This window comes from Chrysemys picta, chromosome 18 (assembly GCF_011386835.1).
Source record: "Chrysemys picta bellii isolate R12L10 chromosome 18, ASM1138683v2, whole genome shotgun sequence".
Lineage (NCBI taxonomy): Eukaryota > Metazoa > Chordata > Testudines > Emydidae > Chrysemys > Chrysemys picta.
Window position 1 is genome coordinate 21,311,701 of NC_088808.1, and position 262,394 is coordinate 21,574,094.

Below are 262,394 nucleotides of genomic sequence, written 5' to 3' on the forward strand. Positions count from 1 at the left end.
ACCTAAGGCCAAAACTGCATTGATCTCACTGAGATGAGCCTTCTTACAGTTCTGTTGCTTTTAAAGTACGTTAAATAAACAAAATAATGGTTGGTTTAAGAAGTAAAGGTCCAGCAAAAGAGTGCACTGTTTCACCTGTCCCTGCTGCGGCATCCTGTGTGACGTTTCAATTTGTGTTTATCAGAATTCCTAGAAATAGGTGTAACTTCCATATGAATATGAATATACAGCCCTGGACCTCTATAAATGCTATTGTCGTCAATACCACAATGAAGTAATAAGGATTTGCTATTTAATGGAAATTGCTGCAAAAAGCAAATATTTTCAGAAGCCCCCAGTGTTATAACACTGAGCTGAGGATATGAACTTTTTGTTATTGTTACAACACTTGCTCCATGATCAGTTAACATGTAGGTATATTAAAAACTGGTTTTAACTACTGTGTGTAACGGATGTGAGATGCCTTCCAGTAGAAGGCTGATTCCTGACTTATGTCTTGATCCAAAGCCCACTGAGGTCAGTAAGTGACTTTATTGACTTCAGTCAATGGGCGTTAGATCATAACACAGTAAGTAGATTTTTCTCCAATATTATGTATTCCTTATCACTTTAGAGCAAACGTGTGCATTTAAAACAAATAGTTCCTCCAGCCATGATTAAAATGACACATGGGGAAAATGACATTTCCCCCCTGTATTTCTGTGATCTTAGAACTAATTTATAAAAAGTCAGTTTTTCTACAAAATATTGGACTGCAAACATTACTCAATGCAGGTGTTGCCCTTTTTTACAGGTAAGTATTGAATAGTGTGTATGCAGGAAAATAACAGAACAAGCTTTGTTTAAAGTTTCATAGAACTAAGTTACAAAGCTTTAAAAATATTTATGATTTCAGAAGTTATAATAAGAAGACTCGAACACAAAGTACAATAATATTACAGGCCATTAAATATCTTGGCGAAGAAAGATATCAAAGGAAGAGGGGAAAATTAAACCCAACCTTCTTAATGATTAATCACATTTTAAACATAAGGGATGTAAAAGCACTAAAGTCAACAGTACAAGGGATCAAAAAGAGTTATCCACAGAACTTAACCACTGCAATATAGAATTTTAAATCTAATTCAGAGACACTTTTAAGACCTTACAAACAGCCTCTTTATTGCTCTTTTGAGAGACAAGAAATTCCTTGCAGTCACTCTAATCAAAAGATAAATATTTTTATTGTCCTCGGACAGCCTAGATTTGTAGGATATAAAAGGGACACAGAATAACCTAATGCAATAAACTCTGTCCTAAGTGTTATTAATGTCCTTCTCTAGCCAAAGTGGCCTTGGAAAGATCAGGAAAAATATGGATCCCACAATCAATAGTGTATATAAAATAATCCCTTGCTTGTTGTATAATTCTTTCCCTGTCTAACGCTGAGGCAAATAGTAAAATTACAGTGGAAGGACCACTTGGTATAGGTGGTAATGACATCTTATTGGGTAGCATGAGTACCATAGTATCCAGAGAAGTGGGTAAACATATATATAGGTTTTTACAAATACAGATATTAATTCAGAAATGTCTTCCCCTCCAGATACTTCAGGTAAGTGCCACTGCCCTAGCTGTGATTGCTTTAAAGTAATTTTCAGAAATCCACATTCCTACCTACCTAAAGGAAGTCTCTGATCTCACTAGAACTGTACGCTTGTATTTTAAGTTGTTCAGATTCCAATTCTTAGTTTGAATTAAGTTTTCTCCCTGCTTCTTCTGTCCTGTTTTCTCTCGTGAAAAGTTGTCAGAAAGTGCCTCCAGCTTAGAATCAAACGCAGCTGATTCTCCCCTACAATGTCCCTTGCGCAAAGTGAGTGCAGAGCAGGTGTGCAGTCATAGAGCCTACTGCCAGAAGGACCCACCGGTGTATCTAGTTTGACCTCCTAGGGGTAACACAGGCCCCCAACCCCTACCAAGGGTAGGATACTACTGCTCTGATTCGTTAGTGCTTTGCACTCACTTTGCAGTGATGTAAACGACTGCTCAGACATAGCTAAACGGTAAATCCTCTGCCTGAGTACCCAGGCCTGGCAACTGGGCAACTGCATGGAGGAAGGACTGCAGAAGGAGGAAATTCTGCCCTCCCCTACTCCAGATTGCGAACCTGTTGAGGACCCACAGCATGGAGGCTAATTCTGGAGTAGCCTCCATGCTCCCTTATGCACCTATTTCATAAAGGTTGGACACTGGCCAATCTGCAAAGCCGCTCACCCAGGCCTGGCCCCCTCTTATCTCCTGTGTGCTGCCATGACAGGAGGTGTCCCCTGGGAGCTGAACTCGGCATGACACCGTGTGCCTGATCCCAGAATCATGCCCCACCTTTATGCCATGGTGACAGGGCCAGGATTAATCCCTAAATGCACAGCCTGTTCTCTAGGGTTGTCCCTCAAAATGTTCAACCCATGATTTTGCCAGTGAAACAATAGTAAAGTCGAGGGTAAATGTGGGTAAATGGGGAATTTACTTCTTATTTGGGGAATATGGTGTTTACCTACTTCTCATTGAGGAATAAAGCATTTACTCACACCAGCTCACCTGTGATAAGCAAATCATGGCTCCATTCCTTTTTTAACAATTCTACGTAATTTACTTATATTCTGTAGAAAGTGTCACCAAATCAAATATTCTGTTATTTGTTGGGAAGAAACAAAATGTCTCCTCGACAAGTTCAGATTTGATTTCCATACAATAGGAATAGTTCCCATACCTATTGTAGCGTGTCTTCATATATTGTTGTTATTATTATACATACAAACTAACTGATCTTGTAATGATGCGGCACACCCTTAGTGCCTACCATGCCACTGCCCAGCCTGGAACATCTAAACATTTAGTTTAGCCACTTCTTTTTTTTACCACTACACTACTACAGTGAAACATTTGAAGAATGAGAGAGGCTCATTTCCCCTGGATTGAATGCTCCTCCTTTGGGTTCACAGGGAACCTGAAACATTAGTAAAACGGTCAAATGATTGAAATTCACAGTGAGTCATGATATATTAGCAGTGAGTCACAGCTGTGTTAAAAATAACACTTGCACCATATTCCTCCTCATGAAGGAAACATAACTGTTACTTCTACCACTTTTGTGGTTCTTATTTTGATCAAATGCAGGAAAAACGTGGCCTATTGAAACCAATTTTGGATCAGAAATTTTACCCCAATGCTCATTTCTACATGAGCTTTGTCAAGCAATAAACAGTGTCGTTATAATACACTCCACCCTAGTTAATATACAAAGCCCTGTGTTTATGACAGCACAGTCTGTTGCCATGGATATAAATATAATGTCACATATTCAACACTATAGACCAAATTCACCACTGGTGTAAGTGGGTGTAACCAATGTAACGGCATCCAGTAACTCCAGCAGTGAATGACTGTAGAGTCCAGGAGATGAGGTGTCAGTTTGTACTTAGGAAGATTCTTTTATGAAACACATCTCTTTGTTAAGTAGGAAAAGGGGGCCTGGAAAATCAATGTAACCCACTAGGACGGTGAGTACACTGTATGATGCGTAGTGAAGTTTCCCTGGAAAGAAAGCCCCTCTGTCAAGGGAAAAGGACTTTGAGATACATTTTCTATTCGGTCCCTGAGCCCCAGCACAGATTCAGTTAAGCTATTATATTTGCTCCCTTTTTCTGCAGAGCTGTTTTGACCATGTCCCTGGTCAGACATTCTCATTTCACTTGAAATAATTTAGTGAAGAGCTCAGAGCAATTATTGAGCAAAACACATCAACAAAGTGCATTCTTCTCTAGCAATAAGCCTGGCTTTTCCTGCGACTCCTTCTATCGATCTGTAGCAGGGGTGCCAAACTGCTTGTTTCTTTGATGTCTGATGGAAAATAACAAGGGACGAAATGCCACCTCCTGTTACACCGAGTCCCGTCTGCGACTGAGGGCAGGCGTTCTTGCCATGGGTGAAATCCTCCTATCAGTTACGCAGGCGCAACCCTAATGAAGACACTTGGCCTGATTCTCCTCTCCCTTAAACCAGTTTCACGCCAGTGTAAGTCCATTGATTCGAATAGAGTAACTCATGATTTACACCCGTGTGAGAAGAAAACCAGTAGAGTTTTTATAATTTATTTATGTACAAAACCTTTTCCCCCTTTAAACCGAGAAGCGAATTTGGTCCACTGAGCCTGATTCTGATCTCACACTAGAGTTATGCCTGACTTACTCCAGGGAGAGGAGAATTTGGCCCAATGAGTTTTCTGTTTGAAATGGCCCTTGTTGAGCTGAAGTTGAACTGAAAGGGTTTGTTTCTCCTTTCTACTACGTCGGTGCAAATTAGGAGTAACTCCAATGAATTCAGTGGAATTGCGCTGGAGACTCAGGCCCAGATCATGGGCTAAATCCTCAACTGGTGTAAATCAGCAGAACTCCATTGGAATCAACAGAGCTAGGTCAGTTTACACCAGCGAATCACCTGGCCCCATACATGTTTCTGAAGCCAAATCAATATTCCATTTGAACGAGTCCATTTGAAGGGCTAGTGATGCTTCCATGCTGTGATACCTGGGTTAAAAAACATTGCCCAAGAATCTTACTGTGAAAGGCTGGGTCAAAAAGATGGTGGAAGAGGAGACTTCCAGGTGGAATGGCTGGATGTCCCATGGAGTTCCAGAATAAAAAGGCATATCCACATAGGGGCGTTGAAGATGTTAGGATTGTCAGACCAAAGCATTCTTGTTCTGCCACTGCCTAGCTTCAAGGTAACACTCCATGCTGACCTGTAGGTAGTGGAACAGCGGATGGTGGAAATGAACGAGAGGCAGAATGAAGCAGCAATTTAGAGGTAGACGGGGCATTTTTTGTAAATAAATAATTTTTAAAATAACTGGCTGGCAGCTCAGCTCAGTGACACCAAAGAGATTTGCAAACTTACAATGACAAATGGTTCCATGATCAAACAAGGGTGTTGAAAATCGCCCTTTTCTTCCCTTGCTGGTCAAATTAATACTTGACGGTGTCAGTTGTAAGCAGATTCAGAACCTGCATCCTGTGACTGTAAATTACTGACTCGTTAGTATTGAATTTCCATGTAAAATGGTGTTTGCAAATTGTTTTGAGCTAAGGGAGGGAGCATTGGAACGTTTAATAAAAATTAAACAACTTGCACTGGCAGACCACCAATCAGCAAAAGAATATGGGCTGGCAGTCTTTGTGTACCTAGAATTGCCAGTGATTTCAGTGGGAGGTGTTTTGCCTGAGTAGAGTCTGCAGCCCAAGAGGTGTTGGCTCAAAAGTGCCTCCAAATGTAAGTTTTATTTGGAGGATGCTTTTCAAAATCTTCTAGAAATCAGCAAATTTCTTTTTCCTGTTTGTTTTTCTTTCTGAGTAAATGGGAGTGGGAGGAGGGTTTATACACTGGCTTGTCGTCTTGGCAACCAAAGCATTAAGAATATTATACTAGTGAATGAAACCCAGCTACTAAATTGACTATAAACCAAAGCCTGATTCTGAGATATGATCTGTGTAAGTAACTTCCACAGACTTCCATGGTGCAAGATCAGTACATTGCGGAGTAAAACTGAGCCCTGTAGGGTTAGCAATATATCAAATCATTTGTTCCCATTGAAGGCCGGGTACAGAAAGACTGCAAGACCATATTCTTACCTTTTACATACACCTTTCATTAATTCACACCAATTTGAAAATGCCATTTTTCTCTGGCAATTCAAGATGAACAAATTAGTAACACACACTCATTGCATGTTAATAAAACTGGTTACAGCTAATGTCATTTGCTCACCGAGACTTACTGACAAATGAAACATGGAGCAAAGAAACCCAGTTCTGTAAAATGGAGCTCTATTCAGTTTTCCTAGGCAGTTTGGTTCAGATCAAATAGCTTATTTTGACAGTCATTTCCCCAACAAAACTGATTTGTTGGATTATTTAACACCTGGTCTTGTTTTGATTTTCTTTGTAAATATAATTGGTTTCCTTATCGAGAAACTTATGAGAACTAGATGAAAATCAGGAATCTGTTCCAGGAAAACACAAGTTGGAAACACAACCTCCTGTTTGGAATGCACCACTACTCAATGCATTCCATGTGGCCAGGGTAATGCAGCAGACATTGCTTCATGTACTACAGGATAGGGTGAACTGTTTCTTGTTTGAATCCTTTCAGAGCAGAGTAAGTGATATAGAGAAGGGCATATTACAGCAAAGGTATGGTTATAATTAGATCCAGTGTAGTTAAATCTGACATTCAGCTGTTTTTTGCCAGCTGTGCCTTTTTAAGGAAGACCATTTAGGCAACAGATTTCATGTATTTTTATTGTTTATTTAATATGAGTTTAATCCAGAGTCCTTTTTTTAAGACTAACTTTCTTTGTGTGCAGTTATGCAATTGCAAAAGACATGAAGAGCTTGTAAGTGCCCTTCCAGCTGTGCAAGGTTTATATTAATGCAGCCGTTACATAATTTTGACACAGATACATTATGTACACGTCTGCAGTTCCTGTGCAAAGCTCAGAAAGGCCATTTCAAAACGAAAAAAAAAACCAACCTCTTTCTGTTCCTGGAAAAGCCAGAGTAATTACTTGTGTTTAATAGGTCAAGTTTGGGAGGTTTCTTAGCCAATTATAAGCTTGCTGTAAGCTAATTAATTAATTAATTGTATTCAAGTAGCAGCGAGAGGCCCCAACCAAGATCATGGCCCCATCGTGCTAGGCACTGTGCAAAAGTACTTACAGTCTCTGCTCCAAAGAATTTAAAATCAGAACAGACAAGACAGATGAAGGATTATGATCCCCATATTACAGATGAGGAGAGAGAAAGTGATTCACCAAAGGTCACATGAGAAGTCTGTGACAGAGCCAAGAACTGAACACAGATATCCTGAGCCCTAGCCCACTGCCTGCAGCACAAGACCAGGCTGAATTCTGATCTCATGCCCATGTAAGTCTGGAGGAATGCCTCTGAAGCTAATGGAGTCACTCCAGATTCATTCTGACGTAAGTTAGGTCAGAATCTGTTTTAAGATGTCTTGCAGAGACACATGCTAGCACATGTGCGTCACTCAAGTGATCATGTAGTTTGCAGCCTTATGAAACACTCACCTTTCCACCCCGCAGGACTGGTAACGACTCAGATTTACAGATTCTCATTCTCTTTCTGTCCTGCAAGGCCATGGAGCAAAACCTCACTGCAGGCACAACTACTACATGCTCTACCTGTACCCTCATTGCCAGTGTGCTCCTAGCGCCCAGTCCAGCATGGCGCCGAGCATCCTCCACTCCCAGTACTGGCAGGCTCAGACTCTCTCTAGCCTCTCCTGCGAGCTCCGACATCTTCTCTAAGCAGAGCCCCATGCAGGGAAAGGGAGGTTATTTTTAGTCAAAGTGCAGCCCTGCTTTGCTTTCCCACCACAGCCTGCGAAAAGAGGCCAAGAGAAGGTTTTTCTCAGAGGCTCAGATCCTCAAAGGTATTTAGGCACTAAATAACTCTGAGGATCTGGGCCTTAAAGCCTGCGGCCCCGAGTAACACCCAAGACTCCTGGCCCCCTCAGCGACTCTCTCTCCCAGCCACTGCTCTCCTCGCCATGAAGAGCTCATAATCATACAAGCCAGCTTTGCCCACACAGGGCCCCATCCTGCAGTCCGTACTCACGTGAGCTGCCCCAGTGAAATCTCAAGAAGGTGTTACACGTGCAAAGTTATCAGAGACCGCACAAGGAATGGAGTAATTGGAGATGATAAAGATCAGGGGCCTGTTCCTGCTCCCACTGAATTCAATGAGAGTTTTATGCTTGGGTACCAAGGTGATGGAGCAGGAGTGGCCCCAGACCATCTACACCCATCTCTCTGCCTATAGCAGATCATGCCTTATCTTACCTTTTCCAGCACCTTGTTCAGGCTGGTTCGACCTCTCCCAAGCAGTGGTGCTTCCTCCCTGTTCCCTGGGGAGAAGATTCTGCCCCTCTCTCTGCCAGGCCATCCTGGCTAGAGATCGACTGTTTCCCCAGTTGTAGCAGAACAAATCTTCATGCTGGCTAACCAGGATTCTTCCCACTGAAATGGGGTCTGTCCACTAGGAGGGAGTCAAGGGGCTTTGGAAAGCTAAAGGAATGATGGCCAGAAAGGGAAGCTGATCTCTGGAGGAGACGTGGGAACACTGTAGGTAAGATAGAGAGGAACTTGGAAAGAACACTTAAGTCTTCAGTAGTACCCCCAACGCCGGAGCAGGGAGAAACCTCGAGCAGCAGCTTGTGCTCTCCTGCCATTTGGTTTTAATTCATTATGATTGGATTTTTAATCTAAATCAGGGGTCGGCAACCTTTCAGAAGTGGTGTGCCGAGTCTTAATTTATTCACTCCCGTTTAAGGTTTTGCGTGCCGGTCATACATTTAATACCTTCCTTCTTGGTCCAAGAGCTCTCCACGGGGCCAGCGAAGGAGCATGCTGGAAGGAGCCTGGCCAGAAGGCAAAGGGGGCAGATGAGTAGAAAGTGCTATTAGCATTGTCTGCCCCCACCCTCTAGAAGGGGATCCTTCCTGCCCTGTGGGAACCCCTTGAGAAGGAGATCCAGGGGTAGCAGCTAGAGGTGGAAGCCCTGGCAGTGACCTATGGGTTCTGGGCACCAACCTCCCTGGTTGTAACCTCATACCCCGCCCCATGGAGGAGAATCCCCCCCCCACCAGAGACCTCCACCCCGGCAGTCCCAGCCCTGGGAGGGAAAGATCTGGCCCATTAAAAGGAAGAAATAAGATGGGGAAGGGCAGAGCTAAACTGGAGAGAGTTCAGTGTCTGTGAGATGAGTTTCCCTGTATAACTGTAGCAGCTGGGAGAGGCTTGAACTCACTGCCCCAGGACCTGTCCATCAAGGCAGGGCATTCTCAATTCAGGGGTCCTCTCTTGGTCTGACAGAGCACTTCTGGGGCCTCGCAAGACCTAGCTACCCCGGTCTTCTCCTGAGTGGCTGGGCGGGGTGGTCGAGCCTCGTAGGCTGGGAAGAGCATTGACATCTTTGCCCGTCTGTTTTGCACCGCCGGGTTTGAAACACCGATTGCTCAGGCACCTGGTGCTTTGTGCTGGGCCCCTTGTACAGAGGAAGAAAATAAACTTAGCACTTCCTCTGGGTGCCTTCCCCCCCCCCCACCCCCCAGCAGGTAGCCCCTTTGCAGTGAAGCAGGTGCTGCTGGCTACTCGCACCACTGCACTCCCTGCCCCTCCAGCTGGCCTTTCCACTGCCAAGCCTCTGACAAGCAAACCTGGTGCTGAGCCTTCAGTGCCAGCCAGGGAAGAGGCCAAACGCTCCCTGCCACGTAGGAGTGGCCTTGCTACAGCGACCGAAGGACTGCGGCCCAGCACTCGTGGACACAGTTTCTCTGTATCTCGAAGTGCAGCCTCAAATTACCGTTGTCATGTACCTTCTCCTGTGTCGCCAGCTCGCTAAGCCTTCCACTCCTGCCCCCACTTCCCACCCATGATGGACTTCTCAGTCCAGCGCAAAGAGTCATATTCTGTGTATCTGAGCAACAGCAATATATGTCCTCGCTGGTTACTCAGCTTGGATCCAGACCTGGGAGTCTCTACTGCCTCCTAAAACAATCAAGCTGAGCTTTTACAATTATTCAATTGCCTGCCTTCCCCCCATGCAACTGGGGCTGGGAATGAGTCATCAGGAAACGTGTTACACGAACAGAAAGTGAAGCACCGAGGTCCAGTGAGCCAGATTCTGCGCTGATTTACACTGTGCAACTCCACAGCAGCCCAGGGCCGTGGGCAGGGGACATACGGGTGCAGGATTTTGCCCAGTCACATCTGCTAGCAAGGCTCTTATGGGATTTAGCTAGATCTGGAGAGCCAGCATCTTGTTTTATGAAACTCTCCTGACTTACGCAGCCACGTCTGCTAAAAAACATTCCCATGTCTCTGAAATCTTATATCACGCAGGGTAAAAAGGAAGCTAACCCCATCTAACTCACTATCAGTATATGATGTGGAGACTGCAGAAGTAGGCACAGTGGGAGCTGACTTCCTCCTGGATTGGGAAGAGTTTTAGCTCCTTTCCTATGGCACCAGAAAGGTATTTCCCCATAGATTGCTGAGAAGTTTCACATGTGCCCTAGAACTTCAATGTTGTGACAATTCCAGCATTCTGGATAAGACAGCAGAGCAGACAAGAATAATGTGTATTGGCAGAGAGGTTCAGGAGCCCTGGGTAGGACAGCAGAGATCAGAGGGTGCTGCAGGTCAGGCTAGAACTGCACTGGGGGAGGCAGGGGGAACTTCAGGTCACATTTGAGGGGCACTGGCAATGTTACTGGGGTCTACCCAGCCTAAAGAGTCATGGAAGCATTCAAGTCAGGCTTGACATACGCGGGCAGAGTTGTGCAGAGATCAGGGCTGAAACAGCAGAGGACGTTGTGGGTCAGACTGAGAAATGTAGGTGGAGTTGGGGGTAGGGCAGAGGGGGACTGGAGTAGAGGGGTGCTGTAGGTTATGGCTGCGTGGGGAAGCTTTCTCCCAGAAGTGGGTCTGGCTCTAGCCTTCACAAGCAGCAAATTGACACCAAGAAACGAATTGGTGGCCCATAGAAATTGGAGATGTTACAACCTGATTAGCTCATCCCATCCATCCAGTTGCCAATGCAGGATTTCTCCCTGCAATACATCTTCTAGTGCATTATCCAACCTAGATTTAAAGGTGCCAGCCAGGTGATGGGGCTCCCACCACTGGCATCAGCAGACTATTCTGCAGACTGATACAGCTCACTGCCAAGAGGTTTTGATGCATTTGAGCTAAAATTTTCACTTCCTTTATTTCATCCCATTACTCCTAATTCACCCCCCAGCCCTACATACCATTCGTAACAAGTCCTCTCCCCAGGGGTGCTTTACAGGATACAAGTATCTGTACATGGTTAGCCCTCACTTAGCCAAGTGATTCATACTTTGCTCTCTTAGCCTTTCCTTCTAAATCATTCCCATCTGCCCCCTAATTATTCATTCTTGCTTTTCTCCAATCTCCTTCTAATTCACCAATATTTTGCTAGGGCCGAGGTGCCCAGAACTGTGAGCCATATTTCAGGAGTGTTCTCCAGAATCCTAGAGAACAACCAACACCTCCTCTATGCCACATGATGGGAGGTTTCAACTCTTGCAGCCCCAACTCAAATTGACCCTTTCCACTGCTTACATTACATTGCAAGTTTGTATCCCAGGTGCTTCCTCTACTGGCCCTCATGGCTGCTTTCCAGTGGCTCCTTTCCACTGAATATTTGGTTCAGAGTATTTTTCCTTGACATATGAACCTTCCTTTGTTATTTCCTGCCTGTTTCTAGCCTGTCTAGCCCCATTTTGTAATTTGTCCTCACTGGTGTTTGCACCACTACCCTCACTCACGTTGGTAACATCTGTGAATTTCATTAAGGTGCTGTGTGCCCCCTCTTCCAGGTACAGAATGTCGATCTTTTCCAGGTCCAGACCTAACACCAACTCCTGTGACACTGCACTGGAGGCCTCCCTAAAACTCCAGACGTTGCTGCTTATCATCACCTTTTGTTTATGATCCACTAGCCCTGACACTGCTCACTTCCAAGCCAACTGGAAGAGATTATGCAAGACACTAGCAAACCCTTCGCTAAAAGCCAGACATGAGACACCTACCGTGCCTCCTTCCAGCCACACTCACTTTCCAATTTTGTCAGAAGTCAATTTTTTTTTTTAAGCCAGCAAGCAGATCTGGCAAGATTTGTTCTGAAAAAAAGGTATCACAGTCCATTAGAAAAGAAAAAATAAAAGAAATCATAAAATCATCAGGCTATTGCAACATAATCTCCCCCCCCACCTCTTTGAAACATAAAAAGCCATTCCCATGCCATATTCATTTGTTTCACTACGAAAAATAAAAAATGTTCCTTTGGCACTTTTTAGTGTAACTATGCCGAAGCTGTATGTTGTTGAGTTTGCTCCATACATCTTCCTTTCCCCAAATCAGTCTATTTCTGTAATATGTCCACCTAGCCTTTAAATGTCTATGCTATTCCTTCTGGCCTTACAAAGATCTCTATCCAAAAAGTGAAATACTAAAAGGTAACCACTTATACAAAGGAGTAAATTAGAAGCTGGTGAACTGCATGCATGTGGAGAACAGTAATTCTTAGCATTTTTATAATACTTACATAGTACTTGTAACCATCAAAGAGCTGTACAACTATGTTAATGCTGTGTGGTAGGTTTTATCCCCAGATGGGGAAACTGAGACACAAAGACTAACTGATTTGCTCAAGGCCAAAGGGCTGGAGAGCATCAGAACTAGGATTAGAACTCAGGAGTTCCCGTCCTGTGCTCACACCATTAGTAAAGTTTATGCTCCTGGAGTCTTAAAACAAACTATTAAACCAGCTCTTGAGAGTTCTAAAAAAATGTTGCTAAGATACATTGTGGTTCAGCTGCTATTTCATTCCTATTTTTTCCTTAGTGGAGTGGGTATTTTGTGCTTCTTTGATGTAACAGAGCGCTCACAGTCAGACTCCAAAGTTCCACATGACAAATGAGTGACAGGTCTTGACAACCATGATCTGCCTTGCCTCAAATCTATCAAAGCCAAAGAAAGAATGGACAGTTATTCCAATGATTCAGTCAAAAGTCCGACCATGTTTGCTCTATGTTGATTTCCTTATAATGTCAGGTTTCAGAGTAGCAGGCGTGTTAGTCTGTATCTGCAAAAAGAAGAACAGGAGTACTTGTGGCACCTTAGAGACTAACAAATTTATTAGAGCATAAGCTTTCATGGACTACATAAGCTTTCGTGGACTACAGCCCACTTCTCCGAAGAAGTGGGCTGTAGTCCACGAAAGCTTATGCTCTAATAAATTTGTTAGTCTCTAAGGTGCCACAAGTACTCCTGTTCTTCTTTTTGCTTATAATGTCAAGCCATCACTCAGCGATGTAACAGCACTGCAGTTTCAAGGCTTGACAGTGGCAAATCCCTTATCAGTTTCTACCTTCTCTCCACCTGATTTCACAAATATTTACCCCATATGGAGATTTCTCACCACTGGGGTCAGTTCTTCAGCTGGTGTCAATCAGAGTTGCTTCATTGAAGTCAACGGAGTTGTTACAATTTACACCCGAGGAGGGCCTGACCCACAATGTATTGAATGCCTGTTTACTATATTCTTGCAAAAGTTACCCTGAGGACCTGCGTAGTCCCACAAGCATGGGATAATATTGGTCTCGTTGCTTGCGATTTTTAAATTCGGGATGCACAGGAAGCATGCTGTAGAGGCCACGCTTCTACAGGCCAATATTTGCCAGCCATTAAAAGCCACAGCTTGATCAGTGCTGAGAAGTTAAACAATAAGTACATGCTGAATACGCAGCCTGATAGCTTTTCCTATGTGTTAAGTCCAAGAGCACACCCCCAATTGGAAAACTGTAACTAGAAGTCAAATTAGAACTAAAATGCTTCAACAACTAACTTTTTAAATTGTTTTTAACTGATAAAAACTGAAAAATACTTTGGACATTAATTTAAACCCCCAAAATATACCTCTGGAAAATTAGCCAAAATAAACATTGAGTTTATTGAGAGAAAAACAAACATCAAAACCTAGAAGCCTTGTATAACCTATTTGTGCGTTGCTTAGATGTGACAATTGATGACATATTAAAAGTTAATTAGCACTTTATGAATGAACCTGGCATGAACTTCATTTAGTTAGAAGAAACTGGAGTCTTTTAATGTTCTCTCAGGGTTTTCATGGGCTCGTCTAGGAACAGATATTACTGTGCATCTCACTCCCATCTCCCACGCTGCAGAGATGAATTATATTGTTTCAGCCATTACAATCAGAAGTGAAAGTATTTCATTTATTTGATTTCTTGGGCCAGGCTATCCTGCTCCTGTGGTGTGAAGCTGTGGAAATATTCATGTGGGTTTTTTGGGGAAAACGGGTCAACATGTATCAGAGCTGACCATCAGATGTCCAGAATGCCAGACGTTCTCCCCCAGCTGAAGTGAGGCAGGGTTAGGTTTGGGCATGAGTGGAAAGTTTCACGCCACATGAGACAGGCCCCCTTACATCTTGATCACCACCCTTCTCGGTGGCGAGTAGCGGCTGACGCTCCCTTGGGGACTCACCCCCTGACCTCTCCCTACAAAAGCATGCAGAGAGCCATGGCTGAGTGCCACACATATGGGCTCCCACGCCCCTGCCCACGTCCATTCTGTGGGACCTCCACACCCACAGAGGGGAGGGGTCAGGGTGGGAGGCAGCTGGATTTGTCTCTACAAGCAGGTTCCTTTGTCTACTCTCATTTATACACTGAAACCTATGGGGTTGCTCTGGTGTGAGGGGCAGAATCTGGCCCATAGGAGTCCCAGCCTGCCATTCCCCACGCTCCGGAGTATGTTTCCAGCTAGGTTTGGATGGCCCAGCTCTTGCAACTCGCTCGGTTTCTGTTTGATTTAATCTCCAATCGAAAGTAATTCTAGGCTCCTGCCATGAATGGAACGCTCACTAGTTATGTGGTTTGGAAAATCAATATCATTTTTAATAATAAAATCATAGGAGGCAAAGGCACAGAAATTCCAAGAAGTCATTCATTCTCTACCCTGTAGAGTCTATTCTGTCACATGCACACGCACAGGTCACTTGGCTGTTTCTTTTCATGCTGAGAGCTGGACAGGGGACATTTTTAAAAAGCAAAGTTAAAAAAATAAAAGGATAAAAAGGCAGCCAATCCTGCCTGAGAAATAACCGCCACCTCTACGGAAAAGCAGCAAGCGCAGCTAATTAAAAAGCCCTGGTGCAGAAGTAGATCCCTAATCAGTGAGGGCGAAGGAAGGCTTACACAGGTATGGAGCAACTTCAACTCCCATGGCAACCAAGCAGAGCTCTGCCATTATCTTTCTCTGCAGTAATTCTTGTAGGATCAACTGCTTTCCCCTCCCCCTCTGCTCCCACCACCCTTTCAGTCTGCAGCAGTAGTAAGGAGGTTCTTAAAATATCCTGGTAAAGCCAAAGCCTGCAGTATTCCTCCAGGCAGCACTCACGCTGGACCAGCGTCTCCTCTCAGTTCCACCAGAGCAGCTATATTGATGTAGGTGGGGTTACACTGATTCACAGGGGAATGCAGCACTTCTTGGGTGGGGAGGGGTGTTTGCCTGAGTAATGATTTGTGGGCCGCCTGCTCCCCTATGTGCCCGTGGCCTTCAATCTGAACAGGAGACGTACAGGAGGGGAGACAGCCGTCCATGCAGCATGCTTTCCCCTCCTCCTCAATGGACGCCCCTCTCCAGGGTGCTGGCTCCTTGGAGTTGGAGGGGGCATTGCAGGTAGCTAGGTTCCTCTGGGTTATTCCCCTCCCACCAAACTTGCTGGGGGAACATGTGGAAGTCCATACACAGTCAGCCCTGACTGAAGCTGGTTCCCCTCACACTGCTGAGTAAAAGGGAGACAGAAGCAACACATGACCTTTTGTATCTTGCCTAGAATTATATTAGCTTAGAAAGACACAAAAGATTTCTAATATTTAAACATATCCAATATTGCAGCAAATAAAAATGTTACATGATGGACAACACCTTCCTGCATACCAATATCCACCAGAGGGGAACAGGTGGCCTGTCATTAAGGTACTGGAATGGGACTCTGGAGATCTTCTGGGGTTCAGTTCTCAACTCTGCCACTAACTTCCTGTGTGACTTTGGACAAGTCACTTCATCTTTGTGCCTCAATTCCCCAACTGTAAAAGGAGGAGAACAACACTTCCTTTCTCCCACTGACTGTGTGTCTGGTTCATTTAGATTTTAAGCTCTTCAGGACACAGACTTTCTGTTCGTATGTGTCTGTGCAGTGCCGAGCGTAACAGGAGCCTTCCTTTGGTTGAGGCCAGTTGGGGCTACCACCATGGAAATAAATAATGACAACATGGATGCTGAGCTTTGTCTGTAAACAAACTGCTATAATAATAACTGTCATTCAGTTGCCCCCCATTTTTTAAATCAACCCACACATTTTTTAGATTAATTAGCTTTATTTAGGAAATAAATAAACAGCTTGAAAATATGGATGACTGATGTAAAAACTCCACTTTCTAAAATTACACAGGTAATTACAAAGAGTAATTTTTTCCCCACATACTACTTCACAGTGGTCATATGGAATGATATTACAGAAAAAATACTTTTCTGCCCCTAAAAAAACATTTTTAACAAGCTTGAAAATATTAAGCCTAGAAAAGAGAGAGAGAGAGACAGAGAGACAGAACACCCAACTCTTTCATAAGCAAGCTTATTCAGTTATTTGTCTGTAGTTTTTGGAAATTTGATATTTCATTACAACTAATTATTGAGAAGGGCACTGGCAAGAGAAAAACAAGGGATTTGAAAAATCCACCCCTGGGTCAGCAAAGACACTTGAGATTATGAAGAGTAAAAGGACTTTCCATCATTTCTGCTGCACGTCTAACTAGGGTTTGTATTTCAGCTTGCACAATAAAAGCAGACTAACAGTTTCAACTGCTTCTCACAAATCAGGCACAGCACTGGGGGATTTGGGAAAATAGTTAACCCTGTTCCTGGAAGCTGATCTAATTCAGGATTGGGGGCTATATTATGAACTCTGTGCCCTTCTGCTGCCCAAACTCACACGTTAGGGTGCTGACAGTATCTCTTTAAATATTTTGTTTTGCATCTGAATTATCTGATAACCATTTTCTGCAAGGAGTGAATTTTAAAATAAATTTCTATAAAAAGTAAATGGCTCAGATTTTCCTCACAATATTAACGCAAGTTGTTTTTAATTACAACTCAGAGCTATTTTTTCTGCCACCCTTCTGTCACGTTCCTAAGCACTACCAAAACTTCAGCACTTACAGGCAGTATTTTAAAGTCCATATTTTAAAATAATCATGTCAGCCAGACTCAGTCCTTATAAATCCCATGTAAAACAGTGCTGCTGGTTTACTGTGAATGAAACAGGCTATTCCACAGTGGCTCCAGAATGTCTTTCATTGTAAACTTCAAGTCTTGAAGCCCTTTAATCTACTGAATACAGATTTCTCCGTGGAACTGATTCACTAGATTAACTGATAAATGCATGACAACTTCCAAGCATCCCAAGTTCAGAGATGCTACTTACCATGTGTAACGTGGTACAGAGAAGTGGAGGTTGCAAAGAGATTCCATAGGAATACTCACTGGAGCTTTTTAAAGGTTATAGTCTGATGTGCTTTGGCAGTTTGCTTTCTATACTCAAAGACCATCCCTGACAGAAGTTTGTCTAACATGGTCTTAAATACCTCCAAGAACGGGAATTCTACATCCTCCCCAGTAACCTATTCCAGTGCTTAACTATCCTTCATCCTCCTTCACTTCACTAGTACTGTAAATAATGCACTGTCTATTAAGGCTTATTACACTGCTCTTTAGGTCGCTTTAGTGGAAACTTGACTTGCAGAGTTCAGAGGCACTGTAGAAATCAGCAATCGAAAAGATCCATTAGTTTAACTATAGTTCAGTCTCCTGCCTGTGCCAAATTGTTCACTAGAAGATATTGGTAAGTGCTAGTTTCCAATGTCCCAAGCAATGGGGCTTTGATAGGCTTCTCTTTCTGCTTTGCGGCACAATTTCCTCTCATTCTTTGAAGATTTCAGAATCAGTGGCAGATCTTTGGAATTACACTTCCGTATTCCAACATTTTCCTTCACAATCCCTGTCCATCGGATTTCCCATGAAAGAGGGTTAAATGACGTCGGAAAGATTTTCCCAACACTTCTGACCTATACTGTAAAAGTTAATTCCCACAGCCCCACGGATGTCACAGGAGTGCACTGCAGTACCAAGCATAGACTCCTTTGCTGTGGCACCAGGAGGATCGCTTGCAGTATTTGGGCTTTCAAACAATTTGACAGGGACCTGAGTTACCACTGCAATCCTGTGAGTTACAGCATCAATCCAAAAATAATTCACTGCTCTGCAACCTATTGGAGAATTGCGGTCTCTCTCCTTCTCTTCCTCATCTTATATGGAATTGTCTTCTCTGTTTTCCCTGGCTAATTGCTACCATGTAGTCATTCTTCTTTCATCATTGATGTTTTGCTCCCTCACTCCATTCTTCTCAGTGTCCATTTTTCAGTTTGCTCTCAGCAGGGAGTAACTGTAGCTCTGAGGGGTCTGTGAACCCGTGACAGGATTTAATCAGCGGTTAAAGTGTACTGGGTTCAAAATCCTCTCAGTGGTCCACTGGGGCTAAACTTAAACACATGAGTAACTTTACTCATATGAGAACTCCCATAGACTTCAAAGGGGTTATTCATGTGTAAAGTTACTCACATGCATAAGTATTGGCCTAAGTCCCCAAGTGCTTAGATACTATAGTGATCGGTGCTACAGAAAACCCTAAGAGAAACAGGCTGCAATGCTAGCATGGTTTTGGCTGAAAGTTCAGGAACTCATGCAACAAAAGCAAAAAGAATTGCACTGAATCCACCCAGAATGGCCCGTAAGAAGGGAAAGCAGGTGATGAGAAGGCTATGAGGTTAGGGGAGCAGGGACGGAGATAGAATGGGGTAGAGACAAAGGGAGTGTCTATAACTTTCTCTTTGGGATAAAGGGTTGTATTTCAACCCTACATACATATTATATAATAGCTGCCAGCCTTTACAATGTTTGTTTTTCATTCCTTAGCTTTATTTAAAAAAATAAACGTCACAAACTTTGCTAGTGAACATTTTCACTGCAACATTTTAAAAATTACTGTGACCCAGAGGAAGGTCCCACCATCAGAGCACATTAAAAAATAAAGAAAAAAGATAAAATAAATAAATATTGTATAATAAAGTCACTTGCCCTGGAGTTTCAGAAAGTGATTGAGCACTTAAAAAACCCCACAGATGCAATTTATCTGCTGCTTGAACCAGCGGATGTGGGGTTCTTGATGCAAGTAGGAATGTATTGAGGGTCACGATGGGAACTCCCTCTTCTCACTTACTAGAGTCAAGCTCCTCCCTTTAGTAAGAGCAAAGGCTACTCACAGGATGCAACGTAATGATTCATATGACACAATAAAATCTGGCTGAACCCAACAATCACATGGCTAATGTGCAAGAATATTTATACAGTGTGTAAAATAAACACCAAAATCATATCATACAGTGTAAGGAATTCAAGCTATGAACATTCAGCCACAACCTACTGCTTTCAAAGTTACACACCCATTTATGCTAGCTGATGCGTGTGTCTCTGTGTGTGACTGATTGGAAAATCTGAATCCCAGTGCAATGACAGACAGAATACAAATCTTTGGAGAGGGTACAGCATACTCATTTCTCTACAAAGGGTTCAGAGTTAAGGCTCAGCCTTCACCCCTTTCTTTCCAGAAGAAGTTGGGCAATCACAGGAGCACAAGAAAGGAGCAGGGACTATGCTCCACCAGGAATCTGGCCAGCCCCTTGGACAGGTGTGTATGTGTGTGGAGAGAAAGGGGTAGGCATGGGGGAAGAAGAGGCATGCTCCTTCTACCATCCCGACACGTGCACCTGTGCTGGGACTGACTAGAATCTGTCCCTCAGTTTGGAACTTAAGAGTATCAACTGGGTTTTTTTAAAACACTATTTTGATCATTTTCAACAACATACCACTTGCACTGGTGGCATGAGGCAATGTGCCTAAGACACTATGGAGAAAGTAAACACAATGGGTAGATCTGCAGCGGGTGTAGATGACTTCAGTGGAGCTGCAGGATCTGACTCACTGGATTTTGTGTGGGCATGAAAATACACACAAGGATTCAAACTGAAGGCTCTCCCTAGACAGACTTTGCATGGCTGTATTGGCAAGTACCCTCATTCCAGGGTTTATGAATTTGTTTCTATAATACACTTTAGGAAAAGTGTGTCTTCTCTGACATAGGCATATTTGGGTGACTGTAATTTGCACAAAGGGAGGAACATGGGACAGCCACTTGCAACATTCATGTCGCTCACTGGCCTTTGAAATGAAGCAGAAGTCAGATCTGGACGAAAAGCATCAATTACATGCTCTCTGTTGTTTTGGTCAAGCATCATAAACGTGACCTGAAAAATAATGGAGGGAAGACAGGAACAATAATCACTTCTTGCATTTCAAAACAATAATCAAAGTCACAAAAGCATTCGGACCCTGTGCATTTTGACAAGTGCAAATGTGCTGCAAAAAACATCTGGATGCTCTATCGAAAACTAAATGCAAACTAAAACGAATGTTTCCCAGCTGGCAAGGTCAGCTAATGAGAACAAGGGAGATTATAATGGTTCCCAGATCAAATGTTTAAAACTTTGCCACTTGTAAAATAAAACGAAGTCAAAAATTCTGTCTAGGTGGAGAATTACACGATGCAAAACCTTTCCCTCTCTCCTGACAATATGAACAATAACCCAGGAGTTTTGTTAAGACTGTTAAAGTAACTCTATTATTGTGGTTTGGATCTGAACTAGACACTCAACTTGCTGTCTAGGAGGGATGAACAAAGTAAACAGTCTAGAATTTCCCCTGCTCATTTTTACTTTTATTAACTTACTGTCATTTAGCTTGAAATATAAAAACACCTTTTAAAAGTGATCTGAATTCTGAATGTTGATTCATTATTCTCTTTGGCTGGTTGGTTGGCACTATGGCTATTTATATGACAGGCTTACAGAACTATTGCTACATCAGAGTCAATGTTAAAACAGGGATCAGAACCTCATTAAACTTTTTCTTTCTTTCCTTTATTATTGTTGCTGATCATCAAGCTACCTGTGCAACTTGGGAAAATAAGACACAGAGTAGGTAAGGGACGTGCCCAAGCTCACCCAAGGGAGCTTATGGCACAGATGGAAACAGAACGCAGATCTCCTGACTCCAACTCCTGTGCTTTAGCCACTTCCTGTACTATCTAGGTATATGGAGATATAGAAATGATAATGATAGGCTTTGGCTTAAGCACAGACAAAGCTTTAGATATAACAAACCCAGAGTTTCAAGATATATTTGAGCTTCTGGGTTCTTGCAAATGTTACAGAGCAGAAGCACGAAATCTCAATAGGAGCAAATCTCTTTGGGTACTATCCCAGCCTGTTTAAAGCTGAATTCTGCCCCTGGATTAGAGCATGGCTTGTAGTGATAGGAGAGGGGAATGAAGCAATGCTTCAGTTCCATTGAACTCAGTGGAAAGACTTTGCCTGACATCTGTGGGAGCTGGATTGAGCTTCTAATGTGGGATCAGGTGTGATCTACACAGGTGTGATCTACACAGCAGAAAAACCAGTAAAGGGGAATTAAGCATCTGAGCATTATGAACAAGAGAAGTATGTTCTTTTTACCTTGTGTTTGAAAGGCCATGGAAGCAGAGCATCATATTCCCCTTTCATGACAACAAAGAAGAGAGAAACATGTGTTCCTTTCCCTGTTCCATCGCCATTCAGATAAATCCTCAGACAGACTTTGTAGCCATATTTCGCAGTGTAGAAAGCTGAAAATTAGAACTTGTGGTTAGTCAGGCCAGAGCCTACCAACAGTCTCTGAAAAAATCTGTATTCCTAGGCTCTCACATATGCAAAAGGGTTAAAATGCAACAGGTGCTCTGAGACCAGGGTGATGAGCATGGCAGATTAAATAGAATACCCTGTGGATTTCCAGCTGCAAGCACTGAAGGTCCAGTGGGGGAAGCCCTTTTAATGACTCATAGGTTGGTGAAGCTGATCTGTAATTACTCACAAGAGCATGTTTTATCTAATCACTTCATTTCCCAGGGAGAATGATTGCAGCAGCCACTCAAGGCATTCTCAGAGTGACATCAAATGACTTTACTTGGGATGAAACAATGCAGATCCAGCAGATGTCACTGTAACTAGCAGCAGTTAGAGGGCAAATAAACTGAAATGAAAGCCATGTACAACAAACAGTGCAGCAACACAAAAACGTGTTGGCAATATCAGGCTTTACAGCGTATGTTTCACAACCACTTCTTAGATACGTTATTTGAGGACATCAGATCCAGCACTGTCCATATTATTTTTACCCTTTTATTTTCTGAACTAAATACTTCTAGGCCAAGTTTTTCAGCTGGGCTAGAGTGTGGCTTCCCTTTTTACAGGTCGAAATGGGGCTCACAAAATTCCATCGACATTTCTTTTGCCAGCCCAAATATCAGCATTTGTATCACTAAGTAACTGACTTGTGGCTGTAATTCAAACTGTTTCCAGCCCCACTGCTATTATTTGTGCCTGCGGTGTAAAAACAATTTTTTGCAGTGGGATTTAAAAAACAAATAAATCCCATTTCTACATATGCATTGCTATGGCTAACAGCATGCAGAAGCAGTTGTAGGTCAGCATACAGGCGTTTTAGAATTCAGCTCCGGTCAGACCAGTGACACTAGGCTGAAGTAGCCTCTAAAGAATGGCTGGACATCCGCACAGCCATCCATGCTGCACATATCCCAGCATCAAACATGGCTGCTTGGGTTAAGCACTTGGCACTGTATTTTGGCCTTTGGGCACCCTTCCCTTACAATCCTGAGACAGAGAGGGTCAAACTATAACTACAGAGCAGAAGTTGCCTTGTATTATAAACAGACAGAATCAGTGTGTCCTTTTATAAATAGTATCTTAGATCTGGGCACTATTTTAAAGAATCACTGGTCAAAAGAGCAGATAGGAGCATCACTCTTGAGACACTGCTGGGTTTTCAAGAGCTGGATTTTACTAGTGTGTGTATACTTGATGTTTTTTACCTGGGGAAAACAAACTGACTACTCTTCCAGTCACAGAGTCATGGTACTTTCTGTTGACATCTGTAATTTTCCATAAAAAGACTCCATCGTAGGACGCTTGTTCGAAAGACTGGAGACGCTTATGGAGTTTGCTCAGGCCTGCATCTTTCTGTGTCAGACATCGGTGCAGCTCTGTAATCTGAAAAAAACAATTCCTGTTCAAACCCACTCTGTTGTCTCTACAGGACCTTCTGCTACAGAGGCAGTTCAATAATGCAAGGACTCTCACCTGTGCCCTCACACTATGGAGAGTTGTGTGTGTGTGCGCGCGCTTTTAAAAACACCTTGATAAGTAATTTTTAAAATGCACAATGTTGGTTTAAGAGGATCATACTGTATCTGATTCAAGGTGCCTTGCTCTTTTATGACCTGAATCCAAGAAATGTTGAGCACCCATAATTTTCCATACCTTTTAGGTGCCTAAACATGGGTTTAGAGGTCTACTTTAGAAACCAAGGTTTGAAAACTTTACCAAAGCTATAGCTGGAGTTTTGGAGATGGGATTAGAACTAAAGAGTTCCTGGCTCCCACTCCTGTGTTTGGACCATGCCTACCCACCCTCCATGATTTCTGTGCATATGTACTAACTACACAAACTGTACACAGACACGTGGTCATAATAAATGTTTACCTTCAATTCCAGGCTTTGTATTACATCTTGATCAAGTCCACTCTTCGTCCGAAAGGCTGCGATCTCTAGGTTAGAGGTCTCCACCTCCTTGTTGAGCACCGCCACAATATTCTCAAACACGTGCAACTTGTCTTCCAGTTCAGAAATCACTTTCTCCCTTACAAGCCGTTGCAGAATTGACTCCTCCTCACAAACAGATGAGCTAGGAAAACAGTCCACTTCCAGATCTCCACTGACTTCCAGGGCTCCTTGGAGCTGGAGATCGGAGACTTTTCTTTCCAAACCCTTCACTTTAGACTCTGCTTTGGCTAAGTGTGGGATGATGCCATTTGCAGCTCCACCAGCAGGGCACAAACTGGCCTTGAGTTGCTTTATATGCTGCAGCAGCATCATTAAGTGGGTCCCCACCGCAGTCTTTTCATGCTCTTTTGTCTTCTCTTTGCTGCCCTATTGGGAGGAGAAGACGCTGTCATTGAACTAAAGTAACTGACTTAGGGCCAAATCCTCATTTAGCCTTTATTCAGGCAAAACTCCCATCAACTTCATGGGAGTTTGGGTGACCAGATGTTCCGATTTTATAGGGACAGTCCCGATTTTTGGGTCTTTTTCTTATATAGGCTCTTATTACCCCCCCACCCCCTGTCCCCATTTTTCACACTTGCTGTCTGGTCACCCTAATGGGAGATAAACCTAAGTAAGGCCTTCAGGATATGGGCCTGACTCCATAGCACCAGGCTGCCTAGCTCCTGGGCGGTTGTGTGTGTATGACATGTACATATGCTACATTAACAAGAAAACAGTTGTTCAAAATCCCTCCACTTAACAAGGTGCCATGCAAATAAACAGCTAGATTCTCAAGTCGATCAATATTTAACACACGCACTGCACACAAAATATATGAGACGTCTCTATTTACAAGAGACGTCTTGCTTTTAGTAAGAGCACACTAAAATCCAAAGCAGATTTTAGAAACCAGTTAATGCTGTGGGGGATACAGTTACCTTGCAGAGACTGTTTGATACATGACCGAGTATCAAACCTGATATGGCTGTAGAATTATAATTACAGAACCGGCCCATTTAATCTGAGCGGAAGATACGCTGCAGGGGAAAAAGTGTCCCCAGCTGAATTTCACTCCTATGAATTGTGACAGTCAAAAGCCAGTTCCACACCCTTCCCTTCTTTTTTGCCAGGAGAGGTTAAGTTTTATCCCTTTACCAAACAAAACAAAACAAAACAAAACAAAACAAAACAAAACAAAACAAAACAAAACAAAAACAAAAACAACCAAATGAAGCCATCCTTGGTTGAGTGCCTCGGCTGGTTCATGCCAGCAGCTGGAGTGTACAGACTGTACATTACTGGAGACCTTCCAGATTAGGAGCAGGCGGCATTTTACTCACCCTAAACGAACAGCCGATCTCAGAAAACCGACAACCGTTTTTGCTGTTCAATGGCGTTGAATGGTTCTATTAAAAACAGCCACAAAATAGTAAGTACCAATTTTAAGGGTTTAATTATTTACTACAATCCACTAGGCCAGATCCTCAGTTGGTGTAAATCAGGGTAGTTCCACTGAGCCTCACTGAGGGTCTGGCCCCACCCTGTATAGCAACACCAAAGGCAATTCATTTAGATACTGCCGGACAAATCACCAAGTCCTGAACTGATGACCAAGTGATTTTGTCATGCACTGCCATGTGTGAGGCCTGGGGTCCATCTCTAGTCACCAGTGTCCTGAAATTTGAGCAAGTGGGATTGTGACCACAGCCAAGGTCATATCTAGTCCAGGCTGACAGTAATTCTACTCTGTTGTGGATGCCTGTAACAATGGCCTGCCCTGCAAGCTTCTTAAGCAATGATGATTTTATATATCACTATGAAGGGCCACTTTCTACAGCACTCAAACCTGGGAAATCCACTAACACATGGGGCAAGAGGGATGATGGTGGATTGCCCCCAAGACAGACTTGCGTGCAACCAAGTGCCTATTCAAGCCCTACGTGCTGTACACACACTAAAAACAAAACAAGGATAAATGTCCTTAATACAAATACAAAGACTCCCACCCAAAAGTCTCAGTATAACACAGACCCTAAAATAATACAATATAATAAAACCACGATCATCAGCAGATGACAACTCCTGTATAACACACACACACACACACACACACACACACACACACACACACACACACACACACACCATATTAAATAAACCCAGGAATAAGACCTCACGCCCAGTAACTCAAAATCCTTCACTTTGCTGTTCCCAGAGAAGTACGGAGGAGGAGTGTGCCTTGCAACACACTCTAAAGGGTGACCCATTCTCTATCACACCAAGGGGACTGAGATTAGAATCCAGCCCTCTCTCTCTGCACGCAAAGGTACATGTCTTTTTAAGAAGTTATTTAGTGTCGTCTGTGTTGGAACAGCCCTTGTACTGCTCACCAGGTTTCCCCTGAGTGTTTGAAAAGGAAGTAAACAAACAAACAAAACTTCCAAGATTTTAGGAGAAATCCTAAATAAGGGGGTGGCGGGGAGGAATCAGTACAACTGATCTTAGGATGTGGAAAGCTCCCGGCTACTGTTGCCACATGGAGATGCCATGAAGTTGCCTGAGTCAGCCAGATGAAGAGCTGGCACTTCAAGGAACAGAACAAAAACAATACATTGCCCTTTCACATTTTACCTACCTTTTCCTTTGATGGTCCTTCTGTGTGCATCCGTTTTTGTTCCTTCAATGAGTTACCTTCACACGTATGCTTCTGTCATTAAAGTAAGAGGACAAAGTGTTGGGTACAATGCTAAAATCATGATGCTTCCTTACACAGGTCTCTATGAAATACAATCTCTTTCTGTACTATGTAATATTATCCCCATTTTACAGAAAAGTGAGCTCTGGTGAAGTTACTTGCTGAGACGCCTCCGGTCAACTGAATCAGGTCTGAGCTAGCAAAAAAGAGTTGCACATTCAAACCCTGTTTCTGGAACAGATTTACTAGGAGGCCTTAGGCAAGTCACTTAACCCTGCACAGCCAAATTCAGCAGCGGTTCGTCAGCAGTAACTTAGATCCCCTTGCACTCATGTAGTCTTTCCTAGACCCCCCAATGCCCACACATCTGAAGCATAAGGGAGTCTCAGGAAGTGTGATTTACAAGCCAAAGAGCTGGGGGGAAAAACATAAATTAAAATAGTATTGACCCCTATTCACTTTCACATGGTTTGAGTGGGTTAAGTAGGTCTTAAGGAAACTAAACCTTTCTCCAAAGATCAGGGAAGTCCATTGACCTTAAGAATAGGCTTTCACTGCAGAATTAACCTGGGCTCTTATTTGGGTGTTGCGTCTAAGCCACCCTCCCATCCACACACAAAAAACTCTGGCTCGAGTTTAGTGGTACATTCAGCTCGAGCTAGCTGGCCCACCCTAGGGTAGGCTGAAGGCCGGGTGAGGCTCTCATTTAGACTGGTCACCTGCCCACCCACTTTGCAGAGAGGATGCAGGCTGAACCACTTAAGTGCTGATAGTCCCCCAGTGCTTGCCCACAGTTCTCCTGGGGTGCCCAGATGGACAGAAAAGTTCTTCCACCATTCACTGGAAAATAATTAAAGAGCACCTCATCTTACTGCAACACAAAGAACCATGGGATATGTCCCCCACCCCAATATAGTTGTAATGTATTTCTCTTTTTCCTTGTTATAGTTTAATGCCCTCCACCCATCAATAAAGCTCACTGGTTGTTTGCTAAGGGGGGGGTCTTTTCTGAACAAAACTTCTTTCTAACAGACAACCAGAAGGGAGGAGAATAGCATTAATTCCATATTATGGGAGAAAGATTTGCAAAACCTTTCTGTGTCTCTCTGTAGAGTTCTCAAGCTTTTCTTTACAGGGAATAATGTTCAGAAACTTGGGACTAAAGAACTAATATTAGTTGCTGCTGTCCACTGTATGATAAACTGCAGACCTAGAGATTTCCCAAGCTAAACTGCTAAGCCAATTACGCTTCTTCCTAGCATAGTAGGTAGTTTCAGTCAGGGAGCTCCAGATGTGATACCTGTTAAGTGAAAGGACAGAGTGTGATGGTTCACATATGGGGCCCAGCACTTTCAGAAATGACTTACAGATGCTTCACACAGGCTTCCTGGAAAACTCAGTGTACGCAATGTATGAGTCTCACCCAGTTCAAACTCTAATCATTGCATTTATGTACAGTGACATGCAGGTGAACTATGGACCAGAAAGCAAATATACATATAAACTCTCCATGCATTGGCTGCATATAGCTTGGGGTTACGCGCAGGGCTGTCGCAGATCTCATTCATTAACACACTGAAGGCAGGAGGCCAAATTTCCTGACATGATGTGCTAATGCAGAATGGGGGAAATAATCCCCTGCTGCTGGTTCATACCATGACTGTAGTTTGTGTATTTTAACATAGCGACTCTCAAGCTTTCAATTCAAACTATTCAGAGGTTTCATCTTTAATCTTTATAAATGCCTTTGCTTGCCAGTACGTTTCCTTTAGCTGTCTGGAAAGTTCGTATAGTATTGCAGTTCCAGGAACCCACAAAGTATCTTCTCTGCAAAGTGTCCTAAGATCTCCATTTCAGCTCCACAAAAACACATCCAGAGGTCTTTCCTCTCCCCTCGGCACTTTCTGAACACTCTATATCTCAGACATTATTTATAATGTGCCTTTGTTTATTCTTTACCCTAGGCTGTTTGTTCATGCAACTTTGTCCTTTTCCTCTTTCTTTTTTGATAGGGTGGAACCCAAAATCAAATGAATATAAGATTGACATATAAAAGCTGCTATTAACACAAGTCTGAAAAATGCTTAATCAGGATGCTAAGAATTATACGGAGGAGAAAGTCGTGTATCTGATAGACTGCCCAGACTGTTCTATTTGCTCCTAGAGTATTCTGGGTAAATGCAGTTTGAGCAAATAAACAGAGCTAGCATACCACATAGCCTCAAATTTAGCTAATGAGATCATATAATCCATGAAATTTCAGTTTTATAAGTACTAAACAACAGGCTTTCAAAAAGCAAATGGGCCTGGTTCACGACATGGTCCAGCAAACATGATTTCCCATAGGACTAGTCTGTAGCCAGATCACAAATACTGTCTCCATCATTCCAGTAACAGACAGAGGTGATGGAAATAGGAAGGGATTCCCTACTGTAGATCAGATCATGGATCTATTCTATCCAGTCTTCTCACCTCATATTCAGGACAATGCCTGATGTTTCAAGGGCAGATCAAAAACACCATAATGCATTAGGACAATTACACACTGTTGTGAGCAGGGTTGGCAGAACACAACTCTCCCCTCCACACAAGCAGGGGCTCTGGAGCAGCGGAGAAGCAGAGCATCCCTTTCTCCCCCCCCCCCTCCTTTTAATCTTTTAAAGCAGGATTCATGGAGTGTTGAGATGGTGACTGCTCTGGAGACTGGGGCACGCTAGTCACAGAACAAGCAACGCACAGGTGGTGGCTGAACAAGTGTCCACACCCTGACCTGCCTATGTACCAGCTCCCTGGCCCTGGTGGGACCACCTCTCTCAAGCTGAGACAGCGTTCCAGTCTCCATGGCTCATTCATTTCTTGAGTTCTTTGCTGAAACTGACACAGAGGTTGTCATTTGGGAAGGCATTTTTTGTGCTAGGGTTTAAGGGCATTAAACTCACTTCATATAAGCCACCAAGGAGTTAGCAAATGGTAGAAATGTTTGGTTGCTACTGACCTGCATTAGACTAGGCAGAGGAGCTCCTATTTTATATTCCCTGTTGTCAATTAGGGTAAAAAATGGATTCCAGCTGCACTGAAATTGTTTTCAGTGGAAAATACTCCGGGTTATAAAAATAAAAGAGATGCAAACAGCTTCTTCTCATAGATTACATATTTGCAAAACGGAATACGGGAACTACTGATACACAGAAGGCAACATTTCAAGGCCAATCTCCCTATCAGGTTGCCAAGATATCCTAACAAAAAACCGTATTAGATAACAGATTAAACAGGACGAGGGAAATGAAAACAATTCTTCACCACGGGAAAAAGAAACCAAGTAACCTCTGAAAGCAAACCAACATATCACACACATCTGAAGAGAGGAGCAAGGTGAATCAAAACCGTGCTCAGACCTTTCTCTCCAGGTAACAGAATATCAGTTTGCCCACTGCACTTTCAGAAGGGTTAAAGTGGTGAGATGTTTCCACTTTCAGTTATTTGCTCTTTTTGAAAGACACACTGAAATAATAGACGTAAAAAGTGCCGGTTTGACAGCCCAACAGGCTGAACTCAGCTATTCCCCTCCCCCCGCCACGGAACTGGGAAAAAATGAGCAGCAGCTGTGCAAGCTTCCTACACACTCGTTCCCAGCAAGTGGGCCTCATTCCTGCCACGGAGAGACCACTTCCATAGACATGAGAGGGGAGCTGAGTCTCCGTAACCTGTTCAGTTCTTGGCAAGACCGCAAAGGTGAGCAATTGGTGACCAATGTGACATGGAAACTTGCCCATCATTATTCCCTCCCCCCCCCCCCACTATCCTGTTGGAGCATTTCACAGTACAACTCTCCCACCATCTCTGTCGAAATGGTCGTCCTTCTAGGATGTAATTCCTAGCTTGACAATGATTCTCCTTAAACTACCTGGAGGGTCAACACTTTTCAGTCCTCCATCCCAGCCTGGAAGCTGAGTGCTGCCTCTGCAGCCATAGGCTAAGAGATCACCGAGTCTAAAGCTGGAGAACTGAACTGCGTTTTGAGAACTTTCAACTCAAATCAAAGCAGTTACTGCAGCTTTAGCGATGATACAGGTGTGACATTTCTTATAGATGCTGCTACTGCTATTGGCTTAGGAGTTTTATCATGAACTTTTACAATGAAAAAGACAATGATAAGATGTGTATCAGCTAAGCTATCTCAGATAATTCATCTGTATATATCAGCAAATATTTTCCTATCCCTTTACCTCCACCCAACTACACTGTTTCCTCCTTCAGCAACACAGTGTACTATATATCAGCTAGCATATTGTCTTTAGGCCACTCCCATCAGCACACACACAAAGGATGGAATCAAAGGAACTGAGATAATTTTTTAGAATTAACAAGAATACAAGAAGTCATTACAAAACCCAACTCATCAGTTACGGGTCTGATCTAAGGTTGCCCTATTGGAAGACATTCTAAGCAGGAAGTGAGAAATGCATTTCATAGAATCATAGAATCATAGAATCATAGATTATAGGACTGGAAGGGACCTCGAGAGGTCATCGAGTCCAGTCCCCTGCCCGCATGGCAGGACCAAATACTGTCTAGACCATCCCTGATAGACATTTATCTAACCTACTCTTAAATATCTCCAGAGACGGAGATTCCACAACCTCCCTAGGCAATTTGTTCCAGTGTTTAACCACCCTGACAGTTAGGAACTTTTTCCTAATGTCCAACCTAGACCTCCCTTGCTGCAGTTTAAACCCATTGTTTCTGGTTCTATCCTTAGAGGCTAAGGTGAACAAGTTCTCTCCCTCCTCCTCATGACACCCTTTTAGATACCTGAAAACTGCTATCATGTCCCCTCTCAGTCTTCTCTTCTCCAAACTAAACAAACCCAGTTCTTTCAGCCTTCCTTCATAGGTCATGTTCTCAAGACCTTTAATCATTCTTGTTGCTCTTCTTTGGACCCTTTCCAATTTCTCCACATCTTTTTTAAAATGCGGCGCCCAGAACTGGACACAATACTCCAGCTGAGGCCTAACCAGAGCAGAGTAGAGCGGAAGAATGACTTCTCGTGTCTTGCTCACAACACACCTGTTAATGCATCCCAGAATCATGTTTGCTTTTTTTGCAACAGCATCACACTGTTGACTCATATTTAGCTTGTGGTCCACTATAACCCCTAGATCCCTTTCTGCCGTACTCCTTCCTAGACAGTCTTTTCCCATTCTGTATGTGTGAAATTGATTTTTCCTTCCTAAGTGGAGCACTTTGCATTTGTCTTTGTTAAACTTCATCCTGTTTAACTCAGACCATTTCTCCAATTTGTCCAGATCATTTTGAATTATGACCCTGTCCTCCAAAGCAGTTGCAATCCCTCCCAGTTTGGTATCATCCGCAAACTTAATAAGCGTACTTTCTATGCCAATATCTAAGTCGTTGATTCAATTAGAGTAATAGCAACCTGCATGGAGCTGGCAAAGTAATCAAAGAAAACAAGTGATCAGTTACCATTGGGGAAGGAAAATTTTTGTTTTGTTCTGTTTTTTAACCCGGACTGACTTCAGATAGAAACATCTGGTGGGGAGTGTTGAGCTTTAGTCTTCATTTTATATGTACTGCAAGGTCCTCAATTACAACAGTGATAAGCATAATATAAACAAAATTAAATATGCCTGAACAGTCCTCAATGCTACAGATAAGAGAGAGGTTTCAGAATGAATTTACAATGTATGCATCGCATTGGGCTCTGCCTGGGATCCACTGATACGGTTGATTTGAAAAGTTAGTAGATTCCAAGGCCAGAGGGGACCATTGTGATCATCGAGTGTGACCTCCTGTATAAGGCGGGCCATAGAACTTTCCCAAAATGAAGTTAAAGCTGATGGCATCTAGTATAAATATTGTCTGAATAAAATCTGCTGTACAAACTTGCCAATTTATTGGCCCATTTTGTATTAAGTTAAAAAAAAATCTATATTCTAGATCTTTCTGTGGTTTCTCTGGCTGCATTTCTTGTCATCTTCACGCTGAGGTGTGGTGGCTGAAAGGGGAGCTAGAAGAAGTGCTGCCCTCCCCCCAATGAAATGTGCGCACACATATATTCTCTCTTCTCATAGCACCACATAAGGATGGTCAACTACACCCCATTGTTTTTCCAGCAAATACATCATGGCACATTACACTGCAGTTGAAAAGTTAGCAAGGTCAGAAAAATGAAACATTCTCCAGCTACATAACTTTAATGAAACAAGGAGGAAATATTTAATCAGACAGCTGTGAAAACTGTGGAGTATTCAAGATACGATCATAAAACCCTTGTTTTGTTTTAAGGCAAATAAATCTTCTTACTTGGTACTCATTACTGGATAACCTCCGTTTACATTTCTGGCACGTGGTCATGTTATTAACACATCCATTCTCCAAATGATCTGCAAGTTTCTTTCTCATCACCATTTGTCCACAACCGGTATGGCAAGGGATTAAAGCGTATTCACATAGGCTCTGATGGTCCTGAAAGTTAAAAGTTATAAACCATGATGTAACCCTGCACAGATACACGTGTGTCTACAAATGCCCTCCATTCTGCCTGCATGAATCTTTCTTTGCACCACGTGGCCTCTGTGAATGGGCAAATTCCCCACCTCATTGTCTGACAGAGAACTGGGAGTGTGATTCCCAGCTTAAGTACAAGCTCTTATCGAGCTCGTGCACTGAAAATAGAGGTGTAGCCACGGCAGGGCCGCCCAGAGGGGGGGGCAAGTGGGGCAATTTTCCCCAGGCCCCGCAGGGGCCCCCACGAGAGTTTTTCGGGGCCCCTGGAGCGGGGTCCTTCACTCGCTCCGGGGGCCCCAGAAAACTCTCGCAGGGCCCGGGCCCCTGGAGCTTCTTCCGCTCCGGGTCTTCGGCGGCAGTTCGGCGGCAGGGAGTCCTTCCGTTCCGGGACCCACCGCCGAAGTGCCCTGAAGACCTGCGGCGGGGGGTCCTTCCACCCCGGGATCCGCCGCCGAAGTGCTGGGTCTTCGGCGGTAATTCGGCGGCGGGGGCCCCCTGCCATCGAAGACCCCAGGCCCCCTGAATCCTCTGGGCAGCCCTGAGCCGCGGTATCACGGGTGGCAGTGGCACAGGCTAGTCACCCCCAGTACAAACCCCGCCCTGACCCCAGGGGTACATACTCAGGACAGCTAGTCCATGCCACCACTCCCCATTGCCTGTGCTACTGTGGCTACACTAGTACTGTGAATGTGCTGCCTCGATGCCACCTCAGCTAGCATGAGTGTGTCCAGCTCTAAGTGTTGACAGAGTCACAGCCAGGTGAATGTCCAAAACTCACCTCGATCCTGGGGCTTTGCTTTATTTTTTATTTAAAACAACACATACAAAGTTTAGTCTGAGCTCTCTCCTGAGCTGGCTCTTTTAATGGTCTTCCTTTGTAAGACCTGCTGTCTCAGCACCAGCCTTTCTCTTTGCCTCAGAGACTCCTTGACTTTCATCTTCTCGAGTCAGAGAGCAAATGAGCAATAATGAGACCAAACTGTTCTGGCTGGCAAGATGAGCCAGCTGACTAGCCCTACCCCTCCATGCAGGGTACATGGAAGGCCATCCTGTCACAGCCTCCAGGACACAACTGGGTCACGGTTCGTAACAGCATTCAAAAGAATTCTTAAATCGAGTTTATTTATCACTATTTGCACTTCTCAGCTCACACAATGAAAATCAATTAACTCTATTTCATTGTTGTCTATAGGGGAATATTTAACTGTTTAAAAAATATAATGGAAACACTTCTACTGGCCTGAAGTTCTGTAAAATCTTATTTTACAAAAATCTAAATTTTGAGGCCAAATGTGATCAACAGCGTCCCTTTAACACTACCCTGATTATAACATCTCACTGCAACCATCGCAATGTTTGTCCTCAGTGCATGGAGGGAAAGGGGGCAGAGTAGAAGTTTTAAGTCTACAATGTAGATAGTTTGAACTACTTTCAGTAACTATAATGGAGAGTAACAATAATTTATAAGGGGCCTTGTGCCCAAGGACTCTATAAAATCCTGTAATGCTGCTCGGCTTTAAAATAATCAGTGGTTTTGAATTTATAATCAACCTGGCTTAATTGTCTAAATCAAAAACCTTTTAGAGCCAGATCCTCCACTGATGTAAATCAGTGTAGCTGTATTGATGTCAAAGGAACTATGCTGATTTCCACCAACTGAGAATCTGACCCTAAATGTTCCATATATATACAAAACGTTTATTGTCTAGACATTAAGGCCCGGTCCGATAAGGTACCAGTGACTCCAGAGGAAGTTAGCACATTCAACACATCCCTGGATGTGCTGAGCACCTCACGGAAATGGGCCTGACACATTATTTTTCTGATACTTCAGCCAGTGTTGAAGCAGGAGTAAAACTAGTTTATTACAGTTTCTTTCACGGAGGCTCTCACACTGACCGTGTCACAAATGATTTATTTTTTTTTAAAAGCAAGATGACTGTTCCAGCAGTGAACTCAGAAATGCCAATTTTAATCACACGCCTTGTTTTCAAATCCATTTTTCTGTGTATTCATGCCGAGAGAGGTCCTGGCACCTTTTGAACTCTCAGAACTCTGGCACTGAGCAAAACAGGGTAGAGTTTTCTTTAAAGGAGAACAGACAAATGGAAAATATGTGCAAAATTAGCAAAGAAAGGAAAAATATGACAGCAGCATCTCTGCAGTTCCTCATATACAGAGACCGACTGCATTCTGCTTCTAAACTGAGTGCAAAGAGGTCCTTAACTACAGCTCCATTTGACTATGAAGGCCTCTTTTGTCCTCAAGATTATACAGAGAGGGTCAAGCCCCTTCAGTGCTATTTACATATAGGCTTGAATTTTCTTTTTTGATTGTTGTACACGTAGCAGATTCTGAAACAGTCTGTCTATTTCACCTTTATCATTTCACATCAATTTTCAAAGAATGACTGTAACGTACTAAATAAACAGAAGTCAGACAGCTATGTTTTTCTTTCTAAGTCTGTTTTCTGTTTCCCTTGTTGTGTCAATATCTCCATGAGCGCTGCCTCCCAAACATTACCCTGGGAGATTTGTTTTTCTTACAAAAACATAGGAAGTACATTGCTCCTAATAATAGTTTGGAGATCAGGGTATTATGGGCTTCATTGAAGGTTACTTACAAGGTCCTTGCCCATAATGTTATACTCAAACCTACTGGAAAAACTACAGCTAACACATGCATTTTTAGAGAGACAAGGTGTGTGAAGTCACATCTTTTGTTGGAGCAACTTCTGTTGGTGTGAGAGATAGAAGCTTTTGAGCCACATAAAACTCTTCTTCAGGTCTGCGAAACTTACTCAGAGTGTGACCACCAAATACAAGGTGGAACTGGTTGTTTAGCATAAGCAGTTAACACATATTTCAAGGGACCATTCCAGGTGAAGGTATTACCTCACCCACTTTGTCTCTCTAATATCCTGGGACTGACACTGCTACAAAAACACCCAGACATGCATTTTTATAATGTACGCTACACCACCATTCAAAACATGTTGGGTCTGATCTAAACCCCATTGACATCAATGGGAAATTTTCACTGACTTTCATTCAGCACCGGATCAAATCCTCAGCTGGTATAAATTACTATAACTCTTTTGAGCTTCAAGGGAGCTTCATTGATTTACACCAGCTAAGGATCTAGATTCATTCTCTTTGTGACCCCAATACAGGAAAGCACTTAAGCACATGCTTAACTTTAGGCGTGGGCTTAAGACGCATACATTTATGCATGTGCTTAAGTGCTCTGATGAATAAGGATGGACTGCGGAATCAGGTCCTAAATCCCCACGGTCTTCTAACATCACAGGAACATGCCTCCCTGACACAAAACGTTCATTCTCACTGGCAAAACCCCACTGCACACTTATGAGACACAATATGGAAGATTAAACTGTCATCTTTAAACTTACTTCAAAATTTTTCATGATACCAGACCAACTGCATCCAGGGATCCCACAGTGCACTTTGAATTCAGAAATCTCTTTATTAATGGCAGCATCACTGAAAGCCTGGAAATTAACAACAAGATGAGCAGTCAAACACTGGTCAATAAAATGATCCAAACAGCAGCTATGAGATGGGAACAGGCTGGGACTTTATAGCTTCATAAACCTTGATTTTTTTTTCTTTTATGTTTAATCTTCTGCAAAAGTATTATTTAGTTTAATGAGTATATAGGAAAAGACCAAAGGATTGTGAAATCCTATTATTTGTTTCGTATAGCTCAAAAACTAAATGCTTTGAGGTGATTTTAATTTATTAAAAATAAAAATATGCCCTTCCCAGTGAAAACTTTCAGTATAAAGTTTTTTCCTACTCAGAAACCTGAAAACAGGTGTATGCAAAGAATGTGCTGATGGAACCTTAACTATAGAGGGCACTACCTCATGCCACTCTAATGCAGGCATTTAATTATTGGGGTCATTAGCACCTCTTTTACCTGCTGCAGAGAGAATTTAAGACTCAACCTGAATGAGGAGCAGGAGGGGGTACACCCTCTCAAACGCAGGCTGTTTCCATTTAGTTTGCCTAGTGTCCTAGAGAAATCCAAACCAGACACACACATTTTTTCCAGCTCTATGCAGTTTTTTTCTTGCATTAACTGTGAAGAATCATGCAATAAATAAATAAAAAATGAATCACTGCAGCCTTTTAATATCACATCTTGCAAAAGCACAATAGCACAGTAGAACAGAGACAAGTATTAAGAACACAACATGGAAGACTGCAGATTCCCCACAGAATAAAATATGGAAAATCCAGGGGAGGGAGTGCCCATATGAAATAGCTCATCACTATGCTGAGAATAATAAGAGGCCTTCCCTGCTTTCTAGAGAAAAATTACTCCCGTCAGCCTACAGCATCACTAAGAGACAGAGAAGGAAAAGTGCCACCAGTTCATCTACTTCTTCCTTCTTGATCACTATATTCAAACAGTGCTCTATCGTATCCAGGTTTAATTAACCCAAGAACAGGGCTTCCACCTCTTCCCTTTGGAAAGATCCTTAGAAAACAATACAGCACTTATAACAAAGCTCTAACCTGTGCATTATCCATGAGCCCAGGGAACAAAATTATTTGCTCATTTGGTAAAACCAATTAAAAGAAAAAAGTCACCAGTTCAGCAATGAACTAAAGAGATCTGGACTGTAAGACTGAAATGTCAAGAAACTGTGGAAAAGGGAAAATACTGAGGGGCTCACCCCTCACACTGTAGCAATTAGTTTTCATGCTGTAATTGTACTGTCCAACCTGTGTTATAACCAGTTTTAAAAAACATGGTCCTTACACAATGTCTTTTTAGACTGGTTATAAGACAGGTATCATTACAAAAGAGGGAATGTTGGATAGTGAAGTCAGCACCGGACTAGCAAGAGTGAAAGAGATATTCTGGAAGAGTAAACATCTGATGAGAAAGGACATAAATCTGAAGACTACATTCCAACTCTTAAGAACTCACATTTGGTCTGCGTGGTGGTCTGTGTTAAATTATGGCTGTGAAACATGGACATTCAAACAATTGATGATAAAGAAATTACAATCCTTTGAATTATGGTGTTATAGAAAAATTCTGAAAATATAATGGATAGAGCAGGTAACCAATGAAAAAGTATTGGAGATTATTTGAACTCAGCAAATACCAGTTAGAGATTTTATGAAAAGAAAGATTCGATTTGCAGGGCACATTTTAAGAGGTTCAGTGGGCAATGCATGTTTACAGGCACTGGAAGAGAAAGCTGACAGCAGAAGAACATGAGGCAGAAAAAGATGACCTGGGATGGATAAGGTGGTATCCTGGGTGGATCAAAAGGTCTATTCATCTACAATGAGATTAGCAGAGGATCCTACAGAATGGGCTACTATGGCTGCAAACTTCCAGTAATGGAGATGCCATGTAAGAAGAAAATAAGATGGTTTAGTTCAGTCTACACAGGTCAAACCAATGTTAAAGAACTATAGTCAATTTCATTGAATAGTAGCGATTACTGTTGTGAGACTCGTTTACATATAGATCTTCGTAATGATTAATATACCAGCAATGCATTGTCAGAAGTTGAAAACATCCTTAAAATATTAGTAAACTGTAAAACTATCGAGTCCTTTCATTTTAGAAAAAAATCCATTTATATTATTTTACATATAAAATATGTTTAGACTGCAGTCAGAGTCAGTTCCCTTTTCTCTTTGCAGACTCTTCACCTTAGCCAGCAAGCTTCCCTAAAAGCAAATACTGACAGTGTTAATCTCTGAGCTGCAGGTAGAGTGTATGAAGGTTGGACCCATTATCAGCTCTCATGGTCTTTTTGTTGTGGCGGGGAAGGGGAATTATTTATAAGCTTGAAACAAAAATCTGAAATGGTTCCTATTCCGACATCCCTTTTCACTAATGCAGTTGATTTATGACACTTTGATGATGACGTAACTGGCAAAGTAGGACCCAATCCTGCAACCACTGCTCATGCATGTACCCCATTCAATTACAGTAAATGAGACTATTCACTTGAGTAAGGCTGCAGAATCGGGTCCCAAGCTTGTTAATATTGCTCCATGGCACATCATCTAGAGAACAACTTTCTGCCTCTGCTTCCACTTATAACTTCTGCAAAGGAGTGGGGAGATATTTTCTTGCTTCCTCTGAAGTTTCAGTTCCTTGGGAAAAATTACATCAAGTCTAGTACCCCTGGGTCTAGCATTTTACAGATGGGTATTGTGGAACATCAGGAATTTTTGTGACTTAGCCAGGGTCAGTCAGTCAGTCAATAGTAGACCTGGAAACAGAACTCAGGAATTGTAACTCCTAGTTACTTGCTCTAGAACGTTTACACTAAGGCTACATCTACACTACGGGGGGAGTCGATTTAAGATACGCAAATTCAGCTATGTGAATAGCGTAGCTGAATTCGACGCATCGCAGCCGACTTACCCCGCTGTGAGGATGGTGGCAAAATCGACCTCCGCGGCTTCCCGTCGACGGCGCTTACTCCCACCTCTGCTGGTGGAGTAAGAGCGTCGATTCGGGGATCGATTGTCGCATCCCGACGGGACGCGATAAATCGATCCCCAAGAGGTCGATTTCTACCCGCCGATTCAGGCGGGTAGTGTAGACCCAGCCTAAGAATCCTATTTCAGAGCATAAGATGATGCTTCAGGGCATAAGATGATCACTAGTTGGGGTTGGAAAGAATTCTCCCTTTTGGAAAAGAGCAGCACAATTAGGCTTATGATGGGTGTTTTACACTTTGTCTCTGAAGCATATAACATTAGCTGTGGTTGGAGACAGGACTCCAGACTTAATGGAAGACGGATGCTTTTTGGCATGGCTGTTCCATGTCTCTTGGATGAACAGTGCCCTCATATCTGATTAATTAGTTACATTTTCTTTGGTAGACTATTGGTTACATTATTACTGAACCCTGCAATGTCAGGCTTTTATACAGACATACCAAACTTTATAAATGGGGGGAAAAGAGTGCATTTAATCAGTACAAGCAACCTTTCAACAACCACCTCCTTGAAAATGACATTAATAAGTTAACAAATAGTCAGTCTTTTAAATATTCAAAAGTTCTGGTAAGGCAAAAAAATCATTTATCGGGATATAGGGATTTTTGCATTTTGTTGAACAAACATATTTCATGCTGTTTGTTTTGACCTTACTTGTCTGGTATATGTTCTTACATGTACGTGTATTTAAGCAAGAGAAGCAGTCTGTGCTTGGGTCTGTGTGCATTTGATGTCATAAATTGTCCTGTAGTGGTATGGAAATCAGCCATTGCTTGGAAACAGAACTAAAAATAAAAGCCTCAGTGGAATCTATTCCATGAAAAAAAAAAACTAGAAAAACTAGAACATTTGTACCTTTGTCTGTACATTTAAAAATAGATGCTTACTGGTCAGTTTTCAGTCTGCTTGTAATACATAATCCAGTCTATATTTTATAAAAAGATGATAGCTTGCAAACTGTATGTCCAGGTTCTTAAGAACATAGTTTTTTAATAGTAACACTTACCATTTACATAGTGTTTTTCATTTTCACAGCATTTTACATTGACTAATAAACCATCAAACCACACCCAAAGACATGTAAATATGAGGATCCCCATTTTACTTGCACAAGGGCACTGAGCAAGTTATTGTCAACAATGGAGTCAGAATTCAAGAGTTCCTGGCTCCCAGTCCCATAATCAGCACTCTAGGCCATGCCACCTTCAACAGAACTTCTATATACACGTTGTAGCAGACTCTGCATTGCATATATTTAAAGCAATCGTGTGAACTGCACAGGTGTGAATGAGTGCAGAATTTGGCCCCAGTTGCTTAATGTAGATTTTAATTCAACATTACAGTACAGTGCAATTCAGTACAATATAGTTACTCCTCTGAATCAACCAGCACCCGCCACTGAAGTCTTTCAGTCTAGTGCAAGCTGGGAAATGACCAAAACCAAAGAAAAGAAAAAGCAGGTTAACAACCCCCCCCCGTGGATTTTTTACTATGTAAAAACCAACCAAACAAAAAAAAAAAACACACAACTTCAGAATTTCCTGGCATTACAGAACAGATTATTATAAATGTATCTAACTTCAGAGGGACAGTCCTGGTGACACATGGGTTTCTCTAATGGTATGTGTGTCCTGTGTGCTTTCTGTTTCACTCTCATATTTGTTAATCATTATGGACACAGCTCAAGCAAAGGAGCTGTGCGTGAAAGAACTGCAAAGAGCAGGGGGTTCTCACCTCTTTTTTTCCACCCAGGCCACTCCCTCAAATGATCATTCACTTGAACCACTAGCTCTCACCCCGCAGAACATCAATGGAAAGTCTGTCAACAGCAACACCAACGCAGAACTTTCCCACCCTTACAAAAGGGCCTGATCCAGAGCCCAATGAAGTAAATGAAAAGATTCCCATTGACATCACAGGGCTTTGAATCCAGTCCAAGGAGAGAGAAACATATATTTCATTACATTATGGTTAATCATCTCTTCTCTATCATTCTGGCCAACTGACAGCAATAATGTTCATACCCTGAAACTGCACTAAATCTTTGGTTTGACTCTAATTCTGCAGCAAAAGCTCTTAATTGCTTTGACAGCTCTTTCATCTCAAACATCCACATTTATGAACACCAAATATATTGAAAAGCCAATAAAACTATTCACTAGGTGAAATTCACCCTTATGCAGGGGGATACCACAAGACCAAAGTACCCACCATATTCTGCATAAGGGATGACCTTCATCTTAAGAGAAGGAAAGACAGGCCTGAACCAACCTGCCCCAGACCCGAATATACTCCAGAACTTGGAGGAAGTTCTGATCCAGAGCCAAATGTCACACTTGTTCTCTTTTCCGCAATGAGTCCAAACCAAAATCCTGGACTTATTCTACAGGTCTAACTGTAGACTAAGCCAGAGGTTCTCAACCCGCAGGGTGGGCTGCATGCAGCCCAATTAGCACACAGCTTCGGCCCAGCTGTGTGCTAAAGGCCGCAGGCTCCCGGCTGCCCTGCCTTGCGGCGGGCTCCGAGCTCCCAGCTGCCTTGCCATCCGGCGGGCTCCAGGCTGCCCTGCCACGGTCTGGACTCCTGACAGCCCCACATCGTGGGGCTCAGGGTTCGGGCAGCTGGCTGCAGCCCGGCCTTCCACAGCAGGGCCCCGGCGGCGTCTGGGGGCAGGGTCCTGGCTGCCCCCCGGCCCAGCATGCCGGGACTCTGTGTCCAAGCAGCCGGCTGCCGCGCGGTCCCACACACCAGGTTCCGGGGGTAGGATCCTGGCTGCTGCCCGGACCCCTGCAGCAGGGTCTGGAGTCCAGGCAGCCAGCTGCCGCCCGACCCCACAGGTCTCGGGATCTGAGCAGCTGGCTTGCGGCAGGGCTCGGGATCTGGGCAGCCGGCTACTGCCCAGCCCCCCATGGCAGGGTCCGGGGTCTGGGCAGCTGGCTGCCGCCCAGCCCGCACACCAGGGCTCAGGGGCCTGGTACAGTCCGGGGTTAAGGTCCTGGATGCCCCCCAGCGCCTGCGGCGAGGTCCAGGATCCGGGCAGCTGGCTACCGCCTGGCACCATACAGTGGGGTCCAGGGTCCTGGCGGGGTCCTGGGATGGGGTCCTGGCTGCCTCCTAGCCCCGCGAGGTGGGGGTCAGGGTCCCCACACAGCAGGGTCTGGGGTTGGGGTCCCTGCCCCCCACCCTATGCCCAGCTCTCCGCTCCTGGCCCAACTCTGTGGAGGGGTCTCAACCTGCGGCCCAGCTAACACTAATAGGTTGAGAATCACTAGACTAAACCAAAATCTTAAGAGGGAAAACTCTTATCCCTTTGGGAAATTCTCACAAGATACTGTTCAGGCTTATGTTCCCATTTTATATAAAGTCAAATTTTATTAAGAAGTAACCTATCCTATCATCTTACTTATTCCATAAATGTCTTAACCATTTGATATACCTGTCACACTGGAAAATGCCTTTTATGGTTTAACAGTTGGGAGGCAAAGCAAAGGGGAAAAGAAAAAACAGTAGAAATACATAGGCTATTGGGTGCTTCCTGGTACCACTCAGATAAAACACAAAGGGGCCATATTTTCTCTGCATTCTCTGCACAAGAAAAATGGAAGGCTTATAGACCTTTTAACAGTCTCTACTTGATGGAGAGGAGCAGATGTCACTGGACCTCTTTTGTCACATTATTCTCAAAAAATCAAACATCCTGCTAACCTGTAATTCTCAGGGCAGTCAGTTCCATGCCAGAGAATGCGAACACAAATGATATTTTGAAATTACTTTAAAAAAAAACTAAGAATGCTTAGACGAGTCTCATGTTTTAGCCTGGATCCCTTCCAAATCAAGTTTTTAATTTAATGAACAATTTTGAAAAAAAAAATCCAACATTGCACCTTTTATAATTCCAGTCATGGAAAGAACAAGAGAAAAAAAATCACATTTGCATTTTAAATACTTTTGATCTTGTTTCAACATCACCAAAGTTCTTCCTGGGACTTAGGCAAATCAAACCTAAATCAGGGGGATCTTAACACACTCACTCAGAGAAGGAAAGAAAGTTAACCAATGCCAGTCCCCAAGGGATGGGTCCGATTCTGCTCTTATTTACCCCCTTGTAACTGTACTGATAACGGTGTTCAGAATAAGCATCTGGCTGGAGAACTGGGTCCCACATTCTTATTTCCAATCAGCGTATGACCATATACTGCATGGGTGTAAAAGAGAGCTAAATCTGGCCCAAGGCTTTTACAGTCAATTCTAGCCTGTTCCTATGCAGCAGACGATGGTCCATACAGAGTGGAACCAGTGCAGTTCTACTGCACAAGGAGGGCAAGATGTGGGGGAGCCAGGTGGGGATGTGCACCCTTGGCACAGTGTAGAAGCCTCTTGCAGGTGAGCCCCCTGCATAGCAGTGTGTAGGAGATAGCAGCGGGTATAGGGGGATGCCCTTAGATCCTCCAGCTGAATTCAATAAATCATGCAGCTGCTCAACACCTCTCAGTACAAGGCTCTAAGTTAGTTGTAGCACAACGAGGGTCGTCAAACAAAGGGTGCATAGGGAAAGAAACAGCCCAGGAGGCCAAAGGTTACCACAGTACCAGATAATGGAATAAACTATTGTTGTTGTGTGGAAAACTTATTTTTCATATTATATACATACATACACAGACATAAACAAACTAATAGTAGGCAGGAGCAAAGTCTGACAAAAACACAGGAGAGGTGGAGTGGGGGGGCCTTGATAAGGGACAAAAGAGCAAACCTGCTAAGGAGTCGCTATCGTTCACCTTGTTTACAAACCCCAGCCCTGCAAGCTGATTCACAAGCAGAGTCCTCAAGCCTGTGTGAAGCCCCACTGAACTTCCGCAGGACTCTGTGCAGGCGTTAGGGTCTGCCCATGTGGATCAGCTGACAAGACTGGGGCTTTGGTCACCACATCCCACCTACAATTTTGCAGAAAGTCCCACTAACGGTTTTATAGAAGTCTCACACTAGAGAAATGCCAAGGTTTTCACGGAATCGATGTATATTGTGAGCAGTACAAAATGGTTTTGTTTATACCTGGGCCCCATGTACTCTGCAATACTGTAGCTGTGGGGATTTGCTGCAGAACTGGACATTTTTCCAAGATCCTACAGAACTCAGCATTTTATCTCAAAAATATCGTTTTGTGGGTGCCTTGTTCCCAGTACTTTGTTTTCTTTTTCCTTTCCCCACTGAGATCTGGCTGCAGATGTCTTTTGCTCCACATCATTCTCCACAAGGGAGATTTAGTTGGATTACCAAGCATGCTTTCTTGCACTGTTCCATGAAACCAGGCGGTAGGGGATTTGGGAGCAAGAGCCAAGGTCCAGTTTGTAGCCACAGTGTAGGGGAGTGAACTGGTCCCCATGGAGAATAGTGCAACAGCTGGTATCTGGGGACTTGAACCACTGATGCCAGCTGTGAGCTCCCCCACTCCCTGGCACACATGAGGGAAAGGAGATTCTGAGTCAAGCTGTTCTGAGAAATTTTAAGGAGCCAAAACCCAAAATACAGTGAAAATATTCATCATCAAAAATATTCTTAATCAAAAAACCCCTAAAAATTTGTCAGTGAATATTTTTGTCTGATTACTTTCAACAATAAGTTTTTTGTGATGTTCTTCAGGCCCCCTGGCTCCCACAGTGTTCTCCAGCCAACACAGCTAGCCAGTCTAGTCTATTCTATTCTTTTTGATATAGGTTCTCTTACCACACTCATCACTGTATTATCTGAGCCGCCTTCCAGGAGTGTGTTAGGTAATGTAACTAGCATCTGTCATGTGTAGTTTGTTCTCATCCTCTCCCCAGAGGGAGAAGCATGTGCATTGGAGTGTTTTGATTTGGTGTTGGCTTTTTTTTTATATGTAAACGTATCTGTTGCTATGTGTTTGTATTAGAGAAGGCAGGTCAAAGAAAGGCACCTTCCACTTGGAGCGGAGAGTTGGGAGGTAAGTGATGGTCCCTAGTTCTAGGGGAAGTTCATTTCACAGTCTTGGATCAGCCCCAGATAAAGTTTTGTCTCCCACCTACACTTCTGCCTCCTTCTATTTGCTATGGATAAATTTTTGTACAGTGCCTAGCATGATGGGGCACTGAGCTGGCTGAGGTCTGTCGGTGCGACCACAATATGATGTTAAGTAATAACAACAATAATAATTGAGGCTGTGTGTTTGGGAGTGGGAAGAGGGGAATGAAGGGTATTTCATGCCCATAGAATACGTTAACTTTGCAGCAGATTTTAGGGCTTCTTGATGCAGAACTTGGTGGAGTTCACAGTGTGCTACTTACATCCAAACACTTTTTTGATCAAGAATTGAGGGAAAGTCCAGGATGTTAAGGTATCTAGGTTAATAGGCACAACTGTGGAATCAATCACTATCACTTTCTTTATTATTTCCTCTTCTAAAAAATAATACTTTAATGACTCTAGCATTAGCCCAGAGAGATAAATGAAACATTAATACAAACACAATTACATACCCTTTCTTCTGTCAATAAGCTTCCTTCATTTACAGTTCCAGGATCCTCTGCATTACATTTCTGACAAATTGGGTTTTTGTTGTTTCTGGTGGGAAAAAAAAAAATGATTTGTGAACTGCAGTTCAGACAGCCTCTGTTTCAAGAATAACAAATTAACAAAAACAACAGAAGTATTAATTTCAGCTCAAGGTCAACACGCTTTATGGTAAAAGGGCCAAATCTTGGTCCCATTGAAAGTCCACAATTTTTAACCATCTATCAGCAAAATCTGAACCGTCATGACTATTCTGCTCTACAAAGCCAGCAATGCTGGGAATCTGCTTCTCTCAGTGAGGTAGGCACTAACTCCATGTAGTGCACAATAACCTGAAATCTGAAGTCTTTTTAACACAGAAGTGATGCCTTTTCTTCTCTGGTAGGTGGATAGGTTTTTAATTGCCAGGATACATCTCAGGGCTCAATCTTCTCTTCATTCACACAGGCCACCATTGGTGTGTTGACTTGTAAAATTGGCTATTGTGTGTACACATGAAGGGCAACGGCATAGCTGGTGCAGGAGTGAACCCTAAAGTGGCATCATACTTTCCAGTAACACAGCCACAAAATGCTTTGGTTTTAATTTGAAATATTTCTTAAATTAGCATTTAAACTGTCCAATTAAAGGGAAAAAACAAAGCTTTTCAGGAAGAGGCAAGCACTTCTGTGACACTGCAATTACCATCCAGCCGAGTCATGTATTAGCTCAGTTCAAGAAACCCGACAGAAAAGTGTCCTTATGACCAGATGACTTCCTTCAGACTGTACTAACAGGTTTGCTTGGTTCCGTTTCCAGTTCCATTACAAGGTTGCCATGAGAAGATATAAGCAGACATAGCAAATTCTGTTCTTATTTTCAGGAGTGCAAGTCCTCAGTGACTCCACTGACTGCAGCAGAGTTACTCTGGATTTACACCAGTGAGAGCAAGCAGAATTTAGCCCAGTGGGCCACATGCATTCTGTGTAAAATGCCATTACACTGTAGTGCTTTGACCTGCCAGTCACATGTGGCTGGCTGACCGACTCAGCTTTTTGTTACAGTTTCATCAGGATATATACTTAGGGCTTGTCTACACTGGCAATTTACAGCGCTGCAACTTTCTGGCTCAGGGGTATGAAAAAAGCGCTGCGACCACACAAGGCATATAAAAGCGCTGCCACGGCAGCACTTTAGCATTGCCAGTGTAGACCAGCCCTTAAAGAGAAGAGGAGAGAAGCAGCTAACCAATTAAGAACAATATCCATCTATCTCCAAGCAAAAGGCTGGGATTGTTCTGAGGGTTGGTTCTTCACTGGGCATTGACCCAGATTTTACATCGTGCACTTTATAATGTTCTAAAATAATAACAAATTTTTAAACTTCCATAGCACCTTTCATCCAAGAATTGCAAAGCATTTTCATGTATTAAAGTAACTTCACAATAGCCTTCCTATGAGCTTTCAATATGATTCTCTCCCTTTTAGACTGGGAAGGGAAACTGAAGTATAGAAACAGACTTCAAAGAGAAACTGCAGCGCTACAATTCATTTGCAAACTTAACACCATCAATTTGGGCTTGAATAGGGACTGGGAGTGGCTGGCTCACTACAAAAGCAATTTTCCCTCTCTTGGTATAGACACCTTCTCATCAATTATTGGGAGTGGACCACATCCACCCTAACTGAATTGGCCTTGTCATCACTGATTCTCCACTTGTAAGGTAACTCCCTTCTCTTTACGTGCCAGTATATTTATGCTTGTATCTGTAATTTTCACTCCATGCATCTGAAGAAGTGGGTTTTTAGCCACGAAAGCTTATGCCCAAATAAATGTGTTAGTCTCTAAGGTGCCACTGGACTCCTGGTTGTTTTTGTGGATACAGACTAACACGGTTACCCCTCTGATACTTGAAGTATACAGAGGTAATTTGCCTAAGGTTATACAGCAAGTCAACAGCAGAGCCAAGAGGAAAACCTAGCAATCCTGACCACTAGACCACACTCGAAGCCTATAGACATACATCCTGAAAATAATACCACTGTAAGGAAGTATACATGGATGATAAAATTACTACTATCAACCTCCCAGGTACTCTCAAACTCTACTCTAACACTTTCTCCCTATTTAGTAGATTATCACAACAGATCATCCTACTAGGGTTGTAGCTACAGAATCTGCCACTTGAAATCTTTCTGTCTTCTCGGCAGAAATGCATTATCACGTGGTCTCCTGTAGAAAGAACTTACCGTACAACCCATGACAGGCAAGCCGAGCAGTATCTATGCCCACATAGCGTTTGCTGGGCTTTCTTCAAGACGTTATTACAGCTGCTGCACAGGTATTTGTGATCGGGCACATTCTCACAGATGCTGGTGGGATAACCAAAGGGAAATTCGTTTTCATCAGGAGATGAGCCAGGGCCATCCGGAGAGACTCTGTCTGCCCTCTCAGCCATCTGAAGTAAACTGCTGTGAAAGATGTGGAACACACTAACTGCTGAAACAAGCAGACACCCGCTCCAGTAGATGTGAAATAATACATTGAGCATCAAAGTCCACAAGGCAACTTCAAACCTGTGTAGTAATCTAGCGATCTGTTTAATTAAATCTGTCGCTGACATGTGTGACTAAGTGTCATGGTGGGGTTTGACTAGGTACCAGCAGGAAATTACTGTACAGATTTAAAATTCCCCTGAATCACAAAATGAAAACAGATATATTATAATCAAGGGGAAGCTGGGGGGCTTTGCATAGTTTTCAGGTTTGTTTTCAGGGCAAAGTAAATATTTCTGTTCTTTTTAGAACTAGAATACCATTGGTCAATCCTGCACGGCAGAATTATTTTCTGTAGAGTAAATCCCCAGTCTCAGAACTCTAGTTCCCATTGCACCCAAAGCTTGTCTGTGATTGCATTTTACAGATGTGGAAACTCCAGAACAGAGAGGTGTAATGACTTTCCCACAGTCATAAAGGAAGACAGAGGAAAACCCAGGAAAATACAGTCCATTAACTAATGCCACTCTCTAGCCACTAGATAGGGCCTGATTTGCTGAGCACCTCCAGCTCTCCCCCTGTAGTTAATGGACACTGTGAAAATCAAGCCAACACTGCCTCTGGAGGACTCAAGAACGGTTTGGAAAATTCAGGGTTTTATTACATATAGAACCTGAACAAATATAATTCATAACTGTATTCTTATGAATCACATTTTTCTCATGACAGCACTAACACAGAAGTACCAGTCCTGGTCCCAATGGTGACATTAGCAGAAACTGTTATTAACTAATGATCTGAAAAAACAGAATCAATGTTCATGTTATTAGCTCAGAGAATAGAATGCAATTTTTTCCTGCCCTAAAAACCCACACAGGCTCTGATCAGCCAGGAACCTAGAGGAATATAAGACTGTACAATTATAAGGCCATCTTCTAGATACTCTGCACATTTTTCTGTGGTGATCAGTGCCCTAGATTAGATATCCTGTAGTTCTTGTGCAGGAAAGTCTCCATTGACTTCAGTGGGACTTTTGCTTGTGTAAACAGCTGTAAGATTGTACTGTTTTCTTTTCTCTGTGGTACCTTGCATACATATTGTATCCCTAAATGGGTTACATCAGTAAAGATTAATACAAAACCCCTAAGAAAGGGAGGGAGAGTCTAACAGGCCTAGGCATCAAAAATAGGTTTTCAGTTAAGATTTGAAATAAGATGAAAAGTCAACAAGCTGGAGAAATAAAAGAAGGGTGTTCCAGATACTAGACACTGCAGAGAAGATTCTTGCACCAACAGTGGCCAAAAAATACACAGTGGCATTCAGGAATGTTTAATTCAGCCAAGATGTTTTTGTAACCTACTACTGAGGCCAGCTAGCTAAATTCTCAAATACCTCCAAGTCAATGGTTTGCCTTTGCTGGATACCAGCTGGATTATTATTGGGTTGGCCAACACCCCCATCGATTTCCCTCCCCCAGGGTCTCATATAACAAACGCACTACCTAAAGAATATGTAACCGAAACCATTACTGGCGTCTGTACATGCTATAAAGGTGGCTTTACAAGATCTGCACAGGGCTTTTCCTTGACAGGGAGGGAGTGGATTATTTCAGTCAGTGGACCAGAAAAACCCACTACTGACTTTAGTGCAAGGAGAAAGCCACCTCTCTCTCTGTCTCTGCAATGACACGTGTTTCGGGGGGCGGGGGGGAGACAGAGTTTAAGGCCAGAAGGGAATGGGATTGCAGATCATCTAGTCTGGCCTCCCGGATATCACAGGACACCAACACCCCCAGCACCTGCCCCGGCCCCGGCCCCGGCCCCGGGGAAACAGGATTACACCGTCACTGCTCTCACTAGTTTTGGCAACAGCTGCACCCGGGAAGGGGGGTGGGCTGTGGTGGGGACCCAGGGGGATCGGGGTCCGTAGCCCGTGCCCGGGGGGGGGCCCTGAGGCCCCTGGTCCACGGGCGGGGGGGCCCTGATCCGCGATGGGGGAGATCGGAGGGGGGGGGCGCCGGGATTTCTGGCCGCGCTCGGCTGGGCGGTCCTGGGGTCCCTAGCCCGCGGGGGAGACTGGGGAGGGGGGTCAAGGCAGTCCCGCTCGCCCAAGCCCGGCCTGGAGGAGTCGGGGGAATCGCGGCCCGGCCCGGCCGCCAACTTACCTGAGCCCCAGGCTGCTGCAGGGAGCCCCGCCCGGCGCGCAGCTCCCACTGGCCGGGGCCCGGCCTGACCCTCCAGCTGCCGCCTGAGGCACTTCCCTCCCCCGGCAGGCTGGGCCGTAGCTGGCGGCAGCGAGAGGCCGAGGCCGGGTTTGTTCAACCACAAAGAGAAACCAAAGCACGGGCCCGAAATCCCCGGGGGGCGGGGGAGTCACAGGGATCCCCAGGGTGGGGGGGGGCTGGGAAGCTCACGGGGATCCCCGGGGGTGGGGGGGGGGGCTGGGGAGCTCACAGGGATCCCCGGGGTGTGTGTGTGGGGGGAGACTCACAGGGATCCGGGGGGAGGGTGGGGCTGGGGAGCTCACAGGGATCCCCAGTGTGGGTGTGTGGGGAGGGGGGCTGGGAGAGCTCACGGGGATCCCCAGTGTGTGTGGGGGGAGCTCACAGGGATCCTCAATGGGGCTGGGGGAGCTGTACAGGGATCCCGGGGGGGGGAGGCTGGGGGAGCTCACAGGGGTGTGGGGGCGTGGGGAGGCTGGGGGAGCTCACAGGGATCCCTGGGGTGTGTGGGGGGGTAGGGAGGCTGGGGGAGCTCACAGGGGTGTGGGGGCGTGGGGAGGCTGGGGGAGCTCACAGGGATGGGGGGGCTGGGGAGCTCACAGGGATCACCAATGTGGGAGAGGGGCTGAAGGAGCACACAGGGGATCCCCAGTGTGTGGGGGTGGGTAAACTTCACAGGAATCCCCAATGTGTGTGGATGGCTGGGGGAGGTCACAGGGATCCCCACTGGGTGTGGATGGCTGGGGGAGATCACAGGGGATCTCCAGTGTGGGTGAACCTCACAGGGATCGCTGGCGGGGGGGAGCTCACATAGATGTGCAGTATGTAGGGGGCCTGGGGAGCTCACAGGGATCCCCAGTGTGTATGGGGGTGAATCTCACAGGATCCTTAGTGGGGGTTCTGGGGGTGCTCACATTACCTTACCCACTTTGTCTTTTTAATATCCTTGGACCAACAGGGCTACAACACCACAAACAACTTGTAGATAGAACACTTTTCCTAATATCTACCTTAAATCTGCCTTGCTGCATATTAAGCCCATTGCTGCTTGACCTACCTCCAGCAGACATGGCAATTAATCACCAACCTCCTTATAACCACCCTAAGCCGGTATCATGTCCTCCCTCGTTCTTCTTTTCTCAAAACTAAACATGCCCAGTTTTTTTCCTCTACCTTTTTTCCTCATAGATCAGGTTTTCTAAATCTTTTATCATTTTTGTTCCTCTCCCCTGGACTCTCTCCAACTTGTCCCCATCTTTCCTAAAGTGCAACCCAGAACTGGACACAGTACTCCAGCTGAGACCTCACCACTGCCAAGTAGGGCAGGACAATTACCTACTGTGTCTTACGTATGACATGCCTTTGAATACACTCTTTTGGAATTAGCCTTTTTTGCATCTGCCTCATATTGTTGACTCTATTTCAGTTTGTACTGCACTAGAATCCCCAGATCCTTTTCAGTAATTTCATTTAGACCACGTACCTAGGAAGGTTTCTTCATAAGAAGGGGGTTCTCTTTCTTCCCCCCCGAGGACCAGTTGAGAGAAGAATCAAAGTGGGAATTGAGGGCACTCCATACTTAGCAGGACTGGACCCTTACAGAGAAAGTTACAGGTGCAAATACTGCATCAGACCGGTGGTCCATCTAGCCCAGTCCTGTCCAAAAGTACTTCTTTGATTCTGCGTGTATTTTCTGTACTGCTTTATAGAAAGGCTGAAAGAAACATTTAGGTAAGATCTTGAACTTCCTGCCTCCCACCTTCCCTCCCCCCCCCTTATGTGATAAAACAGTGATATTCATGTGTTTTATGAAGAGCTCAGAAACATTCATCAGCTCCACTCACATGGCTGTTGTGTGACTCAGCTCTTTGGGTGCCTGCACAGTATAGTAATGTTCTTTTTTCAAGTGTTCTATCACATCTGTGGTACAGGCAAGAGAAAATGTTCCCAAAAATCTTTCCATTAAACTCCCACCTCCCTGTCTTAAATAGACAATGTCAAGTAATATAGGAAAATATAGTATTTGTCATCATCTGGGAGATATGTTCTCTAGATTTCAAAAGAGAAGTTTAAAAATCAAGCACCGTTGGAGAGAACTATATCTAAAAAGAGAGCCACTTTTTATGTATGACTTACAATATTTATTCTCTCCCCAGAGCTGCACTAGTGGTGCTCATGCACTCACAATAGGACCATTTTTGCAAGCACCCACTACTGTGAGTATTCTGCACTATAAGTACTGCTCCTGGTAGTGTTTGCATAACACAGCCTATAGAAACCATGATTGTTTTAAGATAGAGCAGGAAATGTTTGGATGAAATTGTTGGAAACTAATTTTATTTTCAGGCTTCTGAGATATCAACTGAAAACAACCGGAATTAAACACACACTGAAAATCTGCTACAAAATGGACAGGGTCTCTTTATGTAACACAATAGATGGGCAGCTGCTCAGTTTTCTTTACCATTTCAAGCTCTGTTATCTGTAACAGAAAACATTTTAGCTCATTTTGTTTCATGGCCCAAGACTGTTTTCAAATCACAGCTGTCAGCTAATCTACTGATGGAATTTAGAGATGAATAACTAGCATTTTGTGGTGGCTGGTATTTTCAGAGAGAAGGGTCAAATTCTTTTAGGAGTTCAAGCAGTTGTTCCAAGAGGTTTCCCATATTTATGTTCTCAGCCCTCTAATTTTGTTCATTAAAAATCTCCTCCTTGGACCAGGTTCCTCTCTCAGTTACACCCATACAATTTTACTGGAATTAATGGGGTTTCAGGAGTGTCACCAAGAGCAGAATTTGGACCTTTGCTTTGTCAGAAAATGATTAGCAGCTAAATAAAAACAAGAATGAGGAAAAGGAGATTGGGGTTACAAAGCTAGGTAAATGCAAACTTCACACAGTGTAGTCTTATAATTAGAGCAGGAAACTAGGGGTCTGAACTTCTGGATTCTAATCCAGCTGCTGCCATAGCTTCCTTGTATGGTGCCTGGCAAATCACTGAGATCTGTGCATGAAAAGTGCTACATACAAGCTCAGTATTAATATTAATTACTATCATTGCATGTGCAAATGGCTAATTATAGCAATGTAGGTATGCAATTACCTGATTTGTACATGCAATCATGGTAATTGCATGTGTAACCTTTTAAAAATCAGGCTTCTAATTTTAATAAGATATTTGATGGCGAAAATGTGAAAGTGGCCACATGGTCTAAGTTTTGGTAAGGTTAATATTCAAACTGATGGCCTTAAAAATAAGGGCCACTTAAGTGAATGGCAGTTTGGGTTGAGTAACAATTGCAGGATTGGCCCCTAATAGCATTTCATCTATACTTCCAGCTTTGATGTGGTGCAAGTTTATTCATAGATGTTCTGTTTTCTGAGTGCAGGATAGACAGCGTCGCATACCATAGCATTGTCCTTTATGCTACCAAAATTAAATATGGAAACACTGACACAAACAGAACTCGAGTGGTGTGAATGGCTAGTGGTAAAGATCAGTCAATGTTTCCATTATAAACCTCTGCTTTCATAGTTTTAGAACTAGGACCATAAAATTCACATTGGGTTGAAATATGACGCAGAAATTCTCAGCCAGGGGATGAATTACTTTTTTAAAGAAAATATGTCTGAGTGTGGCCATTTTTAAGTGGGAGTTCAAAGAAATAGAAGTTAATGCTTTCAGAGGGGAGGCCATAATACAGTTGGGTCAATTTCAGTTTCTGAATGAGAGAGACACAAAAAACCTCAATGTGCTAACAATACCGTATGTCTCTGCTGTATGTTAAGTGAGCCTACCCTCTCTTTCGCCTTCATAGTTCTGTAAAATATTACACCTTTATCTTAAAAGGCACTGAATTACACAAAGAAACTAAAGATAAGTTTTTGGTACTTTCCAAACTTGAGATATTTCCTCTGGTAAATTTCCCCCACATGAGATCAGTTAACCGAAAACAGGATGTGGCTCACAAAGAGATTAAGATTTGAAGCTTAACTATATTATAGACCCATTGCACTGATGGTGGCTTTGCAGGGGCAGTGTATTAGCATATAGGCTGGCTTATCAATTTTATATCCAAGGGGAAAATGTAATGCAGGGACATATTTAGATTCAGGGTAAAATTTCCATTAGCACATAGATTACTTAAGACTTTCAATGATCCATGGGTTCCTAAAAACAACAAGGAGTCCGGTGGCACCTAAAAGACTAACATATTTATTTGGGCATACGCTTTCGTGGATAAAAAACCCACTTCTTCAGATGCATGGTGTGAAAATTACAGATGCAGGCATTATTATACTGACACATGAAGAGAAGGGAGTTACCTCACAAGTGGAGAACCATTGTTGACAGGGCTAATTCAATCAGGGTGGATGTAGTCCACTCCCAATAATTGAGGAGGAGGTGTCAATACCAGGAGAGAGAAAGTTGCTTTTGTAATGAGGGTCCTAAGTGCCTAAATCACTTTTGAAAATGGGATTTAGGCTTATAAGTCACTTTTAGGTGCTTTTGAAAATTTTACTTCAGGTATTTACAACATTTTCTGGGCTACGAGTCCCAGTTTGAAGACGGACACAAAATGAATGGGATCTGGATGCCCACAAAATGCATAGTTTTAAATTAATATAAAATGGCTGAAAATGTAAGTATGCGGTGGGAGGGACCCTGAAAAATTGTTAAAACTAGAAAAAAAAACCTAAGTTAATAAAACAGGGTCAGTCTCTCAATGAGACACAAAACTTCCAGTAATTACAGTTGAGGACTCAAAGTCAAGATTCTTGACTGTATTTCCTATTCTGCCACTGAGTTGTTCTTTAACTTTGACTACATCACCTCTTTGACTGACTTTACCCACTTATACAATAGGGGTACTAATAACTATGTACCTACCTTCCAGAAGTGTCGTGGGGCTTAACTAATTAATGTTTGCACTGTGCTTTGTGATATTCAAATTATAAGTGCTATAAAAGAGTAAAATATTATTGAATACCAATCCAGAGCAAAGTGATAGCTTTGCCACCATCCCATGTCTGGTCTTGGATGCATTCTTTTAGGTTGCTTTTGTTGTAATACCTCCCACTGTACTTACTGCTGGTTTTATCTTTTGTATGTTACATTTACACAGTGCGGATCTGGTCCAACTTTGATTGAAGTAGATGGAAAAATTTCCACTAACTTCAATGGAAGGTGGATTGTACTCTGGCACAGATGTTGGGAATCAATATTTTTCCCTTGATCCACACTCTACCTCTGTATTTTTCCAGTTTATATTTACTGTAACATACTATTATCCTCAGTTTACTAGTGAAGAAATTAATTTCAGTTACAACTGTTTGGGAACATCACTTTGGCACTTGTCAAAAAACCTAAGAAGTGTCCCATGCTAATCTTGTTTTAGTCATTCACTAAAGCAGTTTCCATGATACAAACCAAAGAGAAGGTCATCTTAGGCAAGAGAAGGTCCAAAGACTAAAATGTGCCTCCTTGTCATGATTTGCTCATTAACTTTTGCAAACTACGCTATTGCAGGACAAAAATTAACTGAGAAGAGTACCCAGCCTGCCTCTGGTTTTAAGCATCATGATTATTCAAACCTTGTCTACGCTAAGGAAATCCACAACAATGTAACTGTATTGCTGTCACTACTTCAGTGCAAACATCTAATGTAGACATGCTAAACTGGCACAAAGCTGGGCTTACAAAGTGCAGTTTACTTCGGCCTCTCACCAGATTACACCATGCTTTGCACCGGTACAGCCTGTCTACATTAGGGGGTTTTGCTGCTTTAACTATATTACTGTTGTTACTAGAATTACATTAATGTGTTTACACCAGTGTGAATTTCCTTAATGTACACAGGGCCTGATCCAGACTGGAAAATTCTTACCTGCTCATTTCCTTTCTAATTGCTTTGGAGGAAACACTGGGGATGTGGCTATGCCTACCTGGCAGGCCGTCAAAGAGTTCTTCCAAAGCTCTGGAGGTAACACTTGGAAAAACAAGCTAAAATGTAACATCTTCTCACTGTGAAACAGATGGCAAAATATGAACGTTCCATCTCTATATACACCAATTCACTGTTTGCTATGGAACCCCTCATTAACATAGGTAAACTTAGTGCTTTTGGTGGGACAGATTAGTGGAAACATTTACAGGAGAAAGGAAATGACATTCCCACTCTCTTACATAATGTCTCCATTAATCCTTACTGACGGGAAACAACAAGAAACAAATGGGGTAGAGGGTGAAGGCGATAGTAAACCCAGTGGTAGGGCTTTGGAGCTGTGCTCCGGCTCCGCTCCAGCTCCAGGCAAAAACCTGCAGCTACACTGCTCCTGAGCTGCTCTGCGCTCCAGTGCCAGGCTCTGCTCCAAAGCCCTGCCCAGTGGGACCCTTGATATTTAGCTGACTGGAGCACCCTTGTCCTCGAGACATCAGCGGGTGCTTAAACGATGAGCTTGTAATCCTTGATGGAAATAGGAAGAGAGAACTATGTTGCAGCCTTGTATCTCTCTTCCACTGAGTAGCTTTAATGTCATTGGGATGGGTTTTTCTGAGGTTACAGCTATGCAACAGTGTATCCAGCTCTCAATAGAAGGTTTAAAATATTTGACCATTGCATGTTGGATGCTATGAGAGAAATCATGCTTAAGCTTCCTTAAAATGTATCTAATTGTTTTAAGCAGTATAAGGCCCCTACAGTCATCCAAAGCATGCCAAACTATTTCTTGAGGGAGTTTCTTTTATAAACACTTGAGTATTGTTTAATTTTAACTAAAGCTCAATAAAAACACCTGAAGTTAAAGTGAATCCACCTGATTGTACTGTCTGCTCAGTAGGGCTGTTTTTATCACACAGGGAGAACAGGATATTGCCCAGGGCAGCAAAGTGTCTAAGGACTGTTTATGTGAGTGACTGAGTGCAGACCATCAGGAACGTACACATTGTCCAGTTAGCCTAGGGTAGCAACTCCTGTAGGATCACAGCGCTGGCTTCTCAGTTCATCAGTAAATAACTCAGCTCACTACAGATTCTCAGCCTTGCTAGCTGCAGACCACCCATCGTGTGCAAAGTACTAACTAGATACACTAATTGATTTCCTTGCCTTTTACTTTTCTCAGCTGAAGCAAATAAGCAAGTCAAAGTCACCCCTTGCTCTCTTCAGTCAAACATCAACTTCTGGAAGAAGCCACACCCAGATGCTTTGATTCCTATGTTGTAGGATCACTCACACTCTGGTAACTCTATATATTGTTCTGTGAATAATGGTGACTTATGAATAGAGCCAGGATTTTCAAACATGACTGCCAACTCGGGGTGCCTGATGGGAGATGCCTTACTGTGGCCTGATTGTCAGGAGGCGGGTGCTCAGCACTTTCTGAAAATCCAGCTCCTTTAAAGAGTGTCAAGCTGGGCTCCCAAAACTGAGACCCTGACAATCACTAGTCGCTTTTAAAAATGTTGGACTAGACCATTATTATTATTATTTATAGATCACCCATACGCTCTTGTGGCACTTTCCAAAACACACAGAAAGAAAAGGGTCCATCCCCCTGCAGTTTATAATCCAACTCAAATTTTAGTGGCACATCTACAATGCTTTCCATAGGATATCCAAGTGCTTTACAAACATGATTGAAATAAGCTCCACAACACCCTTCGCAATGACTAGTATCATCATCCCTATTGGACAGATGAGGAAACAGAGGCACAGAGAAGTTAAGTGAATTGCTCAAGGTTGCACAGGAGGACCCTTGCACAACTAGGAACAGAACCTGGGGTTTTTCTCCTCCCAGTCTACATGATCATGCTTCTTCCCACATACAGGCACAGAGACATGACTGATGTGAGGAAATCAAAGTATTTACAGAGTAAGAGGACTTTAAGGAGGAATTGGAAGGAGAAAGTAGGGTGCTTAGTGCTTGCAAAAGAAGAAACTTTTTCAAGCGTGGAGTGGCATGGAGAGTAAAAGTGAAAATGGGAGAAGGCGGGTGTGGAACAAGGCAAATCTGCATCTTGTCTATGTGCAAGCTAACTGTCTCCATGTCTAGATTCAGGAACAAAGTCATCTTGTGAGGTCAAGTAACTCGGCATCTTTGTTAATGACAGGCTCAAAAAGTACATCATTGTACACAAGTTCCCAGAAGCGTCCTTGGAACGCAGCCAAGGAAACAGACCTTGAAACTCCATATGGAACGTCTGCATCTCGAACTGGACGCTGGAACCACAGGGCAAATGGATGGGACACAAAGTATTTGGGAAACGAATGCTTCCGTCTGTTCCAGTTCGGTGTCAATGGGTCTTCCTGGAAGAAACAGAAACACAGACATGTTGCACAATCTAACGCAGCAATATTTTATCTGTTTAATTAAAAGCGTACCTAACTCTTTCCACTATAATTAACTTTTGCTTCATAGGCTAGGATTGGAATGTATCACTTGTGAACAAGCTTATGGGAAGGAGTGCCCTCTACTGGGGCTGTCTCTTTAGGGAGCTGTTCAGTTCAGAACTAGTGACCAAAGAAGGAGAAATAACAAGCCACATGTACTAGGTATGAACAGAGTTGTAAGAAACTTGCTGGTTTTGGGTCATGGGGGTTTGGTTTCAATCCATGTTGGCTCAGACACCCTGCCCTAAATTCACCTGGTGTAAATCTATTTTCTCCAGCTGAGTTTCATGAGGGATGAATTTGACCTCCTGAGTTTCAGTTTGAATTTTGGATGCTAACCCCAGACTCAAAGTGAAAGTTGATTCTGCCAAGTTTCTCCTAGTGTCATGTGGAAACTGTGCAAAATGGTGAATTTCACTCAGCTTTGATGGGAAGCCACAAATGGCACCAAGGTCATTCAACTGATTCACAGAGAGCCTGGCTCGAGTTATTTTTGCATAACCACAAGATGGGCAAGTTTCATACAGTTTGGGGTTTTCTTATGAAAATGTTGCAGAGCTCTAAATGGGAGAGGGTGCTCCCTATGGTAAAAGGGGCTATGTCTCACTCCTTCCCTTCAGCCATGATGCCTTGAGAGATCCATTCCAGGGGTCAATGTTTCTGTCACAAGAAAATCCAAAAAGTTTTGTTACGAAAAACATAATCTTTACAAGAAACCACAGGTTCTGGCCCCTCAGAAGGAACCATTCCAAGATGGTAGCTGCCAGCACCTCCTCTCAGATGTCTAGATGTCTTTATACATTCCACAACTGCTGGGAATAATAAATAATACTGCCCTGCTATAGTGCCTTCCATCCAAAGATCCCAAAGCACTTTGCAAACGTTAATGAGCTGAGTCTCACAATAACCCCTCCTCCCTCCAGTGAAATAAGGCACAGGAAGGCTAAAGGCCAGGATTTCAAAAATGGCTTCTGATTTTGTGTGTCTCAAGGTTGAATGCCCAACTAGAGATACTTTGGGCTTGATGTTCAAGATTCTGAATATTTATAGCTCCCATTGACTGCAAATGGCATTGCAAGGGCTCAGTGCCCCTGACAAGCAAGACCAAGGAGGTGCCTCAAGTTGGGCTCCCAAAGTCAGAGACCACTGGATGAAGATCATTCCATAGACGACTTGTCAAAGATTATGCAGTAAGTCTGTGGCAGAACCTCAGCTTCCTGACTGCCAGTCCTGTTCTATAGCCACAAGACATGCTGCGTCTCAAGAGGCCCAACCCTCAATGGGAAACATTTGCTAAAACAGCTTTTCAATACATAATAATATGAAGATCTTAAGGTCTGATACATCACAAGCTAACCGGTATAGAAACTATTTATAATCCTTTTAGGACTTTAAATCTGTCAGTGGTCCAGGACTGAATACTCCCCATTGTGGGCCTTGTCTGGTGTAATTTTGAGGAGAAATTTCTCATTTGGGAAAGAAACATCAGGTTGATTTTTAGAAATAAGTAAATAAAATAGTGGCTATTCAAGAGCTACTCACACTCTGGCAGAGATGGATCGGGGGTAGAGTGTGAGTGAGATCAAAGGTGCATGATAAATGCATTTGTCATATAGCGCTGCAGTGTATTACATGGCTGTGAGCAACCCACATGTGGTGTGTGTATACTGAAAGTCAGATCCCCGGCTGGAGTAAAATGGAATAGCAGAGCTGAGGATATGACCCTGTATGTATGTATAAGTTTTGTAAGAAAAAGTTTTCCATTCAAAAGAGATTTCCAAATTACTTGTGTTTTTGTAAATCAGTAAAAGAAAAGTTAGTTACAGGGCCAAATTCTCAGCTGGTGTAAATAAGTACAGTTCAATTAAAATCAATGCAGCCACACCTATTTACATTAGCTGGCTGGGGATGTGGTCCATAGCATTTCAATATACATTTTAGAGACTGTAATAGCCTGTGGGAAAAGAATGCACTGTTGTGTTTACTCTCGTAAGGCCAAGCTAGACAATGCAAGTCCAAGAGCGAAATTCCTTGAAACCAACTTATAGCATACTAGAACCAGACACCCAGTCTTTCTGTTTCTCTTGGAGTTTTATTTTACCAGCATCAGCAGGGCTGCTGTTATTAAGAGTAAATTGATTTTCCATTGTAACCCCCAATTCCTGTGATTTAATATCTCAGCTGATTCAAAATGCATCCCATGTAGTGTAATTTTATTTTTGTATTTTTTTTTGTAATAAAAACAAACCACCTAGTTTGGGACGTTAGTTACTGATTAGCAAATAAATAAATGAATCCTAATTTGAACCACAGCACTGCAGGGAAAGTATGTATTTAAACAATATTGGTAAATATAACTATTTATCGGTAAATAGCTACCTGTATATTAAGTATATTGCCTACTACTGTAGAGAGAGCGCTGGATGTGGCAGTTTTTATTTAGAATTTCTCTGGTATTGTTGGTCTAAACTTGAATGTTCCTTTCATGTAGATTATGGGGTTTGAGTTAAATTAGTGTTCGCCAGGAAATCAGTTGCTGCTTAGATTTGTATCCAAATTCATTCCGAACTTGAAAAGCAGCCTTTATCACAGGGAATGGAACATTGTAATGACTTGGCAATTGGCAAAACCAAACTCTCAGCTCCCAAGAGAGTGAAAAAGCCAAAACCAGATATTTTTCCTAATTAGAGGTGAAAACATTATTAAATATCTTAAAAATTGAAAGCATATGTTAACTCCAATAAGTTGGTTTTTTTACTGGAAAATTACTAGTGTCCTTGCCAAATTTCAGTGGGTTCTGACGTAGGACTCCAACAGGAGATTAAAAAACATTTTGCCAACAGACATACATAGTTATTAAAATTTGGACAGCCTGTAGATAAGCGTCTATAGGTGAAATCAAATGAAACAAGAGATTGATAGCAACACTGAGCTGGCAGCCTTTGGTGGTAGAATGATTGTAACATAGTGGTGCTATGTCTGCCTTTAAAGATGGTGAGCAAATACCTCCCAAACTTTTTTGTCACTATTCACTCAAATAAAAAAAAATAGTTTGCTTAGTCTGAGTTCACTCACCTTTCGTGTTCATTCCTGCAACTATTCTTGTGAAGGAGTTTACTGGCAGGAAGGTTTGTGGAAACAGCAATTTGGTAATATTTATGGAAAGTGAATTCTGATCTTATAAACATAAGGAATTTCACTGGGGCCCTGATTCTAAGATAGATGTTCATCTAGCCAGGGTACAGAATCAACACCATATAAATGTGTCTAGTGCAACCTAAACATTGCAGCATTGATTATGTACTGTTTATATACACCATCTACTGACCAAATATTATTCACAGAAACTATTTGGTTTTTGTAAGGTACTCGTGGACAGTTCATGAGCAGAAGAAAGAGACTACATGATGGGTTGAATAGATTATTCACTATGAATTATTTGCTTAGCTCTAATTGGTAAAGAAAATAAAATGAAGAATTAGAATAATAAAGGATACTATAATATTTTACATAGTGGTTTCATCACAAAGTGGTAACATTCCCCCCTGTACAGAGAGTAGCACAAGACCTAAGTACTACTGAAGACCACAACACTGAGCTGAATTTCAGCCAAAGGAGTTCAAAGAACTTCACATTGCACCAGTGAAACACAGCCTGCTCTGGAGCAGACAGCAGTAACCGCGTACAGCTCCCTACAAAGCAGTGGAGAACCAGAATACTGGAGCAAACTTCTATTCTCCAGAAAGTGCCATGAACGTCCAAACTATGCTTCTGTAGTCTTACCTGAAGGACCTATTCTCACACACATACACAGGAGAGCCTGAAACATAATCATTAACATTAGTCATGCAGCTAGACAAACAGTGTCTAATATTCTGTTCCAGCTTCTTATCTCTGCATGAACAGGCTGGAAGTGCTATAAAGGTAGCATGCACAGAACCACCAGCAGGATCACCTTGGACTGTTCTCTAGCAACCTCTCTTATTTCACTGTAAAATACAAGACTGATTTTACCAAAAGGGAGAAGAATAAAAAATTAAAAAGAGGTAGGTGGGTAGGTGATTTGTTATTTATTGCAGGGACATGGACAGCAGAAAAGTTATATAGTCACAGAACTACTGGAATGTGCCCAACTCTCTGAACCCTATTTCTTTCACGAGTCATCGAATCCTATTTACTAGGACAGCCTCTGAATCACATGATTCACACTTTATGCTACTGCAGGACCATGCAAGAAATTGAGCCATCCTGGAAGAAACCCGGAGCAGCATGTTTGGTGAAGTCTTGCACATGCAGTTGTCCAGCGTCAGGCAAAGAAATAAGAGCTTTGGGAAGTGGACGTATTTCCCTGAAGTAATGCCCATTATGGATTTTGGCTTTTGCAGCCACAGCCTCAAGAGGAGACAGGGAAGGAAGAGGGGCTGTAGCACTCAAGTGATTGTGGCTTGGGCACCGTGGCTATATATAAGAAAGACAGGCAAAATTCCACAGGGAACACTGGAGGCTCCTGTGTTTAAAGGAGTAGCATGTGCTGCCTCCAGTTAACTGCTGCCTAACTCCGGCTGGTATAAGAAAGGGGAGGGGCTTTATCCACACCCTTCTCCGGGTTGGTCGTTTCCCTGACGGCCAGATAGTACAGCTAGGCTCCTTGCTCAGCCCAAGCAGAGTGCTAGGGCTAGAGTCATCCCTGTGGTGGTGCAGGAACTAGCAGGAGTGTTACAGTGGGAAATATTGAGAAGTGCAGCCTAGGCAGAAAGATGCCCAGGGGTTGGATTACAGATGCAGCTTTGTGGATTTGAACCTCTGACCTTGCCCCCTATAACAGCATTGTCCTAGTTACAGACATTTTAGAATTAACAGTATTCAGTGTGCTGTGGAGTTTCCAGTCAGTGCAGTTTATTTGTTGGCTACAGGAGTCTTTTGGCCAGCAGACGACAAACATTACTAATCTCTTTTATATTTACACTGGCGCATGGCCAAGGTCTTCAGAGAGTGTGACGATAAAGGGGGTTCATGTAGTGGGGGAGGATAGTGTAGTCAGCTAAAAAATACCAAGGTTATAAATGGTTATAAATACCACAGATGGATAGTTAGTAGGACACACCTATGAATAGCTAGACAGACACTTTGTCACCGGTACAGTCACAAGGCAGAGGAGGCAACCTCTAGGAGTGGGAGAGCAAAAGTGACATACAAAGGTGAGATCACAAACAATTGGAAGCAGTAGGTCATGGCTGTACTTTATCTGATTCCAAACTGGGAAAGCAAACTGACCGTGCTTACCCCGAAGAGCTGCCTCTATCACACATATATACAAGAGAATCATGGTGCATTGTTCTGGTTTTGCATTGACCCAATAGCCTGGAGAAATAGACACCAATGAAAAGGTGGCCATTTCTCTTAATTAGGGTGACCAGACGTCCAGTTTTTAAAAGGATAGTCTCGTATTTAAGCCCTCCTGCAGGCGTCCCAACTTTTTCTTAAAAACAGGCAAATTGTCTTGTATTTTCTGTCTCCCGCCCTCCGCCATCACTACTGTGCTGACCAGATCCCTGCTTGCCAGCTGCCCGCGATGAGTGGCGGGGTCCAGTGGCCAACGATGAGGATGGGTGTGCAAGGCCGGTGGCAGGGCGAAGCTGCAGCACGCGAAGCTGGCCGCTCACCCGCGGCATTCTGGCTCTCAGCAGGGCCCCAGCCCCCAACCCTAACTGTTTCCTGCCAGCACTGGCTGCGCACTGCAAGCGAGCAGGAAGGGACAAGCTCCCCTTCCTCCCCCACGCGGCTGGAAGCAGCTCCCATCCCTTCCCTCCTGCACAGTGACGAAGGGCTGCTGCTGGCCACATTCTGGTATCAACCCTAGCAAAAATCTGGGGTGAGGGGGCATGTGACCCTATGTGCTGCCCCTCCCCCCGCCACGTGTTGCCTTGGGAAGATGTGGCGACAGGTACTTGGAGAGGCGGATCCATCCCAGGGCTCAGCCAGGCATGGGGGGCAGAGAGTGCCAGGTAGGGCGGGGTGGGTTGGTCGGTCACCCCCCATGTGAGAGAGATGTACAGAAGTGTGTGTGTGTTGTGTCACCGCTCCCTGTGTGAACCCTAAAGCCTTAAAGATAAGAAGGTAAATAAAAAGAATCCAACTATGCAGTATTTCTCTTTAACCAGGGCTCAGTCAACTTGATGTTAATTTGAACATTTGTACTGCATAGTTCTGACTGATTGCCATCGAAGTCGTTGGAAGGAGTAATTTTACTACGTGTCCCATATTCAGCATAGGGAAATATGGTCACCCTACTCTTAATTCCAGATGGTCTCAGATTCCTTTTGATTCATCACAACAAAATAAAAATGATATGGTAGCTTAAACTTGAACCCTACTGTCTCAGACAAGCAATTTTATCCTTTAACTGGCACTTGGTCATGACATGTATTTCAAGATCAGTCAAGAAGGAATGACAATAGTCATGTAAAGATATGCTAGTTTAAAAAGTAGTGACTGTTAACTTGCTATCGGATCACATCCTTTTCTTTTGTTATTGCAGGAGATTCTGTAATTCAAAAAAAATTCTGATATGGCACTGTGCTAATCCTAATTTGATCTGTGGAGGAGCCAGAAAGTGGTTAAATATACAAATGCGTTCTGCAGTGCTGGATGAGCAAAGACTGAAAGAGTGGGAGGAAGTTTGACTTCTCGTCCCTGATTTGTCATAGTGGCTAGACCCAGCAGAGTAACATTCATGAATATACCACGGAGTGCAAGTTTCATATGTCACTAGGCACAATTTGGTGGAATTTGGTCTAATCAGTTGTATATTAACTCGAGGCCAAGTAGATGAACTTGTTGAATGTGCCAGTATGAAAACCTCTCAGAATGAATTATCTGTTTAATAAGACATTAAAATACAAATGGGGAAGTTCTAAAAAAAAGGATATCAAAATGAGGATTTAGAGGCTTATGTTGTATTAACTCTTAGAGATATTATTAGCTCAGTAATTCAGCCAATTCAAGCCTAACATATCTGCCAAAAGAGTTGAGTGTGAACTAGTTTCGAAAGGTCTAAATAGACAAAGGGAAAAAGTTTTCACTCTTAAGCTATCTTAGAAATATATAAAATAAGGATTTTAAAACAAATGGCCCAAATTCTGCTTTCTTACAACCTCATTATCTTCAATGGGACCCTTTGTTTACAGAGATCAGTGCACATCACTATAAGCACCTTTTTTTTAAATTTTAGAAATCAGTTTGACTTTAATGTGCTGGTATAGTGGGGCATGATTTTTAGAAAAATCCTGCTTATACAGCATCCTAGTCATCCTGCCAAGTTTGATGGAATCAAGTCCAGTCATTTGCTTTCTATCAGAGGCAAGAAGAAATTTTGACTAATTTATACAGCCTTCCGGGCACAGTGCACTACTTGTAATACATAGGTAGACTGGCAATCATGCATGCAGAGGTTGGCACTTGGGCAGAGTACAAAACTATCACATTCAAATGCCTGTTTCTTTGGAACCGCTAGGGCTGGGATTCAGAGTCTGAAACATCTGGAGACTTCTGGTGGCACCTTAAAGACTAACAGATTTATTTGGGCATAAGCTTTTGTGGGTAAAACACCCACTTCTTCAGGTTTTTTACCCTCGAAAGCTTATGCCCAAATAAATCTGTTAGTCTTTAAGGTGCCACCGGACTCCTTGTTGTTTTTATGGATACAGACTAACACGGCTACCCCTCTGATATCTGGAGACTTGCACACCCTGTATATAAAACAACCAGGGAACATAAAAATACTTTATGTAACTCTGGATATAAAAGAGTCTCTCTGATGTTCAGTGTCCCCAGTAAGAGTAAAACTATAGGATATGTTTCAAAATGAATTTGCATTTCCTAATCCAAATGGATCACTTTGGCCACTGAATTTGACAGAATATTTCATTCTCTAAGGGACCAATCCTGGCGTTGAGCACCCCCACAACCTCATTGACTAAGGCCTGGTCTACACTTAAAATTTAGGGCAACATAGCAATGGTGCTCCGGGGTGTAAAAAATCCACACCCCTGAGCGCCGTAGCTATGCTGACCCAACCCTCAGTGTGGACAGTTAGGATGAGAGAAGAATGCTTCTTTTGACCTAGCTACCATCATTCGGGGAGGTGGTGTTCCTGTGGTGACAGAAAAACCCCTTCCACTGCTGTAGGCTACGTTACACTATCGGATTATGTTTGCATAATATATCTCTGTAGCTATGCTGCTATATTCCCCATAGCGTAGGCATAGCCTAGAAGTCACTGGGAATGGCTGGTGATCAGAATCTCTTGGGATAATGTCATAATGTCTGAAATCACTCAGCCTTCCTCTTCTCGCTTAACGAGCTGGAGACTATGGAAATTTTCTCATGTAATTTGCTCATTTTGAATGCATGAAGAGATGCATGCTAGTTCCCCCTGCACTAAATGGAGCTGAAGATGACGACACTTCTTGTTGGGAAGGTAACTTCCCCTAGATTTGCAACGTTTCAGATCCGTGCTTTTTTTAAATGGCTCACTGGCTTTACTATGCATTTAGAGAGAAAATTCTGGGTAAAAACAGAAAGCTACCAAGATTAGCACTTTTAAAAAGTCAATGCCGGACAATTACATTAATCCTGAAGGGGCAGCAGAACTATAAACTCGGGGGTACAATTTTCAAAAGGGCGTAAGGGTGTGTCTACACTGCAATGAAATAACCACAGCTCGCCTGGGTCAGCTGATTGAGGTAAATTTGCAGTGTAGAGGTTCAGGCTCGGGCTGGAGCCCAGGCTTCCAGCTCCAGTTCAAGCCCAAATGTCTACACCACAGTTAAACAGCCCCGTAGCCCAAGCCCCTGAGCCTGGGTCAGTTGAGACGGGCCAGCTGCAGGAGTTTAACTGCACTCTAGACATGCCCTAAGTGCCTTAGGAGACTACGTTTTATTGAAAGACAAGAGGTTTTATGCTCCTAAGTGCATATGTCACCTTGAAAACAAGACTTCAGTTCTAATGTCAGGTGCTTTTGAAAACTTTGCCCCAAGTTTCATTTCAGAAATTAGACTTGCGAATAGGACCACAGAATCCAACTAACACTCAATCAGGAAGGTCATATTTGTCACCACGGTTTCAGCTATATTAAGGCTGCTCAGAAGTTCCAAATTCCCTCAGCTGTAGATGCTTTTTATTAGCACTCCAGCATTAAGATGTATTGATCTGTTGATTCTTAAAATAAATTAGTTGCCATTTTCCTGAGCCTGTTTGAAATAAAGGGGAAATGGCTTTAGGCAGCCATCTATTGTTTTTTTTCCATTCCTTCCTTCCTTTTGTTTAGGGAGGTAGTGTAGTCCAGTGGATAGGATGCCCGATTGGGAATCAGGAGACTGGTTAATTTCCCTGCTCTGCCACTGACCTACTGTGTGACCTGGGAAAAAAATTACACAACTGCTCTATGCCTCAGTTTCTTTATTGCAAAATGCAGATTATAATTCTTTCCAATCCTTTTAAGATCTATAGATACTGCCAAAAAGATTCACGAACACAGTAATGTGGTAGTGTTGGTGGGATGGGGGTTGTCAGGTTAAATGCTATTTACATGGCAAATCCTGCCCCTGTGGGCGGGGGATGGGATGTACAATGCTAAACCTTATGCAAGGATCATTGTGCACAATGGAGCTGTGTTCTGTGACAGTCATTATGCTCCAGCATATAGATTTTTGGTCGTGGGGCCAGGGGTTCTAATGCTCCATATTCCCCTTGCAGAGATGGTCTAGAGGAGTTATAGGAAGCTACTGCAACCGTGAAGTTTCAATAGAGGCCATGAACGGGCTTTGAGGGAGGATTTCTTTCCCTTGGTCCTGACAGAACTCTCCAATGCACAACTTACTGTATTTGGCCCAGATGTATATAGATTGGTTAGAAGATTCTGTTGCAAACAAGTTCTTGCTCTTGCAAAGTCACTTCTCATAATCTATATTCTTATTTCTTATATGGCCCTTTCTTGACTTTAATAATCACTTACCTCATCTGGGTCCAGTGGTCCAGACTGAAGAAAACCCTCCCTCAGACCCTTGATTGTAAATCTTGCAATTTCCTTGCTCTTGACTTCATCTGGTTTTATCTGTAGCACAGTAGGATGATTGAAATTGATAAAGAGAATGATGTAGAATATAACATTATATATGATCTGATTGCAATTTACATTGTGCAACCAGAATACTCAGAGGCAGCACACAGCGCTTCAGAAATACGGACAATGCAGGTGAGGAGTGAGAAAACTTTTTCGCGATAAGAAAAACAAATAACGGGCCTTGTATTTTCAGGCCAGCCTCAGCATAGTCATGCTATTTAGTTCTTTCAACATAATATCATGTTAACAGTCTTAATCATTAGCATGTATTTTTGCTTAGAATGCAAATGCATCAAGAACATTTGTGTTATCAGTACCCATGAAATGTGCTGGTCTAAGTAAAATGCAGTCTTCTAAGATTTTTAAGAGATATTTTGTATTGTATTTGAGATTTATGTAATTATCTCAAAAAAACCCAAAAATCTATCAAATGATATTGCACCTTCCATCTGTGGATCTCAAAGCACTTTACAAAAAATCATCAATTCAGCCTCACAGCACCCTGTAAAATAGGTAAACATTGTTACCCCAATTGTACAGAAGGGGAAACAGAGATGGAGATTTTTTATAGTGACTTGCCCAGGGTCAAATAGCAAGTCTGTTGGCAGAGCCAGGAATAGAATCCACAAAAAGAACAGGAGTACTTGTGGCACCTTAGAGACTAACAAATTTATTAGAGCATAAGCTTTCGTGGGCTACAGCCCACTTCTTCGGATGCATATAGAATGGAACATATATTGAGGATATATATATATTCACACACATACAGAGAGCATGAACAGGTGGGAGTTGTCTTACCAACTCTGAGAGGCCAATTAAGTAAGAGAAAAAAAACTTTTGAAGTGATAATCAAGATAGCCCAGTACAGACAGTTTGATAAGAAGTGTGAGAATACTTACAAGGGGAGATAGATTCAATGTTTGTAATGGCTCAGCCATTCCCAGTCCTTATTCAATGTACATGGCAGAGGGGCATTGGCCAAACCGGACAGCCTCTACGCAAAAGAATTAATGGACACAAATCTGACATCAGGAATCATAATACTCAAAAGCCAGTGGGAGAACACTTTAACCTATCTGGCCATTCAATGACAGACCTGCGGGTGGCTATCTTGCAACAGAAAAACTTCAAAAACAGACTCCAACGAGAGACTGCTGAGCTGGAATTGATATGCAAACTAGATACAATCAACTCAGGATTGAATAAGGACTGGGAATAGCTGAGCCATTACAAACATTGAATCTATCTCCCCTTGTAAGTATTCTCACACTTCTTATCAAACTGTCTGTACTGGGCTATCTTGATTGAGCATTGGCCTGCTAAACCCAGGGTTGTGAGTTCAATCCTTGAGGGGGCCACTTAGGGATCTGGGGCAAAATCAGTACTTAGTCCTGCTAGTGAAGGCAGGGGGCTGGACTCGATGACCTTTCAAGGTCCCTTCCAGTTCTAGGGGATAGGATAGGATATCTCCATTATCACTTCAAATGTTTTTTTTCTCTTACTTAATTGGCCTCTCAGAGTTGGTAAGACAACTCCCACCTGTTCATGCTCTCTGTATGTGTGTATATATATCTCCTCAATATATGTTCCATTCTATATGCATCCGAAGAAGTGAGCTGTAGCCCACGAAAGCTTATGCTCTAATAAAATTGTTAGTCTCTAAGGTGCCACAAGTATTCCTGTTCTTTTTGCGGATACAGACTAACACGGCTGCTACTCTGAAACCTGAATAGAATCCAGATCATCTCATTCCCAGTACTGCAACCACATTACTGTTGTAACTTTCCTATATAATATGATAAACTCCGCAAGATCCTCAAAGCTTGTCATCATCATACTGAGTCCACATAAGCTGTTCTTACAGTGTACCAGACATTTACATGTATAATTCCTAATACTGATAATTTGGCTTATTCATGTATCACAAATGTGAGGAGAAAAGGTAAATTAGTGTGCTGATTGAAATGTTCAACATTATCTGTTTCCATGAGATGACAGCTAGATTTAATATAGACTTGTTTATCACATTACACACACACAAACACAATGGGAGTTGCACTTACATCCACCAGGGCTGAATTTGGCCCAGTGATCTTAGTCCCCTGCAGAGCTTACCTACAATGCAAGTTAAGGGCAGAACCTGTAGTTAACTGATATTTTAGCTGTGTGTGCCACAGTCATAATGTTATTTGAATATAGTGTGTGGTGCTTTTCATATATTAATTTCAATATGCTTTATACACATTTTCTAGGTTGCCATGTTAGAAGGGATGGCTGAGTCAGTGTTTCTTAGGCTTTAAAATCAGACGTGTGAAGAAGGAAGAGGAGTAAGGTGTCTGAGCATAGTCGTCATCACCCATATGAGAGAAATAAGTCTCTAATACCCAGTTACACTCACACAGCAACACATTAAACACTGCAGAAATAGAAAAGGAGCATTCAAAGGCAGACTGCTTAGACAATCCCATCAAATATTTTATTGCGGTTCTCTCTGCCATTTGAGTTTATATCCTAGTATTATTGGGATATAGAGTTTTCTTCTTATGTTTCTTAGAAAAGCTTTGGGGATTAATGAGCAAAATTACTCACAGAACCGAAGTTAAAAATTGCATCATCAGTGACTATTTTCTCTCCACACAGTAAACAGTCTGGATCAGGGATGTTTCTGAGAGGGAAAAAAAGCAGTTTTAAAAGTAAAACTCTTGGAAATGTCATTGAATTTGGGCAGCTAGTCAATGAAAACTAAAAACTCATATAAATTCATACTTTGGGCCACACTCTCCTCTCAGTTTTATCGGCGAATCAACTGGGTTTCACTAGTACCAGTGAAAAGGGAATTTGGCCATTCGCCTACCACCACTGAGGGGAAAATTCAAGCCTGATAACTAAGTTATACTATCAGAGGGGTAGCCGTGTTAGTCTGGATCTGTAAAAAGCAACAAAGGGTACGTCCAGACTACCCGCCGTATTGGCAGGTAGCGATCGATTTATCGGGAATCGATATATCACGTCTCGTTAAGATGCGATATATCGATCCCTGAAAGCGCGCCCCGTCAACTCCGGAACTCCACCGGAGCGAGCGGCGGTAGCGGAGTCGACGGGGGAGTCGCGGCCGTAGATCCCGCACCATGAGGACCCAAGGTAAATCGATCTAAGATACTTCGACTTCAGCTACGCTATTCACGTAGCTGAAATTGCATATCTTAGATCGATTCCCCCCCCCCCCCCCAGTGTAGACCAGCCCAAAGAGTCCTGTGGCACCTTATTAGACTAACAGATGTATTGGAGCATAAGCTTTCGTGGGTGAATACCCACCTCATCAGACACATGTTATACTAGAGATTGATTGGGCCCACTCCGCCTTGAGCACAGCTACTACAGTGTATACAGTGTACAGACCTGGCATGATTTGGAACTGTTTGCAACAACCAAGCAAAGCATTAAAATATATATTAGTGACAGTTCAGCATCCATGGAAAGGAACTGGAGTGATAGCCCTGCAGAACAAAGTCCTCTGTTTATCCATAGAACAGGTATAGCATGGGCACTGGCACTACAACATTCTCCATGTAGCCATGCAAATGTGATTCTATCCTAGCATAAAGCAATGACCTCTGGGGTGCAGAGTCAGGCTGCCTTCATGCCGAGACCGAGAAGGAGGCCATTTAATGTCAGTTCTGATGCTGGTTTTTAGAATGTGGACACCTGTCTGGAAACTGGGCTGAGATCCAAACTTGTTTTGCTCACCATCAAGCAGCCATTACATGATAAATGCTTTTGATAACTACCAGGCTGGATATGAAGGGTGACCCAGAGGTGAAACCTTCCATTACTAGTCCATTCAACCTTTCAATTCCCCAAGGTAAGGTTTGGCATGGGTATACATATGGGACATATGGGAAGATGAGACTCTTGTCATCCTTTCCTTTTACTGGGTCTCCCACAAAAGTACCATCAAACTTTCTAAAGAAGGAAAAATATCTTGGCTTTGCTTAGAAAGCAAAGCATTAAAAACATATCACTAAACAGCTCCCCATGGGCCAAAAAAGTGTCTGTGATTTTATGTGCTGCAGAGATGCTGAAGAAGAAGTTCCTCATTCTTCATGACCAGAATATCTTCACTTACGCCTACAGAAGTCTGGCCAGCTGTCTAAGCAATCATACCCTTGGTGATGCCAAGAAGCCATAAATTATACTAGATTTAGCAGGCAGCTAACAAACCAGGTTTTTCAGGGCCATTCCAGATTGGGGTTCTAGCCATGGTGAGCAGAAATTAACAAGCTGTATCATGAATTTGCTGACGCCTGTGCTGTCCACCAGGAGACATAGAAATATGAGAAGGTTGGAAAACTGTATTCTGTACAACAGAATCGCCTCATAAGCAAGTCAATGACCACCTTTCAGTTCATTGTTGATTGGTTATGTGCCCAGTTGTTGCTATCATTTACAAGACCACCTGATAAATTAATACTTGGGTTCTAAGAGCCCCTGATCCTCCTTTTCAGAGTACTGGTGTTTGCTTGGAGATTTCTGAGAAAAGTTTTCCCACCTATAACAAGGCTTTGAAAACTGCAGTTGTCCATTTTTAGGCCATTTTTGCCATTTCAAACAACACAATCAAGCTCTTCTAAGGGACTGAACCTGAGCCATCATGGAATCTTCACAATGTTTCTGTCTCCCTGAAAAAGATGCCAATGCAATTAAAATGAAGAATATATAGGCCAGCGTGCTCTGTGCCCCCAGTTTCCCTTTTGGTTACCCACGTACAATCCCACTGACTTCATGTGATCTATGTGAAATTAACTGGGGCGGGTGCGGGGAAGTCATATATAGCTCTTATTTCCATGCCTTGCATTGTCATTTGCTGAATATATTTAACTCATTCTGCAGCTTTAAGAGCTGTATATGACTTCCCCTCACCCGCCCCTGTGAATTTCACATAGATCACATGAAGTCAGTACGATTGTACCTGGGTAACTAAAAGGGAAACTGGGGGCACAGAGCACGCTGTCCTATATATTCTTCATTTTAATTGCATTCTCTGGCCAGAAAACAGATACTGGGGTGGGGTAGGGAGAGAGATTTTCTCTGGTTCCCCTTAATCCCCACCTCTTCCCTTATATAAATCACTGGTTTACTATTGTTATTAGACAGAAGCAGAATTCAAACCCTAGATCCAAACACACATGCTAACTTTGTCCAAATTTGAACTGTGCCTGAGGCCCCTCTCTACAGCACCATCCCAAGATTGAACCTGATTGCCAAAACAAAATGACATCTTTGCATTCCATAACCTGTAATCAGACAGTGAACAATTTAAAATGAGACTGACTTAAATGGGTCAGTGAAAAACAACAAGGAAATAAGGGGAATGTGATATTGTGAGAAGCCACATATTTAGGCTCTGAGTAACAAAAATTCTATATTTTGGACATCCTAGTGAGGTGGTCATATTTGAAAACTGTGTCTGCAATCTAATCAAATAGGAATATTTGCTTTGGAAAGAAGTATAGATATTGATGCAATTTTTCATGCAAATAGAAATAAAAAAAGAAAAATCCCCAGTCTTGATCAAGTCATGGTCTTTGCTTCATACAAAGGAGATATTTTAATCACATTTATGTAAATACCAATTCCAGAGATGTAACAAATTTAAAATACAATATTCATTCTCTTTCCCTCTCTCCAAGTATGGATCTCAAAAATAAAAAGTAGTAAGTCTCATTGGCTGTCAGCCTGAATGAATGAAAGCCGATGGAAGTTGTGCTCCTAAATCACCTTGACAATTGTCAAAATCCCATCCTGACTCAATATCCAGTTCAAAGCATGCCATCATCTAACCCCTTAGGGATGCTGAGAAATATAATGTGGTATCTTAATAATAAAAAAAAAACTACCAACAAGGGGCCTAATCCCTTAACTCTCACTAACATGAGTAGTTCACAAGTGTAAGGATCACTTCAGTGGGATGAGATTTGTACGACAGGGCTCTGAGATCATATCTTTTTTCCCCAACAGAGACAGTTTTGCAGATATTGGATCTAGTTCCAGGTCAGTTTTGCTCATGAGGGCCGTAGTGATACTACCTAATCGCAGTTACTACGTTCAGTATAATAGGATTACCTTAATAACCATTCAACGCAGGACATGCAGTAGTTGTGACCACATGGCACCTGTGCTGGATTCTCCAGAAACATTTTGCAGAGAGGACAAATATATTTAGAGGAAACATCAGCCATATACTTCTCCAGGGCCTCTCCAGAAGTAGGTGAGCTACTCATAGCTGATGTACCGATGCCTGATGCCAAATCCTCCAAATGCTGGGGCTTTATAGTATGTTCTGCCATGAAGATGGTCTGAAGGCTTCAGTCTAAAGCTGTTCCCATTAGTTGTGTACAAACTTCCATCTAAAAACTTCAGACTCATAGGTAATAATTCTGAGAATACAGAAAAAAATACATGAAAGTGTATTTTGGGGGTGTTTTTTCCCCTCTGAATTGCTTATTGAAATGATGAACTGCAGTCAGTCAGTCAATCTAAAGTATAAGCATTCAGAGAGGAGAAAATATTTCTGGATTACAGCAGGAGCCTGATTATCTAAACTAATTAGATAATGGGGCATTTAAGTATAAGATATATTTAGAAAAATCAATAATGTACTGTGGAATTTTACCATGGATAAGGCTGCTATACTATTTTGACCAAAATTGTGGTGTGAAACACTTATAACTAAAAGAATAAAGAAGAGACACAGTTAGGTAAGAACAAGGCTTTAAAAATGTTTTCCTTGTGAAAGGGGCAGCATGATGTTCATTTGGGACCCAAATTTCACTTTTATAAAGACAAGATTTCACAAAATCTAAAAAGCAATAGAAATATTTCATTTAAAAAAAAAATTCAACCAATGAAAAATTTGCATTGTTTTAATGCATGACCATTCAGAAAGTGAAATGGACTAGTCTAGTATATTTTATAGGCTGAACAGCATGCAACATTTAAACAAATCAACAGGAATGAAGAAAAAGTAAATGCTTTCATTTTTTCATGCTTAATAATCTAAATTATTTCATAATACAGGTCACGGTTTTACAACTTTTATTTGTAATCCAACAGTGCCCTTTTATTAGTATTTTTTTAAATTAAGGGATACGGCTCTGAGGTTTAATGGATAAAGCACAAGGGTGGAAATCAGAAGACTTATGTTCCCAGTTCCATTCTTGACCTTTTGTAAATTACTTCATCTCCTCAGGTCAGATTTTTAAAAGTATTTAAGTGCCTAAAGATGCAGATAGGAGCCTAGACTCTTATCTCCCATTGATTTTAATGGGAATTGGGAATTAAGCATTTGGACACTTTTGAAAATACCATTAGGCATCTGTCTGCATCTTTAGGCACCTGATTACCTTTAAGAATCTGGCCCCTAGTGCTCAGTTTCCTCATATGTTAAATGGGACCGATAATGCTCACCTATCTTTGCAAAGTGCTTTTGACACCTATGGATGAGAAGTGTTCTATAAGGATTATTATTAGTGGTATTCATTTTAAAAAGACACCTTCACCAGTAGAGAAGCCAGAAACTCCAGAATGAACATTGTCTAAGTGGTGACAGCACTTCTAAACAACAAACACCAGTTACAGAAAAAGCTACTCTCAGCACTTACATACTGGCATCTCACCCTATAAACTTGCTGACTGCAGAGACTAGAGCCTCAGGCAAGCCTTTAAGGGTATGTCTACACAGCACGTAAACACCCATGGCTGGGCCGCCAGCTGACTCTGGCTCGTGGGGCTGTAAAATTGCAGTGTAGATGTCGGGGCTTGGGCTGGAGCCAGGCTCTGGGACTCTCCCCCTCACAGGGTCTCTGAGCTTGGACTCCAGCTGGAGCCCGAATGTCAAGCACAAGTTTACAGCCCTGCAGCCTGAGCCTGTCAGCTGACACGGGGCAGCTGCAGATGTTTAATTGCAGCGTAGACATACCCTAAGTCTGGCTCAGGATTCTTCTTCAATATAACTCCTCCAGTGATAGCCTTAGAGGGGAGGAGCCCCTTGGGCAGAATAGCAGAAAGCAAAACTAAAGACTCATGACGTAGCTCCTTCGGTTTTAGCAGCAGGCTGCACTTCCACTGCTCTGGATTTTGTTTGACTGTTTCTCAGTTCCTGTATCTGTCTCAGACAGTTGGTATCATTTCAGGTGTCATTTTCCTTGCCAGCTACTTTTCTAGGTTCATACACTCCCTTTTGTAAGGATGTTACACCATCCATTCTTATTTTCTAAATATAAAGGCTTCATATGGTTTTTGAGAACATGATCCTTATTTCCCCATCCACCTATAAATATTAAGGGCCAAATCCTCAACGGGTGTGAATCAGTATAGCTCAATTCAAGTCAATAAGGTATTATCCAAAGCTCTAGGCACTTTTGTACCACTGATCAAGACCTTTGTGGGTTTTCGGTCAATTTTTTTTATTGCAAGACCAGCAATTTTGACGAATTCACATTGCTGTTATTGGCAGGATGTACATAGCAGTAAAAGGCTTTTGAAGTGAGCTGACTTTGTATAAAATTAAAACCACAGAACAACCTAATTTGCTGAAATATCATTAAGTGTCTGTGCTAAACCCACAAAAGCCAGGAAACTCTAAGATGAAAGAGGAAAACTACTGATAGACCATGCTTTAAATCACGCATCATGCCCAGCTCAAGCAATACTTACAACCAGGAACATTACCCAGTGCTCAAGACTTCTGCAACACCTGCTCATAAAAGAATTAAGTAAAGACATCTGGGACTTTTTCAGCCTTAATTCTGAATTTCCTGGGTTTTGTGGTTTTAAGTTGCAATTGGGTAAAATGTTTCAGCACAAGGGAGCCGAATGAGGAGTGATGGGCAGGCGCACCAACGAGGCACTGAGCCTCAGTGAGGAGCATGGCGGTTATACCATCTTTGGACAGGGTGCAGCTTCCCGATCAATTGGCAGCAACACTTACCCTCGAGACTACAATGACAGCCATCAGAAAGCTCCTTGCACCCTGTATAGGGCTCGGCCACTCTCTTGCCCATTACTTTAACATAAAATTAGAGTTCCTTTGGGTAGTGTTAAAAAATTCACTGCCAAGTAATTTAGATCTAAAATCTGACCCACCCACCACCATTCTGCCTTGAGGAATAATACCTACATCCTATACAGAGCTTTTCATCAGTAGATCACAGAGCTTTACAAAGGAGGTCAGTATCATTACCCCCATTTTACAAAGGGAGAAACTGAGGTTCAGAGAGGTGAAATGACATGTCCAAGGTGACCCAGCAAGTCAGTGGCGAAGCCAAGAATAGAATACAGGTCACCTAAGTCCCAGTCCAGTGCTGTATCCACTAGGCCAGTGATACTCAGACCCGCAGTGGTTCAGGAGCCAAATTAGCAATCATCATTACCCAAAAGAGCCAGAGTAGAGAGAATTCATTGTTTCATTTACTATTTTATATATCTTTGCTTGGTTATTCTGACTAAGTATTATTATTTTATCAACTACAATTAGATAATAACATAGCAAAAGCATCCTGATTTAATTATTAACCAATCACATAGTGTTTTAATATCATGTGTTGCAAAGAGCCACAGGAGACACATTGAAGGGCCACTTGTGGCTCCTGGGGCCTCAGACTAGAGTATCACGGCACTTAGCCATTAAATAACATGGCGGTCTTGCAGTTAAATAAAAAAGATCCCCCATACAGGAAAGGTGAAATTTGAAGGATCTTGCACTGTATCATTAAAACCAAAACAAAAAACCCTTGCAATCTTGCAGGCAATGATCCCAGGAGTCTCAATATTTGTATGTTTTTAAAAATCCTTCTGTTTTGAGAAATATTTTTTCTCAAAATATTAACTGCTATTTTTATAGGACCTGCACAAAATAATGTCCTTCTGCTCCCTCTGCTGTTTCTGCTACAGCAACAAGCAAAGAAGCCATGATTCAAAAGCTGTACACATTCTTTTGGACACTGCCACAGACATTGGTGAATAAACAAAAAAATTGCATCATGTTTCTCCAGTAGAACAGAGGAACTGAGGAGAAATCAATATTTTTCAAAAGTAAAAGGAGAAATTAAAAAAAAAAAAAAAGCCAACCACACACAGCTGAGAAAAAAGCAATTGGCAGCGTCTCTCCAAAGAGTGACCCATGTATACAGGGTCTGACGTTAAAAAGTACCTTAGTGACTCTACAACATTTCTACAATCAAGGATCCACCCTCAGGCATACATTGATTCACTCTTTTCCCTGTTCAAGTACATCAGCAAAATTTAATTCACCAGGAGTTCTAAATTTTGTTATCGTTATTTAATCAATGCTATTATCATGCTATGAAATATATAAACTCAATTGCTGAAAACATTTCTAGTAAGGATTAATAATACCTAAAACAAAATCTGCTCTGTTTAAACACAAGCTGTAGGAAACGTTTTCCCTAATTTTAAAATAAAGATTGTTCCCCCGACTCTCCCCACAAATTGAAAAATATAATCAGCACTATCTATCAGAAGAAATATGATATGCAAGAAGAAAAGAATAATGTTAAAATTGGTTGAAAAATCTCTATGTAATAAATAATAATGTTTAAAAACAACTTACCAAACGGGTTAAGAACTTAAAATTCTTAGCATATCACCAGCAAGAGGAAACACTAAGTTCAATTTCTCTCTAAGTGGGATTCCCCTACATCACATGTTTTTTCATTACAAGCAGCATGCCTACTTTTTTTGCCTTTGTTTTGCACTGCTTTCTTTTAATCTTTGTACTAGGCACAATACCAAACCATGAAGTGACCTTTCTTGTCCCAAGCATTCTTCTTAGATTGCATAGCAACTCTAAAATTTGATACGGGATTACTGTTAATAATCTATGCAGTTCTTTAATGCTCAGAATTTAAAAAGGCACATTTTATTGAGAAGACTACTCAGAAATATCATGGGCAACTCCATTTTTTGAAAAGTACTATTTTCCTCTGTATTAGTTTGCTGTTATTTTAAATGTAACAGCTATAAACATGAGCACATTGATCTTCTTACTCAGTATTTCAGAGCCTGATTTGGGTTTGTTCATACATAGAGATAACTGAATATCTCAAGATATCCATGATCAATACTCTTCTGTTTAAAGTAAGGAAGAAAACCAGGTTGCAGACTGCCTACTTTTCTTTTATACACAAAACACGCTTGACAAAATATTCTAAAGTTAATTGATTTAGCCTCTTGAGAGCTTGTTATACCGTGGAAAAATAAAATGTGAGTTAATAATGTGTGAGGCTGTTTTAATCAAAAATAGCTCTCATCTTGTAGCACACCCACAGTATGAACAAAAATGTATTAGAAAAAAGCCACATGACACATCGCACATGCTGCAGGTGCTTCTGTCATGTCCAAATCCTACTGGCTGCTGCTGTTTTAAAATGTGCTAAAAAAATTAAATGTGTTATGCTTCTTGGACGGGTCTGTGAATTCTTTAGTGACCTGTACAGTGGGGAACACGCTGTCAACACTTTCCAGATAAGAAATCACTAGTGCAGATTCAAAAAGCATCTAACAAAACGTGACACACAAATCTGCTTGCTAATAATGACATTTTACAGAGCCCTGTCATTTGAAAAGATCCCAAAATGCTTTACAAACTACAGTACAGTCAGTGCACACAGGCATCACTTCACAACTTATTTAGCATGTGCATAGTCGTCTAGCCAGCAATGGCATCTTCAGTGGCGTGATGCAGTTCTTCTAGGCCACCACTGAACCTAGTCAGCAGGCATTCATCGACAATGTGCGTCATTGTCTGTGTCGCGCCGCAGTTGCACAAAGGGCTGTCACAAAGGCCCCAGAGATACTGATTGGCTGCATAGAGACCTTGCCCGGTCCAGAACCTGTTCAACAGAGACATTGGCGACGGGGCAGGTCAAAACCAGGTGGGCAGATTGTGGGATCAGCGACGAGGGATGGTTGGGACAATAACAGATATCCATTCCTCTCGCCAGAGGGTTTCCACACTAACATCCTGGCGTGGCAGATGAGACCATAATGGGCAACGTGACGGCAAATGTGCAGCTGTGGTTTCAAAAGGTCATTGTGCAGTGGCAGGCTTGGGTTGGCGTGTACTTTCTCCAGTAACTTGCCAGTGGCAACCTCTCGTCTGATATGAGGAGGAGCAGTATTGCTCAGACCGGGAAGCCATGGGAGTGGGGTCGGACACAGGGTGCCAGAGATGATGCGCATGGCAGCACGTAACTGCGTATCCACCAGTTTGGTGTGTGATGATTGACTCCAACTGGTGTGCAGTACTCTGCCACCGAATACGAGGTGGCAAGAGCTGACATCTGCAAAGTTGGAACACGAGCACCCAAACGAACCTGCCAGTTTGCTAAAAAGGTTGTTACAGGTCTTAACTTTAGCTGCTGTCTTCTTCAGGTGGGTATGGTAACTCAGTGTGCGGTCTAAGGTCAGACCTAGATAGACCGATTCTACTTCATGCTTCACCTTTTGACCATTCAGATAAACATTCAGTTCTTGGGTTGCGCTGGCGTGATGAAGATGGAACAAACTGGAGACTGTTTTTATGATGCTTGCCTGGAGGCGCCAAGTCTTACAATAGTCAGCTAACTTTATCATATCTCGGTTTAAGGTGGCATCAAGCTCGTGAAACGTCCGTGCCTGTGGTACCGCAACAGATGTCATCTGTGTAAATGAACTTTTGTGACTCTGTTGCTGGCAGGTCATTGATGTAAAGGTTTAACTGGGTTGGAGAAAGCAGAGAGCCCTGGGGTAACCCATTGCTCTGTTGTCTCCAAGCACTTGTCTTCTCCCCAATATGGACTCTGAACTGCCTATCGCGGAGGAACAGTTCAACAACGCCTGTGACCCAAGGTAACAGGACCCGTGATACCTTCACAAGCAGGCCAGTGTGCCATACTGTATCGTACACTGCTGTTAGATCAATGAAAGCAGTGCCTGTTTTCTCTGGAAGCCATTTTCAACAAATGCAGTCAGTTCGAGTACTTGGTCACATGTGCTACGGCCTCGGTGAAAGCCGGCTTGGTCAGGGGTCAAATTCTCTCCACGTCAGGTAATATGTGCTGTAGGACCAAGCGCTCCAGTGCCTTGAAGCACACCGACAATAATGACATGGGACGATAGATTGATGCTTGACTTGGCTTGACTTCACAATTGAAATGCAGCCAGTCACCTTTCAGATGCACGGTTGCAGTCGGATGAACTATTGGTACACGCACACCATACAGCACAACAGTGGTGTGGGGAACATTTTGACCAAGGACAGCATGTTAACTATTACTCCTACAAAAGGTGTAAACAGAATACTGAATGTTCACATAGAGCATTTGTCTGAAAAATTTTCAAACAGTAAATAGCATGGAATTCAGTTTATATACCTCAAAAGGATAAAGAGTTAAGTTATTCCTTCCCAGATTTGTACCTAAAGTTTTAGAGAGTCTGCACTTTATATTTCAAATCTAAGGCTTACTCCACTAACAGTATGTATTTCAGTGAATATTGTTTTCTTCACTTCCTGTTATAATGTTTTGCAGTGCACTGATAAAACAGCTGTATTCCACCCAAGAGATGTCTGCATTTCAGTGTTTGGTGAAATGATTCCTATATATACACACAAAGATATTTGTGCAAAGCATTTTATGAGCCTTCAGGCTAACAGACATGATATAATTTATGAAATTAACAAATCCTCATAGGGATTGTTTACTTGAAAAATAAAGCCCAATATCAAATACTGTTACATACAATTAAAACATGACAGTCTCTCTCAAATTAAAAGGCCATTATGCCACTTAGCTTTCTGATATGTAAACACATTTTCTGTTATTTACAAATTATGATGCTTCTATATAAATTCATGTCCCTCAAGCATTAATTTTCACAACTTTCTGGTACTGATTTCAAAATTGTCTAGTTATTCCCTATCTGAGCACCTGGAAAACCTTAACTGTTACTAACCATTCAGCAGAGAATGTGCCACTCATTTGCTGAGCTAGGTCCTAGATACTGGGAGCGAGATTCTCTGTTCCAACTAAGGCCATGGCTACACTCGAAACTTCAAAGCACTGCCTCGGGAGCGCTCCCGCGGCAGCACTTTGAAGTGCGAGTGTGGTCGCGTGCGCTGCAGGTACTCCACCTCCACGAGGGGATTAGTGCTCCCAGCGCTGGGGCACTGTCTACACTGGCGCTTTACAGCGCTGTAACTTGCTGCGCTCAGGGGGGGTGTTTTTTCACACCCCTGAGAGAGAAAGTTGCAGCGCTGTAAAGTGCCAGTGTAGCCATAGCCTAAAAGGTGCAGCAAAGAAATTACAGGACAGAGGGAAGGGTAATTAAAGTGGTTACATCCTGATTCTGGGCTGCTCAGAGGGCTAGTGCAGTCCCTGGCATACTTTGAACAGCTTTATGACATGTCTTCCACTGTTCCTGTACCAGGGGAATTTTCCCTGGCAGGATCCCAGGCTTTTAGAGCCCCTTTACACTTCACCTAGCATAGTGAGGCTGGTGCAGGGGTGAGGAACTTAGCCTAGGACTAGGTACTTCGATAGTATGGTGCTGGACCGGCTATAAAACCTCAGCAGACAGAGAGGTTAAATAGAAATGTTTCATTTAAAAAGTAAACCCATTTTAAATAATTATATCCCATAAAAAGAGATTGTGTGAGGTGTAGCACTGTATATTTTAGTATCAATTTGTATGACAGAATATAAATGAAGAAATGAAGAACAGTATCTGATGAACAAAAATACAAGGAAAATAAAATTAAGGAAGGGGTATGTTTTAATAAGATATTGCATTTCAGTGGGTCCAACTGTTTTGGTACAAAGCAATATTTCTCTCTCTTTTTTTTTTTTTAAATGGTGTTCCATTTAATTTCATCGGATTTCAAATGTCTTTGCAGTATTTCTGGAATACTCCCCCCGTCCCACCTTAGCATCAATGCAAAAAGTTACAATTCTAAAATAATTATCTTAGAAAAACAGATGCTGTTAAATATAAGCAAATGAAGCTTTCCAAGTAAACCTAGATATGAATGTTAAGTTTGGAAAGAATTACTAAACAGCTAAGAATACATGTTTTTAGTGAGACTCAATATGCAATTTTTACTCAGCAGAATTCTCACAAGGAAGTTAACAGCCATTGATAAAGAGTTCTTCACAAAATTCTTCCATTGTATCTACAAACTTTTTACAAGATGCACAAGCTGTATTTGAAGGCCACCATTCAATCCAAGTCATAGAGTCTAACGGATACTGGTATCTACACAGACAAAAGAGAAAGCTCATTAGTACATAAGGAGTGAAAAAAAGATAAACACAAGAGAAAATTATAATATTAAAGGGATTCCGTTGTGCTTATGTTCCTCTGTTTTAAATGTGGACAGCTGAAGAAGTGTATTAGCATAAAAACAATGGGTAACACAAAATGGATTAAACAAGTTCTTAAAATATTGAATCAATTACAATAAATGACATAACCAGAGGTGTACAAGAACTTTGCCACTGTTGATGAGAATGAAGCATGTCATGCTCTGGAGAGAGCTCAGCACATTCTGATAATAATTTACTTACTTGAAACTGAAACCAACTGTTATCTGAAAGGCCTCTTTTCCCATGATCAAATACTGATTTCCTGGATTCAGTCTAACATCAGTACAAGTCTTCTTTTTAACCAAGGTGATTTCAGTGTTTTTTTGGGCAAAAGCCTCTCCTGGAGTTGAAGGGAATGCAGTTATTACATTGGAAAATTTCACAGAAAGAATGATTAAAAAAACAACTGGCTTCAATTTTTCAGGGCTACACATGTTAATTAGGCATAACATACTGATTTGGTTTTACTATTTATCACAAGAGGGCAAAGCCAAGTCATCCATTAGTCACTAACTATGTAACAGGGAAATTCAGATAAATCGAAACATGTTTCAAGCCCTTTGGAATCAGTCTAGAAACATTAAACAGGTGGCAATTTGACATCCAAAAGCAGCCTTATACAAACCAAATGTGTTTACCAAGATAACTGCAGATGCAAATGGTAAAGCATGAGAAGACATGCAACTCCCACTGAATTGCTCAGCTAAATCTCTGCCAACTTTGCTGCATCCAAATTCTACTTTATAAAAGCAAGGATTATTGTTTCCTTTCCTTGAACCATTGTCTACTTGTTTGCCTTCTAGACTGTGAGATCCTCAGGACAGACGCCACCATAAACAGCAGCAATAACAACAGTTTTAATAAAAGCTTAAATACAGTGAAACTGGTGAAAGACAATAGCTTACAAATATCATCCCAAAGAATCTTCAAATTCATAGAGTACAATTATTCTCTACCTTTATTAGGAAACCACTTAGCACTGATTTTTGTCTGCTGCTTGAGTGGAGGGAGTCTTCATTGTAAATGAAATAATTAAATACATTACAATTAGAACTCTCACCTCTTTTATAGAGATCCAGAAGAGTTGCAGTATACTTAATAAAACTACCTTCTTCACTGGAGGACAAGATGTTCACCTTATAGACTATAAAGAAAAAAAACAACAGTTGCTACTGTTTCAGGCAGAATTCTTCCTTTTGCTTTGCACTACATCCATATACCTCAACTACAGATGCTCAGATGGATAATATTATGACCATTTGTAAAATGTATTGGTGGTCAAACTGAAACTCAAAGCTAATCAAATCTCATGTTTCAGCATATCAGCTGATTACCCATGGATGGATGCACACCTAACGTACAGCATTTCACAATGAAGTGCAAGGTTTTTCCCCATTGTCCTCTGAAGCATCTGGCACTAGCTACTGCCAGAGATAGGCTACTGGACTTAATAAACCAGAAAGGTAGTTCCAGTGTTCCTAGATATTTTCCAGAAATCAACACAAACACACATATAATGCACCCTAATTAATTAATTAGAAGGGTTTCATTTATTTTTTGTATTACAATGTACTGCTACTATTTTACAAGGACACTGCATCTTTTGCACTAAAGAATGCCAAGAGCTTCAATACACACACACACTTTTTTAATCACAATCAAGGTTCTTTATGCTGCAATTCTTTAGACGATTCACATGTCATAGTATTATTCATCCAATGTCATTGCTCTAAAACTGGACTTGATTGTAGGTCTCCATTGCATCTAAATTCATTCAGACCTCTGCTACTCAAAACTATGTCTGAATTTTTAACCAATCATTAACAAACAAGCATTACAACAGTGTTTTTATTAGGCTAATAGCTTAAATAATTTAAAAATTCTGTAGACATATAGTCACAAAGGAACTGATGTAATAATTTCTGCATATTCAAATCCAATTACAAAGGATTAGTGTTGGGGGGAAAAAATTAATTGTTTTTGCCAGTAACAGAGAATACATGATTTAACATTTCACTAACACTTGCACAGAACTGTGCTAGCTACAAGCATATTTTTTAACATGAATCTAGAATGAATTTCCATAACTAAAGTGGACAGGATTTTTTAAATCTGAGAACTGCCTTACAGAACCATGCTATAGACTAGCAAGAGGGTAGATGACAGGATGGTGTGGTTAGCATATTATCAGAAAAAATACCAATTTCACACAGCTGAGAAATCATGCTACAATGCTGCTAGCCTAAAACATGGTTAAAGTCAAAATCCTTAACATGGTTCTGATCCCAGCACTGACAAGTCTTTAAAAAACAAAAAAAATATGTTTAAATAACTCTATGGGACATGTTCCCTCTTTTTGTATTTGGGGGTAACATTTAAAAAGCAAACAACAAAAAAATCAAAGCGTACATGAGAAGAATGTTAGGGATTACATTACATGCTTTTAACCAACAAATTACAGGAAACTCAATTACGTCTAATGCTTTGTTAACAACTTGCCTTATGTGCGCCTAAGTATTAGAACACATTATACAGCACATCAAATCATCACTGTTCAAAGACCCTTACAAAACCCAGAGAAACACAGTGTATGTGTGTGGGCGAGCACACTGTCCTCTGCGATTGGTGTAAAACTGTGCTTCTATTTTTGATTACCTTTTTTAATAGGGGAAAGGTTTCTCGCACCCTTTCCTGCCTAGTTTGGCCAGCAAAATGAGAAATCTATGTGTTGTATAGTTTCAATTCTAGTGTGATGCTGCTCTTTCACAGGAATGAAACAAGATTATCACAGCCTGTAACAAACCTTAAGCGCTGCAGACATATCTGAAATGGGGTAATTTACTTTGCAAAAGTTAGCTGAAAATAACCAAGGGCTTTGATATTTAATTCTGAAAAAAATGTGTTTGATTTTAAAGAATACTCAGTGAAAGATATATATTGAGGTCTATCTTTACCCCAGTAGATCTACAGGCACAGTTTATGATAAAGTACTGGAACCAATCCTGAGAGATATTCAGCAACCTCAATTCCTATTGACTTGAGCAGGAGTTGAGAGCCCTCAGATCTTCTTAAGAGACAGGCAGCTCCTTCAAAGATTGGGACCATTAACTCTATGTAATTTCCACAGAAGTTGCCTTTGTTTAGGTTGAATTATTTTATTTTACAGGCACTAATGGGGGTATGTTCACCTCTATGAGTACATGTTGTTGTTAACAAGAGTCACATGCCTCCAACGTTCTTATAGGTATATTGAAAAATGCTGCATCTCTCAAAGCAACATATATAAAAATATAAAAGGTGCACTCTGTAGCATCTCATCATCACTCATCACACAGTGTTCATTTGTTTTTCAAAGTAATATGTACTGAGCATTCAAATCTTACCATATGCAATGACTTGCTGGCATGCAGCTTCTCTCCTCCTATCAGCAGTTATTGTCAGATCTAATTTCTTTTGCATTTGACTGCATTCCGCTATGTTTAGTGAAAGAGATATGATGTTAACGCTAGGAAGCAACATCAGCACAAGTCCTCTTTTAAAGTATAATTAATTTCTATTTGCTCACGGCAATTTGTAACACAGAAGCAAATTTTCAAATAGTAGCAATGGAGCTAAGCTACTCAATTCCCATTTAGTCAACGGAACTAAAGTCAATGAGAGTCGTGCAGCTAAATTTCATACATCTTTTTAAGTTTAAAATATAATGAATGTTTAATTTATTGCAAAGGCAACGTTTGCAGTTCTAAAATAGAATACATAGCTCCTTTCACTGCTATATAGTATTCTCATCCACAAGGATCCCAAAGCATTAAGCTGTATTCTCCAACTAACTGAAACAGAATGGCATTTTTCACAAAGTTTACCTTCCATGCATTTGCACTCAGCTCCTTCACACAGTCTCAGAAGTTTGTCGTTTCCATAGGGGTTATAAAATATGGTGCATTGTTTATCTACAGAATTGAACAGGAAAAAATAAATGCATGTAAAAGTTGAATTCCAAGAGAGTACCATCCAGACTTCTTCAGCCAGAAAGATGGTGACTGTGACATAAGCCTTAATATAATGTAGGTTAAAAGTTGTGGAAAAGGGAGAAACTGTTAGTTTCTTAACAGGATTCAAAGAATCTTCTGAGAGCAAAAGATGTGAATTTGAAGAACTGGAACACATACCTGGTGCATGATATTCATACACAGTGAATGTGGCAGGGCTCCGCATTCCAACACGATAAATCTCCCCTATTCGGAATGCAACACACAGGAATTTATTAGCTGGCACCTGTTTGAAGGATGCATGAATTAGAAAGACACCAAAAAGAAGCTCTGTGTTACCAAAGAAATAAAATAGTACTTCCGATTGTGAATAATCATAGGAAATAAAAAAGATGATCTACCGAGTCTATCTGTAGAACAATATGTCCATCTTTTATCTCATAATTTGTTATCAACTGATCAACTCCACTTGCAAGCTAGGGGGGGAAAAGAGAAAGGTTTTTATCAGCTAATTAAAACGATTTTACATGGTCTTCCATAAAAGTTTTATGCTTAATGGTTTTAGCATGGTTTTGAGGAGTAAAACATTTTCTACAAAAGGATCTTCAGTTAGTTTAGTATTGCCATGTGATCCTAGTTATGAACGATTCCATACTTTAAGGGAACTGTTCTTTCATCCCCTTGGGATAAAAACAACAACAATAATACTTAGAGATGTACTAAAACTATGAAATCTCAACATTCTTGAACTTTGGTGAAGTCTGAGTCCAGATCCAAACTTCATATTTGTCTCCCATTTCTCTAGGGCATTGACTCCCATTGACTTAACTGGATAAGCCCATAATGGGCAAAACCCAGACTCTAGACTCAGGTACACTATTCCAATTAGTATGAGGAAAATGCTTTGCAATAAGATAGAGACAATGTTGAAAATCTGTGCTACTACCATAAAAAGATATAAAGCAGAAGGACAATAAATACTGTAGGTAAAGGTAAAATGTTCTTTAATATTTACAGTAGATAAATCTTCTGTATTTGCTTCCACTCCGCTAACCAAAGTTATATCCATCACTGCATGGGAAGACCCTGACTGTGGTTCTCTCACACTAGGCTTGTACCTAAAATGGATAAAAAATTGAATATAGATAGAACGAAAACTTAGAACGTACAGCATGGTCCTCAGAAAAGCCTCTGGGCAAATTCTACTCGTACTTATGCCATTGTAAATCCATAACAACTTCACTGACTTCAGCTGACTTACTCCAGATTTACACCAATAAAATCAATAGAGATTACAATGATTATTTACATTACAGTAGTGGCCAGAGGCTCAAATCAAACATAAAACTAAAGGAGTCCCTAACCCAGAGCGCTTACAGTCTTTGACCCTGATCGTAAACATGCTTACACACATGCACATAAAAAGGGGTAGAAAGAGGGAAACAAGGGTCACAGCAGTAGTAACACAAGGTGGCCATTATTAGCAAGTGGATGATGAATGTTTTAATCGCTTTTTTCCTTCTAATTTTGTTTTTCAAATGTGAGGGAAATTAATTATAAATGTGTGTACTAAAGTAAGTTAAGGCTACAGTTCTGAACATTCAGAAAACAGGAAATGCACAAGTAACCTCTTCATAGTAACCCTTGGCACTGCTCCAATGACTCAAGTGCCAGCTGGGAATTTCACCCCTGTGTAGGGAATCCTGAGTAGGCCACAGCTAGGAACCCAGGAAGTTTAGAGTTTGGATTAAACTTAAAAGATACCTAGACATGTAAAAGTATTGAAATGCTCAGTTATGTCACTGAAAAATCAATTGTACTTACTTTGCGCAGGCCTCTAAACGTTCAGGTTGGTCATCATCTTGTCTTCTTTCACCTTTTGTATGTTAAATAGAACAAATAATGTATAGCTCTTCAGAAGCAGCTGTCCAGTCCACAGCATACTTATATGAATGGGTTCTCATGAAATATTTTCGTATTCAGGAGCCAAATACTGTTCATAAATTTCTTCAGCCAATTTTTAATGGGAACCCAGATTTTATTCATGAAAAAACAACATGAATTTTCATTTATACCTTAGCCAAAATTTTAGTTTTTATAATCTGAACCAGCAAAGTGCTTATACATCTGCTTAAGTAAATGAAACTCATATGGGTTAACTTAAGTGCTTAAATGCACAGTACTTGCAGAATTAAGCCCACTGACCTCCCCTCCCAGATTCTTATTCTGCAAAGTAACAGCTGTGCACTGTTAAATTAACAGCTACGAATTACATCAAAAATTGATTGGGTTGAAGGTAAAGTTATGTGCCCAGGATATTATTGACCACTTTGTTATTCAAGATGCATTTTCCTGTACAGTCCTGATTAATTTAAAAAACAAAAACATGTTTTTAAAAGTCACCATTAGCTCTTTACCTTTATCTGTCAATACATTAACCTTCAACTCAAAGTTACATGTCTCCTCAGAAGTACTGAATTTATGATATACAGTCCTCACCTATAAATGTACAAATAAAACAGTCAATTAACAGAAAACATGCACAGCAAACAATTCTCAAAATTGATAAGCAAGTGTTCACGTTTGGAGATGATCAAAGGCAGACAGTCATGTGCAGAATTAGATGTCAATGTCTGGGGGCTTATTTAAACCTTGGAAATTAGGTTTGCCACGGTCATAAACATGACCACAGGTAAGTAAGCTTTGGCTGTTACGGCATCCAGAGAAGCCCCTATGAAATCAAACCATTGTAGTGTACTGGGATCAAAATAGACTTTTTGATGTTGATGAAGACCTAATCTGTGGAATAGGTGGTTTGTACTGCGGAAGGAACTTCATCATACGACTGGCCCTTGAACAGCCAATCATTGAGTAAAGGAAGATGATCATACCTAGTTGCCATAAGTGAACGGCTACCACCTGCCATGTCCTTTGAGAACATTCTGGGGTGGAGGAGGACAAAAGGAAGCACTCTACTGGTAGTGATTCTAGTCAACTGTAAAATGAGGAAACCTCATGTGAAAGGGGTGAATTGTGATGTGAAAATATACATCCTGAAGGTCAAGGACTGTGAACCAGTCCCCAGAATCCAGTGATAGAATTATAGCTGCAAGTGTCATCATCCTGAAATTCTGTAATTTCACAAAGGTGTTTAGGAGTCTGAGATCTAATATTGGTCTCCATTCCCCATTCTTTCTGGGGACCAGACAATACTTTGAATAGAATCCCTTCCCCTTATGCTGGGCTGGAACTGTTTCTATGGCCCCTATGCATAGGAGACAGATGACTTCCTGTCTCAGCAAATGAGCCTAAGAGAGATCTCTGAGAAAAGGAGGAGGACAAGGAGGGGTGGACAGGAGGGAATGGAGGTAAAATAGATGGAGTAACCTGATATTACAACTTCCAGAATCCATTTGTCCAATGTAATTTGTTCCCATGAAGGTAATATGTGAAAGTCCATCTCTGAAGAGTGGGAGGTGGGTAGGCTGGGGCAGCTGAAGATTCACATATCGATGATATTCTAGATCCCCGACCAAGCCATCAAAATTGACATCTGTTCTAAGACAATGATTGGGTAGTGACAGCAGTCATGCTAGGAGGTCTTTTCTTTTGAAAGCTTGACCTCTTTGAAAGCTTGATAGGTAGAAAATTGAACTGGTCGCTGTCTTTGTGTGGTTTGAGAGCTACTAAATTTTCTCTTATTTGGCAGGTGTGTATATGCCAAGATCTGAGTGTGGCTCTAAAAGTCCTTCAAGGTGTGAACAGATTCATCTGTGGATTCAGAAAAGAGTTTCAGTCCATCAATGGGGAGGTCCACAGTGTTTTGGATGTCCCTAGGAAATCTGGGCATTTGCAGCCAAGACACTCAATGCATGATGATGTCAGTGGAGACAAAGTGAGCTGCTGTGTTGGCTGCATCCAGAGAAGCTTGAAATGATACCCTTGCTAAAAGCTGACCCTCTGTTATGATGGCCTGGAACTGTTCTCAAAGTTCTTCAAGAAGTTGTTCAATAAAATTGTTGAATTTACTGAAGTTAGCGTGGTTGTATTTCACTATCAGACCTTGATCATTTGTGATCCTGAACTGCACGGTCACTGAGGGGTACCTCTTATGCCCAAAGAGATTGAGAAGTTTCTGGTCTTTATTGTAGGACATTGCTTGCCATGTTCATTAACAGCTTCCACAACTAAAGAATTTGGTGGTGGGTGAGAGAACAAATATTCTGAATTTCTTGCTAGGACATAATATTTCTTGTCTGCCCATTTATAGTAGGTGGTGCTGTGACAGGAGTCTGCCATATGGTCTTTGCAGGTTCTGGTAGAGCTTCATTCACAGGTAGTGACACTGTCCAGAAGTGGTGTAAAATATCCAAAAGCTTATGTTGTGACTCTTGAGCCTCCCCCAAAGGAATCTGGAGTGAATCAGCAATGCATTTCATCAGCTCCTGGAATTGGGGTTGAAATCATCCATCGAAGAAGGTGGTGGAGGCATTACAGCCTAATTAAATGATGATGATATGTTTGAGGTGTCACTTTCTTGTCTGCTCTGGCCGCTTGTTCCTCAAAGATCTTCTCTTGGGGTTGAGGAGGACTCAATGGAGCAGAAAAATGTATATCCTTATGCTCATCATCAGGGTAGCTAGGAGCTCTTGAAAACTGCTGGCAATACAGAACTCAAAGTCCCAATATGAGTATTGAGGGGAACTGTAATATAAAGGAGGTGGCATCCAGTGTTGGTCATATCAGTGAGAAGAGGCTCAAAATTGTTTCCCCCTTGCAACTTCCCTCTCAGAATGGATAATCAGGGAGATGTCTCTTCTATGGTAGGTAGGAAATCCCTGGACGGAGATCTGGGAATCACAGAAATCATCCTCAAAATAGTCCAATGGTGGGCAGACAATGAAGGTGAAGCTAGATGTCTGTCCGATGTGATAGGTACCAGAGAGTTGGGAGTCACTGGTGAAAGATAATGTCTCAGTGACTCAGCAGATCACAGTAACAACAAAGGTTCAGTACGCATTAGCAATGGAGACTCCGTTTCCTCTGAAACAAAAAGGTCACTGAAGTATCTTGTGGTAACAAGTGAGCCAAGGTTGAATGAGGCCCTACAACAATTGGCTTTAATACCAAGGTTGCCGACTGCTTTGATAGTGCCTGTCTAGAAGATGGTGTTGGCACCGAAGGTGCTGATTGCTTCAGAGATGCATATTGAGTGGACAGCGTCAGTACTGAAGATGTTGATGGCTTTTGGCGCACTGGTATAGCAGTCTGGGATACCAGTTTGGGTACCAAGGTGGATGTTTCCCGTTTCCTAGAATCAAAATGCTTGGGGATCATAGGCTTCCCAGCTTTCTAGAAGCAGCGTACTTACATTCTCTGCTGGAATTATCATGTCTTATTGGCACCAATGTCAATATTGAAGCATGCTTAGTACTGCAACTCTTGAAGAACTTGAAGTCTTTGATGAGCTCCCAGTACCAGAGCATCATCTTGGAGCCTCAAAGGTATTCTCTCTGGGACCTAAGGTCTCTGAAACAATCATTCTTTGGAGCCTGTTGGTACCTTTGGTAACTTTATCCTGTGAAGATCCCAGCGCATGGGATATGGAGGTCAACGGGGCACTAAGTGCACTTGAAGGCCAGTGTACAAGGGGTCCTCTGAACCAAGATCTGATGCTGGTCTCAGGGCTTGCTCCATCATAAGCAATCTAAATTTGATTTCTCTGTTTTCTCTAGATCTGCTCTTAAAAGAAGTGCAAATCTTACACTTTGCCAGTATGTGGGTGTCTCCCAGGGAAGGCACTGAGAATGTCCATTGTTAATGGAGATGGACTTCCTGCAGAAAAAAGGCAGTGCATAAGGCCTGGGGATCCTGGCATAACAAATGATGACCACCCTTAAGACAGCCATTCAAAAGTGGAGGAGAACAAGGATGTTCAACTAAAAAAATCCCAGATAAAAAATCCCAGACTAATAAAATAAAATAAACCAATTGGTAAACTCAACTATATGAAGACTAGGATAAAAAAGGCTAACCTACTGCTAGGCTGAAAGCAGGCATGCTAGATGCTCTGTCTCAGGCCATAGGGCAGCTAAGAAAGAACTGAGGGTGGTTCACTCATGCAGTTCTATGTATACTCTGTATGGCGCATGAAGATGTGAGGTGTGCACGCTGGGCCGAACAGGCACTGTTACCAAAAATTACTGATCAAAGGTGCATGGGGCACATGTGCCCTGAAGTGGCACACCCATAGGGACACTACTTGAAGAAGAAGTATACATCAATATAGCAATATTTCACACATGCAAGTTAATATATGGCTGTACAGTAATGACTCCTCTTAGAAAATTGCAGAGGAAAAGGGATAAAGAGAGGACAGAATAATTGAAACGTACATTAATCCAGCCTGTGCATATGAGACTAGGTTGTGGTCCTGTGTTTATATTATAAAAGAATAACAAATATCAACCATTTTACTGAAGTGCCTTTGTGAATTACGTATTGTTCTGTTCTGAAAGGTAGCAATCAATTATTTATTTGTAAAATTCCTGGAGGTATAGAAGCCAAAGGATAAATAGTATGCCATAATAGCATTGTAATATATTTATAAACAATAGTACAAAGCACAAAAAAATAGATAAAGAGAAGGCACATTCTCTATAACAAAGTTATTGAGGCAAAGTTTTTCAAGAATGTTCACTAATTTGGGGGTTCTCCATTTTTGGGTGCCCAATTTGAGGCACCTAGAAATTGGCGTCTCCAATTGCACACTCCAAATTAGTGAGCACTGTTAAAAATTTTGGCCTAAATATTTAGAACTATGGAACAAATAAGTCGGGGGAGCAGAGAAGAATTTCCATTGCTTGTCTCACTACAAATAAATCACCTGAGGTAATTTAATTATTTTTCTGCTGTCAAAATGTTCCAAAATTGGCCAATATACTTTAGGAGTCACATGACTTAAGACAAATGAGTTGAGTTGGTGTAAAAGCAGGTGTAACTCATGATTTCAAATGGAGCTGCACCTTCTTAGAGAAGATCTATATCCCAAATGACTTCTGCCACTCTGGTCCAGGGAACAGAAGTGGGAACATAGAGGAAACCTCTCTGTATCCCTTTCATTGCCCATATTGACAAGATCAAAAAAAGGCTTCATTTCTTTAAAAATGTTTGTTTATCCACTTACATTTACTGTTGCTAAGCCAGTGCTACTCCCAGTGCTTACATATATGTCATCATACAAAGGTGCCTAAAGATGTAAACATAAATATGATTTGACATTAAATATAAATATTTGCAAAGTAATAGTTAAGATACTACAATTAGCAGTCAAATAGGTAGAAGTCATACACATCTGATGATCTTTTTTACATTTCTGATTACAAGCAAAGGGCCAATCCCACTGTTCACATTTGTGTAGTCCTACTGAATTCAATAGGACTTCTCATGTAAATAAGTGTTTCCAGGATGTGGTCCTGAATCAGTGAAACCTTTAATCACTTGCTGCATCAACTAAATCTTAGTAGATGAAGACAAAAGTTAATCAAATGCTATTTTTCATAGACATGTTTTCTTTTTTTAAAATGTGTCTAGACTTTATTTCTTTCTAAAAGGAATTTTTGTAAGTTATTAATAAGATTTTTCACTTTTCTAAGGTAAAACTATTCACTCACTTCCACAGTCCTTGCTATGTAATTTTCTTCTGTCAGTTTATAGTGCCGAATGTCTCCATAATTCTTGTAAGCCACCTTGACATCCATGTTCAGTGAAAGACGTTGAACGAGAAGGGAATATTCAGTCAAGGCTTCGAGGGCATTAATTGTGTCCTGTCAAAAATCAGTTAGAAAGAATTACTACTGGAATGGAAACAAAACTGTAACAAAATTGATTATTAAACATTTTACTCAGACACTTATTTAGGAAGACAGATAGTGGTAACCCTAACCAGCTAAGCAGTTTAATAGTGCTTTATTATACTCTTTATAAAACAATAGGATATTTAACACTACCTTTGTGGACATGTTTGTGTAATTTATTGTTTTATTAAAAGTTTGTAAATAAGTGCACAGTTGCTGGAAACAGATGTTTTAAAAGTAAGCAAGCTAGTAAATAAGCACAACTATTGCTGTGTGAAATTGCTGTATCATCGTTTTTCACTTCATAGATTGTTTTATCTGCGAAAACAGAGAGTTTGCAAGAATTAGCAAATTTGGCCAAGGGTGACTTTTTGTCAGAAAGCATATGGTAAAACACTGAAATTCCACTAATCATTTTTTAAAAACACAAGTGAATTTTTCATGGGTCAACACGGCTTTTCATTTTTTGTGAAAAACAGTGACAAATTCAGTGTCACAAAATATATTGGTTTTGTAGAAATTTTGGTCAACATGAGTTTTTTCCTGGTACAGTTTTTTCATCTGGCTGTAACTTACATCAATGGAGTAAGCCTGCAGATATACGAGTAATGATTTGCATGTACTGCTAAGGAAGTAATATTCCTGCAGCTGGAGGTCATGTTACTAACTTCCTTTGATTCCCACCCAACATACAGGACACACAAGTCATCAGTTTGGCTCATGTATTACCTAAGACTTCTCTGATTTCATCATTTGAAGAATGAGAGAGAAATATTTAAAAACACACCTGAGTGGAATAAAATCCACCACCATATCTTTGCTCTTCAGCCAACCATCTGACAATCGGATTAGCATAGACTTTGTCCCCACTCAGCAGGGTGGTTAGCAAGGCATAAGCAGTGGTTTCAACAATCTGCGCAGTGCCAGCATTAGGAACATATTTATCTAGTTTAGTGGAAGTATCCTTCCAAAAACGATAAACAGGAGGGTCACCTGGAAGAGTAATAAAATATTAGCGGGGGTTAAAGTAGATTGTAACAGGAGGGGAGCTCTCACCACACGAGCCAAGCTGGAGAGGGAGTACTGCTTAACCAAGTCAGGGAGAGAAGGAGGAGCTCTCCCTCTGTTTTTATCAGAGATGGAGTTGTGCTCCCTTTATGCCCAAAGGCTATTTTAACCTCTGAATATAATGTGACCTGTGCAAAACACAATTTCATTCTCTAATAGGAAAAGTAGACACTATTCCTTTGTTGCTACCTTTGTTGTGAAACAGATGGTGGTAGATTTGTGTTCTGTTGACCTTGGGAATAGAGGAGTTTGATGTATTACAGGATATTTACAAACCAGTAACAAGTGATTTTTAACTACCTTACCATTAATTTTCATGTTTTATACTTATATGTTGTACACATTAACAGAAACTAAATATTAAAAAAAATGTTAAGATCAGCAACTTGTAGTGGAACTGAATTGTGCATTTTGAAATCAAAATGCTAATGAGGACCACAAGGCAAGAGAATTGCTCGTCTAGGTCCTCTCTGCATCCCATTGTTTTGTTAAGGCAGCCCTAATATCATGTACATACAAATCACTATGACAGTCATCCAGCTGCTTTTACACTATTCAATAAAAACCCTACACTGAATTTCTTGACAGGAGATGAAAATTCTATGGTTATATTAATTTTTTAAAGAAACAAACAAAAAAAACAACGGTTTCCTACCTTTCATAACTGTTGTTGTTTAAGATGTGTTGCTCATTTTCATTCCACTGTAGGTGTGCGCACGCCGACATGCATGGTTGTCGGAGACTTCTGCCTTAGTAGTATCCGTACGGCCGGCTGTGGCGCCCTCTGGAGTGCCGCACTCATGCCGCGGTATATCAGGCGCCGCCGACCCTACGCCCTCTCAGTTCCTTCTTGCTGACTACTCTGACAGAGGGGCAGGAGGGCAGGTAATGGAATGGACATGAGCAACATATCTTGAAGAACAACAGTTACGAAAGGTAGGTAACGGTTTTTTCTTCTTCGAGTGCTTTCTCATGTTGATTCCAGTCTAGGTGACTTAAAAGCAGTATCCCCAGAGGTGGGCTTGGAGTTCACAGTCTTGCAGATTGGAGTACAGCTCTGCCAAAACCAGTGTCATCTTGAGCTTGCTGAATCAGCGCATAGTGCGAAGCGAATGTGTAACACGGACGACCAGGTCGCAGCCTGATTGGCACCTGAGCGAGGAAGGCTGCCAAGGACGTCTGCGCCCTAGTCAAGTGAGCCATCATGATTGTCAGTGGGGGCACCTTCGCCAACTTATAACAGTAATGGATGCAGGCAGTGATCCATGATGATAGTCACTGGGCAGACACTGGGTGACCCTTCATCCTGTCTGTGACAGCAACTAACAACTGCGTTGACTTACGGAACGGCATCGTTCTATCTATGTAGAAGGCCAGTACCCTTCTGACTCCAATGAACTCTATGTGCTGGACTGGCGTTAACGTGGAATTTTCACTGTTTATTAACAGGCCCATGTCACTGCAGGTGGAACGTACCAGATTGAGGCTCCTTTGCACCTGCTCCGGAGACCTGCCCTTGATGAGCCAGTCATTGAGATATGGGAAGATCTGGACTCCTCGACATCTCAGGTAAGCTGCCACTGGTGCCACGCATTTTGTGAATACCCTGGGGGCTGAGGACAGGCCAAAGGGGAGCGCTGTAAACTGGAAGTGGCGTCCAGCCACTATGAAATGATTAATTATTTACAGCTAGAAGCACAAGGCTAGGATAGAAGAGAAATCGCTAGCCGCTTGCGAAGCCAGTGACAGAAGAACTCTGACTGAACACTATGGGTGGTAAGAAGGAACTGAGAGGGCATAGGACCGGCAACGCCTGATATACCGGGGCATGAGTGTGGTGCTCCAGAGGGTGCCACAGCCGGCCCTACGGATACCGCTAAGGCAAAAGCCTCAGACGACCGCACACCTACAATGGAATCGATATGAGCAAGCACTTGAAGAAGAACATGTATTATAACTTATAACATATTTCAATTCATCTGAAAGAATCTTTATGGTCAAGTTCCTCTGTGCTGCAAACTTTGCTTACTTACCTACAGACTATCTACTTCAGTAACAGGTTCTTTAGGTTGAAGAGAGAGTTTACTGAGTCATACCTTTTACAAGAGCTTCCTTCTTCAGTGCAGAGAAAGCTGAGCGTGTACCAGGATGGTTTGAATCCATGAGAGCTAAAGCATAAGCAGCTATGGCCAAGGTAAATGTGCTTTGGGCAGCCTGCACATTTTTCAGCAAATACTCTTCTGCTGCATTTTTAGCTTCTTGGATTTTCTGAAAAGGTGAACAGGAGGTTATATGTATTGGAAGGATAATCATCTATTGTATTACCAAGACATTATGTATTTATATACAGTACCTTCTACAACCAAATCCCCAGGTAAATGATCTGGTTTGTTCTTTTGCTTATTTTGGAAGCTGCATCACCACTGTGGCTCACTAAAGGCTAAATCACCATGTATATATTAACACTTGACACTGGAAGTAACTCTTATGATAAAAGAAAAGAGCTTTGGTTTGTGGGTGGTTTGGTTTGAGAGAGAATCATAGGTCCCCATGATCAATCCTGACTTGCCTCTGGGTCAGGGCTGGGGGGAAGGGTGAAGGAGAAGGGGGAAATCTAAGGACAGCAGAACACAGAAGACGAGACTATGATTGCCTGGGGCCTCATTGGAGAAATGAAAGCATTACATACCTGTGTTGGACATAAATGAATGGCCTTTGCAAGGCCAATAACAGAAAAGGCTGTGAGATACAAAGTTTTTTCTTTGGCTTCTTTAGGCAAAGTACCCTAAAAAAAATCCAAATACGTAAATAAAGCTAATTAGAAACAATGCGGTCAATTGATAAAAAGAATATTTTACAGTTTAGGTGAGGAACTGAAGAAAAATTTAAGTAAGAAGTATCAGTTCAATAGCAATTTTATTTTTACACTGAAAAGAAGTGTTCTTTTGTGAAGAGGTTAATTTATTTAAAAAATACAAACAAACAGAACAGACCAAAAATACATGTAAAAGTAATGACAAGCCAATATTTTTTCAGGACTTTTATATCATGATTAGAAAAAGACAATATACATGCTGCTTTCGCAGCATTTAAAAAGTAACATATAGGTATTTGTAGCTGAAAAATATAGTGAAGTTTGAAAGACTGCGCTACTGTAAAAGTGATTTTAGAAGGAGAGATGTGTGAACATGTATTAGAACTCAGTGAATTATAGCAAAATTATCTGTAAATCTCTGATTCAGCATAGCATTTAAGTACTTAGGTGCTTTGCAGAATCAGGGCCTAAAACAGCTTCTGTGTCAAATAATGGAGTACCTTACGGCAACTTCAGCCTTTAATATATGCACAAATAAAACATGTTCACTTGTCATACCTGTAGTTTTACTGGCTGATAACTTGAAAGTTCCTTGAATGACCCATCTGTCATTTGACAATTTTCAATCAGCCATATCAGTGAATTACAAACAGAAATTTGATCCAGAGTAATATACTGACTAACTTGTCCAAAAATCCTTAAGGCAAAAGCTGTCAACCTGTGAAGGAAATGGAGCAAAATATAGATGTTTTGTTCAGTGTGTGTGGTGATTTTTTTTTTTTTTTTTGGTAATTTAAAATACCAAGATAGATAGAGAGCGCCTATTTAGGCACAAACTTGCATTACTCAAGATTTGGGTTTACTGTATGTTGCCATGGGTCAATTAAACCTTTTTGCAGCCCTTTCAGAATGGCTGGCCAAATGTATGACTGTGACAGGGCACTCTTAGTAGCACCCTGGTCACGGATGTGGCTACAGCATGAAAAAGGCTGCAGGCTACGAGCAATTAAACACTTTCTGTTGGGGGATTATGAGCACCTGTAATCACTGGGCTAATGATGGGAGGATATAAGTGGAAGAAACAGGAAGCAAGGGGGAGCTCAGAAGGAAAGCTCAGGGGGTGACTGCTCCGCACTTTAAGTGTGGGGGGGAATTGTCTGGTTTGTTGGGGAAAGGCGTCTACCTCTTTAAGGGGTGGAGAGGCAAAGAGTGACTTTTGCCGCAGCTGCAGAGCAGTACAGTGTGGGGACACTGACCCATCCCCCCCTTCGCCCCCAGGGGATGGGTATAAGTACAAACTAGACAGGTGAAACCCTCTTTTACCCGAACCGGATGGAGATGCACCCACTCTCCCATCCAGGGAAGTGGTGAAATATCAGTTTGGTCAGGATCTGCTGTGGGCACTGCGCTAGCTGTTCCTTGCTTGGGGGGCTGGGAAGGAATTTTCCCCTCACCAACAGATTGACCAAGGCAGTGTGTGGTTTTTTTTCTGCCTTCTCCACAGCGGGTTGAGGGGGGACTTAGCTAGGGCGAACATGGAATTGGAGTTAAGCTATAATGCCGTAACTCATTATATAAATGTGGGGTGGACATCCTATGCAGATACAGAGAAGGGATACGGTGATCAGAAAAAGGGATTAGTGAGGGATTTAAAGGAGATACATGTTGTTAAGGGAGTGGAAACAGGAGTGTTCGGGGCTCCTATGACTGGCATGGCAGGGAGCCAACCCTCCCTCCTTTATAGCCCACCTTAACCCTCATTTGGGGGAGGGGGGTCAGCATTGCAAGGTCCCAGCAGTGGGTTGGCTGGAGACCAGGATGGGAAGGAGGGACGAACTGATGGAAGCCCCCAGGTGTATATTAAAATGATCACGGAATTACCCTTACTGTACACTTATCTGCCAGGTACACCCAGAAAATTAATAATTAAGCTGTGACCTAATTAAAACACATGCACTGTCTCCTGTTCTTTTTCCAATATAGCTGGACTATGAGACTGGGCTGAAGAGTGAAGGCTGTAGGGAAACCTCCTCTTCCTGTAAGATTGCAGTTCACTGTTACACTTGCAAGGAAGGAATAAATACACATCTGGTGGTGAAAAGGTAACAACCTGGTGTGTGTGTGTCTGTGAGGCCACATGAGCTGGCCAGGCAGTGAGGTACACTGGGTAGCCACAGAGGATAGTATTTTTAAATTAGCATTGTAAAATAAAGTTAATCAAATCTCATGCTGCAGTGTGTGAGCTGATCTCTACAGAGCACAGGAAGATGATTTTTCCTTAAATATAATACTGTACAATAGTCTTGACGTATTGTGGGAGATTTTCCACCCTTCTCTGAAGCCATCAGCAATTAGTCACTGAGAGTCACTTCTTCCTTTAAATACTTAGGCAAAAATGTTGCCCATGATCCATTAGTGGAACTAACAGTGGCATTGATGGAGTACTGTGCACAGATTAATGGCAATACAAAATATGGCCCTTAAACATTAGTCACTGTGAAGACACAGGACGGAATCAAACCTTTCAAATCCACTGTAATAAAATCATTTTAACTCACCAAGTGCTGGATGTCCCGTCTTTCCACATGGTGTACGAGAAGTCTCTGTTTCTGAATGACAGGATGCTTACAATACCTAAGATATACATAAAGCAGACAGTGTTTCTGAAGCACTGATTTCTATTCAAATTACGCTTCTTCACTCAGAAGAAAAATTAACCTCTCCTGGATCACTGGCCTTTAATTGTTTTGTTTCTAAAAAAGCAGCAAATGGTTAACTTCCAACTCAAAGAGATAATATTAAATTACGCTAATTGTGCATATCAACTAAAATTTTACTGCTTCCAAATAAAAGATCATATTTTATAGGGTGTACAACATAGGTGTCAGTTCTTCAAGCAATTTTGTAGTTCAGCCACTACAGAAACATTATGTGAAACATAGCTAACCCCATAGTTTTAGTTAAAAATATTTTTTAAAAATACATTAGCTTTATTACATTTTCATCAAATATTAAACATTAACTTTCCTATCCAACAGTACCTACAAGTCCTTAGAACTTTCAAATGAAACCAGAAATTGGAGACCACATTTTTCTACCTTCTTTCATCTTCCTCCTCATGGTAACTCTTGATGTTATGGTTTCAGGGCCAAGTAAATTCCAGTTATCGGACTTTTCCAGGTAGTGAAAGACATAAAATACTGGAGCAATACTCATGAGCTCTGCCTCTGCACTGCCCTTGGGCAAATTAGTAAGAAACTGAACACCTTCACGTTTGAGAACAGCAGAGATTACCTCACCCATAAGCTGTCCTGTGAAGAAAAACAACATGGTTAATTGTTGCCTCAGAAATACTGTACAGGCATAACTCTTATTGACTTAATTGGGAGTTGTGCAAATATATCTGAGGGTAGAATTTCGCCCATAATATTTAGAGCTACTGTAATCATTTTCTATTAAAATCTATTAATAAAGATAGGATTTTAAGCCAAGATAATTTCTAAAGAAAAGGCTGGTCTAAATAGCCTTTTCTCAAAAGTGAGAGAACCTGAGAGTATAGTCAGGTGGGTAGAGCAGAAAAAAAAGGAAATTAAGGAAGAGAGCAAGCACGTATATAGAAACTAAATATAAAATACTGCATAAATTTCATTCCAATTTACCTTTTATACTCACAATCCTGTCAACTTTCGTTTTGGGGACCAGATCTAATGGTGTCCTGTGTCGAAATTCTTGTCGTCTTCTCATTACACCTGCAATTGGAAATAAATACATATATATAACAACATATTTATAGCTTTACCTATGTAGTTGCAGAATTTAGATCCCAGCAGCCCTGCTGGGTCAGATTTGAGGCCATAGCTATTTGCCAATTTAGCAAACAAACACAAAAAATCATGAAAACTAGAGTTGGGTCTAAAATCCAGATCCGAACAACTCTAAACTTTGAAAAAGTTCAGATCCAGACCCTAATTCCATAATGAATTAAACTAATACTTTAGAAAAGTTCTAATCTTGATCAGAATTTTGGGGTATAGATTAATCTCTGATTAAACTGGATTATTTTCTATTCCAGGGAAAGCAGCACTTGGTAGTTGGTTTTCCTGCACAACTAAATTTAGAAAAATCTCAAAGTCTGCATGCCATATAAGATATGAGTAAATGTTCCTCTAACCATTCCAATTAATCAAAATGGCTAGCTACTTTGAAAGGGACTCCATTACTGTGTGCTAGGGCATGCAATTTCTCAGTAGAGATATGTGAATGTTGTGCCATGAAGAAGAATTGATTTTGATGTTTGTCTGAGATTGCAGAGTAAAAGAGCAAATAAGAAGATACAAAATCACTTTCCATACCATAAACACCTTGTGGATCCAGAGAAAAGCCTGCATGAAGTTCTCTTTTAATACCTTCTGGCTGCAATCAAGATGAGGCCAAAACTAAGCAGTACATCAAAGTACTTTGTTTAATTTAACACATTGACTAAAGCAATAATTTTAAAATATCATACAATCAGACCCACATAATCTTTGTCTAATTCTCAGTTTAAAGGTTTTATGTTGCTGCTGCCAAACATTTGTTTTTAAAACAAAATCTTCAACCAAAATTAGCAACCAATGTAAATAAAGTTTATGGGAACTATAAAACTCTAATAAATATATCTTTACAATAAATGTATTTAAGGATTTGAAGAACTGATGCAAACTACATCATCAATATTCTATACTCTATTTGCTTATTTTAAGTCACAAGCTACACACATCATATTTACACCTATTTGCTTGCTAGTTGTCAACCACTGTAATCCATACATTTAAAAAAGTAAACACATAAGGGCCCAATCCTGAAGTTGCATCATGGCATAACTCTCAATGAAGTCAATGAGAGTTTTATATGTGAAAGGACTGCAGGATCAGGCAAATATTTTATGCCTTTATATACACATCAGAATAGAGATTGTTTAACAACAGCTGCTACTGATAGATTTGTTAAACAGAATGACAAGACTATTTGCAGGTGTATTATTTGTTATTTTACAGCACCCAAAAGAATGATAAGCACTTTTTAACACAAGTAAATTACATATGATCCCTGGATTTCATAAGTCATGTTCATATTCTGATTTCATATATTTATAAAATACCATCAATTTATTATGACTGAATCTATTCAAAAAGAGCAAGAGTTCTAAGGAAGGTTTTGGTCTTACCACCACACGCAACGTTTTCACTAAAACTTCACTGTTCTGTTCAGCCAACAATGTAAAGTTGATTGTATGAAGACCTAGTTCCAGAGGGAGTATTCTGAATGTAACTGATGCGACAGAATAGCCACCTAGATTCTGATATTTACAACTCTGTAACCCTTGCTGAGCACTTGCAGAGCCTTTGAACAAACAGATTCCATCTCCAACTGTTGCTTTAACACAGAACTGAAACATCAGAGAAGATTTAAAAAGATTAAAATAAATGTTACATTGAGTGTTAGATTACACTAAACAATTTTACTATTGTTAGCAATGTGTAAAAGTGATTAACTTTATTATTATTAAAAAGAACAGGAGTACTTGTGGCACCTTAGAGACTAACAAATTTATTTGAGCATAAGCTTTCGTGGGCTACAGCCCACTTCGGATGCAATTATTGTTATTATTTGCATTATAGTAGCGCACAGAAGCCCTAACCAAGGATCAGGGAGCCATAGCGCTAAGCATCGTATATACATTTGCATATACTTTTTCTCTGCAACATTTTTCTGTAAAATTTCACTGTTCTGTTTCAGTGTATTTTTCACCACTAAAATTTTGCTTTTCTATTAAATCTCCAGGCAACATTATTTATTTGCTTTCAAAAATGTGTAACCAAGAAAACCACCCTCCATTTGAAATTTCAAACTCAAATTTTGAGCAGAAACAGAAGTGTTCTATTATTTATTTTTTATTATTTATATTAGAATAGAACACAAAAGTTGCTACGTAATTTCAAAACACAGAGGAAGATGCAGTCCCTATGCCCCAAAGAGCATGCAGTTTAAAAAGACAGACAGACAAAGGGTAAGGAAAAGGGATACAACATCCAAGCAAGGAGATGAGGGTGATAACTGGGACATCCTATTAGTACAGCAGCCATCTTTAAAAAAATTATTTTGTGCACTGTACTTTTACATGAGAGGAGAAGGTGGATGCTACAGAAAGAGAAAACTTTATTATGTTGCTGAATGCTTCTGCTGCTACTACTGAACTGACCCCTTCTTTCCTGTCCTGTCCAAGATTCTTTCTACCAAACCTAACACTGTGGGCCCTCCAACATGTAGTCTGTGCCTGACCAGCGGGAGAGAAGGACTAGAATAGGGAGTGAAGCAGAAAAATGCAAAGATTAGTGCATTTCTTGATGTACAAAATTGTTTATTCTTCAGTCTTAAAGTTTTTTCCAGATTTGATCCAGAGCGCTGCCCTCTCAATTCAGGAAGCTAATATGTAGAAACTCCATCCATGATTATATTCACTAGAGTCCATTGGTAGCTGGCTTCAGAATTCAGTGCAAGTCATTTCATGTGTTTGTTCCACTTATGCCATTTTGGCTTCCCTTTTTCACCACCTTCCATTGAGAACTGGCTAGGCCACACACCAGGATATTCTACAAGCACAGCTATTGTTTCTGCCTGGGTGCAGAACTTTCAAACTGTGCCCAAATACAATGTGATGGGCGCTATAGGAATAAAATAAATTAAATTATGAAGTACAATGCTGCATTCTGTAACAATTGGAGAATCCTGACTCATGCATATTGACTGGATACTTGCAGAAACAAATCCTTTGTCAGTTCATCATAATACTGTACTACATATATAAAATTCAGAAAATCCACAAATTACCATCGTTTTGGAATTTCTGTAGTTGTAAACAGATCCTTTTAACTCAATTTGTTCTCCACGCACAACAGAATAAGGTATATGCATGCTCAGGAAAACATCTTTTAAAACCTGCACTTGGAGTGCATCAGCAACACATATACCTAGGAAGAATTAAAAATATAATAGCACAATATGATATCAGCAGAAGTACACATTTGATGCAGACTATTCTCTCATTCCAAGAAGCAGGTCCATATCACTCCTCACACCCATGTCACCTTTCTGGTTTCCTATCAAATTACAAAATCTACTATGAAATTGTCAGCTTGGGTTTTCTGAAATCATCAGGGACTCACTCCACTTTCTCTTTCTGAGTTGCTATCTGCCTAATTCCTTGTGCTCACTCCAGACCTCCTACTCTGTCTTCTTCTCAGTTCTCTCCTTCCTAGTGCTAGGATTTTCTCTTTCAGCTGTACTACCCCATCTATTACAAACTCTCTGCTCCTCCCTTTCTTCAAGCAATTAAGTCACTTCCTCTCTTGAGATCTTATTGTGGAATTTTCCTTTTCTCTTTAGCCTCCTATATGACAACTGTAAAACAGAATCGCAGCCAAGGCAGAAGTATTAACATTTTTTAAAAATTTTAACTTCTGAGAAGTACATAACAAATATTCAAACAACAAGCATATTGAAAAAAATATTAAACTACATGACATGCTTTAAAATCCGATTACTCTGATTATGGTCTTTCTTTCTGGCCACCCAAAATTAATTTCCATGATGCTTTTGCATAAAAGATTCTCACAGATTCCTAGCATCAAAAGTTGATGCTTTATTCCATTTGACAAATAGGATTAGAAGTTTTCAGATGGTGTATAAAATTGGTTCTGGTGCTTACAGTTTTACAGATAGTGGTAAAATCACGCCAGAATTACACAAAAAGTAAAGACAAAAGAAGGTAACCAAAATATGACAATTTTAATGTATGATATTTCATGAACCAACAGGGCTAAAGAATAGCACTCTCTTGCTAATACATAGTATTAGTTTCTGTTCCTGGTGTTCCAAGAGATAGCTGGCCAGCAAACAGATAGGCCAGGATACGTTCAGCATTCCAAGCCTCTAGGATCAGTTTTCCCATGATACTGATGGTCAAGGGGAAATGTTCAGCTAAATTATATATTAGTGGGGAAGGAAAAGAGAATCTTGGATCTCTCAAGACATCTAGATAGACCTATGTGTAGTGCTGAGGAGGAGCCGGTGGTCATGGTACATGTAGGTACCAGTGACATAGGGAAGGATAGGAGAGAGGTCCTGGAGGCCAAATTTAGGCTGCTAGGTAAGAGATTGAAGTCCAGGACTTCCATAGTAGCACTCTCTGAAATACTTCCAGTTCCACACACAGGCTAGTTAGACAGCCAGAACTGCAGGGTCTCAATGCGTGGATGAGACGATGGTGTAGGAAGGAGGGATTTAGAGTTATTAGGAACTGGGAAAACTTTTGGGAAAGGGGGAGCCTATACAGGAAGGATGAGCTCGACCTAAACCAAAATGGAACCAGATTGCTGGCACTTAAAATTAAAAAGGTCATACAGCAGTTTTTAAACTAAGGGCTGGTGGAAATCCGATAGGTGCGGAGGAGCACGTGGTTCAGACAGCGACATCTGTTAGGGGAGGATCTGTTGATGGAGATTCTCTATGTCCTAGTAAAGAGGAGAGGATGGAAGATGATAAAATACGAGTAGGATCTGATGAGAAACAGTCAAATGAAAAAAATCCCATTCAATTGCATCATGTAATGGCAGACAGCTAAAAAGTGACAAGTTTTTAAAGTGCTCATTTACCAATGCTAGGAGTCTAAATAATAAGATAGGTGAACTAGAGTGTCTCGTATTAAATGAGGATATTGATATAATAGGCATCACAGAAACTTGGTGGAATGAGGATAATCAATGGGACACAGTTATACCAGGGTACAAAATACATCGGAAGGACAGAACAGGGTGGGGGAGTGGTAGTATATGTGAAAGAAAGCGTAGAATCAAATGAAGTAAAAATCTTAAATGAACCGAACTGTACCCTAGAATCTCTATGGATAGTAATTCCATACTCTAATAATAAGAACATAGCAGTAGGGATATATTACCGACCACGTGACCAGGATGGTGATAGTGACTGTGAAATTCTCAGAGAGATTAGAGAGGCTATTAAAATAAAAAACTCAATAATAACAGTTGAAATCCCCCATCCCCATATTGACTGGGTACATGTCACCTCAGGATGGAATGCAGAGATAAAGTTTCTTGACACCTTAAATGATTGCTTCTTGGAGCAGCTAGTCCCAGAACCCACAAGAGGTGAGGCAATTCTTGATTTAGTCCTTAGTGGAGCACAGGATCTTGTCCAAGAGGTGAATATAGCTGGACCACTTGGTAATAGTGACCATAATATAATTAAATTTAACATCCCTGTGGTGGGGAAAACACCACAGCAGCCCAACACTGTAGCATTTAATTTCAGAAAGGGGAACTACACAAAAATGAGGAGGTAAATTAAACATAAATTAAAAGGTACAGTGCCAAAAATGAAATCCCTGCAAGCTGCGTGGAAACTTTTTAAAGACACCATAACAGAGGCTCAACCTAAATGTATACCCCAAATTAAAAAACATAGTAAGAGAACCAAAAAAGTGCCACTGTTGCTAAACAACAAAGTAAAATAAGCAGTGAGAAGCAAAAAGGCATCCTTTTAAAAGTGGAAGTTAAATCCCAGTGAGGAAAATGGAAAGGAACATAATCTCTGGCAAATGAAATGTAAAAATATAATTAGGACGGCCAAAAAGGAATTTGAAGAACAGCGAGCCAAAGACTCAAAAAGTAACAGCAAAAAAATGTTTAAGTACATCAGAAGCAAGAAGCCTGCTAAACAGCCAGTGGGGCCACTGGACGATGGAGGTGCTAAAGGAGCACTCAAGCACAATAAGGCCATTGCGGAGAAACTAAATGAATTCTTTGCATCAGTCTTCACGCATGAGGATGTGAGGGAGATTCCCAAACCTGAGCCATTCTTTTTAGGTGACAAATCTGAGGAACTGTCCCAGATTGAGGTGTCATTAGAGGGGATTTTGGAACAAACTGATAAACTAAACAGTAATAAGCCACCAGGACCAGAGGGTATTCACCCAAGAGTTCCAAAGGAACTCAAATGTGAAGTTGCAGAACTACTAACTGTAGTTTGTAACCTATCATTTAAATCAGCTTCTGTACCAAATGACTGGAAGACAGCTAATGTGATGCTAATTTTTGAAAAGGGTTCCAGAGGTGATCCCAACAATTACAGGCCGTAAGCCTGACTTCAGTACCGGTCAAACTGGTTGAAACTATAGTAAAGAACAAAATTGTCAGACACATAGATGAACATAATTTGTTGGGGAAGAGTCAACATGGTTTTTGTAACGGGAAATCATGCCTCACCAATCTACTAGAATTCTTTGAGGGGGTCAACAAGTAGGTGGACAAGGGGGATCCAGTAGATATAGTGTACTTAGATTTTCAGAAAGATAAGAGGGAAGATCCTCTCAAGGACTGGTAACTGGTTAAAAGATAAGAAACAAAGGGTAGGAACAAATGGTGAGTTTTCAGAATGGAGAGAGGTAAATAGTGGTGTCCCCCAGGGGTCTGTACTGGGACCAGTCCTGTTCAACATATTCATAAATGATCTGGGAAAAGGGGTAAAGAGTGAGGTGGCAAAATTTGCAGAGGATGTTGTGAAGGCCAAAACTGTAACAGGGTTCATAAAAGAACTAGATAAGTTCATGGAGGATCGGTCCATCAATGGCTTTTAGCCAGGATGGACAGGGATGGTGTCCCTACCCTCTGTCTGCCAGAAGCTGGGAATGGGCAACAGGGGATGGATCACTTGATGATTACCTGTTCTGTTCATTCCCTCTGGGGCACCTGGCACTGGCCACTGTTGAAACACAGGATCCTGGGCTAGATGGACCTTTGGTCTGACCCAGTATGGCCGTTCTTATGAAAGGAAAAATGTCTTGCAAAAGAAAACTAAATCCAAAAGCTCACTAATTATTTTGGTTACCCTTAGTGAGGCCCTAATGCTTACCTTTATCTGAAATGCCAACACCTTGTATTTCCCATGTAGTCAGAGAATCAGGCAGAGTCACTGAAAGGGCCTTTGATCTATATTACAAATGGTTTTTGAGAGTTAGTAAATTTTATAAATTATTATTATTACTTTGTTAATACCAACAATTGGCTCAGCACTATACAACACACAGGTAAAGACAGCCTCTGCCCAGAGGAGTTTGCAGGGTCAAAGATTCAGGTAAGCTGTACAGGAGACCTAGAGCTGTTGACTTAGAACACTGAACACATTTTTGTCTGATTAGGCTTGGTATTGGTCGGCCTTCCAGAAATCAGTGAGTTTTTAGAACTAATATGAATAAAAGGAGAGCTGGGGCCTGACACTCTAGGAATAGGTGGTCAGTTTCCTGCACAGGGACATAATGGAAAAAAATGTCAAGGGGAGTCGGGCCCAGCCCCACCAGAGATTTATCATCTACCTTCCAACTGAGACTGATCAAGTGAATATAAAAGCAAGCAAGTGGCTCAGTTGGGGAGAGGAACTGTGGAAAGGAGGGTGATGCCACTAGCTGGCACTGAATGGAGAGACATACAAGGAAAGGACTTTGGGATCCAGCAGCCTACTTTGGTCAGAGGAATAGCTTTGTGTTCATATTCCTGGAGTGGGGAGACAGGCCACTAGCCTACAGTTCTTATAGTTAAGGGCAGTATCATAATGCATATGCACAAGAGGATAGAATTTAAGTTGCACAGACTTAATTCTGGCATTTCCTAACTTTGGAGTGCTTTGTTTTGAAACACTAATATTCTCTTAACAATATTTTTAAAAATTGAATAAATATACAATTCTAAAAAATGATATAAGAATTCAGATCATGGGAGAAGGGCAGGAAAACTAAAAAAAAAATCTCTTAAAAAATATGGTCAGTCTAAAAACCCTGCAAATTCATAGCAAAGGTATTTGCCCCCTTGTGAGTCAATATTAACCCTCTCCACCGAGGGTATGTCAACACTGCAAGTGAAAGTGTAATTGTAGCACAGGCAGGCACACTTGTACTGATTTTAATCTAGCTAGCATGGGTATGCCTACCCATGCTTCAATTACACCTTCCACAAGGACTGAAGTAGGCAGCATGATCACTTCCCTCAGTCAACAGTAGGGGAGTGAATTAGGGATTCTTTCTCTGTATTGAGAAGGGCTTTCAATAAGAGATGGATATCCTAGTTCAGAAAATGGGGCACTTCAGATTCTAGGCAATAGCTGAGCTCTTGCAAGTCAGATGACATTAAATGGTTCAGAGTATAGTACCCTGGAGGAACTTGATGGACTTCCCATAACCAGCTTTCAGGGAAGTAGCTTCGAATCTCTGGCTTGTCCAATCCCAGTAGAGCCTTAAACTCTGAAAAGGAGAAACAAATAAAGCAATTCAGAGATTCCTAAGGCTTTCCACTCACAACCTCAAAAATCACTGTTTTTGACTTCTGTGATCATACAGCCTAGAATCTTTGCTTCTGTTTTTCTTGTAAAATTAAAAAAATGGGTTTTAATGTTCTTACAAGAAGGCTGTGATTATCCTAAAACAACCATATACACCCTCATAAATGTATGTATAAATTCACAGACAGTTTGAAACTTACGCATTCTTGCCAATATTAAAACTTTGTGGGTCTCACTCTCCCGTAGTTTTGTTGCAAATTTACAGCAATCCTTGAATGCGTCTATGCACTTAGGAATACTCTTAATACGCTCAACTCTCTGATCGCACGTCTCCCCGAGAGGAGATTCTTTTACTCCAGCCATACAGCACTTCCGAATCTCTCGATGCCAATATATGGATGCTGAAATAATAATAAAATATCTTACATAATCCCTTCCTTGAGATAAAATACTTTTAAATGAATGGCTGTAACTGGTCATACTGAAGTAAATTTTCAATCATGATAAAGGTGTAGCTTTCAGGAAGAAATTAAATTTGTCATTTTAAAAATCCCATGTTCAAAGTGACCTCTCCATATTATTGTGAATCAAAATTCTAAAACAAATAAGGAAAAGGATGGAAATGACATTTCAAAAGAAAAAGTCAGCCACAAAAACCATAACCATGTTTTTCTCCCTCTCAAGGCCTATGTTGCACGAATTGGTGGTCTCAGTCCAATCCTTAATGGATCGTATCCATATTAGAAATGCCAGCAGTACAACTGGCAGACTTGTGAGCACAGAAGCCAAAAATTAAAAGAACAAAAGCACTCTTCCGCCCCTACGAGTAGGTCAAGGTTGGGACAGACTGTCATGTTGTTAATTTGTATTGTGGCCATGATTCAGCAAGGAACTTAAGCAATTGCTTAAATTTTAAGAATGTGCTTAAGTCCACTGACTTCAAGTGAAGCATGTGTTTAAGTTTCAGAGTAGCAGCCGTGTTAGTCTGTATCCGCAAAAAGAAGAACAGGAGGACTTGTGGCACCTTAGAGACTAACAAATTTATTAGAGCATAAGCTTTCGTGGACTACAGCCCACTTCTTCGGATGCATATAGAGTGGAACATATATTGAGGAGATATATATACACACACAGACAGAGAGCATAAACAGGTGGGAGTTGTCTTACCACCTCTGAGAGGCCAATTAATTAAGAGAAAACAAACTTTTGATGTGTTTAAGAGCTTTTCTGAATTGGGTTCTCTGACAAAGCTGAACAATGACATTGCAATCTAGCTCTTCTTGTGCACACTCAAAATTTAAACCTTCATATTTCTCATTTCTAAAGTACAGCCTCTTTTTTTCATATATTCAAACAAAACTTTTGGAGCACCTTTGTTTTTTATTTCCTCTTCAAAGCTGGCTCTTCTTGGTCTTACAATTGCTTTACAACTTTCGTCTGTTAAAAAAAAAAACCCAAGACATGTTATAATATTTTTTCCACTAATTTTTTCCACTAACTCATCCCAGAATTAAAATAAACCAGTGAAAGTACATTATAGGATTGATCTGTGAATTTGGCAAGTTTTGTTTTGCAGAACTACTAACTGTGGTATGTAACCTATCATTTAAATCAGCTTCTATATCAGATGACTGGAGGATAGCTAATGTAATGCCAATTTTTTTAAAAAGGCTCCAGAGACAATCCCAACAATTAAAGGCCAGTAAGCCTAACTTCAGTACCGGGCAAATTGGTTGAAACTACAGTAAAGAAGAAAATTGTCAGACACATAGATGAACACAATTTGTTGGGGAAGAGTCAACATGGTTTTTGTTAAGGCAAATCATGCCTCACCAATCTACTAGAATTATTTGAAGGGGTCACCAAGCACGTGGACAAGGGGGATCCAGTGGATATAGTGTACTTAGATTTTCAGAAAGCCTTTGACAAGGTCCCTCACCAAAGGCTCTTAAACAAAGTAAGCTGTCATGGGGTAAGAGGGAAGGTCCTCTCGTGGATCAGTAACTGGTTAAAAGATAGAAAACAAAGAGTAGGAATAAATGGTCAGTTTTCAGTATGGAGAGAGGTAAATAGTGGTGTCCCTCATGGGTCTGTACCAGGACCAGTCCTGTTCAACATACAGTAACTCCTCACTTAAAGTCGTCCCGGTTAACTTTGTTTCGTTGTTAAGTTGCTGATCAATTAGAGAAAATGCTTGTTATAAGGGAGCATTGCGGAACTTTAAACATTATTTGGCAGCCGCCTGCTTTGTCCACTGCTTGCAGAAAGAGCAGCTCGTTGGAGCTAGTGGTGGGGGCTTGGAACCAGGGTGGACCAGCAGCCCCCCTATCAGCTCCCCACTCCCCTAAGTTCCCTGTGCAGCAGCTGCCCTGCAGGCTATACATTGCCCAGCAGTCCCTCGCCCCACTGCCATGTGCTGCTTCTGCCCTCTGCCTTGGAGCTGCTCCCAGGAGCCTCCAGCTTGCTGTGCAGAGGTGGGGGGGAAAAGGGGTGCTAATGTCAGGGTGTCCCTCTCCCTCCTTCCTTCCTTTCAGGGCCGGCGCTTCCATTTAGGCGACCTAGGCTATCGCCTAGGGCACCAGGATTTGGGGGAGCGGCATTTTGCCGCCCTCGGCGGCAATTTGGCGGGAGGGGGTCCTTCCACGCTCCGGGTCTTCGGCGGCAATTCTGCGGCAGGTCCTTCACTTGCTCCGGGACCTGCCGCCGAAGTGCCCTGAAGACTGGGAGCACAGAAGGACCCTCTCACCGCAGAATTGCCGACGACGACCGGGAGCCCAGAAGGACCCCCGCCTAGGGCGCCAAAAACCCTGGCGCCGCTCCTGCTTCCTTTACCCCATCTTCATAGAGAAGGGGACGGGGAGGACACATGACAGGGCTCAGGACGGAGGGAGCTTGCAGCTGCTATCTCAACTTGCTGATCTACTTAAAAGGGCAGTGTACTTAGAGTGGGCTCAGCATACTTAAAGGGGCAATGCGTGTCTCTCTCACACACACACACAGTGTATGTCTCTGTCTCTCTCTGCCATGCTGTCTCTCCTCCCTCCATTCGTGTTGCCTTGTAGAGTGCAAGGCTACATTAACAAAAATGTGTTAACCCTTGAGGGCACAGTCGAGTGCTAGTTCATCATTTAGCAGTTGGCATTCCCTGGGAAATATCCCACTCTCTTCCACCCTCTAACTTCACCACTCAACCAAGCTTCACTATCATCATTGCTGTGTACAGTACTAAATTGTTTGTTTAAAACTTATACTGTTATATATATATATATAGAGAGAGAGAGAGAGAGAGGGGATTAGGTTCCAGGGAAACTTTTTTCGCCAGAGAAAAGTCTCTCTCTCTCTCTCTCTCTATATATATATAGTCTTTTCTCTGGCGAAAAAAGTTTCCCTGGAACCTAACCCTCTCTATTTATATTAATTCCTATGGGGAAACTGGATTCACTTAACATCGTTTTGCTTAAAGTTGTATTTTTCAGGAACATAACTACAACATTAAGCGAGGAGTTACTGTATTCATCAATGATTTGGAAAAAGGGGTAAAGAGTGAGGTGGCAAAATTTGCAGATGATATAAATCTACTCAAGACAGTTAAGTCACAGGCAGACTGTGAAGAGCTACAAAAGGACCTCTCAAAACTGGGTGACTGGGCAACAAAATAGCAGATGAAGTATAATGTTGATAAATGCAAAGTAATGCACATTGGAAAACATAATCCCAATTATACATATAAAATGATGGGGTCTAAATTAGCTGCTACCACTCAAGAAAGAGATCTTGGAGTCACAGTTCTCTGAAAACATCCAATGTGCAGCAGCAGTCAAAAAAGCGAACAGAATGTTGGGAATCATTAAGAAGGGGATAGATAATAAGACAGAAAATATCACATTGCCTCTCTATAAATCCATGGTACGCCCACATCTTGAATACTGAGTGTAGATGTGGTCACCCCATCTCAAAAAAGATATACCGGAATTGGAAAAGGTACAGAAAAGAGCAACAAAAATTAGTAGGGGTATGGAACAACTTCCATATGAAGAGAGATTAATAAAACTCGGACTTTTCAGCTTGAAAAAGAGACGACTAAGGGAGGATATGATAAAGGTCTATAAAATCATGACTTGTTTGGGGAAAGTAAACAAGGAAGTGTTATTTACTCCTTCTCATAACGTAAGAACTAGGAGTCACCAAATGAAATTAATAGGCGGCAGGTTTAAAACAAACAAAAGGAAGTATTTCTTCACACAACACGCAGTCAACCTGTGGAATTCCTTGCCAGAGGATGTTGTGAAGGCCAAGACGCTAACAGGGTCCAAAAAAGAAATAGTAAGTTCATTGAGGGTATGTGTATCAATGGCTATTAGCTAGAATGGGCAGGGATGGTGTCCCTAGCCTCTGTTTGCCAGAAACTGGGAATGGGAGACAGGGGATGGATCACTTGACGATTACCTGTTCTGTTCATTCCCTCTGAAGCACTTGGCACTGTCCACTGTCAGAAGACAGGATACTGGACTAGAAGGACCATTTGTCTGGCCTGGTATGGCCATTCTTATGTTCTTGTTTATAACTTCAGTTCATTTTATAATTGCAATGAGGCACTCTAGGCCCTAGAATCTAAGGTATGTATCTTTTTACCATAATTACAATCCTTAGAGCATTTGTATTTATGAGACAATGATTCCAACATTATTCTTCCTCACTGTATAAATAAGCTCCAACATAATAATTGTGAGCTATGCTACTCGTAGAAAAACAGATTTGAACTTGCATGTTTAAAGGATAAGTACCTGCTACTTTAGAGTCATCTGCATTAGCATTGGTTAGAAATGTAAGCCCAGCTGATCGGAATACATCAACATTGTTCTGCCCTCCTCCAGCACCACATCCAAGATCACTGTTTTCCAAATCTAACATTACCTATTGAAAAAAGTAAGCCAGGAGCTCATTTCAATGTGAAATATATTATATGACTGAAGGGAGCATTATGGACCTGTGAGGATTAACAAGCCATTTAGCCAGTAAAATGATATAAGACTGACACAGAAATACATTGTATTCAGTGTTGTTATAGACATGTCAACCCCAGGATATTAGAGAGACAAGGTGGGTGAGGTAGTATCTTTTATTGGACCGACTTCTGTCGGTGAGAGAGAAAAGCTTTCAAGTTTACACAGAGTTCTTCTTCAAGTCTGGGAATCTTACTCATCTTGTATTTAACTGTGACACTCTGAGTAAGATTCCCAGATCTGAAGATGAGCTCTGTGTAAGCTTGTGTCTCTCACCAACAGAATTTGGTCCTATAAAAAAATATGACCTCACCTACCTTGTCTCACAAAAATACATTGTTATTTTTCTCTTCTTGTACTAAACTGTTGTGTAGTGCTGTTGTAAAATGTTAAACAGCAGCTACATTTCACCACCGAAGTGGCATTCTTTCAGCTGCAGGTGAAGTGAATTCTACATAAATCTGTGAAAACAGAAATCCTAGGTTATCTACTGAACAAGAACATTATATGCAACAGAAATATGAGCTCCCACATTACTACTCTAGCAGCGTGCCTTAAAAACCTGACCTGCAGGAATCACTACTAGGACTGAGGAGGGGAGTTCAGTCTCCACGCCTGTTCAATCACAGAGCTCTCCAAAAACAGAGCCAATCACTGTGGATTTTTTGATGACTGGAACTGGGCTAAGCCCCACAACTCATTTCCATAGGGCAAACAATAATTGAAAGACAACTATTTCTGATTACTACTGACCTCAGCTGGATTTGACCTAGTAACCTAGAGGTGAAAGACTGTAAATCCCATCACCAAGCCTTCTGAATGCATGCAACACAAATTTTTAAACTGCCACTATATTTTGTGACTATTACTTAACTCTTTCCATAGACCTCTTTCTTGTTCCTGTGATTCCATATATTGCCTCGTCGATAGATGACAAAGCAACAAAAGAACTGAACTGGGTTTTCATGTTAATTGATATAACCGTGCCCGGCTTATGAGAGTCTTCTTTTGATAATAACTGAACCTATAAAAGGAAAACAAATATAGGTTACTGAGACGCATGGCCAGAAAGGGTTAAGCATCCTGCAGGAATAATGACCCAAATTCAACCTTTAGAGACATGTTAGAAAAGTATCTAAATGGTAATTAGGGCCATTCCATGTCAGATAGGCTAGAACTTTGAAATGCAAACCTATATTGTTCGAAATTAGAGGTGATACTAATTGTATGTGTGTAATTATATCTTGTTAGAAGTTAACAATGTAACCAGTCTCTGTCTATGCTGTATTCTGTTAATTCAGAGCTCAAAAGGAACTCTTAACATTTAAATGAACTATAAATATAACATCACTGTATTCATCTTTCTTTTAAATGTCTAGCAAATCACCTATGAATGGTGGAAAATGGGCAACTGCCTTATGTTAATTCCTGTAGCTAATTACTGATGCTTAGGAAACAGGTCTACTTCAAAGTTTCCATGATTGCCTATTGTTCACTTAAGGACTCTGAGCTGTCAAGAGAAGGTCTGGAACTGTATAAAGGTCTCTTGGTTCCTGATTCTTTTTATCTCAGATCCGCTTGATGCTTTATGCAGAGGAAGCTTGAGTCATAACACTGAGCTCTCCAGACCCATCTGGATCACCCTGAATATAAACATTGGACTATAATCTATGGACTAATTCTGAAAGAACTCTTTGCAACTACAAAGCTCACCATCTCTACTATGAATCTGATCTCAGAACAGTACTTATGTCTGTATGCATACTGCTCTTTTAACCAATACTCACTCTCTTTCTTTTTTAATAAATTTTAGTTTAGTTAATAAGGATTGGCTCTAAGCATGTATTTGGGTAAGATCTGGAATATTCATTAACCTGGGAGGTAATGTGTCTGATCCTGCTTTGAGCAGGGGTTGGACTAGATGACCTCCTGAGGTCCCTTCCAACCCTGATATTCTATGATTCTACTGCTTCTCAGTGAGGGTGGGGTTTCTCTCACTTGTTAAAAAAATTTTTTTCAGGGGAGGGATAGCTCAGTGGTTTGAGCATTGGCCTGCTAAACCCAGGGTTGTGAGTTCAATCCTTGAGGGGGCCACTTAGGGATCTGGGGCAAAATCAGTACTTGGTCCTGCTAGTGAAGGCAGGAGGCTGGACTCGATGACCTTTCAGGGTCCCTTCCAGCTCTATGAGATAGGTATATCTCCATATATTATCCTTTGCAATTGGTAGAATTTATATGATGAATTAGATTTTCAGTAATCCTCATCATATTTGACTTGGGTGTCTGGGTGGAGGCCTAAGGCTGGGTTACTTTAAGGGAACTGTGCTGTTGGCTTCTGGGTAACCAGTAAGGTATTACAGAAGCTGTTTTGTGCTGGTTTGGTAAATCTAAGTATAGGAATATCCACTAGCTTTAGAGATCGTCTGCCCCATTTGCAGTTTGTCCAAATTGAGTAACCTCAGTGCAGCTCCCCTGGGACTTCGGTCACAGTTACTTAAAAAAATTAAGAGATCTGAAGGCTGACACTTCAATGTTTTGGGAAAACACTAGAGAATCTGTGCAGCTCTGAGAGTAGAATTTTGATGATAAAACAAACGCGCCACTTAACTCGAGAATGTTTATGGAATTTTTAATACACAGACTCATACACTCACCTGGAGGCTATTGCCACACTTCTGTTCTATATTGAGCCAAACTGAATCAGCTACTAATTCTGCAGTTTCCTCTCCAGTGACAATGTAGTAGACAAGGAGACGTGCTGAAGGAACCATTTCTTGCGTTAGCTTAAAGTTTAGATTTTCATAATCTGAGCTCATAATCCTTTCCTGAGTTCCAAAACTTACTATTTTCCCTTTGGATAATATCTATAAGATGAGGGCGGGGGGGGGGAAGAAAACAAAAAGAAAGTAACTAGTCCCAGGAAGTGTTCCTGACTCCCTAGAAAGTCACTTTGGCAAAGAGAAAGATTGTAGATAATATACTATTTGTGTATCTTAACTGGTGAACAATAACAAAAAGGAAATTTAAAAAGTTAAATTTTACTTTTAGAAATACTTTTGCCCTTTTGTATTGATTTTTTACATGAACTCAAACCACTTTGTAAACATTAATTAAGCCTCACAACTGCATGTAAAACTGGCATCTTTATCTTGAATTCAGAGCATACTAAGAATCAAGCATTTGAGATGTTTAATGTAGACTGCCTTAAATTAATGTAAAAGAGAGTTGTGTCAATTGAAATAGTATTGCTTGTTTTAATATGAACAGATTGTAATATAACTGAAAGTAGCTCTTTTTTTATACCATACGACATCCTGTAAACCCTTAGATACAATGTAATAGTGTACCTGAAAAAAATTAGGAGTCTAATATGTCAAGTATATGCTGGCACCATGGGGAAGCTTATCTTCCCCTATTCAATGGACCAAATTTAGACCAGTGCAAGGAAAAGGACATAACTCCCCATTCCCAAACAGAAGTGGATATGCACTGCAAATGCTGTCTTGATGAGTGCCCATAATCTTGCTCTAATCAACCATATACATACACACAGCGCTCCTCAGAAGATTCTTGGCGCTGGGATCATGAACAATTTCCCTACGTGAGTGTACGACTTCCAGGAGAAGTAAGCATGTGTCTTAGTGTTTGCTGAATGAGGGTCTTCAATCAGGAAACTGTCAAAAAATCAAGTCTACAAGCCCTTTGCTGCTGACCACTGCTGCATTTCTTGTCTAGTGGTACCATTCTTTGAAATGTTGGAGTTCTGCGGGACACTGACTTCACAAGGGACTTAACAGGTACTTGAGACTGCTGACAAGCAATTAACACAATGCTGATGCAAAATCAGTCTGCATTTGTCTCATTTTTACAAGTTCTCTCCATGTCAAAATTAATACAGGAGCAATGAGGGAAATGTGTGTTGCTGTCTGAGCGGAACCTGTTCTACGGCTAAATATAGTACTTTGATCTTTCTAGTGTTGTTGATCTGGCACCTTGTACTAAATTACAAAACAATGTTTTAATGTGAAAATACATCTGTTACTTACCAAATAGCTGTAGCGATGTATTTTATGAATATAGTGGCTATGTGGATACACTTTAATGCTCATATAATCCCCTACATGTAGTAGTTTATAGTTTGAAGCCCAGTCAATGTACAGATAGCTTTTGCTGAGCGATGAGTATGCTTTTGCTTCATAGTTTCCAGTTGCCTGATTTTCTTCTGATAGACTTGTATCTGCAGTTTTTAGCTAAAAATGATATAAAGTGCATAAAAAGGTTTAATACCAACAAACATTCTGATAATGTTTTGTACAATGCCTTTTATCCAGCATCTGAAAGCCCTTTGTAATTAATCAAGTAAACTTCACAATACCCCTGTGAATCAGGAATTATTAAAGTAATTTTGTAAATAGTTAAACAGAGTCCAAAAGAGGCTCATGGCCTGATTTCAAGAGAACTAAGCACTCACAGCTCTCTAGTCAGTGAAAAAGGAAGGATCAGAAGTCAGACATGCTGACTCCCAAATGCATTCTTTAATTATGAAGTTATACTTTCTCTTATTAAATAAATATTAAAATTAAAATGTAATATAATATGTATACAGGATGGATTAACTGGTTCTGATAAAATGACAGCCAACTCAAGCTTTTGTCTGAAATATAACTCTGCACATTTTGGTTTCAGACAGATGCTGAAATCCCAAAATACCATGAGACACTATTTTGTCCCTCTGTTTGAGATGGTCAATGAACAAAGGGAAATTCTATTAGAAAGCCTGCTTTGGGTAATTTCTAGGTCGAGATAAATTGGTTCATGTACATTTGGATAACCAGTATCTGAAGTTTTAGGTGTTTATATGAACTGAACCATTTGAATTAGGTGATCATCTTTAATATATAGACAAATCAATTTCAACCATTTCACATTTTCTTTTATAAAAAACTGTCAAATCCAAATAAGTAAAAAAAACCAAACCAACAGTAAAGATGTATATATGTATACATATAAGTAGAGAGGAAAAAGGTCAACAACATATTGAAAGCTACTGTCATTTTGATCAGATGCCTCCAGAATGAGAAAAAGCACTTTGAGGATTTTTATTGTTAAGCAATTCATTTGGATTTTTTTATTTTGATTTTAAAAATCTATTACAACTAATTAGGATACATACCTATATCTGTATTTGGATTTGTTTTGTTTTCATTTCCTCTTTTCTTCACTGTTGTCAACAAGGGATTAGTTTCAAAATAGTTTAATATACAAGTAACTTTCCTCTAAAGCAGTCTTATTCTGTAGTATTGAATATTTGTCACAATACCCGTGTTAGATTAGAAAATTGTCAAATTTTCTAATCTACTGGTTTCGTGTGTAAAAACTTCCCATCTGTATTGCAGACTGGCCAAAGTAAACAGTCAGAGAGTACATACTGCGCAAGAAATACAGGAGTCAGAAGAATTTAACTCACTTGAAATTCCAGTGCTTTGCTAGCAGATGGAATATTAACCACAAATAAAGCAGTTCCATCATTCACGCTTGTTTGTCTTGTCCCAGCATCTGAGCCTTCTTGTACCAACTTAGTTGAATCCATTTGCTCATCAAATACATTTGCACTGAGAATTACAGGGAGGTTCCCCACAGGCTGGTCCAATGTATCCTTTACCTGAACCTGATCATTAGAACAGAGAAACTTTGCAATAAAAATCCTATATAATTATTCTTTAAATGTGAGCATGAGCAGGAGTACCTTGGCAGAAACAGTCTGTCCACCTGTCACAGTAATTCAAGAGAGTAAATGGGCAGGCAGATCTCAAGTAACATGCATTAAAAAAACATTATATGTTATAGCATACAACCATATTGCTTATGTTAACTAACCTTGATGAAGAATGGAAGACCAGGCTTCACAAATAGAGGCGTAGCAACCAAGTTCAATTTGTAGGGAGATAGCGCATATCTGACTCCAGCAAATTCACTTTCTTCGCTAAGTCCACCTAACAAAAAATATTTTTCTTTTGAGAAGTGTCTTCCAGGGATCCCATTTTCTCCCTCAAAAGTCCTATTTCATGGCAACCCATGCCATTTGTTATTCTCAGGCCTGAGGAGTCTTTACACTCAAGGATCAAACTTTTATCAATATGAAATTAAATGAATAAAAACCTTAAAAGCTTTTAAAAAAATATGTAAAATTGTGCTAGTGATGTTAAGTCATGCTTCTCATATCCTTTTGGTAAAGGAGATTTCTGAACACAAAAGAAGATCTTGGGCCAGGAACCATGCCTAAACTTTGTATTTTATTCAGATTTTCACATAAGTATGTTCAAATGAGGGACTAAAAAACCAAAACCCTACCTGTAGATTCCAACACTGTTACAGCAATATACAGGTATGACCCATCTAACTCTTCTAGGCTTTGGTAGTCTATTTCCTTAACTGCATTTTTACTGTCAAAATCGACCTCTGCAACTCCATCAACTATCTGGTAATAAAACAAAAATAAAGATAAACAAATTATGCTGCTGTGCATAGTTTAAAAATAATCTCCAAAGACATGGTTTACAGCATCTGTCTCAGATGTGGACATGCACAAAATCTATATACAGCAGAGACCAAGGATAAGAAATTCTAACAAAGGAGAACAGAGTTGCTCCCCTGAAAATTAACCAAGCGATAGCAGATGTTCCAAGTTGTGTCCTTGAAGCCAGCAAGAACTAAGAGCATTACATATCCAAGCAATCTTCTCTGAGATCCTTCCTGTCCCATGAGCAAAGGAAGAAAGAAGGCAGATGATTCTGGAAGTGCACCAAGAGCTAAGTAAGTGGAGGGCTTTGGTTTTGTGGAACACTGGTCCACCTTCTATAAGGAGAGGGGGCTGTATAGTTTGGATAGCCTCCACCTCAATAGAAGGAAGACCAATCTTCTCAGTGATAGGCTGGCTGGAATAGTCAGGAGGAGATTAAATTAATAACAAAAGGGAAAGGTAAGACATGAGCACTCAGCACAAAATCAAGATATTGAGAACAAAATTAATCAAGGAACCAAAGGACATCAAGAGAAGAATTTTTTGAATTGCCTATACACCAATGACAGGAGCCTGGGAACAAACAAGAGGAATTGGAATTGCTCATTTATAAGCATAAATTTAATCTAGTTGGTATTACTGAAACCTGGTGAGATGATTTGCATGACTGGAATGCTAAAATCAACGGTTATAACCTATTTAGGATCAAGTGGGCAAAAGGGGAGGGAAAGTGGCACTCTAGGCCCAGGCCACTGTGGGAAACTGCAGACCCTCCACCTTCCCTGGGCAGGGGACCGGGGTGCCCAAGAGCAGCCCCCAGCACATGTACCCAACCCCCGGGTCATGCCACCCAGGGCAGGTGGAGGGTCCGGGGCTCCCCACAGCAGCCTGGGCTCCCTGGGCGGCTTTTACTATGGTCTGTCTCTGGCTTTCAGCCTGGACAGGGGGAGGGGCCTCAGGGGAAAGAGGAGGAGCAGAGGGCGGGGTCCAGTGGTGAGGGGAGGCTAAGGCCCACCTCAGTCCCCACTTCGGAAAAGCTGGTGCCACTACCAGGGGCTGCACTTTGTGCACCGTCACAAAGGGCAGCCATTGCTGCCATCACTGCGCTGTGCCTGCCCAAGGCTACTATGTCCATGTTAAAAAGAGGGAAGGCATGTCCCTCCCATTTTTAAAAGGCGGGGGCATGGCCCCTTGCCTTCCCTCCCTCAGTTCCGGAGCCCCTGTCTCGAGTAGGAATAGAGAAGTTATTTTACCTCTGTATTTGGCACTGGTGAGACAATTATGGAATACTGTGTCCAGTTCTGTTGCCCACAATTCAAGAAGGAAGTTAATAAATTGGAGATGGTTCAGAAAAGAGTGATGAGAATGATTAAAAGATTAGAAAACATGACTCAAATTGCGCAGTGTATTTAGCTTAACAAAGAGAAGTCTCCGCCTCCCAGAGTCCTGACTTGATTACAGTAGGGCTCTTCAATCTAGCAGATAAAGGTAGAACATAATCCAATGGCTGGAAGTCAAATCTAGACAAATCTAGATTGGATGCAAGATGTAAATTTTTAACAGTGAGAGTATTTAATCATTGGAAAAAACTTACCCAAAGGTCATGGTGGATTCTCCATCACCAATATTTATTAAATCATGACTGAATGTTTTTCTAAAATATCTGTTCTAGAAATTATTTTGGGGAAGTTCTATGGCCTCTGTTTCACAGGAGGTCAAACTAGATGATCTTGGCCTTGGAATCTATGAATCTATGCAGAGGGAGCATCATCATTCACTCAAGGGAGAGACTGATTTGTTTCACAACTGAATGACTGAACCAAAAAGCTAGACTAACCTGAGAGGAGAATGGCTAAATTTGGAGTTGTCTAGGTCTTGTTAAAAGATTAATATTATTACAATTAATTCTGTATTGTATTTCCTTCATTTGCTTTTCAATCTTCAGTGTAAATATTATTTCATGGAAAGTTATAGTCACACATTATTTACTTAAATGGCCAATTGAGCCAAACTGAAACTGCTTTCTGTCTGTCTGAGACATCATCTGTTAAGTTTCAGTCCAAGGTGAAGTTTTATGCCTCTGATAACAGGGGTGTTAATGGATGTTAGGGATGTAGATAGGGTTTAAAAATAGTAACCATTTAACCTATTAAAATTCTATTGGTTAAACGGTTAACCATTAAGGAGTTCACATAGGTGGGGAACTAGGGGAAGGAGGGTGCTGCAGCATCTCGTTTTATGCGGGGCTCCGCTGCTGCCTGCGCCCGGCATCCCGGCCCAGATCTCTGCTGCCTCCCCGTGCCTGGGGTCCTGGTCCCGCCAGCCGCCTCCCAGAGTCCTGGCTGCCAGCCTGGCCCAGGTCTCTGCTGCCTCCCCACGCCCGGAGTCCCGGCCACTGGACCACACCCAGAGGCCTGGCTGCTGGGACCCCAGATGTGGGGGGCAGCGGAGTTTAATTGTTAGCCAAAACCGATAACAATGTGCTTATTGGTTAACCAGTTAAACTTTTACATCCCTAATGGATGTGTTGACTTTAAATAACTGAGAGTGCAAACCATTGCATTGGCTTGCAGAGGCCTACTTCAACTCCCACTCAATTCCATGGAAAGACTTCAATGGAAGCTGTATCAGGCCTGAACTCAATAAAAATGGCTTAGCTTTTTCTTACCTCAGTTACGCGCATTGCTCTTTTCATCATCCTTTTTTCAGTTCCTTCAATTATTCCAAAACGCATATAAACATCTGCCCTGGCGACCTGCTTGTTATAAAAATACCTTGCGAACAATAAAAATACTCCTTTAAAGTTGTTATTGCAATGGACGCAGAAAAGTTGAACATAAAATATCATATGCACTTATTTTTAATAAGCAGTCAGGCTCTGAACAACAGGTGGCATGGGAAAGAGATGGTCTTGTATGTATCTCTGTCAAACCGTTCTGACCAACATACAAACCACCGTTGATAAGTATTGAAGGAAAGTGCAGCCATTCCTCTTCCACTTCAGTGATATGACTTTTTGAGGAGAAGGTAGTCAAAGGGAAAAAGATGGGAGGACCTTTCAGGTACATCTAGCCTACCGCTGGGGCCAAACCTCTCAGCCTGGGTATACAGACATGCTCTAGCTCTGCTCAAGCTAGTGAACTAAAAATAGCAGTGTGGACACTGCAGCATGGGCTTGCCGAATTAATATTGATCCAGCAGGTCAGGCAGGCTTGTACTCAGGTGGCTAGCCCCTGCTGCAACATTCATGCTGCTATTTTTAGTGCACTAGATTGAACAGAGGTAGCACATTATCTACCCAGACTGGGCGGCATGCTCCCTGCTGAAGTGTAGACATACCCTTAGAGACTGGGGGATTCCTTCCACTGAAGTGAAGAAAAGACAAAAAAAAAAAAAAAAAGAAAATCGAGACCAAATCTCCTTACCTAGCTTTAATAGTAATCCTGAATCTCTCAAATTTGTCAGAACTAATTATGTTCTTTTCTGGTTCTATGGAGATGAAAAAGCTTGGCATTGCTGAAAATTAAGCAGAAAGTTAAATATAACAACTTAAATGTAATTTTAAATATTAAGCAATATCAACATGAAAAGATGTAATTGAAAATGGTCCAAAGAATCAAATGTATGTTTAAAAAGATTTTAACTGCATACTTAAAGGGATTGAAAAATAAGGCTATTACTTTCTTACTTATATTCAGAATTGAAAAACCTAGGAAAAATCATATATTACCATATTCTTTGACTTCAAATTTTGCAACAGCAGAAGTTGTGAAACTCTTTTTGTACTTGGCTTCAACCTTCCAGATACCATACCTATAAAAAAATTATGACATTTTAAAGATGAGAATTAATGTTGTCATCCAATAATATAGTTTTTATGTTAATAATTCTAATTTGGAGACTGCTTCAATAAATAATCTACAGTTTTGAGTGCTTTTTGTGAGAGAAAAGCCTGCACAAAGCTGCACATATGTTCCTATCCTAGTCATGCAGGCAAACCTTGACTAGGTTCCTTTTTAACCCATGTACTACAACTCCATTGTCTTCAGTAAAGTTGTAACAAGGGTTAGTTACCATATGTTAGTTTAAGATGGGTTAAAAGTACATCTTTCCACAGCCTTAAGATCTATCTACACTAGATTTTTTATTTAGAGTTGATTGATTGCTAATTAACTTGAGGTAGTTGTAATATTTGTAACGCCTAGTTTGGACACTCCCCAAATGCTTGCACTTTATCCTAGAACAAACATTTGGGGTTAGAGCTGGACCAAAGCATCTGTGTTAAACTGTATCCATGTCTACCCTAGCAAAATGTGTATTGTTAACACATGTTAAAATCCTAATGTGGATAAAGTAAGTTGTAGTAGCTGGTTGAGATGTTAAAAATACACCTTTTTTCCTTATGACGACAAAGTCTGTGTGTTGATCTACTAATAAACAATTCTTGTAGAGAGACTGCATCTTAAACTGCAAGCTGTCAGTTTTTGGTTAAGAGTGTTAGGAAAAGATGTATTTTTAACACATTATCTGATCAAGCAAATCCTCCAAAGGGAACTTGTAGAACTCCAGCTGGGTCTGGTACATGTCTGGGGCTTGCAGACACTAACACAACACAAACAAATAATTAATAATAATAAGTACCGTAGAACCTAAGTTATGAACACCTCAGAAATGGAGACTGTTCGTAACTCTGAAACGTTCCTAACTCTGAACAAAACATTATGGTTGTTCTTTCAAAAGTTTACAACTGCACATTGACTTAACACAGCTTAAACCCTCAATTTAAACGAAACAAGCACAGAAACAGTTTCCTTACCTTGCCAAATCTTTTTTTTAAACTTTCCCTTTATTTTTTTGTAGTTTACGTTTAACACAGCACTGTATAATATTTGCTCTTTTTTTTCTTTTGGTCTCTGCTGCTGCCTGATTGCATACTTCCAGTTCCAAACGAGGTGTGTGGTTGACTGGTCAGTTTGTAACTCTTGTGTTTGTAACTCTGAGGTGCTATTGTACATAAAATCAGTGCCTGAAATCATTGGGGTTTATGTTACCCAGTCCAAACGATGTAAGGCTAGTGTTATGAGAAACCCAAGACCTGACAGGGATGTGAAATCAGTTTTTTTAAATGACTGAAAATACTGTTCACTTTTTCTAGTGGAAAGAAAATCGGTTAAAACATTCTGCTCTAAAAAATCTCCATTAGTACCACTTTGCCCACCCAGTGTACTTGCAGCACCCCCTACAGGATTTAAGGAAAATGATGAGGCATTTATTTTGGATTTTATTACTGCAAAAATATATCTATTCTTGCCACATAATATCTTTCTATCCCTACTACACTCACACAGATTATATAGAGAAAAAACAACAAATTCCCTGTTTAAATGTTCATACACTTACTTTCAAACTATAACTAGCACTAGTGTTTGAGTGTATCTAAAAGTTCCCCCTCCTGGAAATCGTTGGGTCTTTGACCTCATGCCTGACTCGGAGCGGAGAGAAGTCTATAGTTTTTAAAAAATTTCTCAGGCATTGGAACATGACAGGCCTATCGTGCTATAATTGTAGCTTTATCCATCAATATCTTCACCTGCCACTTCTCCCTACTCCCTGTTTCCACTGTGGCATTTTCCATATATATCAGAAAGAGAGCCTCCTATATGGCTACTGTTAATGTTGCTTTCTGATCTGACTGGTAGGAAGAGAGAGTATGGCTATTATTACCCTTATAGCATGGCTGATATACACAATACCAAAAACTCCTCCTCCTTCCCTTCCCATTTAGCAAATCCCCCTCCTAAGTAAATTCACCCGCCCCCGAAAACCTCTGCCGCAGAACTAACATGACATTTGCTGCCATCTTATAGTTGACTCTGCTTATGTTACAGCCATTCTCCCACACAGTCTGTCTTGTCTATTTGGACAATATTGTCTCATTATTTCCTTGTACTTCTGTCTGTAGCCATCTGTGGTCTCTTGTCTTATACATAGATTGTAAACACTTGTGGGCAAACAGTGTCTTTTTGTTCTGTGTCTGTACGGAACCTAGCACAGAGGGGATCCATGTTTCAGGCTCCCGGGCACTACAGTAATACAAATAATAAATAATAACAGTAATAATAATAATGATTAGAAATTTCCAGTTCCATGTAACTCAAGTACCCTCCGTATCAGTAAAATGCAGTTTCAAAGTCTTTGAGAAATGGCATTAACAAATAATGTTTAAAACAAACATAAGTCTACTTAGGATTAGAAGGAATCTTGAAGTCAGGAAAAGATAAAATTCCAGTAAAGTCTTCCTCTTCTATAATATCCACTTTTACTCCTTCTGGATCCTTTAGATCAAAACAGAAAAAAAAAAGTTACAGACAGTAGAACATCACATGCTCGTATGGCACATTTAGAGGAAAGTTAGTCTTTAGTGACTTCAGTGGGAGCATGATCAGGATCATTTTTTCTTCAGATTTTGTCCATTTCACAGAACAGAAAACAAACCTTTTTCTGAAACAATTCATATGCTGAAACTGCATCTTCATTTTATAGACTCTTCCACCAACATGTAAAACTCCTCAGTCTGATGCATTGAGATTTTAACTACACAAAATTAAGACCTCATTCCGAAAAACAAATGCATACAAATAATTTTACACACAAGGGTAATCTCACTGATATTAATTGGACTGCTCTCAGGCATGAAGTTAATCATGTGCTTAAAAGTTTTCAGGATCATGCCCTAACTTGAAATTGAATCCTCTGATTAAATGTGTGATACAGGAGTTAAAACAGCAGTAAACTGTGAACTTGGGAATGACTAACGCACCAGAATTTGAAACTCTGGCAAAACATCTGACTTGGGCTCCAATAATTAAATTAATTTAAAAGAGATAGTTATCACATGATGCTCAATATTATCACTATTATATTACTGTGGTAATGACACTAAAGCAAATATTGAGACTATTGATTCCTTTGCATTTGAAATGAAAGAAATGGCAACACCAAAAAACAACTTATATGCAATGAAAGCTCTCCCACAAATCCTTTCCTTAGAGATAAGTGGTAAATCAGTTTTTTCCACTGAGGCTACTCTTGAGATCAGACTTACAAGCTCTGTCCAACTGTGCCAAGTCACTTTGAGGACTTCCAAAAGGTTATTAAATTGCAATAGCAGTTCCCTGACAAGCACTGTTAATTTTCTAAAATATTTTCCATACTACAGCAGAGTGGTTTACTATTTAACTATAGTCTCTTTATGGTCTCCAAAATGCCAATATTAAATTAAATTACAACAGACTCACCACAAAAGTTAAGACAGTTTCTCTTCGGGCTGGCTTCAGTTCTTCATCCAAAGAATAAACCCTGACTTTCACTGTAAGAATTATTTATAATAAATTTTAAAAAGTTCAAATAACCTTAAGCTTTTATACATAGTTATTCCTAAAAATCTTTAGTATTAAAAGGATATTCTTGATTTGTTGCATATCTGAAACCCCCACTACAGAAATACATTGAGCCATTTATTCATGCTATCAATATAAATAGATAGATTTTGCACTGACAACTGTTTCAGATTAAATAATTAAAATCCATAATAAATTCTTTAACTTCCATGATCCCAGCATTTCATTTTTCTGTGGGAGGAGACTGCTATAAAGTCAATCTCGACAAAGATAGTAATCCAATTCATTTTTTTTCAATGAAGTATTTCTTCAATAATATTTTGAACATATGTTCAGCAAAGATCTTTCTCTTGTCCTATGTGCCTCAGTTTACTCATGTGTTAAACACTTCATGATGTAAGGTGGAGAGCAGGACTGAAGGAAGGAATTTTGCAAGAAATAATTAGTTTATAAAGTGCTAACACACTGTAAATTATTATTTTGATGTTCAAATACACTGTCTGCTTAGATAGTAAGCAATTGGTGAAAATCCAGCAATGTGTCTGATTGTTTAAAGTAAATTTAAATCCTAATTCCTTGGCAACATAGACTAACTTTTAAAGCTTTAAACCAAACAGAAAAAACAGGCATTACTGTACCTGATTGATCAGGAGTATAAATGGGTTTGTCTGTCTGAATAAAGAGAAATCCATTTTTATAGGTAACTGGCATTTTTTTCTCTCTTGTAAAATGTGAAGAACTAGCTTCCAGATACACATACAGGACTGAACTCGCTGATCTTGGCAAATCTTTTGGTTGAATCTGCCAGGGATTGTGGGGAGAGACAAATAAATATTGGTAAATATTAAAATAATCAATCTATGACTTCCCCCTGCATTTTTTGTTGAATAGAATATCTGAATGATAATTAGCATTCTGTTGTTAATTATTTACTAAATACATTCATCAACACCAGCATCATGAAGGAATTTCTTCTCCATGTACACAATGTATAAATGGTCATGAGCATTACATTGGGGTTCACCTTCTTATGAGGCACCATTTACTGGCCTTTCCAGAGGTAAAATATGTGACTAGAGGCACCAACATACAGTTACTGTATAACTCATTCAAATTCCATTTCACTCCAAGGGTGAAATCATGGCCCCATCAAAGTTAATGGGAGCTTTGCCACTGACTTCAACGGGGCCTTAATTTCACCCCTAAACCAGTCAGCATGTTTTCTTAGATTGAGCACACAATTAATCAATCTTGTCCACATCCATTGTTTCTCCCTTATTTAACTTTTCCTTTTTTTCCTTTTTAAAGGCTTAGTTAGTTGGATGCTTTAGTATCTCTCATACCATTAGTTCAATAAAAAATATAGAACACAACATATCTGTCTGGTCCATGGAAACAAAGAACATGTTTGGATAACTGATGTGATCATCAGCATGGTAATTAGACAATTGAGAGATATGACCATAGGCATTAAAGATAATTAAAGCAATAAAGCAATATTCTTTTGGAGCAATGATTCCTATACTAAAACGAATTGTTTTTTATATTAAAACTTGAACAAACATTTTTTCTTGCTGATTTTTTTATCTCCTTGTGCTCAACTGCACCAGTGGAAGAAAAGGTGTGACTACACTACAGAAAAATGTCACTTTGAAAGAACAAAAATTATATTCATACTTTGTTTTCATTTTTGGCACCTTATTCTCCACTCTATTATACCAGTTTTACACTTTCATAGCTGAGGATTTCAAAAGAATTACACTTACACAAAATGGGTGTAGCAGACTGAAGAATCAGGCCCTTTCTCTTAACAATTAAAGAAACTGGATACTCAACATAGTGGAGTCAATCCAACCTATTTTTACAGTCAAATGCAAGCATAAGAGAAAACAAGAACTGTTTTGAATACATACTGTTAAAGTTACAGAGCCTTGGAATTTGTTGGCTGGAGATAACTGAGTGTGGCCAGAAGCATAAGTAGTCCGCTTATCTGGAAAACTTTTAATAGAGATGCTGACAGGAAACGCAGCCTCATATCCAAAAGCTTGAATTACCACTTTCTCAGATGCTAAAACGCGAAAGATCTTTGGTGCTGTAATAACATATCTATAAAATTAAAAAAAACAGACAATGGGACTGTCAGTTTCTTTTGTGCTTATTATTTTCATTTAAAATTAACTTAAAGGTATACAGCCAAAGCTGAGGGCTACAGATTTGATCTAATTCTATTTATACTGACATTTTCTATTAAAAATGTTTCCTGGATAGTAAACCAAAAAAATTACAAAATAGGGATTCAACAAGAGATCCACATTTATGAAGAGTTATCATTTCCTTCAGTACGTGCCTGGTTGTGGGAAGTTCAGTATGCTTATAACGCAGCACACAGCTAGTTCTTTCTAAAAAAAAAACCCTGACACAATTCTAAAGTTCACCCCTGCTATCAAACAAAGCCCAATCCTTGTCATCAGAAGATCTGGTAATTGCAGTAGATTTTATTAATTATAGACAGGAACAATGTTTGAAAGGCTGATCTCCTGATAAACATTTTTTTTAAATGCAAATTATTTTTTGTGATAGAGGTTCCTTCAGCGCTTTTGAAAAAGTAGATTGTATACGTGTCAGACAAAACTATTCTGATTAGAACTCTCTTTGTTTCAAGTCAATATGCATTGAGATATTTAAAATAACCTGGTAAAATAATCAGTGCAAAAAAACCTCAAACAAACCCCAGTCCTAGCCTGTGAAAACTTACACACATGATTAACTTTACTATTTTGAGTACTCCTGTTGAAATCAACAAAACATACTTGAATGTGTACATAAATGTTTGCAGAATCGGTACCTAAATTCATACAGTTCTTTTTAAATTGGAATGGCTAGCATTCCAGAGCAGCACATACTGCATTCAGTGTACGTAAGCACAGTAAGTCTGTTTATTGAGAATACTTCTGAAATTTGTTGAACAAATATTCTATGCATGTGCAGTAGTCATCTCCTTTGTTTTAAATATCAAAACCATCATCAAGGCTACCATCAGCAAGCAGTATTTCCAGTAAACGGACCGTGTTTTACTTACGTTTGCTCCTGACTCAAACTTCTTCCAGAAAAAGCTAAAATACAAATGAAGCTTAAAGTATTCATGATTGGCACAAGCACGAAACCAAAGACACTAGTGAAACTTTGGTGAAAGGGTATTTGGCTTCTGCTTCACTCAAGTATATTTGTGTTATCTGTATTTATCTAAAGATTAATCATTAACATCAGATCTCTGAAAATGCTGCTTTAACAAAAATCACACCTCAGATTAACCTCATTAGCTATTGATACTGCCACTGCACATAATCTGTGAAAATTACAGATGCAGGCATTATTATACTGACACATGAAGAGAAGGGAATTACCTTACAAGTGGAGAACCAATCCTGACAGGGCCAACTGAATCAGGGTGGATGTGGTCCACTCCCAATAATTCATAAGGAGGTGTCAATACCAAGAGAGGGAAAATTGCTTTTGTAGTGAGCCAGCCACTCACAGTCCCTATTCGAGCCCAAATTAATGGTGTTAAATTTGCAAATGAATTGTAGCTCTGCAGTTTTTCTTTGAAATCTGTTTCTGAAGTTTTTTCGTTGAAGTATGGGTACTTTTAAATCTGTTATAGAATGTCCAGGGAGACTGAAGTGTAATTTTCACTCCATGCATCTGAAGAAGTGGGTTTGTACCCACGAAAGCTTATGCCCAAATAAATCTATTAGTCTTTAAGGTGCCACCGGACTCCTCGTTGTTTTTGCATATACTGGTTCAAACTGGATTCTGTAGAGACCAACAGACAAAGAAAGGACTTTGGGATAAATGGCCTAAGTTTAAACTGCCCCAGGGCCTTCTTTCTGATCCAGCAAATGGACAGGACCTTCTGTCCAAGAGGAGGGACTCAATCCTTAGGGAAGGGTTGGAAGGACTGATACCAATCAGAGCCCTTGCTACAGATGGGAAGGTGGGGTGTTCTCTGGTAAGCTTAATAACTTGTGTGTAGGGTTTTTTGTTTTTAATCTTTTTACCTAAAGAATAAATGTGCTTGCTTAGAAAATCTGCAGCCTAAAACTGTAGGTAGTTACTCTCTCATAGAAAGAGCATATGAGAGATGCTGACATGTTTAGGCACTCTGTCTTGCTGGGGTTGGCTGTGAGCTGTGCAGCCTGGAAAAAACACGGTGGGAAGGGAAAGAGATGCATGTCCCCCCAAAGAGATGTGATAGCTGAGAAGCCGGGAGCCTTGCTGGACCACAAGGGGAAAAATGCAGGTGCAGTTGCTTCTAGAAAAAACAAAACAAGAAAATATCCCTTTTAAATTTTTCTATGACTTGTGCGTGTAATGGAATTTCTACAAATCCAGAAGAATGCCCAATGGTATATCAGATAGAACTTTATGAAGAAAAAGGATATACCTATCAGGCACTGCTGTGGGCATGAGAGGTTCTTTGAAGTGTATCTTTCAACCCATTATGTATGAGCTCACCAGGTGTTCAGGCCCTAAACTATGCTGGACCACCCCACTGAAATATTGTCTCGCTCTCAGCATTTTGTGAGGCCCTGGTGTCTCTCATGTTTCCTATTCAGTATGTCAAGCTGCAAGAATTGTGGGACAACAATAAAATAGTTTCAGAGAGATGCTCCCCCCCCCCCCCCCCACTGCACAGAAGTCTCAGGGTTAGGGTGACCAGATGTCCTAATTTTATAGGGACAGTCCCGATATTTGGGGATTTTTCTTATATAGGCGCCTATTAGCCCCCACCCCGGCCCGATTTTTCACTTTCTTTCTGGTCACCCTACACAGGGTAGATAAAAGACCCTTAAAAACTAAGTATTCCAACAATCTATGTATATAATAAAAACAGTAAGGCATGTATCTATGCCAACAATCCCAGACCATTGTGATATTAAAGGTAACTCAACCAATCATCACCCTTTCTCTACAGCTAATTTGCATTCAATAATTTCTTTGGCTGTAATGAGTTCATGATTTAAGGAGACTGTGTAGATGATCGTTTACTTGCCCAACTGCATGGTTCTTCAAAGGTTAATTTGCCACCTGTACAACTCAACATAAAATCCCACAGCACAACCCCGCAGGCACAAGTCAACACAACTATCCACACAATATCACTACTATCACACAGAATAAACCCAAAACACATAGCCACTCACCAGAACACATACCCCTCCTTCATCAGCTTCACAAAACAATACAAATCTCCCATCACAATCCCCTGCCAGAACAACACAAATCTCTCAGAACAACTCCACACATACAAATCAACACAACCACCCACAGCAGGACCAACACACACAATAATCCCTCACTCCAGTACACACATCTCATTCACCACTTGCACAAATCAAAACATGTCTCCCAGCACAACACATGCGCTCCCCCACCCTTGCTCATACTTACTATAAAATCATAAATTTGACCTGTTGCTTTGCTGCTCATCATTAATATCCCATAAACATGGATACAGCTTGCAGCTGTCTATCCACGCTGGTAGCTATTTTAACCAGTTATGATTTCTGTAGTGAGGCTGGCAGGTCACTCAAAAATCATACACCTGCCCCTCACTCCCCTCCAAGATTGGGTGATCAATAGGGAAATCTAGGAAAACAGAGACACATTGTTATAAAACGGATGGCATCTGCAGAAGCTGCTGTAAACTTGTAGATGACATAAAATACTAGGTACCAGGGATGTGGTCAACATACAGTTTAATTCAGTAATAACTCATTTTATGAATAAGCAATACCATTCAGTTTTAATTTCTAATAATCACTCTGACAGGATTCCACCCTAGACATTTTACCACATTTCCAAATACAAAAGGCAAAATACAGTTGTTATTTGCAAAGTCAGAAATATCCTCACCGGTCAGTGATGGGATTCTAGATGGGAGAGTTCTGAGTTATTAGCGAGAATTCTTTCCCAGGTATCTGGATGTTGGGTCTTGCCAAAATGCTCAGGTCTAACTGACTGCCATATTTGGGGTTGGGAAAGAGTTTTTCCACCAGGTCAGATTGGCAGAGACCCTGTAGGGGTTTGCCTTCCTCTACAGCATGGGTCACTTGCAGGTTAAAACTAGTGTAAATGGTGGATTCTCTGTAACATCAAGTCTTTAAATCATGATTAGAGGACTTCAATAACTCAGCCAGAGGCATGGGCGGCAGGTATAATAGGCTCCGACTCCCCCCAGCGCTGCTACGGCACCCCTGGTTGCAGGGTTTGGCAGCGAAGTTTTTGCTTTATTATGCCCCATGCAGATTCCAGGGCAGTGGAGGAGGCACATACCACCTCCTCAGTCCCCCCGGAACCTGAATGGGGCATATCAAAAAGCATCTTCTACAGACACTTTTCCCCTGGGCAATCGGCGGTTTGGGTCTGGGGAGGGGAGGCATGGCACGGCTGCAGCCAGTGCCAGGCTCCTCCAGGCAGGGGGAGGCTTGGCTTAGGGCTTTGGCCAGGGGGGGCTTGTGGCTCCGGCCGTGGGCAGAAGGGGCCGAGCTGGTGGCTAGCGTCTCCAGAGTGGGGCTCCACCCACCGCCCATGGCCAGATGTTATGGGTCTAAGAGTGGGTGGGCAGGGTTCTGTGGCCTGCAATGTGCAGGAGGTCAGACTAGACAATCATGATTGTCCCTTCTGGCCTTAAAGTCTATAAATCTAAGTTCTAAAGGTGACATACATCTAAAGTTTCTAAACTAAGTATGAGGGAGAAAGATACTTATTCTAAATGGTTAAGAACATAACGGCCATACTGGGTCAGACCAAAGGTCCATTCAGCCCAGTATCTTGTCTACCGACAGTGGCCAATGCCAGGTGCCCCAGAGGGAGTGAACCTAACAGGTAATGATCAAGTGATCTCTCTCTCCTGCCATCCAGCTCTACCCTCTGACAAACAGAGGCTAGGGACACCATTCCTTACCCATCCTGACTAATAGCCATTAATGGACTTAACCTCCATGAATTTATCTAGTTCTCTTTTAAACCCTGCTATAGTCCTAGCCTTCACAACCTCCTCAGGCAAGGAGTTCCATAGGTTGACTGTGCACTGTGTGAAGAAGAACTTCCTTTTATTTGTTTTAAACCTGCTGCCCATTAATTTCATTTGGTGGCCCCTAGTTCTTATATTATGGGAACAAGTAAATAACTTTTCCTTATTCACTTTCTCAACACCACTCATGATTTTATATACCTCTATCATATCCCCCCTTAGTCTCCTCTTTTCCAAGCTGAAAAGTCCTAGCCTCTTTAATCTCTCCTCATATGGGACCCGTTCCAAACCCCTAATCATTTTAGTTGCCTTTTTCTGAACTTTTTCTAATGCCAGTATATCTTTTTTGAGATGAGAAGACCACATCTGTATGCAGTATTCAAGATGCAGGCGTACCATGGATTTATATAAGGGCAATAAGATATTCTCCATCTTATTCTCGATCCCTTTTTAAATGATTCCTAACATCCTGTTTGCTTTTGTGACTGCCGCTGCACACTGCGTGGACGTCTTCAGAGAACTATCCACGATGACTCCAAGATCTCTTTCCTGATTAGTTGTAGCTAAATTAGCCCCCATCATATTGTATGTATAGTTGGGATTATTTTTTCCAATGTGCATTACTTTACATTTATCCACATTAAATTTCATTTGCCATTTTGTGGTTCAATCACTTAGTTTTGTGAGATCTTTTTGAAGTTCTTCACAGTTTGCTTTGGTCTTAACTATCTTAAGCAGTTTAGTATTGTCTGCAAACTTTGCCACCTCACTGTTCACCCCTTTCTCCAGATCATTTATTAATAAGTTGAATAGGATTTGTCCTAAGACTGACCCTTGGGGAACACCACTAGTTACCCCTCTCCATTCTGAAAATTTACCATTTATTCTTACCCTTTGTTCCCTGTCTTTTAACCAGTTCTCAATCCATGAAAGGATATTCCCTCTCATCCCATGACAACTTAATTTATGTAAGAGCTTTTGGTGAGGACCTTGTCAAAGGCTTTCTGGAAATCTAAGTACATTATGTCCATTGGATCCCCCTTGTCCACATGTTTGTTGACCCCTTCAAAGAACTCTAATAGATTAGTAAGATATGATTTCCCTTTACAGAAACCATGTTGACTTTTGCCCAACAAGTTATGTTCTTCTGTGTGTCTGACAATTTTATTCTTTACTACTGTTTCAACTAATTTGCCCGGTACTGACGTTAGACTTACTGGTCTGTAATTGCCGGGATCACCTCTAGAGCCCTTTTTAAATATTGGCATTACATTAGCTATCTTCCAGTCATTGGGTACAGAAGCTGATTTAAAGGACAGGTTACAAACCATAGCTATTAGTTCCGCAATGGTTGTGGTGAAGACAGAACCTTTACTTGCCAGTCCATCTGTGTGCAATACTTGAGCAAACAAGTCTATAAAATAGTCAAACTAGATAAAAGTTGTGCAAGGTTTTGCAAGTTTAAATAAATACTGTAGCCAGTATTTACGGGAAAAGATGTTTACAATAGGTATCTCTGATCAGTATAACACGAAATTATAAAAAGTATAACAAGCTACAATTACATTTGCCACAACAAGAGTAACTCTAATAATGCTCTTGGGAGGTAACCATTAACTGGAGATAATATTTAGAAGTTATGATGTTTTCAATTATTATACAAAAATAAAGCTCATATTACTTATTATTAAGAACACCAAGCTATGATGATACATACAATAAATTTCCAGGGGTAGATAAACAAACAATAAAAAACACTGATGAACAAAATTTTACAGGTCTGTCTTTTAATACTTAAATCTTTCAAGTAACTGTTTTTAAATCTAAGGTAAAATCTGACGATACTCCTTTCCCCTAATTTTTTTTCTGATTTTGTATCAATGCTTGCTGTAAATGGAATCAAAAACAAGCCTATCTGATTTTGAAACCAATGCAAAAAAGTTATGTAGATTATTTTAAATACTGCTATAAACAAGGTCGCAATTTAGGGCCAGATACTGCAATTTGCTCTGCACGGGTAGAACCTTGCATGCATACCTCAGTGACTTCAGGATAGAGGTGCAGATCTCAATAAATTGCAGAATATATCCTTGGTTACTTGCTTTTCTAAAGTAATTTTAAAAGCCATAGAAGTAAAACATTTTTTTATCCAAGTAGCAGGAGATGACAGGATACTGATAAAGTACAAATACGTATAAAATCTCACTCATTAGAGGTACACTTCCTTCATTTTGGTTAACTTGGAGACTAGAGAAAGTGCTCAATTTTTCTCATGATGAATTATGTTACATATTTCAAGGTGCTTTTTCAAATCACCCACACTACAAAAAGCATCCACCTCCAACTTTACAATGCTATACTCAAATGTAACATATTAAGCATGGAAAAAATTACTTATTACAGAAAGCAACAATTTAAAATCACTTCACATTGTCAGCTAGACAATTGTTGTGAATTATTCTGGTAAAACAATTCAAAGACATTTCCCTTTTTAAAGCCAATACCTACACTCGCCCTACTCCCATAACTAATGCCGCTGATTTACTTCAGTAAGAGTACTCATGCAAGTAAGGTGAGTAGGCTATGACCCTCAAGGCCTAATTTTCAAAGGTGCTGAGCAGTTGCATTTCCCATTGACTTCAGTTGGAGTTATGGAAGCCTGTCACCTCTAAAAGTCAGGCCCAATGGTCCCACAATCCTGCAATGAATTCTGCAAGCATTTGGAAAAAAGTATTTTTGCCTCCACTGTTGCAGAGAAAATCTTTAAAACATGAACTGAGTGTACCCTAGAGTCTCAGAAACTAGAAGGCTAAGATTACTCCTGAGGGCATTCTGCACCAAAAAAGTAAAAATTGTGCACGCAATACTTTAAAATTCTGCAAATTTTGTCAAATAAATGTGGAGGCTCCAGTATGGCATTAGGGAGCAAAGGCCACTGGCTGCACAGAGGTGGGAGATTACTGTGCAGCTCCCGCCACCCGGGACACGTACTCAGTGGTGAGGCTGCACCCAACCCTGACGTAGCGTAAGGACCGGGCATGCCCCAGAAACACCCCAGGGCACTATTCCTCTGCGCCAAGTGCACCAGCTGTGGGCAGGCAGGCAGGCTCAGCAAGACAGGATCCAAGTGTGGGGGACCCAGGTGTGGGTTGAGAAGGTTCTGTGTGGGGCAATCTGCGTGCGGGCAGCTCAGTGTGGGATCCAGGTGTGGGGGGAAATATGGATGCACAGGAGCTTGTTGGGGGGAGGAGGGGTTCTGGGGTGCAATGGTAATGGGACTCTGCAGGGGGTCCAGGTGAAGGTGGTTGGGGCTAAGCAGGGAGGTCTGTGTGTGTATGGGGGATAGAGCTCAGCAGGGAGGTCTGGGTGTGGGGGCATCAGTTGGGTCATCCAGATGCTGAGGGAGCAGGGCTCAGTGGGGTGGGGAACCAGGTGCAGCTGGTTGGGGCGGGGATTCGGGTGTGAGTGGCTCATCAGGGTAGTCCAGGTGAAGGGGTAATGGGGCTCATTTGGGGGGGGAGGGGTTCTGACTGTGGGGGAGTGAGGCTTGGTGAGGTATGAGAGGGTCTGGATGCATAGGGGTTGGGTAGATGGGGAGCAACTCCCTGTACAGGTATCCCTCCCCCTGCACCTGAGGAGTGATGGGTGCAGGAAATGAGTGGGGGCAGAGGGGTTGGAGAGCTTCCTGCAGCTGGGGGAGAAATGCGGGGTGGGTCTGACCCAGTCCCAGATGCCATGCAGGGTAAGAGGAAGTCCCATACTCCCTAGTTGAGCCAGGACTAACAGCTGAGCCTGGTGCAGGGTAGGAGCCACCTGCCAGGTCTTCCCCAGTCCCACCCCTCTGCCCCACAGTGATTTACCTCGCTGCTGGCTGCCCTGTGCACCCAAAAAAATACTGCGGGGGGGGGTGTCACATGACTGCTCTTGCAGCTTCCCTTTCCCCCCCCCCCCCCAAAAAAAAAAGTCATTTTTCTGTGGGGAAGCAAAGAAGTCTTCTGGGGGACATAAATTCTTCACATGTGCAATGGCACAGAATTCCCCCAGGAGTACAAGATGTATTATTTTTGAAAGCCCTCATGATCATAGCCTGTTTTTGAATGATATGGGTTGGCAATTCCTGCAGTCACCGCACACATGCATCCACCTCTGGGGAGGGCCTCAACAACACTGCTCAGGACGCAGTTGGGAGGGGAAATGTTGGCCAAGGCGTGGGTGACACCTGCCATTTCAAAAGCCAACGTAGGAATAACTCAGCATAAGTTGGGGCCCAACCCCGCAGAGATGCACTCGAGCCACGAGCTGCCATTGCTGCGTCTGCCCTCAGCAGGGTGACGATGGTGCCTTACTCCCAGGCCCTGAGCTGTGGTCCTAGCTCCGCACTCGCGGCTCCCAGCGCCCGGCTGAGATCAAACCTCCAGCAACTCCGCCGCGTTAACGTGGCCGGGCTCGCCCCGCCACGGCCGGAAATCAATGCGGCGCTCCCCTGCCCCGCGGGACAGAGGGGGCGGGAGCGCCGCACACTGGCCAGCCCTAGCCACAGGCCAAGCGGCCACCCGCCGGCCCAGCTGCGCCGGAGCAGACAGGGCCTTGGGATACGAGGCCTCCTGACGCATCCAGGCAGGGGCCGCTCAGTTGGCCTGCGTCGGCCCAGGCAGGGTGACAGGCCGGGCCGGACACCGGGGTCCCACACAGAGCGGGGAAGCCGCCTCAGTGAGAGCCGCTGGTGTGGGGTCACTAAGCCCCTCCCCCTCCCTGAAGGGCCCGCCCCCCTGAGGCAGGGCCTGGCGCTGGGAGGTTGCCGCGCTACGCCATGATGGAAGGGGGCGGCTGTGGCCGTTAGGAAGGGGCGTGGCCACGACGGGCACCGCCCCTCTCCCGTCAGCACCAAACCGAAATGGCGATGGCTCGACTTCCAGCGCCGGGCTCTTAAAGGAGCCGCTGCACCGTAAGTCTCGCGCCGGGGGCAGTAGCCGTCGTAGTGCCCGGCGGGGAGGCGGGAGGCCGGTTTGTCCACAAGAGGGCTCCAGGTTTGCCCAGGCCCAGAACGCCGGGGAAATAGCAGGCGGCGGCGGCGAGGCGTTACCATGTCAACCCAGGTAATCAAAGCGGAGCCGTGGGGAACTACCTGGGGCGGGGACCGGGATCCCCAATCTCTGAGACAAGACCGACCCCCAGCGCCTCAGGTGAGAGGGGCCCGACCCCCCCCCCATCCCTGCCTCTCCCACCAGCGCCTCAGGTGAGAGGGGCCCGACCCCCCCCATCCCTCCCTCTCCCACCAGCGCCTCAGGTGAGAGGGGCCCGACCCCCCCCCATCCCTCCCTCTCCCACCAGCGCCTCAGGTGAGAGGGGCCCGACCCCCCATCGCTCCCTCTCCCACCAGCGCCTCAGGTGAGAGGGGCCCGACCCCCCCCATCCCTCCCTCTCCCACCAGCGCCTCAGGTGAGAGGGGCCCGACCCCCCCCCATCCCTCCCTCTCCCACCAGCGCCTCAGGTGAGAGGGGCCCGACTCCCCCCATCCCTCCCTCTCCCACCAGCGCCTCAGGTGAGAGGGGCCCGACCCCCCATTCCTCCCTCTCCCACCAGCGCCTCAGGTGAGAGGGGCCCGACTCCCCCCATCCCTCCCTCTCCCACCAGCGCCTCCGGTGATTGGGGACTGACCCCCTCCCATGTCCTGCTTGGGTCTCAGAGCCACAGGAAGGGGTGCTGGTGCATGTAGTGCGTCAGTCAGAGGGTAGCAGAATTGACGTGCACTTGTCATGTCACAGTGCCCTGCGAAGTGTCATTTCTGGGAATTGTTTACTGTGAAGTTGTGTTGTGTTGTGGAGAACCGATTGCTGCCAGGGTGCAGCGGGCTGCAGATTCTGAAGTCCTGGTGGTGGGTGTGGAGTTACATTGATGTTGTTTTAGTGTGGTGACATGTGGATGTGCAATGTAAAAAAAATCACTGTGTCATGTTAGTTCATAAATTCCTCCATTCCTCTAGTCTCTGTCTATGAAGAACGAGTTTCTGGCTTTTTTTGAGCCTTGAGGTGGACCAGAAGAATGACATTTATAAAATCATGGCCATTGTCATCCCCTTTTGAATGAAGAAGTCTCCAAAGCTTTGTGCCACGAGAGTGATTACATTGTATCATGCAAGAAAAACCCATAATAAAGACCATTAGCCTTCAAAAGGCAGATGCTCTCATCTTGGCTTTATACAGAGTAGACCAAAATATGCTTTTGCCTCCTGGCTTGATTTTGTAAAAATCATTCCACAGTGAGGATGTGGGTTTATGGGCTTCCACGAACAGAAAGAATACATAGAACCTTTAGTTAATGAGTAGAGTTAACCTAGAGTAAGTATATTTTATTATGCAAGACATTTTATTTAGGTACCAGATAATCAAATGCTTTCAGACTATCATGAATATTAACTGCATTGGCTTGCAATCTACTTCCAGATGCATTAAAGTCAGAGGAAGTAGAAGTAGTTGAAGTAGTGTGTGTTTAGTGGAGGGTCTCCAGTTGAGGAATTTCCTCTTCCTGCATTGTGGTTCATCAGGGCCCAACTTTACTAACTATTAGAGAATGAGATAAGAAGCATCTTTTTCTTAAGGATCGTTGCTGAAGAGGTTTTTCTTAGGTTTTGATGGCAGAGAGGGGATTTCTTTTTTTTTTTTTTTAACTCTTTATTGTGTGCCATCTAATGGCACTTTTGGAATGTATATCAAACACATAGATACCAAAACAATGTGTGCACAAACATCATTAAAAAAAAAACAATATACACTACTTCAGTTTACATCTAAACAATTTCAGTAAGATTTATGCACATGTACAGTCTATGACAATCTTGAATATATACTTTTAGTCTTACAGATTTTTGCCAGATGACTGACTGCATTCTGCGCAATGAAGAAAGGGTCACTACAAAGAACATCACCTAGAAAAAGGCAGATATCACCCTCTCGTACACCTAGTCCAATGTCGACTGTCACTTCAAGTACCAGGTCACCATCTCCTCTTAGCAGGCAGGGCACACCTGCTACTTACAAAACAAGGGGACAGAGGTATCAACATCTTGATGTTACAGTAGAGAGTGATGTAGGAGCTTCTTTTGAATATCAGATTGACAAAGGTATTGTGTAAATAACAAAAATCAACCCTGCATGCATTTTAATATTGGCAGAATAAAATTTGCTACATGTCCATCTATTATGAGGTGTATTAAAGGGTCATTGTCACATATTTTAGACCCCATATGTAACCTGCCCTATAATAAATTGTCTTAAATTCCTTGTGCATCATCCAGATTCCAAATATCGACATTACATATTTCTGTTTTTAAACCCCTGAAAACTGTTTTATACAGAGCACACACCCTCAGGCAGCAGAGAGGGCATAAATTAACTAATCGCCCCTAATCCTAGACCTGTGAGTTATCATCAGTGAAAGGTGATGTACAAATATGACAGTAAACAAGACATCTTTGTTAGTTTCAAATTCAACTGGAAATCAAACAGCTGGAGAAAGTCAGTATTTACTACATAGAAAAGATTAAATTAAAGGGCACCTGATATATTAAAATACACCTCTACCTCAATATAACGCTGTCCTCGGGAGCCAAAAAATCTTACCGCATTATAGGTGAAACCGCGTTATATTGAACTTGCTTTAATCCACCGGAGTGCGCAGGCCTGCCCCCCCGGAGCACTGCTTTACCTCATTATATCCGAATTTGTGTTATATCGGGTCGCATTATATCGGGGTAGAGGTGTACATATGTAATAAGTCAGTAAAACATTTTCACATTATATATAATATTAATATTTCAGCTGAAAGACTAGATGAAAAAAGATTTGGATTAATATTTATTTTGCTCCATAAATTTGCTTGGTGCTTCCTTATGATTTGTATTAAAGTAGCAATTAGTAACCAGGGCCTGTTGTGATAGGCACTATACCAATACACCACTACCCCTATGTAACGCCACCCGATATAACACGAATTCGGATATAACGCGGTAAAGCAGTGCTCCGCGGGGGAAGGGCTGCGCACTCTGGTGGATCAAAGCAAGTTCGATATAACGTGGTTTCATCGATAACGCGGTAAGATTTTTTGGCTCCTGAGGACAGCGTTATATCAAGGTAGAGGTGTATATAACAAAGAGACAATCCTTGCCCTGAAGAGCTACAGGAATAAAAGACACATGATCCATGCCCCCAGATTTTATAATCCAAACAGGAATTGATGATGATGGGAAAGGTGAGGGAACCTAGAAATCTCACTTAATCAAGCTCTTGGCATACAAGGATCGGGGCACTCTGATAACAACTGGCACTAGAAACTGTACCGGGGTAGCAAAATGAGGCCCTGGCTCCTTTCATCCTCCTGCACTAGACAGTGGAGGTGGACTGGCACAGGGATAATGCACACTGCATCTTGTTAGAGGATTTCCCAGATGCCCCTCCTCAACACTCCCAGAGGCACTGTACTTTTCTCAGGCACAATGCTTCTTGGAGCTGCTGTCAGTGTGTATCTCCTTCTCGGCCTCTATGCAGGTTTCCCTTGTTTTGTTGTTCTAACTAAGCAAAAGCATTACACATTTTTTCTTTCAGTGCTAATCGAATCACACTTTTTCTGTTGTTGTTTGCAGATGAAGACTCTATTAGTCCAGGAGTTAGATACATTACAGAATCTCTTATTAAAAAGCTGTCCAAACAAGAAAATTTGACATATGTAAACTCACTGAATCTTTCTCTTGCTAAGGATGGGGGCAAGAAATTTAAGGTGGGTTATTGTATGCAATTTCTTATTAACTATAATTCACAATAGTATTAAAGTTCAGTAATATTTTAAAACATTGGAAATAATGGTTAGGAAAACACCAAGTAGATGAGAAGAGCCAGAGTCTACCTCTTTGGGCCCACTTCTGCAACCGCTACTTATGAAAGTAAGAATTACAGAATCAAGCCTCATCACTGTACAAATTACCATTGACATCAATGAGAGTTTCACATATGGAACAAAGCTAAACTATGGCTATATGTTGTGTAATTTCTCAACTTCTGGGTACTGGTGCCACTTTTGAATTTTTTTTTTAATTTTAATTTTTTGTGTGGAAAGTAGTCCTTTCTGTAGATGAGGCTGGTCTACTGCAGGGCTAGTAGCATCTGTAATTTTCCACTCTTTTGCAGTATGGAAAGCTGCAGATGTGTTCAGTTGGTCCCGGGGCAGAATTTCAGAGCTCACATTTGCAATTCTATGGTAAAGGGCATTTGTGGTGGCTTTTATGAAGACATGATTCTTAAAAACATAAACCTGCTGTTCTGAATGCAAATATATGTACCATCTTGTATTAACAAATTACTACATATAATTTGTTTTTTAGTATATAGAAAACTTGGAAAAGTGCTCTAAATTAGAGGTATTAAATCTCAGTAACAATCAAATAGAGAAGATTGAGAAGTTGGATAAACAGTTAAAGCTACACGAACTCAATTTGTCCTACAATAAAATCAGGTAAGCAGACACTGTTTCTGGTGTGGGTGGAGAATGTTACTTATTTTTAAAAATTTAAGTTGTTCAGATTCTATGGTCAGGAGTGTGGTATAAAAGTTAGTTAGATATATTTAAAATATTTCATGCATTAATATTACAAAATGTTCTTGCAGTTTGTTATATAAGAATGGAAAAGATTCACCTTCAGAAAAGAGAACTGAAGATTAAACTGAAAGGGCCTGCTCATGCAGTCAGTGCACACATTAAACTCCTATTCTATTTGCCACAAAAGGGCAGCTTTCAGTGTTTTGGGAGGAAGTTACTCTATTGAAAAAATGCTGAGGGGACAGTGGATGGGATGAAAGAGCAACTTCTCCATGCTCCCCTTAGTTTTACCACTGGTAAAGTAGGCTTATTAATTTCTTCTAGTGGAGGCTTGCTTTGCAAGTGCAGTAACCACAATAGCAGTAAAGAGGTTAATAAAGGAAGCGTGCAAAAGACTGACTAAATACTATTTCTACATACTGCAGTGATGCAACTTCCTCTCTCGAAAGGGTTAGAAAACAAAATAAATTAATGCCATAATAATAAAGTGATATATACCCATAAGATTACATTCCATTTTTGCTTGATCACAATATACATAGCTTAAATGACACCTTGGTTATGACTTGCTTTGCACTGTTACTATGTATTTGAAACATATTGCAGAATTAAGGTTACTTACAAAAATGATTGTTTGGGCTATTGAGGCACTTCTCTATTGGTGGCCATTCCTAAACATATGGTAGTCAACAGAATAGGCACTGCAATAGTAACCAGTGTAGGTAATCAACGGCAATGATGTGACGGCATACATTTTTCTTTTATGTCTACGGCACCATGAAAAACAAAACCTCTTGTATGTTCTACCTATTTGAAGTTGTTCAGTATCTTCATAAAAATGCATTCTTCACACCATAATGTCTTCAGGTAGTGCAGACAGCCAACTTGCTATGTTCCCAAAATAAGTATGGAAGATATTTGTATTTACACTATTCAAAACCAGGTGAAAGGTACATTAGTGTCATCTCATCTTACACATTTCGTATGATCACTTAAACACAAAATATTACACAAATTATGCAAAGAGACAAATATAAAATTTACCAGAAATGAATGTGTATTGCAAACCATTCCACCCCTCGTGCAGCATGATTGGTTAATGTAAAGGGATAACAGCAGTGTCCGTAAAGCACCACTATGTATGGCAGGTACTGTTGGGCCTCTTCTTCCTCTCTTACTTTTGTTGATAAGAAAAGCCTTTTTTAGTGTCTTTTTACATCACATACATACTTGGATTTGCAAAATATAGAAATGCTTTCTGACCACGATTCTGACAAGAAAGTGAAACTCAACTGCCATTTTTTCCACAGTGATGTGTACTGAGGTCAATTGATAAGTACTTGCGAACAATGGTCATTTAGTTATATATCTTCTAAAGTTGCTCTCTTTCCAAAAGAGAAACATTCTATTGATATTTTTTTTCTTTATACTGTACATATTCCACATTTGAGAGGCTACAGACCAGTCACACCTTTATAATCAAAATTATGGTGTCTGGTTTTTTGCCTCTGCTTGATTCATGTTTCCTAGGGCTGATTCTAAAATGTGAGAGAGGGGAAAATGAATTTATTAAAATGAAACTCTCAAGATATTTTCATCATTTTAATTATAGTGTTAAAATAAGGAGATGTAAGATACTTAATGCATATTACAGAGAAACCTGCAATAAAGTCCGGCTACAGTAGGCAACGTCTGTTTTATCTAACCACTTTAAAATATCTCCAGGTTTTCAGTACAGTTTTGTTTGACCACCTTCACTGTGCAGCCATTTTTGCTGGTTTCTTCGGTGATCAGTTAAGACAGGTTTCACTCAGCCTTCACCTGAGGCCATAGCTACACTATGTATATGATTTGCTTCATGATGTCTAAATTCTATTTTTCTTCTTGTTTTCAGTAAAATTGAAGGTCTAGAGCATATGCAGAATCTACAAAAGTTGAACCTTGCAGGAAATGAGATTGAGCACATTCCTGTATGGGTAGGCAAGAAATTAAGGTCCATGCGCATCCTTAATTTGAGGCAAAATAAAATATCATCAGTAAGTGACTAACTAGAAGAAATAATTGTTTAAAAATAAAATATTTCTGAAACCTTTCATATTTAACATCTCAACTAATATGATCAGCAACATGAAAATTACAGGCTCTCTGGGGAAAAGATATAAGAATATAGATTTGCTGTCTACATAACAAGGCTACTCACTGTTTATCAGGAAAACTCTCCCTCTGTCACAAAGCACTCGCATCATACAACTATTATTAGTCAGGGCAATGTAAGGCTTTGCAAGCTCCAGGAAAGACTTCATGGAAATTGACAAGCGTCTCCCAAATTGTGGGTTCCATTTCAGTTATTCATGATGTGCGACCAACTCTAATTAGCATAAGTTAGTTACATATGTGTTTTGTGCAAAGAATAGAAGTGATTGGCATTTTAAAAAAAACTTCTTAACTGAGACATGATTAAATTAATGTCTGTGGTCCCCTTTGTGTACTCTGCGAGAATAGTGTTGTGAGTAGGGCTTATTTTAGTGGGAACTCCTGAAGGAACTATGCTGTAGGAGCCAAGATGGTCCAGCCCTCTTTGACGCTGACTTCACAGGATTGGTGTTCCGTTTCCTCATGAACCCCAAGGGTGTCTGGGATTGGAAGGCTGTATTTCTCCCCCTCCCCCAAAGTGCCCCTCCACCTGAGGTGACATCTACTTGGGTCAAGGTCAAGATTCCATAACTTTCTGTCCACTTCCCATGGGTTTCTCCCACAGAGAACACTTTAACTCCATAAAGTTAGTTCACAATTTGAGCTCTGATAGTGCTATATAATTTTGGTGGGGGCATCATTTTCAGAAATTAATTTTTTTTATAAACAATGAAATGTAGACTTCACTTACATTAACAATGTATTTTATTTAAAAGGTAGAAAATGGATGGTAGGGGAGTGATTTTCTTTGGAAAGATGTCTAATCATTGTACCTTTCTCTTTGATTTAGCTCCATGACATAGCTAAACTGAAGCCCTTAAAAGACTTGACTTCTTTGTTCCTGGCAGACAATCCAATTGTAAATCTGCCTCATTACCGCCTGTATACCATATTCCACCTGCGCTCACTGGAAAACCTTGACGGACAGCCAGTGACAAATCATGACAGGCAGGAGGCTCTTGAGAGGTTTAATTTAGGTAATCATGATGATATGTTAGACCTACTGTGAACTATACCAAATTTAGAAGGTTAGAATGAAAAGCTTTGTAATTACTGATATCATGATTTGATATGGATTATTAAAATTAAGGTTTAGGTACACTGTTAAAGTGTACTGCCAACTTGTGATGTGACTAGCTATGTCCTCTAAAAACTGTTCAGAGGTCCTCCAAGGAAAAAAAAGGAGGATTTTAGCCTACTCGGTGTCCAATTCTATTGCAGACACAAGAAGAATTATCTTGTATTTAAATTCATATTTAAGAAGGCTGACTTTATACATCAGAAGGTCACAAGCTATGTTTTACTTCTCATCTCACTTTAAATTATGTCACAGACAGAAAATCACAGCATAGTGGGCTTGATCCTTGGTAACGCCGTTCCTGTGCTTGGGACAGGGATTGGGTGGGCAAGACTGGTGTAACTTAAGCTTTGCTTCCCTTAAAAGTAAATAACAGCTGAAGTGCAGTGCACTCTAGCTACACCCCTGCAGTGCTCCTAACTTTGGAGGTTGTGAGAAGGCCAGTGTATAGCCCTTATACCAGCTCTTCACTGGCTAAAAGGATTCCCTGCATAAAGGATATTTTCAGGGTACCATTTCCACCCACACTGTGATCCTCTTACACTGCCAGAGTGGTATAAAGGAGCCTTAGTGTCCTGAGACTCATTCTCTGTATATGCACATAAAGATAGCTGACCAAAAAAAGAAGCTAGAAAGCGTTTGAAATTTTGGTTTAATTGAAGATGCCTGTTTTAAAAAAAAAAGATTTCAAAGGTTGTAGATCAGACATAATTCTGACTTGCATCTAAAGAACAAGACTTACATGTAAAGTACAATATAAGTAAAACAAGAATTATTTCAGGAAGTTCTCTTAGGTATTAATTTCTGTAATAGATTAAGGCAATTAGCATATTTACACAATTTTTTTAAAGTGGAGAAGCATCGTTGCTACCAAGTTTCAGATTGAAGAAGCAAGTGGAAAAATGTTTGAGTGTTTGGATTATTTTGTTTTTCAGAAGAAATAGAAAAATTAGAAAAAGATTTAGAAAAAACAATAAAAGAGATGGAGGACCTTAAAACTAAACAGTTCGAAGTGCTTGAACAACTTCAGCATCAAGATGAGGTGAACAGATCATTAAAACAAAAAACCCTGCAACAGAAACAAGTTTACAAAGAACTTGAGAGGGACCTGGACACCAAAAATGAATTGGTAAATTAATCATTTAGGTTAAAAATAAATACTGAAGAAATGTTTTTGAGAGTCATTTTGTTTCACTAACAATAAATGCAATATAATGTATGTTTAAATGCTTGGGGATTTATGTTTAAATTTGTATTTAGATGTCTCAGTGGATTGGAAGTGGGATATGAAGCTTTTCTGGTACAGGGCGATGCTTCAACTCCAGGCAGACTGGTAGTGACCAATCCACATTCAAGTCTCTGGTATTTTGTGTGTAGTGAGTTAATGTTCTTGGACCAGTTCTTAATGGGAAAGATCCACATTACCAAAGCCTCCACTGTCAGAACTGGTAATCTTGGGGTGGAGGCCAAAGATGGAATGGGGCATAGAGAATTAACTCACTGTAATTAATCTCACCCTACCTGGGTTAGGCAGAATGGTAAAGCTGCCAGGAGAAGTTTACACTTCCATTGCCTGTGCTGTATCTATATTGTGGATAAAGATGGGACTTTAGTCTCCAGGGTTGTTAAATCTGACACCTTTCACAAGCACTACATTCATAAAGTCAGTCTGCTCAGATTGCTTAAGACTTACGTGAATGGTATTCTGTTAGACCGAGAATCTAGAGCAATTTACATATTTAGAGGTGGCTTACTAGGAGTTACTATAATGGTATCTCTGGGGGAAAATTGCCATCTAAATTTTACAGCACCTCCAGCTGGGAAAGAAGCAGGAATAATAACTGAAACTTATCCAATCCAGCACAAAATATTTGTGGCCTTCCTAGTCAAACAAGCCCTAGAAAAGCCTTATACTGCAGAAGGCCAGCCGATGCAGCATAAATGCCCATAAACAAAACCTGTTAAATGGCCAATAGTTACAGATGCCTGCAAATGAAAACTTGATGCGTTACAACTTGAATGTGCCAAGTGTAGATCTTCCCTTGCTGACACAGCAGGGGGTTCTGCCTTTTCACCATTATCTATATCTCCATTTCCCAGAAAATCCTCCCTGGGATTGAAGATTTTGTGGCTTGGGTGTGGGCAAGCAGAGTAATATATGCTGTATCCTTACCAACTTCACAAAGAATCAGAACAAAACTTAATACATCCTGAGGCTTTATTACACTTTTGTATGCATTCCTTCTGTGTTATAGAACCATTGGTAAGCACAGGATGGTTATGGTTTGAGGGTGTTGTCCATGGACAGCATAAGGCAGAAGTTTCTCTGGCGACATGATTATATTGGCATTGTAATGCTAGGAAGCTGGAGAAGAAACATGGCCTTTGCACAGACTGCTCTGGCCCCTGGCAGATCTCAGCTCTGTAGGTTTTGGGCACTGAACCTTCACTGACTTCAGTGGAAGCACTGGGTGCTCATCTCGTCTGAAAATTGGGCCCAAGGTATCTAATATTGGACACACAAATTACTCATTTTGGATGCCTGAGTCACTTTTGAAAATTTTAGCTCTAAATTTTCTAAAAATATTACCTCTGTAATTCTATCCAGCATCTGCATGGATTCGTCCCATGTGCCCAAGTAAATTTGCTAAACAGCTTTAATTTGTACACCCACATTTCAAAATGTACAGATTTTTCATTAATGAACCACATTATTTGCCCCTTCTGTAAGGGGCACATTATTTGCCCCTTTCCCTCCTCACTTACATTCTTTGCCCCATTTTCTGCTCCTGTAAGTTTTTATCCTGTGTGCAAGTTGAGTGGCTCATTGAATACCAAGAAACACATGGACATTTGCTTAGTTGTCTTTTCATTTAGTTTGCCTGGAAATAGGCAGTATGTGATATACACATTTCTCCTGAATTAAGCCTTTCAAGTTATAAAATTATATGTTTCCTATCACTTTAGTATTTTTTTAAAAAGCTAATGTTTGTTTGCCTCTTGTCACTTTTTGTTTAAAATTTTGTGTATTAGTAAGAAGTTAAGTTACTCATGGCTGCTAAATTTCTAGTGTACTGATGATTCTTCATTGTTTAATTTTTAAATTGCTGCTGTAGTGAAGAAAAATAATCCACACATACCTTGTGATAATAAAAGGTGTTTGTTTGCCACTGGGTTCTTGTTCATTACTGTTATTGTAGGTCATGTCCATTGTTTGCTTATATTTTGCTCAGCATAACAGCAGCATATTTCTAAAATGTACGCTAGTTCTCAGTATAGTGAGATTTTAGCAGCATATATTTTACAACTTAACCCACTGTTATCCTTTGGGTGACAAACTTTGCTTGCTTCTTTCTTCCTTTAGCTGGTATCTTGGTTTGTCACAATTCCCTTTCCACTGAGCCTTTATTCCTCACTAAAGGTAGTCCCCATATACAGCTGGATTGCACAATGTTGTATTTTTGCATAGGATATGCTTGCATGATGTCAATAGTGTCAAAACATCGTAACTAAAAAAAGTTACGAGACTAGTCATTTGCTTAATCTGCTATAATTATTCTTCCTCAAATATTTTCTATTCCAAATGTGATTAAAGTTTTGCATGATACCAAATACTTAGATTTCTAAACCTTTCATTAAGCCTTTCCCTTATTCCAGTCTATTCTATATTTCTCTTCTTTTCCTCCATTAGTCCTACATTCTGCTGTCTATTGGAGCCTTGCTGCATGCTCTTCCTCAGGTATTCAGCATGAAAAGCTGACCAAAAAATAAATAAAAATCACATGATGGACCTTTGCTAAAAATTTAAGTAATAACACAGGGTTGATATACAGTGTAATACATTGAAGTTGACTTTAGCAGTACTGTAAATATCTTCATAACTAAGTCAGTTTAACTTTAGGAAACTATGGGTGGTGTATTTTTTGCTAAATGTATCACCATTTGATAGCACAATTTAAGTTCCTCTCAGCACAAGAACATAAAAAGAAAAATGTAAGAAGAGTGGTGTATTGTATTAGTAGCCTTATCATTGTTCATTAGTTAGCACTCTCTAAAACCTAAAGTAGTTTAACAAGATGCACCTGAAACAGAAAGTTTCTTATTCTGGCTTGTTAAACCATTACTGACAGAAAATTGACATGGTTGATTGATTAGATGTTTGACTAAGTTTTTTGAGACCTTCAGTACATTGAGTAGCTGTATTTGGGTTGTCTTTTTTGTGAGGAATATGAAATGTAGATTCAAAGGACCCTCATGTGATCATTTGTGTTACAGCAGTTATTTGTTTTTTGTCTGTGTCTTGTTCACAGTAATTTAATTTTAAGGTAAATAAATGTTATGTCCTTTGTTACCAAACCTTCTCATAACTGTTTTCTTGTATAGAGGCTTTGCATCACTATACAGTTCATGCATACACTGATAAGTGCTAATATATGTAATAATTCAATATGGTAATTTGCTGGTGAAAGTGACTCATTGTGTTTCATACTGGCATTAGCTAAAGCAGAAGACAATGGAGTTAACCCGAGCATGCCAGAAGCAATACGAATTGGAGCAGGAACTGGCTTTTTATAAGATTGATGCCAAATTTGAGCCATTAAGTTATTTTCCACCAGAGGTAATTATTAAAAAAAAAAAAAAAAAAAAAAAATTTTTTTTTGTGTTTGTCCCCTCTGTTGTTTTGCATTCTAAGGAAACTAAAAATGAGGCAGGGCATGTTATTTACTGTAATTTTAAATAGATTTTTCTTTCTAAATAGTTACTGCTTGTCATTTGTGCAAATTAAACTTTGTTTGAAATTGCAAGTTATATATTTTTCTCTGCATGTTTTCTCGAAAGGCTTAAAGTCAATATTTTGTAATGTTACTATTAAGTGGCATTTAATATTTAAATATTATCAATGTTAATAGCTATAAATTTGTTTTGGCCGAGTAAAACTAGTGAATAGATCATTCATTCTTACTGATAATTATGCAATGGATTTTTCCCACTTTGGGCCTGATTCTGTAGCCCTTACTCACTCTGGGTGAAAATATGACCCTACTGAAGTCAATAGTAAAACTCCCATTGACCTCAATGGGTTCAGGATTTCTATTCACTATTTTACTTACAGGAATAACGACTCTTTGGATTGTAGAGTTTGGACCTTCTCCTTTAGAGTGGAAGGCGACATCACAACAGAAGTATAAAAAGATCAATGAATATTAAATACTCCTGGTGAACTACAAATGTATAGTTTTTGAAATATTCAAAAGGGTACAGTATGAATAAAGTTAAAGGACACCATCAATTAAAATCACACTTCTGCTTGAATTTACATTTTTAGTGTTACAAGTATAATCTAAATTACTATAACTGTAAGAGATTAGCAGTAAACAATTTCTTCAGTCCATTTGACAGAAGTTTTTTATATGGTCAGTTTCATCAAAGTGTCTGCAGGATTGTAGCCATAATCATTTTTTTCCATGTTGTTTGTGTGGGTCTGTCAATGAAGAACTCTTCATATATCTTTAAACTGTCTGGATTTCAAGTTGGTGGTCCTTTACATGTAGATTAAATTCAAGTTTAAATGTACAAAATCATGAATTACTTTTGAAGCCTCATAAAACATTTACTGTGTATAAAAATAATTTAATATATTTATTCTTGTCATGTTTCAGAATGTTGAACTTGATGATGTACCTGGTGAAAGCCCTTACATTGGTAAAGCCAGGTACAAGAGAAATATGTATATCAGAAAAGGTTACATTGCTAATAAAGCTCAACAAATACAAGTTGGAAAAATTGAACTAGATGAAGAAGATCTACATAGGAACCAGCAGCTTAAGTTGAAACTTCATCAAACTCTAGATGTTCAGCTAGAAGATAAAGAAAAAAAGATTCAAACTGGTAATGTTTTAAATTTTCTCAAGCAAAAATATGAAACCAGTTCACTTTTTCTGATATCAGTGGAACATTTTGATTTATGCTGAACTTCCCAACAAACTGCTCAAACTTTAGAATTAACATTATATCTACATTTAGCATTTGATTGTGTATTTTTAGCCAATGTAGCTAAATTTCAAAATTACCATCAAATGACAAACAAAAAATAAGGACTGCAATAAATTACTTTGAGAGTTTAGCATGAAGGGACTCAGTAATAAAATATTATTCTTTGATGTTTAACTTACAAAAATGTACTGTTAAGGGCAAGATTCATATGCAGAATTCAAATGCACTAGAGAGCAGATTTCTCCCTCTCTTATCCCTCCACCTCAACTAAGTAATGTAAGGTGAGTAAAATTGAAATGGGAAAAAGGTTAATGCCTTTGTATTGCAGATAAAATGCTGGATTGTCTCCTTCTATGGGCAACCCATTGGCTGGGGGGGGTGGGGGTGGGCAGAGAAGCTACAACACTTAGTGAGTTTCACATTTGTGAGTTACCTGACAAATGTTCAATTAGAACAGTTTTGGGGGATCAGTAGAAGTCCTCCCAACCACATGGAACCTCCAGATTTGCAGGGACTACAAGGGTTTACATCTTTGCACTGTTGCTTTTCCTTTTACCGGTATCAGCATGGTTTCAGCAAGGGTGTTGCTGCCATTGCCTGAGCCCCTCAAAGCTATGCAGTAACAGCTGTGGGGACTGTAGAGAAACAGACACTGCTTGATGTAACATTGGTTCCCAATGGTACAACTGGAATACCAGCCAGGAATGATGCCAAGTTAAACAACCAGTCCCAAGTTCAACTCCCATCCTTATCCTGAAAACACATTGGAGCCAAATTTTCCCCACAGGGCACTCTTTGAGTAGTTTCTCTAGGGTGAAAAGATAATGCCAGGAGGTTTTTTTTATTTTTTTTTAATCTTTCCCACTTCCATATCCACAAGGAGTTCTGCCTGAGTTGGCTGGGCCATCTGAGCTAGTTGTAGAGTTCATTGGGATAATCAAGTAAAGCAATATGTTGTATATTTATCAAGTATACTAGGGAGAAATCAAATTAAGAAAATTGTTACAATTAAGTATATGGCAAAAAGTAATTGTGAAAGATCTTATTTATGTGATGCTTTGAGATATAGCAACTTTGTTCATCAGGGTCTCATTTAGAGTATGTCTACAGAGCAGCTCAGAGAGGGCTTCCCAGTACAGTAGAGTGACATGCACTAGCTCTACTTGAGCTAGCACACTTAAAATAGCAGTGTGGCTGTGACAGCATGGGTGGTGGCTCGAGCTAGTCTCCTAAGTACATACCCATGGGGTCAGGCAGGATAGTACTCAGGCAGTACATTCATATCCTCAGGGGGACATAATCTAGAAAGGATATGGAGGAAACAGATAATATATTTATCCATGTTATACAGAAATCTTTAAAGTGTGTTTTTATTTTTTAATTTTTTTATTAATTTTGCAGCCGAAGGAAAATTAGCAGAACTACAAAATGAAATAGTAAGTGCAGAGCAACATGTTTTAAAAGCAAAGGAGGAACTTAAACAACTGCAAGACACCTTGGCTCAGAAAAAAGTATGTAAAAGCGAACAACAATGTGAAGATAAAGAATAAAAATGTTTGAAGCAATGTAGACATAGAAAATGTAATAATATGCTTCTCCCAGTTTTGCCAAGAAGTCTGATTTAAGACAAGATTTTTTTTTTCCTTTCTTTACTTTCCCTTGGAATTTTTAAAATACGCTTAAATGAGGCTTTTAAAATAAATATTCAGACACCAGGTCTCGGGGGGCTTCCTGGCTCATTGGGCCAAGGTTACACAATTGGGAGATTCTAAACCGTTTGTTGCCAAAGAGCTAACAACATATTCCTATTTTCATAGCTAATTTGTGAGAGAGAGTACTGTAAGCACTTGTCATCTGAGCAAAATAACCAGAAACAAGATGTCAGCAAGCTAGTTTGCATCTTAATTTAGGTGACTGCAGACTATAACAACTCCATGTTTATCAACTATATCTTTCAAAAAGATTCTGAATCAGCTATATATTTCCAAGCTTAATTAACTGTTTTTCCATGTCTCAACTCCAGATTTCAGAAGCAGAAAAGGAAAGTCTTCAACAGCAACTGAGTGGCAAGATATTTCTCCTAAATCAGCTACGAGAGGAAGCTTTGGAACTAGAAAAACAGATGGAAAAACAGAAGCGAGAAATAGGGAATAAGCAAAAGGAGATTGAAGACTTGCAGAGTTTTATAGATTCCGTGGATCCAAAAGATCCAAGATATGTAAGTAAAGTACTAAAAAGTAAATACGGAAATCTAGCTTTTCTATGTCAGGTTTTTGTATTAAGGTATACTTTTTGTTAGTTAAAATTCCCAATAAATATTTAACTAGAATCTCGTTACACCTAATTTTATAAAACATAATATGCTCTTCACACTATTTTAGCAATATTTTTAGCTTGTGAGCTACTTATAAGATAATTGTTTCCTTTAGTTGGTTGGTATTAAAGATGTGTAATTACCTCAGAATTTAAAATTGGCTTCCACCTTTATCAAATATATTTATGGAAGTAGGGTCCAGATTCTGAAAGGTATTTAGGCACCTAACTCTCTTTGAAATTAATGGAAACTAGGCATCTTTTGAGGATCTAGGCCTAACTATTCAACTAAAAATGTTTACTTTGTTGAGGTAAACCACATAAACATTAAAGTTATAAGTTGTAACTGTTTCCACCTGTGGAAATTTAAATATTCAAGACAAGTTACTAAAAAGTCATAGAAGTTATGGCATTGTGTTCATTTTTACTATGTGCTACATCAGGGGTTCTCAAACTGGGAGTTGGGACTCCTCAGGGGGTCACGAGATTATTACATGGGGAGGTAACAAGCTGTCAGCCTCCACCCCAAACCCCTCTTTGCATCCAGCATTTATAATGGTGTTAAATAAAAACACATTTTTAGATATTTTTAAGGGGGGGAGGTCACACTCAGAGGTTTGCTATGTGAAAGGGATCACCAGTACAAAAGTTTGAGAATTACTGTGCTACATTGTATCTGTAGATCCTAAGGCCCCAGATGTATTCAGGGAGACCCTTGAAGGCAATGAGGTTCCATGCAGGTGCAAGGGTCTACCTGCATGCATCTCTTTACAGGATCAGAGCCCAAGTGATTAAGCCACTGAACTAATCTATGTTAAATAGGAGGTAACTGTTGCAGCTCCATAGTTAAGGCCCAGACCCTGCAATGAGCTTTGCACATTAGCATGGTGGGGTCTGCCTTTGCAGAACATCTTGCAGGATTGGGTACCAAAGCTGGAACCAGGCTTCTGTTAAAAGCTCTAATTTTGACAAGAGTGAGGTTTGTCTGATTAGACTTATGGAGGACTATATTTCTCTCCGCCCCCCCCCCCATATCCTCCCTTAAATGAAAGTGTTACCACAACGGTCAGGTGTCATTAAGGGTTTTATGATGATGGGAGGGAGACAGACCAAAAAACAAAAAACAAAAAAACAGTACAACTAACCATCTCACACTTGTATTAGATTATTGTTCTGAAATATTTGGAGAACTTTAGGCCTGAATATTTTTAAACTAAGAGCCTATTCCTTCATTAGGGTGGTCAGAAAAAAGCAACCATTGACTTCTGTGAGCACTGGATCAGACCCTTACAGTCTATGGGACAGATTCTAGACCTGTCTATGGCTCCTTTAATGCTGTTCCAGAAAGGCAGAATCAGGACCTTTCCCCCATTTGCAGTGGTAGTACAACTGACAAATGTCCTTTGCTACAGTTGGCTGGAGAGAGAAACAAGATGAGTAGAAACAAAGTGTCCTGACTTTTTTTTCTCTCTGCCCTTATTTATGCCTGCTTCTGCTTTCCTACAGCAGTGCTGGTGGTGGCTGTGTAATAGGAATGTTGTGCAACAGAGAGGTAAAGGCACAATTGCCATTTCATTTCCTATACGCCTGCATGGACCATGTCTGTGCAAGATTAGTGTTCTTTAGCTTCTGTCCTTCAGCAAGGAGAGCATAGGGATCTGCATTGTTGTAGAAGAAATTTCAGTTCATGAATGCCTAGGATGCAAACACTGACATTCCAAGGAATTTATGTGGAAGGGCCTGTTTCTTTTATCTATACAAGCAGTATTTAAAAGTTTATCTTTAACATACTTGTGGTGTATAACTTCAGTGAATATTATGTACAGCAGGTTTAAATTAGACTACAGTGAGTTTTGTAAAATGTATCCTAAAATCAAAGCTATTATAAAATAAAAGCTTTTCAGATGTGCATTCCATATCTATTGTCCATTTATATAAATACACACAAAAAGTATTCCCATGCCTGGCCTCTGCTTTCATCTGAGACCCAGACTACTTTTTTTTCTTTTTAAATAGATTTCAAATCTGTAGTTAAGAAAATAAAATAGGAGAATTGTAACAGTCTGTGTGTTTCAGGGAGGAAACTGCTTTCTCAAGAGGACAAGCCCAGCCTCTTGGGGAGTAGACTGACTGTTACTAACTCTGTAGTCGATTGGCTACATACACAGCTTCCTGTGTTGTGATTTAAAGCAAACAGGGCAGAATACAGCTTGTGGAGACAAGTAGAGATTGGAGAGCATGTTACTGCTCTACAGTCATGTCAAAAGCTCTCAGCCTTTGCAGCTTCCCATGATTTCAAACCACATTCTTACCAGAGTGTAATCATCAAATAGAGAAGTTTGGAGGAAAGAGAAGACAGAAGAGAAACCATGTTTCATTTTAAGCTGCTGCTTTCCATCATTTAGATTTCAGTTAATCATTAAAATGGATTCTAAATTAGGGGTGGAGCTTTTTGCACATGACTTCAAAGGAAGAAAAGACAAAGCTGTAAGTGTTTTTAACAATCCTCTTGTGACATTCAACAGTTGTAGCAAAATAATCATTCAACAACAGCAGCTGTGCTTAATCTTATTAATTAGAACTGTACTTCGGACATTAGAAATTAAGTTAGACTGGATTTTTTTTAAATGGGTGACAATGTTTAGTTACAGTAATATGAATACTGAGAATTGTAATGTTTTTATTTGCATACTTCAAAAATATATTGAGTATGATGTATTCCTTACAGACTGCAATTTTGTTTAAAAGTAAAGCAGATATGAGTTAAATCTTATTGCTTTAATTATAAATTAAAATGACTTGCAGTAAAACAGCTTTCAAAAAATTATTCTGAAATGTTAGCAAAGTTTTAAGACTTTCATATAATAGCTAGATAAAAGTGAAATGTGTATGTTTGGGGCAGGGGCATAAGAGAAATTGTTTTTAATAATAAAAGAAAAGCTATGTATTATTGGAGGCTTTTGACGTTGTATGAATTGTGTTTGTAAATGTTTCAATACCAGTGAACAGCGTAGCACTATTTTTATGGTCTTTTATTTGGTTTTGTTTGCCACTATGCTGCCAAGAAGTGTGGTTGAAGTCCGTGGAGACTGCAGGTGCTGAGTACTCCTCAGGATTTATCCCATGTTTGTAAATCAGACTGTCAGATATAAACTTACTGTTTGAACAGAGGCCAGTGTTGGAACAACTACACTAAAGTATCCTATTGTAACTCTGACTGCATTCAACTCTGCAAATCGTTTACACAGCTCAAGTTAGAGAGAGATTTCTGTCAGTGTTTAGTTGATATTGGGCTACCACTGCTTAAGTGAACGTATCATGTAGATTTAGAAAAAATATTAAGAGCTCTATGGAGCTTGAAAGCTTTTCTCTTTTAATTAACAGAAGTTTGTCTAATAAAAGATTACCTCACCCACCTTATCTCTTAAAAAAAAAAAAGTAGTTATTCAGGGGTGAAGCCAAAATTATTAGACTATGTGAAGCTTGGCTGGCTTGCTAGTTGTTTCTGCACTGTCATGTAGAATATCTTGGCTTGTTAGCTAATTTCTTCCCAGGCCATAGACTGCTAGGGCTGTGGAGGTAGCTGCTCAGCCCTAGGGCAAATAGAGAATGAATGAATTCCTTGTGTTCCTCAATTACTAAAGAGTAGTGTTCATGGGTTTTGAAGAGGGTCTTGTTTGTAATTTCTTGGCTGAAAGGGGTAATGAAGTGGCGAGAGTTAGCTGGGAAAATGGCAGTTCTTGGAGCTGTAAGGGATACATATGACCTTCCTACTCTGGGCAGGAATGTGGTGTTTTGGGTGGTTTTTTTGTTTGTTTGTTTGTTTTTAAAACACTGTTTGCTGTAGAGACTTCTTCATCTGTCTGAGATGAGTGTCCAAAGACTGTGACTTTTGGGGCAATAAACAGGAAATAATAAGCTACGGAAGGTACAAATTGTTGGTGCAGCTCATTTCCAGTAATGGGACACTTCAGGAGCAATGAGCCAGATAACTTATTTAGTTTAACAATATATTTTTTAAATTCTTACTGATAAATATGCAAAATGTATCCATTTAACTGTAATCCACAGGCTCACATGACGGCTCAGAAAGCAAGTAAAGAACAGCAGCTTGACATGATGAACAAACATTACGAACAGCTTGAAAGTCGCCTGGATGAGATGCTTTCTAGGATTGCTAGGGAAACTGAGGAAATTAAGGATCTGGAGCAACAGCTTACAGATGGTAAAGAGCACTGGGTTTGTTTGTTTGTTTTTTAACTTTGTTTCCTTAGGAGCATTAAATCTGTATTCGAACATAATTGAGATACAAGAGATATAGGAAATAGGGCTGTCAAGCGATTAAAAAAATTAATCACACTGTTAAACAATAATAGAATACCATTTATTTAAATATTTGTGGATGTTTCTACATTTTCAAATATATTGATTTCAATTACAAAGTGTACAGTGCTCACTTTATATTGACTTTTTTATTACAAATATTTGCACTGTAAAAAAAAAAGTTATTTCATTCACCTAATATAAGTACTATAGTGCAATCTCTTTATCATGAAAGTGGAACTTACAAATGTAGAATTATGTACAAAAAGTAACTGCATTCAAAAATAAAACAATGTAAAACTTTAGAGCCTACAAGTCCACTCGGTCCTACTTCAGCCAATCGCTCAGACAAACAAGTTTGGTTACATTTTCAGGAGATAATGCTGCCTGCTTCTTGTTTACAACATCATCTGAAAGTGAGAACAGGCATTCGCATGGCACTGTTGTAACTGGCGTCACAAGATATTTACGTGCTAGATGCGCTAAAGATTCCTGTGTCCCTTCATGCTTCAATCACCATTCCAGAGGACATGCGTCCATGCTGATGACGGGTTCTGCTCGATAATGATCCAAAGCAAAGTGGACCGATGCATGTTCACTTTAATCGGAGTCAGATGCCACCAGCAGAAGGATGATTTTCTTTTTTGGTGGTTCAGGTTCAGTAGTTTCTGCATCGAAATGTTGCTCTTTTAAGACTTCTGAAAGCATGCTCCACACCTCGTCTCTCTGATTTTGGAAGGCACTTCAGATTCTTAAACCTTGGGTCAAGTGCTGTAGCTATTTTTAGAAATCTCACATTGGTACCTTCTTTGCGTTTTGTCAAATCTGCAGTGACAGTGTTCCTAAATCAAACATGTGCTGGGTCATCATCCGAGACTGCTATAACATGAAATATATGGCAGAATGCAGGTAAAATAGAACAGGAGACATACAATTCATAGATTCAAGGACTGGAAGGGACCTCGAGAGGTCATCGAGTCCAGTCCCCTGCCCGCATGGCAGGACCAAATACTGTCTAGACCATCCCTGATAGACATTTATCTAACCTACTCTTAAATATCTCCAGAGATGGAGATTCCACAACCTCCCTAGGCAATTTATTCCAGTGTTTAACCACCCTGACAGTTAGGAACTTTTTCCTAATGTCCAACCTAGACCTCCCTTGCTGCAGTTTAAACCCATTGCTTCTGGTTCTGTCCTTAGAGGCTAAGGTGAACAAGTTTTCTCCCTCCTCCTTATGACACCCTTTTAAATTCTCCCGCAAGAAGTTCAGTCACAAATTTAAGTAACGCACTATTTTTTTAATGAACATCACCAGCATGGAAGCATGTCCTCCGGAATGGTGGCTGAAGCATGAAGGAACATATGAATGTTTATAAATTAAAATATTATTAAAATTAAATAGTTTAATCCTTGTTCCAGTAAACTAGAAAATGTACACTTAATATTTTAAGCTGTTGTTCCATATCAGGAAAATATTTCGTGGACAGAGTTGAAGGAGATCAAAGGGGGAACAATATAGAATAGAAATGCGTCTTAAATGGCTCCATATTAACCTAATATAATGTCACATCAGGACATATTTTAGAGAAGGCATTTTTTGAAACCCTAATTGTTGTTTCTCTAGAATTAGCTATTCCAAGTACATGAGAAGTTACTCTAAACTAGGTAACACACACAAATTGGTTCAAGTAGTAAGTACAATTGAGCCACTAAGTAGTAATGACTTGAGTTGTACCAAAAATCTAACACTGTAAAATATGGGTGACTAATTTTTTTAAGCTAGTTTTCTCTTTCTCAAAAAAAATGGAGAAAACTTAGTTAATTTAGCTAAATCTATGTTCTGATCTTCAAAACTTAACAGTTTGTGATGAACATCTCCTTTGTGGCATTTTTGATGTCTTGTATTCAGAAAAGTAACAGTATTCAGAAACTGCACTGGAGGATTAGGAATCTGTATTTTGTTCATCTTGTATTCCTTCATTTGAAATAAAGAACTCTCTTGCATACTCTAATTCCATTTTGTACCTTTGTGCAGGTCAAATAGCAGCAAATGAAGCACTGAAGAGGGATTTAGAAGGTATTATCATTGGGTTACAGGAATACCTTGAGAGTGTTAAGGGTCAGGCCAAGCAGGCCAGTGATGAATGTAAGGAGTTGCAGAAGGATAAGGAGACTTTGCTGCAAAGATTGACTGAACTGGAGGAGGAAAGAAATCAGCTGGAAATAGTTGCCATGGATGCCGAAAACATGAGAAAAGTAAGATTTAGGAATACCTATGTCTTCCCAAAGCCAGATCTCTGGGAATAAAAATAGAAACTGAATTCTGAACTGCAAAACAAAATTTCCCTGGGACAAATTCTGCTCTCTTATATGGTAACTTCAGTGGGAGTTAAAACTGCAACTGAGAACAGAATTTGGCCTGTAATATTTAAAACATAAATAGCATACAGCAAATGGAGATTATTCTAAGGGGCAGTCAAGGTATATTTTTGTTATGGTGGAACTCTCCCAGAAATCCAGACTTAAACTTTTGCTCCTTGGACCAAAGGCTGATTTGCACTTACACTAGCACAAGTTGTTCCAACATCAGTATGGCACATCTACACTAGGGTTTGCATCTATGTGGCTACACTGTTGCAAAAACAAACAAGTGTAGACAGTCTTGGATTGAGAATACTCTGCTGATTTATTCTAGCAACCACCTTTCCTGCTTGCTCTCTCCTTCCACCTAAGGAACCCTCCCCTTTTTAAATTGCACTTTCCACTACCCTCTCTCTCTACCAGTGGGTTGTGCAATTAAGTACCTCTGAGGCAGGTATCAAAGCTAGTCAGTGAAACCACCCCACAGGAGATGCTCTTGGAACAATAAGTGCTAAACCATCATTCTCAAAGCCAAAGATAAGTGACCACCACAGCCAAGCTTCCTCAGCCCAGAACCTGAACTAACTGATAATTCTCATACTCAGGTTTTCCACACCAAATAGTTACCACCAAGCTGATGGGTATATCATCCAGTTGTTAAAGACCAATTTTATTGTCCTGCTAGGAGTAAAGTTAGACTTAAGAGAAACAAATGTCTGTGGCTCTAACCTGGAAGTTTTCTTATTTGTATTGTGGTGGGGAGGGGCTTTGTACAGTGCTTAGCACAACAGCACCCTAGACTCTACTCATATATATTTCTATCTACAGTTATATTTGAATGTCAACTACAACTAGCTCTAACTGTCCCTGACTATAGTGGTCATGAATGGTACCCTTACTCTGCTCTTCTAGATGTGGTAATAATTGTTAATCCCTGGAAACCAGGAGATAGCCAGGCAATGTGTTCCAGTAAATCCTGACAGTTGAATATGCTGCATTTGCTAACATCAAGAAATTAACTAGAAATATAAACAGAATCATAAATAATATGTATATTTCTAAGTTGAATGTGCAATTTCAGGAAATTGCAGAGCTTGAATGTGCACTCCAAGAGCAACGAGAAGTAAATGAATCTCTTAGAGAGGCACAAGGGGATCTCAGTGCATATGAGGCTGAACTGGAGGCTCAACTTAAAGTCAGAGACATTGAAGCCAATCAACAGAAGGAAGAATTGGAGAGACTAAAACGACTTAGTCAGGTGAGAATAGAATTACTGTGACATGAAATGAAAATAGTTTTTTTAAAGGGTAATCTAGCTTGAAAAACATAAGTGGACTTTACTCAGGGTTTTTTGGTTTTTAGATCTAGAAATACTTTTTACCTTCTGTAAAAGCAGCAAAGAGTCCTGTGGCGTATTCACCCACGAAAGCTCATGCTCCAATATGTCTGTTAGTCTATAAGGTGCCACAGGACTCTTTGCTGCTTTTACAGATCCAGACTAACACGGCTACCCCTTTGATTTTTTACCTTCTGGGAAGAATGAAAGTTCTAGGGAAGCTGTTCTTATCAGCTGTTTTTTTTAAAAGCCCTCTGAGTTCATGATGAAAATTCTAATATCCATGTTTTTGATTAAAACATTTTTGGCTATTTATAACACAAATTTCAAAATCCAGTTAATCCTGCTTTCAGATATCCATTTTAAGAGTTCTGTTAGTATATTATGCAAATTAGAAAACTTTTCCATCTCCTTCTTTGTTACTGTGATGGAAGTTTCCTTTGTAATAGTCAGAAATCCCTTTCTTTTAAAGAGATCCCCTTTTAATGGTTTAAAGTAATGTATGTAGCAAGGAACTTAAACAAATATGAATTATAATTCCTTTGTTAATGATGGGTCTTATTTTTGCATTCGGTAACTTCAAGTTTAGTAAGGAAATGTTCCTTACGTTCAAGTAGCAATTATGTTTCATAAGACAATGTAACCAGTATGGTTCGTAGTTGCCATTTTGGTATAATTTATACCTTTTATCTGGAAAGCAAGATACAAATATTTTTGGGCTCTCCATGGAGAATATACTCTGAATAAAAACAGACTAGCAATTGTGGCTTTCCAGAAATACAGTTGGAAGAATATTTGTTACCCAAACATATAAAAGTGTCATTACCACAGTCTTCTGAAGTTTAGCATAGGGCTTGTCTGAAAATTGTCTTTCAAAATTTTCCCCAGATGTGCATCCTGGCCCATAAAGAATGGGGACATAAGAAGTCAAATACAGTTTTTAGACAAAATTTTTCAGTTTTTGGTAAAAACTGAAAAACTCCCTTGGAAAACGTTGACAGTTTTTTATTTTGTTTTCTTTTTATTTCATTAGCAATTTCAACAAGGGGATTTTGGACCAGTTCTAGTTTAGCACCTTTTATAATTCAGTTAATTTAGTTTTTTTGAAAAGTACAATTGTTCTGGTTTTTAAATCTGAAAACTTTGTTATTATAGATGGAACACTCAGCCCTGCAAGCTGAACTTGAAAAAGAAAGGCAGGCATTAGAAAATGCTCTTACCAAAGCACAAATATCAGAAGAGAAGGAACAGGAAAACAATAAGCTACTCTCCCAGCTCAAACAATTGCAGGTTAAATACTTATTCATTTTTTGTCTCAGAATTCACCTGATATCTGGAATGTTCTTTTTTTTCCCCCCCTAAAGGAAAAATAATATGGATTTTCCTCCTCTATGTACTCTGCGTCTGTTTGGGAATCTTACGTAGCATCTCTGACTCTTTTCTCCCTAATGTTAATACTCCTAACCCAAAAGCCCCATGTTGCAGTCATCATCCTTCTGTTTTTGAGGTCTGAATTGAGCTATCAAGACTGCTCCATGATATTCCAGAGGGATTGGTTATTGTTTTATGTAAAACATGTCCTTCCTTCCAGCTCAGTGCATGTGGGTGAGAAAGAGGCTTAGTTATTCCAGGTTTCAGAACTGCTGAGCACAAGAGAGAAACTGAATATCAAGAGTCTGTTGGAGTAGGTTCTAGTTAAATCAGAAATTAACTTAAATTGGAGGTTGACTTACTACCTTACACTTCTTGTTTCCTGGCTTAGGGATAATGTGGATATGTGTATTTGTCCTTCTGTTGTCTGAATAAGTATTCCTTAGGGGCAGCACCCCAGGTGCAAAAAGAAGTCTCTGCTCTCCAAAGTAAATAGTCAGCAACTCAGAGCCTCAGACAGACAACAGGGATACAAAAGGAAAGGTCCAGTTTTGTAAAGTGCAGACTGCTCCTGATTCTTGCTGAAAATTAGTTATGTTGGCTTAACTGAGTAATTTTGCTCTGTGTATTATCTTTGTACAATTCTAATTGTTGAAATTGGTGGCGGTTTGTTTTTTCTGAGAAGTATCTCACTGTTAAGTCATTGAATGAAATGAGAATTCTATAGTTTGCTTGTGTTATCAGCTCCTTTATGGCGATAGGCTTAACTTATACAAAGATATATTTATTACTTCATTAGACTGCTAAGAAGGAGATGCAATACAAACAAGCCCATTCTTGAACTGGCATCAAAATATTTTCAATATTTAGGAGTAATTGCAAGGAAAGATGCATTTCATATTGGGAAAATATTTGTCAGATTCTGAAGTACTGGAATTTGACCCCTTAAATTTCGTTTTACAGGGAGACAATAACCTTTTGAAACAACAGCTTAAAGATCTTCAAAATGAGCTAAACCATGCAGTTGACAACATAATTCATCCTGAAGAAGTCACAGCTCGTGTAAGTGAGCTCAAGAGAAAACTGCAGACAGGAATTGGAGAAATTAGGTGGGTAAAATAAACTCATTAGTAATGTCATTATGAGTTGGTATGCACAGAAATAAGTATGTAGGAGTAACAAGATAGCACTCTTTCTCCACCTTTGTGTCAGAGTTCAGCTCTGACACTGGCCCATAAATAACCCTGTTGCCATGTCCTGCATTCTATCCTCACAGTTACACACCCTACATCACTATTGTTAAATATAGTAGGTGGGGTATCCTGCCACCGAGCAGGAAGTGAGAGAGCAATCCTTTGCTCCACATCTGCTTAAATATCCTGTGTTGGCTCAGGAACCAAAAAGGCACTACCAGTTGAGTGCGACAGTTGGACCACTTGCCCCTAGATCTAGTGAGACCCAGCTGGGTGGGGTGTAAGTGAACAAGACATGCTGCTTTTCCTCTAGCCACACAGAGTGGGAAGGGGAGAGTTGGAGATAGGGACACACCTCTCTATACAGTTTCAGCCATAGGGCTGGGCCACTATTGAACTGTACCTAGTTGTATCAGCCACCTTAAATTCTTGCACTAGCGTATTAGATTGGAAAAATCCCAGCATCTAACACCAAGAACTAAAATTATTGCTTTCTTTCTTATGAATTGCATTGTCTTTCTTTCAGATGCCATAATTCAACTGATATTTTAGGGAAAAGCCTTGCAGACCTGCAGAAACAATTTAATGAAATCCTTGCACATTCACAGCAAGAAAAAGAGGAGGCATGGGCTAGACAGAGACAGTTACAAGAAGAGATGGCTTCTCAACAAGAGAAACTGGGAGATGCACAGGAAAAATATAGACAGGCCTGTAACAAAGCTGCAGAAGCAAGAGTAAGAGAATTGCAAGTTAACAAATGAAGAAAATTGAACTGGCAGCACAAGGATCAAATTTCACTCCCTACATAGCACTATAGCACTTTTTAAAAGTTCTTGGTTATATAGATGAAATATTTTTTGTCTGGAGCAGGTTTGGGACAACTGGAATGTAGAGAGAGATATTACTATTCCATTTCAGAAAATAAGATAGGTTTGTTTTTTTTCTTTTTAATATGTGTAGTGTGGTTCTGGTTTTCACCTAATTGCAGCAGTGCATGTTTCTCTTAAGTGGTAACTATCCATTAAAGGGAAATGATATAAACAGTTGAGAATAAAAAAAAAAAAAAATCCTTCAGAAGTAATTTGACAGCTCTCACACTTTAAATAGATTCTGGCCACTGTAGGGATAAATGGATGCATATGAACACTTTTGTTCTCATGTCTTACAGTAGACTTGCCTTACGCACAGACTCCTTATTAATTTTTTTTTGCATCAAAAATATGATGCAAATGTATGGAGATGCTGTTTCTAGAGACAATGGCTTAATATAGGCATCTGTGCACTGATATGCTGTGTGCCCCTTTGTACTCTTCTGAGATCCTTTATTGCATAGAGCTTGCAGAAGGTTTTCATTTTTGCATAAATGTCTCAGAAGAATTTTCTCATTCTTCCAAAAATTAATAGGGATACACCAGAAAATGGCTATCTGGTGCATGCAACAGCTGTGGAGTCGATTGTGTGCTGTCTTTATGAAGTGTACTTGATTATATGCCTAGCCAGTGTTTGGACTATAGAATGTATGGGGAACAAAGAAAAGTAAATACAGGTAGAAAAAGTAAAGATTATGGGTAAAAATTTCAAAAGCTCTGAAGTCCCATTTTCAAAAAAGTCACTTAGGTTCTTTTAAAATTTTACTCTATTGAAGTCATGATATGGTAGTTGTCAATCTCTTTGATAAATAGCATTCTGCTAATTGCATGTTTTGAGAAACAGATATTTTAAAGCATCAACAAGATTGTGAATCAAAATATGCATTGTGTAGGCTTCTCTTTCATGTTGTTCGTTGTAATTTATTTAAACTGCAGATTAAATCTGAGAAGAGGCAGAATGAGACTAGAGTTCATCAGCTAGAGAATGAAATCCAGCACTTGCTTGCAAAAATAAAGAGTATGGAAGAAATACAGGGCCTTGCAGATCAACAACTTCAAGAAGCTGATGAGGAGAAGGAGAAAATTCTTACCCAACTGGAAGATTTAGAGAATAAGGTGGGAGGTAGATAAGCAAGAAGAAGCACACACGCTAAACTCCGTTAGCTGAATGGGGGGGGGGGGGGGGGGAGAGACACACCACCCACACACACACCCTTTATAAGTGTTTTGGCAGTTTTGATTTCTAGGACTGTTACCTGGGACTTCAAGTGTAGATGTTGATTGTTACCAGTGATGTTAGTTTGATTCTGACTTTAATTAAAAAAAAAATTGATGCAAAGCATCTCAAAAATACTTTTAAATGAAAAATAATATGAGATAACACTATACAAAATGGGCCATAGTGACTCCTATAGGCTGTAAGGTAAAATGTCCTGTAGAGACATCAGAAGAAAGCTATAAAATATTAACAATGTAAAAACAGTACAGGATAAAAACTCTTACAAAAACATACATCTATTTTCCCTATTTCAGAAAAACTTAGGTGATGCCAGGGCCCAAAAGCAAATTCTTGGCCTAGATAAAGAATTGAAGGAATTAAGAAGAGCAATAGCCACTTCGGATAAACTGGCAACCACAGAGCTCTCCATTGCCAAAGATCAGCTAAAGTCTCTCCACGGAACTGTTCTCAAAATTAACCAAGAGCGAGCTGAGGTAATTCAACATGTTTATAATGTTTACTAATGCTGTTATAATTGGAGGGTTCTTGGTGTTTCCTTTATCCTGTGGAGTTTAAAGCTCAACCACAAATCCTCACACTGGACTGAAACTTGGCACATAAGGTCTCAGTCTGGGGGCAAGTCTTATTTATTGTAAAATATATAAATAGTTGATGTAGCCTGGGAAGGTAGTGTGGGTAATTTCCAGGTTGGATAACTTGTCTCATTACATTCTGAAAGCTTTCGAATACATCATTTTTTACAAAGATTTGAATAATAGCCATTTAACAAATGAAAAGCAGATTGCAGTAATATTGTGACTTAAGGTCATAATAAATTAACAGGAACAGATACAATGTAAGTAAATTCTTAAGACTTCAAGTTATTCAGGTCAGGAACCTTGTCTCCATATTTATAAAGTACCTATAAGTGTGGGTATTTATCTAACGTGTAAAAAAAGAAACAATCTGTTTTTTCATGTAGATAATAGGAATGAAGAAAAAGGTGAAAAAAGAAAGAAAGAAAGCAGTCCAGCATGATTGTTTATTACTATGCTCTTCTCAATGCTGTATGAGGCATCAGCAGGTCTGTAAAATAAGCTTTTAAAATTAAAGGTTTGCTCTGTTTATTGTTGTAGGAATTTCAGGAAGCAGAGAAGTTCTGTATGCAGGCAGCTCGTGCAGCTCAGGATCTTGCCCAAGCAGAAGCAGAAATAGAATTGTTGCAGAGACTTTTAAAAGAAAAAGAAGGACAGGTAAATTGTAGTAGGTTTTTCTGTACATCAAGGTATGAATGCTAAAAGGGGTAAAAGTGAAATATGTGAGATCAATTTGAACATAGGTGCATGGTTAAATGAATATCTGAAACAGCCTACCATAATTAATTAGTCCTGCCATGTCTGCAGGGGACTTGACTAGATGATCTCTCGAGGTCCCTTCCAGTTTTGATTATATGATAACTTCTTAAATTACTGACTTCCTAATTACAATTTTTTTTTTAAATTTAGTGCTGGACTTTTCCACATACTCATTTCTGTTAGTCCAGCTGATTTTCTCTTATGACTATCATTTATTAAAATGTCTTTATGTGGGTAATTGCATAGTCACAATCATTTGGGAGGAGAAGGAGAAATTAATTCACATGCTGAGTTTGTGAATTTTTTTTATTTAATGAGATGTGTTTCTAGAATAGGCTTTCTAAATTAGACCGAGTTTTTATTTTAAACTTTTTTTTTAAAATAGTTTCAGTATGAAATGGAAAAAACTGATGCCGGAGCTGTTGCATCAAGTTTTCAGAAGTTTGAGATTGATAAATTAAACCAGATTCTGAAACGTCAGAGAGCAGAAATTGACCGACTGAAAAGCTTATTAGACAATGCCAGGGCAGGTAATACTTTCTTTTTTTGTCTCTCTGCACCTTGCATTCCAGCACATGCTTAAAGGAAATACATTTCTACCCCATGTTTCTCACCACCTGCTCACTTCATATACCCGGGGGTGTATTCAAAACACTAACAGTCCATTCTGTGAGGCTTCTGAAAGTGGGTTTCTAAGATGCACACTTTGTTCCTAGACAGGGTTTTTTTGGTTTGTTTTTTACTTCTGGGGGGGAGTGGGGGAAGAGAAGGGTATGGGTGTATGGAAGTGAAGTGAGCAGGATGTAGTAAGTTTGCACTTCCATAATGTGCTTATTGTGCATATAATGCAGTTATGTAGCTTCTTTCATCCAGGATGAAGGATCTTGGTTCTTATGGTATTTTGCAAATATTATTGAATTAAACCACACACCCTGCCTGTGATAGAGGTGCATACTGTTATCATCACACCCACAGATGAGGAAATGTTACTTAACCTCTGCAACCTTGACCAAGGTCTCACAGCACATAAGTGGCAGACCTAAAAAACAGTCTAGGAATACTGGTGCCCAACGTTATTGGCCAAGCCACATTAACTGTGTTACACATTCAGTAGATATTTCAGAAACCTAGCTCGTAGCTGTGGCGGGAGTGTGGAAATCACATTTCACATCTGGTATCAGAGGTCTATTCATGACCAAGTGTAATGAAAAAGAAAGAATTTAGAAGCATTTTAAGTAATGTCAAAAGTCTTAAAGTTCCCTCTATATTTAAGTACCCTATGTACTTGTTCATAAGCCGAATTTTTTTAGTAAAAAAGGGAAGCATCAGAGAAAGGGGTTGGCTTATGAACGGGTATAGAGAGAGAGAGAGAGAAAGGTGGGACACAGCACCCCACCCCCACCCCAACAGAGGGGGCAAGGAGAGACAGCAGAGCCAGAAGCGAAGAGGCGGGGCCAGGGTCTCTCCGCTTCTGGCCACGCTGCTCTCCCCGCAGCCTCTGAAGCAGCTGCAGCTCCAGGGCTGGAAGGCTGCGGCCGCCCAGCCTGCCAGAGCAGCTCCAGTCAGGCCAGAGACATCCTCCCCTGGCCTGCCCCAGCTAAGGTGGGAACGGAGGAGATGGGGAGAATGTGGGGGTGGTCACAGGGGTTACTCTCCTGACCTCCAGCTTCTCCCCGCCCCCTCCACTCCCCAAAATTTCCCCACCAGTTGCTGTCCCGGTCCATCAGGGTAAACCACTGGCAGGCCAGGACACTTTGTTTACTTAGGTTTACCTCCATGCCTGTGGACACTCGAGGTAAACAAACCATCTCGGCCCGCCAGCAGCTTATCCTGGTGGCCCGGGAGCCAAAGTTTGCCGATCCCTGAATTATAGGGTCAGCTTATGAATGGGTCATAAAAAATTTCCATTTTTACTTATCCATCTTGCGGGGGGTCAGCTTATAAACGAACTGGCTTATGATCGAGTATATACGGTACTAAATTACTGTGTTTCTGATCTCACATTTCCTTCATCTAAAGATGAAATTATTGTGTCTGGTGTTTGTTTATTTGAAGTGTTGGGTAATAACTTCAGTATATTTTGCTACTGGTATGAAATAACAGAAATAAAATGTATTGGGGTGTGGCAGACATTAAATTGGCATTTTCATTATCTTAAATATATAGACCTGTGGGTACCTCCATAACTATAATAGAGCATTCAGCTTTACTGAAGTACATTCTAAGGTTATGTAACCATGTTATTCTTTTCAGGTAACAAGGATGAAATAGACAATTTACTGGATGAAATTGCAGCACTCAGAGATGCCCTTTCTTACCAGAATGATTACATCACCAGTATAGCAGATCCATTCAAAAGAAGGGGATATTGGTATTATATACCATCATCATCACCACAAGTATGAAAACTAACATGGGATTTTGTGGAAAGTAATTTGATATGGAAAAATTCTATTATGAACCTCATTAATATTTGGAGGAGGAACTAGCGGGAAAGCTGATGGGTGTAAAAAAGACAAATGTTGGAATACCAACTTTAACCTTTCATACCTCATATTCTGTACAAAAAGTATGTTTCATAATACAGCTGCTTAGAACCTGGTTAATTTGGGTTTTTGTCTTTTCAGCACATAGTCATAGACTTTAAGGTCAGAAGGGACCATTATGATAGTCTAGTCTGACCACCTGCACAACGCAGGCCACAGAATCTCACCCACCCGCTCCTGTAATAAACCCCTAACCTATGTCTGAGTTATTGAAGTCCTTAAATCATGGTTTAAAGACTTCAAGGTGCAGAGAATCCTCCAGCAAGTCATGCATGCCCCATGCTGCAGAGGAAGGTGAAAAACCCCCAGGGACTGTGCCAATCTGCCCTGGAGGAAAATTCCTTCCCGACGCCAAATATGGCGATCTGCTAAACCCTGAGCATGTGGGCAAGACTCACCAGCCAGATACCCAAGAAAGAATTCTCTGTAGTAACCAAGTTTGTCCCCTACAACTATTTCTTCTACGAGGTCTTCACAACTCACCAAAACCAAATCTAAAATGGCATCTCTTCTTGTTGGTTCAGCAACTACTCGGTAAAGGAATCCATCAGTTATCGCATCCAGGAAAATCTGAGCGCTATTATTATTACTAGCACTTGTCCTCCAGTCTATATCTTGGAAGTTAAAGTCTCCCACACTCACACAATTCCAATTAGTATTTACTTCATTAAAAACATTAAAGAGGTCTCTATCCATATTCAAATCAGATCCCGGTGGTCTATAGCACACCTGAAGCACTATCCCAGGAGAGGCTCTAGTAACTTTCTTCCCCAATGTGATTTTTGCCAAGACAGACTGTCTTATCCATTCCATCACTTCTTATTTCTTTACAGTCTACCTCATCATTGATATACTATGCTACTCCACCACCTTTGCCTTTATTTCTGTCTTTCCGAAACAGCACATACCCTTCAATACTTGTACTCCATCATGACTACTATTCCACCGTGTTTCTGTTATCCCTATAACATCTGGTTTCACTTCCTGCACTAATAACGCTAGTTCCTCCATTTTGTTACCTAGGCTCCTCACATTGGTGTACAAACATCTTAATTTTTAATATTTGGCTTCGCTCACATTCTTTACCTGATTAGGTACAGACATTCTACTGCCAGTATCCCCTGTTAGACTGGTATCTATACTACCCTTCCCCCTTATGTCCATTCTCCTACCCACGACTGTATCCTTTCTTACTTCATTTTCTTCCTTCTCAGTGTTAAAATCCAGCGTGGAGATTACCTGGACATCTCCCAACCATCTCCCCCAAATTCCTAGTTTAAAGCTCTCTTAATCAGTTGTGCCAGCCTCCATCCTAGAAGTCTATTTTCCTCCCTACTCAGATGAAGTCCATCCAGAGAGAACAGTCCTCTGTCCATGAATGCCTCCCAGTGGCCATACATCCCAAAGCCCTCCTTATAGCACCACTTCCTGAGCCATCTGTTGATCGTCATAATCTTGTCACACCTTTGTTGCCCTTCTCTAGGAACAGGCAGAATCCCACTGAAGATCGCCTCAATTTCCTTAAGCGTCTTCCCCAGCCTGGCATAGTCTCCCTTGATATGTTCCAGCAAGAATCTAGCCATTTCATTTGTTCCCACGTGAAGGAAAATCAGTGGATTCTTTCACGGTCGGATCCTCTTCAGACTCAGGTCCACATCCCGTATCTTAGCACCCAGCAGACAGCACACCCTTTTGTTTTCTGGATCAGCTCTGGTTACAGGCCTGTCTATTCTTCTCAGTAAGGAGTCCCCAATCATGTAGACCTGTCTTTTCCTGGTGATAGTGCGATTCTCCGGTCTATCCCCTGTTCCCGCTGGCTGCAAGTCCTCTCGATTCCTATTCTCCCTTGCAATCCTCTGCAACCCATCCCGTATCCTCCTGGGGCTTGTATTTGGTGGTGTTATCTCCATTGACTCTTCCCCTCTTCCTATAGAACTAGCTACTCTTCTCTTCTTCCTTGCCCTCCCACCTTCAGTGACCACCTGCTGTGCCCCTTCTTCATTTTCCAACTCCACAAACCTGTTCCTGAGTTCTATTTCTCCTTCACTAGTCTGTCTTTTCCTCTGCCTGGTTCTCTTAGTCACATGCTTCCACTGTCCAATTTCCTCACCCAACAGTCTCCCCTCAGAATTCTTTGGTCCTGCTTCCATCTGCAAGTCTGAGCTTTTCCCTTCAGCCTCCTCATGTCTTTGCTCCATCATCTGCTCGTACCCCCTTCCAAACTGAACCAGAGTTTCCACCTGCATCTCCAATCTTCGGATCTTTTCTTCCATCAGCTCTATCAGGAGGCACTTCATGCAGACAAAACTCTTTTCAGGTACCCCTTCCAGGATCATGAACATACCGCAGCTTCCACATCTAGTCATCTTCATGATAGTTGATGTTTGCATATTTATGTTGGCATATTCTGTCCATGCTACACATGTGATCTATCCTTATACTACATTGAAGTATGTACAGTCATGCACGGTCTTGTCTCTTACAAGTCATCTCTTTGCAAAATTCAGTACATTGCAAAGGGCTTCCCAGTTAGTCATACAAATTAGCTGCATTCCAGTGCATGTTATAGTGTTTCAGGGTTTAATTTAAGCCACACCTGAGACAGTAAGGAACATGTAATTTTAAAGGCCAACTGTCAAGATTTTATTTAAAACAAACAAAATGTTGAAGAATCCCAGATTAGCAAAGAATCTAAACTATACACTTATTTAAAGCTAGGACAGTTCTCAAAATAACTTATCTACTGACTACGTCCTTCTCAATTTTGTATTCAAATTTCATTTTAATTTTTTAATTAACTGTTTGGAAAGCTACTGAACATTCCAAGCAGAGCACACCCCCTTTATTGCTAACCTAATAGCCCATTAAAATCCCCATCTAACTCAATGTCAACTTCACTAACTGGAATAGTGGAGAAACATCACCAAAAGCTCAAACAAAAAATAAGTTGTGTGGAGATTTATTTAAAAAAAATACTGCAGACCTCCAAATCTAGTTTTTAATCACTGTTACTGCTTTAACTATTGATGATAGGCCAAAAGGAGCCATATCTAATAAGACAAGTTCTCAGACTTTTTCATAGTGCAGATAATTTTTGTACAGAAATTGTCTTGTCTGTCATCTGCCTTCCAACTTGTGCTCTCATAACAACCCTATGGCAGCCACACATGTTGCTTACATGGACATAACAACAACTAAGTATACCTTAAATACTTTCCTATCTTTTAATGCAGTGTAGCAGCTGGAAACAGTAAAAAGCACCATGTGATCAACCAGTTCTTTGAAGACCAGTTTGCAAACTGGTCTTCAATCAGATGTTTATTTTTCAATATTTGTTACTTCTAGAATTTAAACTTGCATTGCTCTTTGGGTTTTTAGGTCTCAACTCCTGGTTCTCACAGCACAAAAGACTCTGGAGTTGGCTTACAGTATCCTGTCTCATCCTGGCATTGCCAGGGCAGGCAAATCAGGAAGGAAGACTGTGTCTCACCCACTGCAAAAGGATGCTGGGTTTATTCCCCAGTCAGGAGTGGGTTCTCCAAATCACATTCCAATAAAGGTATGTTAGTATGATCACACTATGATGTTTAGAGAAATACAAACTGCTTATTTATTTAAAGTTCAGAGTGAATTTTCTGAGCATTAGTGACTGGATTTAAAAAATATATTTTATTAGTGTTGAGCTTTTTATTCAGTCTGAATACTTAACATAACTGCTGATTAGGGCCTTTCTTTAGGAGATGCATAATTAATAATGTTAACTAAAAAAGAAATTACAATTTTGATTTTTTTTCTCTAAAGATGGTGAACAAGGAGAAAATAATGGAGGAGATGGTGAAATGAAAGCTCCCAGTGACTCTCCCTTTGTAGCACCTCCTGGTTCAGTTATTTATACTGTCCTTCCAGATGGTGCCCCTGTACCTCAGGGGACTGTAGTTTATGGACCTCCTCCTCTACCAACCAATGGTAGACCAGTTGCTCCTGGAACAGTTATCTTTGGACCACCTCCTGCTGGAGCTCAGTTTGTTTATGGCCCTGTACCTGCTAACTTTTCTGTCCCTCTCATTCCTATTGGAGTGCTTCACTGCAATGTGCCTGAACATCATGACTTGGTACGTGTATGGCACAGGCCCAGCTGTATACACTTGACTCCGAATAGGTGGTAGTGTTTGGTTTTGAAAATAAAGTTGTAAAACTACAAACTACACAAATATTACTGACTCTACTTATAAACATCTCTAACTTTTTCCCTCTCAACGTTTTTTCCTCTAGCTAACAGTGTTCATTATTCCATCTAATCATTTAACGGATTAGAGATTTGAAAGCGTAAAAAGGTTTCACTTAAATCCATATGCTCCTGCAGAGTATCCTCTTCACTTTAAAAGTTTACTGGGAGACAGTTCCTAAGGATATGTTTTTCAAAAGACTGCACAGGAATTTGTTGGGTGGTGCCTGTTGAACGGAAGATATACAGTTGGAGTTATACGGCCCAGCAGATAAAGGCACAGGCCTGGAAGTAATAAGATGTGACTTTTAGTCATAACCCTGCAGCTTGTTCACTGTTATATCTTGGATAAATCTCTTGATCCTCAGTGCCTCCATTTTTCCATGTGTAAAATAGGGATATTGATATTTCCTTGCTTTTCTGAAGTGTTCTGAGATCTACAGACTAAAAGTTTTATATAGTCCCACAGCACAGGAATACAGCAGCTCCTCTAGTTTCAAACAACATTATTAGCTTTGCCTTGGAACATATTTGTTATGGAGGATTTTGTGGAGAGTCAGTCTTGTTCTAACTTTGTATTTGCGTGCATTCAGGAGAAGGAAATCTCAAGACTAGAAGATACTGTGTATCATTTAAGGTCTCAGAGATGTGAATATAAGTGGACAGGAGTATCTGAGCATAAACATAATAAAGAGATGGAAAAATTGCATCAAAACATTGAAGATCTCTTGCATGAAAGGGAAGAGCTGGAGAGTGAAGTAGCAGAGCTACGTAAGACAGCCCAGAAACGCAGTAAACGCAAGTAAGAGTAGATATTATATGCATTTAAAAGTATGCCCGTTAAAAGATTAATAGACTTTTCAAAATCTATTATTAAAGATGGTTCCACTGTATTACTATGCATAACTTATGTTTCTGTAGTCTCTGTGTAAGAGAGTACACCTTTTGAAAGATTGGTCAGACCTTTTGCATTTGACTTCTGAATTAACTAATTAATCCCCTCCCTTTCTTTTAGGGACTTCATTGAAGGACATGTTGACAGTCTTATTATAGAGCTAGAGTTAGAAAAATCTCTCAAACATCACGAAGACATTGTAGATGAAATTGAATGTATAGAAAAGACTCTTCGAAAACGACGGGCAGAGCTCCGGGAAGCAGATCGACTTCTTGCGGAAGCTGAAACTGAACTTGAAAGTACCCGGGGAAAAGTAAATTGTTCTGTATTGTATCTGTTCGGTTTAAGGAAGATATTTGTGTTTAAGTGGGTAGAATATTCATTTTCATGGTGCAAGGCAGATGCAGCCAAGGATGATTAGATCTGAATCTAAAATTGTTCATTTGCTTTGATGAGAGGGAGATGTGAAGGCAAGTTCTTATTCATTATTTTAAGTATAAATGGTAACTATCTGGGTTTCTGTGAAGAACTTTATAAAGTCAGGGGAAATTTTCATTTTATGACTTCGTTTTTGCATATTAATCAATCACCCCTCCCTCCTCGTTACTAATAAACTTCCCTCAAACCAAATGTGCCAATTTGCCATATTTAGATAGTAAGCCTTTTTATTTAAGTGACACCACCAAATGGAATTGCTGTGAATCTCGTTTCAGTAACTTTAAAAAAAAAATCTATTTCTTTTTCTAGACCAAAGAAATTATTCAGAAGTACAATTATGCCAAGCAACACTTGTCTCGTACTGAGACTGATGCTGAGGAGCTAGAGCGAAGAGCTCAGGAGATGGCTGTTAAGCTTGTGAAAGCAGATCATCAGTTAAGGTACATTTGGTTTATATTTCATATTTCTGGTGCTATGTAATGTAGATTCATGAAATGGAAGGAACAAAAGAAGGTGTGTTTCATGTTTGAAAAATATGATGTTGCTTTCAGAGCCCTAATGCTGTCCTATTCTGAGAAATGAATGTATTTCAGGTTACTTCAGGCAGATACGAGGGATTTAGAACAGCACAAGACTAAACAAGAAGGTATCTTGAAAGAAATTAATAAAGTTGTGTCTGCAAGAGATTCTGAGTTCCAGTCCTTAAGCCAGAAGATAGAAATGTTGACGGAAAGGTAAGTATTTAATTTATTTTAAACATACATTTAGTTCATCTAATGGCAAAGTGAAGGGACTACCTAAGTGTTCTTCTTGAACATATTTTAACCCTAAATTTAATCATTAGTCTTCAGAAGCTGCAGGAAGATATTCAGGTTGCAGAAGGTAATGAAGATCATCATCTCCAAATTCTTAAAGAAGCAGAAAATATTCTTCAAGGCAAAAAAAATGAGCTGGAAAGATTGAAAGATCAGGTAAGTTTTTAAAGGGGGGGGGGACCTACCCACTCCATGCACTGGAGGTATAATCCATTATGTTCTGATTTTTATTTTATTTCATTTTTTTTGTCAGAAGCACCTAATTTTGTAGGTTTATTTTAGTATCAATATCTCCTCAACCTGAAGTTAATACTATTTTTAAATGGCTAGTCAATACATATTACAAATTAAATACTATATGCACATGCTCCTAAGAATGTTCACTATACACCAGCACATTGATAAATGCATTTTCACACCAGCCAAAATCTTGACCTGTACATGACATCCCCATTCATTCTGCACTCTTTGTTATCACTTGTTATCAAATACTTGTCAAGAAATCAGAGCTGAACAGTATATAAAACTTATCTGTAGAAATAATGTTATAGTCTAAGTTTCCTTTAATCTCAAATTTGAATACATTAAAATTGAAGATATGTTCTGTTTTTGTACCAAAAAAAATCTACAAAGATGGTGTTACTGTAATAATTAGTAGGTAGGCCTTCCATATTACTGTATGCTGTTTTTGCAGAAAATATGCTGTAAAGACAACAAGCTTAATGTGTCAGTTTGAATATATTACTTCTTCCTTCTCTTCCACCTGTTGCTTCTAGTAATAACTAAGGCCCGTCCCACAAACACTTGTGCACATAAGTAATCTTGGTGAGCTCCATGGGACAACTCATATGCATAAAAGTTACTCATGGGCATAAACATTTGCTGGATTGGGGCTGTAGATTGCAAACTTCTTGGGTCAGGGACTTTTTTTTTTTAAACTGTATCTCTATACTGTGCCTAGCACACTGAGGATCAGGGCTCCAGCAGGTTCTGCTAGATGCTGTCACAATAAAAATAATATTTTGAAAACTTGCCAAGAAAGACACTTTCTTTAGCAATAAGTTGACACCCTGGCATATTTTAATGTAGATGTGAAAGTAGTTCAGGCAGAAGATTTTGTTAATTTATTTTTGTACTGTAGATAGCAGCTAACCAGCAAGAGCTGCTGCTCTTGGACCGACTATTGGGTCAAAAAAAAGAAGAGCTGCACCTCCTTCAAGATGGCATTGCTCAGAAGAAAGCAAACCTCAAAGAAGCTCTTCAAGAAGGGGAGATTGAAGTTACTGATAAACGACGACAAATAAAAGTAAATTTTCAAAAGTCTTTTACAGTTCTTAACTGTTTATTTGTGAAGTTTAGTTAAGTGAAAGGAAAAAAGTTAAAATATTATTTTCAAAAAATTTCCCCACCCCCTAAAAAAAAATTGCTGTTTTGATAGTACTAATGCATAAAGCCCCTGATCCGGATCAGTTAAAGTACAGAATCAGTCCCTTGGTTACTTTTCAGTAGTGGGTGTGTTTGTTATTAAACAGAAATGTCTGGATCAGTGGTTCTCAACCTATTTACCATTGTGGGACACACACACACACACTCTCTCTCACTCTATGGCCCTGAGGATGTCACATGGGGCCACAGCTGTGTGCTGATGGGTTCAAGTGGCCTACGGCCACAGGTTGAGAATCCCTGGTCTGGATAAATGTACCTAGAATTTCTGTTGTTGGGACAAATAGTTGGTGAAGAAAAATTAATCTGGCCAGTCTGTGTAAAATATCCCATAACAACAAAATAATCAGTCTTCTTAGTGGCCCAGGCTATCAGTTCTGCCCTGGTATTGTGAAATTAAAATTCAGCACCAAGACTGATATTGTAAAGCTTTTTCTTTTTAAGTTTATTTAAGGGATATTGTTAGATTCATGTAGGGCTGTAAAATCAAGAGTTTACAGACTTCAAGAGCAATAGAAATGTTTTCAGTTAAAATATTTCTTCAAAAAAGATCTGCAGTTACATTCTTTCATGTTTGCAGCCCAAACACTGCAGCATTGTGCTAAAACATGAGCTAAAGTGAAACTGACTAGTTGATTATTATCCAGACTAAATTAAATTCAAAAAGTAAACACAGCAAGAATTTTAAAAAAATAATTCAAAGTGAATTAATCTCTTGTTAGTAATATAGCTAAGGATTTTTTTAAACATGATTTTAACCCTGGTATATTGTTATAGGAAGTAAGGTCACTTCTGGAACAGCTGAATGCTCAGAGAGGAGAGCTGAATGCCCAGATAAATGAAAAAAGAACACACCTTTCCCTCATAAAGCAGGACATTGGAAAAGAAGAAGAAAATCTGCAGGGAGTACTAGGACAAATAACTAAACATAAGACAGGTATATCTCTGATGCCGTGATACGTTATTTTGTACAGGCTTGGAATGTACATAGGTTTTTTTTAAGAACACTTAAAGTTCTGCTTTTTCTTTTCCACCTCATACTGATTTTTAAACTGTTTAGAGTTATTAGCATTATTATCAGATACTTGTTTTAAGCAACTTCTTTGACATACTGCTTTACATTTCTTTTCTGGAATGAAGTCAAAATTTGAATGAAAGTTTTATTGAAAACCTGTCATGGGTTAAATATCTTTAGAAGTTTCAGAAGTGAAAGTCCTGTTTTCCCCCCTTCAATTAAGAATGGGTTTTCACTGAAGGTGTGAGATGGGGCACTGCCCTCAAGCACACCTCCTCCCCTTGTGGCCCTACACTTACACAGCCCACAGCACCCTCTTGGCAGTCGGAATCATTTTACTCAGACATGGGTTCTAAAACCAAGATTCACCATGTGCAGGATCTCATTAACTCCTTTTATAGTGCACAAAATCCCCTCCTCAAGTCCAGCACTTCTTTTGACCCTGGCGCTAATAATGACAAGCATACTCTCCCAAGTTCAAGAGTCCCCAGCTCTCCTCCCAGAGTTGGCTTATCATTCAGGCCTGGTCCCCACTAAATCCCCAAATTGGACTAAGGTACGCAAATTCAGCTACGTTAATAACGTAGCTGAATTCGAAGTACCTTAGTCCGAACTTACCGCGGTCCAGACGCGGCAGGAAGTCTCCCCCCGTCGATGCCGCGTACTCCTCTCGGCGAGCTGGAGTACCGGCGCCGACTGTGAGCACTTCCGGGATCGATCCGGGATCGATTTATCGCGTCTTAACCAGACGCGATAAATCGATCCCAGAACATCGATGGCGTGCCGCCGGACCAGCCGGTAAGTGAAGACTAGGCCTCAGAGTCTCACTGGCCCAGATCCACAAAGGGACTTAGGCATTCAAGCACTGAGCATCGCAGCACCTAGAAAAAACAAATCACAGGAACCACACTGATCCACAAAGCCTGAGTTAAGCACTTAAGCTCAGTGTACAGTGATTGGGGAGAAATAGGCACCTTAGAACACAATCCACAAAAGCCAACATGCTAGGTGGGGAGCTGCCTAAGCTAGCCAGTGGAAGATGACAACAAGAGGGATGTATCATAAGCCTCACCCTTCTCACAGAGGGGCCTAAGTCTGGGCTTCAGAGAGGTGCCTATCTCTGCTTAGTGATCCCTGAACAGGAACCTGTCTCCTAGAGTCAGGCAGCTTAGGCACCTAAGTAGTTCCTTGCAGGAATGAGTTAGGTACCTGCCTCATGCCACACAAAATGGAGGAGGGGCAGTGAAGTGAAGTGGTGGTGGTGCTGGTGTCTAGTTTATAACTATTAGCCCTGTGGTCAGAGAACTTGATTGGGATGTGGGAGACCCATATTCAATTCCCCCTTCTCCATCAGAGGGGGAGAAAGTATTTGAACAGGAGTCTCCCACCAATCAGGTGTGTGCTCTAACCACTCAAATATGAAATATTTTGAGGTGCAGCTCCTTCAGTCTCTCCTGTTGAAGCTGTTCCACTGTGGATAAATAATGAAAGAGTGAGTGGAGCAGGGAGACTTGAACCCTGGGTCTCCCACCTCCTAACCACCAAGCTACAGACTTATTCCCTCCCCCTCCCACTGTCTGGCCCAGTGACTATTCTATGAGCACACCTACTGTATCAGACCCTGCACACAAGACTCATCCACCTATCGTCTCCGGTTTCTGAGCCACTGTGTGGCCTAGGTGGGGAGACAGGCATCCAGACACCAGCCTGAGGCAGAAACATAGGCTCTGAGGGCACTTTTACTCCAAAAACTTACCTGCCAAATCAGTTTAGGCACCTACAGAGTTTGCAGGAGTTTTTTGGTTCACAGCAGAGCCTAAAAGTGTATTTAGGGGTTTAAGTACCTTTTGTAGATTGGGGCTTCTCTCCTTAAATCAGGAGTCCTCAGCTCTCCTGAAGCTGGGTTATACTTCAGACCAGTTGTAGCCCTCAGTCAGCTTTTCTGCAGGTATTCTCTTTTTACTCACTCCTTTCATCCACCAGCTTGGAGAGATTAGCAGGCAGTCGTCATTATCATCCCACAAGCATCTCTAAGACCTTCCCTCCTTTGGAGACCCTTATTCAACTGACTCTGTTAGCCTTTTATCAGGCTCAGGTGCTCATTAGTCAGCTAGCTGGCAGTCAGCCAGGTGGACCAAGATGGGCTCATTCTCCATAATGAATTCCATCATAGGTAGACTAGGCCCTGCCTCCCCTTAAAGGGCCAACCACTCTGTGACAATGGGTACAATATATTTAAAATTACATATAAAAATCTCTATTTAAAGAACACTAATTGCAAAATTAAGCACTCAAACATTAGAAAACTCTTGTGCATCATTGTGAGACAGTCTTTCATTACATTGTCAAATATTGTATTTTGTCTACTTCACTCAGTGCAGAGGAAGTGTGCCCACTGATGTTTTTAGAAGTCATTCACACTCTGTGAATTCTTAAAAATTCTAAAGTGGATCCTTTAGTGAATGGGACCCTCTTGGCAACAAAGTTCATTTAGGTGAATCCTGTTTTTAATGCATCTTTGCAACCATAGTGTTTTGGTTTTCCTATAACTGACTTGATTTTATTTATTTCAATTAGAATTGAAGCACATTCTGGAAATGTTACAGCTTGAAAATAATGAACTGCAAGGTCTAAAACTACAACATAGTCAAAAAGTGAATGAATTAGAAAAGACTCAAGTTGCAGTACTAAAGGTAGGTGTGTGGTGGAATAGGTAACTTAACTCTGGTCTCCCAAGTCCTAGGTTCCTGCCCTAACCACTGCACTATCCTTCCTCTCAAAGAACCTCAGTTAAATCTGACACAATGCAGTAGAAAGTGTCAGTGTGCAGTTTATATTTCATGATAACTTGTAAAATCACAGGCTGTTTGCCTTTGTGTATAGTTTAGTGACAGGAGTAGTGAATGCTGTATATGCAGGCTGCAATGAACTCTGGGAACTTTGTGGCTAAAAGGTCCTATTTAGATGTACAGAAAGATGATGTTAGCTTGGCTTTATTTTTTTTTAATATCTGCATCTGTTACACACATACTATATTTGTGTCTTATTTCATAGGAGAAACTAGAGTTAGAGAATCTCCAGCAACTGTCCCAGCATCAGAGAGGGGAAGTGGAGTGGCAGAGACAGCTCCTTGAGAAAGACCAGCAAGAAAAGGAGGTGCTGGCTTCTCAAATGCGCACTCTGCAAAACAGTACTGAATCTTTGAGAAAAGAAAAGCAACAACTTGAAGAAAACTGTCAGAGTTTGGAGAGAAAAGTGTCACAAACTAAAAAGTGGGTGAAATAAACTTTTTCAAAGATCAGTGATTGGAGAGCCTTTGTTCTCACAAATTATTGTTTACATTTATTGTCATGAACAACCTGTTCCTTTTTTAAAAAGGATAAATGACTATTCTATCCATTACTGTGGAGGTGTCTTCTTTTAATCATTCCTACTGTGGTTTGTGGCTATGTATAAAACTTCAATTGAATACTTGCTACATCTGCAATACTATGGCAGTGTAGAAAGAGACAATTTGAAAGCAACATGTTCAGTCTTGAAATAGGACAGGAGATATTACTTTCCATAAAACTGCCTGCAGTAGTATAGCTATTTAAAAAAAAAATCCTTGCCAAATATTTAAAACAGACCAAGAAATGTGTTGTTGTTTTTTTCACATTTTACAGAAATTTAACTGCTATTGAAGATAGGAGCAAAGCTGCACTGGCTAATGTAGAGAAAATGGACTTAAATGTCAGAAAACTGCAACAGGAAATTGATCAACTAAACAGACACAAAAAATCGCTAAATGAAGACATTGCAGTAATAGAACAGCATCTTCAAGGTAAAAAAAGTTGTGAATTTTGTTTGTGACAATTTATAGCTTCATATTTTTACTTAAAGCCACAGTGTATGTCAATCAGTTATATAAAGTAGCATGCTAAGTGCTTTATCATGGTTTAAATTAGTTTTCTATTAGACTCATTCTTTAACTATTATAGAAAGCTCTTTCTGTGTGCATAACACACACACACACACACACACACACACACACACACACACACACAAAGTGTGTGGGGTTAATTCATGGATTGTCAATTCAGATTATTTTCTTTTCTTTTACCAAACATGTTTTGTTTTCTGTAGAAAAAAGGGAAGAGCTGGATACACTGACGGGTGAACTGAGTGACTCCAGGCAACAACTTCAGCTGGTAGAACAGGTTAGCTTTGCTTAAAGATTAAATATATATTTAATCAAAAACTAAAAACTACATTACAACAATGCAAACACTGAAGCATAAACCAAGGGATGATTTTTCATTATCCCTCAGTTTCATATTTTTTTCATGTATGTATTGTAATACAGCCATTTTCTAGATTTGTGCATATTAGGGTGACCAGATGTTCCGATTTTATAGGGACAGTCCCGATTTTTGAGTCTTTTTCTTTTATAGGCTCCTATTACCCCCCCACCCCCGTCTTTGATTTTTCACACTTGCTGTCTGGTCGCCCTAGTGCATATTAGCTCAAGAGTGTGGGCTTTACAGATTGTTTAGATATTTTAGACTTTCATCAAGAGGAAAAAATCATAAATGAGCTTGAGTCACTTGGAGCACAATACCCTTTTAACTAGGTTCCAAGATTTTTTGTTGTTGTTGTTAAAACATGGAAGGAAGGGTGACCTGTGACAATGTTCATGTCCAAAGTATACATTTCACAGTTTAAGACATGTCCTCTTCCAACTCTGTAGAAATTTTCCCAATCCTGCAATCCTCAACAGCTAATTTTGGACATCGGCAATAAGGTAACATAAGGTTGGCAGAATATGGCCCAGTGAGAGGATTGTTTTGTGTAAGATGCTTAGAGAATGTATTTTGAGCCACTATTCACGTGATTTTATATTTGACCTATAATGCAGGATCTGAAAAATACCACAAGCCATCAGGATGAGTTGCTTAGAGAGCAGGGAACCCTAAAAGAAGACATCAGTGAATGTTTAAAAAAGTATAAGGATTGCCAAGAGAGACAGAAAAGGAAGGAGAACCAACTGCAGCAGCTTCAGAGAGAAATAGAAGAGAGGGAACTAGAACTAGCCAAACAAGAAATGGTATGAGACTCAGATTCTCTCTCTCTTGTCTTTGCATGACTGGTGGAGACACAGCTTCTATGCTTCTAAAATTATTTTGGCAAAAAGGGTATAGATGTGAGTTTGCAATTTAATATAATACTTCTATCTAAATTTTTTTTAAATTTCATTTGGAGAGAAATAGCAATAAAGCATGAGATTTGACATTCTGGAACAGAAACTTTTATACTACAAAACAAATGGCAATCCATTATTAATACCAAAGAGCCAGATTCCCTGTGGTATGACCACTTTGTGCTGAAATGCAGAACAACGTTTTCGTAAAGCAATGGGAAGATCATCCCACTGTAAGGGGATCTTTTTGCAGAAGAAGGTTGGTGCATGGTATCTATTCCACCTCACACCTACTCTTCTGGCTGCAGGTATAGATGGTATCTTAAGGGAAAATGGATAATTGCTGAGGTTTCTCTGCACCCTTTTATCCTCAGCTGTTGATAGCTAGCATAACTTAAAGCGGCTCTTAAGCTGTTCTGACCTTCACCAGGGAATTGAGCAAGCATATTGCTGATTTAGGATCGTGGGAGCATACAGGTTGGATAAACTGAGACACGATCAAAATTTTGAGTTTCAACATCAATTTAAAAATTTTAAAAATAAACCAGGAAAAATTTTAATGAAATTTCCCCTTTCACATTTTGACCGGCTATAAAGCCACTTGCAATTTGATACATTTTGAAAAATCGATTTTTTTAATTGTGAATTTTTTTTTTCTTTTGACATCAGTTCTATTGAATGCCGTATTTTACATCCCTCTCCCACACCACATTGCTGTGTGTGCTCATCAGCCGCAGATGAAGATCTGGGCCTCTGTGTGTATTACAATAATAGTAGATAACTAAAACCAATTTCTCATATTAGTTATTTTCTTCCATGTGAAGAAGCCACAATTTTACTGAAATAAACCATCACACTTATAACAGTTGTGTTTCATGGACAGCAGTTTTGCATCTGGGAGAATGCTATTAGTTATGGTCTGATGAGTCAACAGTTAGCTTATTGCAGTGCTGCCCCACATTGATATTGGCAGTGGCTGGATGCGTCTGAGAGACTCAACATCTATAGAAGAGAACTCTGACCACCAATGTCATGTACCAGCATCCAGCTTTGTAGTATCTAGCCTAATGAGCAGCAGTACAGTTTGGAGGGAAACTGAACTCTTGTTGAAGTTTTTATGTAAAAAGAAAACTAAAAACATACCATTTCATGGGAAATTTTGAAATAAAAAATAGAAAAATGGGGTTTACCTGTTTTCTTAGTAATTAGAAGCTACTTTTGTACCATAATTAAAAGAAGGATTAAATGATGGAGAAATGTGTTTGTCTAGGTATCCTTTAAATGTTAAGAACAAGAAAAAGAAAAGCTAAGCTCACACTAGCTCAGATTCGTAAAGAAAATCATTTTTTGTCTCTCTCAAATTGATTGCTAGTGTGAAGATAATGGTGTTGAATTGACATCAGTTCTGACTTCCCCCCCGTCTTCTTTTTCTAATAGAATCTATGGTGATGGTATTTGCTATTATCGAGCTGATACTACCCAACTGTCTCAACAAAAGTTAATACTTGACATCCTGTCTTTGTAGATTCTTCAGCACCTCAAGGCAGACATTGTGTGTGAAGAAAAAAAATTAGAAGAGTATACAGCTAAATTGAAAGATCAGAAACAACTCTTGGAACAGGAGCTGACAGACCAACAAAGTAAATTTGAGCAGGCAATAGCTAAAGTAAGATTGGCAGAAGAAAGGGTTGAGAAACTGGAAAAGGAGGAGACCTGGTATACAGCACTGGAAGAAACAGTGAGAAAAACCAGTAAGATACTTCTTATGTGCGTATAACTATGATAGCATATGAGGGCTGACCCAAACCCCATGGAAGTCAGTGGGAGTCTTTCTACTGACTTTGCTGGGCTTTGGATCAGGCCACTGAAGCAGATTCTTAATAAATATTGATTGAGCTTCCCTACTGGGGGATGGAGAGTTCCCAGATTGATTTCGCTAGACCCAGTTGTTTTACTGTTTGTTTAGACCAGTGTTCATGAAAATGAGAAAAATTGCATGGTAGTAATTTTCATAGGATTTGAGCTTGATGGCATGAATATAACAGAAGTGATTCCTGCTGTCCTCTGTTAACCAGCAAGACGAGTGTGAAGAACTGTAAAATGAAATAGGATTGAAAAAGAAACTTCATGATCTCATAAAGGGACTTGGTGATAATTGGAGAATAATCTATCTGAATACAATTTCAACCACTAAAGACCAATGAAATTTCATTTCAGTGCCCTCTTGCAGTTTTTTAGTGGCAAGAGTTTAATATGAGGTTTTTTTTTTAAGATAAAACAGAAGTTAGTATCATCATTTTCAGTCTTGCTCAGTTTCTCTACCATAAAAGAACCACAGCAGTATGGAGAAGTTGCGGGTCCCTGAAAACTGAAGAAACTATGGGTTTTGTGTATAGAAACTTTAAATTAAGGAACAGGAGTACTTATGGCACCTTAGAGACTAACAAATTTATTCGAGCATAAGCTTTCGTGGGCTACAGCCCACTTCATCAGATGCATAGAATGGAACATATAGTAAGAAGATATATATACATACAGAGAACATGAAAAGGTGGAAGTTGCCATACCAACTGTAAGAAGCTAATTAATTAAGATGAGCTATTATCAGCAGGAGAAAAAAAACTTTTGTAGTGATAATCAAGATGGTCCATTTTAGACAGTTGACAAGTATATTGACAAGAAGGTGTGAGGATACTTAATATGGGGAAATAGATTCAATATGTGTAATGACTCGGAAACCTTTAAATTAAGGGCTTCTAGAGCTTTTGTTGCATGTTACCCCTTTTCCCCCGATGATTCTGCAATACACCCAATGTGAGTGGATACATTGACTTTCTGCTGATTCAAGTGTTTTTTTTAATTTAATTCCAGGACATCAACTCTCAGAAAAAGAAACACAGTTACAAGAAAAAAACCAAGAGTTTTTATCCCTCCAGAAAGAACTGGAACTCTCAAAGGCTGAGTTAAACCACCTCCAAGATCAGATCCTGTCGGAGAGGAAGAAAGCAGAAAAGCAAATCACAGGTCTGAAGGAAGCAATCAGAACCCAAAGGACCCAGCTTGAGAGAGCACTTAATGTATGTTTTCATTGTGTTTCTATAAAAAGAACAATTTTAATTACTTTGTATTTTTCTTTAGAGAGAAAAATCCTGTATGTCTTTTTGAGCCTACAGGATACAATTCAGGCAATCAGCTCGGAAGTCAGTCACCCACCCACACTCTGCTGTTCCTACGATGCCATGCAAACACTCTCTTAGTTGATCCCATTCAGAGTGTACTAACTGTTCACAACAAGGCTATTTTAAGTCAGATAAATGGTTTTATATGTACATGTATGTTTGTTTTTTTCTGAAATGAGTTTGTCCATAGGGGAACAAAATAAAGTTTCAGCAATTTTCACATTTATATCTTAGGAAAAAGAGCATGAAAACAGTTTTTTGCAGAATGAAATGGCATCAGTAGAACGAGTGGCACATGATAATCATGAACGAGCAAAACGCCTGATTAAGGAGCTGGGCGAGATCCAACAGGATTATTTGGATCTCAAGTCACAGGTATAGTCTAGTACCTAACCCTAATTCCATTTTTTTCAATGGGAAGTTTTTGCATGGAAATTATGTATTTTATAAACAAGTTCATTTTCATTTTTAATGTGCCTGTGTTCACTTCTGTTATTATTAGCATGAATAAATGCATTTAAAATGTCCAAACAGCTCAATCTATTGAGGACCTAATACTGCAGTCCTTACTTATGCAAAACTTGTATTGAAATCATGGACTACAGGATTAGGCACTAACTGTCTCAAGAATAATCCGTGTTTTTGGAAATTAAATTGATGTGATTTGTGAACCCGCTTTTATTTGAATGGAGTGTGCTCTTGATGCCCAGCGGCAATTACTGATGCATGGCTAGGTTTTAGAGTAGAGTATAAACCATGAAATTACTTTACAACTCTGGAAAAAACTGAAGACTCATTAACTGTCAGTCATGTCACATATTTTAATAATTCCCATTAAATACATGCATGAGACTTTTTATTTTTAGATGTAATTTTCACAATCTCTGTAGAACTTTTTGTCAGTTTCTAAATAATGATTGCAGTTTTCAGGTCATAGATACACTGTCTTTTTTTGTACTTCACAGATTCGAAAAATGTGCAGTAATCCCACAAAAATGCAGTCTCCCTCTTATTTTACTACTTAGTTTAGATTAAGCTGTAATGTTCAGCCAATAAAATTGCTGTATTGGTTGAACTATCCTAGTCCACTAATTTTGACTTGAGTGCTTCCGAGAGGAATGCTATCAGTACCTATACAGCAATTCAGGACCACCGACGGAAGATAGGAAATGGAATGTTCTTGTTTTAATATTGCCAGTCTGCCCCTCAAGGGAACTTCGGAAGTAGTTTACAGCTATGACAGAAGTTCCCTTCTGTTTGAATTACAGATGCCTCATACACACATCAGGATAAAACTTCTTAGCTTGGTCTTACGGCCCAAATCTGAATTGTTTAGAAAGCTACTCCTGTTCCTTTTTAACAAGCAGTAATGAGAGCAATCTACAACCATGCATAACTGTTCACTGAAAATGTTTGTTTTAGAAGTAGGCGTGGGTTGTTAATGCAAAAAGACTGTAGGCTGGTGCTTTAACTTTTAACAAAAATTTGATGGCAACATTTTGAGATTTCATCCCTCTTTACAGCATAAATCTGTCTTTGTACTGCTATTTAGATTAAAACTCAGGAAGATTTGGAAAAGAGACAAAAGGAGATAAAAGATGCAGTGAAGATGCTAAAATTGGAGGTGAAAGATGAAATTAGAATTGGCCTTAAAGATGTAAGCCAATCTCCTCCAGAGCTGTTGGACGATCTGGAAGCTGTTTTTGAAGCAAAAGAATGTCTGGAGTGTGAATTAGAAAACTTAAAAGAGAACTTTCCGTTTGCAGCTAGTGAGAAAAGACAGCTGTCATTTGAAGAGAAGAGGGATTTGTCCAAAGTCCACTTAATGGTAAAATTACTTTATAAATACAGTCAAAACACTGCATCTGTCTACACCAGGGTTAAATTTGGCCCTATTTGTTTAGATTGACCACTTGATAGTATATTTTGTATACTTCCTTTCACTATTCTCAATCTCACATGCATAACTGGAGAGTAACCTATCTCTCTGATTTAAAACTGGATTGCTTAGTTGAGCTAAACTAAATTTTTCTGGTACATCTTTTTGGTTACTAATAATCAACTCAATCTTGCATTCCTTACACACACCAAACTCCACTGATTTCAATGGAAGACTTGCATATGAAAGGAATGGAAGATTGGTCCCACTACATATTTAAATTTGTGGTCTATATGGCAGGGTATAGATTTTTTTTTTTTAAACAGATTTAAAACTGTGTTTTGGCTGTTGAATATGATTCTCTTTTTCCTAAAGGATGAACAGTGGCGTGGAGAAGCACTCAGAGAAAAGCTGCGTCACCATGAAGATCGGCTCAAGGTTGTATCACACACTATATAATGGATTTATTTATTTATAAGTCTTGCAGGGCTCCGTTGTATGAATTGTTTTTTTTCCTGTGGTTCTTGAACCATAATTTTATACATTTTAAATAACCATACAATACTTTTTGCAACATCATAGCTCTTTCCATTGGGATGAAAAGGAAGGAGAAGGCACTGTATATTTTCAATGTAAATTAATAATTTATTGCTCAAAATTCATGTTGTTTAAACATACTTCCTTTTCCAGAAAGGCTTTTGTATGTGAATGTTGTCATAATAATTCTTTGTTAACTTACACAATGCAATGCATTACCAATGTGATAGCCTGTAATACAAGTCTAGCCACAATCACAAATGGAACAAGAATTTGGTTAGCGCACATCTGCTGCTGTTCTTTACGTAATGTTTTATGATGTTAGAAGATACCATACAAATATTGCTTTTCTGAATGGTCAGGACAGATAGAAGATTATTAGAACAGATAAACATATTATGATGGAAGTGGTTTTGCCTAAAAAAAAAAAAAGTTAATAGTCTGACCTCCCCTATCAATTAAAAAACCCTAGAAATGAAGCAGAAATTGGATATAAGGAAATAATTTAGTTATTCTGTTTTATTAAGGCTCAACTTCGACAATGCATGTCCAAGCAAGTGGAAGTATTAATTAAAGGAAAACGACAAACGGAGGGCACCTTGCACAGCTTAAAGAGACAAGTCGATGCACTAGATGAACTAGTTAGCAGCACTGCGACAGAGTCACTCTTTCTGTCCCAAAGCTCATCAGGGCTAACGTCCTCCCTTCATGATGATCTTAATGTTACACAGAACCAGGTAAGACTTGAGAGCGTTTTGCAGTACCACATTTTCAAATCATTGTGCTCTATCAACTCTGATGGCCACCCTGCCATAGCCAAAGAGACACTAATGCACTTAGTGTTTTCACAACCATAGTCTTATGCTGCTGCAGAATTGTCCTGGAAAGTTTAATACAAATATGACAAAGTATTTTGAAACACATGCATACAAAAATGATAGTCACTCCATATTCTCTTCCTTAACTCCTCTTGATTTGTCCTAACTCTGAAATGGCTGGGCCTGAAACGGAATTTGTTTTAAATCACTTTACTGTTTCTTGGACTTAATATTAAAAGCAATATTAAAAGCAATTTGTGTATAACAGGAACTGGGGAGCTCTTAAAGGAATACCAACTTAAAAGTTTCTGCCTGAACATTTCCTATGTTGGTTACAAGTAAACTCTTAAGATAATTGTAGCCAAAACACTGGAGGGGAAGGAGTCTGTTTTTTTCAATTTGTGCACTTTGTGCATTATCAGTTTTTCCCTTTTCCCTGTATAGAAGAAGACAGGAATGTGACTCCAAATCCACAAAAATTAGCAATAGGAACTGAAACAGCTTTAACTTCTTTTTAAAAGGTCACTAGATAAAGGGACACAGTTAGCTTAAACTCTGCATGCAAGTTTTACAGAGTTTAGGAAGTTTGTACCATTGCAATACAAGATTCTAAAGCTACATGGCAAACAATGACATAACCAACTGTACCCCCGTGAAATAGGCAGTCTTCCATTTTACAGATGAGGAAGCAAAGATACAGTTTACATTATCTACTCAAGGTCAAATTAAGTCATGTCTGAATCAGAAGTAAAAACTACATCTCTGCTATTTCTCTCTTGTACCTAAATCTACTACATCAGAGTGCCCCACCAGGGAAGTTACATCTGTTTCTTCTGTAAATAGGGGCTACCTACCTTTTATATACACACTTCCTGGTTCTTCGCCTTAATGCACAGATGGCCCTCTAAACTGACCGTTGAGAACAGCATGAGGTGAATAGTCTGTGGGAAAGAATTTGCCTGTCAAGAGATGTGGATCTATTTTCTGACCACTGACTAAATCGGTGTGCTATTATGAGGAGGATGGCAGCTTAAACTTATGTATTTATAACCTTCATGCTAAATTCTGCTATAGGAAACCTATTTGTATGTATGGGACTCTTACATGTAAGCATTTTTCCACAAGTCTGACATTTTGTTTAAAACAAACCAGCCTTTGGAGGTGGAAGGTTACCATAAACTTTAAGTTTAAATCCCAGAGTAAATGGGTATTTCAGAGATTAATTTGAATTTGCTCATTACATGCATCAGCTTTCACACTTTGTTTCTCAAGCTCTTTTACTCTTTTTTTCTAGGTTCCTCTTACAGGAGTTGTCAGATTTCCTGACAGGAGGCCAGCAGGCATTTCATCTCGCTCTCAACAATTCCATCAATATCATACACAAGAAATAATCCCACTAAACCATGGAGGTAAGAGATTTGATCCAGCTGTTATATTAAATCACATAGATCCATGTAGACAAGGTTAAGCAGAACTTCTCCTTGAAGACTCGTGTGTAGTAGGGCATAGCATATACTGCATCCTCTTAGAAACAAGTTAGGTAGCCAATAGTGCTTGCTACTATACTGATACATGCTACCACTTCTTGATTCCACATAATAGGTGCTTTATGGACCTAAAACAGGCTCTCCAAGGAAATAATCTCCACCTTTGTTTTAAATTCATCTCCAACTTAAAATGGTTTTGGCTCATATGTTTGGTGAAAATACTCTTGCCTTTTGTGTGGGAGCACCCCAAAACCCTCCAGTTTAACAGGTTATACATTTCTATAGGAAGCAGAGGGGGTTGTACTTTGCATTATGAATGTCACTTTTCACAGGGGCATTTTATCTTTAAGTTTGCCAACAATTCAATCTGGTAGTGGCTAAGGTCTAGCTGTAAACCTGTGTGCTATGTTTTTCAAGACAACTTCAGCGGTAGGTTCTACACTGCCAAAAATTCTGGCTTATATTGAATGCAGATCCTTCATCATGTTAATGGTGCTATTTTAATGAGGTACTTTGATTTGAGCCAAACGTTCTTACTCAGATAGGAGCTATCACTTCGTGCAATAATCTCTAATAGACTGCTCCACTGGAGATCTACAAAGAACTGCTTTACAGCAAATTCATGCTGGCCAGTTTTTTCTATACAGTGAAGCTGGAAATATGCACGTCAAGAAGAACATAACACACAAGGGCATTTTAAAAAAAGCTGGCAGGATGTGATCCAATGGCTGTCCTGGCTATCTTTGCTCTTAGAGCACAAGAGAACATCATCTTGCATCCAGAACAAAATATCTTGCTGGTGTTCTAGCAGAATCACTAACTTTCTCCAAACTTTGTTTGTTTGTTTGTAGTAGAAGAATCCTGACATTTAACAACACTAACAGTTGTATGGCTGGGAATGACACTCTCTTTCCAGCCCCTGGTCCAAATATACAACCTGAAGACTGCTACCTCATTAACTTGAAGTCTGGATAACCAGACACACCATACAGCCACTTGTCAAGGCAGCATGGTCCACCATTCCTGAATATTTTTTCATGTAAATACTGGCTGTAAGCCTCTGTTAGTACGCTAAAGTTTTGTACGGTACTGTAACTTAAGTTACTTATGCAAGAGATAATGGTAATATTTATTATGTTAAAGCTGGTGTGAATGTGAGAGATGAACTTTTTATTCTGGAGCACAAAGGTTGCAACAATTATCTCAAATCTTTAACATTTAATTTAAAAAACAAAAATTTGAACTTCTGTGGTATTGACACACAAATCTTGTAATAGTTATAGTTCCTTCATCAGCTGTCAAACAAATGCCATTATTCCTCTGTCTTTATGCACCATTACTTTGAATGGAATATTTCTTACACAAAATAAAGTTTGTATTGATTCTACGTTCCCTTGATTTTCCATGAATTTGGTATTTCTCTTTTCATAAAGAGATAGCATAGCTGTACTTAGACCTGTACCACAAAGTCACGCTTCAATACCAGCAATGGGAGAGGTTGCTGTTAAGGCAGTATGTAGGGCTACAGGCCCCAAACTCCTTTCACCCCAGAGATTTTGTACAGAAAAGCAAAGCACAAATAAAACTAGGATTGTGGAGCTCTGATCTGTTTAAAATTCCAAGGATACTATGCAATACACATGGATCAAACAGAATATGCACTTTCACTTAAGTATAACTGTTCCTGGCCATTAAATAGGCATTCGGTTAATAACTTTGTTTTCTGGCAGTGCTCACCAGTAGATTCTCAAGCTGAAGTACATGACTGCTCCTGTTATTGAGTTTGGAAGATGCAAGTGGCCCACCTTAAGTCTCACTCTTGAACTTGTTAAACATTCATAAGATGACTACTTAACTCGCTTCAAGGTACCATTTTATGACTTGATCAAATGAAATAATGTACAACCCTAAATATAAGTGTGCTCTTAAGTGTTACAAACCCCTTACAGCAACTGGTGTTTTAGACCTAGTTCTGACAGACCAGTTACTAAACCAATCACCTTGCAGTGTGGCGGATGAAGACATGTTTGGATGTGAGAGGCTACGCATCCTTTAATACTGCACATTCCTTGTAGCATAGTAAGAGTAAGCCTAGAGATAATACATTCCTTATCCTACACACGTGAGAAGTACCAGCATGTTACTAAGGTACTCCTTCATTAATAGAATACAGCCAAGTTATATTTACTTTTAAGGCCAACACCTATAGTTAAGGCTACATTTTAGTCAGGTATTTTTAGAAAGAGTCATGGATGGCTCATGCGTAGTAAATAATTCATGGCTTGTGACTTGTCCATGACTTTTGTACTATATACCCCGACTTGGGCTAGGAGTGCTTGGGGGCGGGGAAGGGGTCTAGGGATACCACAGGTGCTGCAGGGGGAGGCCTGGGACCCCCACTGATGCAGGGGGGCAGGTGGCAGCACATGGCCCAGGACCACCTGCTGGTGCTGGGGGAGGGGCAGCGGTGTGCAGCCCAGGACTGCTGCTGGTGTTGGGGGAGAGGGGGAAGAAGAGGGTTGGCAGGCTTCCTACCCAGCTCCGTGCAGCTTCCTGGAAGCAGCCAGCATGTCCGTGCAGCTCCTAGGGGGAGGGGGCCTACCTGCACGGCTCTGGCTGTGCAGCTCCCGTTGGCCAGGAACCGCAGCCAATGGTAGCTGCAGGGGTGGTGCCTGCAGACAGGGGAACTGCACAGAGCCCCCTGGCCCCTCAGTCTAGGAGCTGCAGGCACCACCAAACTGCTGCTGGCTCAGTGACTGCCTGGCTTGGGTAGCCTATGAGCCAGCCACAGCAGGTGCTACAGAAGTCACGGAGTCCATGACAGACACACATCCTTACCTATAGTTACATTCAAGAATGTCTGCCATTGTTCCCATTGTGGTATACTTTCTAAACGGGAACAGAGCCAGAATCTGTCCAACCAATTCACATCACCCAATTGACTGAAATCCTAACTTTTATTTATGCAGTTCTGTAAGCATGCAACAAATGTTCTTTAACAGGTATCTGCAGGTCATACAGGCCTCAACTGAATTTAGAGGTGGTATGGAGACCACCTTTCTCTAAAAGTTGGTTTTTCCACTTAAAACTGGCTTGCAGGATTTTCTCTCCAACAAAAACACTTGATAATGTGCATTCTCCATTCAGTACTCACTGATTAGATTGAGCTAGAATTTAACATGGAGTTTAAAAAAAATTCCACAAACACTTGTGGTCAATCCAGAATAATTTATCAGAGGGGTAGCCGTGCTAGTCTGAGTCTGTAAAAAGCAACAGAGGGTCCTGTGGCACCTTTGAGACTAACAGAAGTATTGGGAGCATAAGCTTTCGTGGGTAAGAACCTCACTTCTTCAGATGCAAGTAATAGAAATCTCCAGAGGCAGGTATAAATCAGTATGGAGATAACGACGTTAGTTCAATCAGGGAGGGTGAGGTGCTCTGCTGGCAGTTGAGGTGTGAACACCAAGGGAGGAGAAACTGCTTCTGTAGTTGGAAAGCCATTCACGGTCTTTGTTTAATCCTGATCTGATGGTGTCAAATTTGCAAATGAACTGGAGCTCAAACGCATCATCAGTGATCTACAACCCATCCTGGACAATGATCCCTCACTTTCACAGACCTTGGGAGGCAGGCCAGTCCTCGCCCACAGACAACCTGCCAACCTTAAGCATATTCTCACCAGCAACCATGCACCGCACCATAACAACTCTAACTCAGGAACCAACCCATGCAACAAACCTCGATGCCAACTCTGCTCACATATCTACACCAGTAACACCATCACAGGACCTAACCAGATCAGCTACAACATCACCGGCTCATTCACCTGCACGTCCACCAATGTTATATATGCCAGCAATGCCCCTCTATGTACATTGGCCAAACTGGACAGTCACTACGCAAGAGGATAAATGGACACAAGTCAGATATCAGGAATGGCAATATACAAAAACCTGTAGGAGAACACTTCAACCTCCCTGGCCACACAATAGCAGATGTAAAGGTAGCCATCTTACAGCAAAAAAACTTCAGGACCAGACTCCAAAGAGAAACTGCTGAGTTCCAGTTCATTTGCAAATTTGACACCATCAGATCAGGATTAAACAAAGACTGTGAATGGCTATCCAACTACAGAAGCAGTTTCTCCTCCCTTGGTGTTCACACCTCAACTGCTAGCAGAGCACCTCACCCTCCCTGATTGAACTAACCTCGTTATCTCCATACTGATTTATACCTGCCTCTGGAGATTTCTATTACTTGCATCTGAAGAAGTGAGGTTACCCACGAAAGCTTATGCTCCCAATACTTCTGTTAGTCTAAAAGGTGCCACAGGACCCTCTGTTGCTTTTTACAGAATAATTTAAACCGTTTGGCATTAAATCAGTCTTGCATAAAGGCTATATTTGAAGAAATTAAATTGCAATTGAATTAATTGCATCTTGTTTTAGTCTAAATAGGATTGGGTCAATAGTTTAAGTAACTCAGGCAGTCACAACCCTTCCTTTACAGGAAATTTGCATATTCAGTTCTGTTGGTTGTAAACAGTCAGTGGGAAGAGAGACCAGGCATGTTAAATTTCCTGGGAAGAGGGCTTACAGCTCCTTAAGAGTTCCATGGCCAGATGTGAGCTTGAGCGTAAGTGTTTGAAAAACCCATCAGGACACTGGTGTCTTGAGATACCACTGCCAGGAGAGCCTTTAAGCAGAAACATTGGGAGTGATCTCTCTAATATGGCCCCACCCAAATCCTTGACCTCTCTGAAAAGGTCTTCCCTGTTATCCCTCCATGATACCTGCACAGCCCTGCTCTCATACCTCATGGCTTTCAGAGATAATTTTATGCCAGCTGGAAGATTCCACTTTCAGATGGTGGAAGTGGATTTGTAATTTATATTTACTCATACATAATGGTTAGATTCACCACTGCACAGCAGCTGCTTTGCATTGCTCAGGCAATGATTAGAAGCTACAGTATCCTTTAAGTTTTTTCTCCCTTCTGACCTTAAAGTCTATGAGTCTAAGTATGTAAACCAACATAAAAGGGGCAGGAAATTCAGATGTAATAAATCCAAACATGTTATGGAAATAATTAGGCACCCAGACATCAAGTCTGTTCTAGAGAGATATTAAAGTGTCTTTCATTTAAAAAAAAAAAAAAAAAAGGGGTCTGAACACTAAAATATCTTAACTCAGTTTCCTGAGTTTGTAATGCTCATTTCTGTATTCAGATGAAGAGGAAACCGTGACAAAGTATAGTACTAGAACAGCAAGGGGCCCACCCTACAGCTGTCCTAGATTATAAACTCAATATACAAAGTTTTCTAGGACTCCCTTCCCCATATTAAATGAATAGAGAAGTACACACCTAACTTTCCCTAAGCAAGATTAGAGAGGCATTGTGCACTAGTTAACCTTCACCTATTTGAAGAATGAAATTACATCCTAAGTATAATGGTAGCATGGTCCAGGCTGTTAAAGCTTGCAACTGGAAGTGCCACTGGAGTACTTCAGCCAAGCTTCCTTTCGGGTCATTCTACCATTTTAAATCCACACTACAAATCCTAAGTCCTCAGACAGTAGGTATCCCACTTAGCAAGGCAAGTACTGGCAAATGTATTTATGTGATGTAACTACTGAACATCCATTCTAGCACATACAGTGTTTTAGACTGAATCTGGCTTGAAGCATAAAATTGTTAAGACAATATATTTATCTGCTGAAAGCACTTCATGAAAGCCATGTTGCATTTGAACTCTGCTTAGAAGACTAATATACTGCTTTTGTGAAATTAAAGGCTTGTGGGTCAACCCTTCCATTTCCAGTTTACTAGCTAATGAATGGTCATTAACTCAAAGGCCCTTTCTGCAACCTTAACACTAAGTAGTTTAAAGAACCCAGGTTACATCAGATACAATACTGTGTGTTTTGGAAATGGATTACAAGTACATACACAGCAGAAAAATTCTGGTTGTTTGGCCATACAATGATGTTTTTGAAGGCAGAGGGACACTAGTACTCTTACCAGAGCTTTAAGAGTTGTGGGAGATACCAGTAATAACTGGAGGAGTGCACACATGTATAAGACATATCTTGTTCTAACTAAGCAATAAGGAAAGTAGAAGCAGCAAGTACTGCTTTAAAAAGCAAACATATTATATAGAAATCTTTCCACCAACACAATTGCTTTTATAGGAACTAGTTCTAGGTCATGCTCCTAAAACAGTTTACAGAGCAAGCCACCAACATGACGAAATCCACGAGGTGTTCAAGACCTGCTTTCAAACTTTATAGTGCAGCTAGATAGTATGTGTAGTTAACATAAAATCCCACTCAATGAACTAGTTAACTTTTTTTTTAGTTGCTATACAATCAGCACTTAAGTGTTACTGACCAGATTCATTTCACCGTCAAGCACATTGTCACTTCAATGACTTATTACACAGGTGAGTGCTCTCTACTCCAAGTATTTGGATCTACTTAGAAGTTGGAAAATTGTCTGCCTTCATGTTTAACTTAAAGGGAACAAATCACTTGCTTGATGAAGGCTTCAAGAGGTCCTTGCACTTCCAAGCAGTTGAAAATTAGCTAGTGCCCAGCCATCACCTGTGGCATACTCCACCACTGCACAACAGCTAAAAGCAGAGGGTCCTTCTTTGCTAGCAGTTACAGGTACTAAGAAATTCAAGTTTGGGTAATTCTGAACAAGTAAAATTCTCTGAGATGAGATCCATGTGTGAAGTCAGTTTCTGTCTGGCTACTGAGATAAGAAGAGTGAGAAGCAAGAAATGGAGTGAAGCATCACTTGCGTAAACCAAGCCTGGTCAGAACCAGCAAGACAGACAGGCAGAGTATTTTAATTTCAGATTCTAAAAGTCCATGGGATGACTGAACCAACTCATGAAAGTTTCAAATAAGGCAACCCACTATAATTTATCTAGATACAGGTACTTTATTTACAAATATTTAGATTAATAGCATAGTTACACCAAATGAAGAGTACAGCAGTCCAAACAAGTCCTTTCTGTCACAGAAACAATGAGACCTACTGTAACTTACTTTGGGAATAAGGGCATTGCACCTCAACAAGCTGTAGTCATTAGAATGCTGTTTACTTCACCCAAATTTTGTTTCATCAGCAGGTCATGGTCCCTGGGCAACCCCTATGCGGTGCAACTTTGTTTTAGCAAAATGCATCAGCCATAAATTTTTAACATTATACCAATCTACTTTAATAATCTTAGGTTTAAAAAAAAGACTAATCAGACAAAAACAAGGGACAGTGCACAAGTCACCCAAATCCTATTGTCTGCACATTTCAGTTTTGGCTTTTATTTAACATTGACTGTACAATACTCTGGTACCACTGTTTGCTTACAAGTCTGAACATTGGATAGTTTCTCTTAGTGTCTGTAGAGAGGGATTTTAAGACTACTTTGTATTTTAAACACTGCAGTTTGACTAAATATTGAATGAATGGTAGGTACAACAAAAGCATGTTCTATCTTTCTTAGCCACTTATTTTCCCCTTGCCACCTCTAAATCAAATCTGAAGTTTCAGAAATGAAAATTAGATTTCATGTGAAGCATGGTACTGTGTGTAGAGATTTAAATACACTGGTCTAACCAAATAGAAAATATCACATGTACTTTAACAAAGTCTGCATATGCCTGAATACTATTTGGACTCTCCAATTTTATAAAGAGTACTTTCAACGTGTAATTTCATGAAGGCAGTATTCTAAATGCTTTTAGAATGAGGGGACCCTAATTGTTTAAAAAAGTTTCACTGTAGTGTAAATAAAAATGCAAAAGTAGTTAAAAATCCCTAGAGAGTTCTGACTGTCCAGTTCAGAATCAGACCACTCCAAAAAAGGTATAAAAGCATAAAATGTGTAATAGAACCAGCCATTCTATACAATGCAAGGCAGGAAATTAAGCCCAATGCAAAATGCTTACAAAAAGAGAAAAGCAGGTTAGCACACTGTTGATTGCACAAAAACAGGGTTAATAAAGAGGCATAGATATACCACAGTGCAAAGATGGAACAAAGACAGATATTCCACTAGTGTTAATATTGTTGCATTGGGAGTCAAGTTCCCCAGCACAATGCCCACTGTTGACACCAAGGAGTTAAGCCTATGTTAGTGAACTGCAGTTACATCTATTTTTGTACTAAACGGGGCAATGTGGTCACATATAGATCATACTGTACAAACTGATATTTTCTTATATACTGTTCTAATGCCAGTAATCAATTTATTTTCTTCATTAAAATCATATACACAGAATGTATTTAACTGTTAGCTCAGTTCCTTCAAATTTTATACATATTTACGTTCTGTTAACAAATGTAAAGGATAAAATGGCAAAAAATGATGTAAAGCTACTGAGCACAAGAAGAAAGAGTGGACTGTTTTCCCTGTGCTAGGCTAAGACAGAAGTAAGTTGTATACTCCTGCAACAATCTATCCCACCAACATACACACCCGCCACAGGGAATTCCTCCAACAAAAGCACATTGTTATAGAGCCCCTTTTCTACCATCAAGTCATTTCACAGCAAATAAACATCAGTTACTATGGACAGATTTAGAACAGTTATAGATGGGGAAGGAAGGCTGAAGAACCATAAAATTAAACCGTACAAGAAAAGGCCCTGCAAAAGTGTAAAATCATGAGTCCAGCATCAGTGCTCAGTTTAAATCATGTATTGGTGACACTATCACAAGGACAACTGGAAGGGCAGGGGGAGGAAGAAAAAAAAAAAAAAAAAAAAAAACTTCTAGATTTACCATGCAGGAGAGGTTTTATTACTCTACTTGCCTTTGATAACCTGATTACATCTAAAGTTGTTTAGCAGTTTAGTATTGTGTTAAACTGTTGTCTCAGAGTTTAATTAAACCCAGTAAGATGTACAGAAGACAATGAAGCAGTCAAAAGTACTGCTTCCAACAGAGGTGAAAGGTCAAAAATGGAGCCATGGAATAGAGGTCACTAGCAGCCACAGCCTTCTCTCTGGGGCTGGGGTTCACTGGTTAGTCGACCCCCCTGTGGAGCTGAAGGTTTGTGTTGTACACCTGACTCTGCAGCATTCAGATCCAGGCTTCCATCTTGGATATTCTGGTAGATTTTCTTGGCAGCCTCCAGGAATGCATCTTCAACATTCTCTCCTCTTCAAAAGAAGCAGCAAAATTAATTCAAGTTGTGCACTACATTACATTCTAGACTGAATGAGAAGTCATGAACGTGCTTGACCTACCATCCACCTCTTTCAGTCACTAGCTCAGATTGTCTAATAGTAGCAATTGTGCATTGATTATATGTTCTGTAAGAACATCTAAAAAAAGACACAAAGCTGGGTACAGTCTAATGTTCCCCACCTGAAGCAGCTATCCCCTCAGAAGATTCTGAAAAAGTAAACTGCCTAATGAAGTCTTTTACAGATTACCAGGCAACGGGGACAGTTTTTAGATGCTATCTCCAGCTTTAGGGGGAAGAATCGAATCTGTCAGTTCACCCTTGAAGTAGATTAGCCATTAGTACTGTTGGACTTCAAAATACATCAGTTTTAAAATAGGCTACACAACAACAACAGAGATGGGCTCCCCCCCTCAAGCATTTTCATATAATCGTTTTGATGGTTATAATAAAAAAAGTCACAATAATGAATATCTGTGGTGGTAACTTGCATCAACTGTTCTATTAGTTTCTGTAAATCTTTCTAAGTTAGGGTTTACTTGCTTTTTGGGTTTGCATTATCTACCATAGCAGCCTTAACAGCTATCCTGTTGCATAGCACTCATCTTTGTGAGAGGATATCACAGTTGGTCTCAGTACTAGCAGCTACAGATGGGCAAAGAACTGTAGTTCTGGTTTGGAGGATTTTGAGATTTCAGAATTCGGTTTCTTTCTTTTGAATTAGAATGAAGTTTCAAAATTCTCAGCAAAACAGAATTCTTTGTTCTCTGCCCAGTTCTACCAGCAGACCTGGCACTGGAGCAGCGTGCCTGATCACCTACACTGCCGTGGGGGACCCTGGTAGCCCAGGTTGCCATGCTGTAAGCCTGAAGCCGTTCTCCCCAGCAGGCAGGATTTCCAGATGAATTCTGGAAAAACAGACAATATCCACAAAACGTTACAATTCTGACAAAACAGCAAGTTGCAATGAACGAGTACGTTTTCCAACTAGCTCCATTAGCAACTGCTAGAGAAGTTTTACCAGTGTGTACGCAGTCTAGCATAAAGCCCTTATAATCTGTACAGTGACATGCTATTAGTGAAGCGTCTGCATTAAAAAGAGACTACACTTGCAGTGCTGAAAGGTGCCATGGTAGGCTACAGTAGGTCTAGACTGTTGCTAGACTTGCCGCACTGAGAGAACACAAATATATAGGTCAAGTGGATCTCATAATTCCTATAAAAATAAATCATAGAAATCACATAAATGTAGAACTGGACCTTGCTGTGTTATCTAGTTCAGTCCCCTGCACTGAGACAAGATTATTATCTAGACCAGGCGTGGGCAAATTTTTTGGCCCAAGGGCCACATCGGGGTTGCACAACTGTATGGAGGCCTGGGTAGGAAAGGCTGTGCCTCCCCAAAGAGCCTAGCCCCCACCCCCTCTCACTTCCCACCCCAACTGCCCCCCTCAGAACCTGCACCCCATCCAACCCCCCTGCCTCCTGACTGCCCTGACCCTTATCCACACCCCTGTCCCCCGACAGTCCCCCCCCCACCACTCCCTACCCCTAACTGCCCCCTGGGATACCACCCCAACCCCCCGGCTCCCTGTCCTGACTGCCCTCCTGACCCCTATCCACATCACTGCCCCCAATAGGCTCCCCGGGACTCCCACTCCCAACCCTCCCTGTTCCCCATCCCCTGACCGCCCTCCCCCCAGACCCTCTGCCCCATCCAACCGCCCCCTCCTCCCTGACTGCCCCCCAGTACCCTCCGCTCCTTTACCCAACCCCCCTGCTCCCCGCCCCCTTACCAGCAGCAGGAGCTCGCAGCTGTGACACGCTGCCCAGTGGGAGCGGCGGGCCAGAGCGCTGCCCGCGTGGCAGCATAGCTACGGGGCAGGGAGGATAGCGGAGGACTAGGCTCCCCAGGCGGGAGTTCAGGGGCCGGGCAGGACGGTCCCACGGGCTGGATGTGGCCCACAGGCTGTAGTTTGCCCACATCTGATCTAGACCATTGCGGACAGGTGACTAACCTGTTCTTAAAAGCCTTCAATAAGCGAAATTCCACAACCTCCCTAGGTAATTTGTTCCAAAGCTTAACTACCCTGACAGTTAGGATGTTTTTCTTAACATTTAACTAAAATCGCCCTTGTTACAATTTAAGCCCACTGCTTCTTGTCCTGTCCTCGGTGGTTAAGGGGAACAATTTGTCACCCTCCTCTTTTGGGGAGGTCAAAAGGAAACTCCCTACAGCAGCTTCTGGAATTGCAACACCCCAATCCAGCAATAGCACCTGTCCTACAGCTGCATAGCCTTGTACAGGTGCAAGTGCCCTGAACACTCTAGACAGGAGAAGTTTCACACTTCAAGTCTGAACTCCGACCACCACAGAACCAGCAGTGTCGTTAAAATGAGGAAGCTGCACAGTCTATTAGACCAGCATAATTTAATTTTACAGTCAGCTTGCAGCTTAAAGCACACATAAGAAAGTACTCCATTTTATCAGTGCAACTCTGCTGGAGGAAGTGTTGCATGAGGTCTTAAGTGAAATTAGTTTAGTAGTTTCAGTTTCCAATTGGAAGTTTTTTGATTCTTTTTTTTTTTTTTAAATAAATGTCAGCCCATCACAATTCAGCAACTATTTGCTTGGAAGATGGCCCAAAAGTGGAGTAACAAGATGGTTGCTGCAAGTTAAGGTTAAGATGAAGCAAAAATGCTAGGCATGCTATATTCCCCCCCAATCTCCTGATATTTTTACTGCAATCTAACCTGAGAAATCAAGTTCACCCACAGACTAAGTCCCTCTATGAAAACGTATACTAAACTTAAGACTGTCTCTATGGGAAGTGTGGTCTTTTTGTTTAAAGAGATAGGCCTATTATCACTTACGTTTTTGCACTTGCTTCAAGGAACAACAACCCTATTTAGAAATAAAATTGAAATGGTTAGGATACATGAAATACTTCAAGAGAACCATATCGTAGTCACTGAAGTTTGAATCCTGAGAAACAGGTGAGGGCCCACTGAAATTTCATGCTAAATAATACTTTTGAAAGTATTTAAGGTTTGTTTGTTTTAAGTAGGACATCAATATGCAAATTGCATTTCTAGTTCTAAGGTAGGCTGAGTTAGACTATTTGAGGCAAAGTTTTTATATACAACTACGTTACTTTGAAAAGCGTGCTTTAAACAGCTTCCAGTTACTAATTCAGAAGGTTCACTTTAAAACCTCTAACCTCACTGAAACATAACAGCACAAAAGAAAAGCAAACACACACACCATTTTCTTCTGCAAATTGTTTGGCTTCTTCATATGTAACATCTCTCTGTGCTTCCAGATCTGCTTTATTTCCTATGAGGATTATCACCTGGTTCAGAACAGAAAAATGTTAGCCTGGAAAATAGTTCAACTGCCTTTTTACCCCCACCCCAAATCAAGTTACTATTAAACAAAGGCATGAAATTAGAATAATGGCAGCTCTCTCACACAAACCCCGCCCATGATAAATATCTCTGGGCGCATCTTCACTGGCAGCGCTTTAACATGGCTTGTGTAGTCGCAGAATAGCACTGGGAGAGAGCTCTCCCAGCGCTCTTAAAAAAAAAAAACCCCACCCACCTCCATGAGGGGAATAGCTCCCAGTGCTGGTGCACTGTCTACACTGGCACTTTGCAGTGCTGAAATTTGTATTGCTGGGGGAGGGGGCATGTGTGTGTGGAGGGGGTGTTTTTTCACACCCCTGAGCAAGAAAGTTGAAGCGCTATAAAGTGCCAGTGTAGACAAGCCCTAAGATAGCCAGCTAAGAAGCAGGAAGTGCACCTCCTCCTTTCCCCCCACCCCCATATCTGGGAAGAGGAAGTTAATACAAACTCTCCCAGATCAGAGGGTCTGCAGATGTCCAGGACCTCTGCAAGCTTTCACACAGCATTGCTATCGCTGTCAGTCCCTAAACTATGAGCGTTCCCTCCCCCTAAAAACAGGCAGACCCATTCATTTGATAGACAAGATTCAGTAAAACTGAAGACGCTGCCCAGAAGTTTAAATGACAGGTCACCCATGCACAGTCCCTTACTCTAGCAAGTAGGGCAGACTAGGGATAGTATCTTGTTTCTCTAGCAACATCTCCACCATGAAGACAGGAATGATAGGAACTCCAGATGCCACATTCAACCCTTCTCCACTATAGGATTCCAATGGCCTGAGGGCTTGTGAAAAATACAGTTTTATTCTAAAACGTGACTATATCAAAGCTGTCCTATCTCATATCTACCTCCTGTGTATTCAGAGTCATCAGCTGATTTGACTTGAATGCTCATTTAAAAAAACAAACAAACAAACAAACACACACACATTGCAGAGGCAACACAAGAGTAGGAAAGGGATTGTTCTGCAATCAGAAATGCACTAACTGAAAGAACACGGCTTTAATCTCAGAGTCAGACAAATATGAAGTCTTAGGTCTTGCCTACACTACTAACCGGATCGACGGGCAGCGATCGATCCAGTGGGGGTTGATTTATCGTGTCTAGTATAGATCGCTCTAGCATCGACTTTGGTACTCCACCTCAATGAGAAGCACAAGGGGAACTGACAGGAGAGCATCTCCCGTCGACACACCGCAGTGAGGACACCGTGTTAAGTAGATCTAAGTATGTCGACTTCCGCTAAGTTATTCACGTAGCTGAAGTTGTGCAACTTAGATAGATCACCCCCCCTTAGTGTTGACCAGCCCTTACAAAGCATTTTAATTAGCGAGAGACGCAAGATTAGAACCACACTACAGGAGCTGGAAAAGTCTTTTGGCCTCCAAGAGGGGCAAAGAAGACCCTGGGAGAAAGACATTGGGTAGTTTCTTTGGATAAGATTTAAACCCATGTTCAAATTTTGAAAAGAACAAAATAAGTTTTTACTAAGTAAAGGACAAGTTAAACTTTCAGTTTAAAAGCAACAAGTTGGGGTGAGAAAAGGGTCAGAAGACAGTCAAATGTATGTTCAATATTAAGGTCTAAAGCTAGGAGTAGAAAAACCTGGAATAAACTCATAGCATGCCATATATCAAGGACAGCACATTGTAAGCTTATTTAAAAGAATATTACCATGTATCAAGGAAATACATTTCAGTTTCAACCTTGGATTTCTTGCTTTGGGACAAGAAGTTTTTTAAAAACAAAAAGCAGTACAACTTACAGTATTTGGATTGGTGAGGTTCCTTGCATCTGTCAACCAGCTGCTTAAATGGTTATATGTGCTTCTTCTGTGAAGAGCCAAGTGAGGAGAATTTAACTATAGTATGGAGTTACTCCCAATAGTACCACTTTTCAGAATAAAGCAACAGAGGGTCCTGTGGCACCCGACCCTCTGTTGCTTTTTACAGATTCAGACTAACACGGCTACCCCTCTGATACTTTTCAGAATGTTAATGTTTAAAATAGATTTGTCCCAGAGTTGAAGTGATAAGTTCTGTTCTGAATTCAGAACAGAACTGAAGCAACTCAGCCACCCCAGGAGAATAGGCTAACACTACTTCACAGATGCAGTATTACTGCTTTCCTTGAGGGGAACATGTTAAGACACAGTGTTATATAAAACTCAGTAAAGGATTTCCGATCTAATACTCAAAGAATACTGCACTGTAGAATACTGCTTAGGTAACACTGCATAAGATGTGTTCTTTAAGAAAGACTTATTTCCAGCAAATTAGGGTGCATACAGAAGTGTGCTTGAGATGGAAAGAGAAAGTATAAAGGTGGCAGAAAAACTGAACACTAAACCACACACTTAAGGACAAGGATGTGCCTTCAACTGTGCCCCAAACGTATGACGATTTATACTGTGCTTAGAGAACGTTCTCAGGGTACAGCTACACTTACCGGAGGGTCCGGCAGCAGGCAATCGATGTTCTGGGATCGATTTATTGCATCTGGTTTAGACGCGATAAATCGATCCCGGAAGTGCTCGCCGTCGACGCCGGTACTCCAGCTCGGCGAGAGGAGTATGCAGCATCGACGGGGGAGCCTCCCTGCCGCGTCTGGACCCGCGGTAAGTTCGGACTAAGGTACTTTGCGTACCTTAGTCCGAAGTGGGGGCTTAGTGGGGACCAGACCTCAGCTTAGAAAACAGGCAATACCTTCAGGTTGCTTTTTTTCCCCCTAAAAGCCATCAAGTCTCATGGTTAATACAGAATGATCAATTCCTTTAAAAACCGATAATTAAAATATTTACTGTTCTCTGATTGTATAGTCTTCAGCAGATCAATAGCTGAGCTTGCTCAAATGAAGGGAATTTGAATTGACAAAGGTGGGTGAGGGAATATATCTTATTGGACCAACTTCCATGAGAGAGACAAGCTTTAAAGCCACACAGAGCTCTTCTTCAAGTCTGGGAAAAGTACTCCCAGCAGCACTACTAAACCCAAGGTACAACAGATTACTTATGCTAAACAATTAGCACATATTCCAAGGGGCCATTCAAGGTGAAGTGGCTCATTAACACCTCCACACTCATTGTGGCAGTAGAGATATATCTGCAAGTTTTGCATCTTTTCTAGCAGGGTCTGGTGCCTCTTTGAGTTGGTATGTCCTCGTCTGTGGGGAACCTGGATTGCAAGTGGAATCAAAGCCATGAAATTCCAATGACCTCCTTTAAGGGAACCTAATTGGTGTATGCCTGCATCCCTGCAGGGAATAAGCAGATTTTTGTATGCTTTGCTATGCTTTTGTATTTTGGAAAGAACTCAAAAGTTCTTCTTACCCTGTGAATAGCCTATAAACCAGTGGTCCCCAACCTTTTTAAATCTGGCGGGTGCCAGATGAGTCACGGAGGACCGTGGCGGCGGACAAGCATCCACCCAAATGCCGCTGAGAAGCGTCATCCAGAGGCGGCGCCGCCGAAAATTGGTCAGTACGCAGGCGCACTTAGATGCCCTGGTGGGCGCCATGGTGCTCACGGGCACTGCATTGGGGACCCCTGCTATAAACGATTTCATAAAGAATGACGACAGTAAGAAAACATCTTGCATTCCCATAGCTCCTTTTAGAGGCTATCCTCTAATCATTTCTACAGGGCAATGCAACTTAGTTTCAAATACAGCTTCCCCATGCATTGTATAATTTTATTCATGGTTATAAAACCCACCATCCATTTCTTCATGGATAATGAGGGAAAAAACCTAACGTTTTAGTTCTCTTAGTTGTAGTACATACAAATAAGGGACGTGTAGCAAGGTATTAAATAGGTGCCTCAAACACCACCACCTAGTGAAGTGTAGAGTACAGGACATTCATCTGCAACCTAACTGAATATTCAGTTGTTTCTCCATACACTGAATCTAACATGCTGATAAGATGCATGTAGGTATACCATCAATATACAAGTCAATTACAGATTATACACCAAAAAGAAAGGTAGTTGTAGTTGGGAATGTAATTTATGACTATTAGTTAAGACCTTGAAGATATTTAGTTTTACTCTGACAAACAATTTCAGTGACAGGGAAGTTACTACATCTTCAAAATACCAAGTCTTTGCTATAAAAAATGACCACATTGAGTTTGAGTGTGTACAAGCAGCTAAAAAGCAACAGAGGGTCCTGTGGCACCTTTGAGACTAACAGAAGTACTGGGAGCATAAGCTTTCGTGGGTAAGAACCTCACTTCTTCAGATGCAAGTAATGGAAATCTCCAGAGGCAGGTATATATCAATGTGGAGATAACGAGGTTAGTTCAATCAGGGAGGGTGAGGTGCTCTGCTAGCAGTTGAGGTGCTAGCAGAGCACCTCACCCTCCCTGATTGAACTAACCTCGTTATCTCCACATTGATATATACCTGCCTCTGGAGATTTCCATTACTTGCATCTGAAGAAGTGAGGTTCTTACCCACGAAAGCTTATGCTCCCAGTACTTCTGTTAGTCTCAAAGGTGCCACAGGACCCTCTGTTGCTTTTTACAGATTCAGACTAACACGGCTACCCCTCTGATACTTGACTACAAGCAGCTAGCTACTCACTATTTATTGTATTCCTCCCATTCCGGGAAAGGTAGGCCACCTCTGTTTGAAAGACTACAGATAAATGGGAGAGTTCAAGACAGGCCTGAAGCTTTTTAATAGATCTATGTAACAGAATGCCATATCCCAGAATTCCACTGTATACTATCCCCAGGGAAGTCAACTTGAGTCTGGGAATATTCCCATATCCCCATCATGAAGATATGGGGGGAGGGAGGGGGCCTAAGTTCCATACCCTGAAATCTTAGATATACAGAACCACCTTTTAGATAAGATAATTTAAATAAATTGGCAGAATGCAGTAACACCACAACGTCTGAAGGGGGAGAGTCAAGAATGGAAGTTTCCAAGGAGAAGCTTGTTTATGCAAGACTTTGACTTTGGTTAATAAATGTGAGACTTCAGAATCTCAATTTGAAAGTAAACTACCAGTGCTTTACTTTTTAAACAGGGGTTTGTAGAATGGAGGGGAATAAAGGGAAGGCTGCATAAGAAAGGGTGAAAAAAATCCACTATGCAGACACCTGACTAGTTTAGAAAGCCAAAAGGACTGAGACCCAGAGAAAATAGTCATGTACAATGTAGTGACATTGTAAGGCAGTGTCGCAAATAGGCTTGGAAATAAATTGGTAGTCATACCACATGTTCTATTTTAGCTATAACTACAGTTAACCAAAAAAAAAAAAAAACACAAAAAAAAAAAAAAGAGAGACAATCTCTTACCTAGTAATATCATAGACCATGAGAGCTCCTGCTGCTCCTCTGTAGTAGCTTCGTGTTACAGCCCTAAATCGCTCTTGTCCTGCTGTGTCCCAGATCTGCAGTTTAATTTTTTGGCCACTAACTTCAATTATTCTTGTACCAAATTCGACCCCAATTGTGTGGGGACAGTCAGCCATAACTGTCACAGAAAGATAAATCAGAGGTTCACATCTTTCTACTAGAAGTCTTCTCCCTCTTCCAGAGGAAGATTTTAGTAATGCCATCTTTCAATGGTCAATTGATAAATCAGAAAATTCCTAATGGAAATTGCAAAAGTATGCATCATTGATGTGATTGGCATTACAAGTTGAGTAACTGAGTCAGTTTAGATTGCTGCAGAACCAACCCTTGGGGAAAACAACTTTAACTTGAAGGTTTAGAGACACTAGCCATGACTTGAAAGAATTCAATGAAGTTTTTTATAAATTTCCAACAGACGGTTAAAAATGCTGCACATGACCATTGGTGTGATCCAGCATGATCACTCCTGAGATCCATTCAGTTTAGTAACACATTTTGAAGACTTGCCTGTAACTGATGTTTGAGGAAGGTTTAGAAGACAGTTCTAGGATAATCTGTCAAGGGGGGGAAAAAAAAAAAATCTTCTTCCTAATCCCCATTAGAGATCAGTTTATGCCCCGTCTTTGTGCTCAAATTTAAGTTCTATTGCTTCAAGTTTATAGAACTTTTCAGGAATTACAAATACTTAAAGCATTCTCTCTGATAACATCTGATGGTCTTCTCTTCAAAAGTCAGGCCACATGCAAAAGATTGCTTGGTATTTCCAGTGTGAATAGGTTAATCAAAGGTAAGTCACTTTCAGAACCCTAGTTCTCACCACACAAGCACACTTTAAAGCTGTGTAACTACTTTGCAAGCCCAAGGACATGGAAACTAAGCTACATTATCCATTATAAGTAAACTGCATGGAAAGAATAAACTAACAAAGCTTCAGAACTGGGACGCAACACTTGAGTCAATGCTTATGTACCACATATCTCTAACACAGAAGAGAAAAAGGACATTGCAGTTATAAAACAAGTGATATATATATACACACACACACACACACTCCTTAAGGAGCATGTATCATGCAGATGCAAAAGCTGTGACTCGTGACAATCAAGCTATAAAATTAACTCCAGCGTTACTTAAACCTGTAAGAGGCTGCCTTTGATTTGTAGGCATTTTATCCCACTTTGAATGTCAAAAGTACTAACTCCCCTCAAAGTGAGCTTTTGCATTCCAACAGAGGCTCTACTCTCACTCTCTGCCGATTGAGGTCACTAAAACACAGGATTGGGGACTTCAACGGCAGAGTCCAGGGAAGGGTTCTGTGGCCTGCAGCATGCAGGGGGTCAGACCAGATGATCATAATGGTCCCTTCTGACCTTAAAGTGTATGAGTCTATGAGTCTGAGTAAATACCAATGCAAAAAAGTGTAGGAATATTTTTAAAGTGGGGTTTGTGATTGAAGTTCAGTTGCACACTTTCAGAAGTCGTCATGTGGCAGGATCTTTCCCAGCACCATGCCTGTTTCAGATGTATGCTTTGGGAATGCTATAGCCTTTATTTCACAGAAGTCACTCTCCAGACATGTGGACAGACAAATGACCTGACAGGCAGCAGACTATGCTAAATAACTATTTGCTTCTATCTTCATCATTCTGACTATGATTAGTCTACATATTTGCAATGAGTGAAGCACCAGAAGGAATTCATGCATGCTGGAAAATAGCTTTCAGAACTAGGGAAGCAGGAAAGAGGGAGGAAGCATACCATCAGTGAAAACAGAGGCTCCGAATGAAGATACTCACATTTCTTTTCTGTGAATTGGTGAAGTAAGCAGGACTTTCCTACACCCATGTCCCCTGTTACAGAAAACACAGTTACTGTACTGGTACCAATGGCTTCAATTTAAAAACATCTGACAAGGTTTACATTGAACACGCAAATGCCTTGCTGGACCATGCTTTGCTATGCCTATATGCACAAGATGATGTTTCACAGTGCACCTGGTAACAGTATTTTTCCCTATAGCTTTGTTCACAGGCATAGGGTAGTAGAGGTGTCCAAGGAATAAACGAAAGGAGTTCAGGTTACAGCGATATTATTTGAGGTTTGCAAGGTCATACAGAAAGCTGACCCATTAGGCACTGAGTGGGAGAGATACCAAGGTTATTTTTTCAGAGTAGCAGCCGTGTTAGTCTGTATCCGCAAAAAGAAGAACAGGAGGACTTGTGGCACCTTAGAGACTAACAAATTTATTAGAGCATAAGCTTTCGTGGACTACAGCCCACTTCTTCGGATGCATAGGCATCCGAAGGTTATTTGCAACTTTCAGAAGGGCAACAGAAATTTTAAATTCCATACTGACAGACAGAGCACAGACCTTTAATTATAAACATTTTACAACAGAAGGTAGGCATCTCCCGGTAGCTGAGCAAGTGTGAGGCAGCTGCTACACGGTCATGTTAGTCCTGTATTAGGCTTCAGCACAATCATGGCAGTGTGCTTCAGGTAATACAGAACTAAATGGTAAATTGTTTTAAAGAGAACAATCAAGGATCTCATAGCAACCTTGATCTGCACATGTTTAAGGCAAAACTGCCCCCAGATTCATCCACATAAAACCCTTTAGAGTTGTAGAAGCAACACAGTGAGCCCAATTCTACTGGGATAATCATAAAAAGACAAACAGGGCAGGAAGAAGCATGAGGAGATCATCTAATCCAGTGGTTCTCAAACTTTTGTACTGGTGACCCCTTTCACACAGCAAGAAAGAGACAAAACCGCCCCCCCCCCACCCCCATGAATTAAACAAAAAATACACAACACTTTTTTTTATATTTAATGGTATTATAAATGCTGGAGTGAAGCATGGTTTAGGTGGAGGCTGACAGCGCGGACCCCCCTTGTTAACCTGTTCCAGCATTTACCTATCCTCACAGAAAGTTCTCTAATATCCAACCTAAATCTCCCTTGCTGCAAATTGTAAGCAAGCATCCATGTATATACATACATATTTATTCCAACATCTGCTTTTAAAGTAAAAACATTTTTCAAGTTCATACTTACCAATAATGATGTATTTAAAGATGTAAGAGTAGTTGTAAGGTGCAGTTGCCATTGTGGCACTATAAAAAGAAAAGAAATAAAATAGATCAGCAATACAAATTAACCATTTAAAACCACCGATTTAGATATATCCCTTCTCCCTGAAGAGTATAAAATGAGTGCATGTTTTTTCTTGAGCTACCCTTTTATTCCAATCTCAGATTTCTACTGCATTTCCATGCAGCCAACGGATTGAGATATGCAAGTACTCGGAACACAAGACATTCAGTAACAGGCCCTTCCATGTCATGTATTATGAAGCATTGTCTGCATTAGGGACCTTCCATGAACAAATTCTCACCAGTGCAAGTACTAGTCTAGCTGCTCCATAGAGAAGACTCAAGCAGCTTCTGGCACTAGTGGGAGCGTATAAGAATATAATACGCTATAAGAGGGGTAGGCAACCTATGGCAATTGTACCGAAGGCGGCACGCGAGCTGATTTTCAGTGGCACTCACACTGCCCGGGTCCTGGCCACCGGTTCGGGGGGACTCTGCATTTTAATTTAATTTTAAATGAAGCTTCTTAAACATTTTAAAAACCTTATTTACTTTACATACAACAATAGTTTAGTCATATATTATAAACTTATAGAAAGAGACCTTCTAAAAACATTAACATGTATTATTGGTACGTGAAACCTTAATTTAGAGTGAATAAAGAAGACTCGGCACATCACTTCTGAAAGCTAGCCGACCCCATGCTATAATATAATCAGATTCTTTAGTGCAGATGGTTTGACAGAAAATAGGACATTCCAACTTCCACACATTTGTAGAGAAGTCTCAATTTGACAATACAATGCTAGTTACAATTTAGAACACCTCTTTTGGAATCAAAGAAAGTCCCAAAAGCTTTTCTAAAAAAAAGTGCACTTTAAGATTTGAACCAAAGCCATAAACATCATTTTGCCATCACAAATAACAAATTGCAGTATACCACAGAATGTTTTCCAAAGATAACACTACAGATTTGCATATTTTAAGTCAGCTAACTTAGTTTATAGAGAAGGCTACTTCAGGCCCCATGCTCTGTTGAGTAAGAAGTCTAGACTTCCTACACCCAGACATTGAGAGACTTAAGCCACAAGTCAGATGTTCAGGAAACTGGTCAATAACTGTTGCTTTGTCAGCCAGACAGCAGTGAACAAGCCTCAATCATTTGACTACTTTTACATGATTAAGTTTCTTATATGAACTGATTTTATATCATATCAACCTGTTAATTAAAAATTTTCACTTTGGTATACCATTTATAGTAAAGTTTAAGTAAGATAAGGTGAATTATTCTGGGAAGTCTAAATACATAGGAGTAAGGAATATTTAGTTCTGTCTAGCCTGACAAACCAAGTTATTTCCATTATTTACCTTTAATATATGCAATTTTTGGATCCAAACTTAATTTATTTCAGATACCTGCTTAAAAACTGGAACTATAGTTCTTGTGAGTTTAACATTTATGTAGGACTCTTCTGCCTCACTGAAGACTCCTTTTACTACTTCAAAGTACAGCTAGGTCCGAGTTCTAGTCCTGCTCAGATGTTTCCTTGGCAGCCTTGTCCCTTCACTAATTCCCTTGGTGGCACTTCTCATGCATCTTATTTGCTACCCACCCCAGCCACCAGTTTAAAATGAGGATAGTGCTGCTCACCCACATGTTAAGTGCTATTTAGTGTCAAGTATTCTCATTAGTTCAACATCTTCTGTACTCACACTCTTTTTCTACCCCCCGCATGTCAGATAACCACCAGTTACATAGAGGTGCTCCCCTTTACAAGGGATTTGGATCTCTAGCCCACTTAAGTCATATTACAATTTAGTGCAACTTCACCTGACAAGACAGGACAAGTGTGTTTATATATTAAAAGAATCAGTCAAGTAAAATCAATGGGGAATACTATAGAAGTGCTGACAGTTCAATGGCATTTTGATTGTGTATACATACACACACACACACACACTAAACATTTCTTCTTACTCGCCTAAAAAGGAAACTAATCCAAACAAAATGGTGTGGACAATAGTTTAGAGCACACCAGGAAGGACAGGAGGAAGAGACTCCAGCAGGAACTTTTTTTTTTGGGGGGGGTGGGGGGGGAGAAAGAGAGAGAAAAAGAATAATTTAAAGGTCTTAATGTGTGCCAGGCAAGATAGGACTTCCCCCTTCCCCAGTTGTTTTATTCAGAGGAAGCTCCCCTTTCCCCTCTGTCCAACCAGACAACACTTTTCTACCTCTCTCAGGTCTCTTGAATTAGGCTATTTCCACTCCATGTACCCCAAGCAGCTAAGAAAATCATCTAAAACAGGGGGTCGTGAGCTGTCAACCTCCACCCCAAAACCCACTTTGCCTCCAGCATTTATAATTGTGTTAAATATATAAAAAAAGTGTTTTTAATTTATAGGGGGTGGGGGTCGCACTCAGAGGCTTGCTATGTGAAAGGGGTTACCAGTAAAAAAGTTTGAGAGCCACTGATCTAAAACATCATATGTTAAATTCTATTAGGCCTAAACTAAGCCTAGATAGCCCAAAGGAGTTTTTCCACAAAAAGTTATTCTGGTAATGTAATAGCAAGGTAAGTTTCCATCATGAGATGCTCCTCAGTAGCTCAGCACGCCTTTGATACTATTGGGGGTCGAGGGATGGGAACTGGAGAGGAAATGATGGTCAGGACAATAGTTTTCGTCCCCTTCCATCCCAGACTATTGTTCTCAGAACAAGCCACGGGATCTTTAGTTCCCCCTCTAGAGACTGTATGAAAGCAGTGCAAGACAGTAGTTTTGCAAGGACAGTACTTCTTGCTGCTGTACTGGGTAGAAGAGCAATTGTGGGAGCCAAACAACCCACTGATGTAGGGCTGTAACTTCAGCATCGAGCTTTTTCCTTCCACATGAAAGAACTTGAGCCTTTTAAGCTTACACCGCCAGTTACTGGATGTGCAGTGATACTTCTTGCTATATTCCTGAAGATCATATTTAGAAATAAAGATTACTTCAGTTTCAGATGAATGTTAATACTCCAAGTACATAAAGAGTTCAATGTCAGTGCAGCTTTTGCTTTTACAGTGAGGACACACCCTGATGCTGCAGATTTTCTGACTGCATCTTCCAGGTTTTATATGCTGGAAAGGAAGCAGAATGAGTCCCAAGAGCAAGACTATTCAGTATCAGAAAAATCTTAACACGTGTTTTGAACTAACAAGATCAGAATAAACTTAAGTTTGGCTCCTGCTTTCTCCCCCATTATAATATATAGGGACAATATAAAGAATTCTCTATCGACCTAGATGCATCTATATTGGGGTTAAGTCGACCTAACTACGGCACTCAGGACATGAAATTTCACAGCTCTGAGCAACTTCGCTAGGTTGATCTAATTTAAGTGTAGATCAGGCCTCAGGTTTTTGCCAACATAGTGATGTCAATTTGGGGTGCAACTCCCCCCCCCCCCCCCCAACACTTCTAACGATATAACCATGCCACCAAAACAATTAAATTTAGACTAGACCAAAGAAAGATTTAAAAACTAGAAGAAGTTACAACTTTAATTGTGTGGAGCATTCATCAAGAATAGATATTTCAGAAACAAAGCCTAAGTCAAATATTTCTTGAATGATCAAAATATTCCTTAAGGTTTTTAAAATTCAGTTTTAATAAGGTAACACACAAAAGCATTTCCTCAATCTACATTTGTGCTATATCATCACTTCAAAAAAGTCTATGAAGCCACAAAACTTTCAGATGCACACTGTGAATCACTGTTACACATCAGTAACACTACAAGTGTCTAATAGTACACTACAGAGTAGCTAAAGAATTGCATTCCAATTAATACTTCTGAATGTACAATTGAGATATTAAGTTTAAGATCTTAATGACCACTCGAGCCTAGCAGATCAAATTTAAGATCAAGCCAAGTCCAGTTAACCATTTCCAGATGCCTGAAAGCGTTTTGGTCCAATACAGGTAACTCCAATTTGAAATTAGCATCTAATTTTTGAGGGGTTATATAGTCAGTTTTATACAACTAAAAGTTAGATCGCTACTTAGAACATAAGATAGTGGCCTAGGAGGGCACTCTCTTATCTCCAACAGTGGACTATCAGATATTTCAAAAGCTGTAAAAATCCCTATGAATGTATGTTGATAAAATATGCTAGGTGAAATCTTAACCCCAAGCAATTAAGCTATTTTAAGTACATCAAAAGATTTGTCAGGCCATAAGTTTTATCCTAATAAGATTAACTACCAGTATCAATCATGATGTCTAATCCTTCATTCCTACTACACTCTTTGCCAACCAACATAAAGACAGCATTCCATAGATTAGTTTTCTTTTATCGTGTGTTATGCCTCATGTCCCCTGTTTAGTTAGTACTAGTCTTTTTAATGCCATTCAAAAGACTTTCTGCACCTCTAGTCATTTTCATTGCCATTCCCAGGACCTCTTCTATTTCTACTATGTTCTTTGGGATGGCATTAACTAGACTTCAGACTACCAAAGAACTAAGTGTACCAGCAATTTTATAGAATGGCAGCATGTTTTCAAGATTCTCTTCCATCTTAGAAAGGAGGCTAAAGGGGAGGAGGGCAGATATTCGTGATTTTATAATCCTCCATCATGGTATGGAGAAAGTGAATAGGGAATTGTTATTCACCCCTTCACCTAACACAAGAACTAGGGCGTCACCCAATGAAATTAATAGGCAACAGGTTTAAAACTAACATAAGTACTTCTTAACAACACACAGTTAACTTGTAGAACTCATTGCCATGGGATGATGCGAGAGCAAAAGTACAACTATGTTCAAAAAGAATTAGATAAGCTCAGAGAGGATATATCCAATCAATGGCTATTAGACAAGATGCTCAGGAATGTGGCCCTAAAGCTCTGACTGCCAGAAGCTGGGAGGGAAAGGGGAGAAAATGAAGCTTTCCAACTGCCCTGTTCTGTATGATCCCCCTGAAGCACTAGTAATGACCACTGTACAAGACGAGATACTGGGATAGATAGACCAATGGTCTGACCCAGTATGGCAGTTCTTATGACACTTCCAAACAAAATTGCTTCAGTGTTAACAATGAAAAAAGAAGTTGTTCAACACAAAACTGATGTAACAGGATATCAGTGAGGCCCTAAACTTTCTTCAGCATAGATGAGAATTTTATGTGAAACTTGTTATAGTAGAGAACCTATGAAATCTGAAACTTTACTAACTATTAAGGAATTAAACGAGTACAAAACATCCATTTTACTTCCTTCCCATTTTATTGTCTTAAATCGCTAAAGAATGAGCAACATGCAAGTCAGACTCTATATTTAATTGGATCTCTCTTTAAAGTTTGTATTGTCTAAGGCAGTGGTTTTCAACCTGGGGGTTCACAGACTATGTCTAAAGAGTCTGCGAAAGGGGACTATGAGAATAAAGTTTCAGATCCCAAATGAGGCACTCTTTTTCTGATCAAAAATGTGTGAATACCCCCACTTACAGGTCAAAACACAGAATTGTCGTCATCACCATAGAAGCCCACAGTTCAGCACCCTTTTCCACGCTACATCAAATGCCATGCCAAGCACATGCAACATTTATAGTTGAATTCTGTTCAGTCAGTTTTCTAAGACTCCTATGTTAGGGGTCCGTCCGCACACCACAGGTTGAATTGCCAAAGAGGTTTGCACCTCCATTTGAAATTTTAGGGGTCTGCAAACGAAAAAAGGTTGAAAACCACTAGTTTAAGGCAGATTTTTTTTTTTTAAAGGAACAAATGTATATAATTAGGTTGCTTCATCAAAAATATCTGATTGTCATACTTGACTACACTGTAAGTAGTATGAAGATATCACAATATACATTGGAAAGAACAGTGTGAACTAATCATACACAGAGATAGACCTAGATGTCATTGTGCATAATAATGGCAAAAGAGCAAGATATTAAGGGGAACATAAAAACAGTTATATTGGGTTAGACCAATGGTCTATCCAGCCCAGCATCCTGTCTTTTGACTTTGGCCAGTGCCAGATGCTTCAGAGGTAATGAACAGAACCGGGCAATTTTGAGTGATCCATCTGCTGTCATCCAGTCCCACCCTCTTGCAGCTGGAGGTTTAGGGATACTCTGAGCATAGTGTTGTGTCCTTGACAATAGCCACTAATGGACCTATCATGCATGAACTTCTCTAATTCTTTTTTGAAACCAGTTATACTTCTGGCCATCACAACTTCCAACAGCAATATATTCCACACGTTAATTTTGCATTGTGTGACAGTAGTTTCCCCTTGTTGTCTTCTTGTATTAAAACTGATGCATATTAGAGTCATCAGGTGACCCCTGGTTTTTGTACTGTGGGAAAGGGATATAACTAGGGATTTAAATATAATTTAAAAAGATAACTGTTTAAATTATTAAAATTATATTGGTTAACCGATTCAGGCCTCACATGCAGGCGCCTCTCTCTCCATTTCAGGCAGAACCCTTGTTCCTAGGAGCATATCTCCTCTCCCCCATTGCCCCATCTATCTGGGCTCATACCGGGGGTGACAACAGGCCTAGCCAAGAGAGCCTGGGGCAGTTGAGGGGGCCTAATACCCCGTTCACATCCTCAGTACCCAGGAAAAGGGAGAGGGGCCCCAGGTACCTAGTTTGTTCCGATGTGGCCTCTGCAGATGCTCCATGCCACCCCAACAGCAGCTTCCCTTCCCTGACCAGTGCGCTGTCCGCCTCCGCAGCCAAACCCCTTTCAATGGCACAGGGGAGGCTGGAGATTACTTTACCCCCTGATGGGGCCCTCAGCCCTTGTCCACCCCCCAGGTTTAAATGCGCTCCCCGGCCTGGTTGGCTGCCCACCACAGCTGGGCTAGAGCATTATCATTGACCCGGCCACTTTAAGAGGGGGCAGGGCTCCCAGTGACCTCTTGTGATGCCCGCTCCTCCCTGGTTGCCATAGCCACCTCTTGCCAGCATCCCAAAATGGCCTCTCTGCTGCAGGAGAACTTGTTCAAGACCCACAACTAGGGGGTTAACGCTTAGGGTGGGTTAACGGTCAGAGTAATACTTCCCGGTTAACCATTTAATATTTTACATTCTTAGATATAACTTCTCTATTCACTTTTTCCACATCATGATTTTATAGACCTCTATCACATACCCAGAGTTGTCTTTTCTAAGCTGAGCAACCCTAATCTTTTTAGTCTCTCCTCAGATTAAAGCCATTCCATACCCTTGATCATCTTTGTTGCCCTCCTCCGAACCTTTCCCAGTTCTACTATATCCTTTTTGAGATGGGGTGAGCAGAACTTGACAGTATTCAAGGTGTGAGTGCACCACCGATTTATATAGAGGCATTATAATATTGTGTCTTATTTCCTATCCCTTTCCCAATTGTTCCTAACATTGTTAGCCTTTCTGACCACTGCTGCACACTGAGTTGAAGTTTTCAGAGAACTATCCATGGTTATTCCAAGATCTTTCCTGAGTGGTAACAGTTAATTTAGAACCCACCATTATACAAGTGTAGTTTGGATTATTTTTTTCCAGTGTTCATTACTCTGCACTTACCAACATCGAATTTCATCTGCCATTTTGTTGCCCACTCACCCAGTTTTGTGAGATCCCCCTGTAACACTCTGCAGTCAGCTTTGGACTTTATCTTGAATAATTTTGTATCATCTACAAATTTTGCCACTTCATTAATGATCTGGAAAAGGAAGCGAACAGTGAATATGCTGAACAGCACTGCTCCCAGTACAGATCCTTGGGGACCCCCTGTTCACCTCTCTCCATTGTGAAAGCTGACCATTTATTCCTACCCTTTGTTTCCTATTTTTTAGCCCAGAGGTGGGTAAACCATGGCCCGCAGGACCATCCTGCCCAGCCCCCAAGCTCCTGACCTGGGAGGCTCACCCCCGGCCCCTCCCCTGCTGTCCCCCCTTCCCCTTCTTATCTAAAAAGCATTTACAGTAGTTTATTTAACCTACATTTTATTAGTAGCAGTGTTTCATCACCATTTACATGGCATTAGCAACTACAGGCCATAAGCAGGTCAGGACTCCACTGTACAGACATAGTGACAGTCAGTGCCTCAAACACATAAAAGGTTGGTTAATGTGTGTCTCAGCATGATGGAGAGAAAAGCTGGTAACACGTTATTTCTTGTTACAGGTGCGTACAGAGCCTAAAAGAGCTTGCAATCTTAACTCATTACTACAGACATCAGGAGGGGGAAGATAAGGCACAGAGAACTATCATGCTTGACATAATAAAACAGCCAGAGCACACAAACTGACTAGCCACCTTCAGACCAATCATTTGTATTCAAATCTGATGAGATTATGTGTATTTATCCCATATTCATGGCTTTCAGTCCCAGCAACAGAATACCTCTATCCAATATCATTTCTTTGACAGAACTCTAGGCTCAAGGAAATCCCACATTAAAAGTTAACTCAACCTAATACTGGCCACTCTTAAAAACAGAATTAGAGGGCTACTTAAATGACTAACTTTATTTTCTATGGAGAGCATAGGAACGTGAAGTGGAGTGAAATATGGAGGATTAAGAGCTTGTCTACATAGGAGAGTTGCACCAGTTTAACTGGAATTAGTTTGAACTAGGTTAGTTAACCAGTGCAACCTTTTTTTTTTTTTTTTTTTTTTTTTTTTGAGCCATCTTAACACTCTTAGGTTGAAGTGGAAAAACCAGTTCCCAATTGACTTCACAGAAAGAGCCTCTCAGGGGTTTGTGCGGGTTTCAAAGTCATGAATTTGATTAAACCCATTCAACTTTCCCATGTAAACAACACCTTAAATGACATGCTGATTATAGCATTCCATTTTTAAAGAGTCCAATCATTTAGTCCACAGTGAATATATACTCTACAGTATAGTAAACTCTTATATACAGCTTTTCATCAGTTGATCCCAGAACTTTGCAAGGGAAGCTAGTATTATCCCAATTTTACAGAGGTGAAATGACCTACCCAAAGTCACCTAGCAAGCCAGAAATAGAAATAGCAGGCCAGGTCTCCCAAGTCCCTACCCAGCACCCTGTCCACTGGGCCACGCTGCTTCTCAGTAGTACTCATTATCAAGTCTCTTCAACATTAAATGATAAGGTAGATACTGCTAATCCAGCAGATGACAGAGGGACTATGGAAAGTTTCAGAGAAACACTAACGTGGAAGAAGTCAGATGTATAAATACCACATTTTACTATCTTAACCCCCATGTGCATGGTCTCCTCTGCCACTCTTCTAGGACCATATGCTTTCTTCCTCATCTTTCCAAGCTTAAGGGAAAAAAAAAAAAATGCAGAGCATCCTCATCTTCTTGGTTCTAGCTCCTCATGTTAGTTGCTTTATTTCCCCATCATAGACAAGAGTGTTGCTACATAGAGTGACTTCTAGTTTAGAAGAGAGGCATTTCCCTCCAAGAGTAGCTATTTTAAAACTACTGTAGTAGTTTCAAGACCCGAAAGACCAGGGATTTTTTGTCTTGCAGTTATCAATTCACATGGTTTAAAAACAAAAACAAATACATAAAAAATTAAAAATCCAAGATTAAATACTCAAAAAGCCTTTTTCTTACTATCCTGTTGAGAAGTTTAATTTGAGAGTTGTAAAGTGTTTGCTAAGTCCTAGGATAGAAGTGAACAGTAATGTATTTAATGACTTTTCTGAGTACTGTCTTCTGTACTAAATCCTCAAGGAAAAAAAGTGCTCTACAGGTGATTTACACTCTCCACCACCTCAATTTATCAACCATAGTTTTACATGGACACAGTTCAATGTAAAGTCTGTTTCTCCTGCTCCCACTCCCAAAAACTACTCTAAAGCAACCTTAAATATGCCTTCTTGTCTTTGTGCAACTTAGTGCTATTTAAACCCCCATTACCTACGTAAGTGTTGCAACATATGTAGTTACTACTTACACCTCCTACACTTTGAAAGTGGCCTAGTCATAGAATATCAGGGTTGGAAGGGACCTCAGGAGGTCATCTAGTTCAACCCGCTGCTCAAAGCAGGACCAATCCCCAGACAAATTTTAACACAGATCCCTAAATGGCCCCCTCAAGGATTGAACTCACAACCCTGGGTTTAGCAGGCCAATGCTCAAACCACTGAGCTATCCCTCCACCCCCCATACATGGAGATATCTTTATCTCATAGAGCTGGAAGGGACCCCGAAAGGTCATCGAGTCTGGCCCCCTGCCTTCACTAGCAGGACCAAGTATGGCTTTTAGCCCCAGAACCCTAAGTGGCCCCCTCAAGGATTGAACTCACAACCCTGGGTTTAGCAGGCCAATGCTCAAACCACTCCCTACTTCAACTTTCTCACTCAGGGGTGTGGAGGGAAAAAAAAAAGCAGCAAGTTTCAGCGCTGTAAAGCACCAGCGCAGACACTGCACCAGCGCAGGGAGCGCGCTATGCCCCTTGTGGAGGTGGATTTTTTAGGTGCACTGGGAGAGCTCTCTGCCACGACTACACAAGCCACATTAAAGCGCTGCCGCCAGTGTAGACTAGCCCTTAGATACAATCAGGTTATGGCAAGCTATAATTGAAGCAGTATATTTGAATACTAGTTATAATCAATGTGCTTTAGATATAATGTTGTCTCAGTAATTATGTTCCTACTAGTGGTACAGGTTCCCATCAGAGTCGCACCTATTTTACACACCCATATAAGCTCCAGAAAGTAACTATACCCTACAACTATGACTATAGCATTACAATGCACTTCTACTCTGAAAAGTGACATAAAAATGGCATCATGGCTTTTCACGTGTGTTTCTTGATCTCCAAGCAGAGTTTGCTCTGTTTAAAACAAAACAAGAAATTAAACTGGCAGTCATGGAAACTCATCCTGAGCTCAAAGTGTCAAGATTATTTGTCCCATCTTGTGTACTACCATTAGTAATAGTTTTTGCAGGCCAAACTAGGCCCCTTATTTATATCTGCACAACTCCACTGCCCTGAATGGATCTGCATGGGAGTAACTGGTACATTGTGAACATTTCTGTTTATCTGTATGATTGAACAAAAGAACACTTGCTTTTAGTATTGAAAGCCATAACAGCCAACAAGAGTAAAATGCAAGCAGTAACTTTGTCACTGGAGTCAGCAGATGTGAGACTACAAGAGGAACAGATCTGATGAACAAAATACCAATTTTTAAACCTAGTGCCTGCGTAGAGTCAGTGAGAGTAGTTCACAAGGTTTTTTTAAACCACGTTTTATTCTCGTCCCCCCTCATCCTTACAGGAGGTGGTACTGGAACAGCCAGGTGCAAAAACATAACAGGCTGCAGCAGATACTCTAACAGATTGCCTCTGCAATCTTACTAGTACTACTCAGAGCAAAGAGGAAGTATCAAGGTCACACCACATTATGACACAGTGGCATATGAATAGTACATAGAGCCATCAGAATCAACCCCAAGTTATTAGTCTTATCAAAACATCTCATTGCCTTCAATTTTCTGGCAACATTATTGTTGGTTTTTCTATCTATGGGAACTTCTCACTACTACTAAGGATTTTATATTTCTGCTGTCAGATATTCCTCCATAAGAGAAAGTGAGTCTTATACTTAAACAGCAGAAAGTATGTCAGATCACCTGATCTGCATTAATCAAATCCCCATTAAAGAGTCAGCAGGATGCACCAAAGCAGGAGTGACTGTGTTTAAAGAAGAAAAAAAAAAAATACAGAACAGCTTAGTCTACATTACTAATGATCATATGCCATTTATGGCCACCGACTAAGTTTTGTTTCATGCTAGCTTTTCTTTCAATTCTTAACTAGAAGAGGAAAAGAAATGTAGTTATAATATTCTTTAAGGTTGTTGTTTTTTGTTTTGTTTTTTTCCAGCCAACTAGTTTATTTATCTCTCTCTCTCTCTATATCTATATATGTGCCTCTACCCACCATCCCCCTCCTACTCCATCTAATGATAGTGGGACTCAAACTGCAAGAATTTATGAACTATTTGATATAGCAGTAGTTAAGGTTTGTTCTCTCTCCCCACTGACAAACTGGTTTCATTTGGTAGAGTTGTACATGAGTACTGGACTGATGGCACTTATGTGTTCCTTAATAAAGAAAGTTTGAGGCTTTTTGGGAAAGCAGCATATAAAGAAAAGTCTGGTAGGCACATAACCATAACAAGCCGCTTTTTGATAAGATTTAAGCAGTGTTGAAGTTTCACAGTTAACCTTGTTGATTTAGAGTGCAGTTCTTCTGTGACAATACGACAACACTCTTGAAACAGCAGTTTCTCTTTTCTGATTTTAATCTGTTTATTTTATTGACAAATAATTTAATGATTTTTTCCCTTTAGCACTGTAGAGCCATAGCAACTAATGCTCTTCCTTCCTGGTATCAGTTATACCTTTGCAACCAACCTAAAGGCTATGAATTGCATGCAAGACAATGTTGGCTTACAGGACCTTAATGTGCATGGATGATGCGTTATCCAGCAAGAACCCAGGATGAGACCGTAGAGTTAGGAAAAACGTTTCTAACACTTAAATAGAACAATTTTGATACAAATTCACTGACAATTAATAAACCCTACAATCCCTTTAACTAAAAATCGTGTTGGACACTACAACCAAGCCTTTACTGCCCACTGTGCCAAAATAATGGAACAGAATATTACTCTACAAATTTGTGGGGGGGGGGGGGGGAATGGAGAGGTAAGGGGAAGAAGGTGCACTGGATGTCTTCTCTCTGTGTACAGAAGTCTCAATAGTAATGAGAATTCATCTTGTCCTTATGGGTATGACCACTCAATCAAAACCAGAGATAATTTAGAAACCAACACAGAGGTTATCTTCAGTTCCTTGAGCTAAAAAAATTAAAAGTTTAAGTGCATTATTTTCTTCAGAAAACACTCCCTACCACCTTCAGAAAGCTACATTTTAGCAACTACCTTGAACCAAAAGAAATTTGATATTCAATCCTTTCACTGCTTGTTTAGCAGAAGAGTCACATTCTCCCATAGATATCTACTGCAAGGTAAGCCTGAACAGGGAAATCACATACTACACCAAAAGTTTTGGTAACAACTAGACAGATGACGAAAGTTAGCTATGATTCTCTAGCAATTAATTACTGGGTTGCTTTCATACATTCTTGATCAATAGGGAAAGTGCATATTTCATTGTTTCAGGAAGAATGGGGAGAGTCTTGAGAGCCCACTGGATACACTGAAGTATAGAAATAAACTTATAAGATAACTCTGTTTCTAAACATTTAAAAACCTCTAATTTTAATATATTAAACAATTACATATTTTCCCCCTTTAATGATGGCTTCATTCAGGACAAATGTATCCAATACACTTGTAAATACCATGTTTCCCCAATTTCAAGACCCCCCAACAAGTCATAAAAACATGAGATTGGCGTTTCTTGCCACAGCTCTGATTTAAGTGGTTTCCCAATCCTTCACAGGAGTTAGTAACTTACCTTTTTAATCCATATGCAGTTAGTTACATTTTTAGATATTAATTCCCCGAGGGCAGAAATTCTCTTACTTATGTTTGTAAATTGCTCAGCATAACATAGACCCAATCCCAACCCAGAACTTTAAGTAATACTATAATTTAAATGTTTACTTTTTTTGTGGCCAGAAAGTCTCTAGCAGTTTTTATGCAAGATGTTTCAGTTAACATTTATAATAATACACAAAGAAGACATCCACTACAGAATCAGTTTCTAGTTCAAAACCCAATACAAAGAATTTTTTGGATTACCTGTCAATTTTTAGTGTAGACAAATGCCATTTTTATATGGTCAGGACAGTTACAATTAAAAATTCTTCTATAAGACCTTGTATCTATATTTGTGTGCCCCCATCCCTCATGTAGCCACTCCATTTAAGACTATTTGAAAGAAACTGAGTAGCAAGAAAGGCCACAACAGTATGGACTTGAAAGCAATATAACTGTAGACAGAGCCTAACACCTTTCCTTGCTTCACAGAATTGATGAAGCCAGTGTTTTTGTTGTCACAAACTTGTTTCCAAAATAATCCATTCAGCCACTCCAGAATATCTTTAAAAGACAATTCAGAAATGTGATGGAGACAGACAGACACAAAACAACGATCTGAGTCTTTTAATCCATTTTCCTGTGCAGCATCTAGAATAATTTTGTCTAAAAGAGTGAACTACAGGGTGTTTTGGGGGACTCGCAGACAAAGATTTGGAGGATTCGTTGTTATCCCTATATGAAAGATTCTTTATCATAGTTTCCTGCAACATAAGTTTTAAATATTGACGTTGGGGACAGCAGAAACAGCCTACATCGCAAGCACGTACCCTATTGTATACAAACCCTGAGTGCACATACGATGCACACACGCATGTGTGCAGTCACACGTACTATGCAGGGGCACATACATGAGGGGAATGCGAGTGTGCAGCGGCGGGGAGGAGGCGGAGGCTAAGGCAGAGAACCAGCGCAGCAGAGGCCTAGCTTCTGCCCAGCCAACCTCACCCTACCTGGCAAGCCCAGCCCCCAGGGCTCTGGCTCTTTCCCCTTCCATTGTGCCTCATCGCTACAGATGGGAACTAGGGGGAGGACAGGGGGCTTCGGGCCCACTGATGCGGGGTGCAGGCTGCATCCGCCTCGGGCCTCCCAGCAAGGGGAGCGGCACAAGGGAAGGCCGAGGAGCGGGAGCACAGGTCCCAGCGAGGCCTGGGTACTGAGCGATCACCGGGCTAGGCCGCGGGGGGCCGTGGGGCGGGGAAGGAGGGCACCGTGATGGGGTCTGAATGGCTCCCGGGGAAAGGGGGCCAGCAGACGGGTTCCGAGTACAGCCCTAGGATGACTCGCCAGGCAAGGAGGGGTTCCGGCCGGGTTCAGGGGGAGGCCTCGCTAGCCGGGCCTCGGTAGGATCCGCGGCCGGGCGCCGGGGGGCGGGTGACTCTCTGGGCCAGGCGTTGTGGAGGAGGTGCCGCCGCTTCCTTATTACCTGGGCTCGGGGAGCTGGTGGTTGTGCAGCTTGGCTCTCTCGGTGGCGGCGACGGCGGCAGCCCGGTCCCCTCTGGGCGCTGTACGGCTCTGCTTCGGGCTGGGCAACGGCGGCCGGGCTGGGTCTCTGCCTCGCTCCGGGGCTCCCACAGGCTCAGTTCTGACGGCTCTACTGCGCCCCCATCCCCCCCTTATCCAAGATGGCGGTGCCCCGTGCGCGGGGTTTCCCCTCCCACTCTGAACGGGCCCCGGCCGCACAAAGCGGTGCGCAGGATTCAGAGCTCGGGCCAATCACAGAGCAAGCGTGCCCCAGCGGGGCACTCCTAATTGCACGCTGTGGGCGGTGCCCAAAGCAGGCGACGGCGCGCGCGCGCTGGGCAGGGGTGCGCGCGTCGGGTCACGCGCTCCCTCTTGCCCCCTGGCGCGTCCTGAGTCTCGCGCTGGCTGGGGCGCGCTCCGAGTGGGCGGGCGGGAAAAGTCTTAGCCTGGGTCAGTGAGCCGCCCATCAACCCCGCCCGCGCCTCCTTCGTGCCACTTCCCCATCCCGCTGCCCCTCCTCAGCCAGTGCCCACCGCCCCCTGCGGGGACCCATCTAAACACCAGTGGAGAGTGTCCCCTACACAACTGCTCGTCACCCAAGCAGACGTGGTGGTGCAGCCTCAAGCAGCGCAGTGCCGCATCTGTCCCCTGTCTACTGCGGTGCTGAGGAGGCTGGGACCCTTAGCTGCCCAAGCAAAGAAATGGCTGAGGGCACATACTTGGCACACACTGAGACACAATGTCCTGGCACCACAGTGAGGGGATCTGGCATCAACCACCTCAGCCTGCCCCGACCCAGCCTCACAATGTCATGGCAATTTGTTGACTGCCTCAGGGGTGAGTGTCACAAAGTGACCCTGATAAATGAACAAGGGGTCAGGAGGCAAACACTAGCACAGACACAAGGGGCAACATGGCAATAAGGATAGGTGCTGTGTTTTATGACCATTTGTTGGTCGCTGGGGTAGCAGGGAGCAAATGTCCCACCTACACAATAATGAAAGGACACAAGGAAACCCACACAAACAGCACATGTAAAGACACCAGCCTCTCACAGTAGGAGGTAGCAACAACACAGGCTGCCAGATGGCAGAGGGCCATAATGCTACACTGTAGAATGATAGTTTGCTGATGGCTACCAGGGTTTCAATGTGTGACCTCCTCACCCTTCCTCCTGCCCCACCCTTACACACACAAATTAATCAGAGGACGCAAGGAAAACACACAAAGAGACACTAGTCATAGAGACACTAGTACATCAAGAAGTTTCACAAAGGGACTATGATTTGCTGTTGTGGCCTACTGAGAGACTAAAAGTGACCCATGAGTAACAATAATGTAAAGCATAAACAAACAAAAGTGTAAAGAAAATTACCTATGGCATTCAAAATAGCCATGACCTAGAAGGCCATTAATGACATAGAAACACATCATGTTTCCCACCTTCCTTCAGAATTCGAGTAGTGCTGTTATATGAATACAACACATTATCGGTATTATTACTTCAGTAAAAAGTATAATTTGAACCAGAGTAAGGTTTACCCTCATCAGGCATTCATCCGTCCTAAGTAGAGTTAGTATCTGAGCTCTGAAAGATGAGGGAGATGTTTCCAGGTGCACTGAGTTGTCTTCTGATTGCTTTGTTACCCACCACACTCTTTGTCTGTTGTAGGGTGGGGGAAATGGAATTTTTTCTAATTTATTAATATTTTTGCTGCTATTCCCAAGCTTTTTTGTCTTTTAAAAGGAAATTGTACATATATTTAGCCCTTAGTGGGGGTTTTGGATATTTAAAACTATTTTTAAATGGCTGAATAATACATTTTTTAAACTTATTACAAATATGTGCACACTGAAAAGTACTTAAGAATTTGAGAACGTAAGAATGGCCATACTGGGTCAGACCAATGGTCCATCTAGCCCAGTATCCTGTCTTTCAACAGTGGCCAGTGCCAGATGCTTCAGGGGGAATACACAGAACAGGGCAATTTATTGTGTGATTCATCCCCTATTGTCCAGTCCCAGCTTCTGGCAGTTAGAGGTTTAGGGACATCGGGAGTGTGGGGTTGTATCCCTGACCATCTTGGCTATTAGCCATTGATGGACCCATCCTCCATGAATTTAATTATTTTTTTAATACTGTCATACTTTTGGCCTTCACAACATCCCCTGGCAATGAGTTCCACAGGTTGACTGTGCATTGTGTGAAGAAGTACTTTCTCTTGTTTGTTTTAAACCTGTTGCCTATTAATTAAATTGGGTGACCCCCGGTCCTTGTGTTATGGGAAGGGGTAAAATATGTGTATTCACACCTCAAGAGTTAATAATATGATTTCAGATTGCACTAAATGCTATGGATACACAAGTTAGACCAGTGTGTTGGTCTATATGTTGGGTCAATAATACCCCCTATACTTTAAGGGTCTGAGTGCAGATTATACAATATAAAAGATTCTACATACAGATTTACACAATGTAACATTTTCATCTATGTTCATATAATGAGCTTTAATTTTCCTAACCAATAGCACAGTTCAGAGCTCAGGAGTCTCATAGCACAACGTTATAAGGGGAAATGGATGTTATATGGATTTCAATTGGAAATTGGAACAAAAATATAATGTCCTTATACTAGAGACAATCTCTTATCAGTGAGACCAGTAAGAAGAATGCTCTCTATTGCAGCTATGGAATTTTGTCCATTGTGAGTTGTGACCCAACCAGGGTATAAGTATTCATCCAGGTGAATGCCTTCCAGGATCAGGGTCCTTAGAGTACAGTACATGCCCTCCTATCAACAAATCACCATACAATACTAATAAAAAAAGAGAAAGAATGAACAAAGTCATAGCAATTATAACCTATAATCAGTTGATGGACATACCAGGTCTTCTTGCAGAAGACTTACTTTTAGCAAGATCTATCCCATGAATGAAAAACACTAACAAAGTACCTTTGCATATCTCCAAAAACAGATAAGAAAGGGATATGTTCCTATGGTTAAAACAGTTGAAAACTGATAATATAGCCAAATGAGAATACAATTTAAATGAACAATAGTAGCTGGAACAAGGAAAGTAGTCTTAATATATAACATTTGTATTCATATATTTATGTATATACTTCAATAAATCCAAACTTTTTCCCAGAGCATTTTGACAGAATCCCTTTATCGGTATATATAGATTAAGAAAAAAGGCTTTTGTTTTGTTTATTGTTAGCTATTATGTTTTAATAAATATGCTTTAAAACCCTAACATAAACAAGCAAAGTTGTATATCAACACATTAGCTGGCTAAGGTGAACCCTATGCTCACCCAAGGTCTAGACGAGGCTGTGTTGCCAACTCTTAAAATTTTATCACAAGCTTTTAATAATTGGCATTTTTCTTAAAGCCCCAGCTCCTGGAGCCATGTGATTGCCTGAGGCTCTCAGCTTTCATTGAAAAAAATGGAAAAGTTTCTAGACATCATGATTGTGGAGAGAAGCTTGAAAACATGAACTCTAAAGGCTTGAAAACTAGAATACAAATAAAAGGGACCCAAAATTTATTATTTGTAAAGCCTCATGATTTTTAAATCAATTTAATGATTTTTTTGGTGTGTGTCTCAGGATTTTTGAACTTGGGGCTGGCCATATTGAAGGCCTAAAAGTACAGAAAGCTACAACCTGTGGAATAAAGAGAACTGAAATTGAGTGACTCAGAAGATGGAGGAATGTGTCAAAAGTAACCTCATGGAAGGATTCTATGTGTTTGTAGTTTAATAAAACTATTATCCGATATATGAATTTTCATTATATGAACACATAAATTATAGAAACATTTATTGCCTTCAGACATTAGAAATCAAGATTAATAGCATTCAAGGCTAACCTTCATAGTAGCACTTTAACTCTAGGTTGTATTTCAGCTGAAATGTCTTCAGGATTGCTTTGTTTAGAAACCTTTAGAACCTAGAAAACCTGTTAAGAATATCTACATCTCTACTGAGAGAGAGATTCTTACAATAGCTGCTAGAGGGCAGCCATGTGGCATGGTTTCAGTGCATGATTTATGATTCCAAGAATGAACAGACAGCTTTGTCAGCTTCATTGCGCCAAAAGCAAAAGCCTCAATTAAGGCAGGTAAAGAGATTCCATTTACTAGTTTTAGGATTAAAAATTCACTAGGTTTTAAGTGAGTTTGGAAAGAGCTAAAGGTTCTACATGTTAGAACATATATTTGATACTAAATCTAGATTCTGTTATTTTTCTTCCTACCAAATTATTGAAACATAAGGACTTAATTCTGATCTCAGACATACAGAACTACACCAACATGGATTCTGACAAATTAACACACTGTGATGATGATTCCTGTACAGTAGCATATTTTCCAAGATATGATGGTTCACACCATAAATAAGATACAAATCCAGCTTTCCCATAAAACATTAATTTGAGATCCTGGCTGCCCATCAAGATTAATGGTAAAGATCCCATGGCAATATCCTATCCTTCCAGGAGATCTATTGAGTATTTTCCATTTCTAACTACTACTTTGACCCTATGAATTCCTTTTCCTCAGTGTACAGCTGTGTAGAAAATCCTCCCCCAAATGAACTGACCTCTATCAGCTGTGAAACAGTGGGTCCCTGCTCACAATTCAGCCTCTCATTGTGCAGGCACTGGAATTCTACTGCCAAGAATATGTGGGCAGAGGTTATGGCATGAGTCTGAAAATAACTACATGAGAAATAATAAGTTTATTTGTTTTTTACATCTATAGCAAAAATAAATCTAAAATATGTACGAACAATAAAAAACAGATACCACAGTGATAGGCACATTTGAAAAGGATAGATAGATAGATAGTCTATTAAATTTGTATTACTGATGTCCATCAACTTGTTTTCTTCACAACTGTTACGGTCAAGGCCCTAACTATGGTACTTCAAATACTCTGGTGATGAGTACAGTATAAAACATACATCAAGAATAATTTTAAACAGATAACACAGGTGCAACAGAAATAAATTCCAGTATTGCAGTACCATATATGGAATCAGTTTTACTAGAAATATAATTGAAAACAAACCACTAGGAAGAATTTCCACAAGAGGGAGTTTCTCAGAGAAAACGACTCAAAGCTCTTAAAGAGATACGGTGGATAAAGTAATATATTTTATTAGAACAACTTCTGTTGGTGAGAGAGACAAGCTTTCAAATTTAGAACTTGTCTTCACCTACAGTGCTGCAGCTCTGCATCTGCACCAGTACAACTGTGCCGTTGTAGTTCGCTATAACTACATCGCTCAGGGGTGTGGATTTTTCACAGGTTGGCCTAAAAGTGGTAGCATTGGAAAGCCCATGCTTATTTGGGGCACCCTGGGAACATCAAAATGAGGGACTGCACATTCTTCTCAACATCATTAAAATAATTATTTAAAAAATCAGTATTAATGATCAGACAAATCATTAATGAAAAATTACAACTAGCCCACAGAACTAGCCGCAGCCCATTACTACTCTGGGGTTGAAAAAGCAATTGTTATTGAAAACACTGTAAGTAATGTCTCGGTAAGAAATGTATTTTCAAGTAACTGGGTACACAGAAAAGCTACCGGACTTCAAAAATGATTTTATTTTCTTGTGTACATATTAACATCTCAGCCTGTTAGTCAGGGTTGCCAAGAATATATTTTCTTTTAAAACTGAAAGAAATAGTTTCCATTTTATGAATTAGTTGAGATGAAAAGCAAGTTTCAGTTGTATGTCATCCTGATAAAAGAATAAGACCTGCTTTGTCTAAGAGACTGCAGTGTGGGTAATGAGTCTTGTTCCTGTTTGCATCAGGAATTTGCTCCTATCTAGCCTTTGTCCTTCTGTTTCATTTTTACAATGCACAAAAATACATAAGTTTTTTCTTTTTAAAATGAGCAATGAGTGGTATAAATAAAGACAGTGCTTGAGCAGACAAGGGTAATTTAAAAGCAACATTGGGTCACTAAGAATAAAAAAAATGACAAAGTCTTATGCTCCAACTGTTCATTCATGCACAGAATAATAATAATACTTTGCACTTATATAGGATATTTGTATGTGTGTGTGTATGAGAGAGAGACTATACTGCTTGCTAGTGATTGGACCTACAGATATGTTAAAGGGCCTTCTACAAGTTTAATTGACCTCCTTTAGTTCAAGCGGTAGTGGACTGTGCTTTTAGATCTGAAGTTTCAAGGGTCTAATCCTAACTTCTGAAGCATATGTGTGTGATTTATTTAACAGTTTTGTGTGTTGTCTTCAGCACAAGGATTGATTACACCTTCAACCATTACATCGCAACTGAGGGGGAAAAACAAACAAACAAAAAAACAGGACTGCCTGAATATTTTTATTTTATACTGTTTGGTTATCCTTCCCAGAACAGCTGATTCCTCCTGATCTTTGTTAGTCTTGGTCAGGAACATCAGCTATTGAAGAATAAAGGAAAAAAACTTCCTAACTGACCCCACTCTGCCACATTGCTTGGTAGGGAAAGCAGGTATGCAGCATTATTAATGATTCATTCTTTATTAAATGTTCATTATTAAGTTTAGACATAACATAAAAATGAAGGTTCAGGTGCATGACACTGGCTGAAAAGAATAAAGGAAAAAGCCCTCCCAGAAGAACCCGAGACTTCTTAGGGCAGAGGGAACTGCCTTTAACTGATTCCTCCTAAATAGAGGCCAAATTCTTGAAGATGAAGGGGATATTTTTTTAATAAAGAGTAGAAGATTTGGTCTTAAGAAATTCAGAGAAGAAAGAAGCTCTGATGAAGACTAAAATCTCTAAGTTGTGGGGTCTGGCTACTCAGTGGGCCTGATCCGGCAGTTCTATAACAGGCAAACTCTCAGTGACTCAAGCAAATACTATCAGGTCAGGCTCCACTGTAAATATTTGAGCATAAAATTCTAGCTCTGAAGCAACATCCTTGTCTGCCGTCTGTGGAAAAGAGTTCATTATAATTTAAAACTACATATGAGTTTTGCAGGGTGCATCAGCACTTTGTATTGTCGTGCTCAGCAAGTTAGAAATAATAACCAAAGGATACTAATACAATGTTGCCTATATTTACAGATAAAGTGAATGAAAAGTTCAACCTCTGACACAGAACTAAAAGACAAAAATCACACTTAATAGTTCACAGCTGCTTGCTTTGTAAATTGTATTATGTTTTGTTGACTCTGTACTGTAAATGATTAATCATCATTTAAGTAATACTAGAGCACCTGAGATGCAAGATATAGGGCATCCAGATTTTGCCCTTCTGAAGGCTACAATGGCAATACCATATACCTAAGGGTTGCAAGTGTTGGGTATAAAAGGGGCCTCACTGGTAGCTGTCCTCATTTTAGGCATAGTCCGTGAAGAGTACAGATTATATGGATGTACTGAATCTAAATAGACTAGATGATTTGCCTTATCTTGTGCCCTAGTGCAGGGGCCAAACACAACCGCAGTCCTTAATTCTGGCAGAACAAGGCCTGCTTGAGAATAGTGCACAGAGTGGCTGACACTGGCTTTCCAAAAGGAAGAAAACAAGGCCTTTGCACAGAGCAGAAGAGCTGGTGCACCACTGAGACAGCATATGTTTTCATCCATGCAGTGGCTGTAGCAGTGACCCTGTTTCCCCTGCTCGGGCACCTTGACTTCAGGAGCACTCGCTAGGCCAATGTGTCTCCAGCACCCGCTAACCCATGGGTTTGTGTCTGAAAGGCATATTCTAATCCTGAGTATGGAAACTATTTCTAGGATCAAATTATTAGTTACTCTTTTTCAGCAAAGGGGAAAATCAGAACCATTTATTCCAGTGGGAGCAAGATCAGATATTTTATCTGTAACTCAAACCTTTGTGTGATTACTTCCCATCCAATCCCCACATGCACTGCATGGTCTGCACTGCAAAGTTATGTTAACTGTTGATGTACATCGCCTTGCATCAACCTATTTAGGCATGTGTCTACAATCAAATTTGTCTCCGGCTGATGTAAGCACCCCATTATAGAGACACAGTAAAACAACTTCCCTGAACAGCATAGAATCACAGTCAACTACTTGGGTACACAGTGTGAATATAAACACTGCATGGCTTGTGTCGACTCAACAGTCCTCCTGCCACTGTCTCAGTCCCTACAACAGTAACTGCTTTGCTCATAATTTTAAACTCCTGCCAAGGGGCTGCAGAGACAGGAAGCTCTCCCCACCTTTAAAAAACCCTGTGTGTTTTTTAAATGCCCTTTCCTGGTTGCCCACCTTGACGAGCACACCTAGCAGCTCACCTTTGTTGCTTGCTTCCAGCCAACCGTGGCTCCAGGCACACAGAGAGGTACTAGACGTGCTCCTGCCCAGCGCAGGCAAGAAGTATTGGATCTCCTGGGCCTGTGGGGAGAAGAGGCTGTACAAGCATAGCTATGGAACAGCCATAGAAATGTGGACATCTATGAGCAGACGGAGACATGGAGGACGTGGGCAAAGGGCATGACAGAGATCAGCTGCAGTGCGGCAGGAAAGTGAAGGAACTTCTCCAAGGATACTACCCGGTGAGGGAGGCCAACGAAACATCTGGTGTTGCCCTGCACACCAGCCTCTTTTACAATTAACTGCATGTTATACTTGTTGAGACTGAAAGTGCCGCACAGGTTTGTGGGATATTTAAAAAAACTAAAATTATGGGTTGTGGACGGTAGTATGGGATGGAAAAATTGAATTCTGGGAACTTGACTCCTAGCTCCCAGAAATCTCTGGCTGAATCATTACTGACCTGTAAAACAAAGGACATTGTACTGGACCACGGCATGCAGCACACTGGGATAGCTACCCATGGTGTACCACACTTTACATCAACTCAAGCACTCCTGGTGAGTACTGTCACAGTTTCAAAGCAACTGCACCTGTATTCCCTCTCTGTATTCCCAGTTAAACTTCCAGCTCCATGCCATCCTGTCTTTTGGGAGGAGACCTGCATCTTACTCCCTTCTGATTGAGGATTTTAAGGCTATATAGCTTTCTGCCTTACACTGATATCCCCAGCAAACCAGACTGCCTAATAAGCCAGTGCCTGCACTTTGCTTTCTCTCTGAGGGCTACAACCCCTGTATTGCTCACTATTATAAGTTACCAGCCAGCTCTTTGTAAGCAAGTACATTTATTTTTAAGGTAAAAGCATTGCAGAGAAAACATTAAAACAATAAAAGAACCTACACACATACTAAAAAGGTCACCAGAGGCCACCCCCAGCTCCAACCTAGGACTCTGGTAGATTTGAGTCCTTCAGAACCTACAAGTGAGTTTTCCCCCTTGGTTACAAATTTATCCGTCTTAGACCCCAAACCATCACCCAGACTCTGCATGTCATCTGTTTCTTTATACAGCTCAAGCCTTTGATCTTGGCTTTCTGTAGCGGGTAATAAGCGGACAATGACCCTTTCTCCTTTCCAGAGTTAGGAAATTTGCATTAACCTCTCCAAAGGGATTCCCCAGGAAATCCACTTAACACTTATTCTCCTAAAAGTCCATATTTTTCTGGCACATTTTCGATATAGTCTTTTGAACTCCCAGGTCTTACATCTGTCACAAGTACACACGGGGCCAATGCAAGCAACCAAGTCTGCATGCATCCGAGTGATATACAGTACAAGCTTCAGCATCTGTATGCTGACGTAATTTGCGTCAACTGAAGTTTATAGTGTAGACATGACCTTATTTACAATATATTGTCAAATGAGATAAGGAACAGTACAGATTAGCTTTACATTTCACTTTCCTTGGGTTTGTGGATTTGAATTAGACATTGTTTTTGTGAACTTTTATCCAGTATTTAAAGCACACAAAACACATTTAAAACACCACAAAGATTGAAAAATGGCATGTATTATTTTTCTTTTGTCCTGTTTATTCTAGAAAGCCTGTAGAAGTCTTGTTAACTGAAGTTTTCAGAAAAGGCTGACTTCAGCCTACTCATTCTGGACATCTGGGACGAACATAACAACAATAATTAAAACCCACCACGGAGTATGTTGCTCTACCCTTCTCTGTGGGTTGCATATTGCAACAGGAAACTTGTAATTTGACTATCCAGAAGGAAATGCTATATACTACAACAGAACAGCTAATAGTGGAAATGTAACAAAGTCTTGTCTTAAGTGTTTCATCACTTTCACATTACAAAGAGGGCAAGAGGCAGAATTTAGTGGCTTGTATGGTTCAAACTATTTTAATAGGCAGTGCAGGAATTCAACATATCAGAAACAGAGTTCACAGTAGCAAGCAGAGACTGTTAAATTATGTGTCCTGCTTTATGTAACTACTGCATTGTTTAAAAAATATATTGTCCAGTAAAGATAACAGAAATCTGAAAGTACAGACTATGCCAAATACTAGTTCTTTACCCATCATATGTATGTAGGACAAGGGAAATGATGTCATTCTTTTGGACACTTTGTTTAGTTTATGTAAGTTTCTAGTTCATACCTTCAGAATACTTTGATAATAACTATGGAAAAGTTACTTTTAAATAATAGGTTTAATTTTACTTACAGAACTGATTACATTTTTTTCTTGTGGTGGGAGGGAGGGAGAGACATATTTTGTAGTTCTACCACTGCATTTGCATGTTAATACAACAAAAATGCAGAGACTCTTATATGACTCATATTTAATGTTTCATGTTTTTCTTTTTAAGCATTATACACATTTTAATTTCCACAGCAATAATAATATAATAAACATAATTAACTCTAATAATAAAGGCAATTTAACCAATTATCCAAGTATGGTCATTAATATCATTACTTGTAATATATTAAGCAAAACATTTTCAGGAATTAGTAACACTTTTCTGAGAAAAATACTTTAAATGCAAATGTCTAGTAACTTATAACCTATTGTCAAAAATGCTACCATCGGCACCATATTTATGATATATTGTTGCAGAAGATGATGCCAGAATATGTCTAAACTAGGATACAAGATGGAGTTTTGTTTGTTTGTTTGTTTGTTTTTAGAATATTTTAGTTACCACATTCTAACTAAAGGTTCTAAATCTTTAGTGTAAACAAGACAAGTTGTACTTTGGCATGTGTTAACTGGCTGAGTATTAACTGCTTGGGGCTATAGAGCCAATAGAGTCAAATCTGTGGCTCCAGCAAAGGGCTTCTTTTGCCAGAACCATTCTTGGGTGGGGGAGGAGGGGAGATGGGGGCACCTGACTCACAGGGAATTCTCCTGTATGGGTGGGATTTTCAGTTAGGTCAACACTGAGTGCTTTTGAAAATCTTGTCCTGTGTGTCTATGTTTCTGATGTTGCTATAAAGAGAGAACCACACCTAAACTGTACATATACCAAAGCTCTATTTTAAACTCAGGGCTCCAGTTACATACGCATTGCTCTCTTTATTTTCTCACCACAAACCCCAGGAAAAATACAGCCTTATATTTGTACAGTTAGTAAAGGGCTTTATTTCAAAAATATGTATATTATTTGTTTCCCTGTTGTAAAATTAATGTTGACACTATATTTTTTGAATGAATGACTCTCACAGAACTTGGGAGACAGGCTAGTCCTCACTTATAGACAGCCCCGCAACCTGAAGCAAATACTCACCAGCAACCACACATCACACAACAAAAACACTAACCCAGGAACCTATCCTGGCAACAAAGCCCGTTGCCAACTCTGTCCACATATCTATTCAAGGGACATCATCATAGGACCTAATCACATCAGCCACACTATCAGAGGCTCGTTCACCTGCACATCTACCAATGTGATATATGCCATCATGTGCCAGCAATACCCCTCTGCCATGTAGATTGGCCAAACCGGACAGTCTCTACGCAAAAGAATAAATGGACACAAATTAGACGTCAAGAATTATAACATTCAAAAACCAGCCGGAGAACACTTCAACCTCCCTGGTCACCCAATTACAGACCTAAAAGTTGCAATTCTCCAACAAAAAAACTTCAAAAACAGACTCCAACGAGAAACTGCAGAACTGGAATTAATTTGCAAACCGGACACCATTAAATTAGGCTTGAATAAAGACTTGGAGTGGATGAGTCATTACACAAAGTAAAAACTATTTCCCCATGCTAATTTTCCCCCTACTGTTACTCACACCTTCCTGTCAACTGTTGGAAATGGGCCATCCTGATTATCACTACAAAAGCTTTTTTTTTTTTCCTGCTGATAATAGCCCACCTTAATTGATTAGTCTTGTTATAGTTGGTATGGCAACACCCTTTTTTCATGTTCGCTGTGTATATATATCTTCCTACTGTATTTTCCACTGCATGCATCCGATGAAGTGGGTTTTAGCCCACAAAAGCTTATGCCCAGATAAATTTGTTAGTCTCTAAGGTGCCACAAGTACTCCTCATTCTTTTGACTATTTAAAGTATGTGCCAGTATTTGTGAAAGATGTGGCAGTGAAACGTGTGGAGACTGAAGATCCCTACTTATCCAAAGAACATTTACAACAAGGGAAGAGGCACGGGAAACCTTCCTCACACCATGTTACTGTGCCTGAACCCCAAACAGAAGGACTACCCCAGTGGAGAGAGAGTAGTTTACTTTCTGTAGTTTATTCAATCCTTGCCAAATTCTGCTGTCAGTGATACCAATGCAAGCCAGTGAAAGGCAAAAGGATTGGCTGGATCTTACTGAGAGCAAAGTTCAGTCCTTTGATTTCATGTAGTCGACCCTAGTAGGTGCAGAAGTTCACCTTCTGTAGCTAGAGGAGATGCAATGCAGTGCATATTTCACACACTTATTCCTGATGAGCTGTGAGGAGAAGGGCCATGCCTTTTTTCAGGACTCCAGTACTTCTCTTGAAGGCTGGCTCAGAGAATTCTTCCTGCTAAAGAGTAAGGGAGCGTGCAAATGGAAAATGCAGGAGGTGGCCAGCATTCCACATTGGATTTAAATATAAATAGAATTTAAAACAATTGCACTCCCAAATAAACTGCTTTATCAACCATATCCCTTAGTTCTTCAGGAAATAGATGCTGCAGGCTTCCAAGAGAGAAGAGAACCACAATGTCTGTTTTATACCAACCCCCAAGAGCAATATTTAATGACCCCTTGGAACAAAAGGCTTTCAAATAAGCCAAACAACTAAATCCTTTCTGCTGAGATCTGCTGACTGTCACATTGCTAATGATACAACCAACCAACAATATTTAATTTTAATCCTGCAAGGAGTTCAGTTCCTGGAGTTCCTCTTTCACTTGCTGAGGTATCATGCTTTGATCTCCCTGAAAATGTAACAGCAATTATTTTATTTACACCTTAGTTCAGAAAAAGGTGATTATATTTTTCTGCTTTACACCACAGTTAACATATTCCTCTGTAATTATAATATACATTATAGCTAGACACATTCAAAGATCTCAAAGTGCTTTTAAAACATGATGTAATCCTCACAACATCCCTATGAAGCAAGGAAGCATTAATTAATCCCCCTCTGTAGAGAGCACAGAGTTGGACCCAGGATTCCTGACTCCTAGCTCCCTGTACTAGCCACCAGCAATACTCCCCCCCGCCCCGCCCCATTGGTAAACAGATCCTTCAAATGGATGTAGTCAAATCTCAGTCAGTGGCTGGTTTCCTTATTAAATTATGTTTGCATAGAGAAAACAGCAAAAACAATAAGAATAATACCTAAGAAGTTCAAGGTGCTTTACACACAGTAACTAGTTAAGCCTCACAAAACCTCTGTGAGATAGGGAGGTAATATTATATCTGTTATGCAGATGAACAGAGTAAAACACAGAGGAGTCAAATGATTTGCCCAAGGTCATACAGCAAATCAATGGAAGAGTCACAAATAAAACCCGTAAGTCCAAACTACACAGCCCCTTTGCTACCCAGTATGCTATCAGTAGAATAAAAGCAACTGTTTTGGTTTTTGCTTTATAATATTAGGAAAATATTCATAGGGGAGACACACACACAAAAGGAAATGTAACCCAAGCTCAGAATAGACCCAAAAATTACAATGATTTCACAAGGGATTGAGAAATATATTCAGGCTGGCTAAAATACATGAAAGGATGTTCTCAGCTTCTTGTAGTTTTTGCATATCCTCTTGAAGAATCCATTTATTCATGTGAAAATGGGAATAACACTTAGGTTATCTAACTCACAAGAGTTTTGTAAGGATTAATTAGTTAATTTGAGGTTATTTTTATTGTTTTATTAATTATTGCTCTTGTACCCTGTCCTAGGAAATATGTAGGCAATAGGAACATTAATTTTCAGATGGTATTTCTTTTCCTTTAGCTCCACTGTTATTTACTATTTTAACAAAGTTACAGTGTCCATGGAGCCGTATTCAAGATGGCCACTCATCTATTTGATACATAACACTTCCTGAAAGAGACAAGCACCAAGCAACATAAAAAAAGATTGTTCAGTTCACTGAAAATATTTCTTGGACTGAACCCAACAGGGATTAGCATTAATTTCTGAATGGGTAGCAAAGACTGGAGCAACTGCCAAGCTTTCAGATGCTAACATGACAGGTTGCTTCATTCATTTTTCCAGTCATTCTGGTGCCATATTATAGAGTATGCTGGATTACAACAAAAATAATAACAATAATATTATGCATTTTGACAATATTCTCTATCCAAAATGATCTCCAAGTGCTTTACAAAATTTACTAACCATACGTACAGAAATGATGTCACCCACTACTGAAGTGCAGCCACCTCTATCGTGAGAAGCAGCTACTGATTAACAGTACACAACAAAATTACACATCAGTTTAGGGTCAGGAGGGAGGAAAGACTATCCTACAACACAAATAATGTGCACTTGGTTTTTAAATATGTTTGTCCTTTTGCCTTCCTGACAATAGTTCTGTAGCCTACAAGGAAATGACACTTTGAATAGAGGCATAAATCTGAAAATCTGCCTCATTTGTGCTGTTGGTTATGTGTAGTCAAGGCTGCATGTGTTTCAGTGGTAGCAGCAGAGCTCCATGAGGGTTGGTGTGCATAATGGTTTCCTTTGCAACTCAGTAGTTTTCATTAACTTGCTACCATTTGAAAGCAACAAAAACGGACAACCCGGGGGAAAACTTAGGGGGACATTCCTTTTGACTACATGGAAACATGGAGTAGGAAGGCCCTGAGAAACAGGTAAATAGGGACAATTTAACTGCAGATTTTCACTCACCATTCTACTGAGACTTGTCCACATGCATATGAGTCCTCCCACCAGGGGTGACCTTATAGTTTGCAGGCCCCAAGTAAGAGACAGGCTTCAAGATGGGCAAAGGATTGGTCAGCAGAGATGCCTTCTCTTCCAGTTTCACTGGCCCAGGGACTGTTAGTCTATGTTGTGGTACCCCAAAGCACAGGACCCTAAGCTGTTGTTTGTGCTTAAGGTTGATCCTTTCTCCCTCACCCAATACAGGTTACACTCAATCTGCTAGGAAAACCTGCACACACAGACCTAGCGTCATGGCTGACTTTGTCTCTCACACCAGGAGTAGCTGAAGCTACCATTTAAACAACAGCACCATCTACTGATTATAAAACATTACAGAACATTATATAACTCACAGATATTATTTAGATTAGCTATCTTCTTGGCATGTTCATGAAGGAGCTGTAATATTTGCCGGCAGTAGTTCTTTGCCTCAGGAAGGAAATCTCTTGGCTGTAGAGGAGACACTGTTTTCCTTTGGAAAACTGTATCAAAGCTTGTGAAAACAAGACAAAATTAGACAATGACATTTTAGGCACTTTAACCTTCGGGAGATGCCTGTTCTGCTTCTGTACAGATCTTGATGCGGTTAACTACTGAGCAGTGCATCTGCAATTTTTCCGTTTCACAGCTTTTTTCAATCATGGGAATAAGCTTTAAACTGTCTTTTGAGCTAACATCGTTTTTATTAAATTTTCATAATTTCCTTGAGAAACCTCTTTCTATCCTAAATGAGAACACTACTCACCTCCCTCAGTTATAGCAGTCCCTTATAATGACCATATCCCATCAGTTGACTTCCAGAAAAGCGTTGTCAGGGACACTTATGACTTGATCAATGCGGAAAAATCTGTGTGAATAGGTGAGTCTTTCACCACACTCTTGAGGTTGTAAAATTAGGGCTTAGCCTGATCTCTAGCAGCAGTCAATTCCTTAGCCACAGCTCCTTTACTGACAACACTCTAAACCTGAGGTGCCAAACACAGTCTTCATCAGCTGAAGCATCCTATTTGCCGACAGGGGACAGAAAGAGAAGTAGACCCTAAGATATCTGGGTTTCAAGATTTCTGAAGGGCTCTGTGATCTTCTGCACAATAGAGACTAATAAGCATGACGGATCTTCTTGCAAAAAGCATCTTTTTCACACCTCCCTTTCCTTTGGTTTTATAGGATTTTTAATGGTCTTTGATGATATGTCTGCCTTTTCTTACTCAAAGGGATCTGATTTGTTTGGACCCAAATTTTATGTTGCCCAAAATCCACACACCAAAACAGCAGTAGGAAGATAGCCCCATTGAGGTATAAGAAGAAATCACAGTCACATCCAAATGCCCTTCCTACTGGAAATTTTTTACTGGTGTGCTGCAAAAGTAGGGCTTGAGCTTCCATTCCTCATGCACACATAAATTCCTACCAAAGTCAATGGATGTTCCATATGAAAAATGGTTGTAGGCTGTGGCCCTGGAAATGTACAAAGGATTTCTCAACAATTAGTGCAACAGAGGATCTGTTATAGTGTTTACCTAAGACTAAGTAATGCTGATACTAAATTATACTTTGCTCACAGTAGGGAAGAAAGATGGATTTGTGGTTAAAGCACAAAACTAGGATCAGAGGAGCTGTTCTACCCCAGCTTAGTGACATACTTGCTGTATGTCGGTCAGCAAGTTACTTAAACTCTCTGCAGAACAGTTTACTCAATTATAAAACTGGGATAAAATATTTCTTTGATGAGGTGTTGGGAAACTTATTTAATATTTATAAAGTGCTTTGAGATCCTAGAATGAAAGATGATATAAAAGTGCAAAGTATTATTATAGTTTGGAGAACTATGTTTCATTATTTAGTTAATTCCATTTGGAGTGAGATTGTCTCAATATGTACTAACATCACCCAATGCCTCTGATGGCACCAGCTATAATGCCAATAATAGCAGCTGTTTGGCCATAACACAGATATCCAATATTAATAACACAGTATTGCTTATTCCACATGAAGTATCCAGTTTCTAGGTGAAAGTGTTCGGGTGTAACCTGTTGTTAACATAGGATACTTATTCCTCCCTTTCCCTTTGTTGTAATACAAGTGATCCAAAAGGAGAGCTACAGAAAACTTGACCATTGTTGACATTTGTGGAGCAATATAGGATTCTCATTGCCATTAACACACTATCAGTTAACATAAAAGGAAAATTAACCTAAATTAATAAGTTTGGAGATAGTTGTAATTAACTTGCTTCTGTTAAAAATCATTAATGAAAAAAGTAAAAATATTTTGAAATTTGATGTTTGTTGAAACTCTGTCTCTCTTCTTCCATCCTTGTCTTTTTCTCCCTGTGATTTTGTGCATATATGTACTGTGTATATGCTGCTAAGCAATGAGGAAGAACTACATGATATTTCAGGAACTATTTAGAAATAGTAAATGTGGAAGTTACTTCTGCAAGAGTTAATCATTTATTTATTTCACTCTTTTATACCTTTGAATCACTCTGAAATGACTAATTGTTTGGCATTTCCTTCTTTTCTATTTTAAGTGGCTGAGCTTTGGCACCACTGTTTTGCCATTTCAGTTTTGTGGTTTCTGTAGGAATTTTCTTCTGTAGCTAGTTTTTATTTTGTTCCTCTTTCTTGGTGTAACAGCTTATTCTCCTTTCTAGTTCTTTCATTGCTGTACAGTATGTGGGCCAAATTGTGTTTCCATTTATGCCTATGCAATCGATAGACTTCAAATGATAGTAAATAATGGTATGAACATATATGGACCAATTTCACTCCTGGGTAAGCAGATGCAAATCCACTGAATTCTCTCAGTGAATGTTGCAGCTCCACTGAAGTCAGTGAAATAACTATGAGCAGATTTTGGCATTCTCTCTCTCAGCATTGGCTAGCTTTTTAACTCTACCTTTGGATACATACAGCAAATTGGTTTCAAATGGTTTCCCTTGAGGGAAGGAGAAGCAGTATGAGCTACCACTATCTAGCTGTTTCCTCTATTCATTTACCTGCATGTCTATGAATACCTCAATATATTCCTGTGTCTATTATTATTGTGTCTATTACTTTTCTAGATCACTAGTTTAAATCAAATATGCTTGGCCTATGGAGATTCAGGGTTATTCTGGGGAGAAGTGGGGAAGGTAGTATATACTTTCTCCACCCCTGCATGGCCAGCCATCCCCTCTGGCCACTGCATAAGGGGGATGGAAACATGGCTTCGCTTACTCTTTGCCCCTCTCCACCATCATGGTTTTGTTTTTGTAATTAAATTTGTTTCTCATGTGGCAGAGCTTCTGGGTCAAATGAATCCTCATGAACCTCACAAAGCCTTACGGGGCTCATGTAATGACAGCTTTTAAGGCAACTCCAGTTTTATTTTGGGTCTCCCTTATCACACTGGATTTGGATAAAACTGAATCTCAATGCCAAACTCCAGGCATACAAAACCACACAACCCATACTGACTCCAAATTCCCCATGAACCAGATCATTAAAAGTGTTTGTCTTTGAGACCAATGTATTCCTACCTTAGCTTAAAACCTCAACACTACAGTTATGCTCTCGTGCCTCATTAAGGAAGTAGCACAGGTCTGTATGACACCACAAAAAAAGACCACTGCAGCACTAGAATTATCTGCAAAATACCACAGTGTTTTCCTTTCAGACATAAGAGAATTTCATCATCTTCCTGGCTATGACAACACCTCTGCAGACCAGACCGTCTCAACATCTGTGGCAGAACATATGAGTCAGATTATCTTGCATGAAATAAGAGAAGATTAGTGTAGTATTTTCCAACCTATCAAAGGCCACAGTGGAGGTAAACAGTGGTGCTGACAGATGTCTGTAATTTAATTATTCCTTCTTATGATTTATTTTAAATATGCAAACTATCTCCATCATCATCTGTACCGGATATTTCAGTCATCATATAATACATAATATCAGCCTTCTCTATGAATATCACTGAAAGGAAATGTATGTGTGTGCACAGATTTTAAAGTGTTAGCTGCTTCCTTGGCAAGGAGCAAAGATATAATAATAATTATATACAGTGTTGTTGTAGCTTATTAGAGAGACACGGTGAGTGAGATGATATCTTTTATTGGACCAACTTCTGTTGGTGAGAGAGAGAAGCTTACACAGAGCTCTTACAGAGCTTCATATTTTCAAAGCACTTTCAAGATGTTAAGTAATTAACATCACCAAGTTCCTTTCCTCTTTCATTTTGAATCCTTGCCCTCCTCCTGATACTAGCTGCTGGATTCAATGCTTAGTTATAATTCCATATCACACACCTTTTGTCAACATAACCCTTTGGGAAGGCTTCTTTCTGAAAAGTAAGTGACTCAGCTCCTTTAGTGTTCAAGGTGCAGTTGTTTGCCTCATCAGAAGTAAAGCTGGTTGAAAATTTTACAACATCCGTTTTTTCTGTAGGAAAAGACTGTTGCATCAAAATTGAAACTTTCTGCCTGAACATGTCAATTTCAACAAAATTTCATTAAAAAAATGAAAATGAAGAATTTCAATAAGGACCTTATCAGAATGGAACATTTAAATTTTTAATTTTAAAACAAAGTATCATTGAGAAATTTTTGGTTTGTTCCGATTTGGAACTAAAATTTTGAAATTGCGGAATTTCTCACAGAATTAAAATTCTGGTTCCCATAAAGCTCTAGTCAGGAGACTTTTTTTACAGCCGGTCCTTTTACTCCTTACTCGGGTATAACTCCTTGAACTGTCTGTTTGATACGACTAAGGAATGCAGGATATAGCCTTGCTTTTCCAAGTGTTCCAATAAGTGAAAATCCAAAATTCACCACTTTTCAGTATGAGTCCAGCCAAAACACCATCGGTGATTCCTGGGTTTTCAGTAGAGTTTGAGACTTTCAGATGAAGAAGAAATAGGTGGAGCAAACCAGGATCAAAGAGAGGGGGTTGCAGCTATCTGTTGGAGCTGGGCTATGTGGGTCTAGCATCTAGATTAATAGCAAGGTAAATGAGATAGAGATGAAGTCTCCCCTCACAAAATAAATAAATGAAAGTCCCATACTATGAAAGCAGAAATGTGCTTGTGTAGCTCTGTAACAGCATTAGTACCTGACCTCATAGCATATGTTACTGATATGGCAAGGAGCCTCCCTACCGCACTGGTTCATACACCATTACATACCAGGTTGTAAAATCAAAATGAAATGAAACTTTCTGCTCCCTGAAAATATTCTGGCTAAAACCTTTTTGCTTAGAATATGAATTCCACCCTTTTTCTTTAGCTTCAATGATCACCCAGGAGAAACACACTGGCAGTTGGTTTTTAACATTAGCCATGGCCTCACTACATTTTTCTACAACTCCAGCAGTTATAGATGGCATTGTTAATGGAATAGGAATTGTTTTGTAAATTGCCACACCATGGTGGCACTGTGTCAGTTTATCACAGTACAATGCTGCTGTCGGGGTGGGAAGGCACACTTCTCTGATGCAAGGTGTAGAGAAAGAAAGAAAAAACACAGCCAGCTGTGTGGGTGTCTATTTGCCATTGCACAGCTGTGGTAGGTAAGAAAAGCTTTGCAAAAAATGTAATTAATTAGAACTTAAACTGTTTTTGAGAAATGTTGAAAATGGATCAATAGATCTCATATATGTTGCTATGTTAAACATGTTACAAAACTCAGATTAGAACTAATGAATTTCACTAGGCCACATTCATCCCTAGGGCATCAATGGAGTTGCGTGAAGGATGAATCTAGCCCTGATTGATTTATAACACAGTACAGAAGAATAATAAAGCAATGATTCCCTTTGGATACAGTTGTAAACTATCTACTGCTGAAATACCTCAGAAGTTAAAAATCATGTTTAATTTCTTAGGGGCTCAAGTAAATTGCCCAATAAATAATACCTTAAATAGAGCACCTTTCATCTTGAATGATCCCAATGTGTTTACCAAACTGATATACACACTATGCACAGGGATCACTTCACCCACCCCTAAAAAGAAACAACTTCTGGGGTGAATTATAACAACAGCCCACAACAGAACTAACCAACCATTTAGATCAGGAAGTGGAGAATAACTTTGCCATTTGAAACTCCATGGGGAATTAAGATAGGCAGAACGTAAGTACCCAAAGCCAGGTGACTGAGGTTAAAACCTCTGTTCTTGCAGCAAGTTGCAATCTGATTCTTTTCCTGGTGCTACAATGGAAGCAAACCTTTTATTTTCAATCTATCTAGCTTGTATTTAAAGCTTTCAGCCTTGTACTGCAGCAGGAAAATACACAAAGTCATGATCATTGAGTACAGAAGAATGAAACTGTTCATTCAGAAATGGCTTGGAAGGGTTGACAAAACCAGCTGCTGTTTCTGTACCACTGGTTGGAATTAACGCTGACCTCAGCATTACCACAAGTAAGTCGAATGTCTGCCTTTGATTTTTAACATGACAGTGTTTGAGAGTTTGTTTTAGATGAAGCTAGAGTTCTAAAGTTTTGAGGTAAGGTGTAGTGCTTTTTTATGATCATAGTAACAATACTCATCATTTATAAAGGAATTTACATACAGTACCCACAATTATTATTCCCATTTTAACTATTATTATTAATCCCTTATTAAACTGACCCAGAAAGATTAAGTAACTTGCCCAAAATCACATTGTCACTGAATGACAGTCTCTTTTCTTCAATGCTTAGCCGAACAGTTGGCTGTAGCGATCATTTGCCATTTGTTCCGTTCCTGCGCGGCTCCAAGGACTTAGCGGCCCAAGAGTCCAACATCGGAACAAACTTGATGAACCCACGTAATAGGGTTTTGACTCAGTGGCAGTGCTCAGACAAAAACCACAGACACTCTGACTCCAAAGCCAATGCTCAGAAACTGCCTCCAATGTAGGATACTTAAAAGGTCACTGCCAGGTTGGTAGGTTTTAAACTGAACCTATATTGATAGTCTGCCCCTTTTATAAAATCTTCCCATAAGGACTGAAGGATTTTTTTAAACTGTTTTGAATTGCTCTCTAACAGGGATATAACTGTACAGATCTACTACAGATTAGGAGGTGTATTTTAAACATATAATCTGTCCCATGATTTCTGATTGTTTGGTGTTTTTTTAAATCAAGCAATTTCTTGAATTGAACACCAAAGTCTCATTGCTTTTGCAGAAAGAAACATCTTCATGCTAACTCTTGTAGTAGGTATGCGTGGTGTGGGGAGTGGCAGGTCAGGAGTGACATGCATTGGTAGAGTCAGATGGAGGACTAGAATAGTACACCTCTACCTCGATATAACGCTGTCCTCGGGAGCCAAAAAATCTTACTGTGTTATAGGTGAAACTGCGTTATACCGAACTTGCTTTGATCCGCCGGAGTGTGCAGCCCCGCCCCCCCTCCCCAGAGCACTGCTTTACCATGTTAAATCCAAATTCGTGTTATATCAGGTGGTGTTATATCGGGGAAGAGGTGTATATGGAATTGCTATCTAAGGAGCCTTTTAGAGCTGTGCATGTGTGAATATTGTAAAGCATCTATCTACTCTATGCCTGGGTTGAGTTATTTCTACTGTACCTTCATGTACATGAACAGAAAACATTATTTATGAAAATACATTTTCATCCAAAAATGTTTACCAAAAAAACAACAAAGATTAATACATTTTATGCAGGATGAGTCTATTCTGTTAATTTAACATTTTGGAACATGGGGGAGGGGAGGAAAATTCTCTAATGGCTGAGATGTAGAAGTATAAAGAACATCCATCCATTGTATAAAAAATCATCATATGTCATGCACGTGCAATACAACTTCTCATGCAGCTTACCCAGAATTGTTATGACATCATTACACAACATATTTACAGAATGATGTGATGATTTAACAATCTTAACTGTATAAATCTATGCTATCACTATATTATTTGACAGGGTTTCTGTATGTATAGACCCAATTATTAAAAGTTACTTAACATCAAAACACAACAAAAAACTAATAAAACAAATTCCATGTTAAGAAAAAGTTAAACAGTATTTGAAATTAGTATTGCAGTAGTAGGAAGATGTGGCAGAAATAAATTCTTTTTAGAAGGGTCTAGGGGAATAGATTGAGATATTTATAAAATATCTGCCATCTAGTGCAATCTGGCTCACTTCACAGGAAAAATAAATAAAATAAAATAAAATAAAATAAATAATATTGTTCTTTATAAGTATTTTTATGAGCCAGAGATAAAAGTAATCATCGATGGAGCAGTGTTCTAATCTGGAGCTGGAGTAAGGATAAACAAGGTTCAGGCTTTATTAAAGAGACAAACTGCTTAACACCTTCCTTACATGATAACTGCATCCATACTAGATAAATTCTGCCTGGTACAGAAGACATCAGGTATCCGCATAACCCAAACACCATAGAAAATACTTGAGTCAGATCAGGATAGAATTTCCAGGAACAAGACCAATTACATGCCATCTCTATCAGTGCTTAATTTGTAATGAAAGAGGTGCCGCGGCTCAAGCAATTATGTGCTGGGACTCAAGCAATTTTTTTTACATTCATAACTGATGCAGCCAGCCCAGAGGTGCTGAGGCTATGAACTGCCAAGCCTAGAGGTGCCAGACCTTAGCCCTGGCAAGCCCTGTCACAAATTAAGCACTGATCTCAATGTAAGTTTACTTTGCCTAGCTTGATTACTTGCCACTTCCTTTGTATTTGTTGGTGGGTCTCCCAACCCTAGCATTCTTTTAATGTAATTTTGTATTGAGAACTTAGAACGCAAGAAGAGCTAAATATCAGCCCTAGAACAGAGACACTGACTCCATTTTAGGACTGAAGCCCCCCACTAAACAACTGAGCAGCACTGATAAAAAGAAATGGATGTCTGATTTGTTTCTGATACTTTATGTGTACATTTTCTTTCATTCAGGAGCAGAGATGAGATACAATTCAGCTGGACAGTGTGTGTGTGTGGGGGGGGCGGGCGGGAGGGGGGGTTTAACATTTTCCAGGCTAGCAGCCAAAAATCAAAATTGTGTAACTTTTATATTGCAGCTGTTGCGTCATATTTATGCATAACTGCCATTTAACTTCTTGGTGTTTTATATAATATATGAAAAAGAGAATGTAGAAGCCACATTTTTTTCTGCCAGTAATCTTCAGATTGAGAAAAGACAGTAGCCATATGAGGGATAGCACCCACTTAAGAACGGGAACCAAGCCCCATGTGAATCAGGAGGGCTGTTAGGCTCAGTCACTTATTTGTAAAACCCGAGGTGTTGGAGGAAGCCATGCAAAAGTTAGTAAGCTGCAGATTGAGCTAAAGAAGAGTATGTAATAAGATATTAAGCAAATGATAATGCAAACTACAGACAAACAAGTGGCGAAAGAGAACCACGTTCCCTGGGTGAGAAGTTATTTAAATTATAATTATTAATCTAGCACCACCAATACCCACACAGCTTTACAGGAAATGCCATACTCACATTTGCCCCATGATCCATTCATTCCTTGGCCTCTCTAGTGATGTTGCCAACAAGGTTGCCAATCTAAGGTCCTGATCCTGCAACTGACTCTGCATGGGTGGACCTCATAACCAGTTCAAAGCCCCACTTATTTCAAATACACGTTTTGGGCCATTATAACACACAGGACAACAGCTCGAATGTGATAAGATGGAGAGAGAACATTAGGAGATGCCATCAGGAAGGAGATCAACATAGAAAGGCTTCAGGAAAGAATTAGAGGGGTTTAAGGAGGAGAAGAAAGGAACTGGCATTCTGCATGTTGGAAATTATTCCAACCATGGAGTGGTAGGCATGAAAAAACACATGGAAGACAGACAGTTGTTCAACATCAGAGTATTTCCATGTCTTCCCCACCTCCACATCCCCTACAAATAAATCCCTAGGCTGATACACTATATCAGTCAGAAAATGAAAAGGTGGTCACTATGCTCCTCAGTTCTTTTGCAAAATCTGTCAGACTATTTAGTTTCAATTGTTGACCTTGAAAAACAGCTGAGGCTGAATTTAACTGGCTCAGACTGCTACTTGAAATGATCAAGGTTCTTTGGATTCTGTAGTCAGTTTGTTAATGTCTAACATAGGTGGGCTCAGAGTCACACTCTGATCTCATCTCAAGGGTTTCATGTCCTAATAGAGTAATGCATCTTAGTGTTCATGTTTATATTTAATTGTTTTTAATGTTTGCTCAAATTTGGCAAAAGAAAGATTAATTGCGGATATTGTTGGATCACCTGTATAAAAAGTTCAATAAAGGTCATGTTATAGAGGTGCTTTAGAAATGCCAAGTGATTGTGAGTATGAATTGTTAGTGTTAGACACAACCCTGTGGAATGAAATCCTCACTAAATACATAGAACAGATACAGCATGAAGAGCAGTAATGTACATTCCTCCCACTGACATAAAAACAGCCATATTGGGTCAGATCAGTGGTCCATCTCACCCAATATCCTGTTCTCCAGCAGTGGCTAATGCCAGATGCTTCAGAGGGAAAGAACAGAAGAGGACAATTTACTGAGTGATCCATCCCGGTCAGCCAGTCCCAGCTTCTGGCAGTCGGAGGTTTAGGGACACCCAGAGCATGGGGGTGTGTCCCTGATCATCTTGTCTATTAGCCATTGATGGACCTATCCTCTATGAATTTATCTAATTCTTTTTTGAACCCTGTTATACTTTTGGCCTTCACAACATCCCCTGGCAATGAGTTCCACAGGTTGACTGTGCATTATTGTGTGAAGAATTACTTTCTCGTTTGTCTTAAACCTGTTGCCTATTAATTTGTGTGACCTCTGGTTCTTGTGTTACGTGAAAGGGTAAATAAGACTTCCTGATTCACTTTCTCCATGCCATTGCCATTCGTGATTTTATACATCTCTATCATATCTCCCCGAGTCATCTCTTTTCTAAGCCGAACAGTTCCAGTCTTTTTAATCTCTCCTTATATGGAAGCTGTTCTGTACCCCTAATAATTTTTGTTGCCCTTCTCTATACTTTTTCCAATTCTAAAATATCTTTTTTGAGATGGGGTGACCACATCTGCACGCAGTATTAAAGGTGTGGGCATATCATGGATTTATATAGTGGCAATATGATATTTTCTGTCTTCTTATCTATCCCTTTCCTAATGGTTCCTAACATTCTGCTTGCTTTTTTGACTGCCACTGCACATTGAACAGTTGTTTTCAGAGAATTATCCACAATGATCTCAAGATCTCTTTCTTTTTATGTACAGTTGGGATTATGTTTTCTAATGTGCATTACTTTGGACTTTTCAACATTGAATTTCATTTCCCATTTTGTTCCAGTCACCCAGTTTTGTGAGATCCCTCTGTAACTCTTTGCAGTCTGCGTTGGACCTAACTATCTTGAGTAATTTTGCAGCAAACTTTGCCATCTCACTGTTTACCCCTTTTTCCAGCTCATTTATGAATATGTTGAACAACACTGGTCACAGCACAACTCCTTGGGGGTCACCACTAGTTACCTTTCACCACTGTGAAAATTGATCATTTATGCCTACTCTGTTTCCTATCTTTTAACCAGGTACTGATATATGAGAGGTCCTTCCCTCTTATCCCATGACAGATTACATTGCTTAAGAGCTTTAGGTGAGAGTCCTTGTCAAATGTTTTCTGAAAATCCAGGTACACTATATCTACTGGATCACCCTTGCCTGCATTTGTTGACCCCCTCAAAGACTCGTGAGGGATGATTTCCCTTTACGAAAGCCATGTTGACGATTCCCCAATTCATCACATTCATCTATGTGTCTGATAATTCTGTTCTTTACTGTAGCTTCAACCAATTTGCCGGGTACTGAAGTTAGGCTTACTGGCCTGTAATTGCCAGATTGCCTCTGGAGCCTTTAAAAAAATAATCGGTGTTACATTAGCTATCCTTCAGTCATCTGGTACAGAGGTTGATTTTCAGGGATAGGTAACATACCATAGTTTAGTAGTTCTGCAATTTCATATTTGAGTTCTTTTGAGTGAATACCATCTGGGCCTGGTGACGTATTACCGTTTAATATATCAATTTCTTCCAAAGCCTCCTCTCGACACCACAGTCTGGGACATTCCTCAGATTTGTCACCTAAAAAGATTGGGTCAGGTGTGAGAATCTCCCTCGCATCCTCGGCAGTGAAGACCGATGCAAAGAATTCATCTAGCTTCTCCACAATGGCCTTGTCTTCCTTGAGTGCTCTTTTAGCATCTCTGTCATCCAGTGGCCCCACTGATTGTTTGGCAGGTTTCCTGCTTCTGATGGACTTAAAAAAAATTGCAGTTAGTTTCTGTGTCTTTTCCTAGTAGCTCTTCAAATTCTTTTTTAACCTACCTAACTAGACTTTTACACTTGACTTGCCAGAGTTTTTGTTCCTTTCTATTTTCCTCAGCAGGATTTGACTTCCAATTTTTAAAAGACATCTCTTTTTCCCCCTCCAACTGCCTTTTTAACCCATGCTCATGTGCTTCATCCTTGACCTGGATGGTCCATCAATCCCCATGGTCCATTCAGTTCTTGGCCACTGCTGATGCTTCTAATAAGGCAGTCAATTAGTGCCAAGTGTAGCAATGGTTTTAGTGGAGTCTGGGATCTGTAAAAAAAGTTTGTCAGTTGTTTCTAATTTGTACACATTTGTATACAGTTGTTCTCCAAAAGTACAGATACTGGCAGGACCATGATGAAAGAACATGTGCCAGGCAGGCGGCTGCCTGGGCTGTTGGACATTTGAGGACCCCACAGACAACTTCAGCAGGTCACAACCCAGTTCTCCCTCCTGTAGTGGAATCGGCCAAGGCCCCATCAATGTTAAGGCTGGCCCTGGATCCAAAAGCCCTTAGGAACCTAGATGAAGCTCATTAAGTTATCTACTCAGACCACTAGCACTACTTGCTAATGCAAACCATCCTCAGCAGGTGAGATTACGCTGAAATCAACTGGGCTGGAATCG

General features: G+C 40.5%; 4 protein-coding genes and 1 long non-coding RNA gene across 27 annotated transcripts; 2 read left to right on the forward strand and 3 right to left on the reverse strand.

Moving 5' to 3' along the window:
- Window positions 1-16,027: 16,027 nt before the first annotated feature.
- Window positions 16,028-79,699, reverse strand: TRAF1 (TNF receptor associated factor 1). 4 transcript variants are annotated; one of them, XM_005299457.5, is made up of 15 exons: window positions 79,597-79,699; window positions 75,090-75,403; window positions 71,556-71,631; window positions 68,859-68,957; window positions 58,632-58,759; window positions 47,985-48,206; window positions 45,723-45,807; window positions 36,135-36,233; window positions 32,519-32,680; window positions 26,135-26,206; window positions 24,840-24,905; window positions 23,437-23,883; window positions 22,767-22,944; window positions 21,355-21,503; window positions 16,028-20,088 (listed from the first exon to the last, which is right to left on the reverse strand). In XM_005299457.5, the coding sequence occupies exons 2-15, from the start codon at window positions 75,311-75,313 to the stop codon at window positions 19,870-19,872; spliced, it is 2,226 nt and encodes a 741-aa protein (XP_005299514.2). In that variant the 5' UTR covers window positions 75,314-75,403; window positions 79,597-79,699; the 3' UTR covers window positions 16,028-19,869. The 4 variants fall into 4 exon arrangements, with proteins under 4 accessions (XP_005299514.2, XP_023962048.1, XP_005299515.1 ...); XM_024106280.3 differs by lacking the exons at window positions 58,632-58,759; window positions 68,859-68,957; window positions 71,556-71,631; window positions 75,090-75,403; window positions 79,597-79,699 and adding an exon at window positions 50,395-50,530 and having other exon boundaries at window positions 47,985-48,107; XM_005299458.5 differs by lacking the exons at window positions 58,632-58,759; window positions 68,859-68,957; window positions 71,556-71,631; window positions 75,090-75,403; window positions 79,597-79,699 and adding an exon at window positions 50,395-50,529.
- Window positions 52,054-58,700, forward strand: LOC122174083 (uncharacterized). Of its 2 annotated transcripts, XR_006175413.2 has the most exons (4): window positions 52,054-52,182; window positions 52,608-52,667; window positions 57,576-57,692; window positions 58,564-58,700. It is a non-coding gene; the product is annotated as an uncharacterized LOC122174083 (long non-coding RNA). The 2 variants fall into 2 exon arrangements; XR_010593578.1 differs by lacking the exon at window positions 52,054-52,182 and having other exon boundaries at window positions 52,548-52,667.
- Window positions 79,700-83,780: 4,081 nt separating the features above from the next.
- Window positions 83,781-140,772, reverse strand: C5 (complement C5). 4 transcript variants are annotated; one of them, XM_042854383.2, is made up of 42 exons: window positions 140,500-140,772; window positions 136,878-137,075; window positions 133,340-133,532; window positions 132,065-132,227; window positions 131,325-131,395; window positions 130,270-130,361; window positions 127,757-127,839; window positions 127,452-127,542; window positions 126,695-126,800; window positions 123,858-123,984; window positions 123,384-123,499; window positions 122,974-123,174; window positions 121,553-121,756; window positions 120,161-120,370; window positions 118,381-118,530; window positions 117,288-117,417; window positions 113,875-113,940; window positions 112,704-112,904; window positions 112,375-112,465; window positions 111,085-111,161; window positions 106,987-107,126; window positions 105,323-105,544; window positions 104,469-104,529; window positions 103,776-103,865; window positions 103,215-103,427; window positions 102,675-102,750; window positions 100,675-100,834; window positions 99,991-100,086; window positions 99,398-99,569; window positions 97,021-97,226; window positions 96,051-96,203; window positions 95,564-95,626; window positions 90,795-90,876; window positions 90,202-90,253; window positions 89,393-89,495; window positions 88,779-88,853; window positions 88,558-88,663; window positions 88,252-88,338; window positions 87,772-87,861; window positions 85,449-85,532; window positions 84,590-84,728; window positions 83,781-84,278 (listed from the first exon to the last, which is right to left on the reverse strand). In XM_042854383.2, the coding sequence occupies exons 4-42, from the start codon at window positions 132,135-132,137 to the stop codon at window positions 84,149-84,151; spliced, it is 4,689 nt and encodes a 1,562-aa protein (XP_042710317.2). In that variant the 5' UTR covers window positions 132,138-132,227; window positions 133,340-133,532; window positions 136,878-137,075; window positions 140,500-140,772; the 3' UTR covers window positions 83,781-84,148. The 4 variants fall into 4 exon arrangements, with proteins under 4 accessions (XP_042710317.2, XP_023962047.2, XP_042710316.2 ...); XM_024106279.3 differs by lacking the exons at window positions 136,878-137,075; window positions 140,500-140,772 and adding an exon at window positions 134,506-134,665; XM_042854382.2 differs by lacking the exons at window positions 122,974-123,174; window positions 136,878-137,075; window positions 140,500-140,772 and adding an exon at window positions 134,506-134,665.
- Window positions 140,773-142,984: 2,212 nt separating this feature from the next.
- Window positions 142,985-199,999, forward strand: CNTRL (centriolin). Of its 13 annotated transcripts, none has more exons than XM_024106274.3 (45): window positions 143,268-143,407; window positions 145,316-145,582; window positions 147,101-147,234; window positions 147,836-147,966; window positions 149,945-150,086; window positions 151,034-151,220; window positions 152,257-152,450; window positions 155,013-155,060; window positions 155,820-155,939; window positions 156,982-157,210; window positions 158,717-158,826; window positions 159,339-159,533; window positions 163,700-163,853; window positions 165,990-166,210; window positions 167,397-167,573; window positions 168,807-168,941; window positions 169,986-170,131; window positions 170,742-170,949; window positions 172,021-172,200; window positions 172,618-172,797; window positions 173,440-173,556; window positions 174,044-174,188; window positions 175,912-176,057; window positions 179,583-179,763; window positions 180,006-180,316; window positions 181,023-181,231; window positions 181,445-181,637; window positions 182,072-182,202; window positions 182,356-182,496; window positions 182,607-182,733; window positions 183,719-183,883; window positions 184,798-184,957; window positions 187,613-187,728; window positions 188,090-188,307; window positions 188,701-188,858; window positions 189,161-189,234; window positions 189,933-190,121; window positions 191,740-191,965; window positions 193,086-193,291; window positions 193,628-193,768; window positions 194,946-195,221; window positions 195,648-195,710; window positions 196,337-196,546; window positions 197,922-198,036; window positions 199,845-199,999. In XM_024106274.3, the coding sequence occupies exons 2-45, from the start codon at window positions 145,357-145,359 to the stop codon at window positions 199,868-199,870; spliced, it is 7,161 nt and encodes a 2,386-aa protein (XP_023962042.2). In that variant the 5' UTR covers window positions 143,268-143,407; window positions 145,316-145,356; the 3' UTR covers window positions 199,871-199,999. The 13 variants fall into 13 exon arrangements, with proteins under 13 accessions (XP_065428148.1, XP_065428152.1, XP_065428151.1 ...); XM_024106275.3 differs by lacking the exon at window positions 199,845-199,999 and adding an exon at window positions 198,966-199,501; XM_065572078.1 differs by lacking the exons at window positions 143,268-143,407; window positions 199,845-199,999 and adding exons at window positions 143,580-143,645; window positions 143,802-143,850 and having other exon boundaries at window positions 197,922-198,241.
- A 5,043-nt stretch (window positions 200,000-205,042) lies between these two features.
- On the reverse strand, window positions 205,043-234,463 carry RAB14 (RAB14, member RAS oncogene family). Of its 4 annotated transcripts, XM_065572088.1 has the most exons (10): window positions 234,154-234,388; window positions 226,774-226,873; window positions 224,666-224,877; window positions 219,141-219,199; window positions 217,880-217,933; window positions 216,024-216,201; window positions 212,484-212,550; window positions 210,576-210,663; window positions 210,185-210,215; window positions 205,043-207,284 (listed from the first exon to the last, which is right to left on the reverse strand). In XM_065572088.1, exons 3-10 carry the CDS (start codon window positions 224,695-224,697, stop codon window positions 207,107-207,109), a joined length of 687 nt encoding a protein of 228 aa, XP_065428160.1. In that variant the 5' UTR covers window positions 224,698-224,877; window positions 226,774-226,873; window positions 234,154-234,388; the 3' UTR covers window positions 205,043-207,106. The 4 variants fall into 4 exon arrangements, with proteins under 4 accessions (XP_065428160.1, XP_065428159.1, XP_065428161.1 ...); XM_065572087.1 differs by lacking the exon at window positions 226,774-226,873 and having other exon boundaries at window positions 234,154-234,402; XM_065572089.1 differs by lacking the exon at window positions 224,666-224,877 and having other exon boundaries at window positions 234,154-234,386.
- Window positions 234,464-262,394: the final 27,931 nt, after the last annotated feature.

Coding starts and splice junctions, on each gene's coding strand:
- TRAF1 (XM_005299457.5), bottom strand. CDS start 75,313: ATGGCAGAACATACTATAAAGCCCCAGCATTTGGAGGATTTGGCATCA. Junction 45,808..47,984: donor TGCCTGTCATGGGTTGTACG/GTAAGTTCTTTC, acceptor TTTTCCCACCAG/AAACAACAAAAACCCAATTT. Junction 20,089..21,354: donor CATGGCCTTTCAAACACAAG/GTAAAAAGAACA, acceptor ATTATTTTTCAG/GTCACGTTTATGATGCTTGA.
- C5 (XM_024106279.3), bottom strand. CDS start 134,570: ATGAATACTTTAAGCTTCATTTGTATTTTAGCTTTTTCTGGAAGAAGT. Junction 130,362..131,324: donor AAACTGTCTTAACTTTTGTG/GTGAGTCTGTTG, acceptor TTTGATCTAAAG/GATCCAGAAGGAGTAAAAGT. Junction 127,543..127,756: donor ATTTGAAGTCAAAGAATATG/GTAATATATGAT, acceptor CTTAATTTTCAG/CAATGCCAAGCTTTTTCATC.
- CNTRL (XM_065572076.1), top strand. CDS start 145,357: ATGAAGAAAGGGTCACTACAAAGAACATCACCTAGAAAAAGGCAGATA. Junction 182,734..183,718: donor TGGAAAGATTGAAAGATCAG/GTAAGTTTTTAA, acceptor TTTGTACTGTAG/ATAGCAGCTAACCAGCAAGA. Junction 193,292..193,627: donor AGCTTGAGAGAGCACTTAAT/GTATGTTTTCAT, acceptor TTTATATCTTAG/GAAAAAGAGCATGAAAACAG.
- RAB14 (XM_065572087.1), bottom strand. CDS start 224,697: ATGGTGATGACGACAATTCTGTGTTTTGACCT. Junction 219,200..224,665: donor ACAATTCTGTGTTTTGACCT/GTAAGTGGGGGT, acceptor TTCTTTTTATAG/TGCCACAATGGCAACTGCAC. Junction 216,202..217,879: donor CCAATTCACAGAAAAGAAAT/GTGAGTATCTTC, acceptor TTTCTGTGACAG/TTATGGCTGACTGTCCCCAC.